Genomic DNA, 288,358 nt, shown 5'->3' with positions numbered 1-288,358 from the left:
ACACCCACATGTAAGGAGATGGAGTTACGGAGGGTATTTGATTGCAGCCTTTATACAGGAACCTTTGCGTCAGATGCAACAGCTGTCAAAGGAGCAGCTCCCTTCATTAGCAGTCCTACCAGACTGTATCAGAAGCTTGGAGCCAAAAGCAAAGTGTTGTGATGGAAAATGCTCTAATCTTACAGCAAGGAATGATGAGGAGTGAGAAAGAAATAGAAGATTTGGAAAGGATTTAGGCAGGGAAAAGATTAGAAAACCATATCGGCCTTATCGTGCAGCCTCCACACTTGGGAGTTGAATGAAGCAGCTGTCAAATTTGAAACATACAAAAGCAGTAATCCTACAGTAAACAGAATGCTGGGTTTAAATACAACGAAATCCACAGCGACAGAGTGAGACAGCAAGAGAGGGAGAATGAGGAAGAAGGAAGAGAAAAAAAAATATCGGCACACTATTTGAGGGTCTTTCAGTGCATGCACATGACGAGTAGAGGAGTGTCAACCACATGGGGAGTGGGTGAAAGTGAGAATGTACAAAAATGCTGACGAAGTCTCCCACAGACCATTTGGAGAGTATTGTGAGTCATTTAGAGAAGCAGAGGCACATTCAAATAAAGGAAAGGGTTTTACATGGTTCATTAGTGGCATTTGCTCAGTAACCTTTCACCTCCTACCTCGTTTTAAAACGTACACATAGACCCCATTTTGACCCCATTGGTATCTTCCATGACGGTCAAGCAAGATGTATTAAGTACGGTTTCACAACATTTAACTGATCCCTGAAGAAAAAAGGAAGTCAGCTCTATATATATATATATATATATATATATATATATATACACATATATATATATATATATATGTATACAGTATATAGCAGGGGTCAGGCACCTTTTTGACTGGGAGAGCCATAAAAGCCAAGCATTTCTCAGTATATTTCATCGAGAGCCATATAGTATTTTTAACGTATCATAAATGAAATATGTCTTACTTTTAATGCGACTTCTGGTGCTGGATGGATTTGTTCAAAGTGTTGCTTTATACTTGACCGTTTCATCAATGCAATTTTATCATATCATATTAGTCCTACCGCAGATCCAAATGCATATTCCTCTGTCCACGCAGCCTGGAATGCACTGTAATCGTCTTTTTTTCTTTTCGCCATCTTTTCCGTTACAAGGGTTGACGCGGATAAAGCAGTAGGCCATCTGATAAAATTAATTTTTTCACCTTTACAATGACCCGGACGTGCTCGGAAACCAATAGTTCCCGACCCGACCGCAGGTGACCAGTGAAATTTATCTTCAAAACTAATTTCTGTTTACTCTAAAATGACACAGTATTATGAAGAAATATCACAAGTATTTTAAAATCAGTTCCAAACTGAAATTTTTCTTTTTCAACTCAAAATTGTCTGGGAGCCATATGCTGTCACCGGAAGAGCCATTTATGGCTCGCGAGCCGTATGTTCCCGACCGCTGATATATAGTATGTTTGTTGGACAAAAATAAATAGGATTTGTAGTGATCAAGTGATTGTGGAGCATTTGTGTTTCTACGAGCTTTACTTATAGCAATAGCACAGCAGTAGAGCAGACAGAGGAGAAACAAAGATATAAAGAGAACTGATAAGGCAGTGTTAGAAGGAACATATTAAATGGTACCATGCACTACACGTTGTAACCCATGGATCATCAAGCAGGACACTTACAGTGGGTTAAAATAAAGTAGTTGGTCATCCACCATCTGTGCAAGTTCCCCCCCTTAAAAAGATGAGAGAGGCCTGTAACCTTCATTATAGAAACACAATGACCAGAGACAGAAGGAGAAAAAAAAAAATCCAGAAAATCACATTATCTGATTTTTAAAGAATTTATTTTCAAATTATGGTGGAAAATAAATATTTGGTCAATAACAAAAGTTCATCTCAATACTTTTTTCTATACCCTTTGGTGCAATGACAGTGGTCAAACATTTTCTGGAAGTCTTCACAAGGTTTTCACACACTGTTGCTTGTATTATGGTCCATTCCTCCATGCAGATCTCCTCTGAAGCAATTATGTTTTGAGGCTATCGCTGGGTACCACAGACTTTCAACTCCCTCCAAAGATTTTCTATGGGGTTGAGATCTGGACAATGGCTAGGCCACTCCAGGACCTTGAAATGCTTTTTACGAAGCCTTCGTTGCCCAGGCAGTGTGTTGGGATCATTGTCATGCTAAAAGACCCAGCCACGTTTCATCGTCAATGTCCTAGTTGATGGAAGGAGGTTTTCACTCAAAATCTCACGATACATGGCCTTATTCATTCTTTCCTTTACACGGATCAGTCGTCCTGGTCACTTTGAAGAAAAGCAGCCCTAAAGCATGATGATTCCACCCCCATGCTTTACAGTTGGTATGGTGTTATTTGGATGCAACTTAGCATTCTTTCTTCTATTCTCCTATTCTTCTCCTAAGTTGAGTTTCTACCAAAAAGTTCTATTTTGGTTTTATCTGACAATAGGACATTCTCCCAATCCTCTTCTGGATCATCCAAATGCTCCAGCAAACTTCAGTCAATCCTGGACATGCACTGGCTTAAGCAGGGAGGACACGTCTGGCACTGCAGGATTTGAGTCCCTGGCAGTTGATGGTAGCCTTTGTTACTTTTGTTCCAGCTCTCTGCAGGCCATTCACTAGTTCCCCCCTGTGTACTTCTGGGATTTTTGGTCACCGCTCTTGTGATCATTTTGACCCCACGGGATGAGAGCTCCTGATCGTGGGAGATTATCAGTGATCTTGCATGTCTTCCATTTTCTAATAATTGTTACCACAGTTGATTTCTTCAAACCAAGCTGCATACCTGTTGCAGATTCAGTCTTTCCAGCGTGGCGCAGGTCTACAATTTTGTTTCTGGTGCCCTTTGACGGCTCTTTAGTCTTGGCCATAGTGGAGTTTGGAGTGTGGCTGTTTGAGGCTGTGGACAGGTGTCTTTTAAACTGGTAACCAATTCAAACAGATGCCATTAATACAGGTAATGTGTGGACAGAAGAGCCTTTTAAAGAAGATTTTACAGGTCAGTGCGAAACAGAAACTCGTTTGTTTGTAGGTGAACAAATACTTATTTTACCATGGAATTTACCAATTAATTCATCAAAAATCCTACAATGTGATTTCCTGGATTTTACCCCCCCATTCTGTCTCTTTTAGTTTAAGTGTACCTATGATGAAAATTACAGACCTCTCTCATCTTTTTAATTGGGAGAACTTGCACAATTGCTGGTTAACTAAATACTTTTTTGCCTCACAGGTGAATGAGAGAAAGCCTGAAAATGACGGTCGTAAACTAGAAGAACAATTTTGTGGGGAAGTAGAATCTTTTCAAAATTACAGGAGTCATATTTTTTACCAAAGTAAACTGAAATCATTGGAGGCAAATGTGTCACCTGTCATCTGCAGTGGCAGACTGACTCTATGAGGAACAAAATAAATAAATAAAGAAAGAATAAATATATATACAGCAAGCAACATGAGATTATATCCTGTAGCTGATTTCCAATTCAGTAATAGATTTTATTATCTATTTAACTTATATTTTTTATTTATTCATGTATTGTATTGCTAGTATTGTTACAAAAATGCTGCTTTTTCTTCTTCTACTACTACTACTACCACTACTACTACAACTACAACTAATAATGATAATAATTGTTATTATTGTAGCATTGTTGTGGTTGTTTTATATATACAGTATGACCTTAGGTTTGTGTCAATAACCATCTTGACCAAACTCATATAATCATCATACAAATTAATAGAACTCAGTATTTACCAACAATTTAACATGCATAATTGCACATCAAACCATTTTTGAAAACCAATACATGAATAAATATCAATATTATTTTGATATGGCATACAGTTATTTATCAAACAATTTCAAGGCTTGAGATAGATATGCTGATATGGCAGGTTTGCTTGAACTAATTAGTTTATTTCAGCAGCCCTGGAAGTTCAGTCAAATGAAGCTGGAACAAAAGCATGTAATTAAATTACTAGTAAACAGATTTGCTGTGATCAATCAAACTCAAACTTGAATATTTAATTTAGTAAATACCAATGCACTGAAACAAGGCAAAATGGTAGAAAATGAAACCCCAATTGCATATCTGAACCAAATAAATATTTTTGAGTCTGAAATAACTATGCACTGTCAAATCGCAAATTGTTTCCTTCAAAACTTTCTGTGGTTTTCTGCAACCTTAATTCTTCTTAATTCTTCACCCAACATTCATTTCAAAATTATGGTTCTCCAGTTGACAGTGACACCCATGGAATTGTAATGTTCATAACAAACATAAATTGCTTTTAAACTGATATTATTAAACACTACATCTCAGAAAAAATGTACAAATTTATAAACTTGTTTTAAAAATGTGTGTGCGTATGTAAAAGGTATGTAAATGATATACAAGAAAATACCCATAGATTAGATAGAGGAGATAAAGCAAGTATAGCATAATGTTGCTGTGATCAATAGATTCTGCATGTTTGAAAAGGTGTGTAACAAATAAAAAAAAAAAAAAAAGCTGAACAAAACTGAACTTTTTATAAGTATCTTCATTGTTCAAATATGCACAAACTGTTCCATTTCAACATATGCCACTTTCAGATACTCGTGAGTAGTCAGTAAAGAAATCTATTTTCTTCTGGAGCATCCACAAAAATCCCCCCCCAAAAAAATACAATTAAAAAGAATATATTATCATCCAGGAACGCTTTTTCCTCACATTGTCACGTCTAAAGAAAACATTTCACAGGCAGAATATTTAGCAGCAATCAGAGTTTACTACCCCTTTAGAGAAACAAATTTTACCTCATGTATGTCTACTGAAATGCCTTCAAATATTGATTTGCAATACATATTTGTGGGACTAATGGGGCCATGGCCCAGCTGTGTCAAAATAGCCCCCAGAAAACCTGCTGTGTGGTTGTGCATGATTACAGAGCGGGTCATTTATATATGCATATTCAGCAGAGTGTTTGATACCCCTTTCGACTTCTTTGGCCATTTGCTTTTAAAGCAGCCTTATACTGCTTGGTATGCAACCCACACAGGCTCTCCTTCAGGGCATCATCAGTGGAGGCTGAAGTCTGATGAGGAAAAGGAGAGGGTGAAGAGAGAGAAATAAAATGAAAGGGAAAATTCTTCACACACTGCACTAGTGAAGACACAGTGTTTCCAAAAGCTATGTCTATGTTTTGATTTGCTGATCTGTAGCTCAAAGACAACAGCTTCATACCCATTCTGCCATTGATTGCAAGAAACTTTTGCCACCAAATAGCCACTATTTGAGTGGTAAACAACATGTTTCTATGTTTTATAAAAATACCAGCGGAGCACAGATTGCACCTCAACTGAGTTCTCTGGTCGCCCTTATCCTTTCTTACTTTCCACCCATAACTCCTTTGGGAAATGAAGAACTTGACTTGCCATCCCCGAGCCAGGGCCTTAATTACGTACTAAGTCATGCCTGGCACAAAATTCTCATCTCCTTCTGCCGTATTTTGGCCAACACCATGTTCTCTGAAGCAGATTGAGGATTGGATGCAGTGTGGGTGCTGTTTGGACTTGGCCCTCGCTGGTTTGTCACTTCCATCAGTCCCGATGAGAGAAGCCTGGGGTCATCCTAATGCCCGTTTGCATTTAATTCACAGTACATGTATCTATAAAGTGGAAAAACTTAAAAACAGCTTCAAAGCTTACTCATGGATAATGATATACTGAGCTAATAAAGTAAGTCAATCTGCTTTGTAAATCCCACTTGTGCTTTTCCTGAATGAAAGGAGAATTAGTGGGACAATGAATGAAGAAAACACAGGAAGGAGAAGAAAGAAATTAGATTGCATCCCGTTGCCATAAGCTTTCCAAAAAAATCCTTTCTTTCTCTCCCACTTCCCTCTTTCTAAGCTTATTGGTATCTTATTAGATATGTCTATCCATACAAAGTTATTGTGGTGGGAGTCTTTTCAAGGCTCAAATCCCAGCAAAGCCTGCAATAATCTGTCAGCCGAGGGAGATGCCCCGTCAGACAAGGGCCTCCTAATCCACATAGATCAATAGGAGACTGGCCGACTGTCTCTCCAGCCCCCGGTACAAATGTACAGCCAGGCGCTTCCTTTATGGCTTCTGTCCCCAGTCTGCTACCAATCACTTTCTCAAAGTCCCAGTAGGCCATAATATGGTTAATGAGTGGGATAATGGAGGCATATGAGAGTCAATATCTGACCTTTGGATATAGGTCGGTGATAGTGATGGGAGAGGCGGTGCACACCAAGGCCAATCAGCATCACTCGAGCTAATAGGTCCTTTATGAAATACAGACTTTCCAATTACCCCGCGTGCCTCGACACAAATCCAAACACAGGCCCGCTTGTCAAAACACAGACTTTACACAACCACAAATTACAATTTCAAAAGGGCTATGTTGGAGAGTTCATAATTTTTATTATTAGCTATTTTAGTGTGTAATCATTACAACTTAAAAAAACTAAAGCTTTGGAATAATATGATACACTCTTGAATTATATTTATTATTTTACTTATTTCTTTTACTAGTTGAATTGTTAACAACGATTTATTCTTTCAATTTCTATATCAAGTTTTAATGATGTTTTAGTTTAAGGATGAATGGGCTCAAACTTACAAATAAATTCAAAACAAAAATAATCAATTTTTAATCATTTTTAATGTTTTTAATAAACAACTTCTTTTTTTTTTTTTTTTGTGTGACCGAGATAAAAAAAGCTTTCAAAGATGTAGATATTTAACGATAAATGAAAACAAACTGTGACCCAATCTGAACACTAGATACCACCAGGAAATCAGCAAAATAGAAATCCACCCCGGATCGAGGAGAAAAACAGAAAATCAGAAACATACTTGGAGTAAACACATGCAACTCCACAGAAAATATCTGTCATAGTCTGAAACTCAAGACAGAAATAAATAAAAAAAAAAACTTGCCATATGATACAAGACTTGTGCTTAAAAAAAAAGGGCTATGTTTTGAAGATACTCCAGTGACACTCAAGATTTTGAGAACTGAATGTCAGAGGGAAACCAATTTTTTTTTTTTTTACTGCTCATAAATCTGCCATGTAATTTTGCTCTCTCATTTAATTAATTTATCATATTTATTTATCTACCCTTATCTCTTCACCTCATTTGAGATGACTCCAATGTATCTTACTACTTCTTTTTCATTTGTTTGTCTAATACAGCAACTGTAGGCAAACTGAATTATTTCCCCTCGAGGTGACTGAGGTAGTGTAGCTTACCATTTGTGCGAAAAGTTCTCGTGCGAACATTCTATCAAGTTATAGTGCATTTCCCTGGCGGTGTTGTGCTTTTTAAAGGACTGGTGGGATGACAGTTTGCAAATAGCAATTCTGCTACTGGCAACTAAAATCTGGTTACTGCGGATGAGATCCTATCATCTGATAAACTGCGCCGTATCAGCTACAAATGAGCTTTAAATGCCTGATCATTATCTTCGGCTCTGATACCGATTGGTCACATTCTCTTTGTCCTTACGCATTCTCAAAATCAAAATATTTCAGCCTGGCCTTCTGTCTTCATTTTACTTAAGCTTCGGGGTAGGTCTTAGAAATGGTCTGAGAGAGGAGGGAATCATGGTGATTTATTTAATTCTGTATTGGTGGAGGTCACTGGAAGATTATAAACTTAGACAACCAGTGGTTATCTCAGAGATAGGGGGCCAATAGTATTTTAGTCTGTAATGCCGCTATCTCCGGGGATGTCCTGACTGATCATGGTTCTGATGAGGTAGTCAAAATTGAGGAGCACTGCGGAAAGGTCTTCCTTGAGGCTGGTTAGCCTCCTTGATACATAAGCTGTTTCGTGAGTGAAGACATGTGGCAAGGGCTTTACTGCGGGTTAAAAATTTGTCATCTGTCATCTGAGATTACGCTGAGAAGTACAATCAAAAGTGATGGGGATCTACCAGATAATTTGATTGGCTGCTTAATGAGATTATTACTGAATGGTTACTAGTTCATTATGCTTTGGTGAGAGGGAAAAAAAAAAAATGCAAATAAATAGATAAATAAACAAGTAAATAAAACTGCCATGACAGTGTAGACTCTCATTATGAATGAGAACGGCAAAAGGTCATTTTTGACAGTTTGGTTTACTTGAAAAGAGACAAATAAATAAAACATATGACAGCTGGCTACTGGAAATCGGTTGTATGTGGCAAGTACGCTGCAAAAGCAAACTAAAGCATCGATATTGTAATTTTCGCAGTTATACATATGTGAGCTGGTTATAAGGAGCAAAGCAGATGATCATTAATTCACTGCCTTTTGCAAAGCATTCCTCAGATAACAATTTACAATAATCTTTACATTGAGTCGATTCAAATTTGCTTTACCTGTAATTAGCTTATTTCAGTTTAAAGAACATTTAATTTAAAAATCTTAGTCTCACAGGCATCAACTTGCATGTGTTAAAAAAATATATATATATAATCAATCAGTAGAATGATAACAATAATAAACACAGTGATGTGTTCCTAGAATGGAATTCCAAGTACTGCCTCAGTTTATGATGCACACCATTATAGTTCCTCCACGCTCATAGAGGTGGTTGCAAAATGCCTATTTGCTGATATTTGTTGGGCAAATACATCGTGACAGTCGATAAGAGCTTCTTGATTAAATTATTTCATAACCTTTTAGGTGGCTGACTGATAAAGGCGATGTTGAGATAGAATTGTCCTGTGCACTCGATATATGAACCTTAAACATGGAAAATGAATACTTTTTTGGGCTAGTGTATCTCCATGACTCTCTGACTGCTGGGATCCCTGATTTACTTCTCTATTTTCATTTATTTTGTCCATGTATCTATTTATTTATCCAAATTCTGCTGTTTCTATTATCATTAAGCTTGAAAACTTAAACCCTTACATTTTCTGTGGAAAGATGGGAGTTGAAATAATATTGCCTCCATAGTTCACTGTTTGCACAAGTCCAGCAAAACCATTCAAAAAGTATACTGTCCTATTCCCTTCCGTGGCTAATATAAATTTTCTTAAACTACATAGATAGGGGTTCAAGATGATACGTCATATGCAAAGTTTTTATAGGACTTTGTGAAAGAAAGGTTAATTTAAAAATAATACAAACATGTCATATAAACACCATACTATTGGTCAGTAAGTCTTGCGTTTATGCCATTTATCATGTTAAAATCTTTGGATATAAATTTCCTGTATGTATGGCTGAAAAGCTCAGTGACAACAATAATGACTGGAACTCCAGAGACTATTAAAACAGGTAATCTCCTTTATGACTCCAAAGGGTTCATCAAGGGAGGGTCTAAAAAAACTGCTACAGAGCAAATTACAATGCTGAACACATCAGCATTGCACGTCTGCTGAGCACTGTATATTTTGTGCATGAGTGCACATATCAAATGAAAAGCAACTTCAAAAACACTGTATTTTACGTAAATTAGATCTGACTTACCTTTTATTTGCTTTTACTCTTTTTTTTTTTTCTTTAATGTATTGAATAATGAATCTATAAGGTTTTGGAGCAATTATTCCGCATGATAACCCAACTTGCTGAGAGAAACACTGAAGTTACAATACAATAATATAAATGAGCATATCCCAATGTTTGCATTTAGCAAGTGATGTCACCTATTTTGCATAGCCACGGAGACCCAACTTTTGCGGTGATAATGGGATGTCATGACTCAGTTATTGGAGTGGCTATGGGGAGGTGTTAAATCCTCTCAATTATATATGAAGTGGGGGAAGAGTTAATCTTCCTATAATAAATGGTTCTGGTGGATGATAAATAGCCAAGGCTTGTCTTCAGTGGCTGAAAATGCACTACATCTGCTCTGCCAACCAAGCTACTTTATGCAGGAATAAGTGCATGTGGCATGCAATGGCGTGTGTTTTAATTGGATTCTGCTTTAAGTTAACCCTTGCTGATCAAGAGGTTTGTAGTCATTTGGTTTCGGAATGTAAGTTAGAGAAGTGGGTAAAGAAAGAAATATTTTCTCATACTTGTTAAGTTGGCCTGTGTGGCAACCTATAAAATTTTGCATGTTCAAACTATGAATTGAACTAATTCAGCCCTTTAAATCATATTTTTTTGGATACTTTGTGGTCCAAGAACACAAAAACAAAAGCATTATTTCAATTTCATTTTTGATTGTTGATTTCATTTATTTAGACTCTTGATTGTTCTTTACTTCTCTCTCTCTCTGTTTCTCTCTCTCTTTCTCTTCAAAAACTTTGTATCTCCTGTATCTATATTTTTGGGGGTAATTTTAAAGTGTTGTATTTTATGCAATAGTCACAGAAAAAAAAAAAAAAAGAAGAAAAAAAACAAAAAACAAAAGCAAACTAAGGCTTTTGACTGTGTCAAGCAGAGCTCTTTTCTTTATGACAAGTGGCACGGCCTTGAAGATATACTTTCTTTGGTCCATACTCCATTAAAAAGAAACCGAGTCAAGTATTGAAACTGGAGTGAAGTGAAAGTGCTTCTTGTTTTTACAGCCTTAGCTCATTGTTATCCTTCTCTTAGAGCACATTCTGTGAACTGACACACTGTTCATAAACACGTTATCTGTCATGGCCCATACATGTGGACGTTTATACATGTCTCTTACTCTGATGCAAAGGTTTGCAAGTGTATTTCTTGTGATCCTTTATTTGAATAAAAGTCGAGGGAAATAGGTGCTTTTAAAACCTTTTGGTGAGATTTTATTTATTTATTTTTATTTCTTTTATTCCAGAAATATAAATTTCATAGACTGGCTTGAAGCAATGCATTTCATATGCATACCTTATTGCTGATTGGGCCGTTTTGAAATAATCACTCTATTACATGACTATATCTCCAAGGCATAGAATGTGTAGTTTGTTTTTCCTTAATATTAAACTTGTATTCTCATTATAATACATGTTTCATCCGGAGTCAAATAAACTGTTTATTTCCCCAAAGCGTTAAATGAAGAAAAACTTGATTGTGCCTTTGAAAATGAGTTGTATTGTCTCAAAGTGAAACATAGAAGAGATACTGTATATTCAATCTATTACATCATTTAGATGTTCACATTATTGGTCAGGGGTTGTATTTATTTTTGATTTCAAAAGGAAATAAAGGAACAAAAGCACGCTGAATAGTCTGAGTTGTGCATCATGTTTAACACTTGTGAAAAAGCAATCGTCTTTAAGCACAACCCACACAGATAGACAACATTCTGCACACTGACTGGATCAGTAAGCAAACATGTACTCCTGTAGCAGACAATTAGCCTGTCAGTCTGAAGACTGCTAAGATAATCTCTATAACTCCTCCACCTTCAATAATTATTTATGGGAATATTTTAGACAGGTTGAATTTGGATGGCAGTTTGACCTTTTTTTTTCAATTAATTAATTTACTGCACCTTATTTATTAATTCTATAGTATGTGATGGCCCAGTCCCAGTTCTCTAACATCTTTAAAAATGACAGAAATCCAATTCTATGCACTGGGTTATTCATTAGATAGAGAAGGATTATATGACAATGATCTCCAAAGGTATTGGCTCTGATGCAATATTCCTGGATTGAAAAAAGTACGAGATATTTATTTGTACAATCTTACAACCATGATGAGGAGCGGAGCCTGATATTCCAAAATATGCCAAAAAAAAAAAAAAAAAACAACAACTCAAAGGCTTAAGCCATAATATAGCAACATATAGAGAATGATTTTTTTTTTTTTTTTTTCTAAATCAAGGGTTACAGCCCTTCTGGGTTAACACAAATAAACACTTCATGATTAAAAGTGTTTTCACACTCCATTTTGCACTCCATCTAAGGAGAGATGATGAATTTGCCATGTGAACTTAAAAAGAGGGAAAGTATTGTTCATGGATGATCACCCCTCACAGAAAAAAAAAAAAATCTGGGGAAATAGTGTCTTTCCTTGTCTGCCTGAGATGAGTCACTCTGATGTCTTTTGACAGGCTTCATTCCAAGAGTGAGGGAGGCTAACCAGGAGGACAGGTTTGCCCCAAACACATGCTCAAGGGCTGACTCCATCTGTCCCAAATGAGACAGAGGGAAGTGAGGTTAAAAATAACCAACAGGGAAGGTACGAGAGAAATACAAGGAAGATATGAGATGAAAGCATGCACTCTTGTTGTTTGGATACTACTGATGCAGAACTATGGCATATCTTGGTTTTGCAAGACAGATTTTTTGATTTCTTTTATTTATCAAGCAAAATTGATACAATATATAGAAATAATCATATCAAATTCTGAATAAAAAGTTTTTTTGTAAATTAGATTTTAACACCTTTTTTTTTATTCTGTAGTTGAAGTTATCATAGACAAAGTAACCATTTTGGATAGACGCCTGAATGGCATTTTCATAAGGGGAGATTAATATTTCTGTCATTTGATGGGGAAGAAAGACAGTCGCATTATTATGGATGTCTTTGTAGACAGTTAAAATATTGCCATCCAGATTTTTTTTTTGTCAATCTCATCTTGTTGTAGCAGAAAGAAATGCTGAAATTGTATTTAGCACAGGCGGTGTCATGACAGTATAATTATCAGAAGGTTATTGTCTGATCCAGCCTCCTAAAGACCTGGAAAAAAAAAAAAAAAACTCTTTATCCAGGGCACCAAACCTTATTTTAAGCATGACAGAATCATTAGCCAAGAACTGAGCGAGAATTTGAATGTGACTTAAAGTAGATCAACAACTACTCTGAGTATAGGAAAGGTACGGGAGTATAATTTAGCATCGACAAGGCAAGGTTTGATAATACCGCTGCAAGTCACGAATGTTGGTATTTATGGTTGATGCTTGTTTTCTGTGTGATTTTGGGGTTACTGGAATGACATGGGTGGGGTTTGGGGGTGCAATAAATTCTGGGGGATTTACCTGGAATTGAGCAGGAACAGTTTGTTCAATGAGAAATAGCTGTTGTTGGCCACAGCCACGCCACACAAACCTGCAATATAACTGATGTTTTACCGTTACCCGGCTGTAACCCTGAATAAAAACACCACAGTGGGTGTTAGAAGTAAACTTACTGTTAAATTAGTTCTTCTGGTGGAAGAACAGTTATCCTTGCTGGTACAGTGTTCTGATGGTGTGATGGATTGTGCGGTGTGTATCATGATGGAGGAGGAGGGGGAAAAAGAGAATTCTTGCTCTATACCGGGGGGAGAGGATAGTTTGACACTTGTCATCAGAAACACCAAGGTGAGGAGTGAAGAGTGAATCAGCGCTCGATGAAGAGCCCAGCTCAGCAGCTGCTGGGGGGCGTACAAAAGGCTAGCAAAAGGTGTTTTCCTCGTCCGTCGATGATGTCAGGCAACGCTTCTGGCAAGGATGTAAACAAAGATGGCGGTTCCCATGGATTGAAAGCACCAGTGGAAATAAAGAATCCTAAATACGCTGGAAAATCGGACAGGGATGCTTTCCATGCTCGATTCAAATTGTTAGCTCATGCAAGTGGCTGATGAGCAAAAAGCCCTCCAGCTCGCCCTTTGTCTTACGGACGATGCTTTGTCCTGCCTGCTGCTTTTATATCCAAGTGAGAGAGCTAATTACAGCTCACTTATCGAGCTAGGGCTGCTCTTTGGACAGTGTTTTCGTTCAGAGCTCTCGAGATCAGAGTTACATGGATGTCAGAGACGCGGAGGGGAGTCACTGAGGGCCCTGGCAAACGATATTGAGGGTCTGACACAGCAGGCATATACGCACATGCCCAACACACTGAAACCGAATTGGCACATGATTAGTTTATCAGCACACTTTCCCCTCCTGATCTATGTGTTCACGCCCAGCTAGCTCGCCCACCGCACCCTGAGTGACGCCCTGGAATATGTGCTGAAGAGGGAGAGATGGCGATGGGCACTGGGCTACATGGTGCTACTCATCTGGTTAGAGCAGCTGGGGAGTGTGATATGACTGTTCAACGGCCATCATGGGTGGATGAAGGGGCTGAAATGATCAAGCTCCTCAACGTGGCTGCGGGAAACGAAAGGGGTCACAGAAGGCGGGATGCTGCATGACCTCACAACAAGGTCCTGCGCATTACTAGTTCAGCACAGCCATGTCCCATATGACAGCAGGGACAGAGGGCGGGACTTAGTAGTGGTGGGGAGGACTTCCATTTTTGACTTTTGCCTGTATTTCAATTGCAACCATGACACACTGTGTGCATAGCAGACGTACAAGTCTTGTGTATTTTGGGACTGGACTTTTTGCGAGAGAGAAGGTCTTGCCAGTTGGACCTGAGTGAAGCTACCCTGATTTTTAATGGACAGGTGGTGAATATGGGGCCTCTAGATACCCAACATACAGCAGTGCTGTCTCCAGGACCCCACACCTGCTACGTGGGGGAGAGCCATCAGAAAGGGCGGGAAGTTACACATGATGCAACCCTCCCTGATGTTCAGCAACAGCCTGAGCAGATTGCAGGCCTCCGGGTAGGACGACCAAAGAGAAGGAGACGGGTGCTGCTGAGATTCAGATACTTTGTCCTCGGGGTCGAGGACTCCACTAAAAGGTGGGTGGGGGGTTGTAGCGAGTTACGAATGTTGATGTTTATGTTGATGCTTGTTTTCTGTGTGATTTTGGGTTGCTTGGAATGATGTTGGTGTGGTTTGGGGTGCAATGAATTCTGGGGGGTTCACCTGGAATTCGTACGGGAACAGTTAGTTATATTGCAGGCTTGTGTGGCGTGGCTGAGGCCAACAGCAGCTATTGCTCATTAAACAGGCGTTTTACCGTAACCTGGGTGTTTCCCTGACTAAAAACGCCACAAGACTAAAAAACAACAGTGTAATATTGTGGGTGAATTTTGTAAGAAAGTAGTTGATTTTTCAGCTTTTTGTTTCTCCCTTCTATGATAGAATATGTGGTCTGAGTCTGACAACCTCAAACACTTCTTACCCTGCCCTTTTCTCTTCCCCGTGAGTTCTTATCATCTCACCAGACTCCCGGGAGAAAACAAGTAGCGAGCATTTTTTTTTTTCAAACTAGCTCACCCCTGTCAGATTTTATTGCAATAGATATCTGTTAAAAAAAAAAAAAAAATCAAAAGTTACTCTAAATTTAACATGTCTGACCTGGTGTTTTGAAACATGACATTAAAACTGCGAGGCTTTCTCTTTGTCTGAGACGTACTTTGTCTGGTGTATTCTATTTATTTAGTTATTTATTTTCTTGGTAAATGGCTAGACTGACATGTTATTACTGGCTTTGTGGTGGATTAATCCATAAAAGCCCCATGGCCAGCATGGCCAGTACCTCAGAAAATAATTTAAAATAATCTCTGTAAAAATGTAGCCAAACACTGAGAGAAAGTAAAAGACAGAGATATCCAAAAAACCCAGATTATATATATATATATATATATATATATATATATATATATATATATATATATATATACACAATATGTCTTATTTCTTTCTTTTTCTGTATGTGTGTGTGTCTTTTTGATTATTTTCCCTTTTTTTCCTTAAAAAAACCATGCCGTTGGATATGTCAGCTGGAATGAGATTAAACTCCCACAGTATAGAGATGGGAATCCGGAGTGGAACATATCTAAAATGCTTACAGCTCCAGTTTAGAAAAAAAAAAAAGCTGTGTTCTCTGCTCTGGTTTGGAAGATGAGAATCTGACTCATGCAGGCTGTTGCATAAGTAGATACCATTATTTTGAGGGACGGGGCTGAAGAATTCTCCTTTCCTTAATTTTGCAGTCAAGATTATATTACACGCTTCATCAAGGTATTTGTCATGCTCTCCATTTACCTGCTTGATATTAGTCTGCTAGTCCTTTGGGAGTGGTGGATGAAAAAGTGAGATCATTTAGAGTCAGGAGAAAAAAAATGTAAAAAATGATTTATGATATATTAAAGCAATAATTATTACTTTTAAGCACCGGTATAGGTCAAAAGAAGTTATCCAGCTTGACAGCATTATTTATTGAACTATTATTACTGTTAAGTAAAACAATAGGTGTGGAATCTGAAAGCCAAGCGGCAGAAATAATAAAGGAAAGGACAGATTGTCACATATATTTGACATTTATTTTAAGAAAAACTCTCTTTAGCCCCAAAATAAACTAATTACTTTGGAACTGTTTCAGATTAATTTCCTGACAATAAAAATTGGTCTGAGATGAAAAATATATGTAGGTGGATGGGGTCTGTGTGAGTATTTGTCTTATTAAATACAAGACTTAAAAGGATGGCTTGTCTAGCCAGAACATATCAACTCGATTTTGATTTAATTGCCTTTTGCCTTTTTCCCAACCACTCATTACAAATACAGTTAAATTATTTATATCCAGTCAGGAGAGTTTCAGAATTTATTTTCCACCGTCATATTTTATTTATTCTATTTATTCTTACATTATTCTTCTTACAAACAACCTTGGACGGTGCAAAGGTGTAATTCCTAAACTTGCCGGTTCATGCGTCAATGGACACGAGATCCCTGAACACACCAGTTTTGCTGTATAGAGCTGTGAGAACTCTTTTTCGAAAAAAAAAACCCTTTAACGTATTTCTACATATATCTTAGACTGACTGGAAGGTAAAAATATATTCTTTTATTGCAGTTTTGTTTTCCTCATTTTCATTTCACGTCTCTGTGTTCTACAAGATGGAGAATTATATATCTGCTGACCGGATCATCCGACCGTTTTCATGAATCAGACTTCATGCAAAAAAAATCTTGAAACAAACTGCAAGCTAACTGCTGATTAGAACCCACACTTACTCTGTTTCTCCATTTTCTATTTTTTGTGATACAAGGTAGACTTTCAGACTATATGACCATGCTATAATTAAACAACCACTTATTTCATGCCAGGAAAGCTGCTTTATAAGGTAAGGTCATGGGTGTAAACACTAAAAGTGGTAAAAGGTGTCCTAAAAATGAAGCCCCAACATCATAAATTAGTCACCAACTTTTTTTTTTTTTTCCAGAATGATAATTCTGTGAATCATGTAGTGAACTGGAGCTAAAACAAAATACAACCAATTATGCCTAAAAGGGGTCATTTTACCCTCCATAGAAATTGCTGTATAATATACAACGGTCCTTAGCTTTGTGATAAATTTGAAGTGGGTATACAGTGCATTGTGTAAGTCTGCAAATATGTCTGAAGACGTGTATTAGTAGTCTTATTTTATACAGTTTGTTTGACCTGGGAATATTTGGAGGAACATTTCAATGTGTTTCATTGAATTGCCAAAGAATCATGCATAGTCAATTTTGTTTTGTTTTGCTTTTTTTGTGGCTTGTTTGGTTGGCAAAATTGTGATTTGAACCACTAGGAGTTATTGCATGTGTGAGTGTCAAAGAACAAGACGGACCTTGAAGCACAATTGTATTTTGTCAGACATACCAACATAAAGATACATGAAACAAAGAATTTAATAAATAATGATAGAATTGGTGATGTAGGTTCTGCCAATTGTTTTTAGTTGGTATTACTCTGATCTCTGTTGAGGTTGAATGGAAAATTTGAACGTTATGTGAACTTACTTTGATAATTCCAAATATTAAAAAAAATGATTCCATAAAATATGGACTATGGCACAGATAGCAGAGGTTAATATAAATTTCAAAGAAAATGTTGCAAATGGATGCCATTTTTTATTGTTTTTCTCCAATTAGACTTGACTGCGACTTGACAATGGCCACATTTTAACGTCGTATACAGTTTGACGAAATTTTGGAGCCGCAGCCAGAGAGATTTAATAATCGTTGGTTCCCAATTTAGCAAAAAGCTGCTGTCTCTCATAAGCCATGGTGGCGTCAAGAAAATAAACGTTAGGTTGGACACTTTCTTTTATACTTTCTGCAAACAGATGGTTCTTCTCCATGTAACTGCAAAAGAGAAAATTTTCCTCCAAGCAAAACTCTTTTTTTTTCTTCCAGAACTATGACAAAAAACTGGAGTTTATAGATTTATTGTACTTTAAATGAGTCTTTTCAGAATCATTCTTATAATGAAGTCAAAACAATAATTCTATGCTATACTGTATTAATTTAACATCATTAGCATGCTTTTCATATAAATTTGTTATACTTTAAAAGAATAGCTATGTTTGTGTCTGTTATAAAAGCCATTTTCCTTTACTTAGTGATTTAATACACAAGTGATGCCACTCACATCAACGTTCTGGCTCAGCATACTATTTCATACGATTTATTTTATTAGACACTTTATGTATTTTATGGTGAGCAATCACTGACAATCTGCATCCCAATTATAAATCTCACAGATAACAGAGAGGCATGTGGTTTTATTTAATATCCGAGAAGTGAATGTCACTTTACAGGTATGCATCATTATTACAACTCATTAATCTTGATCAACAAACTTGCGATAAGACTGTTCAATAATGAGTACAAAATTCATTTTGGCAGCTAATTTCAGCGACAGTACCATTGGGGTCTTTAGACCTCATGTAAATCATAATGCAATTTTTTAAAAAATGTGTCATTCTTTATAAGCACCGAAAAGTCTAAGAAAAGAAACTTGATGTGCCTTATACAAATCTCAAAGCATTTATACCATTCATGGTTTTGCTTAAAAATGCAACAATAATGAAAGAAAAAGTTGTTGTGTATCACTAATTAGTCAAAAATGCTACAGATATTACATATTCTTTAAATTTCACTTGGCTGAAAAAAACTAAAACAAAAAACAAAAGCAAGAATAATCACATCTGCACCTAATTTGAATGTAAATAAAGGACCCTGGCTGTTCATTTGTGGTTGAGTGGGAATTCTGAAGATAAGCCCGGATTTTGAAGTAAAGGTCATTCATTATACTTTATACTATCTTACATAAGAATTATTTGAACTCATTTACTGCTTTTTTGAGATGAAGTAGCCAAATGGTTTTCTAAAATAACAATCACATAAAACTCCTCTCAAAAATTGACTTTTTACTGACCACTGTATTTGCCCAAAGTCTGAAAGCATTTGCTATATAATCTCACCCACTGCCTGCTGACTGACTTAGAAAGTTATCAAAAGAAACATGAAAAAGGATTAAATAAAACAAAGAAAAAAAAACCTCCCTGAAGGTAAGGTCTGTTATCCTCGACGTGCCTGCCTCTGTCGAATTTTGTTGATGCACCACCAGGTAACAGGTGACATTTCCAAGCAATTTCCTTTACTTTGGCAAAGTTCATGCAGCACAATTTAATCTGAGAGGCAGCCTTCGGCAGTGGTCACCAGGTTTTTTGATTTTTGTCTGTAAGAAATAAAATATCAATCAAAAACATGTTTCTTCTAACAAACAAACAAACAAATAAATAAATAAATGTGGGTTGTATGGAAAAGACATTTGTCAAATCATAGATCAAACCAACAGCCTACATGTGGATGATTAAGTCTAACCTATTCCTATTCACGGAATGTTGCACATCTGCTATAGTGAATTATTATAAATGTGACACGATCCTTGTACATTTTTGGTCAGTAGTGGAAAAAATAGTTGAGAGCAAGAATTTACTGTATGAAATATTCATGGGGAACTCTTATTCTTATTCTGTGCTATTACTGTAGGATTTTCCTGACATCGCTGATCCGTTTTCCATCTATCAATGAGAGATATATAGATGTCCATCTGTCTGTCTGTGTATCTATCTGACTATCTATCTGTCCTATATTCATTCATTATCTGTCGTTTATCCAGCACTCAGGTGTGCAGAGATGCTGAAGCCTACCAGGGTTCAGCAGGGATCACCCAGTAGTCAGTTGCAGGGCCACTTATCAATACAACCATTCCCCTTCTTATTCACACATCTGGAAAACTCAAGGTCTTCTATGTGCCTACTGCATGTTTTTGTATTGCCATTTGCTCTCTTTCGACAGTTCGGTGAGCTTGATAGGAAAACCTGATTGTCTCAAGTACAAAAATACATTTATCTATACTGTCTATATATTTGTATTATTGTCATTTATCCTCCTATCTTCCTGTTTTTGGATTTGTCACTACTGGGGTGTGTCTTTTTTCCTTGATATGAAGTACTTTTGATCAAAATTACGACACCATTCTTTGTTTCTTATCGGCCAGCAAGCCCAAAGCCTGTGTGAACAAATCTCTAAAAGTAATGTTTTGATTAAGGTATGCACATAAACTCCACTGACATCTGTATATGTTGACCATTATCTTTTAATTAGAGAAATGAATTGGCAAATTCCCTTGTGGTTGCCCTGAACAGGAGACAGCAATTGCCATGAAAACTACAGGTGCCTAATTGACCTGACAATGAATAGGTGTAAATGTAATGGCCGCACGCTGAATCATGTCTGATTAGCTTTCAATTTAATCTTGTTCGCGCATTGTCCAATCTCGATACTGATGGTTGGGCAATTTGGAAAATCTAATGATAAAATATCCTGTGAGAAGTCACATTAAATTAGAACCTTACCAGCCAAAACCTACAAAAACATGCCAAAAATTGCAAACACTGAAATTAATCATCTTGTTTCTGACCAATTTTGTCAATAGTATACAGATCCAGTTATTTTACATCAACATTTGGTTGTTGCTTAATTTGATAACCTTTAATGAGACAATTTGAAATTTTTTATATAAATATTTATGGAGAAAATTTGAGATTATTGATGAACTTCCCTCCGTCGCTCCATCTACTGTGCTCCGCTTATTTGGGATTGGGTCACGAGGGCAGCAGCTGAAGTAAAGGCCCAGACTTCTCTCTCCAAGGCCACTTGGTCCAGCTCTTAGCGTCAGAGCTGATTAACTTTATTAACTTTAATACTTGAATAAAATTTTGTGACCAAACTGATTGCTTATACTTACTGATGGTAAAATGGTAGCAGTACAAGGTGATTTTTTTTTTGGTGGACACTTACGTGGGAGACTTATTTAGTTGGCAAGTGTGTGGATTTCACATTTTTAAATTCTTGAGCAAGCTCAATTGATGAAATCTGGGCATTTTTCCATGTGCTTGATTTAATCAACAGTATTAAGTACTCAGATATAGATAGTTTAGATAGTGCTCACAGTTGACGCAATCATGCAAATATTATTTAACTCACCAACATAAATGCTTACAGTAGATAAACTGCCTATTATCTTGTATTTTTATCATTGGAGTTCAAAATCCCTGAACTAACACTTGGCCCCTGAAAAAGATCCTGACCAAGAAAATCAACAGCTTTGACAACAGGGCTCTCAGGACCATCAAGAACATCAGACGGCTCGTCCGTGTCACCAACTGATTTATAAGAATGCATCTTGCATACTTACTGCCCAGCATCACATACAATGGCCCAGCCATGTCCTCCGAATCTCTTTGGAAAACCCCACATTGCCATCCTCTCATTTGACCTAAAGCAACTGGCTGGAAAAGATCACGTGGCAAACTTTGCACCAGATGGCTCGACATTATCGAGAGGGGCCTAAAACACCTGGGGATCAACTTGGAGGACAAAGACCTGGCCAAAGACTGCAGCCACTGGCAAATTCAGATGAGGCTGACTGATTCTACAACCAGCGACTACCCATCTGAAATTATGAAGATAATGTCTTCTGTTTCAGAAGAAAAGAGGGAAAACAACATGACAGGACACTGGAATGTCTTTTCAGTGTTAGTGGTCAAAATTGTTCCCATAAATTGTGCTGATAAGCCACGAACATCATTTTATTTTACCAAAATCAAAAAGTTCAAGGCATTTATGGTCAAGGTTCTTTCAAGCACAGTAACAATAATGGGGTATCTTGTAATTATCATTTGACATTTAGATGTGTATTCATTAAACAATATAATATATAAAAGGAAAATATATTTTTATGTCATATGTTTTTTTTTTTTCTATGTAATTCTATATCTATATATAATTCTATAAAATAAGTCCAATCAGTTTTGTCTCTAAAAGAGCTATCAGTTTTGTCTCCAAAAGGCATTTTGGGCATGTGTTTTATTATATATTCAGGCCAAATCCAAATGATTTATTGATTTATTTATGAGTGTATTTATCTTTCTGGTTTTGTCATTCCTAGACATTTTATTAAGGGTCTATTTTTCTAATAAATCAGTCTTGAATTCGATTACAGCACTGTGCATAGCGTCACATTATTAAGCAAACTAACGTGCATAAAGGGACTAGAATAGCTAGTATTAGATATTAAACGAGATTGTTATCATTGCACGGTGCATCCTGTTACTGGTAGGCACCATAAGGAGAGCAGCATGAGCAGGGAAATTTTGCTCTTCAACAACGACTGGCCTTCCTCCTAAAAAAGTTAAGAATGTTCCCATACAAGTTCAAGTTTCTATCCATTCATGTTATAAGGAGGGTAAATAATTATCAATCCTGTGTATCTACTGTATCATAAGAATGACTCTGAAATACCTGCAAAAGCTACTGTTTAATTTGTGGTTAAATAATGCGTAGAAAAAATACATTTTGTCACAGTTCTTGATTGAGAGACCGGAGCTTTAACAGACCTCGCAGTATTCTATTTACTGATAAACCTGCTCCTTCCTCTTGAGCTCCAGTCGTCCTGAAAATGGAAAGCACCTTGATCGCTTATCTGACTTTTCACACCCTGCAAATTCTCCTCCCCAAATTGCAAGGACATTGTTCTATTGTCATTGCAGCACCTCCTCAATTATGTAGTGGTCTTTTACAGAATGGCTCTATAATGGCTTTTTCCATATTATCGCTCAGTCGACATAGCAAAGAGCTGAAACATTGATTTTTTCTAAGAAGAAAATTCACAAATGTGGGTATTTTTCATCAAAAAGGTCTGTTGATTTCTAAGGTGAAAGAACTATCCTGGGGTGAAACTGAGTCAATGTTTTCCTCGCTCTTTCTAAAGCAGGTTTCATTCTACATTTAATATTATCGAACCACATTTGTGTGTATTGAAGACGACAACAAGCGATGGGCACCAGCTCTAGTTTTTTAATAATTCAGGTTATCCACTGGCTATTACTGCAACTTTGTCAGGGAATTGGGAAGTTTTGTAACAGAATGTTGGGGGGCAGTTCTATTTGTGTGAGCAATTCACTGCCCCTTCGTTACCACATTTCTAAACCAGTAACACTGAGATGAGCAATGATTGGTCGATCATGAATATATAAACCACTGCTTTTTAAAATATCTTCAAAGAAAAAAAAAAAAGTTACTATCACTAATGATGCCACCATTAAAGAGCAAAACCCATTATTTATGTTTTGGACCATCCATCAAAGGAACTTTTCATATGTATGAGAAACACGGGTTATAAATGTGGTCATTCCTGTAACATGGTGTTCGATGTTGATTGAACCGGGTGCTTGTCAGCTAATCACTAAAGACCTAAACCATTGGTTTTCCTTACATGGAGACTATCTTAAACTTGACAGATGCTGCTTCTTGCTACTAAATATAAAAATGCTAATTTAGAGTAAAGGAATACATGCTCGACTTATTTTGTCCTTCAACTCACAGTCTTGCTTATGCTGTTAGTAGAGGTACATTTCCTAGCACATTATCATTCAATGCGTATCCCCCTACAAGGCAAAGGAATCTTATGCCAAATGCTTTAATTTCAACTATCACATAGACTGACCTTGTGCAGCATATCATTAAAATGGTAGATTATATGTACGTGTGTGTGCGTATGTATGTACATATATATTTGTGTGAGGGGAGGAAATCAGATGATTTAGTATGAATGGACTCAATCTCGAGTTAATTAAAATCTCATGGCTAAATCAAATTGAAGTATAACAGGAAGTTATAAAGTGGAAACCAAAGGATCGTGTGAAGCTTACACAACTTTTTTCTTCCTTGTGCCTGTGACATCTTCTCCTTGTGCAGTGTGATTTCACTTCACATCCCAGTAGGACTCTGAGTATGCTGAAGACAGTGCAACCCCCCACCACACACACACACACACATACACACACATTGTTTTGTACTGGTCCCAAGTCTAGCACAAAATGCCAGGTTCCCTTTCATACGACAACATTCAGCTTTGTAAACAGGATTGGCTAGAATCCCATCAGCAAGATACCCCATTCCGGTCATAAATGGCACCCCTGAAGCTACCTGGCCAATGCTATTGTCCAGGTACGCACCGTGTCTCCGTAGATGCGGTCATCATTCGTGAATGAATAGAGTGACAGAGAGCACGTCGCTTTATTTCTGACAACTACAGTCACGATGAACTTATGAAAAAAAAAAAAAAAGGAAATGTCTTTCCACAAGCAATTCAAAATCTTTCAGAAAAGGTCATTTGTACTCCCCATATACTTCCCAAACATGATGCAGGACCCCATCCCAGCAGCTGTGCCAGCAGTGATGAAGTTCATCCTCGGGGACGTTTTCCGAGTAAGAGCGTAGTGCTCCGCTGAATACCAGTCACCTACAAAGAAAGTTATATATAATAGATGATTGAGAGTAAGAACAACAGTGTATATGTGTGGCCGTATAAATTAATCCAACTCTGCTTCTGCCAGCGTAAAAGTAGCCACCGTACCTTGATGGCTGCTACTTTTGCCCTGGCTAGGTCAGTTCCCTGTCAGTGTGTAATGAGCCCCAAAGAGGGTGAACACCCTGTTCACTGTGCCCTGGCCTGTCTTTGCTAACGAGATTCTGAATAAATCAGCGTCCCCGTCTCCCTTTCACAGTTTTCATTTCACATCAATTCCCATTGCTTGGTCTTTTCACAATACTTCTTAATGGGCCCTCAAGAATGACTTATATCTCCTTGAAAAATTATCTTAACTCATATCGGCTGAACTCGTGAGCATTTGTTTCTCTGACACTATATTTTGAATATTGCGGAGCCATGTGTCTTCATGGGATTACACTGTATGATGGGAAAACCACATGTGGTTTCCAGCTTTTTGCTGATCTTTTGTCTTGTTTCTTCCAAAATTTCAATATATGAAAAGCAAGCAAACAAACAAACAAAAAAAAAAACTTATAGTCCTCTTTACTTTAGCCTACTGTATTTGCTGTCTTATGGACATAAACAGGTTACTTTATAAAACTGTCATGATTAACAGTGGATGGATTACAAGACTACACAATGCCCATCCAGGAGAATTAAAACAAAATAAAATAAAATAAAAATATAATAATAAACATAATTAATAAAATAAAAGATAAGTAGTCCCAAAACTTCAGGACGACCAGGTATTTGCTTGGAAATTTCAAGCACTGTTTGATAGTACAGCTCCCTAGATTATACCATAGTGTTTGGTATTAGTAAACTTGATTTTTTTTATTATCTTCAACCCAATAATATGTGATTGTACATACATACATATTGTCAAGGGCATCTATTGGCTATTACAGCCAGTTTTTTAAAAAAGTATCTAATCTACATTTTGAGGAATTATTGACCAGAACCCACTGACCTGAACCAATGATTCAGATGAGAGGGTTCTATCAATTTATATTTAAATGTTATCAATTTAAAAAGAAAAGGGAAAAAAAAAAAATTGAAACAAAACTATGAAACTGTGTCTCAGTTCAATCTGTGATAATTTTCTCCACTTATGCATAATCACAACGACAATAAAATAAATTCACTATACATATATATATATATACGTAATTTTAATTTCACATTTCAAAATGCGTACCCTTCTACTGCTGGCAGGTTTTCAGATAATGACGGGTGAAGCAACTGGTGCTGGAAATTCATCATTTTGCTTCATTGCAACTGGAACTGCATCAATCATATTCCTTGGAGCTGTTCACACTGTTCTAATGTGAAACACTGAGGGTTCTTTCCATCTGACTCTTGACAGGCACATGTGTGGTGCCTGTAAACCTGCCCTCCATATCTTCGCTTCACCATGACACTGGTCCCCACTGGCCTGCCGGTGCATTGTGCCTGGAAGAAAGAGTGAACCACAAACAAAGATTATTGAATTACACAGTCACTTGGCATGAATTTTTTTCTAGCATAATGGTCTCATCTCGCTTTTGGTTCAATCCTTTGCCTATTTGCCTGATAACAAGGGTACTCAAGACAAGAATTCATCAGGAGGTTTTTCTGCTTTTTAGAAATGAGAAGGTGGAGTTTTGCGCATTTGATCTTTTAATTCAATTACACTAAATAAGGAACTCCAACCAAATCCCATTCAATCAGTTGTTAACTTCACTCATGGCTTCAGCTCTGGTTTGGATTCCACTATATTTTTTGTTTCTCTAACATTGTGAACAAGCTTTAACTTTTTCAAAAACAGACACTTTTTATTCCAGGCCAACACACATTTAACTTGGCAAAGAATTTTATATTGGACAGTCCTGGGTGGGCTTCATGCAACTCATTCATCATCACGGTCTGCTCTGGAAAAGGCGTGACCAAACCGGATTCCCGGAGGATTCAACTATCATGAACGCTCAACTCCAGCAGACAATTAGCATAATGCTTGTGCTCCTGTTGCTCAACAGCTGGTGGCCATCCCAGCATCACAAATCTCTTAACATGTCACAACGCCAGGTCTCCTTCTGCTGACACTTTAATTCATTTTACTATAAATGGTGAATTTTCCAGTCGGTCTAATACCTACCTACCTTCTATACAATATGATACTTTCAAGCTGACACGATTAATCCCCAGTGCTGTACTCTTGCTGAAGCCATCGGGAGAATACTTTTAGTTCCACTCAACAGATTCACTGGGGGCTTATTGGGGTTGAGCATACAGAGATTGATTGAACCATTTTACAGCTAATATTACCAGCAGCAGTGTTCACTGGGAGCTCTTGCTCCTCTGTCTACTCTGTCTAACTTGGAGTACTTTTTTTTTTCTGCTGTCGAAAGCTTGTGAGAAACGTACTCAATTGGCTTTTCTGATCGGTCCTCTATGTGGTGTGATTGGATGCACCTAGAACATTTAACGTTTCATCACAGGACAGACTGACACCCTTATCATAGTGAACCAGCAACTTTTGAGACTGAGCTTGTTGCCACATTCATGTGCTGCTGCAATGCAGTAGTTGATAAAAAAGAATGCCATAGTAGGTTAATAAGCCCAAGAATGGTGCGAGCTCAATCAGTCCTCCTTATTGACTTCTTATTGTCTTTCATCAGTTTAAGTTCAGCAGTATTCATTTGTCTTTCAGTGACGTGGATTTTGAGAAGGAGACAATGCCCAGCTTCTGCCATCATCTTCAACAATTGGTCAATATTTTACAGATGCCCCTTCTATGTTCTGCTTGTGATCCTAATATCATCTAAATAAACTAAAATGTGAGGAAATTTTAAAGAAAATTTACTGTGAGTCTGTTCAAAAAAATTGAAAAAAGTCATACTTCAACAACACTTTGTGGATTTTAACAAATAAATGTTTAGAATCTCAATGTAGAAGTAACTTCTGTCATCCATTCAATATTTATATCTATATTTATGTTATATTTATATATTCTCCAGGACACCTTACTTATTTTCAATTCACTCTTGCTACCAACATCTGGTTATTTCTATAACCATTCCCTGCATAAGACATTTCTTTCATATTTTTTTATATATTTATATTCTATTGCATATATTGTACATAGTCTTTGTGTATTCGTAACTGTACCTCGTATTTGCATATTCTTTGTTTTAATACTATTTATACAGTTTTCTATGCCGTATTGCTGATGTGACTGTTGAATTACCCTGTTGTGGGATCAGTTTTGTCTATTTTATATTGTCTTATCTTGTGTTAACTTCATCATCTTCTTTCAACCCTTGCAATACTGAGGTTGTCCTTTTGGAGGGCTTCTCTGGCTATTAAAGAAATGTGCATAACTGAGCAGATAATCTTTGATTACACCCATAAATTAGGTGGATTTCCCGTAGAAGGTTAAATCACATCAAACTGGATCTCTCTCACCTTACCACAACCTAATGTCATTGTAGCCTGCTGTCCTTAATACATTGCATCAAGATGAATATACTTGTCTGTGTAGGTTATCAGTCTTAGAGTAGTTATTTTAAATGCTTCACTGAGCTTAATGTTCAAAGATGTGAGGGAAGAAGCAAAGATTCTTCTCATAGTCTCCCACAAAAAACCCCGGAAATTGAGCAGATTTGAATGCACAATGCAATTTGACTTTAAAAATGTTCAGTTGTTCCAGCATTTTGGTTTGTTTCATTAAAGAGCACCTGGGATTCTTTGTATGATATGCACTGCAAAAGGACAATTTGAATTTCAAATAAATAATAATGATGATAAGAATAATAACATAAAATTGAAAATAAATAAGAGTCATTATTTGTTTTGAAGCTGGATGGAATATTGTCAGGGGGATAATGTGATGCTTCATGCTGATCAGTAAAAAGAGTAAAAATGTTGCAAAGAAATTAGAACCAAATCAAATCTTTCTTCATATCAACTTATCTCCAACTGATAAAACGTTGGTACTCAGGAAAAAAAACAATATGGTCAGAATTGTTGCTATCCAAAGATTTCTTCTCCACAGCTGACTCCAGAACAAATGTTACTAGTCAAAGTACTGGCTGTCATGTATCATGTTACATTGCTTTTTCTTTCACCCCAACAATTGTTTTTCTTCAGAGATTGCATACCCTAGAAAACATATCATCCAGCTTGGAATCAATCATTGAGTGACACTATTCTATGCCAGAGTGTTGTTTGTGAATCTCTAGTCGGTGATGCTTGCAAAACCCAGGCTTTGATTGCCAAGTCTTTCAATGCGTCGGTTATGAAGTTATTTTTCATTGTAGTTCTTTCCCTTTCTTATTTATTTTGATGCCTGGATCCTTTTTTTCTTTGTTTCTCCGAATATATGTCTACATATTTATAGATACACATCATGTACACATGTACGTACACACACAGGGACATGGTGGGGTGCTGGAGTCAATCCCGGACAAAATTTGGCTTTAAAAAAAAAGGGTACATTTACACCTCTGGATAATTTAGCATCTTCAATTAATCCTTGCAAGTTCAAGACCTAACCATTTCAATTATATTGTACAATAATCAACCAAGAGCAAAGGAATTGTATGTTCTACAATATGTTAACGTTGCTTTTATTATAATGGACAGCCAGTTCTGTCCGCGTGAGAACTTCAAGTAACACATTATTATGTCCTTTCTCATCAAATGTTGACTTACTAAACAGATCTTAAATTGCATGTAAAAAATAAAAAAATAAAAATAAAATAAAAAAATCAAAGCACTAGGGATAAGGACTCCCATAACCCCTAATGAGAATCGTACAATCTAAAAAAGATTGTGGTTCATAACAGTTACAATATAGTCAAAGAAATTAACATATCTGAGATGGATATGTTTTGGGTTTAAAGTTTTTATATTGATGAAGTCACAAATATCCCCATTGTAGCATACACTTAAAACAGATTTTCACACACTTGTGAAAGTACTTTTTTTTTACCTTTTCTGCTTTTCTTTTAAATATGTCACTACCCTCCCATTATTTCCCTGTAAAAAATCAGCTACAAATACAAACATAATCTTGAAAGAAAAAACTACTTTTCTGTTCTTTTAACCTTCTGTAAGACATGGTGTATACCATTTGTCAAAAAACCTTATCCATCATAAACCATGCTGGAGAGAGTACCGGTAATGATCCTAGAGTAGTTTAAGAAAAACATTTGTCCTGCATGATGTGCGCAGATCCAAAAACTATAGCAGTTTAAGCTCAGATAAGGATTGAAACAAGAGCCAGCAAGCTGACCCTGCAAGTTTGGATGTTGGGTGTGGTAATAACAACACCACTCATGTCGGCACAGAATGTGCAGTAAGTGAAACAACTAACATTAGATCCACAGTTGTCCCTCGCCATGATGGCTATGAAAACACCCACCCAAACACAGCCATCATTATTTTTAAATGAGAAACCTAAATCTCAGCATGATTGCCGGCTCCAGCTGGAAAGCAGGCCACGGGCCCATCTTAAAATGGACACTAACAGGCAAATGTAAAGCTGAGAAGCCCCAAACCCACTAACATACGACCGTGAGCGAATAGCTGAATAAAATAAAAACCTGTCATTGCGCGAGTACATGTCGCTAAGGACAAAATTTGTTGGAGAGTGAGCTTATTGCAGAATTAGGGATGAAGAGGATTAAGTTAATTTCTTAAGCTTTGGTTACATCATCAGCTTACAGACAGCAATATCAGAGGGTGAATAATGAGTGTTAAGGCCATGGTTTGTCTAACAGAGTATTGTATTATTATGATTCACCAATGTAATATCAAAAACTTTTATTTATTTTAGTGTATTTATTCTACAGCCACAAAGCAGTATGTGCAGGGATTCATATCTATATGTATGTATGAAAAACTGTTCAAACAGAAAGAGACCTCACACTAAAGTGGTCTGCATGTACTAAAACTGAATGTGCGTGTTTCACGCCCCAATGACTTTGCCTCAGGCTGCGTCGTGTGTCGTTTATTTAGTACATCAGGGTACGGTATTATTTGACAGTGCACCACTCTTTTCAAATGAGCAGAAAATAATGATAAAATATTTATCTATTAACATATCTTATGTTAGTTAAACCATCCTTTAACATGTGTCATATTTTATGAATATTTTATCTTTGGATTTCTATTGCCTGTGTTAGGGTTTAAACTTTTATTTTTTATTTATTTTATAATTTTGATTATTTTTTTTTTTTTGTTTTATAATATTTTTATACTCCATTCATTTTGTTGGATATAAATAACTACATAGATAAACAGATAGGAGAGAAAAGAAAATCTGGTGTATTTTATCTAGTTTGGGAAAAAACTAGGCATGGTGTCATTGTTTCATGATATCGAGACAAATATGTGTAACAGAGTCAACATGAATGTACCATAATTCTACCACAAATCAGAGAAACATATTTTCAGATAAAATATGAGTAATGATATGTAATTAGAGCCAATTTAGTTGATCGATGCATGTCACCTAGAAAGCTGCCTTTCACCTGCAAAGGCCCAAGGCATGTATTAGATTAATTAGATTATTCAACATAACAGACTTAGCTTTCCTATTTTGGGATAGAAATTAATTTAAAAAATACTTTTGGATTGCGCTCTAACCATGTTCACGGTGGTTTGTGCACGTTTACGCATACGGGCTGTACAAATTTGATTCGGAAACGTGATAGCCAATGACCGAGTCTTGCGCCGTGCAACCAATCTTCAAACTCTGTTGAAAGTAATTTCAGCACCAACTGTACTTCATCTGTGTCAGATGCAGTTGAATGAAAATTGTTCAAAGACTTCACAGGTTCAAATTCCTTGTAGAAAAAATAATTTCTGATGAACTTTCAAGTTTAAAAAGGTGTTGATGATCTTAGCAGCTCTGTGTGACAGTAGATCCATCCCAAGATCTTCTCTATCATTTTACCTATGTATCTCCAAAGGAACACACACAGGGAGTTCATGGTGGAGGCCCAAGTGCGGGAAATAGCTCAATCATATGCAATCCAGTTTTTATCACAACATCCCAAACGTTTTCACCCATAGCTATATCACACAGTATCTGCTTGAGGTGTTTGGGATAATTTCCAAATTTTACATAGGAAGCAATTTTGTATTGTTAATTTGATCGTTTTCAACTACCTTTCAGAAGGGATTTGGAAACAAAAAAAAGATAAAATAAAATATGCTAAAATAGAATAGATTTAAAAGAGATATATTGTGAAATAATCCAAACCAAGAAAGGCATGAAGCTCTGAAACATACCAGTTAAACTCACACTACACCATTACATGTCTATTTCAGACCAAACCACTGCAGTCGGAAACTCATTTTGCAATGTGAATGCTATGTTACTGAAAACTCTTAAAACGAGCAGTACACTTTTTCAATTGAGGGGTCGAACGATTGATAAAGTGGGTTCATTTGCATTTATCGTATTATGTAAGTTCAATCATGAAGAAACATTGGTCCCCTTTTTAATGAATATATGTATTTTCTTGCTCTAAGAAGTAGCTGAAAATTGAACGAAATTATGTTGGAAAGAAAAGGAAAAAAAAACAGTACCAGAGTTTAGAAGTTGATTCATGAAGCCATAGAAACTACAATAATTGGAATGTTTTTTAGGGGAGCATTTGTTAAATCACAACAAGATCTCAAATCCCCATTTAGGGCCTAATCTTGAATATTATGATAAATGATAAGAAGACATCCAGGATCAGTAGCCCATTAATTGTAGCGCAGTAATATTGCATACATTTTTGGTCTTTTTACAGCAATGAATCTACATTACTGCAATCCATGCCACCAAATGTGTTGCATGTTTGCATTCACTTCTATTTACGCCGCAGGTCAGTCAAGATCTTATGCTTATGTAACATCTACCTAAATGAAGTGACACAAATATGTCCCATTTACTATTTATTTTCCAACTGAATGTGTTTTTTTTTTTTTTTTTTGGTTTGTTTCTAATTTTTCTAATCTTTGGTGTGTCTCTAGAAACAAATGGACGATGAAATGTGTTCCCATTTTTATATTTATAATTTCCAATGACGGAAACTACTTAATTGATAAATGGAATTACAGTATTTTTTTAACCTTTATGGAAAATTATGCCACACATAATCTGTTATTCAGGTCATTTTCTTTTGGAGGAAGAGTAATCAGTGCTGTTGATTAAGAAAATTATGGATCAAGGGACCAAGGAGGACTGGGATTTGTGGTGAAAACATGCATTGCAACTTTTCCCAGTCCAAAGAATATTATCTCCATATCTCTCTATGTTCAAGTTTAAACCAACATTAAAGTTCATTTGACAGTCATGATTTATATTTAGGCCTGCATCACAAAATATTTGTGGTTTTATGTTTGTATATTAATATTTTGTTATAATTATCGGAAACCTTAAAGTCTAATCAGTTTAATCCTACAGAAACTGAAACAGAAATGTTATCCTTGGGATTTAGTCTAAAAATATGTTATAGACTGGAGGCTCAATTTGCTGGCTCGAGTTTGTTGTTGACTCATTTGAAATTCTTCTCTATCTTTAGCCAATGAATTAACAAGTTCTCAGATGCATGTTTTGAGCTGAAAATAAAGATTTGTATTCACAAAACAATCTGCATTGCAACCTCACAAATCAAACCTGCTCATTTCTGTACATTGATTATATATATATATTTATCACTACTAAAACAAATACTGGAAAATGAAATTTCATATCTCAGATAAAGGCCGTACGTTATGTTGACATCAATCTACACATTCATAGGTACTAATAAATGCAGGTAAATCCACACTTGCCATCATTAGGTGAAACACATGCATGTCTGAATAAGTAAGCCTTATTCATTCATTCATCATCCCTACTGCTTATTCTGCACTTAGGATTGGGTGAAAGGCAGGTTTCACTTCACCATGGATGACACGGCCACATATGGAGAGATACAACCATCCACTCTCTCATTCACACATCTGAGCAATTCAGTGTCTCCAATTATCCAACTGCATATTTTTGAATTGTGGGAGGAAACTTATGCAGACATGCAAACTCCACACAGAAAGGCTCCCCATCCAACCAGGAATCCAACTAGTGATCCTTTTGCTGTGATGTAGAAATGTGAACCACTGCACTGTCCCGCCATCTCAAATTTAATTTTTTTTTCCATTAACGTGGGTGCATTGCCAGTAAATCTTGATCTTAACAGATCTTGCCAGTGCAAGTACTTATTTTTACTCACTTCACTTCTCTCATGAATCTATCTCATCTTAATACACATGAGAATTCAATTTAGCTATCTCCTCTTCTATAAAGATCTCTTGAACAGAGCAGCCTCTTACCGAGTAGCTTTCTCACTGTCAGTCAACGCTGTGAATGATGCTCACTTACAATCTAAATGGCAGCATCTGTACATCTAAGAATGAGGATACAATTGTAATATCACATGATTTTCTCCACCAAGGTCACAAATATAATTAAAGCGTAAACACAAACATGTTCTGTTTTTCTTCTGTATGATGAATATTCTAGAAAATGTACAGTGACATGCCAATTTAAGCAACATTTAAACCAAGGCGGTCGAAGCTGTGTGCATGGCTATCTGATTTTTGCATACACAATGAGCATTTTTTGTGATAACAGATGACTCAGTTCTACTATCACATTGTTTTCCTATCAGTGTGACATACAGTATATCACTCCAGTGCAGGCATCCAGTCTGTTTTTCTTTCATGGGGACTAATAGACTTGAAAATGTTTGTTGATCTCCACAATGTGATATAGCACTCGATATTTACGGAAGTTTCACTCTGAACAGACTTCCATCGAGTTATTGGGCAAATGGAGAGTTCTTGGCGTGGGTTTCCCAATCATCTTCTCCAATACGATCAATGCAACTGCTTGCTTCTAGCTCGTTCCTCACCACTATATCTACCAATGCACTTCCTTCCTCCTTTTGGATTGCCATTGCTATATTTCTGACAGTGCCCATTGGCATGGTAAAAACCATCATTTAGGCTTGTAGCTCTGGAAAAAGAGAACTTGTCAAGGTCAGCCAGAGACAAGCCTTTAACCACAAGAACTAACCCAGCCAAGGGAGTTGGGGCCGATGAATTTGAGCTTGGTCAGAAGTCTCTGCTGGCTATTTTTTCAACAAGACAAGGATTTCTGCTGACTGAAGGCAGCTCAGCCTTTCTGGCATTGTTTACGAAAGAGATGGAAATCCATTTATTAGCCCTATTTTGCAAAATTAGTTTTACACAGCACATATATACAGAAACAATCCTAGCTGTTATTGGGCAGGAGACAAATAACACCCTGAACCATCAATCACAGGGTCACACAGGGAAACACAGAACATTCACCTTTATTTATATCTGTTTGTTTTTCTGTTTTTATTTATTTATTTATTTTAATTGTCATTTAAAGTAATTAATGTTATGCATATTTTTGGACTGTGGACAGAAATCACCGATCACAAAAATACTTTTGTCAGTCTAATAGATACACTGTGTAGAAGTGCTAACCACATATTAACGAGGAAACGAGAAAAAAAAAAAGAAGTAATAAAATATTTCTTAAATCCAATCTGAAATATGTGTTGGTCCCAAAACAAAGCACAAGTGCATCTTAAGTTGAGTAATTTGTGGGATCATGAGGGAATGAGTAAACATCTCCTGCAACCCACTTTAAAATGGCCCTTGGGCTTATTATGCAGCATGGTTAATGGAGTGCTACTGTATGAATTATTAACATAGCTTAGTTTCTCCCAATCCTATCAATACTAAACCAATTGCTCATCAGTTGGTTTGTGAGTGACTTTTTACTTATTCAGTCGAATTATATTTTCCTTTTGCCTACAAGACCTTGCGGTTTGAATATCTTTAAAGCATAAGGTAAGATCATACCAAATCATATAAGATATTTGTGGAAAATAAAACACAACATGAAAATTATCCGCACCCAATATTTACAATCAAAACATGTAAGTGCTAGTAACAACAGTCAGTTGTCATAATCAGTCCCCCAAGGGTTAACTGAAAGGACACCTCGGAGTGTATAGCTGAAGCGTACTTGAATTGATAACACCATCGAGGGGTGAAAGAGAAAAATTATGGAAAAAAACAAAACAAAACAAAAAAAAAACAAAAAACACATGATTAACACAAGCTACCTGCTCTTATTCAGCAAAAGTGTTGGTAAACCTCAGCTTTCATTACTGGGCTCTGGTTTAGGGGCGTCTCCATGAACAACAGAAAGACATAAGCACTTTCAATTTTACAGGGCACATCAAGCTTTAAGGGACCACAACAGTGAAATGGGATATTTTCATAGGATACTGTTATAATGCTCAGTGAAATTAACTGGCAACCGGCAGCCTCATTCTAAGAACATCTTTCTATGGCTTATTGATCTCGGTGGCACTGTTATCGATTGTGCATGAAAAGGATTGATTACGTTTGGGTTCGGTATGTCTGATGCAGAAAGAAACTTATTTATCAAAAGCAAATAACACAGAAAGCCCTTAAGCCTTTGAACGTGAGAGTTCACCAATGAAAATTCAGTAACTAAGCTATTCTTCACAATTCTGCTTGACGCACCGCTGGCCAAGTAATTCATGAAAGGCCACTCAACCCATTCTGCCACCTTATCCTATCATAAATATCCTTTTTTCACGGTTTGCTATGGCAGCCTTTGTTAAAGACATCTTTGACTCCCACAGGATGATGAGAATTAAAATGAATGTTCAATATTTCAAGAATTTACATTGATGAGCACAAATGTATTTCAATATATGATAATGAACACAGTGATAATTGAAAGAAATATTTCTCCCCTTCCACAGAAACATTGGACATGTAGCTATTTATGCAACGACTGGCTGTTAAGCATAATGATAAAGTTTGCAATTTATCTCAGCTTTAATAGCAGTCCGGAATAAGGGATGAGGGAAAATGTCTCATTTAAAATTAGTTAAAACATTTTGATTTCCTCATACCACACATTTTTTCATTCTCTATTTTTTTCCCTACTCTCTGTTTGTCCATTTAATTTATCTTTCTGTTTCCTCCGGCCCACTCTTACCGTGTCCTTTTGCCTCTCTAAACAGCTTGCTCTTTGTACCATCAGCCAATGTTTTTCCAGCTTTCTGAGTGATTCAGTTCACCCCGCTGCCCCCCCAGGGGATCTAGACATGCAGGTCTTCATCGCCTTTCTGGTTTCTCGTTTGACACAATGAACATTGAAGTCCATGAGTTGTTAATGCACTGTCCACTAACCTTATTTGCGTCATTGATTTGGCCAACCCGAGGATATAAGCACATGGATATTTTTTTAATTTATTTATTTTTTTTCGTATTTGTTTTTTTCAAATTCCAATAAGGAATTTGTCAAAAAATCGCTAATTACATGGAAGGTAAAAATCACTGTGTTTTTTTTGTTTGTTTTTTTTTCCCATTTCTGAGGTGCACCTAAGTAACCTTATGCAGAAAAGTTGTATACTCAAGACCTTTGTGATACCGCTTAAATAATAAGACCAAATTAATGCTAATGAGATGCATGGTCAAGGAAATGCAGACCTATGTGCTGGTATCAACATATATCTTGATGATCTTTTAGAATATAAAATTTTATTTTCATGGATGGGAAGTCAAGGACAGGGAGGATGGACTCATACATGCATTTGACCATTGCAAACCATTTTCAAAAGGACGATGGCTCGCTTTCTTTTCTCTGGAGGAAGCAAGATTGGGGCATAAACTATTCTTAGTCTGCACACAGCAGGGCAAATTGGAGATATTTTTGCTCTCATGCTAATTTGCGAATAATTGTTCGAGCCACACACCGACACAGTAATTGAAGAGTCCATATTAATATGCTCTTACAGTTGCAGTTCCTATATCCATTGTGTCAGCACCTCTTTACAGAGATGCTATCTTTAAAAAAGACATTGTCACTGTCACAGCACATAGAAGCACTGAAATAGAACACATTTTCCGTAGAGCAGAAAGTAAAGAGCATACTGGAAAAGTTATTTCACTCATATTGACACTGCATAGAAATCAGTCAGCTGTTGTAAACTTGTTTTGTCCTTTGCAAAAATGACCGGAGCTTAACAATCAGCAGATTTGAAATGAAGATTGCCTGGCTTGACAAAAAAAAACAAAAAAACTTTATACTTTTTTTTTTTTTCAGAGCTCATAAGTAATATACAGGATCCTCCCAGTTAACATCTGATAAAAGTTTATGAACCATTTCTTTTTGTTAAAAAATATAGATCCAGTGAAATCAGTTACATATGCGTCTCCTATAGGACAACTCCAAGGGCCCCCTCAACAAAAGTGATATCTGAACTGAAGATACACAAAGCAGTGTACCATGAATAAGTTGAGTTCAATGCTGTCTTGTAATTTGTACACACAAAAGCAGTTCAGATACATAGTTAGTCAGTTACATTGCAATGCACCAGAGTCAAAAATGTAAAAGGTGAGCTAAAGTCAAATTATTCCGGTGAAGTCAGATTTTATGATTTTATTCATATAGTGCCAATTCACAACAGAGTTTTCTCACAACACTCTACCTGTAGAGCAAGTCTGCACCACACTCTTCAAAATTATTTAGAGAAACATAACAATCGCCCAGGCGCAAACACTTTTGGCGAGAAAATGCTGCCCTTCACTGCACAGAAACCTTGGACAGATCTGAGCTCTATGTAAGCAGCCTACTGTCTTGACCGGTCGGGTTAAAAAGTGCGAGAAGAGAGAAAGAGAGAGCGAGAAGGATGGACAGATAGAACACAAGGCAGTGATAGAGACCCGTGGGTGTGGGTTGGGTTCATGAGGGTTCGTGAAGTACAGGTGCAGATGATCTTATACTAATGACAACAGAGGCTCTAACAGATATAACAGATAACAGCTATAAACATACCTGTTTGTAGCTTACATAATACAATAATAGCTTTAATATTAAAGGTTGAGGTAGACCTGCTTGTAGAATATAGTAGATATTACAAAAAAAAAAACGAAGAAAAAAAAAAAAAGAATGCATAAATATTCTCAATCAATCCGAATAAGCTGCTGCTTTCAAAGTATTTTTATTTGTGTATTTTCCATTCTTATCTTCACACCAAGCTTGCATTAAATTCCAGTAATAAGGTGACCTAAATGGCCAAACATTTCTCCCCAGAGGCAAGTCTGTCAGTTACCTGTCAATGTGGTAAATAGGCTCTCTTCAGCAATGTCCACGTGGTCATTTTCAAAGTGATATCACACACTCTAAATGATGTATGAGTCATTACTTGCATGAATGACGGAGATAAGATGGTCGGAACAGAGGAATAATAATACAATCAGTGATACACTTAAAAATTGTAGGTCAAATACAAGAGTTTTTTAAGAGCCTTTCTTTACATAGTTTCACTGGTTCAATATTTTATCAGTCTTTACTGGAGTTAGGAGGTTCTCCTATGGGAAAAAAGGAAAAGCTATTCAGTACACAGTTGACTCTTGACAGGTTTGTAAGAACATACCCTACAGCTTAGTTGCAAGTCCCTCTGGCAGTGGCAATGTTTTTCTTTTTTACTATTTTTCAGTTAAGAGATTCTAGGCAATAAGATGCTGGGGACCGTTCACTCTTTATGAAGCACTGAAATCTGACATACAATTAAAATGCTCATGTCATAGAATCGTGCTTGCACAGAAACTACTTCTCCTGAGGTCAGAACCCTTTTCTTCTTACATTTTGAAGCACTTGCAACAAACTTTCAGCAATTTCTTGCTAGAGAAGATTCCGTGTAACAGTTTTTCTCCCTTTCCAGAAGCTGAGCTAAGCAGCTGGCACTGATAAGAATTCAACAATGTTTTAAAACCTAATACGTGATAACATAATGAATAAAACAAGAATTGCACAGACTCCTTTCTTGAATGTTAGCTTCAATTAGGTTTTTTTAAAAAATGACTTACAGATATCAAAAGAAATACAACAAAGTCAAAATTTCACTATTTTTAAAGTCCGCCGAGCATGATTTCTGCTTACTTAGTAGATCCTGTCTTCGATTTAAGGACTCTTTTAGTTGTCCTACTAGGAATGAATGTGCCCCCGCATAGACAATACATTTCTTACAGGTAATCCTTTTACCCAGGAAAAATAAGCTGTCATACTTTTGTTTGGAACGTTGTTGCTTTCAATGTGTACATTCTAAATAAAAACAAAAATATAAGAAAGTTTTGGAATGAAAATATGAAAATGTATTTGCAACATGAAGACCAATTGTTTCTATTACAAATTAGAATGGCCTGTTCTCTGCTACGTGAGCCAAGGGAGGAATCATTGCCAAGAATATAGTTTTGCAGCTAGAAAGCTGGGGGAGGCTTGTTTTAACAAGGTCCACCTTGAAGACGCAGTTCACTGAAGGTCTCCAACAACCCACCTTTTGTTTAACTTCGGTTGAGGAAAAAAAATTAGGATGTTACATTGTCTATTCCAAGACTGAAGTTTTTTTCCATGCTATTTAGACAAATGCTGTGCTGTCAGTGGGACGTTGAAGTAAGCTGGTCCATACAGGCAGAACACGTTTGATAATTTTTCTAACTGGTATTTCTGCCAGATACTATTTGGGATGATGTGGATTAAATAAGGTGGATTCTGATTATGTGGTATGCAGCTGTTTCAGATTTTAATTGATTTCAATTCATTCCGTCACAAACTTTGGATTTGTGTTTGGTCACAAGCTATTTATTATAAAAAATAAATTAGACATTTTTAAATAAATTAGGATTTGATTAACGTATGGAATATCTATGTGGGTACTGTATTGTGGTTTAGAGTGAGCGGGAGCAGATTTCTTGCTGTTCAGTCACATTTCGCAAGTTTCTTTTTTTTATCTCAAAGCGAAAAGGGCGACTTTTTTATAGTGGCAGGGAGTACTGTAGGTGATTGGCTTATTCTGGACAGATAGAGACATAGGTGCTAGACAGTGAACTAAAATGACTACACACCATGGATATTGCCCTTCCGGCCAGCCACATGCCTCTTTTATCACCTGGCTCCAGGAGAGATCAGAGTAAGCAAAGCCCCTTTTATTATTCTAAAAAATGCACCTTGTGTGAAATGACACCCAACTAATTTCCAATTTCCCAAAATTGTCGACAATTATTAGTTAACAGTAGTCAGGTAAAGACACCTCAACCAATTACAATGGTAATTAATAGGGGCTGCAGTCATAAAAAAAAAAAAAAAAAGAAAAAATCTGTAAAAAATTAATCAGTATCCTTCACTGGACCTGTCCCAGCAGAACCCTTATTAAATGAGCACATTACTCTTACCAACTCTTTGGAGTACACTATATTCTGAGTTGCAGCTTAATTGCCCTCTTAGTTCAACCTTAAATCTAAAATACATCATACAAGGGTTTGTGGATAGTCTAGAGATCGTTATTTTCTTACACACTGTCTTAAGAGATTAACAGATGTGTCTGCTACATGGATTGTATCCTAAAAGCCACCAGGAAACTGTATCTTGTCTTTGAATACCACTAAAAACATTTAACATGGAGTGGGGGTGAGAGCATTGAAGCTGCAAGCTAAAGAAAGTGCTGCGAGATGGGAATAAAAAGCAGGTAGTAAAAGCCGCGGGTCATGATTAAGTGGACTGCTGAATACAGCGCACACTGCAAATGTATGATGCATAGTGATCAAATGCCAGTCGACACAGGAAGCATCTGCTCGTTCCCAACAGGTTTAAGGTTAGAGCGGAAAATACTGTTGAGTTGTGGGGCTTAACAATAATACCTTTTGATGACACTATAAGTTGATAACAAGAAGATCTAAATAAACCCTTGTGAATTCACAAAGTCATCACAACAATTATCATTACCTTTGACAAATATGCTGGTTTCTCACAGACACATTGGAGCCTTGAGCATCCCGGAGTCGTTTCCCATGGAGACAAATTTCTGCCATCGTCTCAAATCCGGAGCCTATTTCTCTTGGACAAATGACTGAATTTTCCTGTGGAAATATATCACTCTGGTCAGCATGGTTGTCTGTGAGACATATTCCAATTGTTGCCATGGAGGATGACAATACTTTGAAAGAAAAGATAAGCATTTCAACACCACCGGCAACACTGCCCTCAAGGATGTAGTAGTTAGGTATGTTAATTAATCCCTGAATCTTAAATTATCCCAATTTCTGGCCGGGGTAACAAAGCTTCAGTGGGTGTGTATGTGTGTGTGTGACAGTGTGCGTGTGCATTTATGTTTAAGCATGATACTTGGATGACTGTGTCAAGAAAAGCAAGAAAAAAAAATCTGCTGGTCTTCTCCCATTCTTCACCCTTCCTACCCACACTGGCCCCTCAGGAGATGATTGAACACGTCTGTTTCCCAAAGATAAAGGGATGCTTACTACGTCCCAAGAGCTGGAAGAAGTTGGCAATGAGCTCACTGGCAGTCTCCTCATGTAACAGACCCTGTCACTGACACGGAGAGACAGAGAGAAAATGAGGGTAAGGGTGAGACAGAGAAGTGTGGGAAAAGGGGTGAATCATGGTATAAATGTAGGTGAGATGTTAAAAGAGGTTATTTGGCTCTGAGTCAAAAAATCATTTCACAAAAATACAAGAAAATCACCATTTTCATATCATATTTTATCAGTCTTAAAATAAATTGACTGATCATGGTCACTTTTAATGTTGAGTGATGCCTAGCTACAGATTTATTTTGCACCGCAGGGGAAAATTCTTTTACCAAATATAATTGAATCTTAATTAAATGGAGTTTAACCATTTAAATATCATCATGCCAATCTTTGCCAAGCAACAGTATAAATTTCTCATTGCCATGCAGGCACCTGGGTGGTTTTTCAGCGGGAAGAAATGTGTGACATGTCAACCAAATGACATGTGTCCAAGAGTTTGGGTAGGCCAAAACTAAACTAACAAACAAGCAATTTTATTACAAATATTGTATTTATATAAACATTCAAATATTGTGAATCTGCCTTTATGACACTGGCATTTTCTGAGATCAACAGAGGTACTTAATGAATACCAGCATGTTTAATCAATTGCTTTTATTCTAATATATGATTGTAATTAACATATAAGTGTAACTCTAAGTCAGAATCCCTCTATGTTAACTTACTAAAAATTCAATGAATATTAAATGAAGGATCATTGCTGTCACAGGGCCATAACATTTACTTTGCTTTCTATCTATCCATCTGTCCATCCATCTTTCCATCCATTCTTTTTCTGCCTCTCATCTGGCACCAGGTTGCAATGGTAGCCTAAGTAGAGAGACCCGGACTTCCCCTGTCCCCAGTAACTCCGTCCTGCTTTTCCAGAGGAATCCCAAAGCACGGTCTCAGGTCAGCCAGCAGACATAGTCCCTTCAGCGTGTCCGATGTCTTCCCCAAGGCCTTTTTCCAGTGAGACCTTCCCGTAGGAAACTTGACCAGATGCAGGAGCAACCTCATCCAGCACCTCTTAATATGGCGGACCACCCTCGAGGCCCTGAATGGATAACCAGGCTTCTAACCCCCTAAGGAGGGACCCAGACACCCAGTGAAGGAAACTCATTCCACCTGCCTGTATCCATGATCTCTTTCTTTTGGTCCCTATCCACAGATCTTCTCCATATGTGAGAATAGGGAAGTAAATTGACCAGAATATTAAGAGATTTTCCTTTCAGTCCAGATCATTTTTTTCAACAAGGGACTGACTGATGCAGCACTTATCTATCTATCAATCTCCAACTCAATCTTTCCGTCACTTGTGGACAAGGTCCTGAGATACTTTAATTGCTCCAGTGGAGGCAGGATCATACCCTGCACCCAGAGAGGGCACTCTACCTTTGTCAAGCTAAGGATGGCCTTGAATTTAGAGATGCTGATTCTCATCCTGGGCATTTATCATTTGACTACAAACCGTTCCAGTAAGTGCTTGAGTCAAATGTCGATCACAGTCGAATGACGACAACAGAGCAACATCATCTGCAAAAAGCAGAGATCCAATCCTGAAGGCACCAAACCTGATCCCCTCAATGCATCAGCTTCACTTTAAAATTCTGTCCATAAAGGTTTTGCGCTGATTCAGTAACAAAGGAGCCTAACAGTGCCCGGGAACAAATCTAAGTTATTGCTGATCATGTAGCGGCCAAAAGGGGCCCATAAAAGGGGTCCGAAAGCCCATTCTCCCAAGGCATCTCCTATAAACTCCAAGGACTCCCTCAGAGACAAGGTTGAATGCCTTTTTCAAGTCTACACAACATATCTAGACTGGTTAGGCAAACTCCCAGGCACTCCCCAGGACCCTACTGAGGGTGTAGAGCTTGTCTACTGTGTCGACCAGGCGGTTTGGGGCTTACTGTCAGTACAGGCACCGAGCACTTGAAGCCACAGGACTGGTCTGCCATCTCATAAATGGAGTAATGAAACATGGTCTTGTCAAAAAAGTGTCCCAATGTTCATAGTCCTGCAGGACTGTGGAATGGAGGAATGTGCCACCATTGAAGCCAACTCAACACCAGGTTGTGACCTGCCACTCTCTTCACCTCTAAGACACTGTCCAAGACATATGGCTGCCTGCAAGTCAGATAACATGATAACAAAATCTATCAAGAAACTATGGTCTCTGCTATCCTGGCGCCAATTGCATATAGAAAAGTGTATGCCTGAGCATGGTATTAGTTATTCAGATTCAAGCTTCAAAGTGTTTATTATCACTTGTGCAGTGTAGAAATGAGTTTCCCTGTACGGTGAAATTCCTAGTTTGCTGTTCGCAGTGCATTGGGATATGTTATGGACAGTCCACGCAAAGCAAAGAAGTCCTTTATGTGTCGAATCCACCGCTCAAGCTCAAATCAGGAGAACTCTTTCACTCAACTGTGCCCTTCCTGGCCTCACTGTTATTGCCGAAGCGATTATCAAAGTCTCCCAGCAGAATGAAAGAGACCCTGGCAGGAGTGCTCTCAACTACTTCCTCCAAGGACTCTAGAAAGGGTAGATAGTCTGAGCTGATGTTTGGTCCATATGAACAAATAGTATTCTGAACCCAAAGGCAGATGGAGGCTATTTTCTTGTCGACTGGGTTCAACCCCAACATACAGGTACCGAGCCAGGGGTTAATAATTATGCCCACATGTGCTTGTCACTGCTCACTTGAGGAGAAAAAAATCTTACTCCCCTCAAGGAGACAGAGGGGTGACATTCCAGAATCCTTAAGCCAGCTTTTGGCTGAACACTATCTTAAAATGTAGGTCAGTTCAATTCATTTTGGATAATTTATCACACTACAAGTTGAGATTTTTTATTAGTATGAGTGTGAAGTCCAAATGACCCTTATTTATTGCATCTGGAAGTGTATTGCTATTATGAGAGGGGACAAAAGCGGGTGTTTTTCAGAGCTGGGCAACTGTTTACTGTGGCGCAAACTGTGATGCATTTTAGGAGTCACTGTCACGTCAAGATTTTGAACATTTATCATTTGCTTGGTGTTCAGATGTTGGAGTGGGACAGACTGCTAATTTTATTCATTCAATCTATTTTGAGGGCGAAGGTAACTTAGTAAGGCACAAGGTTTACACTTTCAATTAAAAAGTGCAGATTAGGACAATTAATTAATAATGAAGCATGATTGTTAACACTATATTTTCTTAAGCCAGAAAATAACCAAACGATATTCTTCTGTTATTATCATTATTATCATAATTATTATTACTAGTAGTGATTTTGACAATAACGGAACAACAATAATTGCTCTAATTATAACATCCAATGAAGTACTAATATATAGACCTTATGATTCATATATTTATTGCATACTACAGACTGCCAAATATTAAACCAATTGTTCACAGAGATCAATGAAGCAGGATCGTTTTCCTCCCTCTTTCTGTTTTTCCGCCATTCATCAGATCATCTGAGGCTTTTTATGACTGTGACATAAATCCTGCATGCAGCTATTTCCCAAACCACTAAAAACAAAGTTTGGTGAGAAATGGGCCGTGTGACCTAAATACAAAAGATGCCCTTGTATCTGGGTTGAGTCAGTTGAATACTCCTCACAGCTGTTTGCTTACTTAATATTTCAAATGTCAAATGTGCTTTGATTGTGCTTATGTTTTGATTATTAGTAAAAGGTGGTTTTAATGGATTTGTGGAGTGGAAAGAAAATACAGATGGGGAGTATTCCAGTTTAACAAGATGATTTTTAAAAAGGCAACTAAAAGTTACAGTAAAAAGACACATAGATGTATGATAGATATCTATCTGTTCTCTGGATGCTATTTATTCAAGTTACCGTCACAAATAAATTAGTAACTTACCAGATCTGCATTTCATCTTCACCTAGTTAGAATCTTTTCTTGCTACGACCGCATACATTAAGTTTGGTCTGTCAGTGATGTTGAAGTTGATTATGAGCACTTATTTTTGTTTATTTGATTAGTTTCCCCAAAATATCCTAAGTGACTATCAATAAATAACTACAACACAACTATCATAATTTTTGGATCTTAAATATTCACACAGTTATAAAACCCCTTCAAACACCACAAATGCCTCAAGCCAACCATTTCAAATCCTCTCATTTTTCACATTCCACTGAAACTTTCAAAAGAAGAAACTATGTAGGTGAGCAAAGTTCCAGAACTAAGTTTTAGTTGAAAAGATTCAGGAGTGAGAATGGTACTTCAAAAAATAGATAAATAAATACAATTTAGACAACACAATCCCACCTAAAGAATGGTAAGAACAAGGTAGGGGACAAAGTTTGAATAAACCCGGTACCAGTCCGTGGTATTCTTTGGTTGGTTACAATTTGCTCCATAGTTTCCAGTGTGTGTCCAGCCTCAGCCCTACATTTATCCTACTGTAACCTTACAAATAACAGCCTAAAGTTGGTATTCCCTTCTGGACATGTTGTGATAGTGACACAAATTTTACAGATGTTACCAATATTATCACAGGACTTCTGTCAACTGTTTTTTATGAATACTGTGATTTATAACTGAAGCTGAAAAACAGGAAAAATGTGATTTCCTATTTGACTTTGAATGGAAATTACTTTTGCAAAGTTGCCTAGATTTAAATATGTCTACTGGCTTCTGAAGTCACACTAAAAATAACGTAGAGAGAGACGGAAAGAAAGAGTCTGGCAGTTTAGCACTTTCTATTGGGTAGGGTACACACTGAAACAGTTTCAACAAGTTGAAACTAGGAATCTGGCCCGATATGAAGGTTATCCTAAACTGTTTTTACATATCTGTATAGATGGATTGGTGTCTGATAATCTCTTTATACTTCATTCAGCGCATGGCTTAAGTTCATACTTCAATTCAGTTCCATAGATTTCAGATTCCATAACATTTACTTCCTTATTTCTTTCTGCAACATCCATTTTTTTTGAAAAACTGACAATTTGGCTGCTGTGGCATGTAATCCAGGACAAGTTCTATCACCAGCTTTTTGTCATCTACAACATCCCTCAGCAGTTTGAAGTCGCAAACCAAGGACTTCAGCAGGTGGTGAAATTCAGAGTAAATCTGAGGGGGATGTGAGAGAAATCATCCCGTATACTGATATGGGTTAGATACTGCATAATTCCTGTTCTTCTTTGACTTAAAAGAAACTTTGTCCCTTATCCCACAGTTCTAGCTCTCTGGTTTATGTGCATTATTTTTATTTGTATTATTCCTGCCTATTTGCAAGGGAATGCATTCACTGGGTACCAATTCCACCAGTTAAAGTACCTGAATGGCTTTGTCACCAACCACTGCTTTACTTTATATGTAGGACCTTGGCAGATTCAGTGATACAAGGGACATTCTCCGTCTAGGATGCCGTGAAATTTCTTTTATAAGAAGTTCTTCACAACTATGTTGTCATTATTGAACTCAAATTTTTCTGGCACCATATAATGTAGCATATTTTTGCAGCCAGAGTGAAAGGAAAGGTGAACAAGACAGTGGTGAGACCAGCGATGCTGTATGGCCTAGAAGCTGTTACAATGACAAAAAGACAGGAAGCAGCGCTAGAGGTCACAGAGATGAAGATGTTGAGGTTCTCTTTTGGGGTGACCAGGTTGGATAGGATCAGGAATGGGTCTATCGGAAGATCAGCACATTAGATGTTTTGGAGAGAAGGTCAGAGAAGCCGGATTCAGATGTTTGGGTCATGTACAGAGGAAGGATAGGGAATATATTGGTAGACGGATGCTGGAATAGGAGCTGCCAGGCAGGAGGTCTGGAGGAAGACCAAAGAGAAGATTTATAGAAGCAGTGAGAGAGGATATGAAGGTAGTTGGTGTGGCAAGAGGAGGAGACAGAGAATAGGGTTAGATGGAGAAAGATGATTCGCTGCGGCGACCCCTGAAGGGGAAAGACAATAGGGGAAGAAGAAGATATTGTTTTTTTTATTTTGTCTGAAGATTTATGTCTTTTTTTTGATGCAATTTTGAAGGCCTTGTGTGTTTTCGTTTTCCATTTCTATGCAAACATTTGTCTAACTTGAAGCTCCAGCTTCAAGTCATGCAATGATATACATGAGGAATATGAAATAGATGGATTATCCTCTTAAACTTTCCCTGTTTCTACTGAGTCTGAATCATCTACAAAAGGGTTTTATTTAATCTCTCAACAGGTGTATACAGTTGTCCCGGGTATGAGATATACCCACAGGGTTATGGAGTCTTTGAAAAAATTGGATTCTCAAATCCCTGATCATGATGTAATGTCTGAGTGTATCATGAGATAAAAACTGGTTATTTTTCAGCTGCTGTAATGCATTATTATTTTTGTTGGGATATGCTTGCGCTCAGTTGATAAAATGGTCAACTACAAGTAGATTTTTAAAACTTCTTTTGCTAAGCTCAAAGCGGAGAAAATCAGGGGCTCATGGTGTGCTCTGTTTTGGACACATGAAAAGTTGTCAAAATATGCTGTGAAGGTAGAAGCAAAGGAAATGTACGCGTTGTCAGACTCCTCACTTCAGCCCAAGGAACTCGAGTTTGCCTGAATGTAAAAGTCATTTCTTCTGAAGTAAGTGTTCTGGATCCTTATCTTATTGTATACAATTTATTCAGCTATTGTTGCTATGTTACAGCACCCACATCTTCATTAGAAGCATCTGTGTACCAAATGATTGATAAATCAGGACAACCAAGCACAGGTGAACTAGTTAAAATGTCATCAAATACATTAGATGCTACTTATGCCCTGGGGTCCCCTGAATAGATGTCTTGGATGAAAGATGGTCAGTTTTATATGATTAACCCTCAATGTGTGGGACCCTTGACATATCAGAGTGCCTTGCTTTCTGGCAACCTGCATAAAGGGCTTGTGCAAGCCTGGCAAATTCCTAAATAAAGGATGTGTAGAGACATTAGAACCACAAGAGAGGAAATATTTCTCGCTCTTTTGGGCTGTCGCTCTTTTCCTCTGTTCGTCCTCCGGGGCTATCTGGACTCCTTTGCTTGACATATGTGACTTATATATGGTCTCTGATGTTTTAAACGGTTCCAATTTCTTTGGTAAACTTGATCTTTAACACTTTCATTTGACTAAAAACCTGGTCAGTTGCTTTTGTGTGATCATCTAAACTGACTAAGTAGCACAATGTCTCATCAAGACAGGGGGGAGGATAAACCCATGTAAGTGTTAGATGCACTAATGTGCTGTTAGTTCTCATTCACAAAGCCTTTGTGATAAGCGCCTGCTTGGTCAAGTATTAAAAATTATATGTAGCCCTCAAGGTTATCTATCTAGGTTCTGGAAATCAGGGCTTTCCTGTCGGTGATAGATTTGTGAGGTCCCTGAAATCAACACATAATCATAGGCTGTTTTCTGTTTTTAACACAATGACAAGAGATGACAAGGATGGCGACTTTGACTCTTTTTTTTTTTTTTTTTTTTTTTTTTTTTTTGATTTAAGCCATTCTTCTTTTAGGCTCTATGCATAGTCTTTAACTTCACTCTGTTACACTTTTGTTCTTGGAGTTCATCTATTAAAGTGATTTTGAGTCATCATATTTTTGGTCCAGCCAATATTTCTATTGTCTTTTACTAAAATATTTGACTCATCATTTATTTGTCATACCATCGCCTGTTCCATTTTTTTTCCCAAGTATGAGAAATCTACTAGTGGGTGTTGTCTTTGTCACTTATTTGCAAATTTTGTGCATCACTTGGGTTTCAGCCTTTCCAATCTATGTGATGTGTCCTTCCTTTTACAGAAAGTTGGAGAATCATTTTACATCATCTTCCTGAAGTATGCCATGTACAATGTTCCCTGCAAGAAAAGTAATTTTGGTATTGTATGAGGAAGTCCGTAGTGGCAGAGAAGTATGCAGGACATATATGCAAGATGTGAGACAGTTGTTAGGTGTGCTGTAGGTGGAACTACAGCAGGATCAGCTCTGAGACCTTTTTTGTTTGCAGTGGTGATGCACGAGCTAACAGATGAGGTTGGACAGGAATCTCCTTGGACTAAGAAGTTTGGAGATGACAATGTGATCTAACATAAAAACAGGGGAACGGGAGAAAAATTCAGGGAAAATCAAGAGAGGTGGAGGTATGTTCTGGAAAGGAAAGGAATGAAGGTTGGTCACAACAAGACGTGTGTGAATGAGAGGAACCCAAGTGGAACAATGACACTACAAGAAGTGGAGATAGAGAAGGTGGGGGACTTTAAATACTTAAGGTCAAGAGCAATAGAGAATGTGAAAAAGTGGTGAAGGAATGAGTTCAACCAGGGTGGCACAGGTGGAGAGAAGTGTCATGGGTAATTTGTGACAAAATATCACCCAGAATGGAAGGAAAGGTGTACAGCAGCGGTCGGGAACCATATATGGCTCCTCTGGTGACAGCATATGGCTCCCAGACAATTTTGAGTTGAAAAAAAAAATCAGTTCAGAACTGATTTTGAAATACTTGTGATATTTCTTCATAAAACGGTGTCATTTTAAAGTAAACAGAAATTAGTTTTGAAGATAAATTTCACGGGCCACCCGTCGGTCGGGTCAGGAACCAATGGCTTCCGAGCATGTCAGGGTTATTGTAAAGGTGAAGAAATCAATTTTATCAGATAGCAAAGTAGTTTATCCGCTTCAACTAACGGAAAAGATGGCAAAAAGAAAAAAAAAAAGACTATGATTGCCGTGCATTCCAGTCTGCGTGGACAGAGGAATTCACATTTGGATCTGCGGTAGGACTACTATGCAACGATGAAATGGCATTGATGAAATGGTCAAATATAAAGCGCCACTCTCGAACAAATCCATGCAGCACCAGAAGTCGCATTAAAAGTAAGACATATGTCATTTATTATTCTTTAAAAATACTATATGGCTCCCAATGAAATACACATAGAAATATTTGGCTTTTATGGCTCTGCCAATCAAAAAGATTCCTGGCCCCTGGTGTACGGGAAAGTTGTGAGGCCAGCGATACTGTATGGTTTACAGCTAGTGGCATTGAAGAGCAGACAGGAAGCAAAGCTGGAGGTAGCAGAGATCAAAATGTTGAGGTTCTCTTTGGGAATGACAAGGATGAATAGGGTCAGTAATTATTCTATCAGAGGAACAGCACAAGTTAGATGTTTCGGAGAGAAGGTCAGAGAAGCCGGACTGAGATGGTTCAGTCATTTACACAGGAGGGATAGAGAATATATTGGTAAACGGATGCTGGGGTTGGAACTGCCAGGCAGGAGGTCTCGATGAAGACCAGAGAGAACCTTTATAGATGTGGTGAAAGAGGACATGAAGTAAGTTGGTATGAGAGAAGAGGATACAGAGAATATTGTTAGATGGAAGAGGTTGATTCACTTTTCCTTTCAGGGGTAGCCGACACTAAAAGAAAATGAAGATAATGTATTGTCATTTTCTGTGCAGGGATTGTTACGGCTTGGACAACTTGGAACATCCACTCAAGCATGTAGTTAAAAAAAAAAAAAAAAACAGGGCAGTTGGTACAAATAGCTGACTAATACTGTATTGTCCAACCCTCTATGCTCTGAGTCTGTACTTCAATTATTCAACCTCTGTATATTATGAGATTGTTATTTCTGGCCTTGATGTCATTCTAACAGCTTCTTTATCCGTTACCATTCACTCAGAGTGAATTTATGGTTTCATTTTAAAGGGAGCTGATAGCTTCATTGTTTCTCATATTTATTTCTGAAATAACATTTGACCCAATAGTGGGGCAGAAACAGTTTTGGACAACTACCAATGGAACCTACACCAGTTCAAGCGTACTGTCTCCCAGGTTACATCTAACAAGCAATCAAAGGGCATTAGTGCTGCAGTGACCTCAATGGGACCACCATTTAGCCAGTTCTCAAGGGGCTGGAGACCGTCATGGGGTAATGACTCACATACACAGTCTCTTCTAATTATTGTTTCCTCAGCTCCTAAGCCAAAAAGTATTTATATAGGGACTCTGTGGATTGTATAGGGTACCAAGTAATTTTAAGCCAATGAGCTATGCAAATTATTTACTTTTGTTGTATGTCAAGCATTCATGTCTACAGGCTTCCCCTTGGAATCAAATATTACTTTTGCAGTGGGATACTTTCTAGTGCACACTGTTTTGGATTGACAGCCTGTCCAGAACGGCCACAATTTGGCGTATAGTCTGGCCACAGTAGAAATAATGTGTGCAGGATATGCACATACTGAGAGCAGTGGCTGCTAAAGAGTATTATCCTATCAATATGTGCTCCTCTGGAACTGTTAAAGGGCTCTGTCTTCATTTTTTGTTGAGGTGAGATTATTCTAGTGTTCTATCAATGTTAACAGCTGCAAGTATATGTAAGGACAATTGTTGGATTAGACCTGTATATCACCATTAATTTCTTCCATTTTGCCTAGTCAAGTGATTTATTCTTATTCTCCATTATTGAGTTAAGAAATACACATTTTGATGTAATTACAGTGTCAAAGGGTTGAAATCAGTGCTTTCTCACATGTGACCCCACAATTCGCTCCCATAGAAAACAACTAGCTACATTTAAATCTTTGAGATGTGGTACAAGGTCACACTCACTGTGTGCGTTTTTATTTGTTTCTTTATTAATTTATCTATATATTCTATTCATCCAATTTCCAAATGGGTAAAATTTTTGAAGCGATATGGCTTGTACTTGTGCTTTTTTCATAGTTAAATCCACTCTCACTGTAACACAAGCTAGAAATAACATGCTGTTTGTGACATAAACAGTCCCTTCATAAACAGCTGGAGGAGTCTGTTTACCTTGTTGTTTAGCATTATTCAATTCCTGAAAGAGTTCTGCACTCATTTTAATTTCAACAAGAGACATGAGGAATTGTTTCAACACATCAGCTGTTACATCATTGTTTCTCTAAAGTTACCTAGTTTTATCATCTTTATCATAAAACCTCTAGACCGGTATCTGTTTAGTTGCTGAAACTGGTGTAAGACCTTTCAGACTTAAAGTCAAAAAATGTCAAAAAACACTCTTTCAGTTGATGGTCTTGCAACATCAACAAGCCAACTTACCTGATCAGAAAATGGTACTGTGCAGCCCTAAAACTCTTTATTGGAGCCAATGTTTAAGATTGTGTATTTAGCTGGGACAAAAGTTTTGTGGATGGTGCCTTGATGGGTGTGGATGGAAACAAGACCCTTAACTTCCTAGAGATCATTAGCTTTATTGCCCAACACAGTGGGATTAAGACTTTTGGAAGTCCTGTTCTCAGTCATTTCATGAAGCACCAGCGGGAGAAATAGGCTATTATCCTTCAAGTTTTGAAACTTATTAGTTCTCATCAAATCTTATCAAATCAATGATATAATAAAAAGGGCCTTGTTAAGTCAATGTGGGTCCATCTATAATATGGCTGTTCTCTGCTGGCATTCATACCACCTGTCGTTTTAATAAAAAGCAAAGCTGGAATTTCTACTCAGGCAGCCTTACCTGAAGCTCAAGCAGCTGGTGATATCCTGGATAATTCTCCGGAAATGTCCAATCTCAGGCCTGGGGGTTCCCCGATCAGTCGCCAATCTCTAACGCGTTGTGGACCTCGAAGGATGTGTTCGATTAGAACCAAATGTATTCTACAATATCAAGTCAAAATGTGTTTACATCAAATAGCATCTACACCAACAATATGTATCACAATTCACATTTACATTCTTAAAAAGGTGCTATATTTTGATTCTGTCACTAGAATACAAAGAATTCCGATATTGTGACTAGAGTAATGCAATTTTGGCTGGGGCAGATACTAAAGACTGATAATGATAATAATACCATTAACTTGTTAAGCAAAGCAAATATTTATGAAGGACATTAAGTTAATTCCTTTACTTTCCATTCAGCATTTAAATCTATGTACATTGAGAAATACCATTTTTTACAACATTATACAACAGATTATCGCAGGATTAAAATACAACAAATTTTAAAATTGGAATTTGAATTTAAAATGACATTACATAAAACCAGCACAGCTACAAAATACTCAGTTTGATCTCTCATTTTACACATCATTCACCATGACGATATCTAACATTTTTAATCACTGTAGAGATGTAAAGGATGGATAGATTTTTAGTTTGTGTCCAGCTCAAGCATTTTTTTTTTCTTTCATAGCCTGACCAATATAATTTCAACCCTGGCATTCCTGCAGGAACTGCAAGAACTCAGTGGCACCTTACAAAATCTTATCCCGAGACATTTTTGTCTTGCATCACACCAGAGAGATTTCAAGATGAATGTTAGGCAATAAAGGAAAAAAAAAAAAAAGAAGTAAAGGTGGTCTCTTTTTAATCAACTTTTAGTGAGTTTATTTTTCAATCAATGCTGGACACTTGCACACCATTTCCGAAATTACATTCCTGTTTCAAAAATATGACAGTGACTTCCTTCCTGGGATACTTCTGCTTTCATTCATATGTTTGTTCTTTTGCTATGAATCAATTACTGTAAACTTCAGTGTTTATCTAGCCTCTTTTTAAAATTCCATTTGCCATTGTTTATACATGAAATGGACCTACATAAGCAGAGCTCCGTCTTTCTTGTGTCACTGTGGACCATGAAGATTCACATTTTAATGCCCATATTTTATAGCTCAGTTTAATTTGCTTACAGGTGGGTGGAAGAGACCCAAGACCAAATACTTAACCAAAAATGAGCAAAATATTATGTACTTAGGTCCCCTTATTTGACTGTTTGTATGAATGTGAGTGGAAATAGTTTCATGCGCGTAAACGTGTTCCTTATTGTCCTTCCAAGCCCCCGCCAATCCAAATCACAGTTTGCATGGCGTCCAGCCCCCGATCCTGCTTGCAAAATTTTTATATTTTATCGGATCATTCAGTCATTTTATGACTGAATGATCCGAATGCTTTGTTATCAGCACTCATTGCATACTGAGTGTTTAAATTCCCCTTTGCGATTTTGTGACCTTCCAGTAATATTTTGACAACAGCTCTAACCCAAGGAATTAGAAGCTTTGAAGCCATCCCAAGGACCTCTTCATTATTTTACTGGTTATATTTAACCTACAATGTAATTTTTTTTGTTTTTGTATGGATGGTCGTATTGGCAGTAACTCCTGGGGACTTTTAACCTTCGGTTAGTTTTTGATAACATCATACATTCTCAATTCACTGTGCTTGCAAAGAGGTTTTTTTTCAAAATAATGTCTTGGTCTATCTCAACACATCTGTGTTTGCTCCTTACATAAAATACACAACATTTTCTTAATAGGTCTAATAAAACATGTGTAGAATTGCCCCAGTCCTTGACAGTTCTATCTTAACACATTCCTATCTTTGATTGCATGAAATGCATTCCATTTTCTAAATAGTTATGATAAAACTCAAGTGTAGAGTTCTACCAGTCCTTGACAAGATGAAGTATAACACAGAGAAAAGTCATAAAACTGTAACACTAGGTTATTCTGTTGTCTCCATCTGAGAGTGCCTTCGAGTGTAGTGGTACCATAAACAAAGACCATTATTTGAGTGAAAATAAAGTGCTCCTCAGTTGTGTACTTTGGCAAGTTATTTATCATCTTACCGTCATATAAAGCCACACTGAGGACACCTCTTGAGAGAAAAATAATAGATAAAATGAAATTCTAACAAGGAACTAAATAGAAAAATCAACAATTATTGATTTTGGCTTGAAAGAGGAAGAAATATCCATAGTTTGGATAATGATGAATTTGATGGAAGGAGGAGTGGTGGAAAAAGTTGGTTTAAGGAAGATGATGATGGTGCAGAAAGCAACATTTAAAAATAATGATTTTAATGAACCCTTTTATTCTTTTTTAATTTTTAATGCTCCTAAAGAAGCTGGGGGTCATTGTCATTGTTCTAGGACACAAGTATAATTGTGCCCTAGAAAATAAAACACTACTCCTCTTAAACTCACATTCTATGTTTAATGCCCCTATATGATCCACCTTATACTGGAGGATATTAATATAGAAATAATAATGAATGGGACATTTTATGATTAATTGGAATTTGCAAAGAGCATTTAGTCCCAGTGAATCGCTACTCTGGCTCATCCATGGGGTTTAACTAACGTCCATGAGCTTGAAAAAAAAAAAAAGTAACACCATTAGAATAAATTAATCATTAATTAGAAATATATATATATATATATGTGTGTGTGTGTGTGTGTGTGTGTGTGTGTATGTGTATATATATATATATATATATATATATATATATATATATATATATATATATATATATATATAGATAGATAGATAGATAGATAGATAGATAGATAGATATTTGTATATGCATAGAGTAGAGTAGATGTAAGAGGGTTATGAAAGGGTTGAGGGAGCAAAACTGTAATAAGAAAAAGATCACACCTGCAGCTGTACTCTTGATAACTATGTTGGAAAAAAGAAAACATTAACAATAATAATGAATTAATGAAAATAATGATTAATAATTAATTTTGAAACAAAGGGGATGCCACCCTCTACCTGATATGCAATGGATACATCTGAATGTGGGTATCACTTTTTCTAATTAGACTTTGCACATTGCTAAGGTGTGAACAACCTATTATATGAGTTGGTGAAAACAATGTGTCTGGCACTTCACAGATTCAACTGTGGAAGAGTGAATGGCATATGGCAGCCATCATGAGCTGCAGAGATAGGAGTGCAAGGGTAGTTTGGAACATGTACCAGAGTAGTTTTATTTTCTGTGTACCTGCCATTTCTTGTCCCTGGGGCAGGGGTACAAAGACATACTGGGACCAGGAGAGTAAAGTCATTTCCTCTCTCTATACCTATCCAGCCCTTTGGCATTAGCTTCCGTCTGACGATGATCCTACTTCTGTCTGAAGTTCAAACGTGCCTGTGTTTTGATAACCAACCTCTCACACATTTTGGCCTTCCTTTGTCTGGAGACGACTGTCCTGTGGGCTCCTGTGTACCTGAGTGGCAACAAACCACAAAATCAGATTAGTTTCTCCAAAAAGCATTACAAAATTGTTGGTTGCATATGGTCAGCCGACAAGCAATGTTTTTTGGCATAAAAACACATAATCAAAGCAAAAACACATTTTTTTGAAATAATCACCATTAGGTTCCATAGATTAACTAAAATACAAACTCACCATGTAATCATAAATACACACAAATAAATATAAATAAAAACAAATTTAAAAAGATCAGTAAACAAATACATACATAAATAAATGCATGAGAGGTGTACTGAATCTTTGGATCATAACCAGTTTTCTATTCCTCTCATGCAGGGGTGTCAAACTCATTTTAGCTCATGGACCACATGGAAGAAAATCTATTCTCAAGTGGGAGACAAATCATGACATATTAACCGCAGTACCTATTGTTTAATTCACCCTTGAAACCTTTGCGAGCTAAAAGATACCAGCGATCCAGCAGCTCGTGGGCCTTGAATTTGACACCCCTGCTCTAATGGAGTGCATTGCATGTAGGCAGTGACTGATTACGAGGGTCTTGTTAAGCAAGCGCCAGTTTGACACAAGAAAAGAAAGATTGCATGTCAATCTCAATATTAAGCTTTATTTCTGTTATAATATCTAGATTTTTTTTCCTTACATGTTCAACAGCATTGCATGAATGTTCTCCACAAGGATAAAGCCGGCTGTTATTCCTGCACTTGCACAGACCAATTAATCTCAATACCATTATTTCATTTAAACTCATCCAGATGATGCACTATATACTTAAAAGTGGTAGTATAATTTTCTCAGCAATATTTTCTTCACGAATAATCGAAACACCGTGACTTCTTTTATTGAATCAACCATGTTTTGTTCAATCTACCCATATGTTATTCAAAGTGAGTGTCTGATAAAGACCGGAAAGCCAGGGGCTACAATAATAATTATATTCATCAACTTTAACATGCTCCATTATCTATATTTGTCAATATTCCTATACGGAAATCCCACATTGTTAGACAATTTTCTGTTACCATCCTTTTGTTTAATGATTTCTCTGCACTTTTCCACTTCTTTCTAAGACACACTCCCATTGATGCTCTCAACCCCATTTGAATCATCCCAAGGTCCTGCAACGGCCTTGAAGTTAGGTACCATTCCACATTCCTTTGCCTATATGTACCACGCCTTATGTAAGTACAGCTCTGTCCTTCTCAATACCTGTAGTGTTCATTCTTTGTATAAAAGGGGCTCACTATAATCAATGAATCAGAGTCCTGCTGGAAGAGAAGCAGACCAAGTCTCTGTCTCTGTTTCTCTGCTCCCAGTATATATGAGCTGACCTCTGATACAATAGACCGTCCTCAACACACATGATTGTTCAATTCAATGTTCTGAAACTTGATGTGGTGGGTAGAAAACAGGTACATTTCAATTATCATAATAAAATACTCCTTTTCACCTCCATAGTAATGGCCCCATAGCAATCGCACCTCCATAGAAATCGTAATAGTGAGTAAGCTTGCAGATGTTGATGTTTCACAGATACCTCTATAGGGCAAATATGCCATAAATATTCATGTACATGTATTCTATTCTATATTGAGACAAATAAATTGTTTAATGCACAACAAGAAACTATTCACGCTCTGTTAAGTGACTTTCAAAGCAAACTGTTGAAATCTGTGTTTTAACAAGAGAGGTGAATTAAAGACCCTGTGAAAATACAAAACCTTTCACTTGATTTAGTTTCATCCTCGCTTTGTGTATACTAAGAATATTTTGGGGGAAAAAAAAACACAAAAAAGCAACAAATACAACTGGAACACAGCGGGCTTGACAATGTCTCCACTCCCTTGTATTAATTAGGAGGGAGACTTAAGGAATCAACTCAGCCAAGAGTTACACAGAACTAACCCGTCCTGCTGCCACTGGATAACAGCCCAGCTATTTATGATCTATATCAGTGCACAGCACTGAGTGGTACTAGTGCCAGCATGCATTTCTTTTAAAAGTGAGAGACTTTATATCCATCGAGAACACGGTTTGTAGAATATGTGTGGAAGGCAGTGGGAGAGCGTATGTGATGCAAAATTTATGGTTGCACAAAGCTCCTCATTTAGATACAATTCTTTTTCTAAACCATTAAGAACTCATCACCTAAAACCTACTCTTTCAACCCATTGTTTAAGCAGGGGTTCATTAGTTAAGTATGTATTCAAAACTGCCCTATGGTGAATACCTTCAAATAAAGTTATTGTTGAGAAAATTTGTCACAATCCTAATAATCATAATTACATTGTCTATTTTATATAAAAAAAAATAAGTATTTTAGGATGTAACATACATATTTGCTTTATATCTTTGCAGCTAACAAGCCAACAGCCACACTCCTTTATAAAATCAATGTGTTGCCACTTTTGCTAAATATTGTTTTTTTTATTTGTTTTATACATAGTATCGTATGTGCATAATAAGTCTAGCCTGACACCATTTTTAGAAAAATATATAAATTTTAGCCATCAACTTTGCACATAGGAACTTGTGTGGTATAAGTGATATGGAGAATAATTGAAATATTTTTTGTAAAGTCATACTGTAAAAGACAGTAAGATGTAAAGTAGTAAAGGCACGGTGGTGCACATATATAGCAGTGTACTGCCCACAATGATCACAAAAAACATCCTTATCCTCCCTTGGTCACAATTGTACCATCTTTCACAGCAGGGGACATTATAACTGTGTTCAGCTTGGTCTTCTGGGGATTTAGTGAATCCAAAACTGTCACGTTTCTGACCTTTGCTGTGATATGACGTGGTCGGAAAGTAAAACTTGAGAACATTTTGTACACAGGTTATCACTCTGACAATAAAAACAGTTCTGGAAGAACTCAACAAAAATACCTTTTTCTGATACCACCGATAATACTAACATTGAAATACAGTACAACACACATATTGAACCAACTCCTCACTATTTTTGGCTCCCCGCCTAAAACAAACTAATCAAGTCAGGTCGGAGAAACATTTCTTTTTAGTGTCAAAATGCTGTTGGACCTAATAAGATAATGTGTTGTTTTAATAGTTGACTTTTATCAACAAGATCCACATGCATACTCTGGCTGATAGTAGTTCTAGGGAGGCACATTATATACTAGAAAGAGTTGGATTTTTTAAATTTCTCAAAAATCTTGCAAAAAATGCAAGGTAAATATTCAGTTGAGTCTTTTGTTATGCCACATCTATTTGTTTAGATAATTTCTTTTAAATAACAAAGTCATTGATAGACCAGGCAGCAATCTATATTCAGAAACTCCTCCCAAACATTAAGGATTGGATTTGGCCTTCAGCAAAATCAAAAATGCCCCTATAACATCATCTTCATGAAATATTTTACTCAAATTAATGACACAGAGTCCACAAATCCATGACAGTGAAGTTCAAACAGAACAATTGACAAGCAGTCCAGGTAAGGGTGTGTAAAAACAATATAGCGTTTTCATTAACAGTTACAACAAAATAGCTTGTCTCTAACATTGGGAAGGGTCTGAAACCAGTGACGTGCGATGAGGTTCATGGCTGGTGAAGCACTGACGTCATTGCAGTCAGATTTACAAACATATGAACCCTACAGAGTAGCATATTCACCATTTTATTGGCAGCAGTTGACGTGTTTTGTTTGAAATATCATAACAGCATTCTTTTCACATACAAACTGTAGCATAGAAAAAAGCACATGGAAAAAAAAATCTTATTATCTCTTACCTTTTTATCTCTTACTGAATGACCGCTCCACTGATGCTGCCGTAGCCGGAAAGTTGATCACCGGCCAGAGCAACTTTGTTGCCTCAAAAACAGTTTGAATAAGAGCTTTCTGGGCCAAAAAGTTGAGAAGCTGCCCAGGAGATTTACATTCATCCCTCACCTTTTCTGAGCCATACAGCCCGATGAGATTGGCAAAAAAATAACTGGATGGCTGCACTTGACTTGCGAACTGTTTACTGTAGCTTACTATTGCTAATTCTAATATGCTGTAGCCGAGTAGTAAGAAGAATCCCTGGTATAAGTGGTGCCCCCTACCATGAGGCACCGTCACTGCGTGCCTCACTTAATGTCTCTTTGCAGTCGTTGATGAAAAAAAAATCAGCTAAACTATGGAACTTTAACTCATATATTAAAAGGTTTTTTTAATATTGACATCCACAGACACAGCACTATGGTCTCAGTGCATAGCATGCCAGCACAGTTAGCAGAATCATTGCGCAATCCAGAGCGGGATCCGCTGGTTCCCGAGTCAGCGCATGTCTCTTCTTCATATTCGAATGGTAAATGGGAATCTTTTTAGTGATTTTGAAAAAAGAACAAATAAAAACGGTGAAGCTACGTGAAAAATAACTTATAGTACAAATTATCGAATAAATATAACCATTTAATTTATTTTTTTTATTTTGCATTTTTTTCTTTCCACCGTTTCTTTTCACCGTTTTCTCCAGCTGTGAAAGACACCTAACGGTTCATCCTGTGGTTCGTTTAAGGACAAGTCTCTTGACTTGCTTTGTGATCCTCACATCTGAAATTGGTGTTAGCCATGGAGGCCTGTATCTGAAATGTGGAACTTATCTCAGCCGTGTCAACGAAAGATTCAGAATTCAGTCTTGACGCTGTCCATGGGCAATACACTATTTAATCCTGATTTAAGATTAGACACCATATTATGATGCAAACACACACACAAGCCTTCACTTTTTGAATTCAGCCTCTTGGGATTTTGCTACGATGGAAACTGACGGTCTATCTTGACACCATTGAAGAAAATAGCTGTGGAGTGAATTTAAATGAGCCCTCATCACGTGCGTAGAGTATTTGTTGAGGAAGGTATGACAGATGTTTGAATTACTGTTCCATTGGCTGAAAAGATCATGGTTGGAATCAGAGCATGAGAGTGTATATGCCAATTCAGTTTTGTTATAAGTAGGATAAAGAAACAGAAAAAGACAAATTCAATGCCACACGAGAAGATGTTGTTGGACCAGAGCCTGTGTTTTGTAAAGACTGGGCAAAAGTGGAAATGGATGTCTGTTGTTTTGAACATTGGCGAGCCTACAAGTGTCTTACTTTTCCTCTGATGAAAGTTTTGTCACAAAAGCTCAATGAAAACACCTTCCTCTGCTGCAGTTTAAATGTAATATTCTGCCAATGGAGAAGATGAAGAGAAGAAGACTTGCGAGATGATCTGTGGGACTGTGAAATCCCAAAAGACCAACTGTTATGTGTCACCAACTAGTATCAATGGATATAATGCTGTAATTATGTTTATATTAGCTATATGGATTATCTGAGATTAAGTCGAGAGTGTGGATGTTGTAATGGATGGAGTTCTAATGGTAGTCAGCACTTCATTTGCAATTCATTACTTGATAAGTAATGTTAATGAGTATGGGGGTTATTTATGTTGTGTGGACCCTCATGGCTACAGTGTCAAGTCAAAACAGTTCTGCAGATTCAGGTCATCTGAGACAATCAGTGGGCTGAGAAAGCGATGATGCGATTTATCCATAGATCACTTGCAGTTCTTCAAATTGACCTTCATCACCAATGCAGGATTTTTCTATTTTTTTTTTATTGGGAGTTGTTGTTTTTTTTTTTTTGTGTGTGTGTGTGTGTGTGTGCGCGCTGTCCATTCCTGTTTGTTTACTCCAAATTTCATCTCTGGCCAGTGAAACAAATGAACTTGGCAGGTTTCAAAGTGTTGTATCCCAGAGCAATAAGACACTCTGCTGGCTTCACTGGAGTTTATTGTGCAATCAGCTCGGCTTAACTATTTTTTACCAGCCATTGCTCTTTATCCCACCTCAAATCACAGCTTTAGAAAGCATGTTGATTGACCAACTATTACAGCCTCATTTACACAAATTCACACACTTGAGTTCTTAGTTTCATCATAATGTTGTTTTTACAAACACATACACACATATACAGTATAGGTGTGTGTGTGTTATCTAAACCCCTAGAATTTTTTTAAAGTCCGCCTACCTCTGATGCATGGAGAAACGCATGTGAGGAGACCTTTGTGAGAAAATGCTGTTGATTAAGAATAACAGTCAATAAAGCTTTCCCAAGCCCAGCCATGGAAAATCTTTATAGAGTCCGAATGCCTGGTTCAGATGTGATACTTATTCAGCAGGGGGGGTTTATGTGCAAAGTAGGCACAAAACAAAGACATTATCACGACCAACATCCCTTTGTCTTTTCTGAATTCCCATAGACCCAGAGACAGCAGTTTAAGGACCACAGTGGTGTTTCGGCTTTGCAACTCAAATTTCTGCTAATTTTTACCAACAACTTAACTGGTTGTGTTTAGAAAATACCACATCATAGCTATAAGTGTATGATATTTATGTGATGGGTACACATGATATTTTTCTCACAGCGATCCTTGCTTTCACTGGAAACACCTTTGTGTCAAAGAAAACTCATGGTGAAGAGGGAATCATGCGGAACATATCCAGTTTAATGGTTTTAAAGTTGCAAAGGTGTCAGATTCGACCTAAACACTGGCAGAAGGTTAAAAGGTATTTTATAATTGACAGGGCATAAAATAAACCTGAGGCTGAGCCCTATTGTGGCATTGGGTCTGCCCTTTAGATTTCAAAAGTCAAGATTGAAAAATGCAGTTCAAGATCATCACTCATGCTCCCATTTATTGCATGTGTGATACAGTTTTCTTTTGTCTTTTATGAAGCAAGGGTTTCTTCACTTTTCCCTCTAGGCCTCATTTATTTTTGTGATTTCGGTAAAATGAATATAGCGGTCCCAATGGTAAGTGTTGGCTGGTAATGCAGCAGGTCCCCGAGTTTTCCAACTGAATCTTTGCAGTGGTTCTTCACTCTCTAAACTAGTAAAAAGATCTTTCCCCTAAAAAAAAAAGAGCCCTTTTTTCATTCTGTTTTGTAAACAAGAAATAATTAGAATTTGTCAAATATCTTTTAATGTTTGTACGTGCATGCAGGAAACTCTCAAGTAGTCAAAGCACTTGATGTTTTACAACCTTAAGCTGTTAAGACGCCACATATTTATGAACATCTTTTAGTTTTCAAATAAACAGAAAAAAATGTGGATACAAAGCTAAAGATATTTAATTTAAACTGCAATCTACATCTGCACTGTGGCAGGTAATGGACGTGTCTGGAAAAATACATTCTATTATTATACTGACTCACTGTCAGTATGTCAAATCCAAAGCCTTTTTTGTAACCACTCAGAGACTGGATCATTTCCATGGTGCAAAGCAGATAAAGTTCAAATATGAGTCGAACGACCTATACTTCGTGTGAAATGAGAAAAAAAAAAAAACCCTCCAAGCCTGAGACCACACAATGTCATTCCTCTGAAGACAAGATTTATTATGTTTACATCTATTTTTTTAATTCTGCACTGACATTGATGTGAAAGGCATCGTAAACTGTTGCACAACGTCTTAAGATGCTACCCCCCTAGACATGGTACTAATGATGACAGCCTAGGATCTCTTTCAGTCTTTCTAAGTATTTTGATTTTTTAGAATTTGAAAGACAAATTTAATGCCTACCTATGTAGGTTTCTTTTTTCTTTAATGTCGCCTCGGTTGTGTAAACAGAATGATCTGTGGAATCTTCAGTTAAAGTCTTTAATTAAAAATATCTCACCTCAACAGATTTAAACAAAGAACACAAACTGACATATTTAATTACAAAACCAAAAAACTCTTGTGGTTAATGTTAACTTGAAAGAGGATGTACTAATTTTTATTTTATTTTTTTTACACAAGGTATTTTTTTATAGATTCAGGTTATTTATTATATCTATCTTTTATTTATTGCACAGTTTCAATTCATGCATGAGAAACAAAGAGTAGAAACATGACAAAAAAAAGATTAAAAATCTTGATTAATTTTTTTTTCCCTCATCAAAAAATAATTAGAGAACTTTACAGCAGATTAACACCCTGCAGGAAATTTTATTCAGAGGTGTGTACAAAATTGGTTGAAAACACCTTTGAGAAACTAATATCTGATCTGAAATCTGACAGTAAAACTGACATCATAAATAGACTATTTCAGCTTTGGTATGGACTGAGTGCCTGAGACAATAAGATGTGGTCGAATCTTGGTATTTTAGTGACCACTAATAATCAATATTTTATTAGTTCATTATTATTTTTCAAGCTCTCCAGTTGCTGGCTCTGCAGTTTGGCCCTTATTTTTTTTATCTAAGGGGTCATTTTAATGTGTTTTTAATCCAATTACTGAAATTGTAAACAGTTTTTGTGTCAGCAGCACAGTAGCATATTCCTCCTTTCAGCCGCATCTTTAAAGAGACAATACTTATCCAGAGCTTAGTTGTAGTCATTGCAAATTGTGTAGGTTGAATCCAATATCCCCATCCACGCTGCACGCCCGAGCTCTCTCCCTGTGGGAGCCCTCGGTGTTCCCTGACACAATGTATACTCCGTCGAGTTTACTCAGGGTCAAACAGGGGGCCTCCCGCAAGGTGGATGTGCATGTAAAGCCTTTAACAGGAGGCACCCTGGATGCATCCTCACCAAATGCCAACACCAACTCAACTGACTCCTTTCAATGCAAATAACAAGTGACTGTACTCTGACAGCGCTTGAGTGTCTGTGCTCATCCCTGAGGATAAGCAAAGCGATCCAGCAGAGAAATCTCATTTCAGCCACTAGCATCCAGCAACTTGTTATTTAGTCAAAACCCAAATCTGTCTGGCCAGTGGTCTTCATTGAGCATTTGGGAATATGCTGGACAAGCAAGTATGATCCATTAACCATCCACCACACAACTTTCATGACTTTAGGGATCACCAGCTAATGTTGTGGTGCCAGATATTACAGAACACGGTCAGACTTCAGATATAGTCCATGCCTCGATGGCCTGTAACTCAGGTGGCAAAAGAGGGATGTCCACCAATTCCTACTTGACTATAGTAAGTCAAGTAGAGCAAGTAAGTGCTTTCTGGAGGCCATATGGAGCGTCCACCAGGTTTGCATCATCTGAGAAATGCAGAGGTGATTCTGAAGTATGCATACCTAGCACTCACCTCTGGCTGCACCCAGAGATACTGTCTGTGCAAACCACAAACATGACTGTGACAAAGGGCAGTCCTGGTGAGCTTTATCACCCTCTGGAATCATGTTTTGATTTTGTGCTGAGAAGATGAAAACAGTACTTGCAGTTGAAGTGTTCCAGTTGAGTTTTTCTCTTCCGCGACCATTAACCCCGCAGACCTTCAGCCTTCATACACCTGTAGTTTCAATACGCATTTGGGTTAACCAAGCTAAAAGCTTTCCGTGTTCTTCTACATAACTTTCTTCACCTTTTTCCACAATGGAGGCTGTGAACATGGACTACTTTGATTCCGTTTCCCTGACCTCCCTGACAGAGTGGAGTTGGGCAAATCAAAACCTGTAAGGCGGCTTTAATTAATCAAGCCTGCCAGTAATTTACATTCACACTAAAAAGCACTCTCATAATATATTTAGATTAATAATAATATTACTCTTTTTCTATGCAATACTTGATTGGTACCACAAGATGGCACGTTGCAGCTACACCGGACCTTTAGCAATGTCCTGACTTTCTTTTCCTGACCCGACCCACACATGTGCATCATCATAACAAATGTGGCACCCCCACCGCCACCCCCTACCCATCCCCACGCACAAAAAAAACAAAACAAAAAAAAATATAAGATCATCAGCAAGTGTTGGATCTTCAACAAAGAGTGGACGGCAAATAATCTTAATTTTTCTGATATATTTCAATATCAAATTCGGGTCCAAAGGCCGAGTGTCACTTTCGTAACAAAATCTTTGGCACAAATAAGGAATGCACCGTGAGCAGATACTTTGCCACAAAGCATAGTTACAATGCTAGCAACTTTGTCATCTACAGGAAGGACTGCTAATGCTGCAAGATAAGTCGGCAACTAACAGGCTCTGAAAACCTTTACCCAAAAGTTTTTTTTAATTTATTTGTTGATCTAATAGTTCAGATGTCAGCTCAAAATCTAGGTATCTAAGCTATAGCAAAAAAGGTGACGAGAAGCACTGTCAAAAATCAATCAATCATCATCAGTTCATTAACAGAGAGTTGTTTTCTTTTTTTATCATATTTGGTATTGAAATAAAAAAGGATAAAGGAATTAGAATTCACATATTTTTTATGCTTTCTGCTCCCTGGTGTTTTACTTCATGTACTCATGGTCCTGGTGCTGATGATTCTGCCGTGCATTATGCTAATCAAAACTGAATGAAACTGGACCTGACTGTGAATGATTCCAAACTCCCTGAGTTAACTACATATAACATATGTCTCATTTATAACCAGTACTGTGACTTGAAAGTTGATCTCTTACACAATGGCTCAGTTTTATTATTTGTTCATGTCATGAGTAGGCTTCTCTCCCCTTGAAACACCTTGGAAAATGAGACACAAGAGAGACTTTGGACTGCTTCCCATCATATTGTCTGGAGCTAAATCATATGTTGTGTGAGGAGTTACCTGGTATAAAAAAAGAAAAAAAAGAAATGGAAAGTCCAAAGCTTAATTTTGAATGGGTGATTGACCCAACATCTTTGGCAGAACCATATTTCAGTGTTTTGTCTGTACATTCTGCAAAGCTGCATCAGGCAGGGTGGTAGTGTGTCGTGAAATGATAGATTGAAAGGAGTCACAAAGTCATCTTGCAGTCGATATGGGGCAAATATGACTCCAAATGTCCCCATGGTGACTGAGGAAGTAATATTTGAGGTGATGTGCATCTAAAAGCATTTTGCACATGAATCTACCAGTTCAATAAACATGCAACCCAGAGACAAGTGGAGTCAATTGCACTATTCACTCCAGGCCAAACCAAATATAACTTGGAAAAGGTTTTATTTTTATATTGTTCAATCTAGGGTGGACTTCCTGCAACTAAAACATCAGAGTCTGCCCTGGATGGAGTTTGATCAATCTGGATTCCCAGAAGATTCAGCCATCACTAACATTCAACTCCAGCAAACAATTTGCATATGGCTTGTACTCCTGCTGCTCAACAGATATTGGCCACACATGTACTCCCTATCTTTTAACTTGTAGTTGTAATGGATGGCGATCTATACACATTTTAATTTGTTTTGCTATGAATGGTAAATTATGCTGTTGGTCAAATATAACAGTTTCTGCAGGTAGACTGATTTCAGCAAGAATGTCAGGGAATAGTAGTTTCTACTCTGCACAACCTGCTTAACAATATGACACTTAAATGCTGCTAGACTTAATCCCCAACATTGTTTTCTTGCTGTAACAAGAAGCAGGATGCCTCCTGTCTTATTAAACAAATTCATTAGGGGCCTATGGTGGAGGAATGAACAATCAGAGACTGATTGAAGCATTTTACAGCTAGCTTACACTACAGCTGGCCCTGCTTTCTCCAAACTGAGTACTCCTTTTCAGCTGTAGAATACATTTGTGAAATATACCCCATTGGCTTTTCTTATCGGTACTCCATTTAGTGTAAAGAACACACCCTGTCTACACCAGAAGGCATTCAAGGAAAGTATTACATCGTTGTCTGAATCAAAGTGAGCTAATACATTTTTTTTATCAGCCTTTACTGTACCTTTTCTTGAGTTTATCAGAATTTCCATGTGCCATCCGTATGCAATCGTTTGTAAAGCTGTGCAATTCCATTGGAAATGTCAAGTCACAACTTATCGAAATAGTGAACCAAGCCCATGACCTGAGCGTGACTACGTTTCCTTTGGATTTAGGGTCTGCTATCACTTTCTCGTGCCTGGAAAACTTCAAGCTGATAATTGTTGGCCCAAGAAACACTTTGATTGAAAAACAGAGCCACCACTCGCTTGGGGCCAGGACATATTTTTTGTTCCCTTCGACACATGATCAAGATTTGCAGATGTCAGATGTAACCAAAAGCAAAATGTTTTGAGGATCAACCATGGTACGTTGAAAAATTGCTCGAGTCATTGCTGGTAGTGGTTACATATAGTTACAATAAAATGTCATCTATCAGCAATTTGTGATGCGTATGACACATGGTATCCACTCAGGGCAGAGAGTAATTGTCAAAAACTGCGGTGTGGTTTATTGTCTGCTTAAAATCGCCATGTAAGCATACCCTACTATCTTCCTCCATTTCTGCCAAAATGAGTGTTCCCCAGTCAGAGACACAACTGGGTCAAAGAAACCTAGTTTTTAGACACTCCAATCCTGCCCTAACTTTCATGGTTAATGATACAGGGGGACAGAGTAGTCGGAATAGTTTGCTTAAATATCTAAAACTCTCTATATGCGTAATTTCACAAAATCTCAGACAAATTTTTCTTGGCAGATCATATCACAGCAACTGGATCCCCATCCTTTTGCCGCAAAAAGCTCATTGAAGCCCCTTACCCTTGATTCATCTTATACTTCTTAAGGGAAGTTGAATACACTCACCTATATGTAACCCTTTTGTTATTGCCATTTGGAATATATGCTACCCCCCAGCAGTAACACACGGCTATTGTGAACGATTTGAACAATTTTACCCTGGAAACATGAAGTATGGCACGTCATGTGTCGCAAAAACCTTTTGAGTTTCTTTCGTTTTTTTTTCCATCACTCCATCAATCAATGTACATTGCTTTCTTAAAAGTGAGTATGGCTTCTTTCAATAACAAATGTAACATGTTGTCTCACCGTATATCATCAAGCACCTCTTCAGACTTGTAGTGTTCAGATAATTGTCTCAACTCCGACACAAACGCATCCCCAATCATCCTGGCTTGCGTCAATAAGTGTGAACAATAACCGAAGGCTGATGATGTAACACTGTTACCAGTTCTTTTAATCTGATATCTTCAGGTTTTCCATGATGAGGCCAAGTATTTATTTATTTTTCTTCTTGTCTTTGTCTGCATTGTTATTGTCAAATATTTCCACAAACTACCCACTCATAGCCCATTACAACAAATTCACTGAGAGAAATGACCCTGCTTGAGTAAAAAGTTCCCGTTAACTAATTGAGCAAACTTTTTTTGTATTAATTTGTATTCTTATTCCTGTTGCAATTATTTTGCCTCGTCATTTAATATTTGATGCGAAGTTGACGTTTTTTTGACGAAGTTTTTTGATTCCGCAGGCAAATCCTTTTAATTACCCGTCTCTAAGTTTCTCAATCATTGGATCTGCATGCCGCATTGCAACATTTCTGTATACGCTAAGGTACAAGAGATCAGAAACCTAAAATGCAGATCTAATCAAAATCTTTTTTGGCATCTGAAGAAAAATACATTTTGATGGAAAGCCCACAATCTTTCAATCCGGCATAAGACATGATATCAATGATATCATGCCTTTTAATAATAATATATGTATCTTTTGAGAACACATGAATAACATGGAATGACAGTTGGAATGAAATCCATATTAAATTGAGAATTTGTAACAAGAAAAAAACATATTTGAACCAAAAAACTGAACATCCAATTTTAGATGGAGAATTCATATATTTAGATGTAAAGAAGAAGCCCAGAAAGAATGAAAGTAGAAGGTAATTTTTTTCCAATGTGCCTTTATTCAACTCACTTATATAAGTAAATGAACAAATAATAATGATCAAAAGCATTAAATATAAAGGCAATCTCATCATTCTTCCAAATGCCCTCCAACACCTTGCCATTCCATTTTAATTCCATTTGTTTAGATCCCTGGCTCTGTCACTTTCCAGACTTGATTTGAATGAGAATCAGTGGCATCAAGACCAGATATGAGCCATCTCTGGGGAATCATCGGACTGACAAGGATTGAGTAGATGTCCTTCCTTGAAAGACAACTGGCTGATTTGCTAATTTCAGAAAACAAATTGATGGCAACACACACTTAACATAGGGGATACACAGTGACACACATTCACACATACACATCCGCAGACAGCAACATTTCAGACCTCTCTGTATCTCGACAGCGAATGTGGAGGCCCAAGAGAAATAAACAGGTATGTCACTTTCCATTTAACTCAAAAACAGACAGCCTGTCCATCATTCTAATGTGTCACCTTTTGAATGCGGGACTGAAATCGTGGATATCATTAAGAATGGGAATAGCGAGGAGGCGAAATGAGTAGCAAAAATAAAAGTATGCAATTTATTTTCATTAGCACTTCACAAAATTGCCCATGCCTTCTCAAAATGCATTGATTCCTATCCATATTTGGTAACTTTCATGGGTTCATCCCAACTCTATCTACCCTGGACAAAATGGTACATTTGGTTATTTTTGTGTGTACTTAACATTTCCAGCTTTATTTGGTCACCTATCTGTTCTCTGGTTTCAGATCCACTACTTACCCCAATGTATCTCCTGTTCCTGCAATTGTCATGTGCCCCGCCATTATGTGGTTATTTCTGGGTTTTTTTTCGGGTGTCTCTACCAAATGTTTCTATTCTCCTTGTTTGTCCGATCTCTCCGCTCCCTTTCTCTTGTGCCAGTTTGTCTTTGGTTTTCTGTCAAGCATTCTTTTATGAGTTTTGCTTATAATAGGTTTTCAGTAGACTGGTTTCCCCTCTATTAGCCTGGATTGGTTTGCTTAATTTCTTGTGTCCTCCTGTTCACCAAAATTACCTGATTAACGAGTGATTGATTGATTGATTGATACATTGCTTGATTGATTGATTTAGAAAGCACTTTAGCCTGCATCGTACAAGTGAGTTTTTGCCTTGTGGTCTCAGCTATCGTACTAATTAATTGAATTAGTTAGGAGCTACTGTTTTGCTGTTGCAAGATGTGCTTTGACATACAGGCAAGATATATTGCCATTTATTACTTAAAAAGGAACTGCTGGCTGACAAAAATAATCCTCTTTTTTATTGTCAAACAAAACATCTCATACTCCTACATTACACCTCTAAAGCAGTTGTTAAGTTTATTTTCCCTTCTTTACTCTTGTTTAGGACTAACTGAAGCTAAAACATCTACCCTTGCAGTTGTGTGGTTAAGTTTAGACAAAACAACAGTGAGATTTTAGGGGGGTAAAATTACCTTTCTAGCGGGTAGTCGTTGCAGTGAATTGGATGATCACAAAAGGATCATGCCAGACCTGAAAATGTCATCGTGAGGCTGCAGTCCTGGATCTGCTATATTGGGGTCTGCTTCTTCACCTAACATGGGTGACTCACAAGGAGGAATTTATGTCAGGGATCAGAGTGAATGGCAGGTTGGGGAGGAGGAGTTGTGGATATGTGGGTGTGCATATGAGGATATTCCCATGTAATGAATGTCTCAACCATTCATTTCCAAATGGTGTTCCTTTTTGACCAGGAAAACTTTGCCTGTCATTACATTATTTTCAGATTTCCAGCGGGTGTTTAGAAACCCAGCAGATGTAAACCAGTCAGATTAAGGGGATGCCTGACTGTCAATCAAATCTGGAACGTGACCAACAATCAGAGTAAAAGAAATAAGGTTTTGGTACATGTACAACACTATATTGGACATAAATGTTTACATTTAGCTATGACTGATCCTAATGAAAGTTTAATAAAGCTGTCAATCAGAGTGGTGATCAGTTTCAGTGCTCAATTGTGTTGGATGCATGACAACTTAAAGGACTGAGGCAATGAGATGAAGAACATTTTATCTATGACCTCCTGAATTTGTGTTTGGTCAAACCTGAACAAGGTAGGTTATTATTCTTTTTGGACAGCTTAAAAGGCTTGCTGAGGAATTGGCACAAAGTGGCGGACACTGCTGTTTCCTAAACATTATCGAATATTATAAAGTTGCCCATAGTTAGGAATGTTAAGCATCCAATGTTACGACTTTTTCCTTGGACCATTTCATGTCTAATCAAAATATAATGATCATATCTTACATCTGTCCACTATATGTCCTCTGTCCCTCTCTGTCCTTCTCTGGTAACATGCTATTGAAGTAAAATAAAATGAATCCACTGTCCTTTTTAACAGCCATATTTTAAGTGCTAAATGTCCTACTTTAAGTGACTTGTTGGAAATGTATTTACTTTGAACGGTTAAAGTTTCATGTGTTATTTCTGTATGTCTCAGGCATTATCTGCTGGGTCGTTTCACTTGAGGGGTTGGGATACACCAATGATGGTTGCTTCTCAGCTGAGCGCCCTTTTGTATAAAATATTATAAAAAGCTACACCATTTTTCTCTCAAGGGAGGAGACGTTCTGTGGGTTAAGAAGTAAAACACATCATATTAGGAGTTTCTTATGGTCAAAGCAATCATAGCAGTAATTGGTTTAAAGACTCATGTTAGTAAATCATAATACTTTTGAATATGTGCCGCCCCAAATAGGTTACTATCCAATAGATTTAAATGTTAATTGAGAGAGGCGTTGCATTTTTGGTGAGAGCAATATCATCGACCGCTGAATATTTCCTTTTAGTGTACTTATTTTCATTCTTGTAAAAAGGCTGAAGTTCTTGACTGTATGTCAACATTTACATCTAAGGCCAAATTTTGGAAAAAAAAAAAAAAAAAAAAAATGAGATGATCTGCCAGCCTTGGAATCACAACCTGTAAATATTTTGAAAGAAATATCAATATAACTAGTAGGATGGATGTTATTGTTCCCTTTGGAGTAATATCATTTTAACACATGTTTCATCGTAAATCACCGCTGCACGGTCTCGGTAATAGGGTCTTGAAAATGCCCAATCCATGATAGATGTGTACAGTTAAAAATAGAGTATTAGATCGGTGATTATCGGAGATAGAAATTTTTTTCCATGTTTATCCCGTTTTCCCCCATTCCTCAGCATTCTAGGATATAAGCTCCGCTGTTATTCTTTGCCTCTGCTCATCAGGTTCTTAGGGCCGGATACAAATCTATTATCTCTTTGGCCGCAGTGGGGTTGTTTTGCTTTGTAGTTGTTGGCTTCCCTGATGAAAAGACCACCTGTCATCCCCTGCCCCTCTGATTAGATCAGGAGGTCAAATGGATGGATTCATTTGATAGGAAGAAAACTAGATCCCGGTGATCACTGTGTCATTTTGGGAACTGTGCGCAGGTTGTATGTTTCCAAATCATTCTGCGGCTTGTGTCAATGGATTGCCAATTGTTATGCAAATAAAAATCAATTTAAACATATTGTTTTCATTTTGAGGTAAATTAATCCACAGAGGGAAGGAGAGAGAGAGATTCCAATGGATGAAATCCTTTGAAAAGGCTGTTTTGACAACAATGGCTATGCTGGTTTGCCAGGAGGGACATTTTGGTTATTAAATTCCTTAAGAATTTCCTAGTGGGCTACAGCTGGGGACTCAATGACAAACACAAAATAGGTTTAATTGTCATTGGTACTTTTCTTTTTTAAAAGTTAAAATATTCTCGAAGGATAATTTCAATTGTATTATGTAGAGCTACAACAACAGCATGAGGGTTGAAATATTTTAATTTATGATCATTTCTGAAAATGCACCGGAGATTCTCTGTGCTTGTTTATGTTCTACAACACCGGTTCCTTCTATGAGAGCGGATTAATCAAAATCAGTCCGGACAAGAACTACAACTGATCAGAACTGATAAATTCTGATAAATACTAAAATAAATAAATGTATGAATTAATAGATAAATAAGAGACTGCATTATTTAATCAAACTGTAAATTGTGCAATGTTGTACTGGCTGCTGTACTCTGAAAGAAAAAAAAAAAAAAAAAAAAAAAGAAAGAAGATTGGACAATAATGAAAAAAAAAAAAAATCACCCATACAATTCGACAGAGGGACAAAGGGTTTCTGTGAGAGAACTGGTGAAACTGCCCCTGATGTCTGTGTCACAGACACCAAATCACTCCTATTCACACTCTATTTCTCCCACGGCGGATCCCCTTCCCAGACCACAGACCTCACCTCCCAGCCACCCAGACAGCCAAAGTGTGTGTGTGTGTGTGTGTGTGTGTGTGTGAGAGAGAGAGAGAGAGAGAGAGAGAGAGAGAGAGCTGGGGGGGTTGACGGGGAGGAGGAGTCTCGTTGCGGAGCTCTATCCTCTGACTGTCTTTGCTGTTAGAGTGCTAGAGTGAGAAAGTGCATGAGAGAGAGAGAGAGAGAGAGAGAGGGGGAAAAGGGAGAAAAGAGGAGAGTGAGGACTGACGAGACAGAATGGATGGTCAGCGAGAAGCCGTGCAAGCGAGAGAATAAGAGTGAACATGTGAGTGAAAAGAGAAGACGCAAAAACTCTGCAAGCGTTTCATCAACAAGAGACAATGTGAAGCACATCTCACCACCGGTCGGTCTGAAGAGTGACAGGTCTTGGGGGGGGGGAGAAAAAACAAAAAACAAAACAAAAAAAAAAAAGCAGAAAGAGGACAAGAAGAATCAGCTGAGGGAGTGAAGGAGCACAGAAAACGCCACGCGAATCAGCTGGTAAAAGGAGAAACCACTGAGAGACTGTAGCATCCATCCCTCCAGCAGCACAGAGGAGCACTGTCTCATCCAGTGCGTGTGTTTGTTCCTGCCAACTTCAATTTCACACTCGCCCACCGTTTTTCTTAGGTTTTGCCCTCTCCGTTCCACGATCATGATCCCTCGGGTCCTTCTGCTCCTCTGGATCTTTGGACATGGTATGTTTACTTTTTTTTTTTTCTATTCATCACCTCTTATATGCTGGTTAAATGAACTTGCTGGCTTTGCGTCTTAGTGTTCTGCGTTGTGATGTCCGAGCGTCTGTGACCATCTGTAGTTTTAGTTGCTTCGGCATCGCTTTGTCTGATGCTCGTAAGGAAATGGAAATTAGAAGAAAAAATGTATAAGAAAAAAAAAAAAGAAAGAAAACTATGCATGACCATCTAGTTGTTGCAACGCTGAAAATACTGAGAATAGTACTTTTCACTGACATTATGTCACTGCTTTCAAACCAGACAAGTTAAATACCTTCAGTGCGGGTTTGATATTCCTGTCATCCACTCACGCACGCACTGACACGCACAAACCATTCACACGCACACACGAACAAAGCCCTCTAACCCCCGTCCAGTCAACCGTTAACATCCGAGCCACATTGTTTTGAATTGACAGCCCCTTTTTCCCTGTGAATCCAAATACGAAGGGGGGGTCGGATGGGAAAAAAAAAAAAAAAAACAACAGAAAAAGTGAAGCTCTTGAGAAAACATTTTGCTGGGACCCGCTCAATTGGACGGAATCTGACGTTGTTAGATTTATTCTGTTGTATTTGTTTTGCTTGTGGGAATAATCAGGATGGTTTAGTTGTTTCTTCAGTTTGCCACCAGGTGGTTGTCCATACATAAAGTACAGAAAAAAAAAATCAACTCTATGGTCAGTGTTCTCTCTTATGTACGCATGAATTTCAGTCACCCAGTTGATTTCTCACCTTCTTGAAATGCGTCTTTGCACTATTTGACACTTCCAGTGCCATTGACGCCCTGTCCCATCCCACTGGAACACATCCCAAGGTTTATTTGAATCAATGAGTGTCTCAGTATCTGTGGCATCTGTGTTCATAGTTTGCCCAGAGGGAGTTGTCACCTCATATTGGAGGAAAAAAAAAAACAGAGAATGTAAAATGTTCTTTTCTATCATTTAAAATTTCTATTTTCACATCCAGTGGGGAGAGAAACAAACAAACAAACAAAAAAAAAAAAAACATCAATCTTAGACTAAACCAAACAAGATAATGTTCTACTGCACATGAATAATAGAAGTAATAAATCCCATGTGTGGATTTCAAGGCCATTACAGAAATCAATTTAACAGTATAAAGGCTTTGTGAAGAATTTAATTATGCACAAGGTCAAAAAAGAAAACTTGCAAAACAAAAAAGACCGACTGTTCCGAGACACAATAAATGAAGAAATAATGAGGGTTCAAACAAATAAATTGAATCAACAAAGACACAACATATAACAACAGAATCAACAAAGAGCAGATGAACCATGTAGGAATAGGAAGAACGCGTATTGAGAAAATTTTAAAACTCTCTCTGCCAATGTAAATATTATGTTTACAGTGAAAGAACAAGGACAGTGGATGCCATTCCTCTGAGTTCAACTTTTTGTTACTAAGCAGTTGAAGGATGATCTGTGCGGTAGATGCGATAATTGCTCCAGATGTTCTCGTCGCTTTGCCCCTGATTCTCACTTCGGTCTAGTTTTTCACTTTCCTCCACGCTTCTTTTGTAGTTCAGAAGACTATCAGGCTGCTTTTCCTGCACTCTGTTGATGCTGGAGTGTATACCTCTGTCTGACCTCTTCTAGGCATCTATACTTTAGTGCATATCTTTTTTTATTTTCCTGGCAGAGTTCTCGTAGCTGTGGTAGACTCAGTATAAAATTTACGATGCAAAGATTGCCTTCATTTACATGTAGTCGCAAGCTTCAGAAAAATTCTGCATTATATTTTCAGAGGATGCGAGCCGGAATGGTTTGACAAGAACAAATGAATTGAGATTATTTGTTCTGTATTTCAGTGCATTTTACTTTCACCGTATAACATATTGCTTTTCCTGCCAAATAAATAGGGGATAAAAGCCCTGCCCTCTTTACCTGTGCCTTCAAGAGAAAAAAAAAGAAAAAAAATACGCTTCCCTGTAGCTTACTGTTGTACAAATTATAGCTCTGTTTATGTACAGAGTCAGTGTCAGCAGAATGCCGTGGAAAAACAATCTTGTTTTTATGAACACGGGGACAGAGGGGAGCTGTGGCGGTGGCAGTCGTGCACTTAGAATCAGCGATCCTTTGAGAGAGGGGGAAAAAGACAATGAAAATGAGCGAATGGGCAAGGGAGAGGCAGACAGAGGAGTCGGTCTATATGCAGTAGCACCGGGCAGTTTTTCCTCCTAACTGAGAGAAATAAATGGTCCAGAGCGAAGTAGGCACAGAGCGAGGATAAGGAAAAAGAGAGCTGTTGAGAGATTCTCTCTATCCTGGATGTGCTGTTAATCCACAAGGCACCTTTTTTTTTTCTTTTACTGCCACCTCTCCTGCCACTGACAGATGACACAACAGTGTTCGTGAGTGACTGAGGGACTGCTTCTAGAAACGCAGTCTCCTTCCTCGAACTTCCCGAGGATTCAGCCCACATCAACCCATCTTATCCCAACTTATCCACATGACGGTCAACACCTTTTGAATTCTCTATCTGGCTCTGGGTGTCTTCATTTCACCGCTCAATCTGCAGCCCCCGTCTATTCCCCTTTTGCTCCGTCTCCACTCCTTTTTTTTTCTTTTTTCTGGTGCTTTGTTGATGTTTTCTTTTGCTGTGAGCAGCCCTGTGATTGAGAACCGAAGCCTTTGTCAAGGAAAGGGTAAAATATGTGAGGGCGCAATTCCCAGCGGAGGAGAGGCAGTTAGAGAATCATCTTTTTGTGGATGTTACCGCGACACTTGACTGAATATGGTGTTTAAAAAAACCCACACATTTAAGCGTACGTTATCGGGAGCTTTTCCTCAACATCACACACTGTCGATCAGTCATCTATTTTTCTGTTTTTCTTAATCCTAATGACATCTTGCGAAATGAAGTCGCACTTCTGGGATACTTTTTTTTTTTTCCTGCCCACTTTCTTGGGGAAATTAAATATTTCCCTTGAGCTGTGCGATCGGTCTGACTTAACATTTGCCCACTGGGAGCAGTGCTGCTGCACAGGAATGAAATTCCAATCTTCTTAAAAATCCTCTGCCCCCTTCCCTCCCCCAAGACGCCTTGATTATCTCCCACCCCCTCATATATCTTGTGTCAGAACTCTTTATTTCAGCACTGAGCTAGACTAAGCTCCCAGTACTGGAAAGCATGCCGTCGTACCCCCAACAGCCCCTGTTTCATTTACTGCTGTCTATTAACTACTGTCTGACAACTCTAAATCCGCTTTCGTGGGTGGCATGTTTTGCAAATAAAGTATAATTAAATGTCTTTCACATGTCACATTTACTAATCAATTTTTTTTATTGATGGGTCAGTTTTTCCTTCATTCAAGTATATATTTCTTTTGAAACTCAAATTATTTTGTAAATAATGACAAACAAATTATGCCTGCATTCAATTGTTAATTTAAAAAAAAAAGGAATGATTTGTACATCCATCGTCAACGTGACTTTTAAAACTAATTTAGTTAGTTTTTAATTAGTTTTTCAATAATTCAAGTTCCATAGATAATCGCATGGCCCTAAAACTCGTCATTACTGCTTTCTAACTGATATATATGTTAAAAAAAACAAGTATTTATGAGGCCATGATACATGTTCTCACTGTTTGCCATTGTCTTGCATAGTCTAGTTGGATGAATGACAACTCTCAAGAAGGTAGTGGAATAAGATTTTTTTGTTTCTGTGAAGAGAAAATCAGAAAGACAATTCAAACATCTGGTAAGATACATACAAGTGTCCTTGTTCCTTATCCAATGACTTATACAGTCATTATAGATAGCTGCGAGCTTAAGTAATTCTAACCCTGTCTGGATCATCCATGTGAACACGGGGGTTTTGACAGATGATGTCACTAGTTCATCATAGCACCCAGTGGCATGTGGTTTGTTGCCATGTTTGTGTTGCATGTACCATCATGGCTGGCCAGTTTAAGACACCTCAACCGCTCTGACCCCTGCTCATTTCTGCGCCTGAATAGATTAAGTCCAGTGTAATCCCCCTGAGCCGGGAGCCCTGTTGGATATTTATGGTAATATGTAAACATATGACTGAATAATCTAAGAGACTGCCAATGGACAGCTGGACCTTGTAAGTCCTTGTATCTGGCATTGGTTGTGGAATTAAGAGAGGGATGTATCCAAGAAAAAAATAAATGAAAAACAAAAAAAAATGAACTATGATTGTATTATGATGATCACACAAAAGAAAAATAGTCTTACTAATGACAAGATATGTAAAAAAAACATAACATATACATGTAGAAATAGACTCAAGTGTGAGAAATGTGTTCATGCTTGCTTTCCAGTGTTACACTTGTAAATAATATGGGAAGGCAGACCGTTTAGTAAGTACAGGATATTCAGTCACTGCGGTTTAGCGGAAAACCCAATTTTGGGTCTTTCAGGATTCAGGTCAGCATTGGTAGGGAATATGATTAGTTTAACATCTACTTGGGGGGAAGGGGGTGATCTCCTCCCTCTCATTTGCTCAGCCAGTCAACAAAATCAAGCTGTTTATCTTGGGATTCATTATCTCTCATGAAGACCCTCTTTCCAGCCCCAGTATTTTCTTCAACATCAACCATTCAACCCCAAGTACCTCATCTCCTCTCTGCCTGAGACTCTGCTGCTGGATCTCATTCCTCTGGGACAAATTTATCCAGATTGGAGCACTCAGCAAAAGGGCATTATCCTGGATTACATGTCTGTTGGGTGACAGTGTTAAGTAATTCAACCAGATGCTGTTGTGATCACTAGGTCACCTGTCAAAGCGTGATGAAAAGCGTTCCTGTTCTTTATTGTGAAAACATAGTACATTTCAGGCATATTTCTGGAAAGACAGGTTGATAAAGTTTAGACCGTAAAGCCACATATAAGGATACTATTAAATGCCTGAACAGTATGGGAGCTTTGTATGGCCGATTTTTTTTTTTTTTTTTTTTTTTTTTTTTTTTGGTGACAGATTAGAAAAAGGATTAATGGCTCCTAAATTGCACTTTAATGCACAGGAAACAACAGGCTGTGTTTATTCCAGCCGATGAGACCAAAAGGAACTCCACAAAGCTATGTGTTTAGTGTGGGAGTGCTATTAGAAAGCATTGTTAGATAATATGTTTTGTTATTTTTATTACTAAGGCTGACAATATGTTGACACAGCGGGATTGAACAGCAGATCCAATGTGTTCAGCTTTTGTCGCCTTTTTTTTTTGTGCTTATTCTGACTGGACAGCAGAGGTTTGATGTAGGTTTGTTTTTTATTTATTTATTTTTTGTTTGTTTTGTTTTTACATTTGGCCTTGCCTAGCCATCCCCAGCTGTTACCGCAACACTCTGCAAAACTTTTTTCTAAAACTCTTGTTAGGCTGTTTTGTTTGTGTGTTTGTTTTTGTTAATCTGTAATGATAGTAATATATTGTTATTATTATTATTATTATTATTATCATTATTAGTAGTAGTACTAGTAGTACTTGTAGCAGTATTCTCTGTTTTTTTTTTTTTTTGTACATAATGAAAAATATCACATTATGATGGATTCGCCATTTAAGGATACAAATTTACAAATCTTAAACATGTTCTGATTCCTCTCTTTGGTTTTGATTTCCTCTTTTTAATTAGATAGATTCTGTTCGAAAAAAATAAACTGACTATTTTTCACATAGGCTAAAATCTAAAATGAAGACCAAAATGCTTCCTATGATTTAAGGGTATAGACATATGCAAAGAATACAGTGGGTTAGCACTATATAGTGTTTTTTTTTTTTTTTCTATAATATTACCTTGAATTTGCATGATCTTGTCGAGACAGACAACAGGTTTTCTTTCAATACAAAATTGCAGATATTTTTTACCCAACTACAACAATAACAAAGCAACCTTGAATTGAATCTATATGTGTGTCACTGCTGAGAAGTCTGCAAATAAATTAGCGCCATCCCCGATTTTCAAATATAGATGTCTGTCATGCCGCAATTGGCAGATGCATGTTAAATAATGTGCGTAACCTATGCAGGCAGCATCACTGACCTACAAAATCCAGTGTGCCATGCCAGGCAGACTAGTTTATATCTGAGCAATTTTTAACCATGTATTGTACATCTTTGTGACTTTCCATCCCATTTGTCTTTGGGACGTTGCAGTCTGTCCAGATCAGCAACAGGTACACAGCATGGGAGTCAATTACACGCGAGCTTCATTAAATCATTGCACCATCAACTGTTTATACCCAACTGATGCTTGGAACACGAGTGAGTGAACCAGTCTGTAAAGCATTGCTGGGCTTTTGGTGAATGCTTGTGGTCTGAGTATTTGATGTCTCATATTTTCATAACCTACTTCTGCAACTATTCAACTTGAGAAATTGTTAAGAAGAACTGGTGAAGGATAACTCAACCGACGTAAAAGAAACGGAGGTGAACAAGGCGGATTGTGTGTGTCATTGAGAAGACTTTCGCACAAAATGCTGTTTTGAAAATGTTCAGTCAAATGTTTATTGGCTTTGGTTCATTCCTGGAACAAACAATGACAAATCGTAACTTTATTAAAGAAGGAGAACATTTGCAAAAATATTTACTGTGGCATGTCTCACCCTTTGATTTATGAATTCAGACTAATACTTGCTGGTATGGAGAGACATTCTCTGAGTTTACTGTGTGTTAGTTTTACTTTTTCTGGCTCAACACTGTTGATGCAAGGAGGCTTCTTATGGTGCTAGGTCTTGCTGGTTTGGTGTATCTTCCCCTCAGGCAAAAGCCAAGAAGATGCATGTGCTGCTTCAGCACAGGAGGCACTTGAAAAATTGGTTACTGATCTGATAATGGCTTTCTAGTGTTGGCAGGGGAGACTCAGGGACAGCAGAATATTCTACCAAGATGAAGTCCCCCCTCCACTTTGCCCTGTTCCCCATCTACTTTTTTCTCCTTTAACATAATTTTCTTATAGTACAGATTTGCGATACCAGATTTATGAACTAGGTCTCCAAATTGCACCATCCACATGTGATGTGGATATGCATCTGAGTATGTATGATGACTTTGCATTTACTGCTGTGCCATGTCAATTACAGTTGCAGGCCTTGAATGGCAATATAAATGCAAATCAGCCTTTTAACTTGTACAAGCAGAATCTAGGGAGGAAGAACCATCTCACCTGTGGATAAATGGGGATATGACTGCCATTACACTGCTATGCGTTTTTTTTTTTTAATCTATAATGGTGATAGATTGCGTGCCCAATAGCAAACATTGAAATAGTTGTTTGTATCGTGACACAGATACAAAGTCATCTCGTGGGGCAAAGCTTTAAAAACACAGTTGGTGTCAAACCTTTAACTCGGACTGTTTTCTTTTCCTACTCATGCATATTCACTTGGGTAGAAATTCTGAATTTAAATTGTTTTGGCAGTTTTAATTGGATTGCTACAGTTATAGCTCATTATCAAACAAATCAAAAAGTGGTTTTCCCTAGTGTACCAGAAGACAATGCTAACTGAGCAGACCCTTTAAAAGGCCTGTCTAATGTGCTGGTTAATAGTAAGACACAATTTATTCAGGAATGCACATCAGATACAATGGAAACTCCACCTTACTCTTGATCCAAGCCAAATCCTCTGAGATCTGGAAAGGAAGTGAAAAGCCTGGAGAACTAAAACTATAGCCCTCCCCCAAAACTCACATCATCACGTCTTGATTTGCATTTTTTTTTTTTTTTTACTGAATTGTAAATGAGGCTTTGAGCCACCTGCTTTTCCCACTAAGACAATTAACCAATTGGAAAGAACAGGGCCATTCATTATTGGGGACTGCAATGTTAAGAAAGAGACAAAAAGTGCCCTGCATACCGCCCTCCCCCCACAAAAGCTCATTATGAGTGTTTCTCACTCTGAGGCCAGTCCCTATTGTAGTTTTCTGTATTAATTGACGGACATCCAGGAATATACAAACTCATTCTTTCGAAATCTGACACAGGGTATTGGGTTTGCATATTAATCAGGGAACCTGTCCGTGGATCTTGGAGAACTGTCATTCTGTTGGTTTTGGAGGCAAAGTTAAACTGAAATCTTTTTTTTTTTCCATTCCTAAACCCCAACCCGCTAAAGTAAGAGGGTCTCTGGGTTGAGTATTCTTTGTAAAACGTGATAGGGGATTAACATGATTATTAAACTCATACAAGAATCATTGTTAAATCTTGTCATGGCAACTCAACTTAGTTTTACTTTAATATTTTTCACCTCTCATCCGATTATTATTCTGATTTTTTTAATTTTATTTTAGTATTGTTCAAATGAAATGGTTTCATGGCAGAGTAAGCTAACCCGATACAATTTCTCACAACTCTGACTGTCACAAACAGTGGGTCTCCTCACATTTGTCTAAAATCTCTCTCAAAAAAAACAGAAAAATTATATATATACCTACACACACTATATGGCCAAAAGTATTCGCTCACGTGTAGACTGTGGAATATTTGGGAGCGATGAAATTTCACGACTGGATTTGTTGCTCATGTGGCATCCTATCACAGTTCCACGCTGGAATTACTGTAACTGAGCTCTTGAGAATGACCCATTCCTTCACAAATGTTTGTAAAAATAGTCTGCAAGTCTAGGTGATGGAAGTGATTGGAACACCTGATTCTGATTAATTGGATGGGTCAGCGAATACTTTTGACCACATAGTGTGTATATATATGCAGTGAATTGATGTTTGTTTTTTTTTGTTTTGTTTTTTTTTTCTTAATAATAGTGGACACTAATACTGATGCATAAGCCTCTGAATGCACAATTATGCATTCAGAGGCTGGAGTGCTCTCGCCTCACTTTCAGGTGGGCATTTTATTCTATCAAGTGCTATTTAGAATTACTGTCTCACATGCTAGAAAATATTATAATGCACACCGGAGAGTTTGAATTATTAGTTATCCTTTTAAGTGTCAGCATGGATTTATATCTGGCTTGAGTCCTGTGGGATTTCACAGTGGTCATTGCCAATCCCTGTAGGGCATTACTGCAAATCTCAAAGGAGCAGAAAAGTCATTGCAATTTGTCACTTTCTGTCGGCCACTGTTCAATGCTCAATGACAAAAAAAAAGGTTCAGAATAATGTGCACGATGACAACAGGGTTTTCACTTTGTTTCCTCAACACAGGTGTAATAGTGCTTATAGTTTCCATACTGCCCAATATTGTGTTATAGAGCATCTTGAAAACAGGAGTGGAGGTACAACTTCTAAAAGTAATGGACCTGTTTGACTATAAGACTATAAGACTATAAATAAACGTATGAAGACAAGAAAAAAGTTTTAATGATCCCATTTGTATTAATTTAGTAAAGTTACTTTTGGAAAAAAATAAGCCAGTTTTTTCAGATGAAAAGAGAATTTTGTCCAGAGGGAAAATGAATGTTATCCAGTAGGACACAGATGAAGGTAATGACATCACAATGCTGTCCGAGGTAAACAAAGACAATTGTTATTCGGGATAATACTAGAGAGGGGATGAGTGAACAACAGAGAAAGAAAAAAAAAATGCATTCTTGTTAGAAATTAAAACATATTTGCCTAATCCTTAATGCCCGTGTTTCTGAATATTTCCACACAAATAGCACAAATGCGATTATTTTTTTTTTCTGCAGATCTTAGCCTGAATGGCTTCATATTTCTCAAAGGATATTGTTTGGTTTAATTTAATTCCAGAGGATTTTTGTTGGTCAAGTGCGGCTGTACAATTTTTCCTCTTTTTTCAGGTGGGGACTACCTGGCAAATTGTATAGTTTGTATTTCAGTTTGTATTAAAAAAAAGCTTAGTGAGCCGTTCTTGTCAGACTAAAGAATTTGGCATAAAAAGAGGAAAAATAAAAATCCTATATTTGAAAGGGGGCCCTTGCTCTCTGAAGAACCACCAAATGCTAGATTAGTAATTATGATGAATCTATATAATTGGAAATCTCAAGCCTATATCCATATTGAACCATATTGAACAGCATACCAAATATTTAATGCTTGAAACTGATCACCGTGGATTTCATTTTAAGCACTGAGCTATTGATGTTATGCATTACAAATTATCAAAATAAATCTTTGATTCTACCCTTTCATAATGATTTCTACTGCTCTGAATGTGTATGAGTGCAAGACATATAACCTCCTTTGCCAGAAAAAGTTTGTTGAAATTCATCCAGGTGTTGGTTAATCCTCTTTTGCTAATTGAAACAGTGCAGTTAATCCACTCATTATTTCAATCCAACTGTTGTCACGGTGATGGATGACAAAAGTGGCTCTTTTAGAATGAGTGTCATAGTTTTATTTGCATCTTTTGTTAGAGATTCATTTGAATTAGGTGGCTCTTCATCTGTTATCACTGGTATTACATATGGCGTTGTTGATTTGTTTACCACAGCAACCTCGGACCAATTTGATGCCAGCTAAGTAGCATTCTGTTCCAGTTCAAGTCTCTTTAACCTGTATGAAGATGTCATAGGTTGCGATCTATATCATTAAATACTATCATACATTTACATATAATTTTCTGTGATCATTGTGGAAAAAAAAAAAAAAAAAAAAAGTGTCCCTGTCCACCACTGTGACACTAGCCCAGTGGGGCTTAAAAAATGCAAAAGGCCATCTAATGATGATGGTGGTTTCACAGAGGGATGTTAAAAGGTGTCACCACTCCCCTCATCATCTCCGGTGTTTGGTCCTAAAACTCTCCCTAGGTTATGAGCATGAATTATTAACAGGACTTACATTTTAAAAAGCAATTTTTGAAGACCCAGCTGTACAAACTCAGGCAAAGCCTCATTTGAAACACGAGGAATGAATTTCATCTTTTTTCGTTGACTCGCCGAAAGATTTGCCTATATATTGGCTCACTGCACATCATGCGGCACATAATGGATGCGAATTGACAAGTTGGTCTGAATTCCATTAAAACGACTTAGAAATATGTACTACTGCCATTCTAAAATCAGTAAATAAATCAGGAGATTATATTTAAAGTCACTGGTTGATACTATGACATTTTATCAGCAATGATAATAATAGCATCTTCTGTCTGGCAAAGTCATGGTTTATAACCAATGCCTTTTAATAAGGCGTAAACTGACAAGCAGTGTGCTACTTCCTGTGAGGAGCAAAACAAGCTGTCTTCAGAGAGTTTTGTGTTCGTGCTGTAATGCACTTGGATGTTATCATTGTGCTGACAGAACATAAATGATTTAAGACTATAAGAGGTTATATGTACTTTTTGTTTATTATACACACACATATATGTATATGCGCACACATGCATATATGCATGCATACACACACAAACATTTTCACATATGTGTTTGTGTGTGTATGATTTATTCATTCAGTCCTTTTGCCCTTTCTTTCTAATTTGAAAGAAGGCGGACACTGAGCATATGTTTCCATTTGCTGTTTGGATTCTCTGCCGCATAGCTTGACATTGTTTCGTCGTTTGCTCCTTGCAGGTCAACAGGGGCATTAAATAATAACAGTTAAAAGAAAGCCTGGAATAGGTCTGAGGATTTTTGTTTACGTCATAGCAGCCATCTTTTTTCTTCCTATTGGTTATAAAATGGAAAATGTTCAACTCTACAGTACATCCGAATTTCAGTATTCAGGGACTCTTTGAAGGTTGCCAAACAATGTCTTTCATTGGTAAAATACAGCGTCTGCCATGTACAAAATGTACAAAATGAGACAAAGACAAAGTAAGATTGAAAACCTCTATCCAAGGTATGAAATTGATGTGATGTTTGTTAGGTCTCAATGCTGTCACAGTAAATCGCTTGTGTCCCGAAAGAAAAATCTGCATAACAGCTTTCAAAAATCCAAATACTTGCCGCCAAATATAAAAGACCTGGAGATACAATCGACACTAGTATTGACTTAAACACTTGCCAATCTGAAACCAGCACATGATAATCAGAAAATGAAATTCAGGAAAGAAAAACTTCTTGTCACAGATTTATATATTTTTTTAACCCTTCGGAGCATATTACCATTTACATAAAAAGTTTTCAGAACAAAACTTTGTAATTTACCTAATGTAACATCTACAGCCTACTCTTTCTGGTGTCTGGCAATTAAGGAGAGAATCATCACCACCAGATTTGTAAAATAAAATAATTTCTAAAGTAAAATAATGCCAAGTTCTCCTTTGCTTTGGAATAACTTGCTAAGTCTACTTTTTTTTTTATTACTTTTTCTCTATGACCACCATTGCTGTGGTGGTAATCAATAAATGTGATCATGATTGGCTGGATCTCCCTAGAGACTTAATAAGAAACACATTATATAGCTGCGGTAATGGATTTCTGACTTGACTGACTACATGATGGTGGATCCATGACAGTGTGGTCAGTAATCACGTCCGGGTGGACCGTGAAAGGCTCTCATGCTTCATACATTGCCAATAGTTGGAATTTGTTCAAGCATTTCAAAACAAAGGAGGGTTGAGACATACTCTTTGTTTTCATTTATTAGGCCCATGGTCATGATAGATGAGACAAAAATAAATTGAAAATATTATCAATTTATACCAATATATATCCTGTTGAAATGATGACCACCATATTGAATTATTCCAGATATTAAGAGAAAAGCATCATTTAGAACAGTGGTCGGGAAAATATGGCTCGCAAGCCATATCTGGCTCTTCCAGTGACGGCATATGGCCCCCAGACAATTTTGAGTTGAAAAAAAAATAGTTTGGAACTGATTTTAAAATACTTGTGATATTTCTTCATAATACTGTCATTTTAAAGTAAACAGAAATAAGATTTCAAGATAAATTTCAGGGGTCACCTGCTGGTAAGGTCGGGAACCAATGGCTTCTGAGCATGTCCGGGTCATTGTAAAGATGAAGAAATCAATTTCATCAGATAGCCAACTAGTTTATTCTTGTAACAAAAAAAAAAATGGCAAAAAGAAAAAAAAGGGAACGATTACCGTGCATTCCAGGCTACTCGGACAAAGGAATTTGCATTTGGATGTGCAGTATGTTTAACATGCAGTGATATAATTGCATTGATAAAACGGTCAAATATAAAGCGATACTTCAAACAAAACCATGCAGCACCAGAAGTTGCATTAAAAGAAATACATATTAAACATATTATATGTTAAAAATACTATATGTTTCTCAATGAAATATATTTAGTAATATTTGGCTTTTATGGCTCTCCCAGTCAAACAGGTCCCTGACCCCTGATTTAGAAGTTACAATCACATGTCCATGATTATTTTTTCATTGTGGTACTGATGCATGTCAACCATAGTGATTATTTCAATATTGTATATAGCAGTACAGAAGGGAAGAAGTTAATAATTCAAATTTTATAATTAAGATCCCCTGAAAAAAAAAAAAAAATAGAGAACTCAAACATGGAGAATATGTAGGCATGGTATTAATGTTTAAACAGGAGCAGTAGTGTTCCCAATGAGACATGAACCAGATTTCAACCCACACCTCCCAGGTGGTAAAGGTGGCTTGACAGGACATCTGGTCCCTGAGCGTAGCCACAAGGGGGTCGATGTCACCACCTTTACAGTAATGTCTCCCGTGCCGCCATGTGAAAAAGTAGGGCAGCTTTTTAAAATTAAAAGAGTAAAAGGACAGCCACTCATCAGTGTGGATACACCAAAAGTTTATAGTGGGTCTGATAAATCTGTTCATCATCTGTTCATTACTGTGAATAAACAAAGCTGTTTGTGGGGGAAAAAACAAAACAAACAAATTAAACAGATATCAGTGCCATTCTTTCTCTTCTTCCTCTTCTTCTTCTTATTATTATCATCATTATTATTATTGTTGTTATTATTGTTATTATTGTTATTATTGTTATTATTGTTATTATTGTTATCATTGTTATTATTGTTACTATTGTTATTATTATTATTATTGTTATCATTGTTATTATAAAAGGATAAAAGGAAAGGGATTGAATGTACATAAGAGAGAATGGTTATCTGACTCGTATTACTCTTCTTCCCTTCTCCTTTCCACCCTGTTTACCTTCCGGAAGGAGAAGAAGAAAAAAAACAGTACATATTGAGATTGTTCTACTCAGCAGGAGTCTCGGTCTATCAATTCAGCCTGGTCGAATAAAGCTTTGAATACTTTACTATTAAAATGCTTAGGCATGTGGAAGACAACAAAAGATTGGAGCTTGGAATTCACTGCCTCAAACAGCAGACCAACTGACTCAGTCCTGAGTCAAGAATAGATACTGGAATACAGGTAGCCTAAATAGAACCAGTATCAGATTATTTAAGTTGTTTGTAACCTTCAAAGTTTTACCCCCAAATATCTATATACAGTTCACATGAGATAACATGTGCTGTATGTATCAAATGTTTATATTTGTTTAACCATTCGCTGCTCTTTTTTATTTTTTGTCAAAAATCCTCTTGTGATTGTGGTGTCTATGCAGTTTTTCACCTCCTGGACTTTTCAATGGTGCTTGGAGTTATCAATGAACTCATGTTTTTATTTATTAATTAATATATTTATTTTCTTTTCTGTCTGTTTTATTTTGAAACTTTCGTGTCTAATTAATCTTGTACAACATAAAAAAAGAATTATTCATTCATTTTTTTCATCATTATGAATTACACTGACCCTGCTGTCAGGGAGCACTGGCCGAGAGGCAGCAGAGAACTGGACTGGTCACCAATCAATCATAGGACCACATATAGAGGCCAACAACCAATCGGTCCCTCTCACATTCCCCGTTTGGGCTATTTAGAGTCTCCAATTAACTTAGTGCATATTTTGGGACTGGGAGGAAACCAGAAAACCCTGAGGAAACGTAGACGCAAGGTGAAAATGGAAACTCCACAGAGAAAAGCCCCACTGTTGAGGTTGAACCAGGAACCGTCTTATGTTGAGGTGGACGCCCTATCCCACTGCACTACCCTAATTATTCAAACGGGAAAGAAAAAAAAAAAAAATATATATATATATCCCACCTATTGGAAAATACACTTTAGGTTTAAAAAAGTCTCAATATATGAGACACTGAAGCAACAAAAGTGCTATTCGGCTTTTCCAATCCTTGTCTGTTCTCGGATTAAGTGGCGGTGGAAGATGCCACTGGGGTGCAGTTGTGTTGCTAAATTAGATAGGGAGGCATCTAAGCTCTGCAGGGAGGTCCCCTAACCACAGGCTGGAGTTTTTATGTAGTCCACAATGTTCACCAGAATATGCTGGAATAGGGCCAAGGTCAGTCAGAATCATGAATGTGAAATCCCACCGCTTTTATAATGAACACTGGAAAAGAACCTGAGACAGTCAGACCCCGTGCATACTAGATGAAACTAATTGAGAATCTGAGTCAATAAAAAAATATGAAATGAGCGAAAAACAAACTTGTTTTTCTTCTTGCGACTGAAATACTTGTTTGAAAATCAAACAAAAGAAACATGTACGGAAGAGAGAATGGTTATCTGACTAAACAAGGCACTGCTCTAGAGAGAGAGGAATTTGAGACATACATATACCTCTGGACATACGGGGCATAAATCAATGTTTCTTTCCAGATTTGCATTCCCTGTTTTTGGTTAGATTTTCCAGATTTACCTGTTTGAACTAATGCTTAATCTGTAATTCTGTGCACTTAATTTTGGTAAAATTGAACTTGTTCATTAACGCGAAAATGAATTATGGCATTAATCATCTATTTGCTGCAAAGGAGGTGGAAAAAACAGGTATGTGTGACTGGAAGTGTGTGAATGCGAGGAGACCACAGAGGGCCGTCAAACAGGGAGCACTACATTTCGAAAGGTGCCAGAATGAGTTTGTCACAGCGAGCATAAACTTGAGGAGAAAGGGGACCGTGGAGAGAGAGTCTTTCCCCAGGCACCCAGAGTCTGTCAGACTGATTAAGTCACACGGCTGGAGTGAGAGTTGGGAAACCGAACCGGAGCATGCAGGGAGAACATTGTACGACAGAAAAGAAATACTGAAATAAATAGCGACATGTAAGTATTAACATGACTGCATGTCACATGTGCACTTACTTATATGTAACCCCTGAGACTCATGCCGAGACACTGCACACCAGCATGCGTTCTATCATCCCACCTCATAGCTTCCTCAGCCTCGGGCGACATAAAGCAGGTCAGGGGCATCTTAAAGTTCACCAAATGCAACATGACAGGACAACTCTAACATATGCCTGTGTGACAGTGAAGCAAATATATGACTGATGGCGGAGCACCATGCCTTTAGGGGAATGGGAGAGAACACCGCAAAGAGCACTGACATTATCTGTCTCCCACCTCACTTTTTGCTTTTAGGTTCTTCTTGGACACTCACAGAAAGAAATATCATAAAAAAATTAAAAAAAAAAAAACCTCAAAAGCATCAAGTTTTAACTTACTGTGTTTCTCAAACACAAAGAGATAAAAAAAAAAAAAAAACCACCAGCCCACTCACTGACCTGACATCGCACCGCTGCTGTATAATGCAAAAATACCGAAGACCTTTAAACCTTCCACATAGAATGTCAATCTACATGCCACTACACTAAACGATTGACACATTTTTTTTTTAAGGAACTCGGTTGCTCTGAAATGCCCTTTGGGGCTCTATCTCCGTCTCTCCCGTGCAATGAAAACCGCAGCGGGCTTAATAGTGTAGGAGAAGAGGCGTATTGTTAACGATTTAGAGGGGTAACCCCTTCCAAAGTTTTGGCATGAAGTGCAAATGAGAAAACATGAACCAGGTACATGGTTGATGGTGCTCACTAGCTTTAAATGTGAAAAAGGCTGCCGTCGCAATATTGTCCTCCCACGACTGGCCTGGCCACCCCCGTGCTGAAATTAACATCACTCATCCTCTCCTCTGCAGGCACTATAGTCGGACTGCTATGCCAAGGCACGATCTATACCACCTCTAGCATAAAATTGTAATTGCTCAGTATTCGAAGGGAGGAAAGGGCTCACCAAATTAAGAGTCATTAAGTAGGAGACTGAGTTCAGCACGGCACTACAATGCCTATGGGCTAATTTCTCTGCTATCTTGCACAACTGAAAATGTAGTCCATCCACATTATAATGCAAACTCAAACCTGTGCTTAACTCTGAAAGTAATTACTGGAGTGGAACAAAACAGTGCCATTTATAGGTTTAAAGTATTCCTTCAAACACGGCACAGGAAAAAGTACCTTTGTTCGGAAACATACCTTTTATCTATGCACAAGTTCCAAAATCCATGTATATCAAATAACGCTTTGGTATCTGCGGATATTTGAAATTGTTAGACAAGAACTTAATCCAGTTTCTTTCAAAGGGAATTGAAACAAATAGATTTCTCTGTGTTATGTCGGACTGCAGGAAGTATTTCCCCCCTTGCATGAGTGTAAACACAGGGGGCAGTTTGAGCCTTTGATCAAGGGCATGTTGATGACAATAAGAAATCTGCAGCCTGTCCCAGGAGTGTTGTAACCCTTCCTTCAAAGTACACTTGTTTTTGTTTCTCAACATCCCAGTTTTCTGCAGCTTCATCTGACTTTTCTGACTGACGCTATGTGTCTAATTTTGTTTGCACGACAAACCAAACATCACAGACCAAAATTGAGGTTAGACAGCATTAACCAGCATTATATATAAACAAACTGAGTAATATGTAACTGCATTTATTGTTGATTAAATTCATATTAACATTAACATTTTGTGAAAACCCTCAACACTGTCATTGCATTGGTTTTGTCACTCAATACTCATCTGTCCATGTTTATGTGATTATAATTATTTCTTATTTGTTTACTTATTTATTATCTATTTACTTAATCATCATTATATAAATATAATCATAAAAGTGTAAGTGAGTTATAGTAAAGAAAAAGTGATCCTCCCTGACTAGGATGCACAACACCATTGTTGCTGGGTCAAGCTCTTGGCTGGTGGCACCATATTGATCCCTCTGCCACTTGCAATGGCATTCAAGATTGGGCAGGGGCTTAGTTTTTGCCTTGCACAGCAACATTTTCCTCTAAACTTTTTTTTTTGTTTTCTTGTAATTTGTTAAAAGTAAATGATTCGAGCCGTTTGTGACTGCAGAGCTCCCAGATTATAATATTATGCATCTCAAACAATACAAAATCCTCAGGGAAACACGATACATTACTTTTTAATGTATTTTTATAATGCCCTAATATCATAATGTTGAATCATATTCATATTTGGTTATAAAACTCCATCTTCAGCTGATATCATGCATCAAAGAACTGAACCCATTCCCTCATCATATAGAGACAAGAACACCATTCACTCTCAATCACACATCTGGACAATTCTGGGTCACCAATTTACCTGTGGCATGTTTTTGGGGACCAACATGCTGCCATTTATATCATTTTCTTCATGCAATCATAGCTAGTAAATACGATTAGATGGCACAATGTACAATGGAAATCGTGATATACTGTTTTTTTTTGTCTTTATGAGTAGTCGTATAACAACCTACTCTTGGAATTGTTCATTCAGTTTGATTAAGAGCCTTTTCAACTTGCCTGCCTTAATGAGTAATTAATTATGGTGCCAATCCGGGTTGGAGAGCTTACTTATTAGTTGATTCTCAATTACAGCAAAAAGGTGGACTCTAATCACTGAAGGTGTGTGTCAGCCCAGAGCGGGATAAGAGGCTAATAGTGGCAATGAGTGAAAGATACTCCTGCCAAAGCACCTTGAACAAACACACAAGTGGTAATGGTGTCAAGAGAACGTGAGGAAACGATCAGAGTTTGTTTGGTACAAATGTAATCTGTGATATCCTGCTTTGACTGTGGTGCAGCTATTTAGGCTTTTTACATATTTATAAGTTTTCCAACAGTTACACAGGCTCGTTTGTGTTTAATTTGAAAGTAATTTGATAAAAGATAACCATTCTCACTTTCCACCTTCAGTGAATACTGAAGATGGACAATACTTTGCTTTACTACATTTCTACATGTAAAGTGTCAGAAGGCAACTGTGTTGTGATCTGGTGCTATGAAAACCAAATCTAGCTTAACTTACTACTGTCAGTATTTCTCATATGTGTCATTACCTGTACAGTTAATTACATCTGTCTCATATCCTTCCTTATCACCTCTAGCTTACCATTTAATTTCTTTTTCCTTTTTATTTTCTTCATTAGCACTCCTTGCTTCACCAAGTTTCACATACTAAATTCTATCTACACATTAAAGTCTTTTACATTTGATATTCAAGCAGAGACAGTAAAAGACAAAAGAAGAGAAATGTCAAGGCAACAGGCATTTAACGGAATGAAATATCCGTGCTTTGGGGCTGCAATTTTAAACCACCTCAATTAAATATGATTTGCCACACAGCTACATTTTTTTCTATTATTAGAATACAGGCTGTGTATTTTATGGCCATGTTCAGATAAAATGAAAATTGATCCTAATGTTTTTTAGGCCCTTTTGAGTGACAGGGCTGTGTGATTTGTAAAATTATTTTAATGTCAGACATTAGTTTATTGTTACACCATGACACAGATCACAACTTTACATACAGGAGAGCATTATAATATGTTCAGGATTTTTTTTTTTTTTTTTTTTTTTTTTTTTTTTTTTTTTATGGAGCAACGTTGGTAATAGAGATATAGAATTCAATAGACTGCTCAACAATAGACTTAAGTGAGGTGAAATATCATTAAATAATATGGTTGGAACAGAACCTTTTGAGGTGCTAGACAAAAGGTTAAGTGTAGAAAGTTTGATCATGCAATAAAACCCATAAATACAAAAGGAATACTCACTGGCTGGCAGCATGCATGGCACACTCCGTGGTGGGTTTAAACTTTGCTTTAATATGTGGATTTGTGGCTGAAGCTTCTGTGGAGATTTGGCATTGTTTATACAGCTGTGCTGTCTGTTTCCATGGTGTTTTATTCTGCTCTTTAAAAGGCAGTCATTTTATTATTGTAGGATGTTACTGTAATTTAGTAACAAATGTGACGTTCTCTTTGGGCCTTGTAACTGTTGGTCATTTCAAATCATTTGTAATTTTGTATTATCCTCTTTCAGTAATGTGGCCTTGACGCTCTGACAGCTCAGTGAAAACTATATGCTCTTGGACATTCATTGAAATGGCAAAATGTTGGTTTTTGTAAGTTAATACAAGAGAGACTGAGAGAAATGACCAGATCATTACCTTGAGAGGAAAAGATGAAGAATTTACATGAATAGATGAATTAGGAAAAGTGGTTTTATGTTTGACCCTTTCATATGAGTCTTGAAACGGAAAGTCTGTACTGCTTAGCACTGGCTGGAATCGACCATTACAGCAAAATTTCGGTTTGAAACATAATTCTATGTGATATGTATATGTTACTCTGATTGGTGTATAATGCAAAAAAAAAAGTTTTGTGATGATAAATATTTGTCCCGTGAGCCAGACATGGAGGCAGCTCAGACTCTATAAGTCAGGCACCTTTTTTTTTTTTTTTCACCTCGCAGAGAGCTCCGAACCTGCTGCAAAAATTGAATTTTCCACCCATGTGTGTATGTGAATCAGCCAAGCAATGCATTGTCAGAGCACTCAATTAGCTCTCAAGACGGAAGCCAAAATGTTTTCCAGCAGCAAATGTATTCCTCACAGGGCAGGCTCTCATTAGCATAATGCTTCTATTCTTATAGAACAAAGTTAGGATGTCTCAGAAGGTTTGGGGGAGGTGGAGGGGACAGGGAAAACAGCTTGGAGCTTACATATAAAGGACCTACCATGCCATACATACAGGTAGAACAGTCGTCTTTGGGAAAAAAAAAAGGTCTTATCAGTAAATTAATATCCAAGTGTCTATGGCGCATAACTGATGTCTCCGCTGTCTGATCCAGCACAGCTATAAAACTAATACAGTATATTACAATATCCTGTCAATAAATCCTCCCTTCATGAGGAGTGTAATGCTCAGATTTCATTGGAGTGGAGTTGTTGGTTTATTTTAATGGTCCTCTTGGAGGCTATAATTTGTGGGTTATATATAAAGCGTGCTCCTAATATTTTGCCAACCCTAATTCATATAAATGGGATTGGCAGAATGTTAAGAAAAAAAATTCTTGGTATAAAACCCAGTGCTATTCAGCAGTGTCTCAAATTATAGGCTCCAAAATGACCATTAAAATAAATCAGGACCTCTCTCAAACAGATTCAATAAAAACTGAATATTATATTCTTCATGAGGGGAGTATTTATTGCTAGTGTAATGTACTGCGGTGCTGAGATGCACCCTATGAAGTGGCAATTTAGTTTGTACAGACACGCAATCCTCATCTCGTATGCCTAATTGTTATGAGTTCTCCTGTTAAACCTGAAAAAAATAAGCCCCTCCAGTCATATAAGGCCCTGTAAGGCTTACTCAAACTTGTTCATGTTCAACACATAAATCATGCGGTTGACGGAATGTGCCAACATTGAATTGGTTGGTAGAAGACGTAGAAATAATCGCTGCATCTACATGTGTCTTTGACAAACAGTTGTTAAACTCATACAATCAAGCAAAATATTATGTATTTTATCCAAAGGGAATGCCTGAAAGATTATACATAAATAAATAAAATAGGAGGGGCGACTACCTCTCTTCGGAAACGTGCTTACTTCGATGAGCTTTCAGTGAGAACATCAAGACTCGCTCATCTGTCACTCTGGCTATTAAGGAGCCAGCAACTACAAATATTAAGGAGCTACATTCCTCAACGACCTGAACAACACATATTGCATGAGGGGTTTGGGTGGTGGGAGTTTTACATTCACACCATACTGCTACAAAAACCTATGTTGGACCATCTTGAAGAGGGTCTTTTCACAAATTACTGATTCAAGTTCACTCTCATCTATAGCAGTATTGCGCTGCAAAAGATAGTTGTTGTTAGTGGCTCTGCTATGAAAGCAGTCTGACATTGGTATAGGTTTCTCATTCCAACCCTCTTATGTTTTACCCTTTCACTTTCAATGTGATTTATGTCTCTCTGAAAACGCATTACGTTTCAATGTACTCAGTTTGTACAGCACACATAGAATCCAAGAATTCAATCTTGATTTTTAGAATTAATTTGGTTTAAATCGGTCATTGAATGCGATCAGTATTAGTATTTGATACCACAATTATTTGATGCCACAATTGACAGCTTTATTTCAAGTGAGGTGTCTGTATCTCGACATAATTGTCAACCATGGTGTCCATATGAATATATGTATCCCAAAGTAAGCATTTGAATGTTCAGTAAAGCTCCTCAACAAAACCACGTGAAGGTTTTAAATGGATCTCTTAGTTTAGCACCCTCTATGATGCAGATGCAGCACCAGGATTAACATTGTTGTAAATGCACGCTTAGAAAAAAAAAAAAGATTGGTTGACATTGCAATGACCAGGGCTTTGTGAAAAAGAAAAACTGTTGCGCTTGATAGAAACTGGTTGATAATGGACTTCAAGGTGCCAAAAAATGTTCTGACAACATATGCCCATGTTTGAAATTAATATTGTTTGCCTTCCAACACTCACTACTTGCTATAGTTCTAAATTTATGTCCCTCTTTGGCAAGTCTTTCTGGCCCCTGAGACTTGGCAGGCAGGCCTTAAAAGATTTTTCTTTTCCTTTTTTCCCCCCACTACAGAATGACTCTGTTGTAACTTTATAATTTGCTTTGCTCTGACTTAAGCGACAGCGACAGCCTTCAATTGCAAGTGTAGGATGGAGTTCAAAGCCTGTCTTTTGTACTTTTTAGAGAGATGAAAACACTAATACAGACCGTGGTCAAGAGGTTTGTTTTGTAATGTTGACGTATGAACCAAAGTTGCCACTCGTCAGGCCAGGAGAGGAATAGCAGCTTTGCTGAAATAGAGGAAGAGGTATCTTTAATCCTCCCCATTAACAGGGTCCATTGCCAGGGATTGGTGCAGCTGGCTTCTCTGTCTGAGATGAGCTGCATTTCCTGAGAAATTGAAACAGGATGATGGAGATCAGTGACAATACCAGCTGGATAATCTTGCCCAAATCACAGCCATCTGCTCTCAATCTCCACCCTGATCTACACGCACTACTATCAATCCCTCCCAACCAAATCTCTAAATCCTGACAATCTGTAGCACTCAGTTTGGGACCTCTGTTAATCCAGCTAGGAAGCCACATTACTGAACAGGATGGTACAAGAGCCCATGGCTGGACCTTTCCTCCCTTTTAGAAACCAAATTTGGCTCTGCAACATCTTACAGTCAACAATGGAGGGTTTGATTATCAACAATGATGATCGCTTATACATCAGACATATTTCTTTTTGCTCTCAACCAAAAAAATACAAGAGGTGCAGAGTGGAAAATATAAAAGTAATTGATACCTGGGAGTTACTTTGACTGCAAGCCCGATGTAGGTGGAAAACATTTAATGAAAGTCAGCCAGTATTTTTCTTTCTTTTTATTATTGATATTTGGAGCACATGTTAACACCGGCAGTAATGCATTTTAGACATATTTGAAAATAAGAAAATCCTGTATTTGTCATACAGTGCAACCAGTAGTATCTTTCCAGAAAGCGTTCAATAGTGAATAGAGTTCTATAGTGTTGCACGTGTACAGTTCTGCACAAAAGGTTCCAGGCTCAAGGCTTAAGGGCACTACCAAGGTCTTACTATACCATTTGGCATAGTGTTTGGAATCTCGATCGCTGAAATGGACCTTGACTTTTCTTGATGAATTTACTCGGCTGCACACTCGACTGTTCCCCAATGCCTGTTACGGCTTGGAATGCCAGTGTTTGTGATTGGTTTGACCACTATAGAGGTCAGTGATTTTTTATTTTTTTTCCCATGTGGAGCCAAGACATCCAACAAATGCCGTAAAAGCTATATAGAATAATTAAGCAACATTGCACATTCCACTAACAGGGGGTTCAGCGCATATCCTGATGAATATTAACCTCCTCTCTGTCGGACATGATCTCTCAAACAGGGTTAAAAAAGATTGGAATTTCCTCTGCATTCTTTGGAATTACTAAATAAAATGAATTTGGTTACTTCAAAAACAAGTCTTCATTCATGACAACACTTGTTTGATGGTGTTTTAGCAGCCCTTTGTTTATATTCTATATCTACTCATGAAACTATAAGCTTACTGCAGCATTTTGTACCGTTGCATTTCCTTCCTGTGCTATCTGAAGGTCTTTCTTGCCATATAAATGCCATGGCAAGCAACAGATTTCAAGAACGAGATGGGAGGAAAAGATTTATCTTCACATCACTTATAAAGCTACCTTCAGAATGGTGGAACTAATCATTGTTAATTGTGACATAAATGCTTTCTGTTTGGTAGGCCGGTCCTAGATAATATTGGTTTGTTCTTTCAATGTCAGCTTTTGCTGTGCTCCCTAGATACAATCGAGATTTAGAATGTGGGAGTTGGACAGGGACGGAGGGCTTTTTTGACAATTTTCTTTTAAAAATAGGCTAATTCTCTTGCTGCAGATTTTAAAAATCCATCACGGATTTAAAATTAATGCATAATAAATATTCTTGTTTCATCACAAATTTATGTATGGCCACATGATACATTCTAGTAAAAATATGATCAGTGATCTAATTCAGTTCACTGCTTCTTTTTTTTTGGATTTTATCATCCTTTTTCCCTTATTGCCTCGCATACCCAACTTTTGATGCACATTTCTACAGTGAAAGGCTTTAGTTTTCTGATTATAATAATTAATACTTTATTAATCCCTCATGGAAAACTTTCTTTCTGTGCATTTAACCCATCATTGGTATGAACCCTGAGCAGTTGGCTGCCGTCTATCGGCACCAGGGGAGCACTAGTAGGAGCCGGGAATCGAAACTGGAATATTGGGTCTCTATCTATCTATCTATCTATCTATCGATCTATCTATCTATCTATCTATCTATCTATCTATCTATCTATCTATCTATCTATCTATCTATCCATCTATCCATCTATCCATCTATCCATCTATCCATCTATCCATCCATCCATCCATCCATCCATCCATCCATCCATCCATCCATCCATCCATCCATCCATCCATCCATCCATCTAGCCATGTCAACTGTCAATAATACAATTTTGACGGGGTTTCACCATGACCGGGATGACTGAGAACCTCCACAGACATGTAACATGGTGTAGGTTCATTGAAGACTGGCGAACACTCCAGGGTCTGACAGGACTACATCATGTTATTGGACTGTAAGAGGAGACCAGAGAATTCAGAGAAAACCAACAGAAATGTTTTGTGAATAATGTTCACATACTAAAAATAATCATAGGTCCAAGAAGGCAGTGGATTGTCTTGCACCCAATGCATGTTATTGCGGCCTTAAATATATTTATAGCTTCTATCACCACCATCAGAATCCTTCAACCAGGGCAAAATATTGATATTATTAATTGATTGCTGATAAACCACACGTTAATGTATCACAACTCCTGAGAGTATTTTGCACTACACTACAAAAGATTCTTAAAACAAATGTACATGTAATTTTTCATCAAGGCCAAAAGTGATTAATTTTTATAGCAATGCATTGTATAGTCATCCTCAGATCTCCCTCAATGTTCACACTATGAAGAAGAAGAGTTTGAGTTTAAAAATTTTCTTTATTAGAATGCTGGGATTGAACAGGTATACATTCAACGAGAACAATGAAAGATACTCAGTATAGCTCAATGGCAGGGGATCATCTCAGAATGAGAACATCAACTCGCCATGGTGGTTTACGGAAAACAAAATGCTTCCTATTGCCCAAGTAGAAATAAAGTCCGCCAGGTTGCCGGTTAAAGAGAAGAAATAAATCCACTTTTCTGGTGAGTCATAATCAGTGCTTTTATGAGCGTCACTGGACACTCGTTCCCTTGATAACGGGCTGTCTTCTTCCGGGTCAGCCAAATGGCTTATTTGGCAGAGCCTGATAAAAGGTTTAGCATAACTGACACCCTCTTGTTGGTATTTGAATATCTCGGACCGAAAATAAATATAGGTAACCCTCAAACCAAGGAATAAACCATTCAAGATACAAAACAGTGGCACCAGCCTGGGGCATTCAATAAATAAATGAGGCAGTGTTTCAGGGCGTGATCAAAACAAACAGTCTCCAGTCACCCCAGGCTCAAATTGTGCTTTATATGTGTTTGTGGCTATAGCACCGTGTACAATCCTCCACTGGAGGTCATCTGCCCGCTTGTCCATGGGTGGCTTGTACAGGGCCCGCCGACTCCTATTTGGAGGGGTGTCTGGTCCACGGAAATTTTGTCACTTTGAGTCCTTCACCTGTGATATGGATTGTCGGTTAAGAACCTTGACACAAGTTGTGTAAAGGCCTATTTTGTTCAAAATGTGGCCAAAGTAGAGGTTAGCTCACCTTTGCTGAACTTGCCCTCTCATATAAAAAGAGAGCATTCACAAGGTGCTCGACATCATCCTGGTCGGACACAAACACGTGCACATCGTCAGCATAGGCGCACAGGCTAAAGGAGTGCTTCTGTCCCCTCGGCCCCGGCAAGGGGAAGCCATGAAGTCAGTTCCTGAGTCGTGAGAGCAAAAGCTTAATAGCTATACCTTGCAGCTGACCGGAGATGGGGCAGCCTTGTCTTATTCCACATCTAAAAGCAATCGTCTGGCTCAGCCCTTTGCCCATTTTGCCCAGGCACTCTGCATTAATGTAAAGTAGCTGCAGCCAGGATACAAAGTTATTACCAAAACCGAAAGCCGTCAGTGCTGAACACGAGTATGAGTGGTCCACCCTATCAAAGGCCTTGTCTTGATCTGATTTGATTATGTCAGCCTTCAAATTGTAACTGTCACATACATCAAGCACATCCCTCATTAGGAATATGTTGTCCATCATAGTCCTATCCATGACACAATGTGTTTACAATGTTACCTAGACAACTCTTCAGTGCTCGGCAGGGAGCCGGTCTGATTGCACTCTACCAGCACTGCATGAAGGTCATGGCCAATACTGCTCCAAACGTGATTAAAAAAGGCCATTGGGAGCCCATCAAGTCTTGGCCGCCCCCTGGTTTACGGCTATGGTGAGCTCCTCAATGGTCAGGTCCTAGTACAGAGTCTCTCTCTCTCCTCCATGGTGATTTGGGGAAAGATCCTTCAGGAGATCTTCACATCTTCCACAGTCGCAGTCCACTCTCCCAAAGAGGTCTGTGTAGAAGCCGAGTGCATGAGCCCTCATTTCTGCTGGGTCAGTTGTTACTCTGCCTCAAGGTAGCCTCAAGCAGAGCAACAGTTTTCGCTGCGCATTAGATCTTTCCTGGTTGAAAAAAAATGAGCTTGGAGCATCCAAATCCTTAAGACGGAGGAACTGGGACCTGATCAGAGCTCCCTTCACCCTTTCCAGAGGAAGTATGCTGAGTTCAAGCCTCCTCCCCTGCAACAAGGCCTCAGCAGAAGCGCCTGTGTCTCCACCCAGCCCCTCCTCAATATTGCGAATTTCAGATTAAAGATTCCTGATTACCTCCTTTGTCTTGGCCGAGTATTGAGACGTATACTGCTGACAGAAGACCTGAACTGGACCTTGCCAACTTCTCGCTGTAAACACAAAGACAGAAAGTGTATTTTTACCTCCATTCCTGCCAGAAAATAGTGAGCTGTTGGCAGAAGCGCTTGTCTTGTAGGAGCTTATTGTTAAAATGCCAATACGACCTGACCCGTTGGCCAGGAGTCGTGACTAGCACAAATGCAAATAAATGATAATTGGAAAAGCCAACTGAATTTACATGATATTTGATTAATCAGGGTCGGAGGTTCTTAGAAATGTAAAACCTGTCAAGTCTGGGCACCGACACCCAACCGCCGCAGGCCAAGACCCAGGTGTGCTGTCTGGCTCGTGGGCTTTGTATCCTATAAATATCTATCAGATCATAAGAGGATATGGCGGACCGGAGGGCCTGAGAAGATGCAGCATGGGGCTCCCTACCTATTCTGTCAACACTATCCAACAAGTTTCCACGCACTATGATATTGTCCTGCAGGTGAGTGGATAGTTCATCCTGGAGAGTGCGGAACAAGTTCACTCACTCCGCTCCACTGGTTGGAGTGTTTATGTTAACCAGGCAAAAGACAGACTCTGTTACCACTACCCTCACAATCAGCAAGCAGCCCTTCACTGCCTCAGCGGAAACTGCTTTGGCTAAGGCCTTGGAGGATAGCCAAACCTGCTTTCTTGGTGGTTCCGCGGCTGAGGTAATAGGCACCATTCCACCATAGACCCCAGTCCACCCACTCCATGTGCGTCACCTGCAAGAAGAGCACATCCAGCTTTTTCTGGAAACAGACATCAGATATCAGTGCTCTCTTGTTTTTGTCTCTCCCGACACTGATGTTCAGAGCGCCTGTCTTAAAAAATGGCATAAATGGGAGAAGAGAGACACCAGGGTGAGAAACTGGACATAAAATTCAACGGGGTGATTGAAAGAGCAAGTGTGATACATGGGCTTCTGCTTTCTTTCCCTTGTAGTTTTGCCTTTCACCTTCCTCAGAAGTGTGATCTGTTTCTGCAGGCGGTATTGTTTCCTCTCATCCAAAGGGTGCAGATCCTGCAGTTTGTTGACACTTATCAGTGTCACTAAAGTAATCTGGGACATCAACCTTCTTATAGAAGGTATCTTTTAAGAAGTCATTAATGTCCTCTAAGGAGTAAAGATCTTTCTGTGCCTTATTGCTGCCGCTAATTGAAACAGTGTCTGACTCCGACTCACATTCCATGTCTTCACCCTCACCCAGCTGGCTACCTGTCTCACCTGTATCTGCAATGGTGTCATTACATGCGTGACCTGAAAAACTGATGAGCTCACCTGTCCCAGCTGTCGCCACGGAGGTTCCAGCTGTGGCTTGTTCTCCACACAGAGTTGTCATTGACAGGCAAAGGGGATGGGCACACTTGACCCGTGGCCCCAAGTGGCAAAGGGAGAGAGGCGGCCCCGGCCATGGCGTAAGCTCGCAGCGCCATCAGTTTGCCATCATTAACCAAACCACTCTCCGATTCCAGCGTCTTGTGCCGACGAACAAATCGTTTGTGGGCCACATCTCCACATTCAAAATGTTTCATTTGCCCTGAACTGGCGTACATCATATATGAGGCATCTCCATACTTCACCCGGAACGAGACCTCCAGGGTTTGGGACAGCCTCCAAAAATGCAAAGACTTGCCTCCTCAGGCTCTGAACGTACTTCAGCCGAGGATCCTTACACCTCAGGCTCACAGTTTAAAAGCCACTGGCAAACTTTCCAAACCTTTTTAGTTCACTTTCCAACAGACCATTTGGAATGTACAGCGGCACATCGCAGTGATCCGCGTTGAGGGTGCGAACAGGAGGTACACCTGCATGACGGTATCACCAATGACCATGCCGCTACCAATCAGCTGGTGTATGAGGGCTGCCGACTTCAGGAAGGCAACCTCAGCTTGTCCGATTTTCGTGTTCTACCTGCTCGCTGACCGTAAGCAGTATTCCCTCCACGGGCACTGTGCCGTCAGACAGCATTATCCGTACTTCATGCCGGTGAAACGGAGGGGAGGGCTCAGAGGATGCCAGCTCTCTGATTAGCCGGCACTGCCAGGCAGGTGCACGGGCACACCTCCCGGACCAACCAACTGAACAAAGTAATCAAAAAATTGCAAAACAGGAACAGAAAAAGAAAATAAACTAAAAATGAAGTACATATATAGAAAAAGGCAGAAAAACACGCTGTCAATCGCCACTCCCCTCTCACACACCTGCACCAGAAGAAGGAGAAGGAGAAGGAGAAGAAGAAGAAGAAGAAGAAGAAGAAGAAGAAGAAGAAGAAGAAGAAGAAGAAGAAGAAGAAATGCATTTATTGCCACATACGGCTGTACATAGAGCACAACATCAGCGACCTGCCATGATGTTTGACAGCATGTTCATGCGACAATTGTTATTGTGGGTAAAGAGCCATTCAAAATCCAGTCGGAGGTTTTCATTTATTTAGTTAGTTTGTTAGATAGATCTGATGGAAAATTGTGAACATGTAACTGCCTGACGATGAGTATCTTGAGTTCGGCCGCCCTGCCAATGTCACAAGATGTTCAAATCAGTCTTGCAAAGACACAATTTGTGTCAGATTACTGACTGTGTCAGAAACACTCAACGTGAACAGTCTTGTAAGACTTCTTCTGGATTTGTATCACTGATACAACTGCCTTGAGTTGAAATAGCCAGAGGACTATATGCTTTCCCTAAAACCCTTAAAACAGCAGAATGTTAGATAACCATATAACGAGGATTCTGTTGTTGTTGTTGTTGTTCTTATTATTGTAATTATATATATTGATATGGGTTTTTACTTTTTCCAACGATCAGACACTCGAGCTAACAGCACCGGAGATTGCATTACCACCCCTCAACCCCCCATGGCTGTTTACAAAGCCTAAGTGATAAGAGAAATGACTCTGTAAATAACTGATGTGTCCCTGCAAGCTCTCTTCCTCTGTGCCGGAGTGTGTGTTGGATGTGTGTGTTTGTGTATATGTGTTGGTTTGATACACTCATCTACAAAACTACTCTCAATTTATTGTGTGATTGTTTTTACCAGATTTATCCCGCTGATTAGACTGAGTCCCAAGCTTGTATGGTTGTGTACGTGTGTGTCTTTGTGTGTGTGTTTATCAATCTGAAGTTTGCCCTGATCAAGGTCGTTCTGGAGGAGAAGTTGATTAGAATTGTATAACACGATCTGTAACATTGTATCTACCCCAATGCTGCCCTCAGTGTTGCCAACTGAGCAGTCATTAAAGGAAAATCTGCTTGTTTTGAGTCAGTAAACTGTGTACTGAGGCATACTGATCTGGCTTGGTTATTACTGATTATACAATGAAAAAGCTTATAAATCTTATACCGGCCTATGAGATGAGGTTATTTAAATGCATGGCAGAAAATGATTTTTAGAGTCTGAGTGTGCGCGATGCATAATGCAATTTTTCGACTAATAAAACCAGATGTTGCTTAATTTAAATCTACAAACTCTGGCCATTACGTTCCAGAGCTCAATTTATTTGTTAGCTTGAGTGCCTTCATTTCTTGGCAGTAATTTGAATCCATAATCAATCTCTTTGATATCACTGTCATTTCTTGCATAGCGTTCCGTCTTTGGGCACATGAATGTAGATCCCTACAAAGGATGGGAAAGCTGCAACCTCTGTATCTTTTGCATTTAACAAGCAGCATGGTATCATAGCCTTGAATCAAAGCTCACCCACCTCTCCTCTCTGCACAGATTAATCTGAGGCACTCAGCATGAAATTAAGAATTGATTATTGTTAGACGACTCTGCTTGGTTAACTCGATTCAGTAGTGTTCGCTCACACACAGTGACACTCCATCCCATCCCCCAGGCACTGACATTAATTCTGTTAAATCTGTGTAGGTGACCTCACTGTTTAAAGATTTACACTGGCGAGACTTTGCACCCAATGTCCTTGCCAACATGCTCCTATGGGCTCATGTGACAGGCACAGCTCATTCTCCCATATCTGAAGAAACCGAACAGTGGGATCTTCTGATTGGGCTTAGATGTATTTTTTTCGCCTTTTTAATTTTTAGATTCAGTTTATTTCATTTTTAATGACAGCTGTTTTCCTAAGTGTGAAATATTCACTGTCCATCATAACTTGGATAATGATTCTCTTTTCGCAGGTGATGCGAGGGGAGAATAAATGACTTATTCACTGGCAGTCAGTACATATCTCATACTATTTCTCAGTAAATATTGAACAATTTTGGATGGGGCTTTAGTTATAGTTTGCAGCTCATATAATCTCTGTCAATACATGCAAGTAGATCAGATGAATAATTGGGAATGATAAATAACTAATGCAATGGCATTGTTAAAGCTCGCACATCAAATACAGTGGATCACAATGCACAGCCAAACTAAGTAAACCATAAAATAGTTATGATGATGGAAATAATAATAATGATAAAATGATAGAGTAAGAAACAAGTCAAAATAAAATAAAATAAAATAAAATAAAATAAAATAAAATAAAATAAAATAAAATAAAATAAAATAAAATAAAAATTAGGAAAATCATGCATTAGGAAATCAATCTGAGAAGCCTAACTTTGCCTCTCCCTGTCTGCCTGAGCCATGTTCGTCATCAACATCATCAGCATTCTCTTTAATTACGCTCATTAGTTATTCTGGAAAATACTATACTGGGCTAAACTTAGGGCTTTGCTTTCTAAGTCAAAATAAACAAGAAACAAAATAACACATAAATGAATAATTCATATTTTTTTATTGTTCGGTTGTCAAGGCTAAAAGTGGAGGTCCCCCGGTAAAGACTTAGACAAAGAATGAAAAAAGTGTCGAAAACAGTTATGTGCCCTGTCCACTACATAACTGAATTCAAAGTTCTCTCAAGTTTTCTTAAAATGTTCAAAATGTCAGGTCACTCATGTCAAGCTCATATTTTCTCATATTTTCTCCTGCTCTTCCAGTCAGCCTAAAATTGAACATCATTCTGCAAAGAAACTTTGGGATCACTGTTTCTTTTCCTGGTCTCCAAGTTATCAAGCCTCCAAATTAGACGGTGCCACTTTAATTGCATATTCACTAATTGTATTTTATATGCTGGCTACTTATTGACCAGCTTGTGGCTATGACTTGGGGGGGTTCTAATTTATTTAGAATGGCTGCACTACATGCAAACTTTCAATCCTATTATGAGGCTTCATTGAAACCCTGTAAACCTTGACGCTTCCTCAGACATTGTAGAGCCTGTTATTATGCATGCATTTACCATTGGGATAAGCATACTGTCGGCCATTGAGGAAATAACTGCATGCTATCGTGTATCTTTCTGGAGAGAGACGGCTTTATTGCTTGAGTCTAGAGACACTAACACACACACACAAGCACACACACACACACACACACACACACACACACACACACACACACACACACACACACACACAGAAAATACAATCATCTGCATGATTCATCTCATAACTGTGATCCCCATTCCTCCGGTTCCGCCCTGTCCATTAATGACATCAACAGCATCATTTCTCATTTGGAAAATATTCTGTTGAAATTCATCTTGTTTCATGTCATTCCTGCTTCCAAGCATTTCTTATTTCCTGATTCTATCTACACCACACTACAAATCCCCTTATATCTGATTATCCTGAACATGGCTGTGGAAAATCTAAACCAAAGATGGGCTATTTGTGATGCAAATTTAAAATCAAAGCATGGATAACGCATCCTGGTCTCTAATAATACCGTATTTGTCAAACCACCCCATTTCAGAAGAGCTATTCATAATACAACTGGCAATTGATATTAACGCTATGCCTGGGTTCAGCGGGATTCAGTAAGCTAATTACAATTTTGCAAAACAACATATTGACCAGCAATCTGAGAAAATCGAATGATGTCGAAAGCACAATGTCACATACGATCAATAAAACGGTCTGTATCTCCCAAAACCTGAATGATGGTTCGAAATCAGGGTGGCTCTTAGTTGCTCTTCCTACTTTGCTGAGTATCTTTCCACCTTTTCTTTTTTTTTTCTTTTTTATCAAGCAAACAAGGTCCCTCATCAAACCCTTGTGAGCCAAAGTATTTCTCCTGTAAGCTCTGGATTGTTTTTATTGAGTTTCCATTTGTGTCTGTATTGCAGGTGTTTGCATGAATTGCACCATTTATTTAGAAAGATAAAAAAATAAATGTTGAAGTTCTACCTGCAACTGAGGGCGAAGTGACCCTTTGCGTTTGCACACGTGTGGCTGTAAATCTTGCAACACTCACAGTAAATTCATATTCCATTGTAGAGTCCTCGGGCAGCCCCGTAGGGAGGAAAATGCCTTGGTGAATGTGCAATGATCCTGTGGGAGCTGTGTCAGTTAACCGCTGTCTACCAAGCCAGATATTTGGGGCAAACTGACTACCATCTTATGGGACCTCATTGCTAAATCAAAGCCTGCAAACACTTTCCCCTTTGTACCTTGCACAGACCTCACGCACTCCTGGGAGAAAAAGCTTACGTGAAAGAATGTCTAATGTCTGTGCACCAAAGCGGGCTGCCTGGCACCACAGCGGAAACTGACTGAGAAAGTGAGAGCAACGTGATGTGATTGCCAGGCTCTTTTTAACACATAGTCCTAGTGAGAGTGGGGCTTTCAATTATTCAGCCTTTTTTCTTTGTCCTTGAAATGCACATTAGTCATGTTTCATTCGCTATGTGTTAACAAGCAATGTCTGTCCTGCTCCAGCAAGGATGTGGCTGTCACCACCATTTTACTTCACCGCTTTCTTGGGAGGGTTGGATAAAAAGGCTGAAGTTTTGCTCTCCTCAGACACTGGCTTAAAAGCAGCTATAGTGACAACTAAATGGAACTACAAATCACCATAATAGAAACCCAGGTATGTGAGGGATAAAGACCGTAACCATTCAAAGTTCACTGCTAATGAAAACCTGTAAGGTGATTTCAGATTTTATTGAGAGGAAATATGATTTTTGTGAACATTGACTTACATTACTCTTCAAAAAATGAATGATAATAACAAAGATTAATTATTTAATGATGAATTATAAACAGGATAACTCCGGACCTTTTTGTACAAGTTAAGTATAGTATAAGTATAAAGTTCAAAAGATACATATATTACAGACTGAAAAGTACAATCAGGCCACACTCATCTTTAAGAGACATCTGTCTGTGTTTTTTTTTTGTTTGTTTTGTTTTTTATCACATTTAAAACGGTCATCTTTGAGATAGGTTCAGCCTTTTGTGAACTCCCAAGTGTCAACATTTTCTCTGTGCCAGCCACACAGGTTGAGTGATCATATTTGGACAAACCTGCTATCCGTCCCAAATTACTCATGCTGCGTCTCCCTTGGGATTCCTGTTAGCGCATCCACCATTTCTTTTCTTCAAAAAAGGCAAAAGGCTTTAACCTTTCTCTGCTGCCTGTGGTGCTTGTCCTTTGCATGATCCATACCTTGACCTTCTAACTCATTTTAGATTCCAACAGTTGATAAGTTAGCTGCTACAAATGCTATCACAAACAATTGTAAACAAATTAAATGAATAGAAAAAATATTTCGTTAACTGTTTATTTCCACTGTCTTATTTCCTACTTCACGAGTGCATTGATGAGGGGATGTAACGTATAAAGTGTTTGTCAGTATTTTTCTCTTTGTGGACCGGCGATGGTGTTGTGTTAATATTTGTCCTTGGAAACAGTGGAAGAACATCTTGCTTATGTTTTCTTTTCTTTTTTTTCTTCTAAGAGAGAGCAGAATAAGAAAACAAAAGTCTGGGAGAAAGACAGACATGTCACCCGTACATCAGTTAATAATGCTAGCCAACCTTTTGTGCCAGGGTGTTATTTTTCCACTGTGTAAAAAGACAGATGGTTTCATTTATTTCATTTTATTTCCTATTTTTCCCTCCCTAGCATCTAAATTATCTCTCTAGAATCATTTCAGTGCAAAAACCCTTAGGTTTTCGGCAGGATTAACATATTTCCTCTGATTGGGGAAGCTGCCCTCCCTTGTGACCAAAAAGCCTGTTTGGTAGAGCATTGACCTTCAACCTTTAACAGAGCTCAATACAGTATGGGGATGATAAAGCAGCTGCTCATGGCTGACTCCTCTTGAGTGGGTGGGATTTTTTTTTCTATGTTTGTCTTCAAGTATAAAATATATTATGCATGAATAATCATGTGTACACGCGATGCAAAGGTTGCAGGAAACTCTGAGTGAGTCACAAATATTCTGTCTTAGCAGGAGATAAAACAAAAGCTTGGCTAAAATTGATCTCAGACGACAGATAGGTGAAGACTTTTATAGAATATTAGTTGGTTGCTGTCTAAAAATGTGTTGGTAAAATTTGCAGATTGCTAAAATACCACCTGTTGAGGTCTGTCACAATACTATGAACTATATTTGCCTGAAGCGTTCGATCTGTTTCAACATGATACACGAAACTTGCAATGTAAATATTCTTAAAAGCGGAATTTTATTGATTATGTATTCCATTCTATTTGAAACCAGCTGTTAAACACAAAAAGCAATGCACTACAGTGTTCTAAATTTGTGACTATTACTGGCAAATTATGTAGAATCAGCAGTTGTCTATTTGCATTGAAAAGAAGCAAAATGACAAAGTCCATGAAGCTACGCATCAAATTTCCTGAAAAATGAATGAAGATATGCATCTGGAAATTGTTCCCCAAGTCCTAACAGTGTTGATAGACATTACAAAACACAAAGTGTAACCAAACGATGCTGTGTGCATAGTTCATTTCATTACACACTATGCGGCTGGAAGTTCATTACCACAATCATGTAGTTCATTTATTTCGGTCGACTTTGAACAGTCGCGGCATTATTTTAAGAAGATGATGATTTTAACACTTTGTTTAGCAAAGCCTGAAGGCATAGTCTGAGTCACTACTTGATTTACTTTTTTTTCTTTCTGTGAGAACACTATGTTAAATGTAAGAACAGCTGCACAAACTTCATACGCAACGTCACTACATCATAAAGATAAACTCTAGAGACTTGACTACAGCTCGTTCCTCAAAGCAGCAGTCGATGAATCCATGGATTTGTAAAACAATGTGTTTCAAAATAGAAGTTAGGTTGACGGAAATGTCAGCGAAGAGAAGTAACCTTGGATGGTTTGAAGTTGTAATGATTATACTAGCTGATTTGTGTCGGATCATTTGTACCAAACATACAATGTGATACTTTTCTTTTACAAAATGAATCAGAAACTGTCAATGCAACAAAAATATGTGAGAAGCTCAATGGTTTTAGAATGATCAGCTCAGTTTCTTAAATAAAATGTTCTGTATGGAAGTTGGAGGGTGTTTTGTGCATCTTTGGTTTTCATTGATCAGAGAATGAAGAAGTTGCTCAGAAAGTTGATTTGAAAGACCAGTCCCAATAACCTTGCAAAAAGCTACATTTAATGAATGAAAATAATTGCCATTGGGATAAGTTAAGCAGAATTTTTCATAAAAGTTTCACACATTTGCCTGAGTACTTTGCATCCACTACTTTCTTACCCAATACGATCAACATTTGCAGAGCAGGATAAATACACACACAGAATGTTTGTCTGTTATTATCCCTGTTCAATACAGCCTCATCAGCACAATGCTCCATGGCTAATTATCAGTGAGAACATCATACATCATTGGAGTTCCCACATCAAAATAAACTGTATGCACTGAATTATTTAATGCATTCTTCTTAAAATCAGCTTTTAGCAATAAGGCTGAACAGAATCCAATAACAAACAAAACACTCCGGAGATGCTTACAAGTTCACATCCACTCCCCCACTCTTATGTTTCATTTATTTTCGCCTGTCCCTTGCACCTATCCCAGCATCTGACTCCTTTCATCCTGTCTTTGCTCCCAAGGCTTACCTTAAGAAGTACACACCACTTTATCACTCTGATGAATCTAGTGGGCTTCTCAAGGAGAAGCTTCCCGCCCGTAATGCAAAGACAAATGCCCCCCCCCCGTTTCCCGGTCAGCTGCTCCTTACGTTTAATGTGATGCAGAGAGACAGGTTGATTAAAAGAAGGTTAAAAGATGTGGTGGAGCCGTCACTCAGCAATCATGACAGATTGGTGACAATGAGGTCAAGGGTGTTGCAGCGCTGAAATGGTAGAAGAATTGTAATGCTGACCCAAGAACATCCTCTTACTTTAACACATACGCCCAAACCTTTTTCTTATTTCTACTTGTCCCATTTTACTCAGCAATCTGGTTTGATCGCATGAAGTCCCATGCCTCATTCCTGCACAGAGGCATAGTCAAATACAAGGGAAAAAAAAACTAATGGACTGATTATTGTTTTATAGTATGTGTATTTTGTAAGATCAGTGAATTAAAATAGAGCAAGACTTTGCATCCAGTGTACAAACAAAAAAAAAGTAAACCAACATCAGAACCAGGAAAAATACATTTCTAGTTATACAAGAATAGCAAAGCCATATAAATTGATGAATAGTCACTCTTATATTTTGCTCTGGGTAATTCTAGTTTTCTCAGATATGCTGTTTATAAATAATAATAAGTTATCCTTTATTAATCCCCCTGTGGGGAAATTCCTTTTCTGCAATTAACCCATCATGGAAGAACCATGAGCAGTAAGCTGCCGTCCACCAGGGGAACAGTTAGGGGTTTAGTGTCTTGCTCAACAACACTTCGACACACTAGGAGGAGCCGAAAATCGAACCAGGAATGTTCGGTTCCAAAGATTTGCTTTACCTCCTGCGCCGCGCCGCCCCTTAAAGGGATGAGGTGACACAGAGATAGCGTACCTTCACATAATACCCTCTGTGGGAGAAAAATGGGGGACACCCCCTGCAGACATTCGATCACGTAAATATCTGTGTCTGAAATGTTTGTGTTTAAAATCACTCTTGTGCACACATGAGTAGCTGCTGTATGAGCATCTATTTTCAAAATCATAAATGAAAATCAACAGCAAAGCAAACTCCAACAGAGGGTGAAATGCCCTCCCTGAAATATGCAGATTCTGATTTTTCTTAAAAACAAATTGCTGATGTTATGCAGCTGTTTCTTCTCTGTTGTCATACTGCACAGACTGCTGTGTGCTTGTGATTATAGTGAAAGTGTTGGCCTTGAAACATCAAACACAGGGACCTAAGGGAGGAAACAGGCAGCCGATCCAACTAGTATAATCTCAGCATCCATCTGCCTGTCACAGGGCCTCGGGAGAGGGGGATCAAACCAAACAAAAATGCATTCTTACACTTCTGGCATCTTATTCATATTTGTGCATCGAAGAATTCCATTACTGTTGTTTTTTGTTTATAAATTTTCGAATTTCTCCTAAGCCTTCTCAGTCCACTAAATTTTATTTGCTTTTAGTTTTGCTCACAGATGATACCCGGCCTTAGATTCAGACAAACATATAGTTCAGCTGTGCATGAAAGTTGTACATAGGATTAAAGAAAAAAAAAAAAAAAAACTTTTCTCCCATCCCCAACCCTGTCGTGTCTCAGAAGACCACAGCACCATGCGCTCCATGAGGCTTATTCCAACTCCAATAACATGGGACAGACTCAGCTAATTCCATGTGCGACTGCAGGTGAATATATCTCTTCATTTCATTCTAAAATGGGGGGGGAAGCGGTAAGAAGATCCATCTTTCCATCCCCCCGCCTTTCCTAGTGGCATCTGAGGTATGCTTATCTGAGACGGCAGATGCACTGAGCTTATGGGACCTCATCAGAAAGGCTCTCTGAAGGCATACCTGCTGCTGGTTAACCATTACCTCCATTCCCTCTCCATCCCATTTGAGCCCCCTAACTCAATGCCTGCTGGGCTGACAGACAGGCACACCAATTACTTCAACCAGGAAGGAAGCTAATGTCATAGGTTCTGGAGCGACAACTTGCCTCACACAGAAAAGGTCCCATCTCACCTAAGTTTTCCTCAAGAGCCAAAAGCTCAAGAGAACACAAGCAGAATTCTCTCTAAAAATGAGCTATGGAGAATGTAAACGCTGCCGGGGTGCGTTGCTTGAAGGAGTGATTATTTGGAGAATCCCAACAATTATTTTATTTCTTGAAGCTAGAAGTCAGGAGGAGGGTTGTGGAGCCAAATTGTGAATGCATTTGTCTTAAAATAATTCCCTCATGTTAAAGGAATTTTCATCTAAAGCTGTATGTTCCTATCAGTATCGGGGAATCAGAAGCCCATTCAGAATGTGGCTGTATCATACACAGCTATAATTGCTGGCCTTATTATTTTACATTTCATTTCTATAACAATAGGCTTGAACTGAATACGAAAAAAATACAGAGGTCAGGCCTTAATCAGATTCAATTTGCAAAGGAATAGATATGGAAACATTTTTAACCGGTTGTGTAACGACCAGCCACCAGTCATTGAATTAACTAGTCCAACGATAACTTTCCAAAACATCCATTGAATATTGTTCATGTGGTACTTTTGCTTCCAAAAATGCAGCAAAACTGTATGTTTTTATTTACTGTAAATGATTTGGCGAAAATAAAGGGCACTTTATTTGCAAAGAAGATCAATGGTGGATGGATTGTAATAGCAATAATAATAATAATAATAAGAAGAAGAAGAAGAAGAAGAAGAAGAATTATTATTATTATTATTATTATTAGTAGTAGTAGTAGTAGTAGTAGTTGTTGTTGTAGTAGTATTAGTATTATTATGAATTTGATTATTATTATTATTATTATTATTATTATTATTATTATTATTATTAGCGCAGCATGGTGGTACAGTGGTAAGTGTTTTGGCCTCATAGCATGAATGACTCATAGCATGAAGGTTTGAATCCGACAAGGGAACCTTCCTTTGTGGAGTCTACATGTTCTCCCTGGTCTGCTCGGGTTTCCCCCAACAGTCCAAAAACATGCAGCAGGTTAATTTTGAAAATTGCCCTGAATTAGAGAGTAAATGGTTCTCTTTTGCTGTATGTGGCCGATTGACTGACTGACTGGCGACCATACCAGGGTCTACTCTGCCTCTCGCCCCGATGACAGTTGGGATAGGCTCCAGCATCCCCCTGCATTCCTGAGTGCCGGATAAGTGGCAGAAGATGAATGAATGAATTGATAATAATAATAATAATATGAGTAGCAGCAAATCTGGTTGTGATAATAGTCTTCTCCTTCCCCTGACTTATCGCAGTGAGTCATGTTGAGAAAATCTCTAAAATGTCTCTTCTCTTTAACTGGAAATGGCAGGTAAAGTGTTAATTCACTCTGTCAGCAGATGGTAGAGATTCTGTAAATGCTCAGAGGTGAAAGCAATGTGTTGGCTCCAATTATCCAGTATTTCAGCAGGAGTTGTCTGCTCTTCACACATAGCTCCTGTGGGCACATGGTGTTAATTTGAAGGCAACGTACCTTCAAATCACTAGAAACAAAAGTGACCAGAAACCAGTGGCGTCTGATTCAACAAATATGTAATATGCTGACAAAGCAAAGCAAAAAAAAAAGCTAAATAATAATAATAATGATAATAATAATAATAATAATAATAATAATAATAATAATAATGCCTTAAAATTCTATTACTGGGTAACTATTATCTAAGATATAGCAAAGTAACTGAGAAATTATGTCTTATCATTTAAGTTTTTTTTTTCTTTTATTCCTGCCACTTAAATATTTGAAGTGGCAACCTTCTTTTTGAACATTTGAGGGTAATTCTTTTTTTCCCCTTCCGCAAGTTTTTGGACCATGGGATGAAACTACATATGAAACCCACAAGAAACCCACACAGATGCAAACTCCACGCAGAAAGGCCCCGTGTGGGAAAAATGGACCAGGGTCATCTTGCCTTGAGAGCACTAACCACTTCCCCCATCTTGAATAAGATCTCACTTTTTTTTTTTTTTTAGATGATTGCAGCAACAATCCCACTGTTGCAATTATGTCGCCCTTACACCTTTAGCCATTTCTGATATGCAGCTAATTGCTTTTCACCAGGAAGAAAAACAATTTTAAGCAGAAGAAATATTTAAAGCAATTTGATGAATTTTGCGCTTTGTAGCACACAAAACTAAAAAAGCTTGAATCTATCAATCTATCAAAACTAGAAAAGATTGAATCCTTATTGTTGGGTGTACACAGCATTAGATAGAAAAACTGAAAATAAATAAAAGAATCAATACATTAAATAACCTCAAGAGGTGAACCTCATCTCTTGCCTAATGACAGCTGGGATAGGCTGCATCACCCCTGCGACCCTGGGCAGGATAGGCCTTATAAAAGATGAATCAAACTAATAAAAATAAATAAATGTGAGGGGGATAAAGTTAATGTAAAGTTATTGGATCAAGTAGATGAAGTGATGACAGGGAACTGCCAGGGTTGATTTTCTTTCAGCACTCGATTAAGAATCGATTCAAGGTAGATGAAAAGAATATATATTGAGAAAAATAAATGCTCCTCCTCTGTGCATGTCCGCTAGCCTTTCTAACTTTAAAATGTTCTCTCCGATTACAATAAATACCTGAATGGTGATTTTTTTTTTTTTTTTTTTTCACAAGGAATAAATTTTGTATTATTGAAATCACTGAATGGTGCAAATTAAAAATTGAGAAATTTCCTTGCAATCCGCTGTTAAAAAAGACACAGTGGACTCTGGAATAAAGACATAGCACGGAATTTGAAAGTCTTGTCGGCCAAACTAAAATTTCAAACGAAAACAAAAATATTTCTTGTAATAATAGTTCCAAGTCTCTTTCAGTTAAGTTCCTAAAACCTTCATTTGATTCGACACACCTCTTTTGTCTGAACCTGTTGCCCTCTAGCTGTCACTGTTTACTCCAGGACGGTATACATATTTTTAGAAACAGCCCAGGGAATAATAACCGTGCTTGCAGAGCCCTTGGAAGATGGGCAGCAGTGGATGTGGTATCTGTAAAAGGTGAAGCTTAATGGAAGCTGTGGAAGGGGAAGTGGGGAAGCTGTACTTCAGATAGTGCCAAGGAAGAGTTGTCAACTTTGATTTATTAAGTGCAACTCCTGCTCTGACTGCTGGTAACTTGTCAGTACCCACATAATGGATGGGGCTCACAGCTCACTGCTCCGTGATTGGCTTTTTTTTTCTCCCCCTGAACCCTGTCCGTCGGGCCTCTCATCCATCGCTATCTCGCTCCCATTTCTAATTAATTTGTTATTCACTACCTCGATTACTTTTCCTGTTTGCCCAGGTAGTAAGGACCCAGCCGGCTCTTTTTCTCACTTTCATGTTCCCTTCATATCCCTCATTAAATATTCTCACTTGTGTCTGACAAGTCCTCCCCGTGGTGTCAAATTTGACAAATGAATACTTCCCTTCTGATCCCATTCTTTTAATGCTGTGTTAGTCCATAGCAGTACAACTATGCTCATCATTCACGGACCTGCTTGGATAAAAAAACATAATAATAATGATAAGCTGAGCAAGTTAATCATAGCCCACATACTGAGCTCATCCCGTGCAGGTGAGTCTGAAAAAAAATACATTTCTGTCTTGTTATTATGACTTGAATTAAAATGACTTGAATTGCCGGCCACGCTTTAAGACCTCTCTTGTATTTCATGCATGCGGCTTTGGAATGAGGCAAAGCAATGTTGTAATTAAGAAAAAAAGAAAAAATATATTTTCGGAACAGAAAAATACCGGGGAACAGAGGTGATTGCGATGACATGGCTCAGGACATTTTCAATTACAAAGCCGACAATTCAAAAGAAAGCAGTTACATCAGAAACGAGGGTTTTACCTGCCATGAAATGAGCACACTGTGGAAAAGCTATTTGATACTCATCGTCATGGATGGTGTCGGCTCAAACAACATGCAATCGTTAATTAATACAACTTATATCGGTAGCTTAGGTAACACATCGCATGGAGATGTTGCTGAATACATTTCTTTTCTCTTATAAACAGGCACCGCAGAATATGTTGTGAATCCTCCCTCTAAGTAAAGCAGCCTCAGTGAGTGATGGTCTGAAAGCTCAACAAAAAAAGAGTACAGACACCACAAACTATTCAGACTCAGTGGGAAGACAATGATTTAGTCATATACTAAAATATATTTCAGTGAAGACAGTGCCAGAATAACCAACTCGATGGCACAAAATAATGTGAAAAGACATCTGTGAGAGCTTTCTGGTGAAGCATATTTTAATGGCTGTAAAACTTTTTAGATAGTCAGATAGTTGTAGCTTTTGAAACGCATAAGAAAGAAGCATACATCCTTTCACATACTTTCACATATATAACAAAAAGCAGGCCACACACAGTTGGAGGTAACTCTCTGTGATGCTTTTGCTATGACCCCACCAATGAGCTCATGATCAAAGTGGCACGAACACGCGTTTACACACACAAACATCACGCCCAGCATGAGCCTGGCTGCCCTGCAGTGGACCCATCCACCATGATCCTTCACATTGCCGTCCGCCGTGATTAACATTGTCTTTGGCCAGATCCGGTGCAGCAGGCCTGAAGGGACTAACACAGTGTGTTTTTCAAAAACAATAAGCCACAATCCACTCAGATTTTATTCATTTATATATTTTATTTTTTTTCATTTCACTTCTTTGTGCTTCAGCTGCTATCTAAGATCCAGTCACAGCAGTGTGACTTCCTGTGAAATGAAGTTTACCCCCCCCAACAACCCTCCCATAGAGGCAAATTTGTTATTCTAAATGTCATGATGTGGTCCATTTATCAATTCCCCCCGACAGTGTGACACAATATATTTTAGACAATGAGGATCTTTCAGTTGCCTGTGGTGCATTCAGCTGTTTCTTTGGTCTTTTATATCAAGATGTCCAGATTAACACGTCACAATTTTTCCATGCCACTGGACTTTCATACTGATCAGTTCGCTGCACTTCTCAACTTGCATGCATAACGTGCTGGATTTCATTGTTCAGATTATTGTCCACATGATAAATATAGCACCTCTAACCATGAGGAGCGCCCAATGAGTCTGTCTGGTCTCATTCGCACTGTATTTTGTTAAGAAGATATATGATACAAGTGACACTGGAGAATTTTGGGTTAGAAAAATGGAACTTTGCCAGAACCAAGAAACCCTTGTTCATTGTGCATAGTCTGAAGAGAGCCTATGGATAGATGACATAAATAGTGGATTTTGATTTCTTCTCTTTAACCGGCAACCCGGTGGACTTTATTTCTACCTGGCCGATAGGAGGCATTTTGTGTTCCCCAAAACAACCATTGGGAATTGATAATCTCATTCTGATTTGATCCCCTGCGATTGAGCTATACTGAGCATCTTTCATTGTTCTCATTGAATGTATACCTGTTAAATCCCAGCGTTGGAATAAAGGAAATGTTTAAACTCAAACTCTTCCTCTTCTTCATAGTGTGGAAATTGAGGGAGATCTGAGGATAACTATATATTGCATGGCTATAAATGAATCGCCTTTGGCCATAATGCAAAATTAGATGTACATTTGTTTTGAGAATCTTTTGTAATGCGGTGTAAAGTACTCTCAGGAGTTGTGATAAATCAACCTGTGGTTTATCAGTAACATCAATTAATAATATCCACATTTTGCCCTGGTTGAAGGATTGTGATAAAAGCAAACAAGTATATTTAAGCAGGTTACAACATGCTTTGCATGCAAGACAATCCACTGCCTTCTTGGACCTATGATTATCTTTAGTATGTGAACATTATTCACAAAATGTTTCTGTTGGTTTTCTCTGAATGCTCTGGTCTCCTCTCACAGTCCAATAACATGATGTAGTCCTGTCAGACCCTGGAGTGTTCGCCAGTCTTCAATGAACCTACACCATGTTACATATCTGTGGAGGTTCTCAGTCATCCAGGTCATGGTGAAACCCCGTCAAAATTGTCTTATTGACAGTTGACATGGCTAGATAGATAGATAGATAGACGGACAGACATTTGGCTTTTTTTAATCTTAGTGTCCATTCACATGTTATAAGAGACAACCAATTAAATAGTATCACTGTAGAAATAAAGAAATATTAATAGAATGACATTATAAGGTACTAAGATAAACAATTTGAAAAATACCAATAAAGTATATACATGGAAGCATTGTTTTTAATGTGTTAAGACATTTCACCCCTCAAGTGAAAGGGGGTCACCTCTTCAAGTATAGAAATTTAAGTCCAGTGGCCACGGCACAAAGATTTCGGCAAGAATTCACCATGACCTGGATGGCTGAGAACCTCCACAGACATACTTAATAGGTAATTTTCACTTCCAGGGACAGACAAGAGTAATCTGTTACATTGATGGGTACATTCAGTTTGGTGGAGCCAAACCAAGGGCTTTGGTGTTGTGCTCATTCGCTGATACGGCACACTAGGACAACTAATGTAAGAAATGCATCCATTTAAGGCGGCATGGTAGTGCAGGCAAGAATTGTCCCACATTCGTTTTTGGGTTTGCATGGTGTCTCCCTTGTCTTTGTGGGATTCCCTCAAGTTCTATGTTTTCCTCCCACAGTCCAAAGACATGCAATAGGTTCATTGGAGACCCTGAATTCCCCAGTCATGTGAATGAGAGAGTGAATAGTTTGTCTCTACATGTGGCCCAGTGATTGACTGGTGAACCCGCCTCATGCCCTATCTAAGATTAGCTTCAGCATCCCACTGACTGTGTGTAGGATCAGCAGTATTCATAATGAATGAATGAATGCATCCAATAACACTAATCTTTGTGTCAAACTGTGTGTATAATAGTTATATATGCATTATTTTCAACTGTTCCCAGGGTTTGCCACAGGAAATCACCTGCTTTCATCAAATCTGATTTTTTTTGCATCCTCTTCTCTCACACCAACTTCCTCCTCCATTAATCTCCTCTGCCATAGTCCTTTATATATAAATTCCCTAAAAAAATCATTGTCTTGATACTGATTTGGCAATGCTTTTTTTTTTTTTTTTTTATTTGTTTGTTTCATCTAAACAGAGAGCCTCTGACTCACAATACAACAAAAAAGGCATTTCAAGTAAACATCAACTTTTAAGATGCTAACTTTACTGAGAGGCAGCTATGGATGAACTCTAGGAATCGGAGATGGTAATGATTATCAGCCACCCTGTTTTTCCTCCAGGCTAAATCCCTGCTCCATGGACCACCACTGCATCTCTCTGCTTCACTTGCTTACGTATTTGCCAGGCCTTGTTTATCCTGACAATCCAATAATTTATACTTAGAAGAGACTGGGCCAAGTGAAGCAATGGAGTGTGATCCAAAAGAGCTAGGGATAGTAGCTAATTAGCTACAGATGCTGATGGGGCTGCTCCTTGCCGGCTGCCAGAGGAGCCTTGATAAAATTGCAATCAGATGCAATCAGAAATGACATGCCATTTTTCAAGGCAAATTAGAAAAAGTGTGTGGCAAAAAAAGTCAAATTGTTGCTTTTACATCCTGGCATATCTTAGACCGAACTGGAATTTCTGTGCAAAAATAAATAAATGAATGCATACATACAGTTAAAAATTAACAGCAAATGTCATCAAAATCAAGCCTTTTTTTTTTTTAAATATGTATTTATTTATCAGATAGCTGTCCCACAATCCATAAATAGGCATACAGATACTCTGGAACAGCTGCTCTAGTTAGTCTAAAACAGGGATTGGTAAACTACGGCCCGCGGGCCACATTCGGCCCGTTGGTGTTTTTAATCCGGCCTGCCAAAGATTGGTACAGAATTCATACTAAATGTGAATGATTGAATGATTGGATCAATGAATTTGGGAGCTCAAACAGGAGATTATTCAATTTTTTGAGCTACTTGAGAATCTTCCTGACCTGAATGACACAGATTGGCTTTGTGATTTAGCCTTTACTGTGGACATACTGACACACATGAATGAGCTGGATGTGAAGCTAAAAAGGGAAAAACTGGTTTGTGCATGAAATGCAAGCAAACGTCAGAGCCTTCAAAACCAAGTTGGGTTTATTTTCAAAGCAAATGTCAGACCAGTCTGCTATGTAGTGTCAACTAATGTGTTTTTTGTTTTTATATGTATCGTATCTTGTGCTGACCCGGGCCGTATGTCAGTTTTTAGAAGTCAATGCGGCCCCTGAGCCAAAAAGTTTGCCCACCTGTGGTCTAAAATATACTTGGAGCATCAATAAGCAGTCCCTGAATGAGTTCATGTGACTGATGACCTATCAGTTGTTTTCTCTACAGCTCTTAGATTACAAGGTAATACATTTTTTTTCTATTGCAAGGGATTACAATTGATTTTAATTTACTTTATGTTAGTAATTCTAGCATGCATTTTTTTCAGTCTTCTAATGTATTGGCCATCATCTTGCCGACCCTTAAAACACAGGCTTGAACCAGACCTTGAGCTTTTATATGCCATAGAAACTGAATCCAACTGTGTTTCAATCAGCCAGTCACTAATGCGGTATTTGTATGAAAGGTAAGACAGAGAGAGACAGACAGGAGGAGACAAAGAAAGAAAAGTGAATGAATTGAATCAGTCACTAATTTCATATTAATTCTGTGCATTTTCATTGAAAATATTTGATCAATAAGCCATAAATGTGATCACGCAGAGCCTCGGTTTATCACAAAGATGTTGTACTATTTCTTTCCTTTTTTTTTTTTTCGCCATTTGGACTCAGGGTCAACAGTGCAGTGAGCTTCCGATTGTCAGACTTTTGAAAGCAAGTAAAAAGAAGAAAAAGTAGTGGGAAGACTGGTTCACATGGTTCTTGTCTTATGATCAAGACTTTATTTTTGTTGTCACTCATCGTTTGAATTGGAGCTCAGGATTTAAATCGTAATTGACAGTATTTGAAATAAATTAGAAAATACATATCATCTTTTTTGAAAGCAGGAGTCAAACCCAATATGTCCACATAACATGTTTTTAACTATTCTTTTTATTTTTTTACTCACTTTTCTTATACAATTCACTGTTAGGGACACTGATTCATGTTTTATTAAATATGGCAAGGAATTTGAGAAGTACAAAAAACTATAGGGAAAAAAAAATGAAACACCTAAAACTGAACACTTGTTTTTGCCACACAATAATTTGCATATTGAATCAAACTTTAGCATTGCTATAACAGATGGAGCAGAATTTTTGTAGCACAGAAATGTGTGGGCAGAAGACGCCTGTAATTTCATACCTGATGTATGTCTGGCTCGCGTCACCTTTGCATACTTTTAAAGAGGCACATGTTCATGTAAGGACTGATCAAGCTCTGATCTTTGTAGTAAAGGAATAAGATAGACATTGTTCTTCTTGTGAGATGTTAAGATTTGAGATCAGTAACTGCTGGAATGAAAACATGCTATTTCCTTTTATGAGGAGTCCATCCATTAAATCTTCGCATTCACTGACCAAGTGAAGTGAAACTCATTCAACTGTCCTATTTGTATATGAATAGGCTAATTTTTTTTTTTTTTTTTTTTTGCTCTGAGATATAACAAAGCAGCACAGGATCAGACAGGATAATTTACGGGATTTATTCAAATATATGCATTTTGTGCAAATTCACTTTTTATGCTCATTTGTGGTTTTTGCAGATTAAATGAGTTTTTCATGTGGTTAACTGGATTCTGTTAACTTCAACTTCCACCGCATCCCCCCCACCCTCTCTGAAATCAAATATAGTTGTTTGCCATGATATCAATCATACGCAATGGGTGACTTTCAGGTGTTTACCCTGGTGCTGGGTCTCAATCTAGGTCTCGGTCTTGGGAGATTTCCAATGCCAGCATGTTGGATGCAGCTGCAGAGTGTCAGCAGATGTAAATTATCAAGCATTCCATTTGGTTCATTAGTTGCTCTTCCACTTGCACTAAACACAGCTGTTGTACAAAGCAAAGAGGGAATCTGTGTCCGTGTTCGTGAATGTGTGCTAGAGTAAAATCTAAGAGAATAGATATCCAATGCATATACTCAGGATGTTTTGCTTTGCACTTCTCAGACACCGTTTAATATTGTTACCCTGTTCCCTCGCCAATGGTTTCATGGTTTCAGCTGTGAACGGTATAAAATACCGTTAAAAAAAAATGACTGCCATGAAATTTCATGGCAATCTATAATTTGTTTGCAGTCTAGAAACCTCAGAGTGCGAAGCTCTTGAGGTTAACATGGATGGATGAATGAATAGATAGATAGATAGATAGATAGATAGATAGATAGATAGATAGATAGATAGATAGATAGATAGATAGATAGATAGATAGATAGATAGATAGATAGATAGATAGATAGATAGATAGATAGATAGACAGATAGATAGATAGATAGATAAATGTTTCATTTTATATATTTTTATATTTTGCGATAATTATGCAAACTATATAGGGGCTGTTGTTGGCATGGCTCCTGGTTTGAAAGCTGATAAATAAAAAAAAAAAAGAATTTAAAGTAAATGTTAAAATCCATATTGTGCTTCTTAGATGCCATCAAATAATAAATATCCATTGATCGTACAGAAAAAAATTGAAAAAAAAGTATGCTTCTCTTCATTTTCCTTTTATTTTGTTGAACTGTGGTATTTATTTGATGCTGCAATATCTACCACAAAGCTACAAAGCAGTGTGACCCCACAATTAACCTCAAATCTCACCTACCGTTTAATCCTCTGCAAATTGGTGGACTTAACCTCCATTTACACCTCATTAGAAAACAATGCGCACAACATATTGGGTTCTATTCACTCAGCGGTGTGGCCACATGGCTGCATCAACTTTTGCTATTTTGAAGATATAAACAAATTCCGGGGCACAAAGCAGATGGTTAAAATAAATTATCTTTATTGTTCTGAATAATTCATGGTCATACTTTTGGAAAGTGACTGCAAACACGCATAACTTCACGGTAATTTTTTCTAACAGGGGGAAGACAGGGAATATTCACATCTAAGGCTGCTAAATTCAACTAAATGCAACATATTGCAACTCCTTTAACATTTTTTTGGATATCATCAAATCGCAATATGTTTGCTTACTTTCTTTTCTGTTTACATAGCCATTTTAAAGTTCTCTAATAACACTCCTACTAATATCATAGAATGAAGTGTTATCACCCCCAAGACACCATAAAATAAAGAGATTTTTTTATCTTGGTATACATGAACAATTCCCTCTTTACAATACCTCTAAAATCAGAAATGTGTACAACATTATACCATATTTACACAAGTTATCCTGAAAAGAATTCCAGTAAGTAATTGCACGATGTGTTACAATGTGTTTCTTATTTTAAAATGTGTGAATGCAATGGTAACTGAAATGAATTCCTCTATGTGACCTCTATCCTTGGAGATAAAAAAGGAAAAAAGGTCAAAAAAGAAAAAGCCTCTTTAAAGCTATTTTTTTCTAGAAATTTACTGCTTTCTGCTCAAAACCTATTTAATAATATTTTCACTGATTTATTTTGAATGCCATAACTTGATTCAGTATATTTTCCAATACCCACATTATAGAAAACTATTATTGGTTAATAAGCTGCATAGCGACGCTTGTGCGTATGTTTGTCTTATTTGACTCAAGCAAATAAAAAAGTACATGATAGTGCAAAGTAATAAACAATTTGAATTGGGAGGGAGACTGCACATAATTGAACAATGTTTTAGGATTGTAAAGGTTTCTGTTTGTCCTTTCGCCCTAAAGATAAAAGTGGCTTACATGCATTATAGTTTTTTTTTTTTTTTCTCTTCTCTCATAATGCAAAAGATAGCATCATGTCAGTTTTTTTTTTTTTGTTGTTGTTGAACAACACGCACAATCTCAAAAAAGTAAATAAATGAAAAGAATACAGTAATACCTTTGACTTTTTGTTTTACAAAGGGGACCGGACAGGAAAATTACACGTATGTGGGTTAAAACACCTGCTTCACAACGTTAGATAAGTTTATGATCTTCCTATCCTAATAGTTGTAGACAGAGGCAGTAGTAGGATGACATAACCTTATAACCTACGTTATCAATCTGAATAAGTAAGTATATAAATAAGTGCATACATATATACATACAGCAGATACATCCAAAAAAGAAAAGAAAAATGTATGTGGTTATATTACCACTTGTCAGCAGAAGATTGCATCTTGCTATATTTATCCCCAGCAGTTTCAAGCTAAATGTCACAAACGCTCCGGGAAACAAACCGGCCGGAAAACAGAGCTGGTAAACACTAAAAGCAGATTGGAAGTAAGTGGCGGTGTTTGGAGCTTCATCCACACTTCTTAATTTCTCAGTTGGCTATTGCTATAATGAGATTTACCTGAGCTGCATGTAGAATCCAACAGTGTTCATGTGGAAGGCTGTGCCCTGGAAATTAACATTTATTCATGTCCAAGGTCTGCAAATCTATTGTATTTTATTATGGAATCACCAGTGCCTTTGCAAGTCTGAGGTTGGCAAGTTCTGTTAGGTGGGTGCCTCATTCAAATATAACTATATCTTTTTTTTTTGTGCTTGCACATGAATATGGGAATATTCGAAAAAAAAAAAAAAAACGAACAAATAAAACAGTTAAATCAGTCTAAAGTGGTATAAACGTATTACACTGCTACTTGTTTTCTGCCAAGTGCCTAATTGTATAGTTAACTACCATGTTTTGTAGTTATTACTCGAGATATGAAATCAATTATACATAAGTGCAATCTCATGACTAAATCTGAGCCAGCGTGCACTAGTTAACCTGATAAATTATTCAATTATTGCGTCTTGTAAACCTTACATTGACAAAAACAAATCTCAATATTTAATCTGATTGTAAGGCCACAAAGTCTAACTTTATATTATAGGAGCGCTCAAATGCAGAGAAAGATACTACAACTTTGAGACACTATAATATGTGCATGCAGTTTAAAATTTGAGCAGTGATGAAAGCACAACGATAGTTTTAAGCACCGCAGCCAATGAAGGAACCCCTTCCCCTTCCCCACCCCCACTACCGCCCCTGCACTCCCCCTTCCCGTCCCTGCCTGTGCTTTGGAGAAATCCCTCCAGCCTAATTAGGTGAAAAAGCATAAGATGTTTATGAAGCATTCCACGCACCCAGTGACATCCAATAAGATTCTAGCAGCTGCAAAAACATTGTGACTGGGGGGATTGACGTGCCCAAAGAGGGATATGCCATGAGGGTATCACCCAGAACTTGCAGAGCTTGCACAGATGACATCTTCATAAGCAAGTCATTAGATAGATTTTTAACAGATCCATTTTCTCTAGAGGGCTGGCACCAGTGCCCACAACTAATTGGCTTTTTTTCTTATCCAGCACCATTGTAGCATCATATTTTTGTTTTCATGGGATCACATCTTTATCCAACAGTACTTAAAATAAGAATTGACCAGCCATAAAACCTGTCTTTACCATGTTGGAATTGTTTGTATTTGGAAAGAAATGGGGGCCGTGGCTCAGTTCTAGAGAGGGAACCCTTCTGTAGCCAGGTTGGCGGTTCGATTCTGGGCTCTTCCTGTACGCCAAAGTATCCTCAGGCAAGTCGTTCAACCCTATGTTGCTCCTGGTCTCCCTGGTTACCACTTTGCATGGCTGCTCTGCTGCCATCAGTGTATGTGTGAATGGATGAATGCAAACTAGTGTGGAAGTGCTATTAGGGTTGAAACCATAGTACTTTATTATATCTGAATTCCAGCACATGCTAAAAGAAAAAAAAAAAAAAACTTTCACAGTATGTTTTATCTTATAATAATTTTGAACTTTTTTTGTTACAAGTATTTATTCCTTTTATTTTCATGTGTCAAAGAAGAAGAAACAACAGTTTTACCATTGCCGTAATGTTATATTAAGGCTTGTCACAACCGTTGTCTGTGCTTTCAACACCAGCATTTTCTCTTAATTGTTTGCAAAGGGACTGTCACTTTTTTTTTTTTTTCTCTCTGCCACAAATGCCAGCGGTGAAATGAACCACTGAGTATTTGTTCCACACTGAGTACTGAGTGTTGTATTTTTTTGTTTGTTTTTCTTGTAGCAAAGTAAGTTAAATGTTAATCTTACTTTGGTTAAAACATTACCAATTGTTACTTAACCATTTGGTTGATTGAAGACGTGGACTATCCAAAATAAATACCACAAATACTATCACTAACTATCACTAACATATACAGAACTAATACTGCCGTGGGTAAACTCTTCTGAACCTTTAAGGGTTGACATGTCAGTCTTCCTGTTTTGTGAGATTCATCCTTTATTTGATATATTTCATAATCTTGTCCGTGCAAATAAGGAGTCAACTTTTAATTATTTTTCTACTGTTTTTTTTTGTTGTTTCAACTGTACTTATGCTCTGTTTCACATCAAATAGGAATTCTGAAAATAGATAAATACTAAAATAAGTAAAGACTGCCAAACCAAAGTATTGTCACTCACAGCTGGGCATTTTATGAGCAGCTTCTGGCATTTACAGGGCTCAAAAAAAAAGAAAAAACACAGAAGAAAAGGAAAACACTCTAGCAAACACACATTGCAATTGCCCAAAATGTCAAATGCCAGCGCTTTTGACAGTATATTGTAGAGATGTGACCTTTCTTTCTCAAACGTTGTACTTGACATTGAGTGAAACGATACTACAACCACAATTATCATGACACCTTTCATTAGGATTGAATAACATTATGGCTATTTTGTTTGGCACACTTAAATATTAACTCAGTTATGATTAGCCACTCTGCTCCATTTTTAATTACTCATGTTTTGCTTAATGATTAGATAAGAGTTTAAATAAGCTCTTCAAGAATAATAACTATACCCAACATTTTTTTTTCCCTGACCGGAATGTGTATTTTGAATGTTTCTTCCCTGAACACCTAAAATCAGAACATTGCACAGAGGCTATTGTATTGTCAGCATCACTCCTTTTCAGACAGATAATTTTATACCAGATGCATCAGATCCCACAACTCAATATATAGAGACGCACAGAAGCTCTGCAGGGCGTATTGTCTCTCTGAACTGCCTACCCTCTGGAAATGGTTGTAGTCTTCTTCCGGAAGAGTTGGTCTGATTGTCCCTTTACTTACGACGTGATAGGCCGGGGACTGGGCTTAATCTAAGGGTTTGTTTTAGACAAGGCGGTGACACTTGGCTTGCTCTTATCTTGAGTGATCTCACCATGCACAACCTGTGGCAAAGCTGTGATGGCATTTATAAAGTACATCACAGTGAGAAGTTCTCAGCAATGACCTGAAACCTTGAGACACCATAGGGCTTTGCTGCCAGTATTTACATTTTCCTACTCATCCACGTGTTCTGTTTAATATCTCTCTGGTTAGACTTCTGTGATTAAATGGGTTATTTCTTTCAATTAGTCCTGTCTGCTTACACTTAATTGAAAACATTATTTTTCATAAGAACTAGATGATGTTGAATTGTGTTTATTTTACAGATTTTCTTTCTTTTTAAAGTTATATTTCAGAAGATTATAAAGACTTCTAAATGTATATGCATTTTTACATACACAAACAAGCTTTTTATAGAAAAATTAAAACAGTTTGAGGTTGTTTTTTTTTTTTTTTTTTCGAAAACAATGATGAAAGAAATTTAACATGCTAAGGAAAGAAAGATCATTTTGTCACCCTTCTCTTGAATATTCTCTTGAACAATTCAACTTCCAATTGAAGTTTAAAGTGACAAAGACATAGACAAAGACAAGGGTGCAGCCAAACAAAATAACGCATCTGTAAAACTGGATCATTGAAGGACACAAATACTTACAATGCAAAGGTCATTTTCCTTTTCTTCTCCTTTTTTGGGATATCAATGTTAACGTAGCATCAAGGTGTTTCCGTTATCCGCCACAGTTGGTATTGCTTTTACCATTATGCGGAGGAGCACACTTTTGATGCTTTAATTCATAGTTTTTGTTGATAAGCACTGATTCTGGTGATACACCTCATATCATCCAGGCTCTAGTCATCTCTCATTTGGACTAGTGCAACTCCCTCCTTACTGGTGCCCCAGGGGTGACCATCAGACCTCTAGATCTTATTCAGGAAGCGGCAGCCCGTCTAGTGCTCAACCGTCCCAAGTTCTCCCATACAACTCCCCTTCGTGTTCCTACACTGGCTCCCGGTAGCCGCCCGCATCAAGTTCAAGTCCCTGGTGCTCGCCTACCGGGCAGTGAATGGGACAGCTCCGTCCTATCTCCAGGCTCTGGTCAAGCCAAATGTCCCTACCTGTCCCCTCCTATCAGCCGCCTCTGGGCGACTGTCCACCCCATCACTCAGAGCTCCTGGCTGCCGATCGAACCGGTCTCGGCTCTTCTCGGTCTTGGCTCCTCAGTGGTGGAACAAACTCCCGAAAAAGGTCAGAAGAGCAGGGTTGCTGCCCATCTTTTGCTGTGAGCTGAAAACATACCTCTTCACCAAGCACTACCCTACTAATCGCATTTACCCTCCCCCCCAACAAAAAAAACGAGTGTATGTATGTTCATGGTTCTGAGATGGCTATTTGGTTGAGTGGTCACTTCTGACCTCTGACTATTGGTACTTTGGTCTTTGGTGACTGAATTGCACTTCTTGTAAGTCGCTTTGGTTAAAATCGTCTGCCAAATGACTGTAATGTAATGTAGATGTAATATTAGACAATATTATTGCAGCAGTCTGCCAAAAACATAACCTTGGAACATGGGACTGAGAGCCATGCACGTGGTAAAATACATACATAAAATAGATACACTTATTCTGTACTCCGTGTCTTGTGAGGTTTAGTGGTACAATGATAGCGCTACCCGTTTCTGCAAACTGTCCACCTTACACGATTGCAGAGAGGAATTTAGATCTCCAGAGGCTTGGTGGTTTAGTTAGCGTGGAGGAACCATGTTCTGCCTGCATGAGCTGCCAGTGAATCTGTTAATTAAGCATGCTAATGGTTGTAATTGTAGGTGGTGGTGAACCCAGCTGCTGAGGTAAGTGCTAGGTTTAGCCCACTGGTTGACAGGGTTCAACTTTGTGTGTGCATGTGTGTGTGTGTGTGTGTTTGTTTATGTGTGTGTTTAACGTGCATTCACACAGACATTTTTATGCATGAGTGAAGACAAAGGCAGGCAGGGGGAGAAATACCGTCTGGCCGGACTGCAGAGTAGGTAGAAATTGTTGCAGAGAGACAGACACTAAGGGGAGATAGAAAGTTGAAGGAGAAAGATGGGTTATTTAACCTCAGGCTTAGCCTCTGCCTTCCACCATCAGGGGCCAGTTCTGCAGCTGCCCTGAACAAAACACAAAAAAAGTGTCCCAGATTCTGGTGTTGAGGCTGAGCTAAAGCCAGGTCAATTCCGATCTCAACATTCCTGGTGCTGGCTGTCCAGCTATAGCATCATCTTTGTCTGGGATTAATTTGTGATACATTTTCTATCATTTATTATGGTTGTTGTTATTATATTTTATTTTAGAGTTTAATTTCTGTCTCTTTTTTATTGATTCTTTGTCCCTGCTTGGTTTTTTTAGGGGGTACACACCGTGCAATCTACATTTCCCTGTCGGAGGGGGCAAAATAATTCACTTGTGTGCAATAGAGGGGAAATCAAAATGAACACCTGTTGGTACTATTTTGTTTAATATTCTCTTTATCTTTGACATTTCACGAACGGTTGTGAGATTCGATATGTCAGTTAGGGTATACAGGTATATATTAAAGGAAAACAAGAGAGAGACAGACAGATGCAAAGAGAGACAGAGAGTGATAATAGCGCTATCAAGAGCAGACACTTGTCTGTTGACAGAAGTGTTCTTTTTCATGAAATATTCACAGAGGGTATAAAAGGCCATTTGATGGAGCAGAGAGTGCAACGTTCCAAGTATGAATCAGACATAGAAAAAAAAACTGCATTCATCCATCTTTTTTATGCAACTAGTGGTTTAAATATAAGGCATGATGTTCAAAATTCTATTTGTTGTTATTTCAGTGAACTTTAGTGCTAAAATGTACTACTTTTTCCACTTTTGAAATGATTAATGTCCAAATCTATAACCATCACTTTTATTTTCATTATCAACTTTATCCAGATCATGTCGTCAACGTAAACATTTTAAGATTCTGCCTTTATATGTTTATTTGTTTATTTGTTTAGCAAGGACAGAATCATAATTGGTCTTATATTTTTCACTGCCTGCCAACTACAGTCTCCATCTCCATCTGATTGCTCATACTAATTAATTCCGCGGTCAACATGTTAAATGAAGATCAAACCAATTAAATTAATTGATGAATTATATTTCATTAATACAGAAAGGAAATGTAATTAAAAAAAATGGATTTGTATCTTGCCATCCTTTCTCTTTCTTATTATCACAGGGGCTAATCACACTGATAGAGGAGTTGTATAAATAATAATATAATAATAATATAAATGTAATAAATTTGTATGTACTGTGTGCCAGGTGGAGGGTAGTGTTGTGGGTGCGTCTTAACATTCAAACATTTCTCAATCCTAATGCAACTGATCAAACCTGTCAGGCTAATGAACCAAAACCCTTGTCCCTGTGATGAACCGTAACATCTTCAAGACAGAAGTTCATCACAGGCTATTATTGTATTTATTTATTCATTAATGTATTTATTCATTCATTTATTGGGGGGGGTGCAAACATGCCTTGAGACAAGATTAATATCTCTTCTTCGTGAACCATAAGACTGTTTCTATTTTTTTTTTTTTCAAAGTTGAAGATTGTCTGAGAAAGATGTATGAGGTTTGCCTCAAAGTTACATTAAGATAACAATGCAGAATAAATCTTTTGATCCCCGTAGAATTATAAGAATCTCTTTGACAGTTTTCCAACTAAGTTTGAGACGATATGAAACGAACCATTTACGCTGTGTCAAAATATGATTATCAACGCCAAATATTGGGTAGCGATTTGATTTCAGTAAATACTGTGACACTTACAACACTGCATCACATTAAGCAGGTGCTTCTGTCATAAAGTTGTACGTATTGCACAATCTCAGTAGCTGACCTGGTTTTGCTGTATATATATATATATATATATATATAATATATATATATATATATATGAAGCCAATAACTGCCTAAAATATAAATGTAAATGTACTCTGCCGCATTCACGGTCATAAAAATGCATCCTCTTGTTATTATAAATGTGCCATTGTGTGGCTGAAGCTGTGCATAAGCAAAACATAATACTATGCATAATATGTGCATAATACCATCCTGAGATTGTACTTTTCTCCTTGTGATGCAAAACACTGCACAGCCTGACAATAAAACCTGTCATACTCATGTTTTGGCAAATTAGATCAAATCTTTTTACCAATATTTGCTGTAGCTGATTTTTGAGTTAATTAATTATTTTGCATGAAATGTCAGTGTTTTCGGAAATTGGTGCTTTGGACAAAACAAATGAAATAAACAAATGATGCATGTATTTTATGGATTGATGGATTGCTGGATTGATGGATTGATCAATGGACCAATGGATGGATGGAGGGAAGAAGGATTGAATGGAACGGATAGGAAGGACAGAAAGAGCGAGAGTTTATTGAAGGTTTATGCTTCTGACAGAGCTCTGTTTTCTTGGCATCTGAACAGCTCAATGTTGGCACTCACTGACATGTTTTTTTGTTCCCTGATGTTAATGAAGCAATGTTAGTGTAAACCAAACATTTATCATAAATTCTAATCCTAACTGGTTTTCCGCCTTCATTGCGGCAATCATATGAGCAGTTCATTTTATGAATTTTAAGACGATTATACTTTTTTCGTTGTTGGCTTGTTAAACAATGCTTTTCTGAAATAATTAAAAGAGTTGGAAACAAGCTGGCCAATTGTAAAACCATATTCACTGGAATGGGTTTAGTTTCGCACAAGAAAAGTATCTTTCTCAAAATGCCAGTAATTCCCCAGACATGTATTTCAAATTAGTGGTAGAGAGTCTAGAACTTTCCAGTTGCTGGTTCGAGGTTGCGCATTTGGTATCTACTTTTATTCCTTTTACCACTGAGTTTCACATGTCTTGGGAGCCTATAGGCTGAACAACTATGACAAGAACCAAAGACAGCAGAGACAAATGACCTGCCTAAGGCCTTTACTTTTATCCTGCTGGAGAGGCAAAAAGGACAGAGAGAGTTTTAATAGGGTTACATTTTTGTATCTACAAACAATGTGAGAGCACCCCAGCAGAGGTGGTCACAAGGGGCCGGATAAAGATGGTGAGATATGCTGTCATTTCCACCGATAACGATTGATCTGGGTTGGAAAGAAATCGGTGTGTGAAGGAATACCTATATAGACAGGAATTCAATGATTACAGGCATTCATTGTGGGGAGTATTTAATAAAGAGACCATGTCGCCCCACCTCCATGAAAAAAAAAAAAAACATCAAAGATGTCCTCAAAAACTTTCGCCTTCATCTGTTTGACACCGACTACCACGCAGAGGGAAAGAGTGGGGTAAAAGCTTGTGTCTGTGCCCATTAGTGAGGGGAAAAAAAAATTGCATTTAGGATGGAGAACAGTTCACCTGTTTTTGATGTCTTCACAAAGCCAAACCAGGGCTTCCGAGGGACATTGTGGAAACTGTTGAGAATCCAACATGCTTTAATGGAACACAACACATTTCCCTCTGTACGCCTGTTGAACATTGTTATCGAGCTGCGGGGACACACACAACATTGTGGCAACAACAGCTAGATTCCTTTATGAAGCACCACAGGTGGCTGGGCTATAACTGAGCGACATCTGTCACTAAAACCCCTAAATGGACAATGTATTTTTATTATAAACCCACCAGCGAGTGCAGGCAGGCCGTTACCTCGAGGATAATATCAGCGATTGCTTTTATGATACTTTTCATGATACATTAGGAGGCAATCTGAAAAGATTAAACATTTATGTAAGATTCAGTTTGTCCAATTTGCATGTCAAAACTTTATTTTTTTTTCATTTTGTAATTTAATTTTGTCACCCAATTATCCTCTTCTCGAGTGTCCTTGCGCTAAAAAAATATTTCAGTTACTTAGAAATGGGTGTGCTTTTAGGTAAATAATCTCAACTAATAGAACTGCTTTCATACCTTGTGGTTTCAAAGTGATTTACACTACAAAGTATTCAAACATTTGCACAAACTCACACAACGATGGCAGGGGAGCCTTCTTGCGAGGCGCTAACCAGGCCATCGGGAGTAACCAGGGGTCGTGTCTTCCTAAAGGACACTTCATCATGCAAGCAGGAGGAGTCGGGAATCAAACTGCCAACTATCTGTGTGGAGGGATACCCACTGTGCCCCCTTTTTCTTTTTTTTTATTTATGTCTGTGTGTGTGTGTGTGTGCGGGGGGGTGGGGGGTAGCATGGGAATATGCATTATTTCAGTTTTCAGCTTTGGCACTTTTTACCCAGCCAATCAGGGAAACATAGCACACACACACAAGCAAATACACACATTCTAACTGACCTTACATTTATGGCTTCCAACTTCATGTAAGAAATGGTTTAGTTCCTTCAAAGTTTCCGGCACAGTTACCACAGATCAAAGTTGCTGATGGTGAAACAGAAGCTTTTAGTGCAGAGCATCATGAAACCACTCAGGAGGCTTTATGATGATCTTTATATGTCAACTAAACATTTATTATAGCATGTTAAGACTCTATTGAGGGTTATATATTCTACCAATATGTCAGAAACTTGATTCACTGCTCTGTCAGCCTCTTCAAAGTGAGGAAATACTCTTCACAATCCTCCAGTCGTTTTGCGAGACGGGAGAATTGTGCTTTTCTTTGTTTCTTATGCTGTCAGCTGTTTGCACCCATCCTTTTAAAATATGCACTTAAAATTTACATTGTCTTAAATTGGATATCATGCCTCAGTTAAGTTTAATTGACATTTTCAATTGTTTTTTTTTTTTTGTCTATAAATGGAATGCCTCTACTTTCTACTGTTCGCTTTATAACTTTATACCTTGCTGCATTTATTCTTTTTATATACTCTATATTTAATTATCTGCTGTTGTAATAGAATTGCGTTCTTTGTACACAGAGTGACAGTAAGCCTGCCCAAATGTAAGTCTAAGTAAATGTCCTTTCAATATGTCTCTGGCCATCATTGCTGTTCATAGCTGCAGATTTAGTCAGGGATAAGGCAATACGAGGCCTTTCCTGGATGGCACTGATGAACGAGTCAGAGAAAGACGGGGGTGTTTTTAATCCAGCGTGTCGCCACTTAAATCCCAGTCACTTAATTTAACCTCCTTTTGTTTAATTAACCTCAGATTTCAGAGCTAATTAGGTTCAGGTATTAAAAGAGGATTTATTTTTCTCATTCTGGGTTCTGGCAGGAGTGCGAATGTGGTCTCACTTCGCTTCAGGTTAGATGTGATTTGGCATTGGATTGTGCAGGTGTGTTTGGGTGTGAATAAAAGCATGACGAATTTTAATACAATGTCTTCAGGTTGAAATATCGAGGTTTGCAGATATCCATTCCGTGTCCTTATGTGTTATATCCTGAGTTCACAACACAGAGAATGCTATCTAACTTTGAAATAATAGTGAGCCAACATGAACGCAAGGTATTTTAATATCAAAAGAAAAAAAAACGGAGCTTGAAATATCCTTCAAGGAATGTTATTACTCATGTATTTGCATCTGTAGATGCATAAAAATGTTTTAAATTGAATTTGAATATCTGTCTTTGGGTGTGAAATTAGAAACAAAAACAAGTGCACAAACATAATTTTCATTCAACATTTTTGCTTTTATCTGTTTGCTTTTTTTTTCAGTCGTGAGGGCCCGAACTCATAAGAGATGTCTGTAAACGTGCAACCTCGCTGTGAATTGAACGTCCCCGTGCCTCTTTTTACTGTAAGAAAAAGTATAATTGCTCATCTGAACTGTTGAAATGAAAGACCCAGTTGGAGGACAGTACAGTAGTAAAGGTTGAGGGTCAGAACTAGTATGTATTGCTCAGAGACTGAACACACCACAAGCGGCGTCCTCAGTACACTTAATCACAAAATATGTCACGCCGTGCCTCATTAGCCTGATGGGAGATCCATGGCAAGCAGCCCCCGCACTACCCACCCGTGGCACACAAATCAATGTGTTCACAGCGGGGTGTTGGCGAGACAGGCAACCAGAGCCTCTGTCCTCACCATCAGTCCATAATATTTGAGTTTAATTATTGAGGGGGTGATTTTAGTTAAACTGAGGCAGTTAAGCGAATACAGCCTGAAAAAAAAGTAACTGTTCAGGCACTGGATTTTCATATACTTCATGTGTGTGTCTCTGGAAAACAAAGTGAGCAATATGAAGTGGGTTTTAAAGTGCAGACATGCCCGTATATCCCCCCATCTATCTATTTATTCATTGCTCCTGACTGATCCTCTCACACCACTTATCCATATTTGAAATTACAAAAGCCTCTCTTCTGGGTGGCTTATCACCCATGTAATGACAAAGTTCAAATGTGAATCTATCCACACAGGTTGGAAACCAATTGAAATCCTCTCCTCTGTGGCTGTGGCTAACAGCAGCAACTGTCTACCTATGAGGCTAATCTGTGAATTTAAATTAAATTAAATTAAATTAAATTAAATTAAATTAAATTAAATTAAATTAAATCAAATTAAATTAAATTACTGGAAAACCTAGTTTCTGTCAGAAAGGTATATTGATTAATTCTTATTCTATTTCTGAATCTTATTTTCTATTATTATTATTATCAGCAGTAGCAGTATGTGGTATTTTATTTATTTTTTGTGAAACCTGGAGATTATATGGGAAATTTTGTCCATACATCTATTGTAAAATCTGACTGTATTGGGGCAGTGAAACATCTATGTAATAAGGACCTGTGGCTACCTTTTAATTTGAAGGATGTGAAGAGAATTCCTGCGTGGACGCTTACATGAGTGTCATCATCAATGCATGTATCGCTGTATGTCGCATCAGACTTTTAAGCAGCAATATTGTAAAAACTACTTAATTAAAGTAAACTTAAGTAAACTAAACTTTCTATCATCTGTTTTTCAAGTTACTGATTTATTTCCCTTCAAGTTACTGCAATTATATGGATGTTTTCTTAACCTCCTTTCGGGGTGAAATGTAAAACCCAGCAAACAGGTATGCGCTCACGCATCCTCAAAACTCGAAGCAGCACAACAACAGCAACAACGGAGGCACAATGAAGGGGTTCTCATCCAGGGCTTCAGTATAATTAACTGGAGAGGCTGAGTTTAGGGATTACTCAAGGAGGGGTGGTGAATTAAATCTCAGATAATGAGTTGAAGTTTTTTAATTTGCTCTCCCCCGTAATTCCAGAATGGATTAGCAGTAGATTTAGTCGCCTCTTGCCACTGATTAGCATGGCTCTCTCAGTTTAGCATGAAACAGCAGGGAGGAGGGGCGAGCAGTAGGGCGAGTTACACTGCTTAAGAGTCAACTTGCTCAGCAGTAAATGAGCCACTCTGTTTAGAAGATAAAACCATTCAACTTGTTACAAATGACATATAGCACATTATCCAAATAATCACCACAATCATGATAAGGGGCTTGAGACGGTTTGCAAGTTGCACCGTAACGTGTCTCTCAAATGAGAATCAAAAGGGTAGAACGGCACAAAGTTACAATCTCGTCAATAAATGAATAAAGTGCTTAAATAAATGCACGAATAATCAAAACAAATATATAAACAATAGACTAAAAAAGACACATATTAGAAATAAAACTCTACCTTTTCTGACAGCTGCTTGGCATCAGTGAGTCAATTAGGGAAAAAAAAAAAAAGCTTGAAAGTGAGAATGATGCCATGACTGAGGGTGAGAGGTGAGAACGATGCCTTGACCTGACACCATATCTGTTGCCTGATGATGAGAAGTTGACAAGGATCGCTTTTAATTCGCCTGCACGTCAGGGACGTATTGCACCAAGGGTACACCTTAGATTTCTCCATTATGCTTACCTTGACAAGCATGGCAAAGAGCGTGTCTCAAATGTTACACTTACCTTGAGTGCAGGTGTTGGCCAGATGCATTGTCTTGGACGCGAGCGTCACTGGCGGTGGCATGTACTCTATTTTCCTTGCACATCTTGAAATATGTGCCACAGTCACCGTAAACAGTATATGCTCGCACTGGGCGAGAAGGGGGGTTACACCCTGAAAAATCACAGGTCCATAGAAGTCGCACATTCATTCATATTTACATTTAAAAGTACCAAGAATTCAGAACAGGAATCTTCAATCACGTTTTCTGCATATTTTAAGTGTGCAAGATGAAGCTGCTTGGCAGTGCTGACCACTACACCAGCATGTCACCTCAGTTTATAGCCCTTCTTTTAAATTATGAAACCATTGATTAAGCATTCAATAGATGATGTGTGTTAAAATGAATGAACTCTAACAAAATTAAATTTTCATGAAAATAGGAACTCTTCTTGACATTCTCAAACATTTTCAGTTATGTTTTATCGCTCACCGAGACATTACACACAACTTGCCTATTAATTGAGGTATCCGAGTGCACATGAATTACTTTGGAATTGAGATTTTATCGTTTTTAGTTTTTCTTTAAAGGAATGAAATGTCATGTCATGTTGTCAACATTTCCAAAAGTAAATAACGGACTGGAACAAGCAATATGGTTCTGTAAGCTATTAAGGAGCACTATCGAAGCAGCAAAGACTGTACAGGTTTCATAGTAGAGCATCACAGCAAAATGGGATTATATTTAGCTCCCGCCGAGAGCAGGAGCCTGTGAAAGGTGTCCAGATATGCCCTTGCCTGGGAAATATCACACCCCCCTTGCAACATCAAGTGTTGAATTTATTCCTAGCTTAAGGTAGAAAGTCAAAACTACTTTTGGTCTGAAGCTGAACATGTGCAATCTCATTATGATCTCTTGAGTCTGTAGCCTGTGTGTGTTCATGTGTGTCTGAGACTGAGGTGTGGGCTGACATTAGTGAATAGACGTTCCGCTGTAAGCAGAAACAGGCTGTCTGACCAATTACTATATGTAAGTATTCTTTGTAGACAGCTACCATTAGGAAACTGAATTGTCATGCGACACCTACGTTACTTCGAATCAGAACAGTGGGAGAGCTTGGGACATACAGAATGAGTGGCACTTATGCTGCCTATCCTCACAATGATTTGCCTAGTGTTAATGATGGTTTGCTATATGATTTCACTATTAAATCAAACAGTTTGAATTTAATAAGATATCAGCGGCTTCAGCATTTTATTACTCCAATATTTGTCACAAAATACTGTATCAGCACTTCATAGACAAAAGGACACATATTGTGTTGCACTCATTGTGTCTTGGGATTGGAATTTTAAAATGCTGATGTTTATCTTAGGGCGTATTAAAAAGACATAGCATCATGGAAGTAAATGAACAAAACTGTTATATAGCCAGAGTGTCGGAGTAGTGCTGACCTCTGATGTGACATAATGGTTTTGACATTGGCTGCACCTCACACTGGCTCCCTCAGGTTTAATGTGTCTCCTATCCTTCATTGATGAGACAGCCAAACAAGAAGATTGTCTATCTTGCTCATGAAGGCAGTTTTGGGTTCTAGATGTCTAACCCCAACTCAGTGGGTTGTTTAGACTGCATTTGCATGATGTGTCAAGATGCTTCAAAAAAAAAAAAAAACACACACACAAGCATCAATTAGATAGTTCTGTTCGAGTAAACAAATCCATTACACTAGAATGTACGAAGGTGAATATTAAGTTAATACTGTCAGAGAAAGCTACACAGGGGGGAAAAAAAAACATATATCTTAGATAAAAGAGACTGCAGAGAAAAAGGGAAACACATACTTTTCCATTTCTTTCGAAACTAAGGGTTAGCATTACATGGCTGAAAAAAAATGACAAGCCTTATTTATATTTCCTTCAGTCTCAATCTACTAACGTTTATAACAGACACACTGACAGAACCGCTTTATATCTCTTTCTTTATTTTTCTATTTTTTCATCTTAATGCTACCCAAAACAGATCTGAATATCTGCTTCTAATTTTTGTTTTAGGCTCACAAGTACATGATGGATCAATGATCTGGGCCATAACTGGGTCACTTGAACATGTTGTGTAAAGGCAGCCTCACCTTTATTGAGGCCAAATATATACCTGGACTATAAAAATATCCCAGGAAATATCAGTCTTGAGCCTGTTTTTAATCGATGCGTCTATTTATTTTTGTTTTTGATGATATTATTATATTTGTTTTTGACAATATATAGAGAAAGTTCACCACAAATTTGGAGATTCCAAGTCTTAGCTGTTTGCTAAGAGATGATACATCAGTAGGAAGTGAAAACATGATAGTCATATTACCTGAGAGGGTTATAAAGATGCAGTAAGCTCTAATCAGGCAAAATGCTAATGCATCTATTGATAAGTGGATGAACAATCTGGGTTTGCATACTGTAGGGGTTATTTGAAGATGTTGATGTGCTGTTCTGATTATGGTCAAGTGGGCAGAGGCTATTTTGCCAAGGAGAATATGAGTCGAACCCCTTGTCACCAGGGAAACAATCAGGTGGGAGGCGAGAGGGGAGGTCACAAAAGAGGAAGAACTAAAAACAGAAAAGACGCAGTTATTTGGCTTTTTAAATACACTACCAGTTTATTTTGAATGACAACAAATGTGTGAAAATGACATTCAAGCAGAGAGTGATTAGTTGGGTGAGTTGTGTGAACCTATATACATTTTTTTCTCATACATCACATCTTTTACAGTCTTATTCACACAATAGCATATTTTTACAGTGCTAATTTGATATTGCTGGTGAGTAATGGCCAGTGGTGAATTATTTCGGCCGCCGATCACCAGATAAAATTGACAAAAGGCTGCGTTGCGTGTCCAAACTGGCTCTTTCATGGAGTGTGTGGGACGTCAAATGATTAATTTGCCCATGAGCCTCGATGAGAAAAAAGATTTTCACCAACCTCCGTTATGCTATTCCATTTTTGATCAAATGCCCTGCATATTTCTTGCAGATTGATATGTCATCAGCTTTGAGATTTGTATTGACATTGGGCTGTCTTGCAATTTACTGATTGTTTCGTTGACAGACTGAGCTACAGTTGACACATGAATATAAAAAGATATGTTACGATACCTGTCAAATCTGTCAGTTCCTCAAACCTTTTGTGGATGATCCCTCTAATGAAATCATTATTAATCATGTTTTTGGTGAGTCTCAATGAGCGATGGAAGAATAATGAGATTGTCAGTAATTTGTGGTAAAGTCAGCCTCTGTAATTCTTTCTATACTGCAGTCCAATTAAACCAAAATATTAACTGAAATTTCAACTTAGGCATAAGACATCAGAATATTTGACATCCAGTTGCAGCGAGGTTATCTGTTCTGTGGAAGTCTGTCCGCCCGCCTCAGACATATGATCCTCATCGTGGAAAAAACAGAATTATGTTTAGAACAGTGGGAATACCCTCTGCTCTTCCCTCTTGACAGTCTGAGCTTAATACTGTGTGGCAGGTCTGGCACTTTACTGCCGAAACACATTTGTCATGTTTTGTCATAGGGACACAGAAACCAGCTGACTCCTACCTATGTGGCAAGATATAGAATATAATATCGTGGATGACCATGTGTACATGAAACCGCAAAAAAAAAAAAACAACGTGCATGGCATATAGGGTTAATGTAACAGAATATTGAGGGCGATAAATGCATATAAGATAAGATAAGATAAGATAAGATAAGATAAGATAAGATAAGATAAGATAAGATAAGATGAGAACAACTTTATTTATCCCGAAGGAAATTGTTGTGCCAGAGTTTCAAGCAAAACATAACAATAATAGATAATAGTAGGAAGGAGGGAGAATAAGAAATACAATAAAATATAAAGTGTCAAAGTTAAGGCTATCAAGTGTTTTAAGGTCTTAAATACAGTACTGGATACATTTTTAGCGCACTGAGAAAATGCATAACAAGAGAGCAAAATGGTAAATACGTAATAATTTAAAACAATTAGCATTTTAAAATATGAGCCATTGACCTCTGAAAATCTGGGTCACCCAGCTGGTTTAGTCAAGTGATAGGATTTTTTTTTTTTTTAAATAGAATATCCACAATTCTACAACATCTCATCCCATCTGCAGGTTATATTTGTAAACCGGCCTTTCTAAATATATTACAGATGATGAACCTTGGAGGAATTGTAATATTTTACGCACCTCCTCCCTCAAACTCTGCTCGTTTATCTTTCTGTATAAAACAATGCTCTCTCACTTTTCCACCTCAAGTTACTCATCCAGTATTAATATAAGTAGGGACAGATTCAATCGGTCCTTGTAAATTATGAAGCAAAAATCATTTATAAGTCTGCAAGCTGGCAAAAGCCAATATGGTCATCTGCATCCATCAGTCCAGACGGAATTACAGAAATGACCAGAGACTTCAAACACCAAATTCTGTCATTTGTGGCCCACTCCCCTTTTCTGGAGAACTGATATTCTCTGTTGGGCTGTGTCAATGCCAGATATGTTTCTCCTCCATGAATTCTGTTGAAATAAAACTTCTTTTTCAGTTCTTTTTATTCCTGTTTAGAAGTTTAACGCAGTGAGCAATGGCTTTTGCATCTCATTATCAGGTTTGGCTTCTATATAGCTTATTGCTTGGCATTAACAAATGTAAAAGTGCGTTTTGGCTTTAAAAACTGTAAAAAAAAAAACACTTAAAATATGTTTTTTTCTTGTAGTTATATTTAATACATAATCCTTTTTCTTGTTTTTTTTTTTATTTGCTCGTTTCTCCAATTTATTTAATTATTTACCAATGCATCTAATTTTATTTGGCCATTTAATTATCTCATTTTTTTCTTTATGTCAGTTTTATTTATTTAAATATGTATTTATTTATTTGTTCTGCATCCTAATACACTCACACATTAATTGACTTCTATTTTTTTGGAGCAAAAAGAAATTACCAGGCAAACCATTCAAATGGGTAGTCCAAGGTCATTTTAATAATTTATAAGGAATCAGACTGGATTGATATACAGTTTCTCGGTGGTCTGGATTTACCGAAGGGATTCATAAATCCCAACATGGCACTCAGCTGTATATTAGTCATACATACAATCCGGTAAAATCTGTCTAATCTTCCATAAATACGTTCCCAAGAAAGCTTGCCATTTTTGATTCTTGATTTGATGCTTGTGTACTTTGTACAGTAGGGCATAGTATTTTAACTACACATTGAAACATTTTCACAGATGCAAAATTAATAATTCACAGTTTGTGGGAGTAACTGGATGTTTTCTTTGTGGAGCTTGAACAGCACATTGTTATCCCAGATGTTTGTTAATTCCTGAATCTAGTCTGCAAAAACTCCCATTTAAATCGAAATGTGGTATTTTAGTTGTGTTTTAGCTGGATAAGAATGTTCCTTTAGCCAAAGATGTACTTCTGTGAACGATGTATTTAATTCTGTCAGTATGGATGTATTAACCTAACACAATGATTGGAGTGTTTTATGTAATATTACTCACTGAACATCTAAGAAATCCACATGGGTATTGCTTATCATTTTCTTCCAGTACTAAGTACTTTTAGCAAAGAGACAACAGGCTAAGGGTAAACATCAGTTCCTAGTGACCAGCCAGTCTGAGTGACAGGGATAAAGGAATGAACGATGCTGTCACTCAAGATTTCCTTGCCTGTCATGACAAATGTGGTGCCTGTCATCACATGGAGATGATGTGGCACATGTGGGGCGAAAAGTGAGAGTGGCGATGGAGGGAGTTAACTGTGACTGACAGAAAGAACAGAGCAACTTTAGTACCTGGAATTCACTGGAGGAGAACATAATTTAAGAGGCAATGTGTGGGTGCTTGTTTAAATCTCATTTGTCGAGTTCCATGCAATTTGTCAGACTCTCTCTAACCTTTGATTATCTTTGTGCCTGGGAATCTTTAGTAAAACAACAAATAGTTAGGTGGCTCATTTCCTATGTATACTACGAATTGTAGAAGAAGTGTACTCTTACTGTCTTAATTGTCCAAATATGCAAGTAAACTTGAAATGTTAACCATCCTTGCTTAATGAGTAAAAATGAATGTGCATATTTGAATAGATATGTAAATGGATGGATGAATGGGTAATTAATTAATTGATGTAAATTGATTTCATACTCTTGAGAGTTATCCCACATAAAAAAAAAAGTTCTTGTGCTATGATTATAAAACAATAGCATGTGACATTACACATAGTATTGCCATTCCTTCCAAAGAAAGAAAAAAAGAAGGAAATACTAAGTGCACTTGCATCCCCAAGTGTATGTTTTCTCCAAACAACAGGAAACAAAATGGCCTCTGTCCAGATCCCAATGATGGCACAGGCAGATGGCCAATGACATCCTTAATGAGTAATTGGAAATGACGAGGTTGGTGTCAAATTAAGCCTACTTTCAAATGAAATAGACCTCCGATTGTGTAACATGTAAGATTAATGTCTGACTATGTATTTTTCATTAAAAAAAAGCAAAAGTGCTTATTACTCTATGATTTCACTCTACCACAGAGCTAATTTTTCAATTGTCCGCAGTACCATATATTTTGACTCAAAACGGCACAGAAACATACTGTAAAAACTGAATGGATTCCTGAAATAATAATAATAGTAATGTCTATGGAGGTTCTTAATAATCTAAGTGAAATTGTTATTTCTGGTCAACATCTTTTCGCGGCAAATGAACTTGAGTTTCTTCTCTTGAAGATGTTTCATCTCCGAGATGTGTGGAGTTTTCTGCTTATAAACTCCAGGGAGGGGGCTTGTCTATGTTGCAATGGATTGTTGTGTTAATGAGAGTACCAAGGCAACAAGACATCATAATTTCGACCTCTTGAAGCCTCTCGTATTCAAGGTGAAACATCTTCAAGAGAATGTCTAATTGCCATAAAAAAAAAAAAAAACATAAATAAATAAATAGCAATAACAATGGCCAATTATTATTATTATTATTATTATTATTATTATTATTGTTATCATTATTATCATTATTATTATTATTATTGTTGTTGTTGTTTAAGAATAATAATAATAATAATAATTCAAATAGTAATATTATCATTATCATCATCATCAACATTGTCCTTCTTCTAATTATTATTATTATCATAATTATTATTCTGCCATTGTAATTATTTTTAGTGTTATTGTTATTCGAAGAGATTAGAATATCCTATTTGCATTGGCATGTTCTGCATTACAATGATCCAACTAAGAATTGTTATCTACATTAAGAATCTGAATTTCTAAATCTTCATTGATATGCTCATACTGTACGGTCGATGGATCACATATCTCTCTACCTGAGAAAGTGAGAAAAATAATATGACGTACTGTAATTTATTTGTCTTGTTATCAACGTGTATCCAACTCCATCCCAATTTATCCTTGAAACTTGATCATTTCCAAGTGTCTTTGATATGCTGCCATTTTAGGGAGAGAAAAAATGAAATAAAATGACATGAAGGTGTTTGGACTCCAATCAACCACTCAAGGCCATGGGGATGCTGCTTCACTGTCTCAGTCAGTTAATCAAGAATGAATATCTCTATCCCAGTTATCCCAATGCACCCTCGCATCTTCACAACCCGATTACTGCTTTTTCATCCAGACACAGCCCCACTGTCAACAAACCTTTTAGTCGCTGTGTATTTAACATATTTAGTCGTCTTATCCCAGCCAAGAACAGAGCAGCTTTGACAATGACCATGATCGCCCTTCCTGTCTGTTCCGAACCTCTGCCACGTCACTGTGTCAGTGGCTCGGCTCTTGCTAGGAAACATGTACTGTTAAATGTGGGATGCCAAACAATTTATTGCCTGGTCCAGATAGACTTATCATATCCAGCTGCCCTGCCCCATCTGTTTCATCCAGAGCAAATAGTGAGCTGTCCAGCTGTACAGCTGAGCCATCAAGGCAGGTTGTTCATCCCAGTTATACAGAGCTCTGCTGCTAGGGGAAGGTAGCCTGCAAGTCGATAGTCTAACACTGCTAATAATAAATCACGATTGTTTTTCAGCGCTGTATTTCTTTGAAAACATAGATGCAGATCATGTTGTGTAAATCAAAAGGAAAATTCTTTCTTTGGAAATACACAGAAATTCTGAGTGCTGGATCAACAAATGAAGTTCTTTTCTTGCCGATGGAAAGGTTAAGTCAATAGTGGGTTGACCTTTTTTGATCTCTCTAGTTTTTTGTGATCTCTCTTCATTTTCTGATCTCTATTTATGAACATGTACATTTGCCTTTAAAAGTAGGCTTGGTGGGGTCATGCATGTGAAGCTAAAGGTTTTCAAGTACAAATATATATATATAGATAGATATTTGAAATTAAAAAAAAAACATAACACTGTAATGGAATCAAATGCCTAATGATGTCAGTGTCAGTTTGCCCTGCTGAAGGAGGCATGAGAGAGAATGTTAACATCAGAGTAGAAATAAAAACAACAACTACCCACAATTATAATAGCATTAAGGCACTTCTCACTACATTAAAAACTTGCAAATCAAGAAATAATGTAAATCGAAGGATTGGACCATATTGTGCTTCCTTTGAATTATAGAGGCTATATAAGCATTTTTATCATTTCATTTTATCATATGTAAGCATATATTGACAGTGTATCTGTATAAATGTATGAACAAACTGGCCTCTAGGGCTGAAGACCATCAGTGTTATTTGAAGCTTATTAGTCACATAAATAGTCCATCAAATTCACAATTGGAGCTTTTTTTCTACTTGATGGGATTTTCCTGGAAGCTATCTCTTCACAACAAAGATCTTTGGACAAAAATAGGTTATCCGAATGGAGAAATGGCCACCACTTTGCAGTTCAAGAATTAGTGGACATCTGTGTCCCATGGAGCTCAGATGGCTGGAGCAGTTACCCTCGACTTCCCCAACCTCTCCACTGCAGCCGGGTGCAGACGGCGCTTTGCCAGGGGCACGGAAATCTGCTGCAGCTTTGTCACAGAGCATGTCGCATGGCTTTTGTTGACAAATATGCATCTTTGTGTCTTGGACATGTTTTTTTTTTTGTTTTGTGTGTTTTCGGGGGGTGGATGACAGATGTTTCCAATGCTTGAAAAATCACAACCGATGAGTCCCAAACAACACTGCCGCTTCAGTATTTGTTGAAGAGATCAGTTAATATCTTCAAAAATTGTGGATCTGGCTCCTCACACTAAAAAGATAAAAATAAAACAGCTTCTGAAATGGGAATTGTTTTTGTGCCGCTCTCATAAAATTTGAATAGATGCAGTTCTACCTCTACCAATTGCTGAGTTAAGTGGTTCAGTTGATTTAACATATTTCTACAAGTTCAGCACCAGTATCACCCACATCAAAGAATCAGCAATTCCCTGGATGACTCTGTCCTCTTGACCTAACTGAGCCAAAAGCATATGGAAACGCAATGCTGCCAAAAGCACAAATTGTGGTTTATATCCATCTGAGCCCACCTCTGACAGAATGGCACCTGAGGCATGGGTCGCCTCAACCCAACCTATGCTACAAGCAAGCCACCAGTGCATTGGAGAGAAAATGCACTCACGTAAAACCTCTGCCCCCTCCAGCTAACTTGATAATTGCTTTCACCTTAACCCCACCAAAAAAAGTCTCAGAAAATGTGGGCTGATAACCTCCAATTGTGTGAAAATTTCAATTTTATTAATGATAGAGTTTCAGTCATGAAAGGATTAAATATGATTTTATGTTGTGACGGTGGATTATTATACCGTATTTTTTTTCCATGTAAATAAGTAAACTTAGTTTGTTTTCTTTTAAAGCTTTTTTTTCTAACTATACCTCAAGCCAAACATTAATGTCACAATCTTTTCAATAAGGACATGTCATGAAAAACGCATCAATAACCAGAGACGTCTCGGTGTCCTCTGTTATTATTATTCTTTAATGCTGGCGGAGGCATGACTTAATGTACTGCACATTTTCCTCCTGCTTGCTTTTGCTTCTCCGCAGAGTTCATTAGCATACAAAGCCCATCTTAGTGGTGGAGGTTTGAGGTAGATAACAGCCAGTCAGTTGACTCATCTTACTTACCCCATTTGTGTGCGTCTTTTGCTTCCAGGGTTAAAGATGGTGGTTTGGTGGCGTGTTTGGGAGGCTTTATCACATTAAACCTTCACACAAACACACACACACACACACATATGCCGCCATAGACCCCACAGGCAAGAGAAAAGCTTCACAATTGCACAGGTCTGGAATACTGTAATCATAACAGTAAGACAAAGATTATGACCTGAAAAAAGTAATAAGGCTAAGGTTTAACAACCGTAAATTATCTGTGTTTACTCGGTTTTGCTGCTGTTTGGGTGAATAAGGAAGGTAAAACTATCATAAACTTCTAAAGTATTCCTTGCTCAGTTTCTGAAATGTCCTATAACCTTCTATTACACCACCCCAAACACACAGACACACACATCAGGTATTTTTTTCTAGCCAATACAACTTTATCATTTCAAATTTTACCATATAACTGATGGTACAAAGATAACCCCTACATGATATCACGATAAAGTTATCTATAAACAGCACACAACAGTATTTAGGAGCTTGTGCTGAAAAGTACACATAAAAGCATTAACATAATTCAGCTACACCTCTATTTAACAATTTAGGTGGTAGAGCACATGCTTTGCATGTATGAGGTCTGGGTTCAATTACCGGCATCTCCACCATAAGTCGCTTTGGATAAAAGTGTCTGCCAATTGACTGTATTCACTACATCCATAAGTGTTGTCTTTGGTCTTCCTCGAGACCTCCTGCCTGGTAGCTCCAATTCCAGCAACCGTTTACCAATATATTCACTATCCCTCCTCTGTAAATGACTGAACCATCTCAATCGAGCTTCTCTGACCTTCTCTCCCAAACATCTAACATTTGTTGTTCCTCTGATAGATTCATGCCTGATCCTATCCATTCTGGTCACTCCTAAAGAGAACCTTAGCATCTTTATCTCTGCAACTTCTAGCTCTCCTCCTGTCTTTTCATCATTGTAACCAGGCCATACAGCATCGCTGGTCTCACCCCTGTCTTGTACATCTTTCCTTTCATTCTGGCTGATAGTCTTCTATCGCATTGTACTCCTGACACTTTTCTCCACCCATTCCAATCTGCTTGAACCCGTCTCTTCACCTTTTTTTTTCCACACTGTCCACTGCTCTGGACTGTTGACCCCCAGTACCTGAAATCCTCCAACTTCTTGATCTCCACTCCCTGTAGCCTCACTGTTCCTCTCATTCACAAACATATACTCGGTCTTGCTGCGACTAACCTTCATTCTTCTCCTTTCCAGAGCATACCTCCACCGTCACACTCGACTGTCACACTTTGTCTCCATTCCTCAGGCATCTTCTTACTCTCTAAGATCCTGTTGAATAATCTAGTCAGAAACTCTAATACCTCTCCAAGACACTTCCACACCTCCACAGGTATATCATCAAGACCAACTCCCTTTCCACTCTTCATCCTCTTCAATGTATTCCTCACTTCACTTTTACCTCTGCTACTCTGTGGTCTACAATTGTCACCTCTTCTACCCCTCGCCTCTTTCATTTTCCACATTCATCAGCTCTTCAAAGCACTCTTTCCATCTTCCCATCACTCTTCTAGCATCTGTCAATGCATTTCCCTCTCTATCCTTAATCACCTGGACTTGTTGTGCATCCTTTCCATCTCTATTTCTCTCTGTTTCACCAACCTGTATAGATCATTCTCTCCCTCCTTACTGTCCAACTGAGCATACAAGTCATCATATGCCCTTTGTTTTGCCTTTGCTACCTCTATCTTTACCTTATGCTGTATCTCCCTGTACTCCTGTCTGTTCTCCTCAGTCCCCTCAGTGTCCCTAACCACCTTCTCTGTATATACTCCTGCACTTCCTCATTCCACCCCCAAGTCTCTTTATCTACTTTCTTTCCACCAAATACACCAAGTATTCTCCTACCTGTCTCCTGTCTCCCTGATCGCATAAGCTGTAGTTGTCCAATCATCTGGAGGCTCTCCCTGGCCACCTAGAGCCTTCTCAACTCCTCCCTGAAAACTGTACAACACTCCTCCTTCTTTCACATGTTTGGTTTTGGCAAAAGTTTTACACCGGATGCCCTTCCTAACGCAACCCTTTGTATATATACATATATATATATATATATATATATATGTGTGTGTGTGTGTGTGTGTGTGTGTGTGTGTATATGTACATATATATTACATATATATTCTTATACCACACCAAATTCCAATGCTTGTTTGGAATTTTGAAGAGGTCTTTGAGGTATTACCTTGATACCCATTAGCAGACAATCAGATAAATGACCTCGGGGTCAATCCATTTAATCTTAAAGGTGATAAAAGAATACCTATCAATTCAAGCCCTTTGGTAATCCTTTGCTTGCTCTGCAGCCACTGTAACCTTTTGACATGTGACATAATTCCTTTTGAAAGATACATGTTGTTTTCAGAGGAGACATAAAATATATCTACCCGCCATATTCATTTGCCTGAAGGTAGAGCCAGGGTTCATATTTTTTATTATATTCTCAGAGCTCACTCTGAGGAGCTGTTTCACTGCATAGTCAGATGGAACCGAAGTTTGTTTGATTTATAAACCTGGCACCAGGACAATCCCGCATACCACCAATATAATAAATTTCGCTGTTCCATACCACAGACTACACTGACTACAGTTTAGTTATGACTCTGAAAAAAGTCACCAATTTCAACACACAAGAGTCATCAGTGGGGAAAACTTAAATTAACCAGGGCTTGGTAGGAATAGGTAGCACAAAGTCATTGATCCAGTAAAGACAGGGAAGAAGATTTCAAAACAAATACAAAGCAACGCATTAATCCAAGCTGTCAAAGAATAATAGCCAAAGACACAGAGATGATGACTTGACATCAAAACTAAATGAAAAGGGAGTTGTGATCGTTGCACTCCATATTAAAAAGTGTTTTCTGTCTAAGTTATAATAAGGTCATCCTTTACCTTATTTCTAATGGGAAACCATCAGAGGGGCCACAGCGTTGTAAAATGTAAGACCAAACGCCATTCTCATTCAAATATATGAAGCGTACATTCACACAAAAGCTTCCCTGTGGCTGATGCAGATGTTTAGTTTAATGACTTGATTTAGCGTAAGCACGTCCCCTGGAGGGTAGCAGGCCAAGAGGAAGTTGAATGTTTCCATCTCTCCGAGTCATAGCATCCATCATTCACAGTGCCAAGCCCGCTCATCGAGTTAAACTAGGGCACTTGGTGCTCATGCCTGATTGTGCGCCACGTGTTTATATTCAGGGCAAAAAGAGAGTGCGTTGAGGTGGTTGTTACACATGGAGTCCATGTGTTTGTAGTGTACTGTATGTGTTTTTGTTCTTTCTGCACAATCTGACAGGCCAGAATACTAACACAGCCTCTTTTTCTGTCACGATGCTAATTACAGCATTTCGGATGACAGTTCCACAACAGCTCTTTCAATGCCTTGAACACGTAATTGTATTTTATATCTACCCGATTTTATTCTGCCTCTGAAATTCAAGGTGTTACACTTCTAACCTCGAGAAACATTTTATTTTTACAACAATTACAGTAACTTCAATAAAATATTAGTATGAGCTTTTTCTGGAAGACCTTCCCCGCTGCACAGTCCATCCACCCGCTTAAGAAACTCCCCTGCATTTCAGTCGTCAAGTGCCTTTTTGATTTTATTTTTTTATGTTTTTTCCCCTTATTGTGTTTATGGCAGAATCAAGCTTACCCCTCAGGGAGCCCGTGTCAGTTCTTTGCTTTATCAGCACAGATACAGATCTGGACAATAAAAAATGCTCTCTGTTCAATGTTTTGTCTTTACTATTATGTGCAGTTTTCCATTTATACTACTTTTTTCCCCCTTTTTTTTTCTTTTTCTTTTTTTTTTTTTTTACATAATTTTTTGAGGGATTTTTGAAGCTATATCTAGAGAGAAAAGATTGTGGCAGCTCCACAGGGAACGGTTGTCATATTTACTGTAAACTAAAACAATGTATTTAATTGGTCCACAGAGGTCAATGTCATGCTCTTTCCTAAACAAGTCAAGAACTGCGCATTTGAAATGTGAGCTGAGACTTGTGTGAATATCGATGCGCATGTTGAAAATTCAATAAATACACATGTGGGCGGTGAGTTGGCTCAAAGATTGCTGGATCCCGGTATTGCCACAGCATTTGTGTGGCAAGGTCTGTCGGGCCATTGTGCTTCAGGTAATAGCTGACATTTCTTCATTTGTGTACCTAATTGTTGATTTACACGGCCCGTGATGGCATGTGAAGTCAGATCCAGGCAATGTAATAGGCAAGGGAATCTCGCCAGAGGTGTCCTAACAGTTCACTCTCCCTCGTTGTTTCTTCTCCCCTCTCTCCCTTGTTCTGTCTCTTCCAGCCCTCTGTAGTGGGATGACATCCTCTCTACATTCTTTATTTATGTACTCTCTCATCAGTGTGGAGCTTGGCTGACAAAATGCCAAGTCAAATTGTCACTAAAGATCAGAGATTAGTTTATCTCTTCCTTACTCACTTTCATTTTCTTTTGAACAGCACTCCCATCCCTCCAATCCCTTTCTGGGATGACTGCTGCAGTCTCTATATGCAGATGCTAAAACATGCTTTAGAGATCAGTTGGCTGGAAAGAATGGAAGGCAGGCTGTTCGAAAGTGATTCAGTTGCTCATCTTATACACTCTGAACATGCTCAAATTGTAGAGCATTTTGCCTTTGCATTTAGCAAGGATTATGAATTTCAGAAACAGGATACAATAGGGGCTTTTTTACGATAAGCCCTTAAATGATTTTCCATATGAAACACATCCTAATCACCAATGTAATGCAGTTACAGCCATCAACCAATTTCCGATACGTAATGTGGTTATAAGGTGGGTACAAAGAAATGGCGGGTGAGATCAACCGTTTATTATGGCATAAGTCTGAAGCCATTTTGAGGAAATGAACACACAATGGAATGTGATTTATGGAATTTCTCCTTCCATGTAAAGGCAATCCAAGTGTCCTTAATGATTTTATTCAAAATCCCTCGTCCTTGTGTGGTGCAGCTAAACACATTAAGGGAAAAAGATGAATAGCTACAGTAAGTGTAAGTAAAGCTGGTGGAGGATATGATACTTATTCTCCATCCGCAGGGGGTAGGTGAAGGGAGGGGTTTCTATTAATTATATTGAAAGGGATTTGCCCCACTGAAGATCGCTCAGGTCCTCTGGAGGAACACGGTTGTTGCTCCTTCCAAGTGTATACTGCATGTGTACGGGATGGGTCAAATGTCCCGCTGTGGCGTACCAGCGCTCTAGTAAATGAAGCTGACTTTAATGGCTGCCTTAATGAAATTCCCGGGTCCTAATTAAGCTCTCTCGACATTGGTGGGGACAAACAATATTCACTTTATCAGTTGCTCTCTCTCTTTATTTAGGGCTGCTCTCAGAAAGAAATTAATTGTTTTGACATAGAGAAACTGACGAAACTGTCTGTCAAACCAGCATATGTTTGCCTGTGCTAACATGACATTGATGAGATACAGTTCTGGGTTTGGGTTATTTAGTTGATTGTGCAGTTCTTATTTCAACTCAGAGGTGACTATGTCATTTATCAGTCTTGATAATTTATCTCTTGATGAGATGGTAAAACTAAAAAACAAGGCAAACAAATGACTTCAATTAAACAAAGTACTGAAAATAACATTTTAATTCTTGAGTGTAACTTAAGTCAAACACAGCCACTATGCATCATATGAACGTGCCAGTTCAGAAAATATAATCTAAATATATATAAAAAAAAATACAATTTATCAAAATGAAACCTGGAAATCATTTAAAACAGACACACATGTAAATACTGTAAGTGACCCTGTCATTGACTGGCAGCTGGTCCTTGGTGAACCCCTCCTCTTGCCCACAGACACACGGGATTCGTTGCAGAGAAATGGCACAGATGGCACATATATATATATATGTATACTATTTTGCTCAAAATATTAATTAAATCAAATAAAATATCTGACTCCCAAGGCATTGGTTTGGTCATACTTCAAATTGCCACAGACAGGAGCAGTATTGCACATTTGCTGTGGGCTCATTAGCAGCCCTGCAGTATGAAGTGAAGGGTCACTGGAAGATATGGAATCTTCTTTTCATTTGACAACCCTTTAATCCTAGAGATCGTGAAAACATGCTCCAGCATGATGGCAATTGAGGGAAGAACAGTCTCTCCAAATGACAAATCGTAAGCTTTGGGGTTTGAAAAAAAGGAAAAAAGGGGAAGACAGAGGTAGATGAAAGAGAGAAAAGTGGAAGAGGACATAATATACAGTCATGTGACCCCAATGCCTGCAGATGAAAAGTCTTATCATGTCAGACCCAGTTTTGATGCATGCTACCACCAGATGGGGCAACTGGCAGATATACTGTAGGTGTGCTTGCTACTCAATCAACTTTTCAAGAAAAGTACCATCATCAGTTCTAGGGCTGTCCAATTCAGTTCAAAATTCTAGAATAAATCATTAATATTTCTCTGAGCCACCACAGAGAAATAAGACAAACCTGTTTCAATTAGTATGTTGTGTGCTGTATCTGTCCTTGCACTGAAACACACAATCCCCTATCCTTTTGCCCCTATGGCCCTATATTGTCTTTTTCTTTTTGCTCTGTCTTTATCTCAAATTAGTTCAATAATAAATTTGTGCTGTGTGGGTGGAGGGTCCTGAGATCAGATCATCGATCTATTGGTACATCTTCAAAATAATTAAGAATGGAACACGGTGACCTTTTAAAGAATATAAAGAATTGTGAAAAGCTTTGAGTGGTTTGCTGTTTGCTGTTGTTTTATTGGATTATGTTTAGGGATGTTAAAACTGACTTCTGAAGGTTTTATAAATCACAAACCTTGAATTCAATCATCTTCTCTCATCCTCTTCAACAGTTTTTTTTTTTTTTTTCCATCCAAGTGCTGTCATTCTATCATATTCCATCCCTGTCATCATGTTGCCAATTCTTTGCAAGATGGTAACATCCCACTGAGATGCAGGAATACCAGAAATAATGATTCATAAAATGACGCGCCTATAAATCAGTTGAGTGGGATGATGCATTCCTCTCTATCCCTGTAATGCATTTGAAGGTATTTTTGATGCAAGGTTGCACACAGGTCAGGACCTGCAGTCTTACATATACTGAACAGTATTTCAGCCAAGGTTACAAAAGGACGACCAAGCAAAGTCGGGATCATTTTGTCACCATCATGAATATAATCCACTCTTCTTATTTTGCTCAAAAATCACTAGAAGCACTGCCCTTGAGACTTATTATGTACATGCATTAAAATCTTAATTGCCTAAGTCCGTAGATGTTGGTTGCCATTCTGTGGTGGATCATGGGAAGGAGAAAGAAAAGCGAGATTGTTTGTGTGTTGTCTGGTGTATGTAAAGAAGCACTTTTATTTAAAAAAAAAAAAAGAGAGCCGAGGGTAGAGGGGGGTATGGATGGTGCGGAATAGGGTGACTTGCAGTTGAGATGAGAGCACTATGAAGGATTCTCAGGTTTGGGAAACCCCTATCTGAGAGGTAATTGAAAAAGTCTGGTTGAGGATGTGAGTGTAAAAGAAATGGACAGGATTTGTGAAGAAGAGGGTAGTGTGACGGGGAGCTGTCATGGTTGTGTATAAACCTTGAATGCCATGCCAATGAGACCAGCTGTTTGATGTTGTGGTTCAAGGGTAGAGTGTCTGCGTGTGTGTGTGTGTGTGTGTGTGTGTGTGTGTGTGTGTGTTTATTCAGACTTGATGAGCCAAGCCGCAAGAGTTTTTTTTACAGAAGCATACCAAAATAAGTGTGGGTATCATTTTGCATTACTGGTCAACTTCCACAAAGTTATTGCAATAAACTTGGTAAAAACACTATTTCCCTTTACTCAACCATGTCTACTTATTCAGCAGTCCAAAGGCAGAAGTCTCACATGTGGTAAGAAAAGTGTCAAATGAATAAGGTGATTGGACCTTATTAAATACAGGATACAGAAATACAGATACCAAAATGACAGATTTTGAACTCATATGCACTGAATGCATCATGGTCTTAAGATCACATGCTTTTTCACCTCAAACCTGACCTTGATTTTCTCATGAAGTTTACCACCTCCTGATATTTCCTATCAGAACACAGATGAAAACAGGTATGTGACAGTTTTCATGCACCCACACTGGAAAACTATTACTGTATTGAGTGACAAAAAGATGTGTATCATCTTATGAACAATACCAATTTAAAGTGATTACCATAAAATTTTATTTGATGCATTAGAAAAAAACGCTGGTCATGATAATTGCTCCTAATTATTAATATATTAATTTTTGAAAAATACAGACAAATGTAATGCATGCATATCTTTCAGAAACATCGACTAGAGATAAGTACATTTAATTCTATTATTGTCCAAAGATTTGAGAGATTCGTGGCTTGGCGATGAATGCTTTGCAGGATTGCTGTGTATTGAGGAGTTGGACAGCTCTGGGGACGAAGGTTGCTCTTCTCCTCTGGGTTTTGCAGGCAGGGCAGCAAAACCAGAGGGGAGCCACCCGAAAGCCCGATCTGCAAGGATCTTTATGGCTGTTTTTAATATTTGAGTCTTGTTACAGCGGGTGAGAGGTTGGGCAATTACTTTGGAGCAGACCAAGGCGATTCCTGTCTTGTTGGGTAATGGAATGGAACCAGCAGGTGAAGGAGAAGGTCATTACATTCTCAATGAAGGCATAATAGAACGTGGTTAGGATTGTCCTAAACTCAAATGACCTCAGCCTCCTGAGCAGGTACTACCATTGGTGGCATTTCCTGATGATTTCCTCGGTGTTAGAGGACAGCCTCAGGAGGTTGTTGCAGACAGTACCCAGGTAACTGTATTCTTTCACCGTTTCAACTGGCTCCCCTTGTATGGTGGTGGTAATTGCCTCTGCAGGTTGCCTCTGCCTACTGGAGAATGTGATGACCATGTCCTTAGTCTTGCTCACATTCAGCTTCAGGCAGGAGGCTTCGCACCAGAGTGCAAAGTCCTTGAGGGCTGAGCCGTGGTGGAGTGCGGGACCGGACAGTAGGGACAGGAGGACAGTGTCGTCGGCGCTCTTCAAGGCAAGAACAAGCAGGATGGGGTGGTCAGCAGTGCCAAAGGGAGGGGGGGCAGCTTTGTAGGCATCAGGGATGGATCCAAAACATTTGTCAAGTGTATTCCCCAGACAAGTTTTACAGTTGACATACTGCCGGAATCCTTTGTTTGGTGAGCAGTGATTGAAATAACTCATGATGAATTTGGGGACACCAGGGGAGATCTGCTCAAATCTGTCACATGTGGGTTTGATATGCTCCAAGACTGAGGCTGCATTGGCTGTAGGGTGGAGACGGGGCTTAGGGAGACCACTAGGAGCAAACTGTCTGAGTTGCAAAGCGTTTCCCTGATGACCACCGTCTTACACCGCTTGTTGGTTAACATATAGGCAACCCCCCCTTCCCTCCACCATGGTGTTTCTCCGTGCTAAAACCATCCCGGTCTAGCCTTATGAGACGACCAAAAGCGTCTATGTTCAGTGAATTAGCATTGATGTTATTGTTGTTTAACCATGTTTCAGTGAATGCAAGGATAGTGGCAGTCTGGTGATTCACATCGGCCTGGAGTTGGTCCGTCTTCCCAGGGAGCGAACGCACGTTAGCTAATATGACTAAAGAGAGAATTCCGTATTTACGTCTCTCCCATCAGGGTCTGATGCCACCCTTTTTCTTTCCCCTCCTCAGCATCTTAGGCGGAGCTTAAATGGAGATCCAGGCAGGTACCGGAGATCCGGGCAGTGTAGCAGGGTAGATGGGGCTGGGGAATCACTGCGTATTCCATAGCAAACGGGGTTAGCTGGTAACGCTGATTGCGTCGGCTGCGTTAGATTTGGTAGCTCACAACGTCTTTATTATGATTAGCTTTTTCTTACTCCATTGGATCGTTTTTATTTTCAATGACTTTTTTTTCAATAATGAATCATTAAAGCCTCAATAACAACCATAGTGTCATATTTCAAAAGAGCTCTGCAACACTCTTAGTGAAAAAAAGGAAATAAAATAAAAGCAGCTGCAGTACAGACACTTGTTGCCTAGAGGAAAGACGTAACTCTCTGACCACTTGATTAGTAAGGATCAGACTTTAAGTGCAGGACAGAACCTCTAATGTGTTCTAATGAGAAATCCTATAGCATAACATAATGTCAATTTAAGTCGACGGAGTTCACAATTCATCGCAATAGGTACGCCAGCCCATATTTGTGTATGTCTGAGTCTGTGTGTGCATGCGCCCACGTGCTGTAACTCAAGGTATCCGTACCTGCTCATGTCTAAGTCTTGAATAGCAATCCAACCAGCAACTGGCATACATCCCAGAAGTGTTACAAAGGATGCTAAAATCTGTGTAATGACAGCCTTTGCTAACTCCATGCAGGTCTTTATTACAGAGTCCCCAAGTCTTGCAAAAGTAAAACCCTTACTGCCTCTTGTTGATAATGACTCAAATTGATTCCATCCTCTTTCACCATTGCTGATGTGTATCCTTGCCTGCAGAGGACTTCAAGAATTTCTTGGGGAATGAGCAGATTGACATGCACCTAAGTTAGATATTTGAATGCAGAGACCACAACTGTAGCTTGCAGAGTCGTTGTGATTTCTTTCTGCACTTTGCATTCATGCAGTGCCTTTATTCTCACAAGCTTTCATCAAGACAAACTCTGTCGGCCTTGTTTTACTCTCTTCTCTCCTTCTGTAATTGTGTCACCGCCTCGTCTGAAATAGTCTGGCGCAAAGATTTGGGCGGTGAACAGGCACTTTCAAAAGTGCCTGACCCCCCCCCCACACACACACACACACAGCTCAGTTTTCTCCATAAACACAAAATGTTCCAAAACCTTTTCTTGTGACATTAAAGAAACCAAAGATCGACTGTCTCTAGTGGAAAATAGCAATTGATCAATCAGGGTTTACCTACCACTATTAGCGACCTGCGTTGCTTAGACAAACACCAATGCACACTTGAGTCATTTTTTTTGGTCAAGGACATTGGCCATACAATTTTAAATTTCATTTTATTAATTTATTTTTTTATTTCACTATATGTAAGGACATTGGGACATTTAAGTGTTTTTCAAAGATTACATTACAAAGGGGCACATCCCCACTGGTTTCCAGGCCATAATGTCACAATGAATCAGTGCAAGAGTAATAAGTCCCGACTGAAGACTGCATGATGGTAAGATTTGTTTTTCATGAATACATGGTGGTATAAAGGGCTGACTCAGAATGCAAGATAAATGAAAAATAATAAATTGAAATTAGATAAATAATTGAAAAACATCGCTTACTGATGGATAGCATTTGCAAAATACGTATGCTGTTTATTTGGTTCTCTTTTTTGTAGAACACATTCAACTACACAATTAATTTGTGACCACGGAGGATGAGTCTTTGTAAGAGCAGTGCCCTTTTTATCATTATTATTTCGGGGGGGATATAATGGAAAGAGTGCGGGGATTCAAAGCTCTCTCTGTATTGGTAACTGACTCGCACCCTCAGGCAATGCTGTTGGCGAAAGAAAGTTCAAGAGGTTTTGAAACAAAGACAGGAGCAGTCTCGAAAAGGGCTTTCTCGAGGCTTCACAGTCTAGTAAGGATGCTGAGTTGGATATGGCAAAGTGCCACAGGGGAGTCCAGGATTGCTGAGAGACGGTAACCTGAGATGAGAGCTACCTGTGCCTTAGTATCAAATCTCCTCTGTGATCAACAGTAGGCTGTTGTCTTCCTGTTCAATCTCCCTATCCCTGAACGCATCAGCTGCCAGAAATGCTCCTGTTCTGGCCGGAGTGGGATACCTGGCAGTGATAGAGAGTAGTGAAGGCATTTTAAATGATTCTTCTTTGTTTTTTTTCTTACCGTAAGGGAATGCATTTCAAATGATTTCATTGAATCAAGAAGTCTTGGAGATGTCATATTTACCATCATCCATTGAGGTATTATCTGCAGTATTAAGCCGATTTATTTATTTATTTATTTCAACTGTTGAATTCTTAACAAACCTCATTTTAGGTTGTTTTTTTTTTTTTCTTTTTGTTTTCTCTTGATTGGTTTGAAAAATGAAAACAGAAAATTAATAAATAAGGGCAGAATGGTGGGGCAGTGATTAGCGATTTCAAGGTTCCTGGTTTGATTCCGACAGGGAGCCTTTTTTGCTTGGAGTTTGCATTTTTTCCCCTTGTCTGGCTGGGTTTCTTCAAGGTTCTCCAAAAACGTCTTCCAAAAACATGCATGAGAGACCCAGAGATGTGTGAGCGAATTGTGGCGACAGGGTTCAGGGTGAACCCAGCCTCTTACCCAATGACAGCCGGGACGGGCTCCAGCACCCCTGCGACTCTAAGTGCCAGACAAACGGTATAGATAATTAGTAAATAAATAAATAAATAAATAAATAAATAAATAAATAAATAAATAAATAAAAAGGAAACATGTTGAGTGAGCATTTATATACGCCTTTTGGCTTTTTGCCTGCTGAGTTTTTTGGCAAACCTTTTTTCTATTATTACCCTCCCATTTATATTACTGCCTTAAGTCCCCTGAATCTCATAACTGCTGCATCTCAACCAGCTGTGCGCTTTTATGGCATTTGCTAATGTACTGTAAATGACATAAAATATGACAAGCCTAGTCTTCTGCCAGCATGCTTTTATATTTTTTTTACACCATTTTGAATCCCCATTTATTTATTTGAAGGCAGATGTGATTTTATATCCTTAGCTTGGCTGTAAAGTGCTACTTTGAAATGCAAATGAACATTCGATTGAGAGATATTCTGTTCAAGGTAGTCCAAGGGGAAATGTTGTAGGACAAACAGCTGTGCGATTAACTCCAGTAGCGTCCACGGTGTACACACAATGTTTTGCAGAAAGTCACCTAATTTGGTGTTCATACCGTGCTTCTTGTGGAGTCTAGAATCCCATTCCAAACACAGCATAGCTTCCTACCTTTCCGCTTCATAAAAATAGTCATAGTTTTCTAAAAATATCACCGTTGTGAATTTAAGAGGAAATTTCAAGGAAAAAGATTTTTGAATCCCAATAAAATTACGTTATGGAGTGCTTTACATGCCCTTAAATAGAGAGTGTGCACTTAAAAGACGGTCGCTTCCGGGACTAAAGTATCACATAGGCCCCCACAGTGAAATGGATCTCTTTACTCTTGTCTTGACAGCATCCTCTTTGTGAAGGTGTGGTGTAATGTAGTTCAGACTAGGGCCTCTTATCTCATGTCAGTGGTATCCTTCTCACCTTGATAATGCCTCCTTTCCCCCGTTGTCTTGTAACCACATTGTACTCTGTCTGACAGGCCCTGTAACCAGAGGCAGGCTGTCTCTCATAACCACACACATGTACACAGACACCCCTCGTCCGAAAAAAAAAAAAGTGATGAGGAAGAAGATAAGGATGAAGAAGCAGGGGAGCAGGGTGCAGAGTCACATATGGGAAAATCTTTCAGAAAGAGTCCAAAACTTCCAAAGTAGTTGTTTAGCTGCTCACCTCTTATCAAGACATAACTTGAAATGGGTCTGAGTGGAATATTCAAGTCTCAAAGTAGTTTACGAATGTAAAATGCACAAGCAGTGATTGATTTTATTTTATTTTTATTTTATTTGACATGGAAATGTCTCGGCATTTCATCTTACCTCCACTTTGAAAATGGCAGCGGACATCGGCAGATTGCTGTTTTTGAAATGACTGTATAATGTTGTAACCTTTTATATATCTCCCCGAACTCTTAACATTTTGAAATTTTCTTTAGAATTTTCCCCACTGTTGGACGATTAAAGCAATTTTATGTTTTATTCTATTTAATGATCAGTGTCTAAAGTGCAATGTAATATGATATTTAGATATTTATCCTTATATATATATATATATTTAGGCAGTGTAAGTTAACCTGTAAGTGAATTGTAAAAAACAAGACCAGATCATATATACCTATGTACAAGTGAAAGTCCCAAACAGAATCACTGTCAATGTGAAAAAATATAATCCGAAGTATATTTCAAGTAAAATAATGCATTACATTGTTAAAAAACATGATGTCATTTGATTCTGTTACCTATAACACAAACCGCATGAAATGTTTTTTAACAATGCATAAAGGTACATGTATGGGTATTTCAATTTGTATTGCATTAAATTGAGTTAACCAATAGAAATTAAGCCTTATAGTAGTAGATAATTAATCATTGGATATATAATATATAATATATAATATATAATATATAATATATAATATATAATAATAATGATAATGACATGTAATAATAATAATAATAATAATAATAATAAAATAACAATACAATAATAAAGATAACAAATCTAATTAATTATAGTAATAATAGCAACAACAGGAATCCGCTATTATAACAGCAAAAAAAATAAATAAATAAATAAGAAGAAGAAGAAGAAGAAGAGGAATAACAACAAGAACAACAAATCAATTGTTAAATAACTCACTATACACTCGTATGTATATTCAAGGTGAACGTATCTACTTGAGAAGACCTACAAAAGTATTTTGAGCACTCTTGCAGGCAACCCTACACCTTAGACATTATCACACCTTAATGTTAAGTACCACATGATTTCCCTTTTCTAATGCTGAACAAAACTCCAATTACAGCCTGCTTTATCATAAATGAGGCAGGGCTTGTGCCTGCAACATTTATGAGTGTTCATGGTAAAGACATTGGCTGTAATGGCCACGGCTGAGACTGTGTCACTTGTGATTTAACCTGGCACTTTGGCAGTAGTGAGATACTCCTCCAAATCAAGGCTAAGTGGTGGATTCATCAGTGCCCTGTCGAGATGAAACACTCGCCTGGCAGCGACACGGAGATGAGGCCCTGATTGGGACAAATATGTCTCTGTCTGGTGTCAGCTCTCATTCACCGGTCGGTGTGCAAGCTGAAAGAAAGACAAATGTTTTGATTAGAGGTCTCTTTCAATGTCACAGCAGCCAGCAAAGAAGAATTAGATGAGGTTGTCTCCAAGGGAAGCAAATAGTTGAAGGAGAACAGGAGAGGAAAATGGATGTCTTCACTATTGAATGGGAATGTAATAAGTCGGCGATTGCCCAGTGAGAGCATATCCTTTAATGAGACTACATTACTTTCTCTGTGAGCATTTCAGCATGGTGATGTTAGACCACACCATCGTCTAACATCAGGGGTGCTCACATGTCTTCTGCTTATGAGCAACTTTGAAATTGACCGGGTAGAAATTATCTACTAGCTTATCCACTAGCTAATAAAGTGTTATCTATCAATCAATCTATCTATCTATCTATCTATCTATCTATCTATCTATCTATCTATCTATCTATCTATCTATCTATCTATCTATCTATCTATCTATCTATCTATCTATCTACAATGAGAATACTTTATACCCCCCATATAACTGTACAAGCCTTTATGGCACATTGCTGTTCAATACATTTATGGTCATTACTTTACCCTGATGACTTGCACTCAATGGAGTTGCCTGGGTTGCACAATCTGGACGGTAGCTGCTGGTTTCCTGCCTCAAGTAGGCTTCCAAATGGTCATTAGTCATGGTGGAGCAGAATTTTGACCTAATATTCTTCATGTGGGAAAAAGACTGATTCCCTCACCTTTCTGGTTCTTACCTCACTTTTAGGGGGGAAGTCAGCGGCATGTGACGTATGTGTGAAAATAGAAGAGATCTCAGACTGGACGATCTGTACATCAATCAAGTGGCAAATGCCATTTGGGGGATAGGTGAGAGATGGACATCTAATGAGGACGAAAAAAATGAATGGCAGGCACTGCCTTTGTGACCTACTCGTCAATAGTGTTTGACAAAATGGCTTATTTTCATTTTAAATGTTTTTTTTTAAGGTATTTTTTTTCTAGCAGCACTGCAGAGTTGGGACGTTTCTAAGCTGGTAACACAATCAGTTTCCGTTTTAATGAAATATAACATTTAGTCATATCATCGGAGAATGCTGTTAATATTCATCCTATTGAAATATTATTCATAATCGTTATGTTTGAAGTATTTTATTCTAATGTATTTTTAGAACAGAAGCCTGCATAAGATGAAAAGCCAGTGAATCAGTGACATTGTGTCATTTAAATACCAACAATCCCAACCTGAAGGAGGATATTATTTGGTGCATTCCGATTTGTTTGAAAGGTTTTAATAAATGTCTCATAAGGCCTTCTTTATTATTAAGCAGTGCGACCGTGATGCATTCCACAGTGTTCATTACTTTCCTGATCAATGATAATTATGCCTTCATTTTTGATAGCACTTAAAAGAACCAGATTGTTGATGGCATAGCTATTCAGCTAACAGTAAATTCAAAACAAGGAATAATATGGTTTTATGTTGTGAAAGGAAATGTGAATTTCATGGGTATGCTGTAAAGATATCCAAGTGCCAAACACTCTATGAAAAATGAAAATAAAGAGGGACTTCTTAACAGCTCTCTCCAACCTATTCATTACATATTTATCCTAATATTATTATCAAAATAGCCCTGAAGCACTCGTGCTTGTTATGTAAGAGTGCATAGCATCAGCACTTCATTAAAAAAGTCTATTTACACTTACATCCCATCTACCTTACGAAAGTGTTGTGTCAAAATATCACCATTGTGCACTTAAGAGGAAATTTCAAGGAAATTTAATAAAACAATCTTGATGTTGCTTTCATATCTTAAAAGCGGTGAACAACGCTTCCCTGAAATATATGATATGCTTTTTTTGGACAAAACTGTATCAACAAAGCATATTTTTAGTCTGTTTGAAATTGTCTCATTCAATAATGAAAATTTTAAAAGGTACTGACTGAAAACATCCTTTAAGGTTCCTCCATCAAGCAAATGCCTTTTTATTAAGGGTTTAGTAAATGTGTAGAGAAAACAAAAGTGATGAAAATATATCCTAAAAAGAAAGGTGGGCTATCAGAGGAAATGGTCCAAATCCTCTTCGCAAACCATCGAATACCTGACAACCCAGGAAGACTCGGTGTGTCCTCAAAATCACAACAGGGCTTTGGCACTGAAAACAAACACAGGAACAAACAAAGAAAGAGGATGTTGAAGAGATAAGAGGCAATGATGACGCTGAGAAGACTGACAAAGAAAGAAATTTAACAATGGATTAGAGAAACAGAAGGGACTTTTCCTATTCAATCAGGCCCCATCTGAATGCCCAAAGTCCTTCTTCGCGCTATCTCTGTCACTCATTTGCATCTCTTTTATGTCCCTTCTTTCCATTATGCAAAAGTGTATGCTAAAAAAAAAGGGAATCCGGTTTGAAAAGTGAGTTGCTTCATTGTCCTACTCTTTTTAATCAATACCAGCCAAGGGATGAGGATTCATGGCGATCACTCACATTTATGCTAACTAGGATATTTGAACTGTTCTCTTTGAACTGTAGTTACCTTGGAAACTAACCCACAGGAGTTCTGCTTTATAATAATAATCAAAATCATCGGTGAGACTTTGTTCTGTGTTTATGAAACAAGACACACAAAATTTGGGTGACTTCTTTGTTTTCATTTTCCTACTTCACACTGGTCAGACATCTCCGCCAGGCAACTCTGCAACCTTTACGCTTTATCAAAGAGCACTCTGTTCATCACTGGAGATTTGAAAAAAAAAACAAAAAACAGATGAATTCGTTGGCCAATATTTTTCCATGACTTGAGATTCATTAATGACCTTTGCACCTGACTGTATGTGAGCTGTCGGAAGAGATGCTGCCCGAAGAGGTTTAGAAAACCATTTGTGGCCCTGGAATGGCAACCTATGATGTCTATGAAAATGTGTCTCTTCTCGCTGTGGAGCTAATGATAAAGCATATGCCTGCAAGGCCTTCCTGCTGTTGCCATTTGTAATTTATAGAAGTTATCATTGGTGGTGATTTGTCTTGATTGTGCCTTGGCAACTGTCATGCTCCACTAATGCACAGTGTGAGAGAGCACATAAATACAATGTCCTCCAGAAGCAAAGATGTTTTTTTTTTTTGTTTTGTTTTTTTGTTGTCTGCTTCGTGAATTTGCATTCTTGGAGACAAGTTTTACTCATAATGACAGGCATCACAGCACAGCTAAGCCTGGTGTATTATCAGTCTGCATATAGTGTTTGTTTTACAAGTGGACAGACAGAGAGTAAGGATTTGAACATTATGATGAGGAAGATAAATGCATTGTAATACATGCTTCCCCTAATGGGCATGATAGAGCTTTATGAAATATTCATCATTGGTAACTATTGCTGTGACTTTGCCAGTTTTGTTTAAGAGCCTACATTTTTTCATATTTATGATGTAGCCATTGCAAGAAAAGCCAAGTTACACTCTAAAATGGGGACTCATTAGATCAAAAATTGTTGTTTAAAACCAGGAGTATTGCAGTTTTTATACATTTGAGTTCAACATTATAATGCATATGCATGAATTTAATCAGCCAGATTTACCTATTGCATTTGATCAACATATCAAATTAGTGATATAACATATCATGTATAATTTATGTACTAACTCTGTGCTTAATTTATGTGAACATATGAAAGTGTAATCATCAATATGTCATATTTGGTTAGCGTCTACTCTGTAGATAACAACATCCTGATTTAGGTTTCACACTCCTACAAGCACAGGATCAATCATAATAAATCAATATTATTGGATGAATTATATGTTGTGACCAATTACTTTTGACTCCATGTTGTGAATAATTATAAAACATTCTTGACAGATGGGTGCCATTTAGCATTTGTAGCCCACAAATACGCTTTGCTTGCTTTAGAGATTGGTCAGATATGTCTTTTCAATTTGACAAAAGCAGTGTTTTTTTTTTTTTTTTATAAGAAATGCATTTTCATGAACATGATTGAACATGTTACCAAATAGTCAAGTTAGAAGTCAGTGAGTTTGTGTTTCCATTCATTGAATGGATTGATGAGTCCCACAGCAGCATGTCTCACTTACAATTACAAAATAGTTTATTATAATGCCTATTATTAAAGTGTACAGATCACTGACATTGCCACAATTCAGAAAAGAGAGATATATTTATCCTGAGTAATCCATATTGCAAAGCTGCAGGATTAAAACATCATGGAACCCAGTGTGTTAGTGGCTGAGATTTTAAGTATAATTGTTAATGTGCAGAGCTGAGACTACATGAAGCAACACCATTACACTGTTTGAAAACACATTGAGCACAATGGGAGTAATCCTAAACTGCATCTAATCTTAAAAAATAAATGTGGATATTGATCAACCAAGTCAGGAACTGAATTCGCAATTGACCGCAAACATTTTATTTCAATCTATATAAAAACAACAATGAGGCATTCACATTTTATGGCTTTTCCCAATTAGAGTTAATGTAATTTGAAAATGGGTGTGTACATTTAAAAGAAAAAAGTGAATAAAGACAAATTCAAATCCTAGCACTTTGACAAATGTACTTATTTTGCGAGATCATAGTGAACTAAACTTCTCAGGTTTGTTTTTTCTTCTTTTCATCCAGCTTTGTGGACCTTTTGGTTTTCTGCAAATCAATGCCATGTAGTTCCTCTGAGGTAGATTAAACAGAAAGTATTGGCTTCCAATACAACTAATGGCATTCAAGTTTCCAAGGTGATTAGACCAGAGAGGATTTCATCCTTATTTTTTCCTTTTGGCACAATGATGCTATTAGCAAGCTCCATACATTTTATATGTTCTGAATCCTCTTCTTGTTATTCCAACAAATCCAATAAAATTACCAATTAGAATTAGGGTCCGATGAAAAAAAAAGGTTGATCGATAAAAAATATCAATACACATAAAGTAAGGCATCAAAGAGGTGCTTGCATTAGACTCTCAAAAACTATCACGATTGCTTGTTCTAAAAAAAGGACAGTAGTCAATGAGTACCAATCTACAACACAAGTGGCTAACTCATGCACTTACCCTATGTGTAGACCATACCTTGTTTACAAAATGCAGGTGTAGTATTTCCCCGCAGACAGGGAAATAGTTTTGATCATAATCCCTGGCTGAACTAAGGTTTTGTGGCACACAAACAACATAGAGTCTATTTCCCTGAAGAGGGCTAGCTGATAACTTTCTAGGTGGGATTGATTGATTGTGCGATGCCATTGGAAACAGGACTGAGGATAATATATGCTGGAAAGTAGAAAAATGCAGCAGCTTTTAAGTGTCTAACGAATCATCTGGATTAAAATAATATTAGTTATACTACTAAATAATAGTGATGGCCACCGTTATGAATACAAGTGTATAGATGCGCCCCCCCTAACCACCTGCACAAATTTGAACCAACTAAGCCTTTATTATCAATGATACCTGGTCTTGCTCCCTTTTACATGGTGTGATTGATTCGGGTAATCTGATATGGAAAACATGCAATACAATGTGATGCACAAAATTGTCTACCTTTGCAAGTGCGTCCTAAAATATAAATAATGAATCTGAATTAGGAGATAGGGGATATCCCCAATGCCAAAATGTGTTTCAGTGAGAAAAAATAATTGATGAGCTTTGTGAAAATAAGCTGTTAAGCTGTTATTGTCATCACTCTCTTTTGCTATCAGGAAGTTGTCAGTTAGTCATTCATTCAATCTGCAGGGGGGGTTAATCCCTTACCTGTCTCCTAGTCAATTAAAAGCGGCAGCAATTGTGGAAACATATTTCTATGAAATAAAAAAATAATAACTCATATTTTTCTATACATATATAATTTTGAATAATATTGGATGGAGCTATTTTTTTGGTCTTAATGTAGTACATGTTTATGGCAAGCCTGTCACTTTGAGGCAAAGTCAGCGCTTATAATTTTTAAAGACCAAAATTAATTTATTTACGTTTCAATATTAGTATACAGCATATATGTTAAAAGCAAGTGCTTTCATAAACTCATTTGGATACTGAAAAAAAAAAGTGCTCTGTAAGCATCTGAGAAGCCTCTACCTCACTATTAGTGTCATATGTAAAGTCCAATGTCCAATAATTAATCCTTAATTGGGCAGCCTTTCTATAAAATCATTTCCATGAATTAGTGGGGTTCAAGGCTTGACTCACAGCATGTCAGGCTTGGCAGAGAGAATAATTTTAAAGGATTTGGGATTGTTTTTCCCAACCTTGTGATGGCCAGTGAAAGATAAATCTGGCGGATGCGACAGGGATTGATTCTGTCGAGGGGAGGTGGAAGAATGAATATAAGCACCTAGATGTAATCCGCAGCCTTTTCAAACACATCACTTAATTCCTCCACTGACCCGTTCCTTTGAAGACACATTTGTTGCAAGACTCAGACACAAGTCACTTAAGAATCTGATTCTCTCTGTCGGGGGTGTGTTTTAATCCCCCTTCCGGGCCCTTCAAGTCTCAGAATTAGATCATATGACCTTGTTTAAAGATATTAAAAATCTTGCGCTTTATACCATATATCTGAAGATCCAATTTATTATGATGAGGAGGAGATGGAAGAAGAAAAGGAGAAGGAGGCTGAGATGGAGAAGGAGGAGGATGATGACGATTATTATTATTAATAGCAGTATTAGTATTAGTAATAGTGTTATCATTTTTGTAATTATTACTTTTTGGTTCTTGTTGTTGTTGTATTATTTATCTTTTTAACATCAGTTACGGTAGGCTGGCGCAGTTGTTAGCGCTTCGAAAGGACCCCCGGTTCGATTCCCACAGTGGCCCTTTCTGTGTGGCGTTTGCATGTTTCTGATGAAGGTTTCCTCCGGGTTATTGGGTTTCCTCCCACAGTCCAAGAACATGCAACATATGCAAACATTGTAATAAACAGGAAAAATTGTCCAGATGTGAGTGAATGGTTATCTGTCTCTACCCACCTCTTGCCCAGTACCAGCTGGGATAGATTGGCTCCAGCATCTCTGTGACCCTAACTGCAGTAAAACCGGTAGATGATGAATGAAAGGATCAATGGAAGATGTGTCTTTGACATACTGTAGGGCTAAAAAGTGTGTGTTGTTGAAATGGCCTAAACTTATAGAGCACCTTGAAACCTGAGGTTTCAGAGAGCTTCACATTAGATTGTATTCACCCATTCACTCACACAGACACACACTTACACACAGGAGACCACGTCAGCTGTCCATTCACTAAAGGAAATATGTCACAAATAGGAAACTAAAACAGAAGGTGTTGATGAATTATTACCTGCCATTCCCAAATGCCAGCAATATGTGTGTCTGTATAAAGGTTTCAGTCAAGCAAGGGTGAAAGTGCCTAATTAACAGCTGTAAAGTTGATATTTTCTGTGCTCTATGGGTTTTTGCAGCTGGATGACGGGAAGACTATATCTGAAAAATAATGTAATCTTGTTTTGTCTTGATAAAACTTGAGTCCAGAGAGGAAAGGGCAGGAATGATGATGTAGGCTATATATCAATTAGAGTACAGACTGAACAACTAGATAATATCAGTCATGACTGATACAAGAGTCCCTGTTGTTTGTAAAGCTTTTTTTCCAGAACATGCCAAGAGATATGTAGGTCTCTCTGGGTTTGTGTATTGACTGGGTAGCAGAACAATCAAGATAAGCCCCTCATGTGGGAACACGGTGAGAGCTGAGCAAACCTTGAAGGGCAGCACATATGGTGCAATGTGCTCTCACCTAGTCAGCATGGCTCGTGAGAGAGTCTGACATACATGGTTTGAGTGTGATGACTGCTTTGAAATCATCATTTTGACTCATCATTTGGCATCATTTTAGTAGATGCGTGCCTCAGTGTTCAGGATTGCGCATTGAAGTCTGAAAGTATGCTGTCTCGGAACATTATTCTATGAGAAAACATCTATAAAAGCCACGATTGCAGTGCAAAATACGATATAGGTGGATTATAATGATATATTCTGGCTAAATTAAAATCAGCTTGTTTTGTGGCAGTTCCCTGTAATGTGGTTTAAAATACAACAAATAGAATCATTTCCCTGTCTACAATTTGATAAGTAATTTACTTTGATACTAATAAAAGCATACCTCTAAAGCACTGCGGTAGTAATGTGGCATGTTTTCACATCCCTCGCTCTGTTCATTCTGCCTTTTTTTCTTTTGTGCGGGACGTACTTACTTTCTTTGAGTCTTTATTTGCACAATATTAGGTATGCAGTCCAGTTTGTGTTTATACTGAGCAAATTTGAAAAAGGGTGAAATGACAGATACTAAGCCGTTAAGAGAATAACTCTGACAGTATGAGCTGAATGAGAACATGGGAAAATATCTGGAGAAAAAAACTGTCTCAGTTAAGTGTGAAGAAGGAAATTAAACTTTATTACCCCCTTTACTTCTACAGGACACTGTTTTTTTTATGCAGGAGCTGAAATTGACAGACAATTTTCACCTCCTCCCCTTGTGATGTCATCGTACCCTTTCCCATTTGCACCCTTTGACGTTAATGGAGTTCAGTATATACAACTGTCTGCCTAAAAGCCATGGACTCCCGCTAATACGAGGCACACAGTTGAAATGCATGTGATCTTGACTTAATGTCTGCCACTAAAACACTGCTGGCAGAAAACACCACGTTATCTTCCATGGTGTGTGCAGGCCCAGCCCATCTGTACAATGACGTTGTTCATAAATAAACAAAACTAAAGCCTAAGAGCTGTCTCTTAGCCTGTGCCCCACTCCCGGCATTTCACTGACACCTGTGATGGATATACAGCGTTTTTTTTTTTTTGTTTTTTTTGTTTTTTTTTTCTCTCCGCATCATGAATATTAATAGAACATGTCACATTTATATGTCACTCCAAACAATTCCTTCAAAATGGGCTGGAGAAAAAGGTTTAGTAAATTTTATATGCAGAGACATATGCTGGATTGCCCTCATTCTTTAATTTATTTATTTAGTGTTTTCTCATTCAACGCCTGAACCAGTATCTACCTCATTCAAGGAGATTTTTTTTGAATAAAAATATGCTGTCCTAACCTTGTAACCTTTCTTTTTCTTTTTTTTTTCTTTAGGAGGAGAGACCATGTTTTCCCAACAGCCACAAGACCTGGTGGTGGTGGCAGGCCAGCCTGTAACATTACCGTGCTCAATCCCCGGTTACCATGGCGTTGTCCTGTGGATCAAAGATGGCTTGGCATTGGGAGTTGGCCGGGACCTCTCTGGTAGGTCACATCAGATCCCCATGAAAATGGGAACCGTCTTTTGCTTGTTGTCACATGTATTACTGCTAATTACTCTAATAAAGCTGCCATACTACAATGGCTGCTTTTTGTCATTCCGAGGCCCCCGCAGATCAACACTCAACAATATCTCCTCACAGATGTATATTTAAGGCACTTTATCTTACTTACTAACTTACTATAGAACATCAATAGTTATGTCAATCAATGTAATCAAAGAGAATAAAACAATTCCTTCTCTCCTCATGATAAAGGCTGACCTAGATCTCCTACATTTCGTGTTTGGCAGAGAAGCACAAAAATCTATTAAAACGGGAAATCAACGCCTCTGTGGCTGTCCCTTATGATTCAGACTTCAAACTGTTTATAGAAGATGGCTTCCTCTAATTACACTTCAAATCAGGAAAAAAATCAATTTAATTGTCTTTACTTTGGAGCAAAAATTACCACTTCACTGTCATTTAGGAGCCCACCATGTCCCATTATTGAATGCTTTATTTTGAATTGTAAAACACATCTCTGCTTTAAACATTGATTGCTTTTTTTTTTTTTCTTTTTACTTTTATTTTTTTCCTTTTTTTGGATAAAGACACTTTTGTGAATGAGTAAAATCAGTGATTTTATGCAATAAAAGCTCTTAAGAGATGTTTAATAAAAAAAAAAAAAACAAACATAGTAACTGGATGTGACTGCAGACAAACCTCAGGAAGTTCCAGACAAATGGAAACAACATGGTACAGCTTATATGTTGAAAACATCCGATCCTTAATGACCATAAATGATAGCCTTTGTTTTCCTTAAAGACCAAAGGTCGTGTCCCCCATGACCCTTAGCTACCATTGTCAGACGACTTTCCTGTCACCGCGGTGATTAAACGTTGATGGCTGACAGAGTCCCGGTAAAGTCCCACTGTTCCCTCTCCAGGTTCTTGTCAGGCCCAGGGGAGTCTGGAAGGTTGGAGTAAACAATCATACGGCAGTCTCTGGGCTATATTTGTAAAGCGAGACAAGTGAAAGCATTGAACTTGTTGTACACATACAATAACTTACAGGAAAATTGAGAAAGTAGCAATTTCTTTGACAGCCGACAGACCAGTATTAGAATTTATTTTTCAACTTTTCATTGGCCAAATAAGGAAAAAAAAAAGTCTCAATACATCAATGAGTAAATCAGAGAATTACAAACATCTCCAAAGTTCAGCGTAGCTAACCTAAAACCTTGACTTTTTTGTTCAACAGAAAATATTAGTTCAGGAGCACTTCTGCAGAATGATTATCCTCTATAATCCATTCTTCTTATATCATTTTAATGAACAATTGGGCTCGAGCTACAGGTGGTGGGACCTTTTCTGAGTGTATCGTTTGAAAAATGCATGAGATTTTGCACGAGGTCTAACAGCTGCCTGTCTTGAGAAGCTGCATCACGAAGAGAACAATACGGTCTAAGCACCTTTTATAGAGCCAGATGACACTTTTTTTTTCTTTTTCTTTTTTTTTTTTTTAATAAAGTGTTCCCCAGCTGTTCTTTTTATCATCCGTGCCTTCATAAACTCTGCTATGCAAGAGCCAGTATGAGAGCGCTGGTACGTACACTGCAAGCTTTACAATGAAAGAAAAGTGGCAGCTCCACATTTGAACTGCAACAAATCAAATTTTGCATGGAGCATTTCATAATATAGGTCTGCTTGGCTATTCATAGAGACAGGCTGCTTTTGCGATGACATGATCCGTCTGGGACCTGTTTCCATTCACTTTCCATTCACAGGAGCGGTGATTAAGCGAGAGTAATCTTTACTATTCAGCAGAAGAAATAGCGGCACAAAAGCCACAGATTCTTATTGGTCCCTGAATTTTCGTTCTCACTCCCCTTTGTGTCATGCTTTTCTTTTCTAATTTAGAACAAACAGAATATCCCCTCAGCAGTTCGAAATGTTCTGATCAATGCCATGAATATGCATGATCTTCTATATATGATACTTGTAACGGCAGACAAACCAGCTATAATTCAATTTGCCTCGTTCAAACACGGTGGAATACTGAAAAGCAAATGCACATTTACCTAGGATATAGGAGGGTCATAAAATAAAGTTTTGTGACTACAGTGCACTTTGCTTTATATTGCTCAGCGCTCTCGGCTGACAGCAGACCTTCGACAGGGAGTATGTGTAACACTCACTTCTCGAGAGAGCGAATTGAGCAGCACTTGCCTTTCTTTCCCCTTGTGGTAACATTGTAAGAAACATGCTATGGCTGAACACTATAAATCATTAGGCCACGCCTCAAGTGTTTGAGGCACACACACACACACACACACACACTAACATCCATAATTGATCTCGCCGCAAGACAAATCCATTCCCCCTTAATGGATTCATTACTCCTTAATGGGCCTTTTTTTACATTGTTTGGTTTGGGTATCACATTGTGTCTTTGAATGTTAAGACCTGAGATCAATGGTCCCTTATACCTACACCTCACACGTACAGAGGACATCAGTCATTAGGCGCATAAGTACAGTTACTGTGATGTCGACAAAATGCATGATCAAGTTGCTTATGAGGTGAAAAAACGCATTACAAGATCTTTGTTTTATTTTGGCTGTGGTGTTATTTAATCATTTATCTGGCACCGATACATGCAAAAATGCTCCTTGCTTTGGATGGAGATAACGTACGGAGATGAAACTGGATCACGCCATACACTCTCGCAGGAAACGTATTTTTGGTATGCCAGAGGCATGGATAAAAAAACGTAATGTTTGGTATTTATGTAACAGAATTAGTATTACTGAAACTAGGATTAAGAGCAGCAAAACAAATACAGTATATATTTATGTAGATATTCATCAAGTCCATGTTTCGCTCGCTTTGTAAATGGACAGGAGTCAACTGCAGGTCAGATCATGGAGGATCTCGCAAAGACCATTACCCTTGTGATCCATGCTGGTATAACACTTTTGAATTACACCAATGATCATAAAAATGAACGGATAAGAATGGATTTCGAGGTGACCTTGCGCGTATAATGGTGTGAGATCTCTTTTATGTACAGTTCCTACTATGAAATAAGCATTTCCCCTCTCACTTGCCTGTGATATTAATTCAAGCCTGTAATTGTGATCGGGTCAGCGAAACAATTTTCTTCAAATATAAACCGACGGCATTCTGAAACACAGGGATCATTTGGTGGATCTTGATCGTTCGCAATCATCCCTCGATATACCGCCACAGTTTGTGTTTTTGTGTTTGTTTGTCCTTTGTACTCCCACTATGCAAACCCTTAAGATTATAGGCTACATGTGGGAGAGTAAAATGCGGCGAGTGGCTTAATAAGCTGTAACTCACCCCACAAGCATAAAATGAGGCCCACTTCATGCTCTGTTAAAGACAACTGGATTCAGCCAAGCACTAGTCACTAATTAGAATTTGAGGATACAACCTGTTTTTTTTTTTTTTTTTCTTTTGTAAAAAACAAACTCAAGGACTTGAAAGCTGGTATAAGTGTCCCTTTTGAGTGAAACCAAACATATGGCCAGATTGTGAAACATTTAGATAGAAAACGAAGAAGAGTCCTTGGTGAGCTTTTACTGAGAAACATTTTTCTCCCAGACATTTGTTAGATGTGAGCTGGAGGAGTTGTTGATTTTTTTTTTTTTCTAAACAAACCATAAAGTTTGAAAACAGGCTTAGTTTTTTTATTCACCCATTGTTCTCCAAGACCATCCAACATCCTGTTTCTACGTTCATCGGTAATTTTGAGGAACGACAAGGAAAAGCTATCCTTGTTTTAATTTCTTTTAACATTGTATTTAGGGTTCATTTATTCTATTTATTAATGGATGATGTCTTATGAACATGCCCTTTTCATTCCACATACTCTATCCCCAGTGATTAGAAAGATGGATTGGGAGAAAATAAAAAGGGCTCTTCTTGGACAAGCAATTCCAAGCGCATAAAAAATAGCCATCTTCCCAGTCAAATATATTCTTCTTTGTGCTTATTTGCCTCTCCTGAGGGGCGCACTATACACCAGAGCACACACTCTATGCATTTCAATATTAGTTAAGGGGGATACCTTTAAAACCATCTCGCTTGAGTTGTGTAAAATGTTCAGGTCTCTTGGATATTGCTCTGCTCGCTTTCATTATTAAACTACAAATCATTTCAAAGACTAATGCAGAAGCAACGCAAACTCAGAAGGGTTTCTGTTTACAGCGGCAGTAAAATGTCTGTCCATGCGGCAGGCACTATCACTAGTAGTAATGTAGTATTTAGCATGCCGGCTCTTTAGTTGAGATAACTTTTGCAGCATTGTCAGAAAAAAAAAAAAAAAAAAAAAAAGAAATAAAACATGGTGTGAAATACCACACAAAAGTGTACTCTATTACTCTGTGTGTGTGCTTGAGACTTTTGATGTTGCTAGGTTATTTGCAAACCATTGAAAGGGTAAATTTCCATCTTTGCATTTGGCACATGAGCATAATTATGATTTTAAGGGTGATTAAAATGAATTAATGTGTTTTTCGCCACAGGCTATCCTCGTTACACTGTGATTGGCGACCATGGTTCAGGAGAAAATCATTTGCGAATCCAGCGTGTCGAGCTGATGGATGACGCCGTGTTTGAGTGCCAGGCCGTCCAGGCCGCCATGAGATCCCGCCCTGCTCGTCTCACAGTGCTCGGTGAGTCGAAACAACATTTGAGACTACATACCATGGGGCTACCAGCCAGGAATCACATGGCTTGTTTCCCTCTCAGGATGTCCGAATATTGTTTTGTAATACCTCACGGCTTGGTATTTTGATACTTGATTCAGCTTGACACATACTGCATCTTCTATCTAAACACTTCTTAGAAAACAAGTATATTAATAGTGATTGGGTTAATTTTGTAATTGTACAGCAGATGTACATTTCTGTTATGTAGATGTAAACAGAAACATAAATAGTAGTTGCGTGGTGAATATTAATAAAATTTAAATTCATGTAGAACTAACTTAAATTAATGTATTCATTTTTTGACAGACCTTAATTTTTTCTCTGCCCCTAAGCCTCTCACACATCCACCCTGCTCTCTCTCTCTCTCACACTCACACTCACACTCACACACACACACACACACACACACTCACACACACACACTCTCACACACACACACACACACACATACTTTCATTATTGCTGTTAGCTTAAGAGGTTACTGGTTCTTAATTAAACTTTATTGGGTTATCATTCAGTTTGGGCATCTCTGGCTTATAGGACAGGAACCACCAGCTCAAACATTTGTGGCAGGGCTGGGAGGAAGGGGAAAAGATGCCTATATGGACAAATCAGGGTAGGCTCTGTCAAGGACTGTTGCTATTGAACTTTCCGACAACCAAAAACCTTTTTGAAGTTCTTTACATGGTTAAACTTCAGTTTCGGTGAACTGCTTACAGAAACTTTTCATTTGATCTTCATCAAGGACAGGCTGAAAGCAAAAGTCACCTACAATTCGCCATGAGCATGCTTACAATTTGGCAATTTCTTCTTTTTTTTTTTTCTGCTAGACTATATTTACTTTCAGATGTTGTTGGAACGTTGTCTTTGCCATGTATCCTTGAAATTTCTCCAAGTCAAATATTTTTATTCTATGCCAAAAGGACGGCCTGCTTGTACAATTGATACAAAAAAATAATTGTCTTTGAGCCATTCAGCCAAATATTGTATTTGATTTGTTGGAAAACCTTGTAGGAACAGCTAAAATGATTTCAAGCTGAAAAAAAACAGATGGGTTTTAAAATACCCAAATTAAAAAAAAAAAAAACTCAGGAAATTATGATATTTATTTTGAGAGGAGACATCTTTAATCGCTTGTTTTGCTGATTGATGATTAAAATATTTATCATTCTTCTCCATGAGCTCATATAGGAGGTCTGTGTTTAATCCTCTGACAAGGGAGCTGACTACTGAATGTAATACCAAGAAGAACTCCAGGATGACGTACATACAAGAAATGCAGGAAATATATGCAAGGCATGTGTCACTGCAAACTCTGAGCTGTCAGTTACCTGCCAGCGATGACTACAGTTTGTCTGTCAACTTCGAAGACAGTAATGGACTCACACACACAAATGCACACACACACTTACATGCACAACGCAAATACACACAACCACACCAAAATCCATCCGTACACATGGGCATACTTGATCAGCCCAAGGTCTTCTAACTGCCACATCACTTAAGCACTCCCCCTTGATTTGTTTTTTTGCACAGAATAGACACAGATGTTTAGTCATGCACATGAAATCATTTGTATCACGGCTAAGGGGTGGGTATTTTATGATTTTTACTTTTTTTTATTAAACTTGCTCCTTAAATGACATTCTGGCTGTCAGGGAACAGCCTATTGAAAAAAAAGATATTGCCAAAAAGAAAAAAAAAAAAGCAAATACCCTTTTTGTTTTACTAGTTAGGGACCATAATATTAATATCAAACAAACACAAGGTCCACAACATGACAAAATAATTTATAAAAATTATAAATGGACAAATGTATACATAAGGTAGACAAGGAAGTTTATAGCTAAAACAAATATAAATATTATAAATCTTCACTCCTGGTGGTATTGCTACTGTTGGAGGACAGTCTTTTCTGCAAACATATTTATAGCTTTATATTTGTGCTGGAATACAGCCTGTTTTATCATTCCGCTGAAATGAACGCTGCAAACATAGTGCAGGGGTTAAACTCCTACACATCATCATTCAAACTGACAGGGATTGTTAAATACAGGACAATTCTGATTCTCTGATACACATTTGACTGATGACATTGCTACAGCAAACATGTTCATGCACACAAAGCCATCAAAGAGTTTGTTTTGTTGTTGTTGTCTCCCTTTGCTCAACACTAAATCATTCAGTGGTTTAGCAACTAATCTACCAAAAGATCAAACTGACATTTTGGCATAGGTGATGAACACGGACGGTAGGATAAATAAACAATCAAATAAGATCCTCTTTGTTATTTCCTTTCTTTATATATTCTTTATAAGACATTTAAATAGCTCCTGAGTAAGTCAGTCTTGCTCTGCATGCTGCTAATAAACTTCACTCACAGCAATATCATAATTAAATTGCTGAAATTGCCAACCAGTGATAACCATTGAATTGTATCATGTGGATTCGGGTGAGTTCACACTGAAAATATTTCAGCTGCATTGTAGCTTCTGAACTTGAGTGCCAAGTTACATTTTTCGCCTTGATGGAAAAAAAAAAAAAGACTTTCCTTTTTCATGTTTTCTTGTGCTTTCACATAATCGCCATGTTCTATATCTGGAGACTTAATAATCCAGAACAATGCTGCAAAAATGTCAAAAAAAACAGTTAAGGTAATCTTTGAATTGAAGCCTTTTCTTGAAATAGAGGAAGCCAGAAAGTCCAATATACCCAGTATACATATTTACCATTGCTGACAACTTTACCACAGTATCACATCTTAAAGCGAGATGCGTGGCCAATAGCATCATTATATTAATCTGGAACAGATTCTTAAATACAGGACCATTCTCACCTGGAACAACTGCTTAAAACTGTTTAAAAACTATCAAACTATTTTATATATATATATATATATATATGGATTTTTTTATATCAGTATTTTATATATTTGGATCTGAAGGCAGCCTGTGCATAGCATTTCATCCAGAGCTGAATTTTAATTGTTTTAACAATTTTAAAATTGGTGCGTAAGAATAAGGTGCTCATCATATCCACACAACAGCCATTAAAACAGTGGACGGATACAAACATTTGTGTATGATTCCCCTATTGTCTCAATGAAAGACATAGAAATTTAAAAAAAATGACTTAATGTAATTCCAAAATAAGAAGTGATGCTGCAGATCCACCACTTCTCCTGTTCTTCTCCGACAAAACATTGTTCTGTAAGAGACGTGTTTTGTGGACGCGGTATTAATGAATCCAGACGTCTCTGTGTCCTTTTACACACTCTCCTTCGCAGCCTCAATATGATCTCAGGGTAGCATGTTCTTGTAAACTGCATTCTCCTTAAGCCAAAAAACTTGCAAGCATAGGTAAATACTGCTCTTCAAACTTAGGTCACACTAGGATGAGTTCAATGCAACAACAGAGCCTCCAGGTTTCACCTTGACGTCCTGTCCAACACTGCGAAACAAAAAAGAAAAGGACTGCCATGGCAGAACCCCCCATATTGTCACCTTCCCAAAATAATTTCCTAAATCAACTCTTTACGCAACAAATGTCACATCTGTCTATCTATCTATCTATCTATCTATCTATCTATCTATCTATCTATCTATCTATCTATCTATCTATCTATCTATCTATCTATCTATCTATCTATCTATGTGTTTCCTATTCTCTTGGTACATAATATGTACACACAGACCTATATATACACCTCTTCAGTGTCAAACATGAATATGACTGATATGAAAAATATATTCAAGGTAATGAATCTAGCAGAAAGTGTGTGTTCAATTTTCACTTGCACTGTCTAATTATGTTCTTTGTCCAAAGCATAATATAATTTCATGACAATATCTGTGATATCAGAGTGGCCATGAAGATGCATGCCTTATTAAAGCTGACAGACAGAAATACATTTCCTTTTTTTTCTAATAAAAAGACAGCAGAGAGAGGAGGAATTATATTCAACAAACTTTATTTTCTCTTTCGATCAACAACATTGTACATGCATGGCAGAGTGACTGTAATCCAAATAATTTTCTACAGATTTCTTCCTGTCAACTGTTAACTGTACTTATTCTTAGAAAACAATCAGCGCAAGACAAAATAAAGAAAAATATTTTTCATTTGGAGCAGAACCGTATTATGATGATATTTATTTATTTACTTATTCATTAATATAGCCTCCCACACTCAAACGCATGCATAGAAGTATGACACATTCCAGCCGGGCAGTCAGCAGCATTGTCAAACAACCCCCTGGTCTGCGGCTTACAAGCCTCTATACGGTTGCCATGTGACAAAACAGGCTCCATGTTGTTGCTAAAATCTCCTCATTCTTTATCCCGCTTTCTCAGAGTATCCTTCAATTCTGTTCTGCTACTTTATGAGATTGTTTCATTAGATCTATTTTTTTTTGTTTTTTTATAAGACGTGGTCCTTATTTATCCCAAGCGTTAGATTTAAACTTGTTGCTGTCCACTTCTTCTTTCTTTTTCCCCCTGGTTGTTGTCCTGACTAGTGTCAAAAACAACTACCTCATACCCTTATGGTTTATGTTCATACGTGCGTGGCAGTGTGGTGGGATTTGTGAGTGTGTGTGTGTGTGTGTGTGTGTGTGCGCGCATGCGAATGGTAGTGTGTGTTCGAGGGTGGGGATGAGTGGTCTCCTCTGCGTGTACATAATATTTGAGCAGATGTAGAATGACAACATGTGAAGGGTTCTTGTGATTTGGGACAGTGACTTCTTCTTGTTTGTACGTAATTTATATATCAGAAACTTGGCAAGCTGTCGCAAAAGGGTGACAGAAGGCCCATGTGAGTTTTCTTCTGCAAAAGAAAGACCAGTCAGTAAGCTCATTGTTGTTCAAGACACGTCTGCTGAAGTGCAGCTCCACAGCAGCTCCACATTACAAGCCCCCCCCCACCCATTCCACCTCTACTTGTGAGGAGCCGTCTCTCATTCATTCCCCTCCAAATTGCTTTTCTTCCTTGTCTGAGCTCCTGGAAAGCTCTGATGCCTGCAGAATTTTGCTGGTTACCATTGGCGAATCTCCTACAGTATCTGTTTGGATTATAAAACCTTGCAGGGCCACCTTCCACAACAACAGGTGTTACCGGACTGAAGGGGACATCTCAGACAACTGAATCACCATTTATCAGCTTACCCCATAATATGAACATGCTTATTTACATATTTATTAATTCATTCATTTACTCATTCATTCATAATCTATACTGCTTAGCCTATACTCAGGGTAATGGTGGGCTGGTGCCTAAGCAGGGTTCACCCTGGATACATCAACAGTCAATCACAAGGCAAAATCATAAAGACAAACAACCATTCAACCTCTCATTTGCATATCTTGGGAGTTTAAGGGTCCTGAATGAACCTGTTGCATGTTTTTGGAATTTGGGAGGAAACCGGAGAACCCAGACGAAAGACATTAGGTGCAAACTCCATACTGAAAGGGTCGTAATCAAAGCAGGATGCTAGAAGTGCTAACCTCTTGGTCATCCCGTCGCCCTATTTATTAATGTGTTTATTTTTGTGTTTGTTTTGTTGGTTAGTTGATTATGTGTGTGTTTGCATGTTCACAACTTTGCTATGCTGTTTGTCTGATAACTTTGTTTCTTTATCAATTTGTGCTTCTTTAAATTTACCCATTGAAGTGAGACATGTTACTCAGAGTTAGGCCAACCGCTGGGTTTGACCATTTGACTACAAGAAAACAAAAATGGTTCTCTGCCTATAATTATATCTGTTCGCTCACATCTTCATCTTTTCCTTTCAGCATTTCCCTTCAGGGTCGCCACACCAAATCAACCTTCTCCATCTAAACCTATTGTCTGTATCCTCGTCTCGCACACCAACTACCTTCATATTCTCTCGATACATCCATAAAAATCTTCTCTTTGGTTTTCCTCTTGACCTTCTGCCTGGCAGCTCCAATTCCAGCATCCGTCTACCAATAGATTCACAATCTCTCCTCCGTACATGACCCAACCATCTCAGTCTGGCTTCTCTGACCTTCTCTCCAAAACATCTACCATGTGCTGTCCCTCTGTTCACTCACATGAAACCCTAAAACACTGCTCAGTTGACACCATTTTTGTCCTCCTCTTCTTTTCCTTTCAGCTGTTCCCTTCACGGGTTGCCACGGCAAATCGTCTGGCACCACTGATACCGTTGAACAGGGCAAACCACCTTTTTGTCCCAAATCTTCAATCCCCTCTGCTTTATACAGACAGTGAAATATCCATCCATCTAAGATATATGATGGACAATTCAAATTTTAGAAATTGTTGAAAAGGGTAACACTATTATAGCCAATAAAAAAGAAAGAAACAGGCAAGTGAAGCAAGGTTTGCAGCAAGTCAGCCATGTAATTAAAGAGGAGCAATCAATCTGTTCTACTGACCACACAACCTATGCCAAGTCCATTGAATGGCGGCAGTAAAGAGCTAATTTAGAACCATTAGGGACTGCCGAGTTTGAAAACAGCCCTGTAATGATGATAGCTGGTTTAAGTGCAGGTTCAGACTCCAACAGTTAGACTAGATAGCAAACAGAAGGATCAGACAAAGATCTGGATAAAGAGAGAACACTAACAATCTCTTTAAATGAATTGTTTTATTTATTATAAAGAATGGAGTAGGAATACTGGTGAAATCTCCTTTTGTTCTCCCCTGTAACCGACAACTGGCAAAGAGAAAAGCATATTTTGAGATTTATCTTTAGTCCCTGACCTGCCTGTGACCTTCAAACTTCTGTGTTGCGCCATGATAACCAAAATACTGAACTCCTCTGTCAAAGTTAACTCAGACAGGTACAAGTAAATGATAAGATAAGATAAGATAAGATAAGATAAGATAAGATAAGATAAGATAAGATAAGATAAGATAAGATAAGATAAGATAAGATAAGATAAGCTTTATTGATCCCACAACAGGGTAATTCAGCTGTGAAGGCAGCATTACAAATAGAAATATATATATATATATATGAAAGAAGTAATTAAGGTAATTAAACTGTTACATTAATAAAATTCAAGTACGAGCAAACGCTCATGACTATAGCTCACGGGAAAGAAGAAATATTGTGGCTTCAGCTGCATACATGACCATAACCTCAGTCATTATTCATGAACCCTACATGACCTTGTTGTCATGGGACACATGTTTATGTCAGAGGAATATACCTTTTGAAAGAGTACAAAAAGGATAGTGTTTCTCTCTTTCTGAAAAATTCGTCAAGGATTCATTCATTCATTCATTCATTCATTATCTTTCATACCGCTTATCCTGCACTCTGGGCCACAGAGGGGGGCTGCTGTCATTGGATAAGAGACAGTGGGTTCATCCTTGACAGGTCATCAGTTCATCATAGGGTCAAATATAGAACGCTGACCCTCTCATCCATACATACATCTGAAAATACAAACTCCACACCGGAAGGCTTCCTGACAGTAATTAACCAGGGACCCTCTTGCGGTTAATCACTGCACCTTTCCTTCGAGCTTTCTTTTTTTTTTTTTTTTGTGATCATTTAGAAATAAAATAAGTTATCGCATTTGATTATTACTAATAGCAAAAGATTGACTTATCTAAAGGCTCCCAGCCTATCACCCTGCCCACATGCTGTTCTCCGAACAAGACGCAAAAGTAACTCCCCCAATCTGCAATTTAGGATGAAGGGCAAGAAATTGAGGACATTCTCGTAAAGGTGATTTATGATTTGCACATATTAGCTCAGCATGTTGTCTGATCCTTTAATGCTGACCTGAGATTCCTTCTGCTCTTCAAACCCACTACATATTAATGAAGAATAGATGAAAGGGAGCCAACCATTGCATCTCATACCAAAAAAACATATCTGGAAGCAGTCAGTGAGAAATGTTTCTGAAGTAGCAGAAATAATCAAGTTGTTAGGTCAGAATTCTTTGTTTTGTGATACAATCAACGATATTGATTGTTACCTCAGAGCTGTTTGACAGAGAATTTGTAAATTTTAAACATCTAAATAAGCACTCATCATACAAAAAGAGGGAAATTAGGAAAATGCAAGCCTTCACATTACGAACCAATGCACTTGTAGACTAAAGATTCCTTTTCTTGTTTATAGAAGTGTGATTTTGAGACATCAGCGTGAAGCAAGCAGCAACGATGGCTACCAATCTTCTTGCTTTTCTCTACAAACAGCCAAACTTCAAATGCCAGACATTCAAAGTATGCTTATTATCAGCGCAGACATCTTGACACAGTGCCACGGATGACTACTGATGACTACTGAAAAGAGAAAGCCAAGTATTGGACAAAACAAATTACACCAAGGAATCAAGCACAGTTATTGAAACACTTAAATTCTTGCAATTAACCACATGTAAGATTCCAGCTTTTTTTTCCGAAGTGAAGATGAATATGTCAGGGTTCGTTCTGTGATTGGGTTTATTGCCAGTGTTATGGAAGCAGATTCTCAGTCACAATGAAAATTGAGGAATAAAGAATGTATCTAAAATTCTATAGGCAATACAACTGGATTTATTTTTTCTATTTTTTTGTCATTAATTGTAAAAAAAAAGGAAACACATGGAATTACAATTATTTTCCTAATTATTTTTTTCCAGCGTATTTGACAGCATATATCTTTCCAATGACAACCTTATTTTAATTCAATAGCACTTTTGTTCGGGGAATATGGCAGCTGCCTGCAGCCTTTGATTTTGTCTTGGCCCAGATCTGCATTGTAATGAGCACTCAGGTCAATCAATAATTCACTGCAGTTTCCGTTATTAAAAAAAAAAAAAAAAAAAAAAAAAGAAAGAAAAACTCATGGGTAAAACATGAGTAACACTTTGATCAGTGACATGTAGCGGCATATATAGCACTTTTGAGTTTTTTTTTTTTTTTTTTTTTGTCTTGCTACATTATCAAAGCAGGAAGAATGAAACAACATTAATGTGTGTGACTATAGGTTTACTGGGCTGATTAGTGGATGTATCTTCTATTATTTATTTATTTATTTATTTGTTTATTTAAACTTTAAATCAGTAATTCATCCATCATTATTCTTGGTTATTATCCCCTTCATTAGACTCGCCAACAGACTCAAGATATCAGTGATTGTAATGGCTGGATGCACCATATGTTTACTGGAGGTATTAATTCTAAGGTGCATCTTTGAGTTAATGTTGCATACTTTAGATAGAGACACAGCAAGTGTCTATTACAGTAAGTGTTATGGTTTCACAGACACTATAGATTAACATTACAAACCATTATTATTTCAATGAGATGCCTTGATATTTTCCATCTTTGCAGCACAATATTGTACATATACAAGTCTTCCAGCTTTTCATTAACTCTCCCATTTCTATTTGGGCGCGTGGGTCTGTGTGTATTTTAATAGTTCCACCTGAGGACCCAGTCATCAGTGGAGGACCAGTGGTGAGCTTAAGGGCTGGAGACCCACTCAATCTGACCTGCCATGCTGACAATGCTAAGCCAGCTGCCTCAATCATCTGGATTCGTAATGGAGAGGTCCTTAATGGGGCCATGTACTCCAAGGTAAGCATAGAGGTGGGTGTCATACCAGGTTTGTAGACCGAAAGCGAATGGGCTTTGGGTTGCATGGGGACTGCAATGTTTTCTCTGGCATGTTTTGGAAATAATTATTATGGATATGAAATAAACCGCATGTTACTTCACATATTTGCATATCTAGTTTTTCTGCAAATAGTTAAAGCTTAATATGCCACAAATGCACGAGCTTCCCCATAGGTTTAGCTTTGGGAAAGCTTTTTTTTGATTATTATTAAATATTTTGAATATTCAGGCTGTTATTCTAGAAACAAAGCATGGTTGTCACATACCGGTATCACTTTCACTTTAGACAAGCAGATGGCTTGATCAGAGAATTATCGATGACTGCATTTTTTTTTCTCCAGCGTCCTGATGTCATTCATCTTCTTCTGCTAGAATCTAAAAGACTGCAAGCTTTATTTAGCTGTAACCTTTTCATTTTGATTTTCACTGACAAACCATCTTCTAGTGTTTCACTTGAAATACTTTTCACACCAAGATGATGTCCAACCACCTGACCATATAGAGCCTTGACTGACATGATCCCCTAAGGCTAATAATGACATCAATACTGTCATGTTCATTTCCATTCAAATAAACGGTATTAAAAGACAAGGCACTTTAGAGCACCAACACTTTCCCCAGCCGTCACTTACTCCCTGTCCTGTCTTGGCCCATTATTGATTTTTTCTCAAGGAGCAGATAAATGCCATTGATTTGACTCGGGTATGGCACAATGCTTATTTAAATAAAGTGATTGTTGGAGGTGTTGCTCGCTAATAGTGGGCGGAGAGCATGCTTCCTGTGACACTTTCACAATGAGAAGGCAGACATGAGGCTATTCTGTGCTGGTAGCTGATGGATGTTGGAATGCCTGCACTGATTCCTGTTCTCGAACAGGAATGGCCTACAGCCATTCTTGTTCTCTCTGATCTCTATTGCAAGCCATTAAAAAGCTATAGTTTAAATGAAAAGAAAATGACACTTATTTAGGGTCCAGAGAGCAGTAGAAGGACATTTTTAACCATAATCATCCGCTCTGATGGTCTTATCATGTCCTTCAAATGTAGGGGTCTAATGTCAGCAAATGTGGTGGAGGATTCACAGAAATTGGTTTCTTGATGATTCCATAATGTAATGACAGTTCTGACCTTGAGATAATTCCCCACCATAGACGTCAAAACCCCATTTATGTGAACTCTTCGAAAGCTATTTACTTGCCCAGTGCCTCAAGAGAAAGCAACTAGTTTAAATTGGTGTTGGTTTTATCATAAAGCGATCACTGGATTTCTAGAATGCTCATTAGCGAATTAACGTACCACTGCAACATAAAGTATAAATAGAAGGATTCATGCAGATAAATACCTCAGACTGAGGTATTTGATTCAGACATCATCATAACACTATAACACTGGAAATGTATGTTGGGAAAATTGAACTTTCCTTCATCTACATTTTGCAGTTTAAATACCTCAGACTGAGGTATTTGATTCAGACATCATCATAACACTATAACACTGGAAATGTATGTTGGGAAAATTGAACTTTCCTTCATCTACATTTTGCAGTTTCAACTCAAATTAAATAAGCAAATATGCAATGTAATTGCAAATGTGAAGACTTTCAGTCTGTGTTTTGGATTTGATGCATGGCATTAATGTTCTACCTGAATTTTGATTCCATGATCTATTATTGAGAAAAAATTAAATAAGATAACCCAAGATATCAACAACTAACTCTATTATTTTATAATTAATCAATATCATGAAAATCTTTTTAACACTGTGTTCGTTGGGTAAGACTGATGTTTAAGCATATACTCTAACTCTAACATGAATGATGTCATATGAATGATATTGCAGTAAATATGACAGGCAAGTTCCAATCCTGAGGAATATATGAAAGTACAGTAAAAGTTAAAGTAGTGGAATTGCTTTTCCTGACTACCATGTTGACAGTTATTTGGGATTGATCTGTTAAACAAAAAGTCAGGGCTGGCAACAGCAGAAAAGAAAAGAAAAATAAAGCAATAATAATATAAAGGGGTGGCTTAGTGGTTAGTTGCTGGCCTCTCTCAACAAGGCGGTTCCTGGTTCGATAAGCAGTAGGTTAATTGACGACCAAGGCGTGTGAATGAGAGCGTGGACGGTTTTGTCTCACTATGTGGCCCCGTGATGGACTGGCGACCAGTCCAGGGTGAACCCTGTCCATTGTCCAATGACAGTTGTGATAGGCTCCGGCTGCGCTGACTGCAGGATGAGCGGTATAGATAATGAATGAGTGAATGATTGATAGTAATGACATAAGAAAATTTGAAATTCTTGGTTCATAAAGAATTTCCATCAGGTCGGCAGCCCTCACATTGAAGTACATGTGGAAGACAAGTTTGAAATAAATACAGAGCTGTTTTGAGGCTAAATGTAATTTAATTTAATTGAGTTGATAATCCATTTAATTAAGCTGCTATTTTAATTAGTTGGCCTGATAATCTTTCACAGACAACTTCTTTATAGCTTAAAACTCTGCAAGGCACAATTTTCTCAACCTCTAAATTTTCTAAAGTAATATTACTTAGCTAAAGAATTGAATAGCTCAAGCACAGAATGTATCTGTAATCTTTCCACTCACTGTTGTTTTAGTTACTTGCAATAACTTATATACTTTATTGAATCGAATGTTTGTAAGATATATTTTGTCAATCTTCTTTTTTTAAGAGAAACATCCATCCATTCATCCATTGTCTGCCACTTATCCTGCACTCAGAGTCATAGGATAAGATAAACAGGAATCACAAAATGGTTAGATAATAAAATTGATTCTTTATTATTGTCTGAACTGTATTTTGTAAGGAACACTTCTGAGATGGGCAGCCTGCAGAATACTTTGGAGAATTAATGCTGTGAAGCAGTAATTACCACTTTTGTGCAATTGTTCATTGACATTGAGCCATGGTTTGACTCAGCAGATGACTCACGTCTAGCCACTGGTGGATACATACCCTGCTTTATTTAAAGGTTTAATGGCCCTGGCTAAGTTCTGTGCTTTGAATTTATAACTCATATTTTATTCTAAATTGAAGTGCATTGAAATTTTGAAATAAAACAAGTAGCCAATATTATAAAGTGAAACCTGAATATGTCCGTATTCAGTGGTGTGGTGCAGTCGTCAAAGTAAAATATCTGCAATACAATCCCTGTACTTGTGAAACAAATCCCAGCATAGCAGTGCATTAAAGCATGTCTGTTATTTGCTTCCTCTGTTCAGCATAGCTTATCCATAAAGCTTGGTTTCCTCAGTGAGAAAGCATTTGAAGTACACTGCTGTTGTAGAATATTACTTTATTCAGAAACCTTGGAAAAACTGTGATTCTCCCTTAAAGAGATGGCTGGCAAATGCATTTAGACTTTGTGGTTGACCACCCGTTGCCCCGTTGCCCACACAGTTTGTTCGAGTCAATGACTTTGTTTTGTCCTGCACTGGTTAACATGGACTCACAGGGCTGTCCCCTGAGCATTTGAGGGAAAAGTGAGAGCTGCTGAGCTCTAGCAACCAATTCCAGATGGCTCCCGCAATGGAAGGCTCAGAGAATGGATGCTGAAAAGAAGATTGATTTTCTTTGTGGAGTATGACAAGCCATGCACTGGAGCACAGCTCTCTAGACACACAAAATAGGTTCAAACACTATTTTTTTTCTTGTTTCTTTTTTTTTTTTTCAATAAGTCTAGGAGTATTGCTTTTGGCTATAGTGTTCAGAGCATTTGTCTATGCTTCCCTGAGGGAAAAAAAAAAAAATAGAATAAACATAGCTTAATGTTTTGGTTTGTTTGTTTGTTTGTTTTCCTATCATTCATGGCAATTTCTACAGGTTGATAATGCATTGAAAAAAGGGTATCCAATTGTAAAGTACAATGCAATAATTTTATGTACTTGTATATCAAAATCAAATTCCAAGGCAGGACAGGGCAATAGATTTTTTTTTTTCTCTTATTTTCATTTTACCCGGTGACTTCTGTCTTTTCAGACACTGCTTCGAGACGGGAGGCGAGAAAGCACTGTGAGCACCCTCTACCTCTCGCCATCCAATATCGAGACAGGGCAGCAGATCATCTGCAGAGCCTCCAACAAGGCAGTTCCCAACGGCAAGGAGACCAGCGTCACCATTGACATCCAACGTAAGAGCTATGCAGCTTTACATTTCTGTAGCTCCCACCCACACTCTGACACGTGGTTATGTTTTGAAAGTAAAGCTGTTGTTTTTCTGTGTGTTTGTCAGACTGCAGCGGGTCAGAAATGTTAAAATATATATTCGAGCACCGTTTGCTTGTGAAACCGATGACATTTTGGACGGTTTCAATAGCCAGGTTTAAATTAAGCTCTGATCGGGCTGCCTACCTCGCTATAGGCAAGTGGATAAAGGTTTTGAATTCATATTTTGAACTTGGAGCAAATCAAATGAGCCAACTGAAAAATATATTTCTCCAGTCTGGATATGGACTTTTAGACCAGTTACCTGTCTGCCATGACACATTACATACTGCATAAAACATTTTTCATTACATTGATAATGCCATAAGGTGTTTCGATAGGAACACACACAATTACTTTCAATACTAGTCAAAGTACAGGCAGTGTGTAAAACACTGTTGTCCAATTGTCAGAGTATTTGAATGAATGCTTCTTTTTTTTATCAAGAAGCATTCAGAGTTTAAAAGGACTTTGCATCACTCACTGGCTCTTGATCTACAATGATCGTGACTAATATAAAGTCAAATGTGCCATTTCAGGAGCTATTTTGACTGAAAACATGATTCTTCTCACAATGTACACCACAAGAGACGTAATCGCAAGAGTGGGCTCAGCATGATGAGGCCATCTCAGGCGTTTGATTAAAAGTGACTAACAGTTGGTAGTGATTGTAACTCATGCAGTTTGTCCTCGACATTTTTCTTCTTTTTTTTTTTTCTTTTTTGTCAACCAAAGAGAGAAGTCCGCCCACACGAAAACTGATTTGTCACCATGTATAATGATGTGTATGATAAATGGTCTCATCATAGCATCACCCTTGCTTCTGAATGTATCATTTAACACTGAAAAATGAGCGCACCAGATTTCTAATTTGCATTCCAAAATGTGTTCTTTATTTTATTAAATTACTTGAAATCATTTTCACAGTTTGAGATCAGAGTAAGTAACACCAGAGGACAATTTTCAAGATTCAGCTAGTCCCCCTTTTCCCCCAAAGGCTTTGCTCCGGGTTTACTCCACAGGAGCTGTTTAAACCCCGATTTGACCTGACAGGTAAAGTGTTCAAACCAGTCAAAAGCAGCCTCCGGGATTTTCCGTTAGATAAGCCGCGGATGTTATTCATTCATTTTTGTTAGGACTTTGCGTAATGGCATCGCTTTCGAATGGATTTCAAGGTTTATATTTGAGTGCATTTGAACATCTTTTTCTATTTTCATAATGAAGCAAACAAGCCTGTCCTACAGGGACAGAGATATCAGAGAGACGCTTCGCCAACCCCCAGAGAGAAATCCACAAAGTTATCTGCATATCTAAACAAATTCTTCACAGGTGATGTTGCTCACATGAAAATGGTTTTAAGATAACATAACTTCCGTATTGCTTATACATACATTCAAGTTAACATAACTAATATGCAACTCTGGATGGATAGCTGACTCCAACTGCCCTTTAGATATATTAAATTGCACCAGGTTTGTAATCATAACATCATAAAAATATATCCCAGCATAAACAGCCCCAGCATCTCTGTTGACGGTATACTTCTTATTTCTTGCCCAGTCATCATGCACATTATTATAAATTCAAATATTTTCAAGAAGTATGCCTTCCAACACGTAGCGGGAGATGAAGGAACGGAGGGATGAGCAAAGCTAGATTCTCAGAGTATTTGCAATGCAAACAAGCAGAACCATGTGGGTGAAATGAACACCATTTGCAGTGACTAATTAATAGAGACCATGCAGATGTGCACTCCAAGAAGGATTTGTTTTTGGTAGCCCACTCAGCGACATGCTTTCTATGCTTAACTAAGCACATAATGGCAAAATCATCTTAAATGGAATTTAAAAGAGATAAAGGGGTATTAAATCCCTGAAACTTTATATAGATAAGATTAAGGTCTTGTGATGCTGTGAGCTGAAATTATTTATTGTCATCTCAAGGTTATGCGCGGACAGCATTTCTAAATATCACACTTTATTTGCTGTGAACCTTGGTATTTTAAGTGTGTGTGATTTTGATGTGCCAGTTGTAGTAATAACATAACTTATGGGCATGTAGAAATGATGCAGAACAGCATGTATTTATATTTGTAGAAAGAGAAAAGTAATATTTCTCTTCTAGGTGTTCCAAGTATTTATTGTTTTGTAACGATGATGTTTCACCTTGTGATCTTCTAAATCTCTTTTCGTGAAAACAGTTCCACTCACGCAGCCATATGACAATATACCCACATTGCAAAAGCGATGAGACACAAGCAGATGGCCCACAAAAAAAATCCCATCCTTCAACTCCTGGAGTTGTCTGGTCCTACTTGAGAACAGCTGTCTACAGTGACCCAGAGAGACTGAAAATTGAGCTTTAAGAAAGGGAAAAACAATTTATGTTGGCACTGTATCCAGGAAATGGGGTGAAATTGGAAGATTGTTCCAAAAACACCATCTGGTATCCACTTTGAACTAACCTATCAAAAACTGTCGGCCAAGTATAACACTATCCCCCATTCGACATGTTGATTTCACTCTAGTTCCAAACACTCCTGCTATCCCCATTTCTCTCATTTCATCCATTCCTCTCGATCCCTTACTAGTCTCTTGATGAATGAGAATCAATGGTTTTGCATACTGATGTGTTGCCGCATTCTGAATCCAGTCCAGATGTGTACATCTGCCACTCATTCATTTATACATTAAAATGTCCTTCATTTATTATTACTATTATAATCATCAATGTTATTATCATCATTAGTAGTAGCAGTCGCTAGTACTAGTATCATTTTTAGCAGTAGCATCAGTATTAGCGTCATCATTATTATAGATAGATATATATAGGTTGGTAGTTTATACATACTGGGATATAAACAACAGAGAACAGACTGCAAAAACAAAGGTCAATTCTATATTTGTTTTGTTTTTCTGTTTTTTGTGCTACTATTTTTTTTCTGTTCATCTGGGGGAGGAAGCTATTAAAATCCATCCAATCTAATAACTTCAAGTTGTGGTGGCGCTACAAAGTCATTCATGGTCAATTAGAATCTTGATTCATTTAAAAGCAAGTTGAATTATTACATTTTTTTTATAATGTACGTATTTATTTATTCACCGTCAGATGTTTGCATTTATCTTGTAAATCCTCTGCCATCCATCACAGCAGAGAAATCTACCTGGCGTTTTTAATTTTCATGGATAGATAATATCTTGGCAACCAAACTTCCTCAAATTTCTAAGGACATTTCACATCACATCCAAAGTGATTCTTAATTTACAGCTAACTCTGGACTGTTTCAATGGCTTGTAATTTAGAGCTCATTGTAGCAAGGGGACTTAGTTTGTAGTCTCGTCAGTCACAGTTTGAGTGTCATCGGTTCCACTGGGCTTCTTCTAAATGTGCAGCAAACTAAACAAGTCCGGTAAAAAAGAAAAATTGAAACCTCAGAGCCAGATCAATGGAACCAAAACGGCCTTCTAGGACCGTACATGAAATACCCACATTGATAAATGTTTAAACACTGATATTCAGAAAAAAAAAAAAAAAAAAGATGATCTTGTTCTGTCCGCTTCCCTCTGAAGGACACAAGTCAAGCATCATCACAACCCTCCATTGTCATTGACAGAACATTCCCATTTACACTCAGAGCAGGAGAAATTAACAAAACCACATTAGGAAGCAGTAATAGCCTCTGGTGAAGCTAATCAGACTTTTATTGAAATAGCAAAAACAAAAAGGGCAACTCTAACAAGAAGAGAGACATCAATAAACTAAATAATATTGCCATTCCATGTATTGCACGTGTCAGGGAGGTTTAACATCAAATCACGTGCCTGTAAACAGATGGAAAATCCAAATAAGGACCAGCCAAACACCAATCACAAGCTTGAGAATGTGATGTAGGCCATCCAATATAGAAGGAAAGGCACAGATATGCACAGTACGTTGGGGAAACCAAACTACGACTGCACAAATGGATGACCTCATACGGAAGAGTTCAATCCTAATTTTAGGATTCAGTAGTATTTTACATATTCAGAACAAGGGACTCTCTTTGATCAGAGGGATGTTTGGCGGGAGGACAGATGGTTCAAGAGCAGAGTAAAAAACAAACCCTCTATGTCGTACCAGGAAGACTAGTGTGACTAAGGATACAACCTTTCAACCACTCTCGGTTTTTGATAAGTTCCAAGACAGATTAAAATCCAATTACCCCTTGACTGCTGCAACTCTGATGACTCATATAATTACAGGTTGGGTCAACAACTTACATCTGACCCCGATGAATCCCATTAAAACCACAACATAGGTCGCCCGACTGCCGCGTCAGTGTGTTTACCATTTCTTTTCACACTCACTAGTGGGTAGATCAAGGAGTCATATGCTTCCTTTGAGTCTTTGGACCTTGCTGAGTGCAAAGACGACAACCTGCTCATTTATATATAACCTTTTTTCTGGTGGATCATACATATTCAAAGAGAAAACAAGAGAGCTATTTATCAATGCATGGCAGAAGTAAATGCACAATTGCAAAGCATCTTGTGAATTTAAGTCAAGTTTTTTTGTGGTCAATATTTGGCCTCTAGAAGTCTGGCAGCCTAAATTCTACCATTGCATCACACATTATTTGAACCAATTCTTCATGGCTCTTATACAACGCATTGTAGGCATATCTGCACCAGAGCTCAATGTACAACTATGCATCTAGTTATTAATATGTGTTTATGCGTCTTTAAAGGGTTATGTCATGTTTGCAAACCTTATCCTAAGCCCTCAATAATTAATATACCCGACATTTATCAAGGAAGCCCAACAAATAGCTTCAGATACTTAAAATGCATCCTTTGAGTCTGTGCGGTAAATAGCTGTTTGTTTCACATGGGAGTGCATTGATATGGAAATGAACATGTACCTTCAAAAGAATCCCACCTTTGTCAATTAGGATAAATTAAGTTGTTTATTTAATTTGCATAATCAGAGTGCTTACTATTATAAAAACTGTTCACTGACAATATTTGCTGTTTTAATTGCAATGATTTGCACTATGAAATACTCATTGTTTGCAAATTGCCATTTACCGAAGCTCATTATTAAGCCATAGTTGCGCTTCATATGCACCTCTTATATTTTAATAAATATACGAGGATAGAAAAGCCACCCACACCTGTGAAATATGCACGACATTATCAGGCCAAAATGTCTATTAGGTGGCAGGAGGATTAAAGCATAGGGCTCATAAAATCCAGGATTAATTACCTTTAATTGTGGAGAAAATTTTGCCAGACCCAATGATGTTGTTAGGTTGTTATTGCTGTTGACAGCACCGCCAAAGTTATTTACAATGTTCAGAACATATATACTTTCACCTGCTCTTCTCTTCTCATTTATTTTGTTTCTTAATATTTGAATGATCTCTAGCACTAGCAATAAGTCGAAAATTACTTTTCAAAACTGCAGGTTGCCCTATTCATTTGGTTATTTGTTTTGTGTTTGTGTTTGTGTGTGTGTGTGTGTGTGTGTGTGTGTGTGTGTGTGTGTGTGTGTGTGTGTGTGTGTGTGTGTGTGTGCCTACGGGTTTTATAAGCTTTTTATAAGGTGTCCATTTGGGATTCTCTGTTGAATTTGTGATATGTTTTCCTGCTACCCCGCAAGTCATATTCAGCCACAGAAGAAGTCAACAAAATACTGATTGTATTGGGTTTACGGTTCAATATAACATGTATTGAAGATGCTGTCAGAACTAACTTGTTTTTATTTGGTCTTCTATGTTTTTCTTTTGTTTTTAGATCCCCCACTTGTCAATCTCTCAGTTGAGCCTCAGCCTGTTCTGGAGGGTAACTTAGTGAAATTCCACTGCTCTGCAAAGGCCAACCCTCCAGTTACCATGTACAGGTGAGATCAATTGGTTCTTTACAAACAACATATTTTTAAGTATGAACTCTTGGTCTGAGTGCACTGTAAAGGACCAGATTTTCCTCTTCACTGTATTTCTATAGTTGAGTTGAAGAGAAGAAGTATATAGAAAATGTGTAACTTACAATTATGACCTTCATCATATCAATTCCATTTTGAAAACATGTACAGGGCTGTCTCTGAAAATTAGAATATTTTGATAAAGTTCTTTATCTTCCGTAATGCAATTACAATAACAAAAATGTCATACATTCTGGATTAATTTCAAATCAACTAAAATATTGCAAGCCTTTTTTTATATTTTAATATTGCTGATTATGGCTTACATCCTGAGAAAACTCAAAAATCCTATCTCAAAATATTAGAATATCATGTAAAAGTAATTTTTGTTTTTTTAATTGTGTTACAGAAGATAAAGAGCTTTATCACAGTATTCTAATTTTCAGAGACAGCCCTGTATGTTTGCTGTTTATATATAAAATCTAGATTTACAGGACGGACAAATATTGCTACACATCACATGATACTCGCACCATAGAAATGTTTGAGTTCGTATTTGAATGTATTCAAATCCTCTGTGATTTAAATAATGTGGAATGAAACCCTTGTACCGGATAAAATTCTTGTGATTCCAGGGAAAATGTTCTCAGTGAAGTGTGAAAACTAACCCCCTCTCTTCTCTTGACTGTGATGGAATTACAGAATACTTTATTTGTTATGATATATACTTGACATGAGACCAAAATGTGATCATTAGAAATATTTTTTAAAATGCTACCTCATGCCTTATTGGAGTTTGCGGTACAAAAGCATTTCTTGCATGGAGTGCCGTTCCTCAAAAGTTCATAATATTGATCCTGCAGTGCTCTCACCAAATACCCCACTGCTAAAGCTTTTAATAATGCTTGTTTTCAATTAAAGTCATTAATGTTTCAGCAAAAAAAAACAGGGCAGGTTACAACGAAATAGACATCAGATAGCAGCATGAATACTTTTTCGGCCCTGTTCCAGCGTGATGCTGAACGGATCATCAAGAGATGATTTTCTGTGTGGGAGGTGTTAAAAAATAAATGGAACAAAATCGATAGCAAAGGGAATTGGCTGGCTTTGACTCCGGTAATGGTACCGGGGAAATGAAATGAATGTGCAACACACTCACAGGTGGCAAAACAGAGATGGTGCCTTTTTGATGGAGTCTGCCCTTTTTGAAAAAGAAAAGGAAAGAGTGGTGGTGATATTGTGGAAAACAAGGTAGGTGTTTGATTGTGAAGTCATCTGGCAAAGACTTTGGTGTTGGTTGCATTTGCGAAGGCATTCACTCCTGTTGTTATGAGACTCGATCAATGCTAGAATCAGATGTCTCCCCGAGGCATCAAAAGCTAAGATGCAGTGGCAGTTGAGATTATTTTTTCATGCCTCCACACTAGTGATAGGTGTGACAATGTCCATTCCTTTCCCATAATTGCAATATCTCTGTTACCCCTGGAGGAAATGTCTTCAAATTTAGTGATTTAAACGCTGATTATATCTGTCTTTCTTTCTTCCTTTCTTTTCTGACAAATGTCTAATAGGATGAATAACAAAGGGCCAAAGTTACAGTCACTGTGAAATCATAAAATTGCTGGGAAAAGGCATTATGGGACATTGCTACAAAGGATAAATCAGTGGTAACCAAACTCATTCTGACTTTCTCCAAGCGAGACATGAATGTGAATGGCAGTTATTCGAATTAGAATCAGAAAAAAAAAAAAAAAACTTTATTTGTCCCCGAGGGGTAGCTGGGGCAGTTGGGGACATTGGTAAAATTTCACAAAATACAGAGATTAAGTAAATTGATGAGTAAATAAATCAGTATCTGAGGTTGAAAAACTTTCACCTTTCTTCCTTTCTCTTGTTTGAAATGGCCTTTTCCTTCTTGTATTTTTTGTAGAAGGATTAATCAATAGTGAAACAGGCAGATACCATCTGAAATGTCCTGGTTTTATTTTCCGACAGATCTCGTGTTTGTAAGTTTGCCACTTACATTTTCCACTTACTTTCAGTATTCCTGTGCTTCGTCGATGGTAAAGGGCCAGATAACTCAGGAAATTTGGCACCGTAATGCATCCCCAAGACACTTTGACTTGGAGGAGTCCCCCCCAAAACATCACCCTCCAGAGAACAATATCCCACAGAAGAACAGGAAGCTGGTCAAGCAATGTGGGGGTCATTATTCAGTGCTAATACATTCTGTCTACCCCAGATCAGATAAAGCACAAGGACAGAGTAGTTTTTAGATGTATGGCCTCTTTTCCGTCCCACGAGAGCCATCCATTCTCAGTGTGTTCTGCCCCACTTTGCCATCCCATTCAATGAACACTTGAGACAAAGACCCGATATATTGGTGGCACTAGTCAGAAGCCCCGTGCCTCCAGATACCTACAAACCCTGCATGATTAGGAGACTAGGTCGGGGAATTGTACTTTCAACATGAACATGGAAACAAATATAATCCTCAAATACCTGTGGATGGCCGAGATTTGAGTTTAAGGTGGAAGAAAGTCAGGAGATCTGAGAGAGCTTAGTTAGAAGGCACAGTTGGAAGACGAGATGATGGTAGCTCTGTAACTGTGAATGAAATTATATTACGGCGCATGTATTTCAGCAGCGCTTGGGGAATCAACATACTCTGTGCCTATAAGACAAGTGGGCTGGAACATCTTCATTACTGTTTATAATGGTTGGGGAGGTTGTTCGGGATACATCACAATGGCTCATCTACCATCTGAGAATGACACAAAAGATTTCTCAAACAAGAACCTGCAAAAGAAATAGTAACTCACAAAGCAAATCACATCCCTCATCTACACATATAACCATCCATGAAGCAGTAACGATACCGCTGCACTTGCATGATGCAATATCCCGTGCAATATTGCTGTTGTCAGTGCTATTCTCTATAGAAACACTTAATACTCCCAGTACTGTGGGTATACCCATTTAACTATAACTCTGAAATTTTGTTCCAAGTCAAAATTAAAGCATCTTGATAACTCAATGAAATAAAACCAGCTCAATCTGGATATATGGTTGATGAAAAGTTTTTTTTTTTTTTCTATCTCGAGTTTGTTTTGATTCTTTTTATTACTTTTTTGCTCATTTTTCCCAAGATTTGACCATACTCTATGACGATGAAAGTCCTTCAGACTTCTCCATTTTACTGATCTTTTGTTTTGTTTCTGAAAGAGTCTGAAGCAATAAACACTGTTATTGTTAGTTCACACAAGTCTCTACATCCAATATAATAAGACGTACCTTGTTAATTTTTCCACAGATTGAGTTACAGAGCTTAACTTGAGGTTAAAACATTAAAGTACCAATTTAAAGATTCAGGATATTTTATAGCAAGTATGTCTTAATTCATGAATGAAATTTTTATATTGCTATGCTAAACACATGGTCTCAAGGTAGCTGAGAGTATTCCAGACTAACACTATAGAAGAAAACAATGGACTGGTCGTCATCCAATCACAGAGCCATACTGTGTGTAGACATTATTCACTCCTTCACTATTGAGACAACTTGGTTGTCACTGAATATACTCCATATAGTTTGTTCTGAGGGAAGAAGTGAGAGAACTCACAGAAAACTCACAAAAAGAAACTTGGGAGTACTACTCTGCTATAAAACATAAAAAAAAAAAAAAATCAATGAATAAATAAGATGGCAGCACAGTGGCACAGCGATTCGCACTTCAGCCTCACAGCACGAAGGACCCTAGTTCGGTTCCGACAGAGGGGGATTCGGTGTGGAGTTTGCATGTTTACCTCAGTCTGCGTGGGTTTCCTCCGGGTTCTCCAATTTCCCCCCACGGTCCAAAAACATGCAGCAAGTTAAGTGGAAAAATTGGGAAAATTGCCCCAAATGAATGAGTGAATGTCTATCTGTACATGTGGCTGTGTGATTGACGGGCGACCAATCTAGGGTGTAGCCCAACAACAGCTGGGAACAGCATCCCCGTTACCCTCAGGATAAGCAGCAGACGATTGATGTATAGATTACATAACACCTTTATTTTTATAATTATTAGTAGCATTGTTATTATTGTTGTTTCTATTATCATTGTTGTTCATTTGTGTCCTCACCTGTAATAGCATCATTGTCATTATTATCATTATCCCTTCACCTCTTATAATCATGTTCACAATACATGTTTTTATCCACCTAATCTTAAAAGAAAAAAAAAAAAAACCTTGCATGCATCAGTGTAAACAGAAACTGATACTTATGTCTTGGAAACAAAGTGTTCCTAATCCATGTTATCTTTTTTAATTTCCAAATAATTAAGTTATTCTCTTTGGTTCTCTTCAGAGACTATCTAGGGCATATAAGTTGCTGATTCATGCAGACACAACACATTAAGTGTACTGGTAAAAAAGACAAGTCTGTCCTGATTTTGATATTTTTGGAAACACAGGTGTTACTCTGCTGCCAGTTGGAAATGGCACTCTGGAAAGATCAACAGCTAAGCAAAAAAGGAAATTAAAAAAAAAAAGATACATCAAGTCCAATTAAGGTTTGGCTCCATAAAATGATTAAATAAGGTAATGTTTTTCATTTTAATCACGGAGCTGGTTAGTAATGGACAACGAGTGCTTTTCCTGTGCTGTAAAAAATGTCCCCATCACTCACAGATGTCTGAAAATGAAGACAGGCTCCAATTCCTTGTTTTTTTTTGTCTGCCACATCAGCATCCAGGCACATCTCTATTGTGCAGGATGAAAGTGTTTAGATATGTGCTGTGTGGAAATCCCCACAGTATTGTCTAAATTTTCTGAAGAGACATCCATAGACATCCTTGCTTTATTTTCATAAATAGAATGTGTCTTTTGCAGAACCACAGAGTGGCACAAAGCAAGGTGCCACTCCTTTTGTCATAAAAAAATTAAACATATGGGGAGTCTCTGTTCGCCTGTCACAAATGCGATCATTCACAAACAGATGTTTTATATGTGATCCCATGTCAGTTTATCAACGTCAGCTGTTGTGTATATGGCACTATCTGCCAACGTCTACAAAGGTGGGGTAGCTACTCATTTGTCATTCTGTGAATCGCTTCTTTTTTTAACCACACTCTATATAATGAGGACTTGCCGTCTCTCCCAAAGTTCCCAGGGAGCTTGTCATAGCATGGAGAGCTGCCACAAAAATATGCTGAAGCAAGCCCAGAAAGCCGAACACTGAAATGCTTTATTCACACAAAGAAAGTATTGACAGGAGTTAAAAAGACTTAAAAAGAAAATTGACCTTGATTCCATCACATATTCTTTTTTTTTTTTTTCCCCTTTTATCTACCTTTTAATCCACCACAGGTGGGCCAAAGGGGGAAATATTATCAAGGAGGTCAATGGAGACACATATGAGGTCATTGTGGACCATTCGTTCTTCACCCAGCCCGTTTCCTGTGAAGTTATCAACCCTCTTGGCAGCACCAACATAAGCCGCAATGTTGATGTTTATTGTAAGTACTGAATTTCTTATAGGCGACCACAAGACTTTTGATGAAAGGTAGCATTGTAACAATTATTCATGGATAATTCTTGACTCATACTATTACTGAATTATGAGAGCTGCTGCCATATTGATTTATTCTTTATGTTTTATTCTATTTTATTTCGACAGTTGGTCCTCGTATGGCTGCAGAGCCCCAGTCCTTACAGGTGGATCTTGGATCAGATGCTGTCTTCAACTGTGCCTGGACAGGAAACCCTTCTCTCACCATTGTTTGGATGAAGAGGGGCTCTGGGGTGGTGAGTATATTGTATAAGCAAAATTCCAAAATTATGAACGTTTGCTGCACACTCCTTTATTATGACACCGGGAATAATAGACATGTGTTCAAAGGGGCAAAAAAAGAATCTATAATGAATCTATAAATAAATAAATACATAAATATTTTATACATATGTATATATATATATAAAAATCTTTTGTAGGAATGCTATATTTAGACTATTTGAGAATTTCCACAATTTGACCTTGAAAGTGTCCAATGGTGCAAATGGGACGAATGCTCTTTAGCTTCCCTGGCCAAAAGTACCTCATTTCATTTCTTCATTGTTTGCGATTCCTGTGTATTTATATATTATTTATCTCCTCAAAGGTTCTAAGCAATGAAAACCTTCTGACCTTGAAATCTGTACGACAAGAAGATGCTGGGAAATATGTGTGCCGTGCTGTGGTCGCTAGAGTAGGAGCAGGGGAGAAAGAAGTTTCACTCACTGTCAACGGTATGTTTTGATTTTGACATCCAAGTTTCACAATGAATTCACATGCATGATTAGATTTTTTCTAATAAGGTATGAGGCCAAGAGCAAATAAAAGAAATCAACGTGTTGCAATGAAAGGATTCTGCTGCCTTATTCGAATGCAGAATCCTCCAATCCATTTATATAAATAAACTTCAAAGGCTAATATATTTCTTTTGTTCATTTTTACCAGACAGGTAATGAGAAATAAAAGTGATCCACATACATCACAATGATACCGTGCTCAGCATGCACACATGAATGTACTTTCTGCAGCACTATTCCAATGGTAATACGATAAACCTTAGTCAAATTGTCATTCGAATGAGGTTTCAAAGAAATCAAAGTAAAAAATATTGACTTATGCGTTCCAAAACACTGTCAGATGTGTCATGAGTCAGAGGATAATGCCTCCACTGAGACATGAAGGAACTAATGAATATTAGACTTGGTGGGAGACCTGACAATCCAGGAGCACATCTCATTGTGGCACAGGTACCTAGAAACATACGAGCATATTTATGTTTCTTATTTCCTTTTTTAACTCTGCAAATTAAACATGGGCAGAGATCTACAGGGATGCATCTATAGGGCAGAGAGGAGGAGATCTACAGGGATCCAAAGATAGATAGATAGATAGATAGATAGATAGATAGATAGATAGATAGATAGATAGATAGATAGATAGATAGATAGATAGATAGATAGATAGATAGATAGATAGATAGATAGATAGATGCTTTGCCTGTAAGTCTGCTGATTTGGGATGAATGTACATCAAGTGGAATGCAGTGTGTATAAAGATATTATACACACACACACACACATACATATATATATATATATATATATATATATTTTTTTTTTTTTTTTTTTTCCCAAAACCCAGACATCAGCTTTGCATATCAGAGAGAATGGAATACCAGTATTCCCTACAGCACAAGATCAAAACCATGAGTTTCTATGAACTGCAATGAGTTCTGTCATTCTCAGCTTGAAATTCAGGAGAAATCAAGCTAAAAGAGGCTTTAGGTAAAATCTTGACTAATTTAACTGTTTCCCAGTCTGTTCCCACCGATGCATAATGGTACCTATTCTGTAGCCTGAATATGAAAACAGATATATCATAAACAAGATGCTAGTTTATCTTTTGTATTGCAATATAACTAAGAAGAATGCGTTGTTTTTCTTCATTTTTGTTTTCTTTAAATGATGGCAGAAGAGAAAGCAGATGAATTGTTTTAATAAACACAACACAGCAGAACTCGGAGCACACCGGGAATTATTCAACAAACCTGAAATGGCATGTTTATTTATTCTCTACAAACTACATCCAAACAACTTCCGGATGTTTTCACATCTATTTTACTTTTATATATTTTATTTTTCTCTTCTACCCCGTATGTTGCTGATTTGGTATTTGACATTCAACGGCCTCCTGCCTTTTTTTCCCCCCTCCTGGATAATTGAAATGTTTCGCCAATGCTAAACATACAAACTCCCGAGTTGTTCCCTGCATGGCCTCTGAGGGGAATCAAATTGTCAAAGTTGTAAAACTGCAAACCCAAGCAGCGGCTGCGTGGAAGGCGCTCTCTCCTCAACCTCATTGATTGATGATCCTACTGTTGCAATTGGAGCCGAATGTCAGCACTTTACCCCTCGTCGTCCGATAAAAGCACAGTCTCTGACAGGCAACAGAAGTAATTTGATTCCATCTGTGAATAAATACAACAGCCAATGACCAGGAGGACAACTATAATTAAGTAGCAATTCAGACAATTCTATCTGCATTTAAAGTATTCATGATGCCACTGTCTGCTGAACGTTTAAATGTTTCTTTTTTTTTCCCTGTTTGTTTTCCCCGCAGTTATTCTGATGCCATCATTTAAATTACATGTGTTTATAATTTGTCATTCCTTGCATCTCTCTCCTCTTTGCCATTGTGTGTCACTAACTCCCACTGTGGCAAACTACATAGACATGAGGATGCTTGCTTTCCCTGGGGAGGAATGTAATTTAATTATAATCAAACAGCTAGCAGGGGAGGCACTTTGTATTTAAATCACTAATGGATATGTATTGCTTACTCTAGTCACACATTCAGAATACAGCATTTCTCAGCATTTCATGAGTTCTTACATGAATGAGGGCATTGCACATCCATGCATGTGATTATTTATATAGTATACACTATATATGCATTGCTTTTTCCCCCATCCTGCAGAAGTTAGAATTGAGCGAACTTATCTGACATGCTTGGGAGGATTTAGCTTGTGTATACTCACAAACCCATATATTCATGCTTTACATATTAATTATACTCACAAGTGTGTGTACGGATCTGCACAGACATGTGTGTTTGTGAGTGTTTGAACAGGACGGAAACGCACTGTGTACTTGGCAAGCCTTGGGAGAGAAAGACCATTACTGCAATAGGAAGAAGGACAGGCTTGAGAATTCCCTAATATCCCACAGAGCACTTGAGTATTTCAGTCATGTTTTGCTGGGCTCTCTAAACAGCCTTTATGTGCCCACTTAATTAGGAGCCCAGCCTTCTTTTTTTTAAAACATGAGATGACACCATTTGAGGCAGAAAAATGGAAATAAATTAAGAAGAAAAACAGTATATACATATATTGTAACAAGTCGAAGAAGCACTGTAACATGATTCGCAAATTCTTAGACAAGGATTTACCTTTCGAATGACTTGCGATGGCCTTTTAAAATTATTTTTAACACTGACTTGTAATTGGTAATGTATCCATGTAAAGATTTTCACCTAAATGTGAAGTTTTATATCAAGATGGTCGATTGTAGTCCTCAATAAGTATGTGACGGTTGTAAGAGCACACGGCAGCTCTGAGGACAACATCCCAAAACAAAACGATGCATCAACGTCATCCGTGTCTTTTTCTTTTTCCTTGTGGGTCACAAGGCTTATAGGTTGTGCCAGTAAAAACAAAAGAAAAGTTCTTGAGAAATTTTCAAGTAGTCTTATCACTTTGACTTTAGACCTATGTGTCCTTTAGATATCAATAGGTTGCATTCGTTTTTAAATCATGGCTCCTTGCGTTTCTGAGGTCTGAGGTCTCGCCGATTACAAGATAGATTCAGATTTCTCAAAGTTAAAAATTACTGGGTTTTTTTTGTTTTTTTTTAAACTATAAGTACTACATATGTACTACATGAATACATGCTGTCATTCATTCAAACTTGCTATTGCAAATCAGGCGCTGAGGTCTGCGACTTTTCCTCAGTTTTGTTTCTGCTCGTGATTTGTCAACAACTTTATTCCAGTCAATAAAACAGAGGAATCAAAAGGAGCTTTGGTTGGGATCCTGTGAAGAATTCAAAGCTTTAGCTCCATCCTAATTTAGAATGGAAATGCAAGCGCCGGCCTTTTGACTCCTACACCACTGTTGTATAATCAGATTGCAAAGCGCACTTTGGAGTTAACACCTCCACCAACAAATGAAAGAAACATTGCACCCGGTATCATGATTACCTTCTCCGTTGTTAACACTGGTGTTGTAGTGCTACCCACCACTGCGCTACCAGTTTGTTTGTACTCTCGCAGTGCAAATGGCACCAACAGGCATACACACATACTTTCAATCTGAGCCTGTGCGATAACACTATCTAATTATATTCAACATTTCCAGCTTTGATCTATAAAATAGACCCCTTCCCGCAACAACCTCCAAACTGTGCCACCTGCAAGTATTAGGGTTTTGCTGCTTAAACTCATGCGAAGAAGCACGTTTTATTCCCTATTTTCAATTTGGAACATTCACACAACACAGGAGATTATCTCTATATTAACCGTGCATGTTTCTTTAATATAGTTGTTTCATATTGGCACAGCAGTCAAAGTATGGGGAAAGCTCTCAATACGTTTTTCCTAAATGCCTCATTCATTCTGCATCAGTCGCAGCTTTCCAGGATCCTCCAGTAGCATACCAAGACACCATCTGGCAGAGTCTCATTAAAATGCTAATTCATTTTAATAAGAGACAGGTAATAAACTGCAATTATGTATCGTCAGAGAGATGGCAGAGAGCAGGAGTTTGAGAGAAGTTGGCAGGGATGCTAGTTTTCTCAATAATCAAGAAGCGCCTCCGATCGCCGCCTCCTCAAGCACACATTTTTTTTACTTTAACCATCACAAGAGACGTTCTAAATGTTTGATTACAACCTTTTGTTATTTTATTTGCCAGCCGAATCACCGCTGACAAGCAGATTCAATAGCGAGGAAAGTTAGGGAGATTAGAGCGGCAATATTTCTTGGTCCCCTTTGTTATATCAATAAAATTAGGATTCCTGAATGGCTCAGTTGGGAAATTTTCCAGAAATAATTATGAAATCATTATTTAGTCTTGATTGAATCTCAGGCAGACTTTGGCCCTGTCCACTCAACTCAAGAACACAATCATAAGTCAAAAGCAGAAAAAACATGAAGATTGAAATATAAACAGAAACTAATTATATTGTATCTTAAGAGCTATATACATCTCCAGACATGATTTAGCCACGCCTGATAGTTAATTGAGATTTAATTTGAGATTTCATTTATTTTTGTTGGTTGTTTTTTTTGTTGTTTTTTTTCGCCCTGTGTAAAGTGGCACCGGACCAGAGGGCAAAGTGACAAGACAATTCAACTTAGACGGACCGGTGGCGGAATCAGGGGCCCCATCAACACCTGTCTGAAGTCAATTCCTTCAAGCAACTGTCAATTCAGCTTGACATTTAAAGAAATAAAACTAATCAATGAAAAACCTCAGTTAAGAGAAACATGACCTTTATAGCAAATCTTTGAAAGGTTATCGTTCCTGTTTTTAGATACAGTTCCGACACATCGTTTGAATATGGCACGACGACACGCCGTCCTTTGTCTCAGCAAAGATATTCATTAAGAACTCGCTTGTGTTTTTCAGTTATTTTTACTTCAGTTTATTTGATCACTGACTGATTCAGGGGTCAAATCTCTTTCGGGCAAAGTTAATAGGTGAAACGCTGTGACGCGCTTGTTATCTCCCAACAAAGGCATCTTTCTTTCTCCATCTGTGTGGTCCTGATTACACGCCGAAGAACCGCTGTCTGCACTCTCCACTTACGTTTATCTCAGTGGGAGAAATCAAACCAGCCATAAATCAACAATTTCCTGATCCAGAATTAGGTCTAAGCCCCCACTTATGCCCTTCGTTCAGTCCTCGAGTGTCCTTGGGTAGATTGTGACGACGGACGAAGCAAGTTCATATAGTACCGCAATATATCTTCCCTTCGAGTCTCACATCACCAAACACTTCAGGTGTTACTGATGTGGAAAAAAGGGACACTTATAACACAACGTAGCAAAAGAACATGATTGAGTCAAATCATCCCTATGACTCAAAATTAAAATTTAATCAGATATTAATTGTGTATGACTCATTATTTGTCACGACTGTTGCTTCTCAGGGCCACCGACCATCTCGAGCACCCAGACGCAGCAGGCCTTACACGGAGAGAAAGGTCAAATCAAATGTTTCATTCGCAGCACACCACCTCCAGACCGCATTGTGAGTAAATGTTTGTTTTGATTTATTTTTGATTACTTTCTGTGTGCTCCTTTGTGTTTCTACTGCACAAAGTTAAGTCACCCTTCATATCTATCCATGAAAATCCCTCTTTTTGATGCTGACCACCCATGCAAGTAAATAAAGGTGAAAAAAGTCATTTGTTCTCACACAAGAATGTTGATGTGGAGCTACCAGCGGAACCAACACTCTTTAATTTAAAGCCCACTTATACCCGGTTAGCACTGATCCCATTAAGATTTATGGACCTTATAGAAACGGCTTATTCTCTGAGCTCAGTTTACTCAATTTGCGTGTGCGTGCGTACGCGTGTGTGTCTCTGTGTGGATACGTGTGTGCACGCGCACATATGTGTATGTGTGGTTAATTGCCATACTTTGTCACCTAATGTGGGCTATTTATTATATTGATGAAGTGCAATAACTAACAACACAATTATAACAACATTTATTTGAGAGGTGTGCCTATGAAGTCAGGGCAGTTGGTAATAATATCCAAAGTCTGGATTTCTTAACCATTGATATTTGGTTCTTTCATTAATCCAAATATATAGAATTTTGGAAGAATAGGTAGTGGTTCAGGAGGATAGAGTTCTAATGGTTCATACTTGCATCCAGAACAGAGGTTGTGTTGAAGTGTCCTTAGGGAGACCCTGAACCACATCCGCCACCATCTCGGCAGTCGCCATGACGAACTGTATAAGGTTTTTTTCCATTGTGTTCACGTTGAAAGCCCAAAAATCGCAAATTACTATTTCAGCCCAAATAGCTTTAACTCTTTTGTGAGGAGCGACAAAAGGAAATGTTTAAGGAAAAAAAAAAAAAGATCAATAACGAAAAAATGTTACCAAAGATCACAGATGAAACAGTGATGCAATACATCTTTTTGGCTCATATAATAAATGTTGTGAGTTCGGGCCCTTGAAGAAATCCTCCATACTGGACTGTCTTGAACTCGCAAGATTCAAGTCAGACATTGGAGAATAAGCGAAGGATGGATGGGTAGGATGGAATCGGCTTTGTCATTGAACTCATTGGATTTTTTTCTGTTATTCTGTACAAAGATTCTATCCATGTAGAGCCATGAACATCTTTATATACAAGATAAGACCTGAATTGTCTGTAAATATATATAACTGCAATAGGAATTGCAATGAAATGCCTTAAACTGAAAGCGGACATTAATTTATGTGTGAAATCATAAAAGGGATAAGGTCTATCACAGTCACAGACATCCACAAAGGCAAGTAGCTAACTAGTCTAGATTATATGAAACTGTAGGAGTACTTGTATTAAGACTGAATTCAGATTCATACCGTTGAAAAGGATTTATTACCAGGGTCCATAATAAATCCTTCATATTAACAGATAGAATTGTAAATATCCGGACTTTTTTTTTTTTTATTCTGCTTCGTAGTAAATTATGTTAGTAATTGACAGGCAGTCAGGAAAAAAAAAAACAATGAAATAACCTCCCCAGCTGAGGCACTTATCATGACATAAATTATCAATGAATAAATAAAGTGAGAATATGCAAATATGAATTGTCTCCCTACGTTTGAACTGATTCAGGGTTGCAGCATTGATCCACCGCACGCCAGTCAAACTTCATTGAGAAAGTCCATTACACAGTTTGCCATGATTTTGGTTTTTCTTTTTCAATATGATTAGCATTCATAATATAAGAATTCATAAGTTAAATTTTCGGCGGCAGGGGATCACTTGAGTGAGCCACTGAGTTGAGCAGCAGTAAATGAGCCTTGTTAACCACAACATTTATAATTAAAACACAAAGTACATTTGTGCTCTAACCATCCAAAACTGAATAAAACATCTCAATATTCTTCTCATGGATATATTCCCCACTGTTCATGCCCTCATCTCTGGGACTCAGTCTCCTATTTTACTTCGCGTAAAATAGAGAGGCCAACGTCAGACCAGTTATTCCTCCTACAATGAGCTCAAACTTCTCTTAAATCAAATATTCATCTATTACTTATTGCTAGATGGATACTGAACATAAGCGACTTTGAATATTTAAGTATGCTGTTCATTTGGGTCAGTGTGTTTGCATGTTAAGAGCAAACACTCAGTATTTCAGTATGGTTAAAATTTGAATGGTATCCTTTGACTTACTCTGTGTTTGACTCAAGAAGCTATAACATTTCCTTTAATTTTTCTGCTGTGTTAATGCAGTGTCTTCAACGCAGATGTCTCTTGTTTGTTTTTCTTGGATTTTCTTCATACAGGCCTGGTCATGGAAAGAAACTGTGTTGGAGTCTGGAACATCTGGTCGCTACACAGTGGAGACCGTCACCACGGAGGAAGGTGTCATTTCCACACTAACCATGAGTAACATTGTCCCAGCTGACTTCCAGACTATTTACAACTGCACTGCTTGGAACAGCTTTGGCTCAGACACCGAGATTATACGCCTTAAGGAACAAGGTGGGAGCCAAGGTTCGACAGCTTCCATCTTCCTCTTCTCCTGTCAATGTGGCTATGGTTGTTCATTTTGCATACATGATGATGGCGTAGTGGTTAATATACATATATGTATCTATATGAAGCTAGCCTAGCGTCTGTGAGCATGGAATACAATAGCCTGTCCTGACTCGGTGGTTTATTTATCTATTTATTTATTTTAATGGATGACAATGCAATCTTATGCACATGAAAAAACACTATAAAATAAAATAAAATAAAATAAAATAAAATAAAATAAAATAAAATAAAATAAAATCTGGCAGATATAACCCGCATATCACCAATTTTAAATTAAGAGACGCCTGCTCATAGCAAATAACGCTGTATTACTTAAACATAAACTTGTGAGATGTCGTAAATATAAATTGTGTTGCGAAATCTCTCTTTCCAAGGTGCGAGAAACCTCCTAAACATTCAAAATTAAACACTGCTTATTTGTCACCCTTTCCCCTCTACACTGGAGAAGCTGTTTATTCTATCCACTTATCACAAATGATAAATTCTAAGCTGCTTATGCAAAAGTGACTTTGATCGATGAACACATTAAACAGGCTTTAATGGCGTAGGAAGAGCATTCACTTGTTTGTACAATTTTAAAATGTGAGAAGGTCATATGCGTGAACATTTAGGGTCCTTGTTTAAGTGTTCTTGATGAGGATCTTAAATGTTTTCACAGCTGATAAATATACACCTTCAGGTTTAATGTCATTACACCTGCATATGCATAAGGTATTTGCACAGATGCACATCACCATATTTATGCCTGAAATAACACACAACCTATTAAACTACGGATAATCTCTTTTTGAAATGAACCTATAATCCAAAGGAAGTGGATGTCAAATGTTGTGAGACAGGTGGGTAATTAGGGGTATATATCGGAAGATATTTTGTACCCACGCAAAGGCAATGTTTAACAGAAATAATTTGCTTATAAGACAGACAAGACACTTTTCCGTGTCATTTGGCATGTATATTCTTATTTGACAGCAAAAAGCCATGGCTTTTTACAGCTATGAAATCAAAATACAATAAACAAAAAAGACATGAAAAGAGAATGTGTGTCTAAAAGGTGGACTCTATATTGCAACCGTGGGCTTTGGGGCACTCCGTTATATAACTGATATGAAATGTATCATACATTTACCAGATTGTATTTAGAAAATAAATTACGTCACAGTACTAAATGCTTCAAACCTCCATACTAAGAGACTCAGAGACGTCTTAGATAAACTCATCACAATTATCACTTTTCTTTATTTGCTGGGTAATCTTTTCCTTATGAATACTTGGATTCATTGCTAATTTGATGTCAGTTTGTGAATTTTCATCACACTTTAAAATAGGCCTGTTTTAAGCCACGGCTAACGTTCAGTTAAAGTTACTGCTATATTAACCATGACACACAGCCGTACCTGCAGTTATTCTGTCTAGTCACGCTGGTTATATCCAGTGTCGAACTATCTAGATAGCGACGGGAGAAGGACATATGTTTGTGTTTCTCTCTACAGAATCTCTCCCTGTGGCAGTGATTATTGGCATTGCTGTAGGAGCTTTTGTGGCTTTCATCGTTCTCATGGGGACTATTGGATCGTTCTGTTGTTCTCGATCTCAGAGAAGTATGTTCCTCTTCCCTGTTACATCAACACACACATGCATGGTTTGAGTTACGGATGGTCCCATTCCACACCGAAAAACACCCCATCTACTGAATGTGGATCGAGTGTCTTTTTTTTAATCAAAATAAACACATAATCTCTCTGTTCCATCTAAGAAAAAATGGCCTTTGCCACAAAAAAAAAGATAAAACTTTGTCAAAACAGCGTGTATCACTTCAAAGCAGATGAGATCACCTCTTGAGATGGACAACATGTTGTGATGAAGCAATAGCCAGATTGTGATAAGGACTCATTTTACGCAATCTCAGTCTGGCTGCCCTGACTTTTTAGGTTATTTACATCATGAGCTCTGCTCACTACCACCCACCCATGTACCAACTGACTCAGGTTAGAGGCAATCGGCAACTGTCTCTTTCTTCAAGTCACACTGTGAAACTGGTACCTTCAGCATGTCTATTGTCTGTATACTACAGAGGAAGCACACCTGGTTATGCCCTCACTGCCCGTCTCCATCTGTGCTCACCAGCGAGAACTTGCAAGCAAAATTAAAACAGAAAGTAAGAAATTGTTATATGATAGTATCATCAGCATTATCCAAAGTCAGAATGAGCCACTGTGGAAGGCTGTGTGAGATTGCCTATGTTTGCAGGGGAAAGATAATCGTTTGCTGACAGGAATCGAATGATAAATGAATGATGGATTAATAAAGCTTTGTTTTGTGTTTTGGGGGGAAATGTGGGAGTTCTCAAATGGGAAGATCTTGATAAATTCTGTTACAATAGGAAGCGCTTGATGACAAGATATACAGAGCAGCTTCTATCTAGGTAATTAAGATGAATGACATCTGTTTTCACCAGATATAAAAGGAGTCGTGTCTGCAAAAAATGACATCCGTGTGGAGATTGTACACAAGGACCATAATGCAGCACGGGAAAATGAAGAACATACCTCCATGAAACAACTGATGGTGAGTGTGAGTGTCACATATACTATTTTCCTCTTTTAATTGCTGTCATATTTGCGTTTTTTGTCGCATATCCTTAACTTTCCATCTGCATTAACAATTTACATTTTAGGGATTGCTTGTTGCGGAATACATCAGTAACTGACGAGAGAAATATATTAATATGTATATTGGGTAGTCATGACACAAGGCCTATATTTATCACTGTGATGCCATGAGCAGAAGACACCACATTACATTGTTACTATTGAGATGCTGATGCATACAGGGTAATCCTACAGTGGGTGTACTTCTGTAGCTAGATGCCTTCAAGACACAAAAAGAACTGTTTTCCTTTTGGAGCTGTACCAGTATTTTCATTTCTTGCAATTGCCCCAGGGCCGGGTTATTTGTGGGTAGAGGTTTTGGATTATAATTTTTAGAAAATATATGTATTTTTACTTATACAGTCAGTACTTCTTAGTGCAGGAAAATGAGCTTTGCCATTTTAACAAATCTGCATTTTGTCAAGATAAATATTGTAATGGATACATTATGTACCAGCCCTGAGCAAAGGTGGAAATTGTTTGAGGAATGTAAGGAGCAAAACACAGTGATGAATGTGAAAATCATCATGATGAATTTTTCTCTTTAAATGGACTAAATGGCATTTTTGGAAACTGCGCATAATTGACTTGGTTCTTATGCAGGTTGAACGGGGAGAGTTCCAGCAAGAATCGGTTTTAAAGCAGCTGGAGGTTTTACAGGAGGAGGAGAAAGAATATCAGCACATTAAGGTACAGCTCTCAACAATGACAGCATCAAGACATTAAAAGCAGGAAAATTAGTGTAAAAGCTAAAGAGAGAAAATGCCTTGGGGGCAGATACTGGTCTTCAGCTCTGTGACCAAAATAGCTGAACTGCATTAATCCTTCCTCTTCTACATACTTGTTTTTCCACAGATAGTTCCAGAGGCAAAATGGCTCCTGCAGGCCAAATTTTATTAATTAGTCTCATCAAAGGTGGTGCAAGAAATTAGTAACAGATTGCCCCTTAAGCTGTGGTAGTCAAGATAATGTGTACACCGTATAGATCGGAATTAACCACTTAAAAAAGCACGTAGGTCCGGAAGAAGTGCGCTCTTTTTATTACTTGTTCATTATTCTCTCAGCAACATTATAATTTCTTTATAACAATGATTTGAACGTTTGGATGATGTAATCTCAAAGGAGTGACCGAGTTCATAACATTGCTTACTGCAGTACGGAGACTGATCATTGGCATGCATTTGCTTCTTAGCTGGAAAGCCAGCTCAAAGCCAGGAAAATGGTAAAAACCAAAACATTAATCATTTTGATTGATCTGGTAGAACATTTTAACAAAGTTCTCTGGGTTTGGAAAACCATGTAATCTTACAACATAAATAAGTGACAAAACACATAAGGTTACTAGTAAGACTACTGAGCATGTCTTTGTTGTCAAGCTCTCTAAAATTATTCAGGGAGACAAAAATATTTCATTACGAAGGCACATGCCAGGCAACATTTTGAAAAAAAAAAAGACAGACCGAAGGATAAATTAGATGTAGTGCAACAGATTCTTTTTCAAGAGTGAGAAACACATGCCTAAATCTGTGCCATGCTGCAGACTGGGAACAGTTTGATATAATGTACAAAAGTATCTCATGTCTCATGCGTGTGTTACTCTCTAGTTTTGTGCAGTAATTGCCATTTGGTGCCCGTCCTCACATAGACCAATCGACAAATATATTGAAGTGATTAATTTTATATCATTTTATTTTATCCAAGGTTGTTTGAGAATTTGAGTACCTCTGACAGTATCTCAGATTTAGCGTGTTTTTTGTTTCTTTTTTTCCCGGTTACTTTAATCATTAATTAGCCATGAAAGAGAAACATGGTTATGCAACAATATTCAATTAATACCTGCCAATAATACAGTAATGTGCCCTCATTTCTGTTCAATTGAGGGGTCACGCTTTTCATCACTGCTGCCAGAGGGAGAGATGTCAAGTTGTACACTGTATGTGCAAACTTTGTGTGTTTGACAGCCTGTAAAATTCTGTAAAGGGTGTGTATTTGAGATTTTTTTCAAAAAGTTACAGTTTATGCATGGTACAGTGGCTTTACTTTTTGTTTCCTTTCTAGATTTTGAGGACTGATAGATAGGGAGAAAGGCAACTCAATAGAGTCATGGTGTGATTGTCTTCAAAATTATGAATAAGACAAAGGGAATGTGGGGATGAAACAGAAATAAAATTTCCAAAATATTCAGGTATATTTAGCGCTAAATTATTATGTAATTTTTACCTCCTTTGTTCAGTTAATTTAGCAATACCTACCAAGACCTTGGTGATGAAAATATTTAAAAAGAATACGTGTTATTGCTCATACCCAGCTGGCTATTGGAGAATCAGACTCACATTTTTTTTAATCTTGTGAACACATTGAAAAGATTTGTTGTTATTCATATTGACGCAATCCCTTAACTGTTTATGGTACTTTCTGTCAGATATCATCCACTCCTCCAATTTGGTCTGACATCCAGCAGCCTCACCATGACCAACCCTGTGTAAGCATTTCTGTTCTAAAGGATTTACTTTCAGAACCGGCTTGTACTATAGTTTCTGAGGTACAAAGGCATGTCTTGTAAACCCAAGATGGCTTCTGTCACCAAACTAGAACAAATAACCTGGACAGTTCATTTACTTTGAGGATGCACAATAACATACTCCTAGCATTTGCTGTGAGGATTGTTTGATGGGCTTCTGATTGCATTTGAAAATCAGCATGCAGCCTGTTTACCATTTTCTGGGTCTTGGTGGAATGCCATCAACATCATTACCCTGACAGGTTATTCTTTAATGCGTTCATCTCTGACTGCTTGTGGCATTGCATAGTCCTTTACTTTGATTGGTTGTAAGTCTTGAGCCACAGCATTGTTTGATCAAATAATTTGTTGCGGAATATTCAGATATACATGTGGCGATGTGAAAAGTAATGGGGGTCCATACATCTGAGACAATGTGTATGCTATTTATTCAAGATATATGACACATATAAAATCTATGTAAGAGTCATCATTAGAGATCCAACTCTGTGTAGACAATTTGTCAACATCATCTTGACCGCAGAGATGCAGCTGAGACATTGGGAATATAGTAAATAAGCTGGATGCTTTCTACAAACTCTCTTTTTAAGATTGTACACGCTTAGCTGATGATTGCAAAAAGAGGCTGAATACTTCTTATTTCACAGCTGAAGGTATCATTGTCACACCTTCGGGGTCTTCAGCCAGGCGCCACCCTTCGCTGACATTTTGTTCCTTTAATCCGGGAAAATCTTGGATCGGTGCAGGAACAGCAGGGACATCTGCCTGCCACCCCTTGCAGTCATCTCTGGCATCCCTGTTCACCCCGTCACGCTTTTCTGCAGAGTCATAGCGAGAAACTCTGCCTTCCTCCTCCAATGTTAAGTTTTTCAGAGTCATCTTCTACCTGGAGGCTCCAAGAAACTTCAGGAGCCGCTGGGTGGTTGCCCTGTTGACAGTGTATCCTCTGGGGCCTGTATCCGCAGTAGCTTATAAAAAACACCTAGGTTAAGAACAGACAGTTCCCTGTACTGGAGAGTTAAACCACAATGACTCTTTTAGTAGGGACGGACTAAAGAACAATGTCAAATTCTACAGGAGTTTGATGTGATTTGGATGGAAAACTTTAACTGGTAATCAAGGTTAACCGCTATATTCCACTCATCACTTCCTACTTCCTAAGAACTGCTTCGCCTGAACCTTACTTTTACTTTTGTCAGTTTCTTCCAAACGCTGCCCCATTAGACTGATCATTGTGAATTTCCTGATTTACCTTTTGCTAATTGTGTCCATTTCCAGGGCTTCTATAGAAGTAATGTTGCACACTTTCAGAGGGCACATTATATGTGGTGTGAGGTGAGCTTTTAACTTGTGATCTTGAATTTCATTGGAAGACAGCACTGATCAATCCTCTTCAGACAGTCAACAAGCTGTTTGTTTGCCAGAAAAGTCAAGTATGTAGATCTGTCCAAGACTTGGGACAAGTAGGTGCACTAGATGAGGAATTATCTCCCTATTCATTGTGAAGCAGATGTTGCCGTTCCTGGCTCCCTTCCGAAAAGGGAGGCTGCGGGTCTTGGCTGGCTTCATTTCCATTCGGGTCCTTAGTAGCACCTACTCGAGGCTTTTCAGGAGTCTGGGAGTGCATTTTACTAACGAAGGGAGGGTTGAAAGATCACGCATATACACTGCTCAAAACAATAAAGGGAACACTTAAAAAACACATCCTAGATCTAAATGAATGAAATATTCTTATGAAATACTTTGCTCTTTACACAGTTGAATGTGCTGACAACAAAATCACACAAAAATGATCAATGGAAATCAATTGTATCAACCCATGGAGGTCTGGATTAGGAATCACACTCAAAATTAAAGTGTAAAAACAATCTCCAGGCTGATCCAACTTTGATGTAATGTCCTTAAAACAAGTCAAAATGAATCTGTGTTGCTTCCTGAATGGACACTATGATTTCACAGAAGTGTGACTTGAAGTTACATTGTGTTGTTCAAGTGTTCCCTTTATTTTTTTGAGCAGTATATTTTGTAGGCCTAGGTATATCTGACCTCCCTGTGACCTTGACCCTCAAACCAAATCTCCCGCAGCCACGATGATTCAAATATTGCACTAAAGATGATGCAGGCATACAATGCCCTATTGCTATTAGTTTCTGTAGTTAGTGCCCACTGGTCAAGACTGCTTGGGTTGTGTACTAGGTGTAAAAATCTAAAAAAATGTAAAAAAAATACCATAACAATTTAATATGCAAACCTTAGTGTACATTTTACATTGCAGCCCACATAGCAGAACATATTAAATCCCCTTTTTATATAAAAAAAAAAGTCTTTAAAGTTTAGTTGAATAAAAGTGAGAAGAACCCCATTGGGTTAAATACATCAATGAATCAAGCAGAGAAGATTATGTCTGCTGTAGATATGCTGCCAAATATTTCATGCGAGATGTTGACGCAATGCTGTTTTGAAGAGTTTATTTGTCGGCGCAATAAGAAAGTCTGAGATGTGCATTTGTCCTTTTGTTCAAACAAATGTTGCCACCGGCTCCCTGGAGTTCGATGCGGTCGTGTTTGCCTTCATACTTGGTTCTTCTGAGGTCAGATGTTTTCAATAGCAGGTAATGACTGCATTCATGAGGTGAGGGCTGAAGGGGGCTAAATGCAAGACGCAAACAATCTCTATGTGCTGTATGACAAGCATAACAAGGATCCTCTTGCACTAGCTCTGCAATTTTTCCATGATGAGAATTCCTCTTTTGTGTATTTACGTCTACACTCTCTATCCTTGACATCCACACCTATTCGTATGAGGATAACAAAACACACACGGATTCACACATACCTGAAATGGAATCTTAGCAACAGCTCAGTGGCTGCAACATATCACAGTGACAAGTGGCAAAGCTGTAGCCCCAGAATCCAAATAGGGGCATGCATGAAATTATAGACAACAGAACAGCGTCGGTTTGATTTAAGGGGGTATGAGAGTAAACTTCACAGTGAAATATTGCACCATAAAACTTTTTTATGTAAACGAAATATTGATTCCTGTTAATTTTGCAGCCTGAATGGAACCCCATAGGAATCTGGTTGAGCTTGGACATTGTTGAGCTTTAAGAAGTCTGCAAAAAAATGTTTCCCACATTTACCGTTATTTACCGGTTTAATTTATTGATCTTATGTTTTCAATAGGATCCAACAAATGGCTACTACAGTGTCAATACTTTCAACGAGCATCACACACCTACAATTGTGGGGAATCAGCCCACGGAGGTGAGGAATCCACCCAGTACAGGTACCCTTGGCAAGCAACGGGTACCGACAGGCATGTCCTTCACCAACATCTACTCCACTCTGGGAGCAGGACCCAATCGTCTCTATGACTACAGCCAACGCTTCGTGCTGGGCATGGGCAGCAGCTCCATTGAGCTGTGCGAGCGAGAATTTCAGCGTGGCTCCATGAGCGACTCCAGCTCTTTTATCGACACGCAGTGTGACAGCAGTGTCAGCAGCTACAGTAAGCCAGACGGCTATGTGCAGTTTGACAAAGACAGCAAGGCATCAGCCTCCTCTTCCTCCCACTACTCCCAGTCATCCTCCCAGAACTCGGACCTAACTCGGCCCCTTCAGAAGCGCATGCAGACTCACGTGTGATGACCAGGAAGAGAGGGTATTTCAACAGGGTGTAACGACAAGCCAGCTTTAAAAAAAAACTGTGAAAGCATCAGCTGCCAGGAAAACCCGAAAGAGACATTTTACTGTGAGTGTCCTTTGGACAACTGAAGATGCAAGTGCTGGTTTTGTTGAGTACGCCTTGTGACTCAGTGCCCGCGGAAATGGATCAAGAAGCCTTATATTGTCCTCTTGTTTAATTCATCATTCACCTCATTGTTGACCTTAGTCAGAGTCGTGCCACAGAGATGTTATTTGCCAATACAGACATCACCCAAGATTAGAGATGTGTCTGGTAGCCGCCACCAGATGTTGCCCGCATTACAACGCAAGGCTTTGTGTGATCAGCCCTCCAGAAGAAGTTTTTTTTTTCATTCTTTCTTTTTTTAATTGTCGGGTCAAACAGCATGAACAGTGCAATAATGAGTCGAACCCTTCTCCTGCAGCTCTGTCATAGCTTGAGCACAAAACCTTAATGTGCAATTGGTTGAAGTTCTTGCAACCCCCCGTTCCTCCTTTTTGCACTCTGTGAGTTAAGCCTGGCTTGCTGAAACTTGTCTCCAGTGTAGGAGGTGGAATAAAACTTTTTTTTTTTTTTTTCTTTTTCCACATGCCCACAGATATCGCAAATGTTTAAAAGAACTGCTGTTGTTTTATTCCCTCCGCAGCTGTATCTGGGCCACAGAGAAGTAGATAAAAAAAAAAAAAAAAAAAAGGGCTGGGATATCATTTTAAACCCAAAGTCTTTAATTTACATTGACACTCTGAGATAAAAGATTATCGGTGTACATATTTGATGACTGTAATTTCTTTTCTTGCATTCCCATTTCGGAAGTTGATTTCCCTCATGGGGAGTTGGGGGGGGACTTGGCGGGGTTAACGAAACAAAAGCATTTCTAATTGTCCCAAACATCCTATCTCCACTTCCTTGAGGGCCTGCTTGAACTGTGTCAATAAGAACTTTTACTAAGCTAGATAGAAGTCCACTATCAGCTGTGGCAGTAATGAGGAGCTGCATCGTCTTTGGTTTTTTGACACCGGATACAGCTCCGCTCCAAGACAAGTCCATAAACTTCATTCTGTGTTGAACTCTTGAACTTCTCCTTCTCATTATGTGATTTGATATTTTTGACTTGTGACTTGATATTTTGAATGGAGATTCTTATCGTGTTGTTTATCGCACTGCAATTCTTTTTGTGTGTCTCAGGACACTGGAATTAGCGTGGCTTGACCGCACTAATTACCCATTATTGTGTGGGTCATCATGGGACATGGGAGGCAAACCTACGTAGGTGTTAATGTTGCTTTTTCCCGTTCTTTTCTGAGTACTGTGAAGCTTATGATGGCGCGATGACTATTTCCAAGTGCATCTTTTGTTTTGTTTTGTTTTTTGTTTTTTACTTTGTTCAGTTTTGCGCTGTTGTTGTTGTTAGCATAATATTTGGTTCATTATTTAACCACTGACCGTGTATTTGTTTGAGTTGAGAGTAGAGACAGAGAATAACTTGCAGATACACTGACACATGAACACAAATTTCAAAGTGATTGTTAAGAGTGCACTGTGCATGCACTGTGCATGCTTCCCTTATTATTTTTTTGTAGTGCAGAGGATTTGTGCTTTCAGCATACAGGAAAACACAGCTAGGAAACACATTATATCCAAGCAAGGACAATATCAACCACCTCACTATCAATAACAAAATTGTATCTGAATCAAATATAAACCAAGCAGGAAATAACCAGCAAAAGCTATCAGAATTTAAAATTATCTCAGAGTAGATGGGTCTTAAGTGGACCACATGCAAGCCTGTAATGTTGGCAGTCCAGCAAGGAGTACCTTCGATATTTCACTTTAAGTGAAGCCATCACTTGTGCACGTGTGCTATTGAGTTTCGTAGGCCTTTTCAAGCTTTACTTCATGTAATTTACCCCATTGGTATTGGTTCAGTCATTTGAAGAGTAGAGCCATTCTTAGAGACCTAACAGCAGCTTGCTTTTAAATGGAACAGGAAAGAACAGGTACCAATTTCACTTTTTTTTTAACTAAACACCACCATCCAGAATATTTCAAGTAAAGAGATAGTTTTTCAGTAGCTGCTGCATTAATACAGTCACTTCAGAGGAGTTACGCTTGACACAGAAAACTGCCTGTCAACCCATGAAAATTTAAGCGTGGGATTTCCAACAAAAGCAAATTGTTGTTGTAAGCACTTTACATATGATTATGTTCAAGTCATTTGAATGGATTTTTCCACTCGAGTGCCAGTGGTTTGGTCTCTAATTTTATAAATGGATTTACATCCATTGTACAGTTTAAGACAAAAAGCTCTGTTTCAACACTGATAATCCAGCTCGGCACTTAGTAGACTGTATATAAATCTCTAATGCTGTCTTTCACTGTATATAATTTTTTTTTCTTGGCTTTTTCTTCCCTTCTCAGTCAGATTTCATTATATTAGAGCTCAATAAATCCACAGGCCATCTAAATTGTACAGGCAGACAATCATATTCCCTTTTCTTTTCCAGAGATTTCAGCAAACTTGCTTGTGAATCATAAATTTCATGAGAGGTATATGTGAGCACTCTCTCCTCTAACCAGTTTTTCATAGGAGAGAACATTTGCACAAAGCACATGTGAGACTGTGCAGTGAGAAGCTGAATTTAGCTGGACATCTTTGAAATAAGATGCAGCAAGATTGTACTGTATCCTCAGCCCACATTTGTAACACGTTATTACACAACAATTAGGCAAAGTCAGTTTACACTATACCTGCTCAATTTTTAATCCCTTTTCTCTTGAATTTATGACTGCAATGCTAAACTGAATACCCGATTCATATTATATAAATTGTATGATGCTACCGGTGGGTTTTAGTCTTCGTTAATTTAAAACCTTAAAATCAAAAAACTAATTTGGTCATATCTATTAATGTATCTTCTACCGAAAAAAAAAAAAAAAAACCTCCACACACACACACACACATGCGCACTACACACAAAAAGCCAATATTTACTTATTAAATACAGCTCAAGAACAGATCCAAACAAAAAGATTTTTCTCAGTCCATGCACAGCTACATGATAAATATTTGATATGACAGCTTCAGTCCCATCCCCTATGGGGAAGCAACTACAGTGGACCTGAATGTACCTCACAATGCATGCAGCTGTCCGTGTTTGGGAATCAAAGCTCATGTGAAGCCGGTGCCTGCCCCGCTCACCTGGGGACAACTCCCGCTGGCGCCAACGCCGCTTGTTTGCCTGGCCGCAAATATTGCACCCACTCAAGGACACAGCAGATGAATACATACAAAGAGCCAGGCCAATTAAAGGAAGTTGCTGCCCTGATGAAAAGACATTCCTTTTCGGAAATGTGAATGCAATATGATATATTATTCACGAGGACTATTCTAGTTAGACGCTGAGATTATAATTAGTGTCAAGACAAGATTTTTTTTGTTTGTTTTTTTTCATTTCCAAAGGACCCCCTGCATGTTGAACACATTTGATTATGGCATAGAAAAAAAAAAAAGTTATTGCTCTGTCTAAAAAATGGGGAAAAACGAATGAAGAATTTCTGGGCATTAGCTGTGTCGGTAACACATATATAAACCTAATTGGTTTACACGTGGCTCTTCACAGTTTCCCTCTCTGCATGGTAGGTGTTGCTGTCATCAATGGAGCACAGAAGTGACCTCATCATTTAAAATGTTGAACTGATACCATGATCAATGCTTTTATCTAATGTGTAAATGCTATCTATCTCTCTGTTTCTCTCTCATTTCTTTTTGTTAATTTAATACCTATCAGTATGTTGTTTGTACTTTGATAACATACCAGTGTAAGGAAAAAAAAGGCCTGGATCAAATAGCATTTGCAAATATTCCTCATAATCTGCATTAGCCTACAGGACACTTCAGGATTCAGTTTGGTTTGGTTTGAGGCGTAAAATGTACATTATGTCAAAGGAACTCAAAAGAGTTCTAAAAGAGTGAGATTCTATGAGTAGAGTTCTGAAAAAAAGGCTAAATTTCACTACACTCATCTATATCATGGGCACTTTGCAAATACTATATGCCCCAGGTCTAAAACAAGTCATTTCAATCGCTTGTAAAAAAAAATTGAGTAAAATAAAAGAATAATCATAAAAATAATTGTAATGAAAAGACAAACATGTACATTTCTTTCTGGGTGAACCAGAAAGTTACCCGCTGTATCTGAGGAAAAAAAAAGGTTGTATTTCAACTGTACTGGTCTGTGAATCTATGCTGATTTTACTCTGTATATTTGGAGAATAAAAACAATGTTTGAGTTTGTGTTTATTTTGAACTACTGTCTATCAGTGGAAGTAGAAGAGTGCGATTCACAAGGGATTTGTTTGTACAATTACAAGGCATTGATTATTACTTCAGAACTATTGATGGATGGTCATGAAGGACTGGAGGCAACAGTCTTAAATATAAGCTTTACATTCCTTTCTTTTTCTTCATATAAACAGAAATATTCTTGAATGAAAATATTTCTTTTAGTCCTGCAAATCGGTTTCCTTTTACACACAAGTAGTGCTGTTACCCTGGTATGCAGAGAAAACTGTCTCTCACGGTTCGCAATTATAATACTAAAGGAAAATGATAATTAGTATTACCACAAAATCTAAGATGTGAAGGAAAGATATAAATCATTTAACACACCACACAATAACATCTGAAGCAGGGAGAATTTCTACCACAATAATGCAATTCTAAAACACACACACACAGACTTACACACACATATGTACATGTAGAAAAATTAGGATAGCAATTAATAGATTCAAACGTGCATATATTATACCACAAGCATATAATAAGTCGTTCAATTTATCCATATAATTAAATATATTACTCAAACCTTAAAGAACCAAGTCATGTGTTTTGAATTCCCTCAGGCACAGTCAGTACAATGAAAGGTAATGCAATGCAGACAACAAGAAAAAAATATCCAACTCAAAAGTTCAGTATTACAAATGATTTTCTTTATTGTTTTTCCATTTTTTTTTTTTTTAATTTCTGTTTGGCATTTGTGAAAATTAATCAGAACTTAGCAGAGAGGAAGTGAACAGACAAGGACTTACTATTTTACCGCCTAGTCCATGTTGAGACTCAAGAACAGAAAAAAGATTGTGTTTCGAGAACATTATATAATTTTTGAATTTGACCAATAACCTGAATTCAGCTTGTCACAGTTATTTGTTCAACAGTATTGTTTTAAACACTCCCCACAAAACCTGTGATTGAACAAATCATCAGCTCCTGATAGCCCCGGGTGTCCATTCTTATCTTGGCTTTGCTTTTACTTTGAGATACAGAATTTTTCTAAAATGGGACGGGATAAGATTGTACTCTGTTACATGTCAAGGCCGGCAAAAGAATACATTCGATATCCAATTTAACAATTTGACAACCAAAGACAGATGTCCTGTGCGCAATTACTCTTATTGTAACATTGTGTACAGAAAGGACTTTTATATTTGTATTCTCAAATGCAAGTCCATTTATATGTTCCAGCAAATTTAAGACCACAACTGTCATCGCCTCAACTCGCGACGTTGTTGATCAGTGGCAGGAATACTTCCTCTTCAGCCTAATTGAAACGTCTTCCAATGAGGAAGCAGAGCCGCGGGGGCTCTGGTGCGGACACGCCTATTTCCGGGGCTGAAGGTGCTGAAGCAGTCAAAAAGCTCTTCAATAGCGGGGCCTTGGGGCATGGATGTGATCCACCCTGGGTTCCTCAAGGCTGTAGGGCTGTCCTGGCTGACTTGACTCTGCCGCATTGCGTAGATGTCGAGGACAGTGCCGTTGGACTGGGAGATCGGGTTGGTGAGGATGTGGTCCAACTATAGAGGGATCACACTCCTCAGCCTCCCTGGTAAGGTCTGGAGAAGAGGGTCCGCTGGGTCGTTGAACCTCAGATCTCGGGAGAGCAGTGTGGTTTTCTTCCTGGTCGTGGAACTGTTGACCAGCTCTATACCCTCGGCAAGATCCTTTAGGGGGTGTGGGAGTTTGCCCAACCAGTCGACCTGTGTTTTGTGGAGCTGGAGAAAGTATTCAGCCATGTCCCGTGGGCAGTCCTGTGGGGGGTGCTCCCGGAGTATGGTGTACCAAACCCCATTATTACAAGAGCTGTTCGGTCCCTGTATGATTGGTGTCGGAGCCTGGTCCACATTGCTGGTTGTAAGTCAGACTCGTTTCCGTTGAGAGTTGGACACTGTCAGGGCTGCCCTTTGTCATCGATTCTGTTCATAAATTTCACGGACAGAATTTTTGGGCGTAGCCAGGTCGTTAAGGGGATCCGCTTTGGTGACCACGGGATTAAGTCTCTGCTTTTTGCAGATGATGCTGTTCTGTTGGCTTCATCAGGCCATGATCTCCAGCTCTCAATGGAGCAGTTCGCACCCGGGTGTTAAGCAGTCGGGATGAGGATCCGCACCTCCAAATCCGAGACCATGGTGAAATAGGGGAAACGGGTGGAATGCCCACTCCTGGTCAGGGAAGAGGTCCTGCCTCAAGTGGAGGAGTTCAAGTATCTCGGGTTCTTGTTCACAAGTGAGTAGAGGATAGAGAGGGAGATCGACAGGCGCATCGGTTCGGCATCTGTTTATGCGGACTCTGTACCGGTCAGACATGGTGTAGGGGAAGCTGAGCCAGAAAACAAAGCTTTCGATTTACACAATCAATCTACGTTCCCACTTTCACTGATGGTCACAAGCTGTGGGTAGACACTGAAAGAACAAGATTGGGGATACAAGCGGCCCAAATGAGTTTTCTCCACAGGTTGGCCGGACTCTCCCTTTAAGGATAAGAAGTTCAGTCATCCGGGAGGAGGTCCAAGTAGAGCCGCTGCTCCTCCGCATGGAGAGGAGTCAGATGAGGTGGCTCGGGCATCTGGTCAGGATGCCTCCTGGACGCCTCCCAGGAGAGGTATCCCGGGCATGTTCATCTGGGAGGGGACCACGGGGAAGACAAGCTGGAGAGACTATGTCTCCAGACTGGTCTCGCGACGCCTTGGGGTGCCCCCGGCGGAGCTGGACCATGTGGCGGGGGAGAGGGAGGTCTGGCCTCATCGCCCCCGCGACCCGACTCCGGATAAGCAGGGGAAGATGGATGGATTGATGAACTGTCATCACTCTCTATTGGGTTGTCAATATTTGTTTACGGTCTCAAAACTGTAAGACATATGGTCTTCCAGCATGCTGAACAGTGGTGAATGACAAAACTTCACACGGCTTCTTCTTTGATGCAAGCGCTTGTGAATTTCCCCCCTTATAGTTATTTGTTTATTAATGACAGCTGTTTCTGTGGTAAACCCATGCAACTGGCATCTGTTCCTCATTAAAACATTGGATCCGGATCCCTAAAGAAGGAATACAAATGTTTTCCTTTTTTTTTCTGTCACACTTTGGAAAACCAAGAAACGGCATCACTTCCCTGACATTGCTTTGACTGGCAACCTAAATATTTCAGAAAAGGCAGGTTTGTAGCATTTGAGCTGACATATCCTCTGAATACCTCCACTCAGCATGGCTGCATTATTTAAATCAGAGGAGGCAGCTCTCTCCGGAAGTCAATAAAACAGCTTGTTCTACCAACTCGATACAGACACCTTCACAATCACGCACAGCTCAACAGTAATCCAGAGATTATAATACACATTTCATCTCACAGAATGTGTTACGCTCTATATAACCATAGTTATAAATGTCTTGGTGAGGGTGTATCTCTTGAATCTTATCCAGTCTAGCTTCTCTTTTAACTGTTTAAGAAATGATGTTCTTGGATGATTCCCACTGGGGCGTTATATTTGTATAGACTAGTATATGTATATGTATATGTATATGTATATGTATATGTATATGTATATGTATATGTATATGTATATGTATATGTATATGTATATGTATCCATTGCAAGGCAACTGTGGTAGAAGTGCAAGAGAACATTTCCCAGAGAACATCTTAAAAGTATTATTGATCTTGTGACCTTTAACTTTGTTAGTCTTTCCTCCTGTTTGTTCCAGCTCCTGTGAGCGGTGTCACACCAATCTGCATTGATTAAACATTAACTTCAAACCTCAGACCGTTAATCGTTTTGGCTTTATTTGTCACGCATTAGAACAGGTGATAATTGGGGATGATGGTGGCGTGAGCAGTCAGCGGGCGTCGGTGAGCTCTCTACTCAAAAACTCTGTGTAAGATGAAAGGATTACCACGACCATATACCCAGATGGGAGGATCGTATATTTATTTTTTATTTTTTTTTATTTTTATTTTACTTGCTACATCTTGCGCAATGTAGCGCACAGTAACCTTGACAGAGTTGAAAAAAGACTGCATACAGTGTTTTAAAGAATTATTCAGTGGTGGATTTAGTGGGCGGAAATGTCAGCCACTTAATCTTCTGTCAGTAACGATGTGATAGATGTGTCCTCTTTATAATGACTTGGTTTAATGAAATTAATGGCATGTTGACATTTTGCACATACAAATGAGTGAGAGCGCGAGGTACATGAATTACGCGTAGATGGTATAAAAAGATGCGGACTGATGAATTGGGAGGTGAAATGAGTGAACATGCAGAATAGTCTTTGCTTGTAATAAAGGTTTACTCTGCACTTCACGGGGTAAGTTATTTTCTATGGTTTCTATCAACCAGGATAGCAATTAGATGAACAAGAATAGCCTGCATGCATGACATCAAGTTATTTCTTTAAAATGATAACATGTGAAGAGTAGCTATGTGCGGTAAGTGGATTAAACAATAGTTGGCTATATAAATATAAGCAGCTTTTGACTCCTTTAGTACCCAGGTATTGGGAAACTGAATATGTCAGTTTATTTGTTTAAAATACATTTGAGATTTGCGATTGTTTGCCAACCAGACCCTTATGTTGAAGCACTAGGAAAATAATTCTAATTTTCAGAGAACAATGTATTTATTTATTTATTTATTTCATTTTTGTTTTTATTTTTATTTTTTTTTCAGGATGAGAGAGAACAGCTTGGATGGAGAAATACAATACTGAGTGACATTCCGTAATCATTTTCATTAAAATAAATATGAAAACAACATCAACAGTAAAAATAAGAATAGTAATTTGTTTTTATTTTTAATTGTGGTAGTAGTATCATTATCAATGTTGTTGTTGTTGTTATCATCGTTGTTGCTGCTGTTATGTGCTGTTGTAGCTTGAACCTTCATATTTTTGGTGATTTAGAAAATTTTAATTAAGATAAATACAAACGCCGTATTATAATTATGTATTATTATTTTTAGTAGTAATATTGTTTTTATTCATTAGCATTGTAGCATTGATGGCAGCATTGGTAGTTTTTGTTGTTTTGCTGTTGCTGTTTGGAACATTCACATTTTTTAAGATTTAGAAAAAAAAATTCATTTCAAATGCACTTATGTGTATCTGAGTTGATATGTATCTCGAATTCAGTTAGAATTTCTGTTCACGGTTTTCAGCGCATCGAGTCTTGTCACATCGCAGAGTGTGGCAGTGGTGGAGTTGCCCTTGGTGACACTCCCGCGAACACTTTGATGTTGTCGTATAACTTTCAGCATTTGTTGGTATGTTTGAGACAGTTTCAGCTTTGGCTCAGTTAACTGGTAAAGTGGTCACCACGACAGAGACTTTTATAAAATGTTTTATCACATGCGGCCAAGATTTCCTGTGAAATGCGGTAACGATGAACATGGTAAAGCATGTCTAATGTGCCAGTGCAACTGCAAAATAAAATTAAAAAAAAGATACCAAAGGAAATTAACGACGATAGCGATGCTTAAAAAAAAAAAAAATAAAAAAAAAAAAAAAAGAAAACAATGCTGTGAATTTTAGCTTGGGCCAAAAACAGAAAAGCCAAAAATTGCTTGTAGATCTCAGCATGATTCTACAGGGAAAGGAAGTGGATAGGCAATGAGCAAATGACTGGAAGAAGGCAGAAGGCTTCCTTTAAATAGACCCATAAAAAAATTAAAGAGATGGACAGAGGAGAGGTTCCCACACAACAGTCGTCAACCCCTAATGATTCTTACCCTCCCCCGTCTACTGCTTGGCCAAATGAGTGTCCCACATCGCGCCCGTTACACAGCTGCTGGCACCGACGTGAATCACGATGCCATGTTTCTGCCTGCTGGATTGAGATGATGGAGGGGGTGTAAGTGTGTGCATGCAGGCTGCGAGAGTTTCCATTTGTGTGTTTGTTTAGAAGTGGGGCAGGAGGGTAGTTTAAAATGGGTCAGGGATAAGAGTGGCCAGTGTTTCACAGTGAGCCCGCGATGGAAACAGGGAGTGAGTTTAAGCCCCTCCTTTTCCCCGCAATTCAGCCCAGAGCATGAGGTCCAGCAGAGGGTGTAATAATGCCTTAATTGTGCCATGGAGGGGAGTTATTGAATTATTCACACAAGCGTGGAAGACAGGGTTAGGCCCAGAGGTTGTGACCGTGCCTGTAGTTAGTGGAGGGATGTACAAAGAAAAGAAAACATTGAGTCATTTATTTCTCTAATGAGTTGAAAATTCCCTCCAAGTTTCCTCTGGTCGGTCAGTTGTAAACCGTTCGCGTCACAAAACCTACCCCCTTTTGACAAAGTCCTATGAGCACAAGATATAAATTAGGCAAACAAAAGCAAACCCTGTGAGGATCTTTGATAGGGAAAACCAACATGAATAATATTTGCCTTTTTTTTTTTAGAAAGATCAAACAGATATCCGGTAATCAGTGACGCTCCATGCAAACATGAAATAAAGATAAATTGTCGTCTGATTTTTGGAGAAGTTTTTCCAGACAATAATTTTTGAACACTTTTCATTGCTCAGTTACGTATCAATGTCACTGAGGTATTGTGATTCCACACTGCCCCCCTGTGTTCACAAGGTAAGAGGACGTTTTTCTGTCTGCTTGACAAAATGTATCACTGGATTTAGATAATCTTAGAATAGTTATTTTTTTTTAATTTACATCCAACCCCAGGTCACCTCTGGCAGTTGTTTGTTCAGAGATTATGAACATTTAGAGCGTGGAGTTGCGTGATGAGAACATTTTGAGGGGATAAACAGAGAAAAGTGAAATGTCTAGTGCATTCAGGGTGGAGAGTTGCAATGTTCCCATCAGTGTGTTATGAAGTGAATTTTCCAGAGGATGATGTTATAGGTGCACTTGTCCATGACGATTTGTTATTTTCATTTTGAGTTCCCGTAACTCAGCGCAGTTGAGTAGCGGTTAACGTTTGCTGGAGCCTCTTGCGGCTTAGAAGGATGGATAAGCAGGTATTGGTGATGACTCAGCAGGTGTAGATTAATCCGATCTCTTTGCTGCTTCATAACAGAATTGCATGTCCATACAAGAGAAAGACGGGAGAGCAAATTACCTGCGGAGCAAAAGCTGCGGCAGCGACAGCATAAAAGTTGCTGTGATTTCGAAGATTTCGAAAAGAAAACACAGCCTTTTTCCTCATTTCAGAAAACCATCATGGATATGAGAGGCTGAAATAACCTGTGCAAGTATATTCTTTATGTGAAAAACTCTGATCCCATGCCATCAAGCATTATCTCATTCAAATAACAAGAAGGCACATGCTTGCATTCCAAGAAAGGATGGCCGCAATGATCATTTGGAGTCTCAAATGACAGTGATTTCTTATTTGCTAACAACCTATGATATAATTTGAACCCCAGGCAAGAATATCTCAAATCTTGGGAATGTATGTTAAATATGTGAAAAAGAGAAACAAGACGACTGCTGTTTGATGTGATATCTTTGTCATCTGCTTATCATTTCAAATTTGAGGAGGTCTTATTTATCACTTTTTTTGTGACATTTCCGAGTAAAATCAAAGTGGGATGGAGAAGCAAAATACACATGGGAGTAAATAAAAACATGTTTTCATGTAGCTAAGGTTGCGGATCTTAGCAATTGATTGTGTCCTCTCGGGTTCTGTATTGATTTATTGGAGTTTTCGTATTGGCTTACACCGAATTATGAATTACGAATTATGACTTTATTGATCCCCTATGTGGATCAATAAAGTATTATCTTCTAGCATCGTCCCGTTTACTTTCATCGGTTATCTGACTTTGTTGTGACGTTTCCTTTTATACACTTGCAATAGCACCTCTGTCAAAATATATTCACAGTTTTGGCTGGCATTCCATAACAATGTGGTTATCTGTGGTTTCCTCCCTCAGTCCAAAGACATGCAATAGGCAAGCAGTGGTTCATCTCAATGGCCCAGACGTGTGCATGAAAGAATGAATGGTCATGTGTCTTTATATGTGGCCCTGTGATGGAGTGGCAACCCTTGCATCCCCCCATCCCAATGACCCTGTCTGTAGAATAATGTTATAGGTGAATGAATGAATGAATGAATGAATGAATGAATGAATGAATGAATGAATGAATGAATGGATGAATGAATGAATATTTTAAGCCATACATATCGGAGATGGTCGTAACACCGTATGAGCCCCAGTTGATGTTACAACCTTGCGCAAACAGGCAGCAAATTTGTATCTATGTATTAGAATGAAGGCTTGAAAGCAGCCTGGGAAAATGGATTACATGTAGCTCAAGGAACTCCTATAATAAATACTGTTTTATGTGATTTAGCTGCAAGATAATGACTAAATTTCTAAATTATTAAAATATCATAGACAATTATATCTACTTGTATCCATTTATATATGTATTTATTTTCCATTTTTTGGCTAAGGTTACACCAAGTAACACCTTTAAAATGCACTGTGATGGCTCAGAGAAGAATGTGGTGAATATTTACGTTTTATTTTCCATTTTTTGGCTAAGGTTACACCAAGTAACACCTTTAGAATCCACTGTGACAGCTCGGAGAAGAATGTGGTGAAAATATAAATGAAAAGATAAATATTTGTAAATATGTAATATATAAATAATCCTAAATAATACATGAATAAATAATAAATATTTATTTATTCAGTCATTTATTTTAATCTTTAATGTAATCAACTGTGTTTACTCATGAAAAAAATAAACTATGAAAAATTAATTACATGCATAAGGAATTAAATTGTGACTGACAATCGATTTTTAAAAATAACTTTAAAAAAGTAAGATGTCACCCAGAATTTATATTTGTTTTTTTTTCCATATTGTTCAGGAAGTATGGACTGATTTTTTTACATGAAGTTAGAGAAAAGTTCTACTTAATTTGTCTTTCCCCCGCAGAAAATGCTTTATTTTTTGACCTCTTGAATATTTGTCAGTTTTATAGGGATTATTGACAAACACTTCAATGGATCTGCATCTCTTATATAATCTAAAATACACACACACACACACACAAACACTGGACACACACACACAGAAACAATGACTAAAAAGCTGCTTTGGATCATCATCAAATACAGCATTATTGATTGAATTTCTGTGTGGGCCAGCTTTCTAACTTTAACTGCACACTGACATGGTGAGCAATGTCACGGCCGGCATTTTCTTACGGAAACAAATACATGTAAACACATATGCCTGCCTGGGGGCGATTTGGTTGTTATAATTCAGATGAGAAATGTTGAATTTTGAAAGGAAAAATCTAATCCGATACAAGAGACATCATTATAAGACCAGTGGGGTGGCATCCTATTCAAACAACGGAGCAGTGCATGGAAGGCGACAGCGATATTATCCGAGAGTGGTTGCTGTCATGGTGAAAATCAATAGAGCTGGAGGAGTCTACAATCCTGTGAAGGCAGAATAAAGACCTTTTGGAGGCCAAGAAAAGTAGTGAGAACACATCGTTGAGCCCAAAGTCTGCTGCAAAGAATTTAACAGTAACTGGAAATGTGATGGCGAAACAAAAAAAAAATGTCAGAGGATAGTCCTTTTTAATGTTGTAAAATCTAATTGAGGCAACTTGACTTGTTCGTGTTTTGCTTGCTTTTTTTTTTCTTTAAAGAGGCCTCAATAGTTATGAGCTGAGGTGAAGAAGGGATGAGAGGCAAAATATATTAAAAAAAAAACAAAAAAAAACAATTTGATCATGTCCAGTTGTGAGAGTCCTCGATGATCTTCATTGTGCCACACTGGTAGAACAATTCAATAACTTGTCCCTAGAAAAATACATTTACCAGGAAAGAAAGGGGGGTTGGGAAATTATGGGACATTTGCATCCATGGCTTGACAGTAGTTTTGTTTTTGTACAATTCTTAGATAATGTGTATGTGAAACTGTCTCATCTTCCCTAAAGCAGTAAACTGCTTAACAACAATAGGCTGACAAACCAATTGTTGAAATGTAACAGGGACACTCGATGTCACACTCATTCATTTTCTAGCTGCAGTTTAAGGATGTTGCATGAAGATGATGTTTTTTTTTTTTTTTGCTGTTTCCTTTGTATCTGATGTATTTGGACATGTCGGATGGTCTCATTAGTTTACAATTGTATTATAAGAAAGCGGGACAGGAGATGTTCAGGTCGGATAGTTGAAGAGACTTTCTCAGATTAGGAAGCGCCAGACAAAGGATGCGGAACCCTCAAAAAAAAAAGAAAAGCAAGAAGAGAAGAGTTCAGATTTGGTTCAAGGAGAGTTGGGATGCAAGGGACAGCGGTCGGTCTACAAGAAATGAGAGCCAGGGGAAAATGGAATAACCTTACAAAGGAGAAAAATCGAAAACATGTATTTTTCCACAGAGTCATAAAGCGCAGAAGATTTTCCACATAGTGTCACAAGGTACAGAAGATGAAAAGACAGATTTAATACTGTAAGCAACAAACTTGCCATCCAATAAATATTGTGGTATGGAGTACATACCACATTGTCTTTATTATTAGTATTAGTATCAGTATTAGTATTAGTATTAGTATTAGTATTAGTATTAGTATTAGTATTAGTATTAGTATTAGTATTAGTATTATAATAAAACAATGTTCATTTTATTTATTGTCAACAGAATATGCAATGTGTTCACATGACATATTGTAAGTGCTAGTAATACCTTGTAGGGTCTATTGTTTATTCTAAAGTTTGAAGCTGTTTGGTATTAGTCAGTCCAAACATTAAAGATGCAAATAGAAGAACAACAATTTGTGATAAAGGAAAGAGCATAATCCCCCTCACTTATCAATGGCAGTGCTTCACAGATTTTCATGCATTCCAAAACAGTAGTTGAAATTTCAGCTTTCATGATTTCCTCTCACTTATGTGTCGTATCTGATCATTTCTGCGAAGGTAGAAGAAAGTAGTGAATTTTTGCTTATTCCAGTTACCATCATCCTTTAAAGTTAAGGTGACATATTACTTTAACATTTTGGTTCAGTGCAGGTGTTTGTGGTTCAGCTGTTAAAGGTCAGTGGTTTGGATCCTATCTTTTTGCTGAAGTGTCCGTAGGCAAGACACTGAACACCATTTGCTCCTGTTGACCTTATGAGCATCTTGCAGGGTAGCTCTACTGCAACCAGTATGTGTGTGAATGAGTGAATGAGATCCAGTGTAAAGCACTTTGAAACCACAAGGGGTACAAGGGAGACCATTTGCCATTTACTTTAAAGGGTTCCCCAGTTTCTGAGATGCTATTGTTCTATGTTATTGTCCTTGATCAATATTTGTACCAGCTTCATAAAAACCATAATAAAATCTCTCAACATAACTTAGTTTGTATAAAATTGTAAAAAAAAAAAAAAAAAATTATTCCGTGGCCGCCATTGTTGTTTACGTTGCAATACCGTCTGGGTAACAGTGTCATGAATTTGAACTGGCCCATTCATTTTGCCCTATGGTGCAAAAACATTTCATCTATGCAACCCTTCCCATATGAACCCAAGAGTGAAGTGAGCAAGGAGGATAATGCTGAAGTAAGGAATCAAAAACAGCTTCTAAATGAAGATGAACAAAGACGCGAAGAGGCAAGAGTTTACAAAAGTCGTTGGTGTGCGTGCAGCCACTATATTGCTATGATAACAGAGACGGAGTGTCTGTTGTAAGGAGCTCTACTTCTTGTCTTTAGACTTGTGAACCACTGTGCTAACTGACTGGGTGACTCGTCGTCAGCTTCCTCCACGTTCGCACTGGTGCCCCATCTTTCGTCATCAGATGCTATTTCTGCCGAGGCTGTCCTGCCTGTGGCATTTCCTCAGGAACTTTTATACACTTGTGACTGTAGGCAAAGCATTCGGCTTTAGAGTGCATTTAAAACTAGCAGCAGGCGTGACTTCTTTCAGCAGCTTAGCTCAGCTAAATGCGTCAAATGCATCCGAGAGAAGGGGTGAGCACGCAGCCGCGGATCCTTTAGGAAGTGATGTACTTTGACAAACAATTTCCCACTCCTTTCTTCTTTTCTAGTCCCTCGGAATGCTGTGTAGTATCAGTCCCTTTATTTCTCTTAGGCTGGAAATTGTACCCAAAAGCAGTGCAATGTGGTATTATTACTGTATATCCAATGTAAACACTGAAAGTCAACGTTAACACGAATAACCTTCATATGCCATCAACCCAGCATGCATTGCAACTGTAAAACAATTTCTATACCTGTAGGTTAAAATATTTTCTAAATCGTGATTTTGAGCGGAATAACAATTGTATATGCTATTTTAACAACACATTCTAGTCTGAAACAATCATTAACACATATTTATGCCAATTGATCCTCCCAGTGGGAGGTCTCTTCATGACATGACATAATATCACAATATTATCATATTTTAAAATGGTGATGAAACATGACATGTGACAGGTGGCAACACAAACTGTAAAATAAATTAACTGAATATATTAGGGAGGAGGCAATGCATCAGATTAACACTGCCACCTCGCAGCCATAAGGCACGTGGTTTTCATGTGCAGTCAGAAATAATCCTCTGGGTTGAGACCCTAAATTTCCCAAATGAGTAAATGGTTGTTTGTCTCAATATGATGTGAATGAGAGAGAGTGCAGGCTAAGAATAATGGAAAATGAATGAATGAAAATTAGAAAGTTGGTCAAGGCTTAGAAACACAGTACATTGTTTACAATCCGCATGATGCAATAATGTCATGTATTTTACGTATTTTCAGATAAATCTTTATATATTTGGAATTTTTTGCAAATTCAATCAAAACATCGAAACAAACTAAGACAGATGCCAGACTGAGTGAAATTGAAACATATCCAGTACTATGCCTTCACAACCTGTAATCTTAGTCTTGTCATAGCCTGTCAGAGAATTGGGTCTCATCAGGTAAACTCAAAATAGTTTCAGAGGGTCAGTGAATGGCAGTCAAGCACAGTTTCATCAATCATAGAATCAAACAGAAATGTTTTGTTTTGTTTTGTTGCTTTATGCATTTGTGCTGTAACTTGTGAGTTTCACAACGAAGGTGTCATTTGTTTGTTTTCTTTGTTTCCTCTTTTTTGTTTTGTTTTTCATTCACGATTGCTTACATTTCAGTTTAATCTTTCATTCGTTCACTGTCTGTACAGGTTTTCCTGCAGTCAAAAGGATGTCAATAGGCGAGAGGTGAGATTCACCCTGGATGGGTTGCCAGTCGATCACAGGGCGACATAGATACATACAACCATTCACTCTTATTTTTATATATGGGCAATTTCGAGTACCCAGTTAACCCTAATGCATGATTTAAGACTGTAAGAGGAAACCTGAGAACCCAGAAGTAACACATGCAGATGTAAGAGGGGAGAACATGCAAAGATAGGCCACCAGTCTGGATTGAACCAGAGACCTTGATTGAGCTCAAAGCCACTCGTGCTCAGGTGGATGCATTTTCAAAGGATTTTTTTGGCTGCATTTCTTGCTGAAATTGGGTGTTTCTCTTAGACAAATAAAGGTGTGCATGTCATTCTAAGGAACCGCATTTTATTTTCACTGAGAGGAATTTGAATCTCGCTGTTTCCAATTTTAATTCCTAATGCCTTTGTTGTACATTTCTGTCAGGTTCATTATTCACTGGCATTCAGTATAAGCAAATCATATAAATCTATTTGCCTCCCAGTCAGAGCACCACAGATAATGAATACAGTAACTGTAGCAACAATCAATACTGAAACTAACCTCATTTTAGGTAATGTAAGAGGAATAATATCTTGTTAAAGGATGTGGTTTGAATTCATTCCCAAGAGGACTGTTAGACAGATGTAGTCATAAGCAGAGGGGTGCTGCCTCTTTACTGCCAACCCGTATTTGCAGGTGCTTACCGTGGCACCGTCAACTTTGTTTCAATAGCAGCACACCAAGGTTAATTAAAAGACCCACTGTCTCTGGCCAATTCTGCAAGGCTGTAGCAGCAGGACATGTAATTAAATTGACAACTGCTCATTCCTGTTTGTCCGTCTGTAATTGTGCATCCTGGACAGTGGCGAGCATACAGTTATGGAGAAAGAGCGGGGCCGGTTTGAATGATTAGTGCCATCCTCTGGGCTCCATGCTGGGTGAAGTGCATTTTACTGATTGACACAGCTGCGCTCATATAAAAATAGCATTACGCCTTACCTTAAATTATAATATAAAAGAGCAGAGATCTAATCATGTATATTTGTATTCCGCTTTTTCCAAATCATCGTCGAAATACTGGCATTGTGTTAAAACGTGATATTTCAAATATATGTTGCTTCTCTAAGAGCACATGTAAATTTTATTATGTGGTAAATAGACAACGCCACTCAAATGCAAGGAATAAACTTGCAGTAGTATTGTTTGCATGACAAACAGGCACAAATGGTGCTCATGCCTTAGATAATGGAAAATAGGTAATTATCTCAGCTATCTCACAATAAGTGTTATAATGAAAAAGAAACACGTGTAGATTAGTTCATGTGTATGAGGCTGTCTGTCTAATGCACACATTTTTTTTCATGTATGCAATTTATAAGCATGTATCAACAAGTACCGACTACATGGCACAAGTGCATTAATCGAGGTCATGGCAAAAAAATGGTATATAAGCAACACTTACACATGGATGTAATAATCATTTTGACACCACTTAATTAGGATGCAGAGAATGTCCTGCAGTGCTTTTTATTAACATCTGCCATCGCACCGGGGAGTTGATGTTGCTTAGGAGACTCAGAATGACAGGAAAGAAAAAAAATGAAATCGTAAAATCAGTACTACTTTTTTCCTATCTGTATTTACTTCCTGCCTCAACATGATCCCTTCTTTAAAAGTAAGGATGGAATTTCAAATCAACCTAGGAAAGGGGTCTTAAGTTATTTACCTTGATCTGACTAGTTCCAAACTGACAAAGTTGGGAACATGTACTTTAGTATTCGTATATTCGTATGTGTGTATCTATGGTTTTCAGATTTAAAAGTATTTATTTTTCTTCAGTTAAATTTTAAAGGAGCGGTAATAATTCGGGTTTAAAATACTTTCGGTAACACTTCTAATCTGCTTACCGGTCAACTAATGTGACTCATTTCTTCCCGAGCAACCTGCAACTTTGTTTCTTGCTTGTGACAAACCTCAGCAAGCAACCACGTACCGACTGAACAGCCACATCAAAAAGTCCCCTCTCCGTTGTTGCTAATATCCCACCCCCACCCTCATCTCTCAGTTGCGATCTGACATTTTTTTTCCTTAATTTTTTTAATTGAGTTCTACACAGCTTGAGGCAGATGAATATGCCATATAGAGCATGGGTAATTTTTTCCAATGACTTACTCAGAAACTTTGTCACTGAAATATTTAATGGGTATTTATTTATTTATCAGATTGTTCATTTGTGTTTTTATTTTTTTTTAATTTAATTATGAGATCAGATAAAATCAGATATGATTGAGTGTATATGATTTTACATGTTATACATTTTTATATTATCTCATCTGTGTTTTTATGGTGGTTTGGTTAGTCAGCTTTTCAAATGAGGAATGTTCTCTTACTGCAATAGCTGTTTCAAGTCACTGTACAAGGGAACATTGTTTCACCCGACAGAGTGATGAGAATACGCTCATATTCCTGACTTGCTAAGCAACTGGACAGCACTCCATCTTTTTGCTGTTGTCAACTTTGTTTTAGCAAGATGATCTTTTTACATTGTTGGTCATGGAACAGTGGACCAGCTCTATGCCCTCAGCAGGGTCCTCAAGGGGGCATGAAAGTTTGCCTAACTAGTCTACATGTGATTTGTGGATCAGGAAAAAGTATTCAACCGTGTACCGCGGGCATTCCTGTCGGGAGGTGCTTCAGGGAATATGGGGTACCGAACCCCGTTATACGGGCTGTTCGGTCCCTGTATGACCAGTGTTAGAGCTTGGTTCACATTGCCGGTGTAAGCCAGATTCGTTTCTGGTGAGTTATGGACTCCTCCAGGGCGGCACCTCCAAATCTGAGAGGATGGTGTATTCTGGGCATGTCCATCTGTGAGGAGACCGCGGGGAAGACCCAGGACACGCTGGAGAGACTATGTCTCTTGGCTGGCCTGAAAACACCTCAGGGTTCCCCCTGAGGAGCTGGACTATTTGGTGAGGGAGAGGGGGGGTCTCACTGCTCCGGCTGCTGCCACCATGACCTGACTCCGGATAAGTGGGAGAAGATGGAAGATGGATGAATTTCTAGGCATAGCCAGGGTGTCAAAGGGATCCAAGGATCCAAGGCCACAGGATTGATTCTCTGCTTTTTGCAGATGATGTGGTTCTGTTGGTTCATCAGTCCGTGATCTCCAGCTCTCACTGGAACAGTTTACACCTAAATGTGAAGCGGCCAGGATGAGGATCAGCACCTCCAAGTCTGAAACCATGGTCCTCAACTGGAAATGGGTGGAATGAACATTTCTGATCGGGGAAGAGGTCCTGCCCAAAGTGGAGGAGTTCAAGTATCTTGGTGTCTTGTTCACCAGAGAGGGAAGGATGGAGCGGGGATTGACAGGCGGATCATGACAGCCTCTGCAGTGATGCAGATTCTGTACTGGTCTGTCGTTGTGAAGAAGGAGCTGAGCCACAAGGTGAAGCTTTCAATTTACCGGTTGATCTACGTTCCAATCCTCACTTATGGTCACGAGCTGTGGGTAGTGACCAAAAGAACGAGATCGCGGATACGAGCGGCCAAAATCAGGTTTTGGATCAGGATGCCTCCTGAACGCCTCCCTGGGGAGGTATTCCAGGCAGGTCCATCTGGGAGGAGACCACAGGGAAGACCCAGGACACGCTGGAGAGACTATGTTTCCAGGCCTGGGAACGACTTGGAGTCCCTCCAGAAGAGCTGGATTATGTGGCTGGGAAGAGGGAAGTCTGCTCTGGCTGCTGTTGCAACCCAACTCCGGAGAAGCTGCTGAAGATGGATGGATGGTTTGGGCAAAAGTTTTACGCCGGATGCCCTTCCTGACACATCTTTCTGCATTTATCCGAGCTTGGAACCACCTCAGGGAGGCACTGGCCTGTGCCGCCCTGAGGCTGCATTTGGAGGAATAGGAGACCCTGAGGGAAAAAAAAAATTGAAAACATCTCGGTCTGAAGGAAAAGATGTATCATTAACGTGTTTGTCTTGTGGGATTTAAAAGCACTAACCAGAGAAGAATCCAATGACCCAGAAAGTCTAAATTACTTGACACGGGTTTCATTGCCTGTGGTGAGTTTGAGTTATTGTTCTATTCACACAATTATATATTACCAAATCAACCCAGGGCAAGTCTAATATATACATAAATGTATATAGTGTATTCTAAAAAAAGGATCTTTTGGGGGCATATATGACATGTATAAATGTAACTGCGAAACACTTGGAGTCATCCGAAATGATTTGGTTGGTAAGATCCCCAATGATGTTGAACTTTTTAAAAATAAATTACTAGTATTTAATTATTTGTGTAGATTTGGAGGCAGGTCAGATGTTTGTTTTGGTATTTGTCTTAAACAACTGTACTCTTGAGAAGCCTATAGCATAAAGTTGTATATGTTTGCCAGCAGTACTTAAATGATTTATTACTTTAATTTTCTGAATATAACTGTGTTGATCTGATACTGGCCCACACACAAAGGTCATTTTCAGTTGCATCGTCTTTGCTGGCCTGTGTATGTTTGTGCGTATTCTTGAGCTTCAGCTTCCAAGGTTCATAGATCTGACAACAGCTAACTGAAAAGATTATTCTCAATAATCTCCGTGTCTGCTGTGGTTTACCTCAGCGTGCCTTGAAATATTTATTTTACTTTTCCATTACAAACCCCTCGGAGAAAACCTTTAGAAATATTACAGCGTACCCCGGTGGGCTTGATTATTAAGAATATTTTATCACTAGATATAGACTGGGTTATTTCAGACGTGTCGAATAAACTCACCTATATGCTGTTTTTTTTTTTTTTTGTTTTTTTTCCCCCAAACAGCCGTTTTAACAAGTGAGGGTGATGAAAGGATTATCACAGCATGAAGTGAATAGATGACAAACATATAGAGACAGTTAATGACAGTGAAAGAACTTTATGAAAGCAATATTTGGTATAGGATAAAAGGGAAAATAAAATCCACTCTCAGGTCTCCATCCCTCTGGGCCTTCCTCCAGGGCCAGACAACCTAAACTATAAACATGCACATCACTGCTGATTTACTGGTTCTTTGTAGGGTCTCTTTGGGCCAAGAGCTTAAAAAGTAAATTCCTTTTTTTTTTTCTTTTTAATTTATTTTCACTTGTTTTTCCTCTATTTTATTTTGAAATGCAATTACCTTGGGGCTGAGAGACAAGCAAGACAAAAATATTCACAATGAAATGTTATTGAAAATTCAGTTTGAGGCTGCAGCATAGCTATGCTAAAACATAAGGAAAAGGCTTGCAAGCAGGAGCATGTTAACTTAAGTCTGTTTTCAATGTATAGATTCAAACATTTTGGTCCCTGGGGGCAATTATGATATGAAATCTCAGTAGCTTCCAGCTACAATATTTGCCACTAAAACAGGCATGCCATGCATTCAACTCCAGACTGTCATTTTGTTCAGGCATGAATGCTGGTCTTGTTTAATTTGTATTTTCATTTTATTTTTTTCCTTATTTAGAGCAGCAACAATGAAAGCCCCGTCAGCCATGAGTACAGCCCCAAAGCCAAATACAGAAGCTGATCAACATTGAAGGAAGGGTGTGAAAACTAGATGAAAGTTACAAGGACAATTAGAGTAGAATTTAGATTAACCTGTAAGGGAAAAATGTTAATGAGATAAGGCACAGTTGGTAAAATGCGCATCCATCCAATCAGAATGTGGGCGCTTCAATTACAGACTCCTGTTTGCCAAAGCATCCTTGTGCCGGAGCCAAATGTAGACACTCCGAGGAGGTAAAGCATTAAGGGGTTTATTTACAAAGGGGATGAATGGAGAGCAGAGATGGATCCAGGTTGTTTCTGGAGCCACAGGAGTCTCAGGAACTTGCAAGGAAGGACAAGGCATAGATCTCCTGGACTCAGGAACAAAAGAGATAATGGATCTTACTGAGGCGCTGAAGATCCACCAGGAAGGGGCAACTTGAATCATCACAACACATCCATGTGGCAGTAGCCACTGTAGTTTAACACCCTGGCACCAAACGCCTGCCAACAGGCTCCTTTTAAACTCAGCAGGTGTGTTCTTCACCCCAGCAGAAATCCATTCTCCTGTTCTATCAGGGTCACTGGTGAAGAACTGAGGTGAAAGGAGCTCCAACGCCTTGGGCAAGACACTGAACCTCCAGTTAATCCTGATGGGCTGGTTTGTGTCTCATATGGGAATTGACGGGTGAATGCTATTGAAATAACCAGGTATAATCTGTGAATTTGATGGCCCATTGCTGGTAGTTGTAGTTGCTGGTAGTACCTGTATAGAACACTGATGTATTATATCACTTTGCAAAGCTGGATTTGAAAATTGAAATTGAAACATGCATGTGACCAGCTAGATGTCTACATTGCTGGTTTACTTGCAGTAAGAGGGCTTTTTGGAAGGACATCAGAGATGGGTCGGTCTTCAGGCTGTCACATGTAGACTGTTCTGATTGGCTGCCATTATCGAAATGTAACGGGCAACGTCAGTTTCACTCATATGATGTATGAGTGCTCATTAGTCATCTCGTGAGTAAGACTCATTCCCCGAGGTTCTGAAATTGCTCTTGAGAGTAGCCATGACCATTCGTCACCCGCTATTTATTATTCTTGTCTGCCAAGGTGCCCTTTACCAGTGTCTTTTACCAAAGTTGGAGACAAAGTTACCAGGGGTTCATATAAAAAGTAACCTCTTATCTCAGCTGCTTTCTCTTAGCATTCTTATATATACTCCCTCTCACAGAGACACAAATACTGTTGATTCAATGACTGACCATTTTTTGTTTAGAACTGAGCCAAAGGGTTCAAGATCAAGCAATAATGGCAGCACAATTTGGCTATCCGTGCTCCCTTTATGTGTCCTTGTTGAATATAACATAAATCGTCAGCTTAGGAATCAGAGAAATGTACATAAATAATAATTCTATAAGCTGTTAAAATGAAGATTGTTGTTCCTCAAAACTTAGTTCTGGCCAAAGTATATGTCAGTGGTGCAAACTGGAAGTCTGTGCCATGAAAGAACAAAACTCAGGCCTTTCACTTTCACAATATTTTATAAAGTCTTGTCGAATAGCAATTGTATTCACGCCTCATTAAAGAGTTTAAGCCTAATTTATTTTCCCCGAATCCTATACCCTGACCTCAAGTTTGCTTCCAAGGATGTATTGATTTTGATTAATGAGCCAAACTATTCAATGACACTTTGAGCTTATAGAATGTAATGAACTGAGGATGATCATGCTGCTTCTAGAAAAGCCAATCGTTTAAAAGTGAAAATATGCCCTCACTTAACATTTCAGCTGTTTAAGTTGCTTGTTGTTCCACTTTCATAATCCAGAAAGTGTCGTCAACTATTCCATCATCAATCTCTTCCTTCACCACATTCAACTTCACTTACCTTTTGATAACTTGTCAAACGCAGTTGGGAATGCAAATAACCAACTGTTTTCCAAGACTTGAGAAAGTGAGAGAAACCCTCAAAGGTCCCTTTCCACTAAACTTTATTTGGTAGCTACATTGGTCATACATATTTTCTTCACATGATGCCTGTTTAACTCCATCCTTTTACAAAGTTTTCTCAACTATAAACACCCCAGCTGGCTTCATGTCCTGTTCATTAAAGGTTCAAACTGGCTTGTTGTAGCTGTGTCATTTTATCAGAGGTTAAATGATCCCGCTTCACATGTCTGACAGAGAATGTCAGACATGTGAAGTGGTAATCACTGCCGTTGTGTAGGTAATTTAAGACTAAGATTAATCGAGGCTCATAAAGTATGCCTGTGTTTAATGTACTGTGGCGAGCAGCGGTGTAGTCACCGTGATTGTTGGTTTTACTGCAAAGAATCTTGGGAATGTTGTATCTCTTCACGAATATTACTCTTTTTTAATGTCCTTGCAAAGTTTTTTAATGTAGTTATAAGTAGTGTTGTTTGTGTCTGAGTCAGTTTGATTGATAACCACTGCAGAGGTGGAATTATACTTTAATGAAATACGATTTATTTCATAAATTCACGGCAGAATTGCCTTTTAATAAGATTATAAAAAAATCTGTCTGGAGTACTGCTGTGTTTGGGACATAGATGTGACATTCATCCAAGCTCTCTTGGAGTTTGCTTTATTATAAAGTGCTGGCTCACAGCAGTTTCTTCCACATCATATATAATAAATAAATAGATATACTTATGCAAATATATAAATGCAATTTATGCTTATTAATATATGACTGTCTTCAAGTGATAACAGTTGTGGGGTAAATCTTGGTTAATATTCAACTGAATATCTTTCTAATTTTTGAGCTGTTTCATTTTATTTTTTCCTAAAAGTCCAATAGTGTATATAAAACCCAAAAATACCTGCTGGGAACCAGGAAACAAAGAGCAGTCCAATTTTCAAATACTTGTGTTTAGTTATTTTATGTGACTCGGGGGCTGTCTTGAAATCCTGCTGCAGCCCTTATGGAAAATCATATTCAAACAATGGCCTTCGTTTTTGATAGACCAGTGTGTGTTCCATCCACCTCCACACTTTCCTGACCAATTACATTAAACAGATGTATTACCACACATTTTCACAAACCACCTCTGCATGTAAGTTTGGGTTGGGCATTGATCAGTCAACACTGCACGGAGCTGGGCAAAGAATAACAAACAAGCAAAAACAGAAGCAAAACCCTTTGGTCATCTGTTTAATCACTAATATTTTCAACCACCCACAAATTGTTCATCTGTTTTGAGCATATGCATATACAAGGCTCAGGTCTATCTTTGTAGGTGTGGTACAGGTTTCTAATATGTAGTTATTGCGGACAATTAATATCGAGAAAAGTGTATAAGGCAATATGTCTAGTAAGCCCAATCCTATGCATTAAGAGATAAAAAGAGAGACTGTATTACTAAATTAATCTATAGTGTTGATTTCGTTAAAAGTCTAGCCCTAGAGATGCATGAAAAAGGTTTCCAGGCAAGGTAGTATTTGAGATGTATTGCATGTTTTTTTTTGTTTTGTTTTTTTGGTTTGTTTTTTTTAAATAATACATTTGGCAAACCCCTTAATCTGTCATATTTGATATTGCCTGTATGCCAACATAATTCAACTTCATTTGACTCTATTTTACAGTGTATACTTCCTATATCAAAACAGCTGATTCAAGAGGATTAGAGACAGATTTTTAACACATCTTCAATGACACCAAACTCACCTTATTTTCTGTTTTCATCTGTATTCTATTCTACTCTCCCCCTCCCCTCTCTGCTTGGTTCAGGCTCAATATTAATTACCATGGAGGTTTCCTCCAGAGCATATTCCGTAATAAGTAGCTGATTGACCTGCTGACATTTTAGCATGGAGGTTTAGGGAGTCTTATTTTTGTTTTGTTTTTTTCTTTTGCTTGTTTTTTTTTTCTTCTCTGTTGCTGAAATCAGAGGAGCAGAAATCAAGGTATTTTACAAACTATATGGGTAATGGAGGTAAAGTAAAGCTGTTCCTTTAGTACTACAAAAACAGTTCTTCTCAGCAAACAGTTTCAACTTGTTTGGAAAAAGAACATAGATGGCAGTATTTCATGGTCTCCTTTCCCCCTTTTGTAAAATCATACATTTTCAAGGTTTTTTTTTTTTTTCTAAATGATATGTAACTGTCTTAGGGTGTCTATTATCACGTCAAGTCAGTTTCAAAACCATTTTTATTTAAAGCCAGAACAATGTATGATGAATTCTGAAGCATAAAACGTGCCTGTTCATCTAAATCTTGATTGATGATTCCTTTGTAGGATTTTCACCGGCACAGCACAAAGAAAAATGAATGAATATTGCAAGGCCTTGTTTCTTCACAATAGTCACACATGCATCATTACCAGCAAGTCAAATATTGGTGGGTGGTAGCTCACTTGGGATTGCGGCTTGTCTGTCTTTCGATGGTCTAGTTTTCAAATTGCCATAACGACTTTAAAAAAAAGTGGATTTGAATAAATGTACCTCGCTTGTCACTATCATCCCCAATTGTTTCTCTTCTAAATGAAAGCATAGCGTATATATTGTGAAAATATATCTGTGAGATAAAGGCAGCGAAATTCATTTTTAACGTATTCGAGAAATGAAAAAGCAAACAGATACTTCTAGAGAAATTCATAGACAATGAAAATATCCTCACCATCTTTCAAGCATATCAAGGGGATGCAAAGGACCTCCGGCTGTCAGAATATCAGGTACAGCCAGCTGATGGGGTCGATGGCTCATTCCGGCACTCTCTCTTTTGCCCATCTAGCACCTTCCCCATAGGACTTCTCTTGGACTTTACAGTTCAGTGGTCAGTGCTTGTTCACTGACTCATGTCCTCCTGCCCTGTAACATGCTAACACAAACTAGAGGCACAGATTGTCAGAAGATGTGGTGTGGTGATGTGACTCAGAGGTGGCGAGTTTACGCGGACGAGATTTTTGAGACCCGCATTGGAACACTGAAGAAGGATATGAATGAAAATATCAAAATAATTAAATAGTTCAGGTCTTGCGAATGGGATATGCAAAAATCTATACTGGGCTCTTTTGTCTATCTATTTATCTATATATTTATTCTATTTTTTTCAATCTGTTTTTTTTCATATTATTTTAATCTATTCATGTATATATTTATTTTATTCACATACATTACTTCTCAATTTATTTATTTGTTTGTTTGTTTATTTTATTTTGCAATGAATTTATGGCTTTGGATCAGTCAGCATTCAATGTCAGGTCCACAAGCACACAGTAGAATATTGCTCACTGTCCATTCATCGTCACTTTTCAGACAACAACAAATTTCTAATACGTGCCAGAATTTGAACATGTTCACTGCTCCTAAAAGATTTTGGCACGGAGAGCTCTAAATTAGCTGTGAGTTCCATTGCTCGTTTCTTTTGCCTGAACGGCAGGGGTAATGCATAATGGTGGTGATCATCAGATGTTCTCTGCAACTCTCTTGTAAAAAGATCACTTTGTGCCGAGGCCCCAGGGACAGAGCTGTGCTCAGTCTGCAAACCAATGGCTTTAATTTACACTGAATTCCTTTTGGAGTGGCCTCTAAATTAAATTTATAAAATCATGGTGGTGGTTGAGTTTTGTTTCGATGAGGTTGTTTTCGCTTTTAACCAATCTTTAACTTGTTTTACCATCAAAATGCAAGGTGCAGATTAAGAAAGATGGTGATGTGTTAGTTTTAACAGTCTGGACCAGCTTTTTTTTCATATATCTAAAGAAAATTCATTTTATCACTGAATCCTAGCACAAACCACCTGGCGTGATTTGCAAACATAAAAATGCTGCTCCTGTTCAGCTTCCTTCCTGATTAGTGCGTCCGAATTAAAATGTGAAACATTCAAGTTATTTATAAATGTTATTTTATTCAATGTAACAATGCAGCCTCAGGGCAGCCTCAATGCAGCCTGTTCTGAAGCAGTCAGAGAGAGGGAAAGGAAAGAACCTGATTCTGTTTTGGGGTTCCGATCTGGCCATCTTACACATTTCAGTATTAAAAACTTATGAAACACCTCTTTGCTGTTGCTTCCATCTAGAAAATAGTTTTGTTCCACAGTCCGAAAACATGCAGTTCAGTTCAGTTCAGCGGAGACCCTAAATTACCCAGGCATGTGAATTAGAGAGTGAATGGTTATATGTCTCAATATGCAGCCCTGTGATTGGCTGGCGACGGATCCAGGAGGACCTCCTCCTCATGCTCGGTGACAGCTGGGAAAGGCTCCAGCATCCTTGCAACCCTGAATACAGGATAAGTGGTATGGATAATAAATGAATGACTGAATTGACAGGTATGAGGTCAAGTTTATGGACGTTTGATGAGTTTGACCACTATTGTGGAACAGCAGCAAGGAATGTGCAAATTAAACAGTCAAGTGCAGTTGATTGTTCAGAGGTCGCCCATGATAGTAAACTGCTGTGAAGGAGTCTCATGGCAATTGGATGGAACGAGTTATTCAGTGATAATAATCACAAATGAAATAATTTTCTGAATTAAATCCTTTGCGGCCCAGAAAAGTGCATCAAGGGAGAAACAGCGATCTGCAACGTGAGATGGGAGTGCGGATGAAGACCGCACAAGGCCGGTCTGATGGTCTAATTTGGTTTCGCGCTTCATGTGAGTTTCCCCCTCCTGCAACTTTTACCACCTTCATACTTTGAGGTTCATCTTCAGCCTTTTAAAACTTGGTTCAGTCAGCCACCTGACTAACCGGCTGTGTGTCTTAGACCATATCCCTTGTTACAGTATTTGAGCAGGAGAGAAAAGCATTCATGTGCAGAGGATTTTTTTTTCTTTTCTTTTTTTTTTTCTTTTCCACAACCATCTTGCCCTGCCGCCCTGAGACACAATACCCCACTAAACCTCAAAATCAAAGAGAAGGTAGATGGGGCTGTTGTGATTTCTGGAGCGCAAAATAAATTGTTGCTGTCATAAAACAAATACCAAAAGGTCCAATGTTAGGAAAGGTTGCCTTCACTCAGAAGGACAAACTTTCACTGAAAAGCAACTATTTTTTAAGTTTTTTTTTTAATTATTTTTTTTTATAATATTATTTCAAATACCTGGAGTGCCTCAATGTTTAATAGCTACTTCAGCCTACAGTTACATGCCATTCTGGCTGAAATGTTTCGTCAGATTGAGTGGCAAGGTTGACAAATTGCAAAAAACATAAAGAAGCTGACCAACGTGCTCCCTGCTTAAAATAAAAACGGTTTGTTTTGCTCATCTAGATATACACCCTATAAATAAGGGGGATTGCAAACCAGAATTGGGGGTTGTCCTTAATGAAATGCTAGGATGTACAGCACGTTTAAGTCAAATGCAGGATGGTAATAACATTCAAGCGAGGGCTGAGTTTGCTTCATATTTCATCATAACTTGACCGGTCCCATCATAAGAATATTGCTGCAAATTTGCTTCACTCTGTATTTAATCCACTGTTAAGTGAGACCTGCCCATCATACATGTGCCAGTTTGATTCTGTTTGTGTCTATTTTTCTGCTCACCATGTTTTGTAGTGTATTGATTCTGTTCATTGGTCCAGTGCCTGCACAATGCTTTTCTTCATTTGTTTTTTCCCAATATAATTTTCAAAGCATCAGAATAAGTCATATTGTCTTTTTTTGGCTTCACCAGTGACACAGATACATTACAAGAAAAGTGTCAACAGTAATATCCCAAAATTGCTGTTAATAGCAGCCAGAGATTTTTTTTTTTTTTTTTGGGGGGGGGGGGGGGGGTGTCAAGGTGGAAATTTTACTTGTATGATCTCCAAGCTCTCGAGAGGCTGTGTCCTTGAGCAATTTACCAAAAACTTGTATCATACAGCCAGTATCTAAGGGTTTACAGAGTTGAACATTAGAGTGCTTTTAACACAGTCGTGGTAAATTGCCTTTAAAAAGCACTGTCAAAGTCAATTATAATCTGCTTTGTCTCGGTAAGAGTTTTATCAGACATTTGTGAAAAAAACAGAAGAGTGTCTAAGTTCATTGGTTAACATTCAGTGAAGGATGGGTTATAGATTAGTGTCACAGCCCATTCTGTGCTGCTTGTGTTACTTACATCATCATCTCCTTTCACTGTGTTACATTATCAGTAATTTACCAGTGTACTTTTTCGGCATTAAATATGTCTTGTAGCTTTCTTTTGAATTTCTTTCATCTAATGTTTTTGTTTCTTTGTTTTGTTGTTGATTCTTTTTTTTCATTCTTAATCTAAGGATCTGAAATGCAATTTTCATTTTACTTGATCTTATCTGATTAAATTTCAACTGTTGTTGCCCTAATCACTGTTTTGTTTTTATTTTGCATATTGAGTGAGTGAATGGTTGTCCGTCTAAATATGCAGCCCTGCGAACGACTGGTGACCTGTCCAGGGTGTACCCCACTTCTCGCCTAATGACAGCTGGGATAGGCTCCAGCATCCCCCGAGTGCATGACCCTGAGTGCAGGATAAGCGTCAGAAGATGGATGGATGGATGGATGGATGGATGGATGGATGGATGGATGGATGGATGGATGGATGGATGGATATTATTTTAAATTTCTAAGTCAAATTCATATTCCAGTTAATTTGCGTGATACATTTCACTGGAGTACATACAAATACGTATGTATACTATATATTTGAAGAACTTTCGAGAAATCATCGCGAGCTCATTCATTTAGTTTGAGAACCCAAAACTGAAACAAGACTATCATGTGACAGCTGTCCAAATAATTGAACGAAAAGAAAGTATGTCCTTGTGCTCGAGTGCTAACGCATGCATTTGTTTGTTTGCGCATTTACGCATGTTTGCATTTTTGCACCTGGAACTGGGATAAAGCACTTGAAAAATGATGCCATGATGCCGAGGCTGACCCAGCTGCTGATGGTCAAGTCCTAGTTTTCATTGCCGTAACCTTCACCGGCCTGTAAAATGATAATAAGGAGTGAGCCCCATCCTCCACCATACACGAGAAGGCTAGGGCGACATGGGAGTGCGTCTTGCGTTTTGCAAACCTTGCTTTCAAGAAAAGCTTGGATCGGCACTGAGCCTGCCAGCTTCCCCTTAAGGGGGGAATCCACACCGTCAAGTAAACCTAAAGCAGATGCAGCAGCCAGGGGAATTAGCCGTTTGAGGGACAGAGTCGTGTCATGCTCGAAGAGGTGGAGGGGTTTCCCAGACCTCAGGACTTCAAAACAAGTTGTGCTGCAGATAAGCTGTCACTCGCTTCTAAAACAGCTAAATATTTTACCATCACAGTGATTTACGATTATGTGAATCTGTTATGGATGATATTAAAATCCCTTTGATGCCAGCCTCGCTCACTTTGTTTGCTGCAATTTAAAAAATGAAGGCTACATTCTAAAAGCACATCAAAAATGTCCTTTTTGTTTTTGGAATTTAAGATCTGTTTAACTTAAAGTAAAAGTGTAGCAATTATGCTTATACTTTTCAAACTGAAAATTAAGTCATGATGAAATACTATGGACGGCGTGGGGCAGGCGATAGAGCAATCGTCTTTGGAATCGAACATTCCTGATTTGATTCCCGCCTCATCCAAGTTTGTCGAAGTGTTGTTGAGCGAGACACTAAACCCCTGACTGCTCCCCCGGCGCTGATGGACAGCAGCCTACTGCTCACGGTTCATCCATGATGGGTTAATTACAGCGAATGAATTTCCCCATGAGGGATTGATAAAGTGTAAATTATTATTAATAGATACATACCAAAGAACTTGAAAATTCTTTTTTTTTTTGTCTCATCCTATCAGATGAAATCAATAACAACAATAGCATAGATAATTCAGCATTAGGTTTCAAAGGTAACTTGAGAGATTAGCTTGAGAATGCCAGAAGCAAACAACTCCATTGTTTAAAAATAAATGGATGATATAGCACATTAATTTCTATTCACTGATAGAAGATGCAGCCTTATTTGTGGAGAGTTCAAATTAAATCATAACATTGATATAATGAAGCTGTGCAAGGTTCTACTGCGACGCTAATTACAGTTATGGATGTTTTCCCTGCAATCCCTCTGTTTATATATGGGCCAAGTGGAGAATTAAGAATCTCAATTACATACAAATCTGTGGCTTGTGAATACGTGATCAATGGTGAGAAGAGCACCTATATACCTTAGCTATGCACAAAACAAAATAGGATCAACTGCAATATTTTCTATAGCAACAGCTATAGAAAGGAAGGTTCAAGGTTTTAGGATGAAAGAAAAACAAAGAAAGAACCTTATATTATGCCATATATACTTACAGATATATATAGCATATGTCTGCAACTTGTTTATCCTTTTGTGAGGAAAAATCTATTTTTCCTCCCAATAATGCATCGGCGTATTTTTGTTTGTATGTGTTTATCTATCTATTTATCTATGTATATTCATATTTATATCGAACTATTTATCTAAAATTGGTGAATAATATGCTTTGTCTCATGGGACTACTTGTAATAAGTAATTGAGGATCACAAATTCACCTAAATATATTCAACAATTTCAGTGAAGGGTTCTTCTCCCATAAAAACAGATCAGCTTGTTCAGCCTTTTTGCAAATTCTGCGGATTTAATAACTGTATTTTAAGAAACAATATTGGATATTCTGTACTTTACTTGGAAAGTCACTCATTCTATATGCCATGTATGATTTTAAAATGCAGAATATATACATTATCTGCTTTCATATTTGATGTTAAAATATCAGAATGAGTATTTTGAATTGTGCTCTTATTTGTAGATAAAGAGTCGAGATTTTCAAGCCAGGTGCATTACTCTTGACATTTGTTTCAAGCTTATGACGATTGGTAGCATCGAGGAATTATGAACATATCTCATCAAAAAAATGAATACATGTCATCAGTTGAATGATAAGTGACAAAGTTGTCCATCAGAGAGCCTTAAAGCCAGTTATGTATAATGTTATAAGATATTGAAAGGACGAAAATATGCTGCCAACCTTGTGTTTGCTGTATCAGACCACTCCTCTTTGATTTTGAGTTTAATAAGAAACACTTGAATTGTCCTTTCCCCCCCAGACAAAAGCACATAATTAAATCTATGCAGTTGAAAACAAAAAAAGCTATGGATATTGTATATTTGAGTCAACCCAGACAGACGCACCGTTAGACCGGAGTCTTGTGATTGTAGAAGATTGCACACTGAAATAGATATGCTTGTCCAGAGATCTAAAATGGAGAAAGCTGGACAGATAAACCCAAAAGAATCACAGCTGAGGCAAGTCATTCAGTCGACTCCAAGCCAAGATCACATCGCCATCTGGGAATGGCTCGGTAGAAAGTATTTGCAAGAGGATGAGCACTTTCAAAATATATGTGTTATAAGATTGGATGGATCATCACCAGGGGGTGAAGAGAATCCTTCAGTCTAGTAGAAGGTTCAGAGGTGCTCTTTGATCGTTTTTCAGAGAAGAAATACTCTCCAGTTTTGATTTTACTCATTCCATAACACAAATTGCGGAAGCCTCTCGAGGAGTTTTCACGAGTTTTGCTTTCACAGATGTTTCTCAGTGTTATATATCACTGAAAAAAATGTGTGTGTGGATGCGTTTGTGTGTGTGTATAGATAGATAGATAGATAGATAGATAGATAGATAGATAGATAGATAGATAGATAGATAGATAGATAGATAGATAGATAGATAGATAGATAGATAGATAGATAGATAGATAGATAGATAGATAGATAGATATTAAAATGCAGTAAATAAGACTAAAGAATGAAGAAACGTAGTAACATAGCCTGGTACTTTATTTCTGTGTGAATAAGTATGACAATCTGAATTCGTTCACAGCGAACAAACAAATTAAAGAATGGATAATAATGATGAGTTATGGGTTTTGGCTTGAACTGTGTGTATACTCGTGTGTGTATGCACACCTTTCGGATCTCTAATGCACTTTGATCACTTTCAGCAAGCTGTGAATGGCAAATCAAGGTGTGTCAGAATTGGAGAATGCAAAAAGTGAGGCTTATCTTTTGTTTTGTTGTTCTTTTTTCTGAGCATTGTTGTCAAACATTGTTTAAATGGGAAACCATGCCGCCTGCTAGAACGTGTTGTTTAATTCTTTTGTTCTTATCAACTACAGTGCATCCTATATTAAATGCAAGCCACTCAATGTACTGAGCAGCTTCTGTGTAGGGACATGTGGGAATAGGAAGTGGAAACCATTTTATCTTTTGCCCCTGACTGTGTCATGACACTGTTATTTTGTGGGTCATGGTTAATTACCTAAGGCAAAGACTAGCTCTTCCATCTACACGGTTTGCTTAGAAGGAACTCCGGTCCATCAAGCTCCGTCATGTCAGTTCCACTGCTAAAAGCTTTCCTTGGTGACCCATGCAGACCATTAAGCTGTAGGCCATACTAAATTCCATAGATATTTACTGCCAGGGTACAGCATTAAATGTATATGGTGCCATAAACAAATGTCGTATGGTCACCTACCACCTGGATAACAATCATAAGGCCAACAATATTTTCTGAACCCAATGGCCAGGACAAGAATATGCCAACATGCCTTGTGTGCTTGTGTTTTTCGTTGTTGTTTTTTTTTTTATTTTACTGTATATCACAAGAAGTTCTTCGGTCAAATATGAGCCTCGTAATAAGATACAAAATTAAAAGCCCTCTTCCATTATGAATAAAATTCCAAAGGCATCAAGATTTGAGGACATTGTTATATAATGAACATTGTTGTTTTTTGAGATTGTTGGGATTGCACTGGACCAGGGTGCTGCTTGACAGCAGAGATGGATAATAGGTGAAGTGCATTCATGGGGTATTTACAGAACCTTTGCAAGTGTAATGTTGTGTAATTCCTAAGGTTTCTAATGCACAAACATCATGACAACAACACTGAGGATTCATAGATTGTCAACTAGTGTAACCAGTTCATATCCTGTGTATTCTGCCATATAGGAAACATCTCCTTTACACTGTAAATATAGTTTACTGACTGAATTTCTGTATCTTGGCAATTCTAAAAGTTGAATTTAACAATTACATGACAACAATATTGAACATATGAAACTGATAAAGAAAAAAAAAAAAAAAATCACAAAACATCTTTGCACGTCTCCCTCTTTTCCTTGTGAAAGTTCTCTTCACCTGAGGGAAAATCAGTTAATGTTTGTAATCGGATAGACGATAGCAGGATTACATTATAAAGCATTCACTTCGCAGTGGTTAATTGCAAATTCAAAGATTATACATTATCGCATGTAGGAAACAGATACAGCCGTGACTTTTGGCCTTCGTAAAATGAGAAAACGGTCAAGATTAGCTCCTTGCTTATTTGTGACTGGACAGGATGGTGATAATTGCTAGCTTAATACATATTCTGATCACAGAACAGACAAAAATGTTTTTCTCACACCTATTAAATGATTTTGCATATTTTACAACTAACCTGTATCAAGACCCCACAGGAATGTTTCATAGGTAATTCTATCTTACTGTGCAAGGATAAAGAACACGCAGGTGATCCGCGTTCATGGAGATATCATATTTAGAGTTATAGGTGTCAAGTATCACATTTATATGACAGTAGCCTGAACGATGTGTGCTTGAACCAGATATTCGCTCCTAGAGGTGGTACAACACTGACACTTGGTGTCACATATTATTGTTGCAAGACAATTCAGTCAAATGCATAACGTGATCCTACATTGCACGTGAAGAATCTGACGTGTGTGAGTATGTGTGGAGGGTGGGGGGAGAAAGCAGCACAGTTGAGAGCCAGATAATGTTGAAATTGTGTCAGTGCAGAGACCATATTGGAAATAAAATGTGGAATTTACCCACGTTGTTGACATATAATTTGAGTGTTAAAAACATAATTCTAGGTGACAGTAGTTTCCTTAAAGCTACTTTTGTTATTACATTTCTCTGTGAGATTATTAGAAAGTACAAAAAAAAAAAGAATGGGGAAGAAAGTCAGGTGCAGATTGTCTGGTAGATGGGCCAAACAAGTGCTTTATTTTGATCTGGTGTATTGATTTTCTTATTCTCGTTTTAGTTGCAAAGTACAGTGTGTCAGTGCTTCCAAGACCACAATTCTTCAAAATCACCAAGTATGACAGTATTAGACAGGATTCTGTACCATGTGTGTATGTGTGTGTGTGTGTGTGTGTGTGTGTGTGTGTGTGTATGTTTTTTTGTTGTTTTTTTTTAAAGATAGTTCTTTGATTTAGAATTTAATTAAATATTTGGTAATAGAATATGCTCTTTACTTATTTTGTAAATAAGTACACTGTGCTATTGCATATACAATGTATGAGAACATAAGAACATAAGCACATGGAAATATGCATTCTAGTATTGGTATATATAACTCTGAAGTTAACTACTCATTATATTCCATTTCAAGTGAAAACCTAAACTGGCTTGATAAAAATTCAGAAACATCTGAACTCATACAACATCATAGATGATAACAAATCAGTGTTTTTAGTATACTACATTAATGGCCAAAACATCTCTTAGATGTTTAATCTGCAGTCTGTAAACAGCAATACCTATCTTTGAGATTGTACATTTCAAGCATTTTAGTTTAGACAGCATGCTTGCATCTGCTGATAAGGATATTAAAAAAAATGATATGCAATGGCTCGGAAGAATAAGGATAAAAACTAATAGGAGCAAAGAGTATATAAATATATTTGTTTTATATATTATAATATTTGTATATATATTGAAAGCAACTGGTTTACCGCTGAAACTTGATGGATTTTTGTAGGCCATTTTGTAGCACATTTTTTCAAAAAGCTTCACACATTTTAATTCAATGAATGAAGAAATTTAAAAAACTGCAAATAAAGTTCATACAATTCAAACCCATATACTAAAATTTCCCATCCCTTGGGCTTAAAACTCTCACAAAAACTGTAACTTTCGCCTGCTAAATTTTTGAAATTAATGCTCGTCAGGTAAATCATAACTTTAAAATTCTTTATCTTATACCTCTGAGCAAAGAGGTTGTAAAGTAATGCACGGAAAACTCCCTGAGTGCAAATATCAAGGACAGAAGAACAGAGAGCAACAAGGAGACGAGTGAGAGTTAGAGACAGGAGGCATCAGTGACGTTGTTAAAAGAAAACAGAAATTCAGTGTAACAGAAAGCTATGTGGAATGGCTGCTGGTGATAAAAAAAACAAGGTCTTTTTTCGCTTTCAATTACTTCAAAGTACGATTGGCAACGGATTTTCCCTATACTACTCTTCACACATACTATAGTCTACTCCTGCGTGCTTTGGCGAAAAAAATTTAATTACTGCATAATGAGAAGTGCAAGAAAACCCATTTATTGCCCAAAAAAAAAACAATTTTGCATGCGACTTTTGCTCAGTTGGGAGAGCAGGCGTCTTTCCAATCGGGAGGTTGACGGTTCAATTCCCGGCAGCCTCCCAAAGTGTCCTCTGGCAAGGCATCAAACCGGTTGCTCCCCACGGCCTGTTAGCGCCTCAAACGTCAGCTCTGCCGCCATCATGCCGTCATTGTGCCATGTGAGCACAATTAAAGCGGAGACCATTTACCATGAAAATGCCCATCATGATTTCCGCTGAGTTATTCTGAGATTATGTAGTAGTGTCTGCAAAAACTTTCAGTAGCTATAAAAACAATGTTCTTTTTCTCTTTAAAAAGTCATTGATAGTGGACTGCCTCCAATTTTTTTGCTTCCTCACTGGCCTCGGGGCAGAACGTAATCTGAATTACTTGTCTGATGAGTATGACCTTGAGAATCATTTTCAATCCGCAGGGTGAATTTTCTATAACAGGAGATTAGTGTCGTGTTTTATCAGCACCACTCAGAGCGAGTCTCGGATATGTTAATTAACTCATTGATTGAGGTGGGCGGTTCGTTTTTAAAAGCAGAATTGAGGTCTCTGGCGTGTGAAGACAACACGAAAGAAATTTCATGGCAGACTATATCAGCTATTAACATCTGCAAACTTTATCCCTGCACTCCAAGGACATTTGAAATCTGTTTATCATCAGGGCTATTCACCAATGAGAGTCCGAGATTTTTTTCTTTGTGTTTTTGTTTGTTTTGTTTTTTTGCCTCCATGCATTTACATTAATTACAGCATGTGAGGTTCTTTCGAGTGGAGGAGGTACAGTAAAACAGAGAATTTTGCTTTTGAACTCATTTAAGGAACTGGGTTAAACTTGATTTTTTTTGTCATTAGTGTTATTGCTTGAATTATTCAAACATAAGGGCTTTGAAAAGTTAGTTAGTCAGAGTTTGGGCACGAAAATATTTTAACTATTTTATTATTTACTATTTTCTTTGTCTGCACAATGCTGTGAAGTACAAGGCATTCTATGCATTATTCTTTTGCCAGTGGAATGCATCATTTATTTAATCTCCTGTTCCACTCTTTTTTCCCTCATCCTTGGGCTTGTTCCATTTGCAAGTAAAGGGCTTCTGTGTCAAGCCAGAGGTAATTGAAAAGTGAGGAAAACAAATCTTTTCAATACGTTTCCGAAGGATTTTGTGCTCGTAAATCTGCCAATTGAAAAGCAAATCACATTTTACATTGGATATCAACATCCCCTAATATGGATGAAAAAAATCACCATTGCCACTCTTTATGTAGGGTGTAACAAAGCTTCTCCGTCTTGTGCAACTGAATAAAACCTGTCCTTGTCAGATTCCTTTGGCTGCTGTTGATTTTTGAGAGCTGTCACCTTACCCACCAAACTGGAGGGGTTTGCCAGTCCGAGAATCCTGGGAGCTTTGCTGTTGGGGGCTTTATGTCCATGGAAGGGTCAGCCAAGGCAAACAGATCCCAGGTGAGGGACCACACAAAATGTGGCTCAGAGGACCTCCCATGAAGAAGACAATCTTGGACCCAGTTTTCCCTTACCTGGATGGAGGTCACTGGGGCCCCTCCGGAGCCAGGCCCGGGTATTGGGCTCGGTGACAAGCGCCTGGTGGTGGGGCCTTCACCCATGGGGGTTGGCCGGGCACAGCCCGAAGGAACAACATGGGTCCCCTCTTTCCATAGGCTCACCACCAGCATCAAGGACCAAGGTGGTCGGGTGCAGTGTGAGCCGGACGGTGGGTGGAGCAGGGGACCTTGGCGGTCCGATTCTTGGCTGCAGAAGCTGGTAAACTATTGGAACATGGAATAACACCTCTCTGGTGGGGAAGGAGCTCGAATGTGAAGCTGAGCGATTCTAACTAGATATAGTCAGATTCACCTCACCTCACACGCACAGCGTGGGGTCTGGAACCCAGGCCACTCGCGAGGGGCTGGACTCTTTGCCCCTGTCTCGGCACCTGCACATTGGGGTTCAACGCGGCGGACGAGAGGATAGCCTCCCATTGCCTTCGGGTGTTGGGACGGGTTCTGACTGTTGATTGTGGCTATCCACCCAAGAGCAGTTCAGTTTACCCGTCCTAGAGAGCGCTCCTACCAGGGACTCCCTTGTTGTGCTGGGCAACTTCAACGCTCAGGTGAGCAACGATAGTGCAACTTGAAACGGCATGATTGAGAGGAACGGCCCACCTGATCTGAACCCGGGCGGTGTTTTGTTATTTGATTTCTGTGCTCATCATGGATTGTCCATAACAAAGATCATGTTCAGGCATAAAGGTGTCCATATGTGCACTTAGCACCAACACACACTATGCTACAGTTCTTTGATAGACCTTGTGGTCGTATAGTCGGATTTGCAGCCGCATGTCCTGGACACTCGGGAGCAGCGAGGGGCAGAGCTATCAGCAAAAACATGGAAAAAGGGGAATCCAAGCCCATTCTCACATACAAAGCTATAGAGGAATAATAGAAAGACGCTCATTAAAACACTTGTCTTCCTCTGTTGGGAAGATGCCGTACAGCAAAACTCCTTAAGTACTCCACAATGCAGCAATAGCTCCATCTGTTGGAGCAGAGGATGTCAACGTCCTCACATTCAGAGCCGTGTCCTGAGTGTCTTCCTAACGTTTGTAAGACTTCAATGAATCTCATCAAGTATTTCCAAAGTGCTTTACTCTTTCATATCTCAGTCTATTAGTCCAGGCAACAGGGGTAGATATCCTTCTTGTATTGATAAACTTCAACATACTTCCAAGGACATGTTCAGAGCAGATATTTATTTTGCAAGGAAGAGACAAGCTTGTTTTATACTAGATAATGAGAAGGGCTTGTCTTTTTACATAACTAACAGTTGGATTTCCATATTTTATAATATTTCATTAATTGCTCAACAACCCCTGCATGGACTGGAGCTAATCACCGCAGGGTAACGTAATCTAATTGTGCTGAATAATCAGTCAGTCAAGCTGAAACCAAGCTGATGACTGTCATTTGCAGCGTGCAGATTTTAAAAGTGGTTTGTGACCAACAAAAAGAAGGCAAATATAAATCTATCATATTTGCTCTTGTTTGGTAGTTTGGGTTGAATGAGAAGAATCAGAGACAAATAATGTGGCAAATTGGTGAACTCAAACGTAAATGGAATAATGTAGGTAATATTATGTAATATCTGGGTAATAGTCGTGATGTTGATTGGGTAATTGAGTTATTGTAAAACATCACAATAATTTCCTCCATGATATCATCTAATTCACATCCACATCAGTGCTGACATAGATGTGAATTAGATGATATCAGGGAGGAAATGATTGTGATGTTTGTGATGTTTGTACTATAACTCAAAAGAAAGTCAACCAATCAATTCAGTTGCATATACACTGCTCAAAAAAATAAAGGGAACACTTAAAAAACACATCCTAGATCTAAATGAATGAAATATTCTTATGAAATACTTTGCTCTTTACACAGTTGAATGTGCTGACAACAAAATCACACAAAAATGATCAATGGAAATCAATTGTATCAACCCATGGAGGTCTGGATAAGAATCACACTCAAAATTAAAGTGTAAAAACAAACTCCAGGCTGATCCAACTTTGATGTAATGTCCTTAAAACAAGTCAAAATGAATCTGTGTTGCTTCCTGAGTGGACACTATGATTTCACAGAAGTGCGATTGCCTTGGAGTTACATTGTGTTGTTCAAGTGTTCCCTTTATTTTTTTGAGCAGTATATATTAACTTCAAATTCCCCACCCATTACAACTTCACCCGTTTCTTCACCTCTTTTCCACACCCTCTGTTGCTCTGGACTGTTGATCCTAAGTACTTGAAATCCCCCAACTTCTTGATCTCCACACCCTTGAGCCTCACCATGTTCCTCTCAGTCACGCACATATATTTTGTCTTACTGCAACTAACCTTCATTTCTTTCCTTTCCAGAGAATACCTCCACCTCTCCAGATTTTTTTCAACCTGTTGCCTGCTCTCACTATAGATCACAATGTCATCTGCAAACATCATGGTCGATGGAAATTCCTGTCTAACAATATCTGTCAGTCTGTCCATCACCACTGCGAACTAGAAGGGGCTTAGTGCTGATCTCTGATGAAGTCCCACCTTCACCTCCCCCTTGAACTTCTCCGTTACTCCTACAGCACACCACACCTCTGTCTCACAGCTAGCATACATGTCCCACACCAGTGTAACATACTTCTCTGCCGTTCCAGATTTCCTCATACAATACTAGAGATCCTCTATTGGCACCCTGTCATATGTTTTTCAAGGTCCAGAAAAGCGCAATGCAGCTCCCTCTGACCTTCTCCGTACTTCCTGATTAGCATTCAAAAAGCAAATACTGCATCTGTAGTGCTCTTTCTAGGCATGAAGCCATACTGCCGTTCACAAATGCTGACGTCTGCTCTCAGTTTAGTTTCAACTACTCTTTCCCATAACTTCATTGTATGGCTCATCAATTTTATCCCTCTATAGTTGCCACAATTCTGCACATCTTCCTCATTCTTAAAAATGGACACATCACATTTCTTCTCCATTACTCAAGCATCTTCTCACTCTCAAAGATCCTGTTGAATAATCAAGTCAGAAAGTCTACCACTGCCTCTCCTAGACACTTCCATTCCTCCTCAGGTATATCATTAGGACCAACTGCCCTTCCAGTCTTCATCTTCTTCAATGCCTTCCTCACTTCTCCCTGGCTTTGTGGTTTTACCATAGTCACCTCTTCTATCCTTCTCTCTCTTTCATTTTCCTCATTCATCAGCTCTTCCAAGTACTTCTTCAAATCTTCCCATCATTCCTCTAGCATCTGTCAATACATCTCCCTCTATATCTTTAATCACTTGTATAAATGTATATACATTCTCTCTCTCCTTACTGTCCAACCAAGCATACAAGTCTTCATATGACCTTTGTTTTGCCTGTATCTCCCTGTACTGTCTGTTCTCTTCAGTCCCCTCAGTATCCCACCTCACCTTCACTAATAGCTTTCTCTGTATATACTCCTGTACTTCCTCATTCCTCCATCAAGTCTCCTTATCTACATTCTTTCCAGAGAACAAACCAAGTACTCTCCTACCGGTTACCATGATCACATTAGCTGTAGTTGTCTGGTCATCTGGAAGCTCTCCCTGACCACCCAGAGACTTTCTCAACTCCTCCCTGAAAAAATCTTGTTATGTTATGTTATGTTATGTTATGTTATGTTATGTTATGTTATGTTATGTTATGTTATGTTATGTTATGTTATGTTATCTTATCTTATCTTATCTTATCTTATCTTATCTTATCTTATCTTATCTTATCTTATCTTATCTTATCTTATCTTATCTTATCTTATCTTATCTTATCTTATTTGACAATTCTGTGCATACACACAAATCTTTGCAGTATACGTCCATGTCATGCCAGAACCCAGAATTGGTCAATATATCCATTAGTTTGACTTGATTATCACTCGTTTTCATTATTCAGTCTATTTTATAGCATCTGACAAAAACATTGTATAATATTGATGCCTATGTCCTATCCATATCTATCTATTTTTCTTTTATTATATCCTATCATGGATGAACTATGTTCAGCTGGCAGCCACTTAGCAGCGCCAGGGGAGCGGTCAGGGGTTCAGTATCTTGTTCAGCAACACTTCAACTGGCTTGGAGGCATGCAAATCAAACCAGAAATGTTGGTTCCAGGGACGACCATTCTAACGCCCTGCACCACACCACACCTATCTATCTTTCTACGTATCTATCTATCTGTCTGTCCATTTATCAGTCTATCTAAGTTTCGCAGAGTGTTTGAATTAGCTTTGGGGAGCAAGGAGGACAGTGAGATCTCTAACAATCCTAGCCTTTGTCGCAATTTGGTCGATTTGGTGATATCATTAGATGAGGTATTTGATGAGCACCTGAAAAATGCCTCCATCTTCAAGGGCACATCAAAAATCATCCAAAAATTAAAATCTTGGGTGCATGCTAACAGTCACTAGGGCATGTATAATGGAGGAGGTGAATATGGCTAACTTTTTAGCTATTCAGGTAGCCAAGACCATAGATGTGGCAACTTAGACAACGCTGGTGTTTGTTTTAAGGTACATTGATGGCAACTATGTGGTGTAAGAACATTTTTTTTTCTTCTTAATTTCTGCCTGTCGTGGCTGTAACAGCCAGGTGTATTGCCGGTGTGCTTTTGGACAGACTGAAAAGCATTTTTTTCCAATGGTGAGAAAGACAAGCTCATTTGCCAAGCATATAAAGGAGCCAATGTAATTTTGATAAGACAAATGTAAATTGTGATAATTGACTACTCACTTGTTCATTTACCAATTTAATAGGTCACCTTAGTCATCATTGCAAAAGTTGCCCCCCCCCCAATAATTCTATCAGAAGCCACTTCAAGGATATAGGCAAAAGGTTGAGAGTTTTATGTCAGGTGAATCAAACTTGACATTGATTTCAAGCTTGTGGTAATGGGTAGCAAGGACGAATTATAAATATGATCATATTTTATCAAATGGATTAATACATTACAGTTGAATAATAAGTGACAAACCTTTTCATCTGGGAGTTTATTCTAGCCAGTTGTGTATAAATAAGTTGAGAGACTGTTTTTAATATATCAGTATGAAAGGATGTTGCCAACCTCAAGTTTGCTGTATCTCTCTGATGACTCCAGGCCAGTCTTTGATTTTGAATTTTTATTAAGCGACCTGTGACTTTGGCCCGCAGATAAAAGCAATTAATGACATATATGCAGTTCAAAACAAAAAGCTATGGATATTTTCAGTTTTCGTCAACCCAGACAGACACACCGTTAGACCGGAGGCTTGTGGTTTTAGAAGCACTGAAAACCAACAGGCAGCTGGAATTTCTAAATGTGTTTTCTAATATCTCTGAACAGCTGAGAGGAGCAAGAAACAGTTTGTTCTGTTGAATAAGCTCTGGATGACAGAGCCAGTTTTATGGCCTTATGCAACCTAATTAGTCATTGTCCTTTTCTCCAGAGGGATATAAGCTCAGTGAAAGCAAAGATAAATGATACAAATGACATTGGAGATCCTTTTTCCTTTTTATTAAAATATACATCTAATGTTATGATTTCTTTTGTTGACAAGCAAATGAACAGGCACAGACTAAATACAGTGTATGATTTCTGGGTTCGGGTTTGCGGCAGGGCGCAGTGTTTAGCGCTCCGTGCACACAAGAGGAAGGACCCTGGTTCGATTCCAGGGTGTAACCCACCTCTGCTCGATGACAGCTGGGATAGGCTCCAGCGTCCCCCGCGACCCTGAGTGCAGGAGAAGATGGATGGATTGTCGTCTATTGCCTGTCTCTTAAAACTGTTAGACATCACACCACCAGTAGATGGCATTCCTGAATTACTTTTGTCAACAGCCGCAGAATCTTGAATGATAGCTTCAATCTCCATAACTCTCTCTTTGTTTTTTACAAATTCAAACAAACATTGTGATGTCTTTGAGAGAAACGGAGCGTGTTCAAAGTTCTCCTACTTAATGCAACCACTGTATCTACTTTCCGTTGTTATTCATTTGATGCACTGTTGAAATATTTGAGGGCCAAACCGGACTGATAAAGAGAAATGAACTAAATCGTATTTAAATTGCTACATAGTCGATGAACTTAATTAAGTGTATCTTCTACTTCTTCCAAAAGCACAGTGATTTTTCACGCCAGCTGATTTAATGAGTCAAACTCTTGTTTGGTGTAGTGTTAGGAAATGTCTTGTCTTTGTGCTTGTGCATTTATATTCCGTCACCATGGGATAGTGAGAAACGTCTCCTCGAATTCTCTGTATGTCTTGTACATTTAGAAAAGTTGATAATAAAGCTGTCTCTGTAACTCAAACTGCAAAATTTGCATTGAAAGTATCCATGTGTCACAATACAGCATGCAAATGAATGGCTGTGTGGCATATTAGAAATGCCTGTTTTCCACCAATGACAAATACATTTTGTCCACATAACTTCATTGTCCGGGCAGAAAGTTCAGATGAAGCGCCTTAGAAATCGGACTCGTTCTTCTTTGCTTCTGCAACATGAAGAATGTCCAATTAGGTTACACCCGACTAGATGTCGGAATGGTACGAGCGAAAGTTGGCACGGTGGCCCTGCACAACAGCCCCCTAAACATTTGGCAATGCAATCATGCCCTGCCTTCCTTTTGTTGATCAGAGGCAAACTTGCAGACGCCACTGTGTCGCATTCTGAGGATAGCTGCACATAGGGACCCTGTGATGTGCCACCTGGCCCTTGGCCCCGTTGGTCAGGAACTCTCGCTGACCTCTCCATTAAAACTCGTTTGCCATTGAAAGCCACGTCAGGCGGAGTCTCCAAGGACCACTTGAATGCATTCTCCTGATGATGAGGACAGACCGGAGTGTGATTGCCGACACCTATTGAGGAAGCTTTGCTTGCCTCTTCCTCTCAATAGGCTCATGAATCTGCCTGGCCACAAGAACTGCACAGTTGCACATCAAAGCTTGTCCATTTGGTCTGAAGCCAACAGACCACTCTACGCCTCTTGTCCCATTACTAATAAACTTAAGCTTTGAAAGAGAACAGTCTGTTGGATGCAAAGCCACCGAGGGGTCCAAGAAATAATCATTGTTATAAATATATTTCAAGAATTACTTGCATTTTTTTTTTTTTTTTTTTTGCTATATTTTTTTCTGGCTGTCAAGACTGTGTGAGTACGTGTACGCGCATGTGCCCATGTGCATGCATGCATGCATGCGCACGTACGTATGCTTGCTCTGTGCAGGCATTTCTAATTGGATTCCTAGTTTTGTGGGGAGCTTTAAGTGTATAACAGGTGTTTGATTTGTTTTCCATGTTCAGTCACCAATCCTAGACACTGACTAGTCCCAGACACAGCATTTACATCCACAATAACATGTGCATTTAGACCTCACATGTAGCCTACACCATGTTTGTCTGAGTAGTCCTCAGCAAAATGATAATATTTGTTCAAAGAGCTCAGAGTAGATGCTAAAAAGCCCCAGATACTTGGTGCAACTGGCTAGAAAGACACCGTCTCCACCTGTCGCGGGTCAGGGGCTAATGCTCTAAGGTCAAAGGTTATTTCCACAAATATGGTTAGTAACTCTTGCTTTCTGTGGCAGCTCCCACCCTGGGTGCTGAGAGTTTGACTCAATCCTTCATACATTTTAAGACACACTTAAATGAGAACAAATCTGTTTCTGTTAATATGTATTTGATTAAACACAACGAATGGCAATCCAATTTTACGTTTGTGTTAAACATCATCACATTTAACTTTTCTCTGTTGGTCTTGGAAACTCTTGAGCCTAATTGGGGTGGCCATAGTAGACATTACAACATGAACACAAATTAGATAAATTGGCCACATTAGAGATAAAAATGATGCTGTATGTTCACTGGGCTCCAAAGGTACTGGACAATGTTCAACAGCACAATGTAATGAGCAGATAACTAGGCCATCATGTAACACATCCCCGAATACCATGGACTTGTAAGGCTCTTTTTAATGGTACCAGGGATGTATGCCACTTTTAGCCACACTTAACTCTGGGATTGTACACCTAAGAGGATTCACTGGTATGGACAGAGGCTAATTAGCTTGAAAAACAATAGCTCCCTGATCACCATTCCATTGTGCTCCCCTCCATTGTGCAGTGTATCTGATTACAAACTTGTGATAAACAAGGAGCTAAATTAGATGTGCAGTTGTTGCCATTGTCCCCAATTTCTGATACCTAACACCCCCCCAACATCACCCACCCCCTGTATCCTTTGTATGTGGTATGTACAAGTCAAAGGGGACAAGCCTGAAAGAGTCACTAGTCCCTGATGGAGTATAAATGTATGGTAACTGACAGAGAGGGAGAGCTGATACAGTTGCTTTGGTCTCTGCAGTCACCTTCTCCTGGCAAGACTAAAGGTAATTAAGCCCATGAATGTGATCCAAGTAGTGGGCTGCTTAAGACAGAATATTAATGTAGCTCTGATGGATGGAGTCAAACGTGATTTCTTGCAGCAGAGCGTGGGTCGAGAGCCAGCTGGTCTCGGGTCAGAGAGCTGAATAGTGGGCAGATGCTTGCAGGCCCTCTTAGCCTCTGCTGATGGAGCACAATTGATTAATGCCCCCCAATTAGGGAAACATTAAAAGACACAGTTTCCAAAGCACAATTCAGTGTCACATAATGCATGTCAGGCATTTTGTGTATTCCCAGGCCAATAGAGAACAGTGCAGCCCAGTTTGTGTGGAATCCAATCTTGGCATATTTCCACTACATTAACCGCCTGATATTTTAGTTGATTCTTAATGTTTCAACTCCTTTATATTGATGTCATAAGATTTTTGATACGATAATACCACTTTTTTTTATTGTGACAATTTAATACCCGTCTTTGATGTTATCTAATAGGCTAACTTCCTTATGTTTTTTTTTTTTTTTTCTCAGGAGCCACCTATGTCATACTGAACACCGAGAAAAATAATAACATCTCGTGAGGATTTGGAAGCCCATAAAAGTTAGGGAAGGTAACAGAGACATAGCATGCCTCTTCCTCATCTCAGGTTTAATCGAGAAATTTTACAAGATTGCCTGTCAAGCCTGTCAAGACCGGGCTTGATTGAGTATGGCATTATTTAGTTCCTGAAGCATTTAAAAATAAAAACCACCATATTAGTCATCCTTTGTTCACTTCATTTCCCCTTTAACTGTATCAGTGTTGTGCAGTATGCATGGCGCTGGCAGGTGTACTTGACTGTTTAGCTTTATTTACTATCAGAGAACTGAGCTGGAAATAATACAGTCATATTGTTAAAACCCAATCTTTCCCAAAAGGAGGGCTTTACAATAATCCATTTACTTGCTCCTGATTTTCTATTTGGTGAGCAGCCTGCGTTACTGATTCCTGTACGTGATCGGTAGCCTATCCAGAGGACATGGAAGGAGCCAGGGAATGTGTCCTTGATACTCACCGAGCAAGTCTGTTATGATCTTGTAACAAGAAGCCTTGAGCTAAGACATCTACTGGCCTGCAAATCACAATCCCCAGACTTTCTCAAGGGAAGTGGAAACTAGAGAAATGAGCACAGGATCAAACCATGAGGTTGTATTTGTTATGAATATCTACATCTCCAAAGGTTACCATGCAGTCATTACTTGTATTACAAGACATTTCTGACGAGGCATTAATTATTATTTTTCATTTTATGTTTTTTTCTCTTATGAGTTGATTAAGATATTATTCAATTAAACAAGTTGGAAGGTGTTGAATGAAGCGACGTGTAATTTATGTACTACAAATGAAAATATATCAATGTTAGGTTATTACAGATTAATATGATACCTATACACATTTTTACAATTCTAATTTCTATTTTTTTTTTCAAATAATCTAAGATACTGTATCGTGCAACTGTGGCCGATCATGTTTCTGAACCTTCCTTTAGCCTAAGCTCCATATGTGACTTAAGACTAGACAGGGTCAAGGACAGGGACAACTGCAAGGTGCTTGTTAAGTGTTGGAGGCTCGTGCCGCTGGGACCCCTGAGCCATTTCTGGCATTCTGCTCAAACAGGCTCCCAGCAGCACGCCTGGGGGGTCCTGCCCCATGGTGTCCCTCTCATCTGTTGCCACCATCATATTATGTCTAGGCCTCTCCACACGCCAAGCTCAAGAGGTACTTGATTGTATAGAAACCAAAAAATAAACAAATCAACAAAACAAAGGAGGAGGGTAGACAAAGGAGCTGGCTGCATGGGACAGATGGACTTTTCCATCTGTCTGGTGTTGTCTGACTTTTGGTTGCATAATTATTGTAGCCGAATCGTGCAAAGCCACTTATGAGATTTTATGGCAAATGCTGAAAAAGGTTATGATGCTACACAAAAATCAGATAATTAGATAATTAGCATATACGTTCATATCAACAATCGTTACATTGATATGGGTCTTGTGTGCAGTCTTGCAAGTCAAACCTGGCTCCTGAACCGAAACCAAAGAGCCATCAACTAGCTTAAATGAAAAATGATAAATTTATCCACATTGTTTTTGGATGCAAAAATGGTTGCATACAAGTTTTATTTCTTTTGTAATCCAAAATATGCACAAATGGCATGACAGTAAGTGGCCATCAGCTAGTATTAATGAAGACATGCACAGTAATAATAGTCATGATAAATGCTACTATTAATCCCTCACCAGCACATACTATTACCATGAACACTAACATAAATAAGGGGTATAAACAAAGGACACACCTATATGTCTATAGGTCTGCCCAAGTAGACACCTGTTTTGGATCCTGTCCATAACTTTAAGGTACCATTCTTTTGTAATCCCGTTGCTTTTACATTAACTGAGTTGTGTGTAAAACATAAATATAAGGTTCCCTTATTCCTACTGTTGTTCCATTTGTTTTAGTTAGAAATATTTTATGCATAAATTCCCACTCTCTTTACACGATGTCTGTCATGCCACTTTTCATAGTTGCCAATATTGTATCAACAATTTATTTTGTTAAGAAGTTGCTAGTTAATTGCTTACCCTGTAATATTGAAAGGACAGAGAGTCACTGACTGAAATACACAGTATTTGTCCCTTTTAAAAATAAAAGCTTTTCTTCAAACATTGTTTTTCTGTTTTTCAAATAAGTCAAGGTTTTTGGAAACACTGAACATGGTCAAACACAGCTTCACAGGTTTAGGTGATTCAGTGCACATTAACTTGACTCATTTGCAAGATCATTATTGTTAGAAACTTTGAAACACTTTTATAATAGTTTTTTTTTTCTTAATTTTTTTTTTTATTGAAACTAAATCATTTCCATTTACAAATTACATTGCTATTAGTTTTTTTGTTTGTTTGTTTGTTTGTTTATTTATTTATTTATTTGAGGGTGTTATTTTTGTTTTCATGCCTCATTATGCCAGTTTACTAAAGAGATCACTTAATAACGAAACACAAGAAACAAACAAACAAATAAATAAATGATGCCCCAGTCTGGGGTCATATTGAAACCTCAGCTGAATGTCGTACTGAGTGTGGAATCTTAAATGATGGGTTATCAAGCTCCAGATTTTGTTACCAACACAGCACACCTGGTAAAAAGAACCCTCCCTCCCACTCATTTTAAAGGCCTGCCATTATTGGACACCTGCTGTTTTTCTTGTTTTGGTGTGACTCAACAAGATAACTACATCAATATCAGACAGGGAATCAATGTGAAAAGGAAAGGAGGCTATTTTGGCTGTTGGCACGGAGACATCTGGTCTTAGATTTTTAGAATAACTGATGTATGATGGCATTGTGGTTCTGATGACGGTTATCACCGGACATGACATGATTTTTTTTTTTCAATTTAATTATTCTGAGAGCAATGTTGTTTATGATTTATATTAAGACTAGATGCAGACGGTTATTATTGCTGCATATCCGTTGTTATTACTTTGTCACGACTAAATGTTTTAATACCCTTTAAAATAATAAAATGCCAATAAAGAGCTGGGTGTGAGCCGAGAAAAAAAGCAGCGATGTGTCCTCTGGGGTCAGAGGGTATGGCTGACATTTTAAGCACCGAGACAGACTACTAGTCACACCTTCAAGCTATTTCTTCATCACACTTGAAATAAAAAACAAAGCTCATTATGATATCTAAACTCATGCCATGCAGCGGACGAGTGAGAAGAGAGGCAGAATTGATAATTGCCTATCTCGGCAATTATGGAGGATTCAATTTAATTAACACATACTTCCACTGGAAACCATTTAAAAAACAAAATATGTTGTTCGATTATATCTTGAATAATTCAAAAAAAGAATATATATATATATGTATATATATCAGCATCATCCACAGTCGCCACCTATACATGTGCAGTAACTGACTCTTTGATAGTAAAAAATGTACCTTATCATGTCTTTCTGAATACAGAAAAAAAAATGAATAAATAATAATAATAATAATAAAAATTATATATATATATATATATATTATATATTTTTTTTTTTTTAATTTTATATATATTTTTTGTTTTGTTTTATTTTGTTTTTTTCTGAATTCAGAAAGACATGATAAGGTGCATTTTTTACAATTAACGAGCCAGTTACCGAACATGCATAAGTGGCGACCGTGGATGATGCTTTGATTCTTTTTTATAGGAGAAACTAGCAATTACTAACATTTAAAAGTCTAATTTCAATATGTATAGCTTTCTATCTATAAGAACTTAAATCTATTTATTTTCTGCATTGACGAATAAGGACATCCAGAACTATCTTAACGGAATAGTGAACCATATCTATATTTGTCTCAAGTCACTATTCTATTAGAAGCACATATTTTAAGACTCCATTAAGTTACTGCCACTAGACTCTGAAGCATCTTTTGCAGTCATCTGTGTGAGATGACTTCAAGGGCTTCCAGGAAAAGATGTCTTCCTGTAGATCTCTCCGTTGCCTCCACCACAACGGTTCAGAACAATGCTTCCATCACATCACTTTCCTCCCTGATGGGTAACTGGAGTCGCCTTGAGAAGAGCCCGAGCGTTATCAGGAGTGGGAAGGGGGTGTGAACAGCGGCAAAGATGCCTCCGAGGTCAAGCCTTTAATAATGATTACAAACTGGAGCTGGCTGCTGGATCGACAGGCTGCAGCTGTGGGCCGGCCAGCCTTTGAAGTGCCCCCCGCCTGTTTCAGGGTCCCAGGCCCCCTCGCATGAGGAGACGCTGGAACTATGTGGCTGCCTGTGGGAAAGAATGTCATGCGACGCCAGGGTGACGGAGCGCAGGATGGCTGAAGGGTGGACAGCTCTGCCCCGGTCCTGCTTGTGGGTTCGCGGCTCAAACACTGGGGACCACTGGGGATGGCACAGGGAGATGAGGGAGAGAGACAGAAAAAAAAAAAAAAAAAGGCTATAAGCATGTGCTGCACTGGCCAAAGCCTCTGTTCTTTGGTTTCACAAACGCGGGGTGGGGGGATTCTATAAAGCCTCAGCAAAAAAAAGCACAGACATTATGACAGAGAATGTGGCTACTTGTATCAGACGTGCCAGTTTTAAATTAAATGCATAAACAGAAGAGCCGATAACAATGTAATTCACACCATTAGAGACATATGTGATTAAGACATTATTTTGCTATTTTTGCTAAAGCAAAAACATGACATACCTGTGTGGAAGTATACAATCTTGCCAGATATCAAATGCATAAATGAAAATTATTTTTTCCATCAAGTACTGGGGGAATAGGATACAACTCCTTAACATTTTTTCTATTCGTGAGATACATCTAATGGGGAATTCAATGGAAAGATTAATGGGGCATTTTGCAAATTACTACCTGCCTACTAGTGCTATGGGTGACTTAGCATGCGTGCATATTTTCTTGCCATATCAGGGCGAGACAAATTATTACTTAGATTGCAACACAAAACCGCTGATGATGAATGATTTGCAATTGAGATGGCGCGGAGGAAGAATGCAGTTATTTAATTGCTGGTCATTAATGGGCCATTATTAATTGACTTGCTGGCTCAACAACTATTCTCCAGTCGGAGTATAATTAAAAATAAAAAAAAAAAACATACTGGTAATAACAATTACCCCACACACATTTGTGTGATATCAGTCTGACCTCACTGAAATCTCCAAACGGCCTGGGTCAATACTTAATCGTAACATTTGTTCTTTTTTTTTTCCTGCAAAGTGGGTGATTTTAAACTATATCTACCTAATCCAGCCTTTTCAACTGTTGCGGATTTGCGAGAAGCTTTATTGAAGGAGACATGACATCATCGCACATACATACAGATATAGTAAGACCTTCCTTCTTTAGAAAATGCGGTAAATGAAGAGGAGCAGCACAGTCATGACATCATCCATTCCATAACAATGATCCATTGTGTTGTATAGGCTTCTGTACTCTGGCAATGGCTGTCCATAAGTTTCATTTGGCATTTTATAGTCGTTAGATCACAGAAGCTCTGTGCCATGCTCAAAGGTGGCCACTATGATAGTCTGCTGAGAGGGACTCCAGGAAGGAGCTGGGGGTGGGGGGTCGAGCGTGATCCACTTCTGGCAGATATTACTGTAAGAAAGCAGGACTGAGAGCGGAAGGATGAGAGAAAATGAGACGGGGGGGGGGGAGACCACAACTAACCCGACCCCTGGCTCTCGGCTCCTTTCTTTCATCTCCTTCAAAAGGATTTTCATCCTATTTCCTCTCAACGGACACATTGTTACCAAATGACAGTGAAGCTTAATTTCTCAGTACACTGACATATAAATTCTTTTCTTGACAATGAATATATAGTTTTTGCTTCTGGAAGACTGAAAAAACATTTTAATGGTGCAGATTTTGCCTGTGATTACTTTTGTACTCCGGTGTACAGAGACTCCTGTTGAACTTGAGCACTTAAAAGTTGTTTTTCTTGAGAAAGCAGTCATTTCACATTTAATAAACCAAAGTGAGCGAAAGAAATTCATTTGAAATGAGTCTTACACTTGGGCTACGGCTTAGTTTTGGAGACCATTAATATTTTACTCGCAGCTCAGTTCAGTCCAGCCGCCTGTTGTTGTTGGAGAGGAACAAAACCTGCATTTAAAAATGTTCGGATGGTGGGGGTCGCAAGCCTGACAATCACAATGAAAAGCAGACAAAAATGTATTTCGTGAAAACATTTGCCATGACAATTGTCCAAATATCAATTCAGAGATACAGCAAGTGAACAGCCAACCCTACTGGTTCCATATCCTTTTATTTTAATGTTTCCTTCATACTTTCCACTTTTTTCCAGATCTACAGTCTATTAAAGCTGCCAGAGGTCTATAATATATTTTAAGTAGTTCAAGACACAGCACAGTAAATATCCAGCTATAATCTACTGAAGCCCATTACTTCAACATAACTGAAAAGTAAACATACTTCAACGCAGATTAAAGGGTGAACTTAATGCTATTAGCGAAATGACATGTCACCCTGCTCGGATATTTAATAAATGCCCTGCCACTCCTGCCCCCACCATCAAGCCCAAATTTTTTATGAGCTGCTTCATAAATGAAACCATTCTTTGCAAATGCGCGTATGTCTTCTCCCGTGGCCAATAACAGCACTCGGACTGATGGGCGTGCCAAAATGTGATTTGAAGACCGAGTTAGTTGCATATGTATTGGCAGACCTTTGGTCCCCATGCTCTATTCAGCCACGGGACTTAAGGATAATTTTTCCCTTTACCACAATTAATATCAATAGCTTTGACGATTGCAGTAAGCTCCAGGCAGCAAGTAATATTGAGCTAACTGGCATCTCTGTCTGTTGACGTTAAACCCTTTTTTTTCTTATTCGATTTTGCATGTCGTCATTTAACATGTTTCCCCGGTAACTCTGAATGTTTGTTAACAGACTAGCTGGAACTGTCCTTGACTTAGAGACTGAACTTCCACTGGTTTGAAAGAGCAGTCACTCAAAGATGGGCTGAGGTGGTGCAAATTCTGAAAATGAATGTATTTATATTTTGGAGACTGTGAAAAATGAATTTATATCATTTTCAAATTCCCTCTTAGAATAGTAGATATTTACACAAAAACAATTTGCATACAAGTTCAGACCCGACTGTAAAGTTTCACATTAAAACACAACTATAAAACTAAATAAACAAGCTCCACAGTTTTACTCACAAAAGGAGCACGATCATTTCGCTACAGTTTATGATTGCAATCCGTCATCCATATACACAGCATAGCTATTCTACCTGCCACATGTGGTTATTATTATTATTATCATAATTATTATTATGTAAATTGTCCCGCATTCTGCTGTCAAACAAGCCCCCATTCTGAAGCTGTATAAACAAATTCCATCCCAGTGCTCGTGTGATTCATTTAATGCCCACTGTGTAACTTGGAATTGCTGTAAATACACCCTTGTATTTCTGACTCAAATCCAAGTTTATCACAAGTCTGTGATAAAGAGGGGATGTATTTTAGTAAACATCCTCACTCCGACATAAAATAACAAGGACATAGGCACTCAGAGGAGGTTTTCCTCTTGTAATACCCACATTAAATTTGTCACTTAAAAAAGACAGCATTTCATTTTGTGGAAATAGGTTACCTTAAAGGTCAGAGTTAATGAATGCCTGCATAAGTCTCATATACAAATTATTTGTAACTTGTGGAATGATTTATTGAACAGGAGTTTGAGTAACTGATTCATTCATGGTGAGTGATTCATTGACTGGATGAGTTATGGTGTTTGTGAAATGCTTTTAGTTTCTCAGTCTTACAGGATATCACTGACGCTGACAACACAATGCCCCTCTGTGGCAGCAAAGGGTACGGCAATGTTGCATGTCAAATATGAGAGCGGAAGTTTGTTCAGCTTTAGAAGTTTCTGTCAGTATTTCTATATCTGACAGTCGTTTTTGAAAGCGGACTGCGGTCGATTGACAGATGCGGCGAATAACAGCTTCTATCTATCACAACAGTCAAAAGTGCGGAGCGGGAGTGGAGAGTGAGCGATAGATGGAGAGAATTAGAAAGAGTTTTCTAATGGCCTACAAACTCAAGAGTTTTCTTTGGACTGCTCCACTCCTATACAGAGATGCAATGAAATGAATCCAGCTATTGTTGTGTTTCACCTGCTTCGTGGACATCCTTCTGCATAGAAAAACAAACGGGAAAGAAAAAAAAAAAGAAAAACAAAGCTTCTCCTGTAGTCCTACATTGAGTTTCACTACATAACCCGCTGTTGCATTATTTTAACTGGACATGCACCAGACAGGTGCTAAGTGGCTGCCAAGTTTATGTCTTTACTCATATTTCTCTGTCATTGTGTCATTCTTCTCAGAGCCACACACACACTTCTGCATGCATCTTCAATGTTCCCCAACTTTTTGTGCATCACTGTCACTTTTACCCCTCATCGTGATGTTCAGTCCTCTTACAAAAGCTGATATATACATATATATATATATATATATATATATTAAATTTATGCCTCTTTTCAGCCAATGCTTAACATTTGAGGGACAGTTATACAAGTATAACAACAGATTCTCCACTGAATGGCAAATTGTATGTCCCTAAGTAAGCCCTGGAGGAGAATGCATGCTGAAAGATGCCCTCCTCCTTATCAGTCAATGGGCGTAAGTCTATCAGCAACCAAAGCCTGGAGGAAGAGCTCTGTTTTTAACTGTTATGAATAGGTGCTTTTCTCGCTTCCTTTCCTCGAACCTTTTGCCCCAAGGCAGATACTGTAGATGTCTTTGCTTGAACTTAACAGAACTCAACATAACGAGAGTTTCTACTCATTATTTTGAAAACATTCTGTCCCTAATAGTAATGTTCTTACGCTTTCTGCAATCCCATCAAAAAATAGATCAATATTAATTGTATTGATACTTTTGGCGTTAATAATATTTCTGGATACAACTAGGTATAAACTATTCATGCAGTTTCACCAAGCGTAGAAAAATAAGAAATTTTGAAATATCTAGAGACTGCATTTATTCCACTCAACTGCATCCCGTTTAGCATTGTTTTAATTCTATAATGTTCTAAATTGTCCCGCAGTGTCTTCACGTCAGTGTCTTCACTAATGCAAATATATTTGAATCTTTTTCTGTGCAAAATCAAAATACAACTAATAATGACACTAGAGCCCATTGTGAGCCAGCTGCTGCTCAGTTGGTCGAGCCAGTAAGAATGGTTAGGCGTCATTCCCTGCTCCGCTTTTCTGCACACAAAAGTGTCCCTGGGCAAGACACTAAACCCCAAGACGGTCGGGTCAGTGCCTTGCATGGTAGCTTTACTGCTATCAGTGTGCGGGATGACTTTAAATGGATGAATGAAAAACGAAATGGTGTGAATATGCACTGTATGGCCAAAAGCATTGGCTCACCTGCTTTGGCGAGCAAATTAACTTAAGTGACATCTCATTCGTCATCCATAGGGTTCAATATGTCCCTATGGATGTTCAGTATGTTCAATATAAGTCCACCCTTTGCAGCTACAACAGCTTTAACTCTTCTGGGGAGGCTGTCCACAAGGTTCAGGAGTATCTTTATTGAAATTTTTGACCATTCTTCCAGAAGCTCATTTGTGAGGTCACTCACTGATGTTGGACGAGAAAGCCTGGCTCTCAGTCTCCACTCTAATTAATCCCGAAGGTGTTCTGTCGGGTTGAGGTCAGGACTCTGTGCAGGCCAGTCAAGTTCATCCACACCAGATTATGTCATCAATGTCTTTACGGACCTTGCTTTGCGCACTGGTGCACAGTCATGTTGGAAAAAGAAGAGACCAGCTCCAAACTGTTCCCACAAAGTTGGGAGCATGGAATTGTCCAAAACATCTTGATATGCTGAAACTTTCAGAGTTCTTTCCATTGGAACTAAGGGGCCAATAATCCCCCCTCCACCACACTTCACACTTGGCCCAATGCAGTCACCAAACCCAGACTCGCCAATCAGATTGCCAGATGGAGAAGTATGATTTGTCAATCCAGAGAACACGTCTCCACTGTTCTAGAGTCCAGTGGTGTTGTGCTTTACACCACTGCATCCGACGTTTTGCATGTACTTGGTGATGTGTGGCTTGGATGCAGCTGCTCGGCCATGGAAACCCAATTCTTCGAAGCTCTCTGCACACTGTTCTTGAGCTAATCTGGAGGCCACATAAAATTTGGAGGTCTGTAGCAACTGACAGCAGAAAGTTTGCGACCTCTTTGCACTATGCGCCTCAACATCCAGTGACCTCGCTCTGGCAGTTTATGTTGCCAATCACTTTGTGGCTGAGTTGTTGTCGTTCCCAAACACGTCCATGTTCTTATAACACAGCTGACAGTCGACTGTGGAATATTTAGGAGCGAGGAAATTTCATGACTGGATTTGTTGCACATGTGGCATCCTATCACAGTTCCTCGCTGGAATTCACTGAGCTCCTGAGAGCGACCCATTCCTTCACAAATGTTTGTAAAAACAGTCCGCATGCATAAATACTTGATTTTCATACACCTGTAGCCATGGAAGTGAACACCTGATTCTGATTATTTGGAGGGGTGAGCAAATACTTTTGGCCATATAGTGTATGTGCTATATAAGTTGAAACCATTTAATGTCAATAACTGAAATCACTATCGATTCCCAAACCCAAACTCTGGGTTTATGTATAGCATAAGTGTGTAGTGGTGCATCGGGCATGTATCATTTGTGTATCTGCCTGCCAGTTTAACATATTAAATACATATAACAGTCTTCAAGTTGAAATCTGAATTATAAATATGAGTCAAAAGTTGATGCTGATGACTAATACATGAATTCAGTTGAGAGATTAATCTTGAAAAAACTCTCATTAGATATCACTTTGAAAAGTATATTCAAAAACCTTACAGATTTATACAGACCCAATGATTTATTCTATTTTTATTTTATTTTGTTTTATTTTATTATTTGTCCTTGCCTCACTCTGAGTAACCAGGAGTTCCGCCCTCCTTCTAGATGAATATCATGGAGAAAAATATATGCCTTGAATGTTGTATTGTGTGAAAAGCCAAAAAAAAATGTTTTATGTTGTTTGGTCAACAAAAAAAAAAAAATCTCAATTTTAAGTCAATCGAGATTAAAAGGTTACCTTCTTGGTTTCATTACAATGAGCCAAGAACATTTTGCATAAAGCTAAACAAACAGAAAAATCATAACCTCTATTGAGAATGTTAAATGCACATGCTTCTTATTGTAGAATTTAATATTTATCATTGAAATTGCATCATTGCATGATATTTAAAAGCATGTCTCATATCCCTTTCTCTATGTATGACAGGCTTTATGTCAGTGTCGCTGCATTGGTTCATGTCTCTGATGAAGTTTTAGTTTGTTGTCAAATATTACCACGTTTGACTCGGATGCTTTTTAATTTAATCTTTTTAATACAACAACAGCGTAAGCCTATTACGAACAAGAACATTTATGATAAAAATACTTTTACAGAGTGATGTGATAAGGGAATACTTAACCCACAACATCGTAAATTCCTCAGTCTTCAACGTTGGCCATAAACAACTTGGTATAATAAAGCTACATGATGATTGAAGCTCAGTATTCACGGCATTCTGTTTGCAGAGTGAGATGTCCAAGCGTCAATCTGTCCGCAAAGGGTTTATCAAACTTACTATACCGCGCATTAACCTGTAATGATGTATACAATGCCCTCTTATATTCCCGGTTATCTCATCTATGCACCCTTGCAAAAGGCAAGTCTTGTAAAAGGTTAAACAAGATCCTTATCATATGTTTGGTTTCAAGTACATCACTTTGAACAGTTTGCATATCTCTGTCATACAGGAGAAATGGTAAGATATGCATAATTTTGATTAATAAGGGTTACAAGAATGGAAAAAAAGAACACTGACTCACAGTATTTGTGCATTTTCATATTTTGCTGAAGATTGTGTGCCAAACTCTAACTGAAAACAATTCAGCATTTCTTTCAGGATCTGATTTACACCACTGATAACACCCGATGCAATATGTGTTGACAGCCATACCAAAGCACAGCATTATCACACAGATGCTCAGATTCAGATTGTAAACCCTATAACCCTGTGCAATTCTTGCTTAATTTATAGACACAGAATACCTCGGGGGAAATAGCCTGCTACAATACTTTGCTATGAGGTGTTTGGAGAATCTAGTGACGAAGGATTTTATGCATGAGTCATATGACATTTCGATCATAGGTGCTGTAGCTTCCCAACTGAGCTTGATTAATGCCCATCTTTATGTAAAAATAAATATCAACTTATGGACCGGCAGCTGTCTCCATCCCCTTCGGTCCTTAAATTAATTTTGAAAATTTTTCAACATTTATGACATTTTAAAAACTAGTTCTCCCGTCACTGACACACGCACAGCTAGAGGCAATGGAATAATTACACTGCAGTGCACCACCAATTTTCACAGGGCTTTCACCTTTTACAATAGCATTTTACCACGAGAGTCATTAAAACCGGCACCATTGGCAGCACTGTTTTATTCATTTTATTTATCATCAAATTGTGATTTGATGGAAATTAAGTGCCTAGCTTGAACCTTTGCTCTATTTGCTCTATCTTTGTAGTTAACAGTTAAGACAATTTATATTTCATTGTATTTCTTATTCTTCCTCCTTCCTACTGTTATCTATTACTGTTATGTTTTTACTTGAAACTCTGGCACAACAATTTCCTTCGGGATAGATAAAGTTGTTCTCATCTCATCTCATCTCATCTCATCTCATCTCATCTCATCTCATCTCATCTCATCTCATCTCATCTCATCTCATCTCATCTCATCTCATTTCAGGCTAATGTTTTGGTACATTTACATACACCGAGTGTTTAGAATATAACAGTTGGTTTAAAGATCGGTTGATTGTCTTCAGAAGACAAAAAAAAAAATCCTGATTGAAAAAAAAACACATCACCAATAAAAAAACAAGATCAGGAAACAAATCAGTTGAACCCCCAATTTGTGAGGAGGTCACGTGAACAGAAAGCATGCCAAACATTTAAATTTGCAAAAGAGAAGTAAAAGTTCCAGTCGAACAATACACCTGTGCCTTTTGGAAAGACTTGTCAACGATTCACAATTAGAGCCATGAACCCCCTTGGGAATCAGGCCCCTCTGAATGGCTTTATTAGTGCCTCTGCAGTCATTCCAGCTTTTCTTAAATGGAGCGACACTCAGAAGTGTGATGAAGTAACGCTGGGCCCATTAGCTCACTTCGCAACACAGCACCACGCCACTGGTGCAGAGTGATGTTTCCAGCAGCTGGGTTGACAATATCCAGACTGCATTAGGTTAGGAGGACGGGGGTAACGAGAAAAAAAAACCTGCACAAGAACCCGTTTACTTGTTAATGCTTTGACACCAAGCTAGCACGGAGCATCTCACATATGAAAATTATATGACATTTACCATCATATCTCTTGAGCTAAACTGGGCCGGCATGTTTTACGATTAAAGCGTCCTGCATGCTAGCCTTGATCAAATCTATTTCGAACCCGATTATAAATAGTGGGGGATGTTTTCTGAGGCTATTTATACAGGGACTGGAAACATGCTTTCCTTTGTAATTTGAGACTTAACTTCCCTGGTACAAAGTTGGGAATGTGTGTCATAAGTTGAAAAGTTATCAGGTGAGCTAAGCATGTATTCAGCTTGTTTTGCTTGGAAAGCTTGAAATGTCACAGAAATTGAAATTCAATGCATCAATTTCAATGTTATTCTACTGGAAAAGGCAAAAATTTTAAATCTGAGCTGCTCTTTTTATTTTCTAATGTTTGTATAGCCCAGAAAAATCCACATGATTTTGCAAAATTGTCCTTATATAGATATATAGCCAGATCTCCATAGACCTACTCTGGACCCCACAAAATCAATCATTGAATAAATGCTACAATGCAGCAGAAAAATTCACTGGCACTAAATTTAAAGTTGTCACACTGACAACACTGACACGATCCTAATACAAGCTGAAAACTAGGACAACAAGCTTCTGTGTTTTTATATGCACATTCCGTGCCCTGACGCATCTCAGAGTGAAACACATTATGAGATGCTGCTGTCCCTCTGAGCATGAATTACACGTGTGACAGGGGTGTGCGTGCGTGTGTGTGTGTGTGTGTGTGTGTGTGTGTGTGTGTGAGTCTGTTTAAGCGTGCCCTGTTCATTTGAGGAATGTCCCCAGACCGTCCAGTCGTGCATAACTGCATCGAAACCAGAGTATCACGTCAGCCGAGCGGTGATACTGAGAGGCCTCGGTATAAAGCAGATACCTGCATCTCACATTCACTTCACTCTACCCTTTCAATCTGTCATCTGCCAGAGCAACTTGAGCAGAAAGTAAATGACATGAGCTTTGAGTGAAGCGGTTTTTCGTAAAATTCTGCTGCAAGGCTGCTGTAGAAAGCCCAAGCTTTGGCTTCGTGAGTTCAGAGGAAACGGCTAACCTTCAGCGTGGCCGAAAAAAAAAAAAAAAAACTCATTTAGATTGTGTAGTGGTGCGTCAATAGAAATTGATTGTTGAATATGATAAATAATTAGAAGTTGTCACATTCCCTGAAATACTGGTCATTAGAATTACTGTAAAAAATGATGGGTCATAGTATTATACAGAGGAAGTTGTGAATTAACTTGCTTGCTTGCAACTTAGAACTAGATATTGCAGTACAATACATGTTTCCCCCTTGTTTCCAGAATATTTTCCTTTTTCTTTTCTAAACAATATTGGGATTGATTTGAAAATGGCCAACATAAACACCACCACATATGATGATATAGCATGCTTAAGGCAGCTAGTCAGCAGCTGTGCATCTAATCACCAGAGCTGAAATGACTTTTTAATCACAAAAATAGCGGGATTCATAACCTTTTATTGCCCCCCTTAAAAATCCAATTTTCCCTGTCTAATTAATAGAAATAATTTAATTTTTTTTATTATTATTATTTTAGAGACTTACTTAGTCAAAAGTGTCATTTTTCAAGAATGAGGAAAAAAGTAATGAGAAAAAGTATGAAGAAAAAAATCTTTACAGGCTGAATTCCATGTATTTTGAGATATTGTTACAAATATGTTGCAACGTCTCAATTCTCATGATTTTCCAAACTCGCAATCAACAAATCCGTGCAACAAACATAACTTTGTGTGGGCGAGAATCAAACTGAATCAGTGCTTTAACCCTCTTCATACTTATATAACCTATTGCTGTAAACCTCCCGAACTACTAGGTCTACTCTCCTCTTGCAAGATTTTTTGAGCCAGGTTCCAAAGTTTTGTACCAAACATCGCAACACCAGGACTGATGTTGTTTTCTGGTCTTGGAATAACCTGCATAGCACTCTACACCTGACACACACTGAGAGTCCATATAACTGGGATGCATTCAAGTTTTTGTTAGTGCTTTTACCTTTAAATGATTTCACGTGATGCTTGCAACGACTTTCTGTTGCGTTTCTTACCTGAAATTCCCAACCTCACTCTTTCTCGTACAAGCCCTTGTATTTAGTTTACACAGTGACTGCATTCTATCGGGAGAAAATGACATTCTAAGCTCAAAGGGATTTTCTAGGTAAGTCAAGATTAGATAACAAAGTATTCATTAACTGCCAATAGGGTTCGGCAGAAAACTTAAAAAAAATATGTTTTTGTATCGCTCTGTCTCATGGACAATGATGGATGGATAACAAGAAATAGAGAGCATGGAGGCAAAGAAAAAGAAAGAGGGTAAACGATTAGTTGCTGGTATTTCACGGTGGATGATACTTGGCTAGGCCTCCCTTGTGAAACTGGCTCTCTCTGCTTCAGTGACTGGTTCCTTGTCCCTTCAGGCTGATTTACACCCAACAACTCCTTTTCTCCACTCTGTTTGTTTTGTGGTCCCCTAGCAACAGCAGGTTGTTTTCTTAATGCATTGTTACCCATCCTGTTTGTCCCCTGACAAACAGTAAATTGTCTCCTATGATTTATTGACTGATATTTTGTTCTCATGGATAGTATAGATGGTTACCAGTTCCATTCACCTCCGGAACAAAGCTCATTCACTTTCACAGCTTTTTTTCGGGGTTCTGTGCTTCTTCGTCTTATTGTGTAAGCCTTGTAATTTTGTATCTGTGTATAAATACATATCTTTCTAAACTGTTTTTAAGTGTCGTAACACCTAATCCTTCTTTTATCCTTTTATTTCATTCATCAGATAATTGTAAACCATTCAGTCATGCGTCAACATGTCGGACTCGATGATTACATATAAAGGAGTTAAATCATTATGTTCTTTCTTAATACACGATGTCCTGCCATAAAAGGCGTCCATTGTTCATATTAAAAAATATTGGGTTTTTTTTTTTTGTTTTCTTTTTATCCAAATAGTTGGGTGCGGTAAGCTTCAATCAGCATAAGTAAGGTGTGTTCAAGACTTTTTTTTAATGTAATCACTCAACACTTTAATATCTTTGTATTCATGTGAAAAAGATTCCTACCTGTTGATCATACGTATCCCAGGACTAACTCCTTTTTTTTGTTTTTAAACTAAATATTGACCATGTTCTGGTTCACAGTGGCATGTAAAATGCACAAAGGCATTTGAATTGAGTCAAGTCACAATGACTGCTAGTTAAAAAAAAAAAAGCAATATTTTATTTCCATAAGATACGCACATTAATAGGGCTTAACGTTTTGCACCTGCAAGACGGCAGCACTTTTAAGAGGGGTAGTTAATTGTGAGTGTCCACTCCTGCCTCTCTTCCATTACTCCATTACTACTGCATTACAAGTCATTTACACAGTTATCGATGTAAATAACTCCCATTTTTATGAACTTTTCTTAGGACCATTTTCATAAAATCACCTTTTTAATGGTCCACTTTTTCAAGATAATTGCATTTCGGTGAGTTACAGCACACGCAGCTGGTTGTAAAGTGCCTCCGTGCACAAAGAGAGAACCTCCTGGGCCATGTACACATTCATGTATTCTTGGAGAAATCTTTTTTTGCCAGAGTATGAAGTAATGTAATAAAATTCAAAACATGTTCCGCATGTGGCGTTTTAAAGTCATGTCGCTCCTTTGGAATCTAAAAGGTTAAAACAACATAGTTTCATCTTAAAAATTCTTGACTTGTGTTGCACGCACTCCCCCACCCTTCTTTTTTTTTCTTGCAAAACATGCAGAATAAATCCTAAATGTGCCTGAAATGTCTTTTTCCACGCAAGTGTGAAGGAACAGGTGTTGCCCACTGTCTCTTCTGATGGCTATAATAGCTTCTTTCTGGCTGGGATTCTCAGAGGCAGCATAATCCAGCCCTAATCTCCCTGTAATTCATGGAGGATTGGGTTCTTCAGATGAGCAAGTGGAAACCTTTGTGGCTATGTGAGAGCTGAATATGCCTAA

The 288,358-nt window shown here is 38.1% G+C and overlaps 1 protein-coding gene across 8 annotated transcripts; it reads left to right on the top strand.

Annotated features, from left to right (window-relative positions):
- The first annotated feature begins 73,834 nt into the window (after positions 1–73,834).
- On the top strand, positions 73,835–226,384 carry kirrel3b (kirre like nephrin family adhesion molecule 3b). Of its 8 annotated transcripts, none has more exons than XM_086164878.1 (16): positions 73,835–75,546; positions 174,250–174,399; positions 178,948–179,097; positions 188,540–188,697; positions 192,734–192,884; positions 198,732–198,837; positions 204,210–204,358; positions 204,520–204,647; positions 205,001–205,127; positions 210,603–210,703; positions 212,970–213,168; positions 214,719–214,826; positions 215,300–215,383; positions 215,684–215,799; positions 216,480–216,566; positions 221,583–226,384. In XM_086164878.1, exons 1-16 carry the CDS (start codon positions 75,504–75,506, stop codon positions 222,042–222,044), a joined length of 2,319 nt encoding a protein of 772 aa, XP_086021004.1. In that variant the 5' UTR covers positions 73,835–75,503; the 3' UTR covers positions 222,045–226,384. The 8 variants fall into 8 exon arrangements, with proteins under 8 accessions (XP_086021004.1, XP_086021001.1, XP_086021002.1 ...); XM_086164875.1 differs by having other exon boundaries at positions 212,970–213,180; XM_086164876.1 differs by having other exon boundaries at positions 188,540–188,709.
- The last annotated feature ends 61,974 nt before the right edge of the window (positions 226,385–288,358 follow it).

The sequence above is a fragment of the Fistularia commersonii genome, chromosome 18, assembly GCF_037954325.1.
Source record: "Fistularia commersonii isolate RoL2024-O1a breed Wild chromosome 18, RoL_Fcom_v1.0, whole genome shotgun sequence".
In the NCBI taxonomy this organism is placed as follows: Eukaryota; Metazoa; Chordata; class Actinopteri; order Syngnathiformes; family Fistulariidae; genus Fistularia; species Fistularia commersonii.
The sequence above is the reverse complement of the archived record's forward strand: the minus strand, read 5'-3'. Positions and strand labels throughout refer to the sequence as shown.

Excerpts from the sequence above, each read along its gene's own strand:
- kirrel3b (XM_086164873.1), top strand. The coding sequence starts at position 75,504 with ATGATCCCTCGGGTCCTTCTGCTCCTCTGGATCTTTGGACATG. Across the intron at positions 214,827-215,299 it reads TTGTTCTCGATCTCAGAGAA|AGGAAGCACACCTGGTTATG; the intron begins GTATGTTCCTCT and ends TGTATACTACAG. Across the intron at positions 215,800-216,479 it reads TGAAACAACTGATGGTGAGT|GTTGAACGGGGAGAGTTCCA; the intron begins GTGAGTGTCACA and ends GTTCTTATGCAG.